Source organism: Stegostoma tigrinum, chromosome 2, assembly GCF_030684315.1.
Source record: "Stegostoma tigrinum isolate sSteTig4 chromosome 2, sSteTig4.hap1, whole genome shotgun sequence".
Taxonomy (NCBI): domain Eukaryota; kingdom Metazoa; phylum Chordata; class Chondrichthyes; order Orectolobiformes; family Stegostomatidae; genus Stegostoma; species Stegostoma tigrinum.
This window is the reverse complement of record NC_081355.1, coordinates 8,913,742-9,202,099: the sequence shown is the minus strand read 5'-3', so window position 1 is coordinate 9,202,099 and position 288,358 is coordinate 8,913,742. Positions and strand designations below refer to the sequence as shown.

General features: G+C 42.4%; 2 protein-coding genes across 6 annotated transcripts; one reads left to right on the top strand and one right to left on the bottom strand.

Annotated features, from left to right (window-relative positions):
* The first annotated feature begins 57,008 nt into the window (after positions 1-57,008).
* Positions 57,009-70,761, top strand: LOC125446787 (cholecystokinin-like). The gene is made up of 3 exons (XM_048520602.2): positions 57,009-57,123; positions 62,253-62,498; positions 70,365-70,761. Exons 2-3 carry the CDS (start codon positions 62,255-62,257, stop codon positions 70,499-70,501), a joined length of 381 nt encoding a protein of 126 aa, XP_048376559.2. The 5' UTR covers positions 57,009-57,123; positions 62,253-62,254; the 3' UTR covers positions 70,502-70,761.
* Positions 70,762-85,730: 14,969 nt separating this feature from the next.
* On the bottom strand, positions 85,731-287,669 carry trak1a (trafficking protein, kinesin binding 1a). 5 transcript variants are annotated; one of them, XM_048550826.2, is made up of 18 exons: positions 287,134-287,669; positions 210,329-210,421; positions 199,902-200,200; positions 184,488-184,682; positions 140,371-140,447; positions 134,351-134,467; positions 131,361-131,461; positions 129,434-129,542; positions 128,083-128,161; positions 122,695-122,825; positions 120,834-120,908; positions 117,674-117,811; positions 114,461-114,537; positions 108,043-108,282; positions 102,686-103,005; positions 99,564-99,890; positions 95,820-95,922; positions 85,732-89,182 (listed from the first exon to the last, which is right to left on the bottom strand). In XM_048550826.2, exons 2-18 carry the CDS (start codon positions 210,331-210,333, stop codon positions 88,375-88,377), a joined length of 3,201 nt encoding a protein of 1,066 aa, XP_048406783.2. In that variant the 5' UTR covers positions 210,334-210,421; positions 287,134-287,669; the 3' UTR covers positions 85,732-88,374. The 5 variants fall into 5 exon arrangements, with proteins under 5 accessions (XP_048406811.2, XP_048406822.2, XP_048406801.2 ...); XM_048550817.2 differs by lacking the exon at positions 287,134-287,669 and having other exon boundaries at positions 99,675-99,890; XM_048550854.2 differs by lacking the exons at positions 184,488-184,682; positions 199,902-200,200; positions 210,329-210,421; positions 287,134-287,669 and adding an exon at positions 166,364-166,695 and having other exon boundaries at positions 85,731-89,182.
* Positions 287,670-288,358: the final 689 nt, after the last annotated feature.

The following is a 288,358-nucleotide window of genomic DNA, read 5'->3' as shown; positions in this document are numbered from 1 at the left end:
CCACAGACTAAAAATGTGCAGGCTAGGTAGAATGGCTGTGGAAAATTGCCCATAGTGTTCAGGGATGTGTAGAATAGGTGGGTTATATGGGGATGGGCCTGGGTGGGATGCTGTGAGAGTTGGTGTGGATTTGTTGGGCCAAAGGGCCTGTTTCCACGCTGTAGGGATTCTATGATTTATGAAGACTTTTCAAATGGTTTGAAACATTCACCAATGAAACTTAATTTGCATTGCTGGGCCTAAGATTTGCAATGTGAAATAAATAATGCATAAATTATGCCCAGTGACCTGACTGGGGACCCCTGATCTGCCTTGACTACAGGGCACTGATAAATACAGCTGCGGAGTACAAAAGCAGGAAAGCTCAACTGAACAAGATAATAAAGTGTGAAGCTGGATGAACACAACAGGCCAAGCAGCATCTCCTGAGATGCTTCTTGGCCTGCTGTGTTCATCCAGCTTCACACTTTATTATCTTGGATTCTCCAGCATCTGCAGTTCCCATTACCCCTCTCCAAGTTCAACTGAACAGTCTATTAGACTGTAAGACATAGGGTCTATGGTCACCCATACAATCCATCGACAGCTGCTTGGCCATGCTTTGAAAATCCTCAGCTCCACTTCCCTGCCTTTTCCCCACAGCCCTCAATTCCCTTACCGATTCCATAACCAGCCAAAATCCTAGAAGTCCCTCCCTAACAGCATTATGGGGCGGCTTATACCACGTGGGCTGCAGCAATTCAAGAAAATAACTTACCAGCATCTTCTCAAGGGCAATGAATGTTGGCCCAGGCCAGCAATGCCCATACCCCCGAACAAATAAAGCAAAACAATGGAATCAGTTCTGGTCTCCATAGTTCATGAAGCATGTGAGGGTCCCAGATAGACTACCAAGGAGATTTATCAGATTGTTTCCAGGAACCTGGAATTTTAACAACAAGGTTGGGTTAGAAAAGCCGGTGTTGTTCTCCTTAGATCAAAGGAAATTGAGGGGAAATTTGATAGAGGTGCACAAGACATCTTTAAAACATGAAAACAAAGAAAAGCTGTTTCCATTAATTGCAATTCAGTGGCCTTAGAGGTTTTGTGGTGCAGTGATAATGTCCTTCCCTCTGTACCAGGAGGCCCAAGTTATCTGCTCCATAGGTATGTAATACCATCTCCAAACAGGTTAATTTCAAAGTATCTACAAAGACTAGAGCAGATCTATTAGGGTCAGATTAGGGTTAGAATGCAGGGGAATGTGAGGAAGACTTTAAGACAGCAAACAGTAAAGACCTGGAACTTGTTGCCTATGAGATGGAAATGAATTCAATGAATGATTTGAAAGGGAAATTGCGTGAGAGCTATAGGAAGATAAACTTGCAGGGTTGCAGGGATGGAATGGGAAAATGAGACTCCCTGGATCGTTTCAAGGAGAGCCAGCATAAACCCAACTGGCCAAATGGCCTTCCGTGTCATAGTGATTCTATAAGAGTGTCATTGAGAAACATTTGAGCGAAGGCTACATAATCAGCTTGCTTCCATTCACTTGCGACATGAGTATATGCAATACCTACTGGGAAGCACTTTCATCAATTAGGAAGCCTTGATTCTGTAAAAAAAATCAAATGTAAGTGTCGATTTTAACTCAGGGTAGATTTCAGTTGTGAGAGGACAGTTAATGAACTATATAAGATACTGACAGGGATAACATACAGTACACATAGAGAGGTTGTCTCCTCCTGCAGAACAATCTAGAGCAAGAGATCACTGCTTTAGGATAAAGGGTAGCAAATTTATCAGAGATGAGGAAGAATTACTTTTCTTAAATGCTCATTCAATCTGTGGAATTCATTACCCCTGAGTGCAGTAGATGTTAGGACCCTGAATAAATTTAACCAGGAAGTAGACTTATTTTTGATTAGTAATGGATTAAAGGATTATGGACAGCAGGCAGGAAAATGGAGTTGAGACCAAGATGAGATTAGTCACGATAATATTACTCCTGCTGATTCTTATGTTCTTATGTTTTAAAATTGTAATGTTCCAAAAGGCGGGAGGCTTTGCAGATTTTAATTGATGGATGCCAATTAAATGCTGCTGGCTCACTTCCAGTTCACTTTGGTTGACAGGTCCTCACAAAAAAAAAGATCAGGAAGCACTTAGTTGGCCATGAGGTCTGGGATGAGGAACCATGCTGAAGGAGAATCAATGCTCAATAATTAACAACATTGTTGCCTGCTATCAGCCTTGGTTCAGATGACAGCTCTCCTGCCTCCAATTCAAACGCCCATAGGATGAAGTCCCATTTTCTGAGACTTGATCCCATTTTGGGGAGGCAATTGTCTTGTGGCACTATCGCTGAAGTGTTAATCCAGAGACCCAGATAAAGTTCTGGGGACCCAGCTTTGCATCCCACCATGGTAGATGTTGGAATTTGAATTCAATAAAAACCTGGAGTTAAGAGTCTAATGGTGATAATAAAACTATTGCTGATTGTCAGGAAACACCCATTTGATTCACAAATGTCCTTTAGGGAAGGAAACTGCCATCCTAACCTAGTCTGGCCTAGATGCGTCTCCAGACCCATAGCAATGGGGTTGGCACTCTGGACAATTAGGGATGGACGATAAATGCTGGTGTAGCCATTCCACCCTCATCCCATGAATGAACAAATAAAAAAAAGAATTCTTGACTTAGACTCCAGCACAGTGCAGAGAGAGTGCAGCACTGTCAGAGGTGCCATCTTTCAGATGAGACCTCAAACTGAGGCCCCGTCTGACCTCTCAGGTAGCCATCAAAGATCACTGAGTGTCCATGTGATCTATTCTTGCATTTATTTCTTATGCTACGTGGCACTATTTTGTAGAAGAGCAGGCAAGTTCCTCTGGTCAATATTTATCTCTTGAACAACAGCACTGATCATCTTGTTATTATTGCATTGCTGTTTTGTGGAAGCTCGCCAAGCATTAGTTAGTTGCTGTGTTTCCTATATTACGACATAATAGTTGTGAAAGGCACCATATAAATGCAAATTCTCTTCTTTCTTCCTAAGGTTAGTGCTTCTATTGTGATGACTGGGATGTCAGGCAGCTCGGTTGCCTCGACGGATGGACACCCACAGCATGGGTTCAATTCCTATCTGTGCTGAAGCTACGACAAAGCTATGCCTTCTCAACCTTACCACTTACCTCAGGCATGGTCACCCTCAGTTTAAACTCACCACCAGTCATCTCTCTCCAATGAGAGACCAGGACTAGAGCAGCTTGTATTTGGATCTCTATCTTAGTCACCACCATTCCATTTATTCCCACGTTTGGATCCAGCCCAAAACTTTCAAAGCAAGTCTTGGAACTATATATTATGCCACATCTACCCATCCAGGCAAAAAGCATAAATTCCGAATGTGCGCCTTGAGTGACTGAGGAGAAAATGATACACCTAGGATGTGAAATTGATCTTTTCAGAGCCCATGGTTGGGACACCGTGGGTGCTCTTCAGGGACCAAGATGCCATGTCTTAGCCATATACACATTTCTGCTATGATTCATGCTGGCTGCCACTTACAAGAAGGTGTTACCTTACATCCACCAGGAGAATGCAGAGCAGGCAGCTCCTGATATCAGTCAGCAAGCAATGATGGTTTGCTGCCAGCAATGCAACTGGGAGCTGAAGGGTCCAGCTAATCTCTTCCTCTTAATGTCAGTTAGCAGAGCATGAGATCAGCAACTGCAGCAGTAGCACCTTTGCTCTTACACAACCCACCAACACCATTAATAGGGTAGGATTTCTACAGGAGGCCTATAAATTACTCACTTTCAGGCAGGTCATGCAGTCAGACAGACCCCCTCAACCATCAGGGTCAGCAGTCAAACATGGTCCTGGGCTGCATTTATAAACTGAGCCATCCTTAGACGTCACCATCCTTTGCAGTTCTGTGGGGAGTTTGCTCACAGGAACCAGTGACTCAGAGTTTGCTGCCCCAACATTGGTTAAACACAACAGAAACTAAGCAATGTTGATGTTCTTTCCCCGAGATGCTTCACAGTGACCCTTTAGCTCTGCTGAACACCTCTTTTGAGAAAGATATTTTGTACAGTCAAGGGGGTTAGTGCTGAATTAACAGTAAACCTTCATTATTGTAAAATGTCTTTACAAGACTATTATTACAAATTATTTCAATTCATGTCAGTATCATTAAAGCTTCAAATAGATGTTGTTAATTGCAATTTAAATAAAAAATTTCTGTTTTTAATGTTGAACTTCCTTCATCGCTTGAGGCACTCATACAGAATGATGGACACTTTTCCTTCACTTTCTTGACAGTAAAGCACATTGCCATGATAGCTCTTTCCACTAAATATTGCTTTTGATTTTGGAGGGTTGGTTAGTTCAGTCGGCTAAGTAGCTGATAAGTGATGCCAACAGCATGGGTTCAATTCCTGTAACCAGCTACGATTACCACAAAGGGATCAGACTCTCAATCCCTCCCTGCACTCGAGCCTCAGATTAAACCACCACCAGTCATCTTTCTCTCTCTCTCTCTCATGAAAGAATAGGTCTCATTTATGACTTTACCTTTGCTTTTGACAGATATACAGCGTGTTGCAGGCACTGAGACTCGTTTGACTCTGCAAAGTGATTGCCCAGTGGAACTATCCATAACAAATTCAAACAGAGCCCAAGATACAAGTTTGCTGGCGTAGAGAAGCTTCATTCGTATTTGCCGTCTATGTTCATTTGTCAAAACAGAACATGAGGCATCTGTTCAAAGATGTCAAGAATTGCTAGCGTCCAAGCAACAGTCAGAAAGTTGAGTTTGGAACGAGTGAGCACCAGAGACACCTATGAATTTTATAGTTAGTTATGTTAGAACCAGGATGAAAACAATCTTTTCAAAGCTCAGTGCTGCAGTTCGTTCTTAATTTCTTGTGTCTTTTCTGACATATTATAAATTATTAACAATCTAGCTTTGCTCATTTTCTCTTCATCTTACCAACAGGATTTGTATCATTAATGTAATGCTCAGCCTATTAAAACTGCTGGCTTCATTTTAAAATGACAAGAAAGTATTTGATCCACATAAGTAAGTCCTTCTTTGTTTATGGAATAATCAGCTTCTAAAAATGTGTGGCTCAGGACTGGATCATGGTCACCATCAATTGGCAGGTTATTCCTTTGCAAGTGCTGCTTGATAGGATGATTGATGATCCTTTCCATCATTTTGCTAATGATACAGAATAAACTAATATGGTTGTCACTGACCTGATTGGGTTTATCTTGCCTTTTCGCAACAGGACATACCTGGGCAATTTTCCACACTGTCAGGTAGATTCTAGTGTTGTAGTTGCACAGCAACAGATTGATGAGGGGTACAGCTGATTCAGGGGCATGAATCTTCAGTGCTACTGCCAGAATCTTGAGGGGGCCTATAGCATTTGCAGTATCCAACGCCTTTATCTATTTCTCGATGTCGCGTGGTTGAAGACTGACTTCTTTGATACCAAGGACATCAAAGGGCGGAATTGAGATAAATCATCAACTTGGCACTTCCAGCTGAAAGTTGATGCAAATGCTTCAGTTCTATCTTTTGCACTGAAGTGCTGTATCCCCCATCATTGAGAATGGGGCTATCTGGGGAGTCATCATCTTCTGTAAGCTGTTTATTTGTCCATCACTGTTCACAACTGACTGCGGCATGCCTACAGGCCCTGATCTGATCTGTTAGTTGTATGATTGCTTAGCCCTGCCTATTGCCCTTTGCTCCTGCTGTTTGCCGTACAAGCAGCCCTGTTTGGTAGCTTCAGCAGTTTGACACCTCATTTTGAGGTGTCCTCCTACACTCTCCAATGAACCCAGAGTTGGTCCTCCAGCTTGATGGTAATGGGTGAGGGATATGTGGGTCATGAGTTTATAGATTAGGGTTGAATACATTTCTGGGTATGATATTATGATAGTTCTCAGTGTCTCATGGATGGACAAGAATTGAGTTGTTAGTTCTATTTAAAGTCTATTCTATTTAGCACAGCATTAGTGCCACACAACACAATGTAAGGTGTTCTTAATGTAATGACAGGACTTTGTGTCTACAAGAATTGTGCACTGGTCACTTTTACCAATCTTATCATGGACGGATGTATGCGTTACAGGTAGATTAATGAGAATAAGGTCAAGGGAGTTTTTCCCACTTATCTGCCCTCTTACACCTACTTCAGACCCAATCTAACAGCCTTATCCTTTAGGTTTCAATCAACATTCCTTCTAAGCAGTGTGCACATGCAGCTGCTCCAGCGTTCTGCACATTGCGATTTGATTTGATTTGTCATTGTCACATGTACCTAGGTAAAGTGAACAGTTATCTGTTGCATACAGTACGGGGCAGATTGTACCATACAAATTGTTGAGGGTAACAGAACAGAGCTAGGAATGTTATGGCTGTAGAGAAGGTGCATAAAGTGTATAGTCAATGTTAAACTTGAACTTTGAGAGGTCCACTCTGAAATCCAATACCAGCAGGGAAGAATCTGTTCTTGAACCTGTTGTGTGTTTAAGCTTTTGTATCTTCTGCCCCACAGAAGAAGTTGGAAGAGATTATAATCAGGTGGAAGAAGTCTTTGATGATGTTAGCTGTCTTCACCAGGCAGCGAGTAGTATAGCTGGAGTCAATGGATGGAAAGTTGACTTGCGTGATGGACTGGGCTTGTTCACAACTCTCTGTAGTTTCTAATGGTCCTGGGCAGAGCAGTTGTCATACCAAGCTGTGATGCATCCAGACAGAATGGTTCATATGAAGCATCTGTAAAAATTGATGAGAGTCTTTATGGACATGCCAAATTTCCTTAATCTTCTGAAGAAGTGGAGGCTTTGTTTTGCTTTCTTGACCGTAGCTTCAATGAGGGTGGACCAGGACAGATTGTTGGTATTGTCACTCCTGGGAACTTGGCATTGGCATCAGCGCACCGCTTGCGGCATTGATTTCACAAGTGGCTGTCACACACATGCCTCGGAGACCTGATGAGCCAGAAGGACAGTTAGAGGGTGCACTGGTCTCAGTCTGCAGAGTTACTATTGAGTCAGTCTGGATGACAGGCAATGATGTCTCTCAATCATTGTATATTTTGTGCCATTATCACTCTCAGGGTGTTCAAAACAGAAGAGAACTGATTCATCAGCTAAGGGGATGCGGTAGGTAATAACCAGCAGGAGATTTCCTTGCCTATGTTTAATATGATGCCATGATACGTAGAACTTTTATTCATATGCTGTGATTCTAAATCAGAATTGAGTCTGAATCTGTTAAGAAGGCCACGACTTGCCTATTCATCTCTCTGCTCTTTGAACCTCCTTTATAATTAGATTGCTATCCCGGGAGATGTACCTGTCAGTTCTGAAGAATCCAATTGATGACTTCAGTCGAACTCTCTGTACCAAAACAGAAAAAAAGATTAACACAGAGGTGATTTTTTTGCATTAAATCTTAATACATTGGGCTCAGCTGAGTTTGTTTGAAGTAATGCAAGGCTCAGAATTCTAATGGGCATGCACCTTCAGCAGGAGTGTTACCAGGACTTAGCGCCAGGGAGCAGAGAGTGATGGTCAAAAGTTGTGTTTGTGACTGGAAGCCCATGCTCAGCAAAGAATCACAAGGTTGACTGCTGGGTCCCTTATCGCTTATTGTGTTAATTAATGATCTAGACATGAATGTCAGGGGTATGATCAGTAATTTCAAAATGAAAATTGATGGTGTGGTAAATTATTTTGCAAATCGACAACAGTGAGTACGGTGAGTTATTTTCGATTACGCATTTTTATTGAGATCTGTCTCTTGATTAAACTTTAAAAATATAAAAGACAGGTACTAAGTTAGCCTGGAGCAGTGTTTTTCAGCTGTAAGACTGTGCTATTTTCAGGGTCTGTAGATAGTTAAGGTGCAAAAATGGCCTTTTGTGCTCTTCCTGTCAGATGTGGGAGATTATGTCTGCAGGAAGTATGTTTGATTATGAATCCTATCGGATTACATGAATCAGTTGGAGCAGCAATTAAAGGCAGTGAGGAATTTATAGGAGCTGGGGGTGTGATGGATGGCAGTTGCAGGAAGGGGGATAAACTAAAGATAGTCAGGGAGATGGGTGGCCTCCAGGAAAGGTAGGCAGCACAGGAGTCTCCCGTGACTATCTCCGTTTCAAACAAGAATGTTGGTTTGGAAAATGCAGGGGATTTTGGGCTCTCAGGGGAAGGCCACAGTGACAGACAGGGTTCTGGTACCAAGGCAGGCTCTAATGTAATGAGGGATACACCAGGTTCCAAGTAGTCAACTGTGATTGGAACTCTCGAGCCAGACATTTCTGCAGCCAACAACAAGACAACAGAATGGTATGTTGCCTCCCAGGTGCCAGGATCAAGGATATCTCGGAGAAGGTGCAGAATATTCTCAAAGGTGAGAGGGGCCAACAGAAGGTTCTTGTACACATTAAAACTAATGACATAGGAAGGGATAAGGGCAAAATTCTGAAAGAACATAATAAGTTAGGTAGGAATTTAAAAAGGAGATCTTCGAAGGTAGTAATATCTGGATCACTCCCGGTGCCACAAGCTAGTGAGGGTAGGAATAGGAGGATAGTGCAGATGAATGTGTGGTTGAGGACCTGTTGCAGGGGAGAAGGATTCACATTCTTGGATTATTAGAATCTCTTCTGGGGTTGATGTGACCTTTATAAGAAGGACATGTTGCACCTGAATTGGAGCGGGACTGATATACTGGCGGGAGATTTGCTAGAACAGCTTGGGAGGATTTAAACTGGTAAAGGCTTTGATGAGGGGTGGGGAGTGGGAGAGAAGACATCAGTCTGAGACTGATACAGCTGGGAAAAGGAGTAAATCAAACAGTAAGGACAGGCAGGAACAAAGCAGAGCATGAGGCAGGGCTGATAAATTAAGCTGCATTTATTTCAATGCAAGAGGCCTAACAGGTGAGGCAAGTCAACTCAAGGCATGGTTGGGAACATGGGAATGGGATATCACAGCAGTTACACAGGTGTGGCTCAGGGATAGACAAGACTGGCAGATTAACGTTCCAAGGTATAGCTGCTATAGGAAGGATACCAAAGGGAGCAAGACAGGAAGGGGACTGGCATTTTTGATTAAGGATAACATTATTACTGTACTTCGGGAGGATATTCCTAAGAATAGGTCCAGGGACATTATTTGGGTAGAAATAAGAAATAAGAAAAGGATGATCACCTTATTGGAATTGTACTACAGAGTCCCCAGTTGTCAATGGGATGTTGAGAAACATTTGTAAGGTCATCTCAATTATCTGTGAGGATAATAGGGTGATGATGGTAGAGGATTTCAATTTTCCAAACATAGACTGGGACTGCCATAGTGTTATGGCCTTGGTTGGAGAGGAATTTGTTGAGTGTACACAAGAAAATTTTCTGATTCAGGATGTGGATGTACCTACCGCAGGAGCAAAATTTGATCTACTGTTGGGAAATAAGGCAGGGCTGGTGACTGAGGTGTCAGTAATGGAGCACTTTGGGGCCGGTGACCATAATTCTATTAGTTTTAACATAGTGACAGAACAGGATAGACAGGATCAAAAAGTTAAAGTTCTAAATTGCTGGAAGGCCAGTTTTGACAGTATAAAGCAAAAACTTTCAAAAGTTAATCGGGGGCAAATGTTCGCAGATAAAGGGATGGCTAGAAAATGGAAAGCCTTCAAAAATGAGATAACATGAGTCCAGAGACAGTATGTTCCTGTTAGGGTGATGGGCAAGGCTGGTAGGGGTAGGGTATACTGGATAACTAGAGAAATTGGTGTTTTGGTCAGGAAAAAGTAGGAAGTATATGTCAGGTATAGACAGCAGGGATCGAGTGAATCCCTCGAGGAGTACAAGGGCAGTATGAGTATACTTAAGAGGGAATTCAGGAGGGCAAAAAGGGGACATAAGATAGCTTTGGCAAATAGGGTTAAGGAGAATCCAAAGGGATTCTACAAATATATTAAAGACAAAAGGGTAACTAGGGAGACAACAGGATCCCTTAAAGATCAGCAAGGCCACCTATCTCTTGAGCCACAGGAGATAGGGGAGATATTAAATGAGTTTTTGCATCAGTATTTACTACGAAGAAGGATGTAGAAGACAGAGAATGTGGGGTAATAAATAGCGACATCTTGAAAAGTATCCATGTTACCGAGGAGAAGGTGCTGAACGTCTTAAAATGCATAAAGGTGGTTAAATCCCCAGGACCTGATCAGGTGTACCCTAGAATTCTGTGGAAAGTGAGGGAGGAGATTGCTGAGTCCTTCACTGAGATATTTGTATCATGGATAGCCACATGTGAAGTGGCAGAAGACTGGAAGGTGGCCAACGTTGGCCTACTATTTAAGAAAGGTGGTAAGGAAAAGCCAGGAAACTATAGACCAGTGACCCTGACATCGGAGGTGAGCACGTTGTCGATGGGAATCCTGAGGAACGGGATTTACATACATTTGAAAAGGTGAAGATTGATTACGGGATAGCCAACATGGGAAATTGTGTCATACTGACTTGGTTGAGTTTGTTTAAAGAAGTAACGAAGATAATTGATGAGGGCAGAGTGTTGGATGTGATCTATACAAAATTCAGTTAGGCATTCAACAATGTTCCTCACGTAGACTGGTTATCAAGCTTAGATCATATGGAATACAGGGAGAACTAGCTGGATAACAAACAGGAGTCACACATCTCTGCTGGAACAAGTCTTAATCTTGGACTGTTAAAACTCAAAGCACCAAAAGAGATTTGCAATGTGTCACAGTACACTGAACCACTGACAATGGAATAGATCATACAGCAGTACAACAATGGAGTTACGATGGCTTCCAGGAGACTATCATCTTGAGGTAAGTGAGAATGCAAGACTATTCTGGCAGATACCAAGCAAAGTTCCAGCTGCTCTCAAGACCAGCCCAAAAGACAAGATAGAACTAGAAAAGAAATAATAACCAAGAAAGCACTAAGACCTACAGAATGAATTAACAGCATGGCAGCAGTGAACCACCTGAAGAGCAAAGAGATGCATTAACCCATTCGCCTAAATAAATCCCAGAAAAGATCTCATCATCTCGTGCCAAACACTGAAGTAATTTTTCCAGAAACTGCGAAGGCAGAGACTTTTAATACGCTAGGTGTGAAGACTGGTTTCTGGCACATGAAACTGGATGAAAGCAGTAGCGTAGGTTCAAATCTCACCACAGCAATTGTTGCAATTTAAATTTACTTAATAAATCTAGAATATAAAGTTGATCTCGGTGATGTTGAGCATGGCAACCATCATGAATTGTCGTAAAACCCCCATTTTGTTCGCTAACATCATTTAGGGGAAAAAAATCTGCCATCGTCATCCAGTATAGCCTATCTTAGACTCCAAAATCCCCACAGCAATATGGTTAACTGCCCTCCAGATTGCTATTCCATTCAAGGTCAATTAGGGAGAAGCAATAAAATGTCAGTGAAACCCACATCCTATGAAGTACTGAACAAAAAATACCAAATGTGTTGCAAAACAGTAATATTAACGTCATCAAAGTAAAAGTACTCCACTGCAGAGAAAAGAAATATTCAACGGCTTTATAATCATGAGTGACAGTGTTTAAGTGCTCAGAAAATAGATACAAATCATTGCATGGAGAGTAAAGTTCTCTACGGTTTAGCAGGACAACATGCCTCAAAAACAAAACTTCATTTTGTCTCAGTATGTAATCAGCACTTTGCAAATTTTTGGAAAAATGCTTCTTCTCCCCCTTAATGTGCTAGCCCTTCCACATACAGTACTGTATACAGTTTTGGTCTCTTTATCAAAGGAAGGATGTAATTTTCATTGTCAGTGCCTGAGATAGCAGAATTGTTTATGAGGAGAGATTGAGGAGATTGGGGTGTAGTCTCCAGAGTTAGAAGAATGAGAGATAATCACAATGAAACATAAAAAGCTCTTACAGGCTTCAGCGAGGTGGATGCAGCATGAATTTCAGTTGAGTTTGGAGGGCAGGGATCTAGAAACAGGGATCACGGCCTCAGAATAAGGATAGATCGTTTAGGACCGAGATGAGGAGGAAGCTCTTCACTCAGAGGGAAGGCAGTCGTCGAAACTGTCTACTCCTGAAGACTGTGGTGGGTCTGGATGTTCAAGTCAGATTTCTATATATCAAGGATATGACAATAGTGCAAAAAAATTATATTGATGCTGTAGATCAGCAAGCATGATGGTTAGCTCTGCTACCTCACAGTTCCGGGGAACTAGATTCGATTCCACCCTTGGGTGACTGTGTTGAGTTTGCATGTTCTCCCCATGGGTTTCCTTCAGGTGCTCTGGTTTCCTGCCATATCCAAAGCAGGTTAGGTGGATTGGCTATGGTAATGTGGAGTTATGGGGATAGGGTGGAGGGTCTGGGTCTCGGTGGGATGCTCTTCAGAGGATCAGTGCAGACTTGATAGGCTGATTGTCCTCTTTCTGCACTGTGGAGGTTATATGCTTAGCCATAACTTAAATGCCTGCGGGACATCAGAAGGTATAAATTCCTCATTGTTTTAGGTAGAGTCTGTTGTTGCTAGAAGGCTCCCTTTTAAATATGGCCAACCATGTTCTTAAAAGCATATTAATTCATATTAGTTCCCTCTCTATTCAGATATACAACTCAAATCCTGTCCTAATGATATCTGAAATGTGAGAGGTTCCTGACTTTTACAGCTAAAATATCTGTGTAGAAACAAACCTTATATTTCTCCCTCTTCATCTCCTCACAGCGTAGAGTCAGAATTTAATGCATCACCCATCCACAAAGGCAAACTGGTGCTGGGGGTGTAGTTCATTTAATCAGGGCAGGGAGGGGGCCCCCTTTTCTCACACCATGATGGAAATGCCAGAAGCTTTCAAATTGCAGCTACAGCTCCAAAAGTGAAACTTCTTATTTTTAGGTACCTGTATATTTTTCTAAGGACTCTGCAATTATAATTCATTTTCTTTCCAAGTCTCTAATACATCTCTATCTTTAAGGCACTTGGTATCCTGGGCCTAATATGTAGAGCAAAGAGTACAAAAGAAATGGAAACATGATATACCCTTATTGTAGATAACAAAGTGTGAAGCTGGATGAACACAGCAGGCCAAGCAGCATCTCAGGAGCACAAAAGCTGACGTTTCGGGCCTAGACCCTTCATCAGAGAGGGGGATGGGGAGAGGGTTCTGAAATAAATAGGGAGGGGGGGAGGCGGACCGAAGATGGATAGAGGAGAAGATAGGTGGAGAGGAGAGTATAGGTGGGGAGGTGGGGAGGGGATAGGTCAGTCCAGGGAGGACAGACAGGTCAAGGAGGTGGGATGAGGTTGGTAGGTGGGAAATGGAGGTGCGGCTTGAGGTGGGAGGAGGGGCTAGGTGAGAGGAAGAACAGGTTAGGGAGGCGGGGATGAGCTGGGCTGGTTTTGGGATGCAGTGGGGGCGGGGGAGATTTTGAAGCTGGTGAAGTCCACATTGATACCATTGGGCTGCAGGGTTCCCAGGCGGAATATGAGTTGCTGTTCCTGCAACCTTCGGGTGGCATCGTTGTGGCACTGCAGGAGGCCCATGATGGACATGTCATCTGAGGAATGGGAGGGGGAGTTAAAATGGTTCGCGGCTGGGAGGTGCAGTTGTTTATTGCGAACCGAGCGGAGGTGTTCTTCAAAGCGGTCCCCAAGCCTCCACTTGGTTTCCCCAGTGTAGAGGAAGCCACACCTTATTGTACTCTGGTTCCACCTCAACTGGAGTGTTGTTTCCTGCAATGCACTTTCAGAACTGGCACGGTGGCTCAGCGGTTAGCACTGCTACCTCACAGCACAAGGGATCTGGATTAAATTCCACCCTCGGGTGACTGCCTGTGTGGAGTTTGCACATTCTCCCTGGGTTTCCTCCAACTGCTCCAGTTTCCTCCTGCAGTCCAAAGATGTGCAGGTTAGGGGGATTGATCATGCCCAGGGATGTGTGGGTTATAGGCGGATGGGTCTGGGTGGGATGCTCTGTGGGCTGGTGTGGACCGGTTGGGCCAAACGGCCTGTTTCCACACTGTAGGGATTCTATGAACAGAATGAAGTGAGCATTTTATAGATTGTGCAGAACAGATTCACAAGAATCGTTTCAGGGCTGAGCGATTTCAGTTACTGGGGTAAGAGGAGAAAGTTAGAGTCGCTTTTATGAGAGAAGAGAAAGTTGAGTAAATTTGATGGAAGTATTCAGAATCGTGATGAATCCAGATAGAGTAGATGGGGTGAAATTTCTTATTGGCAGCATAGAGAGGTTGGCAAAAATAATCAACAAAGACATTTTTTTTAATCAGTGAGGGGCTAGAGTCTGGACTATATTGACTGAGAGTGTGGGGGAAACACAGAATCACTGAATTATTACGGTAGAGAAGGCGGCCTTTTGGCCCATCATACCTGCACTGGTTCTATTGCTGCTTGTTAATTTCCAGTCTTTTTCCCACATCCCAACATGCCATTACTGCCCCCTTAAAACCATTAAATGCCCTCCTGAATACCTCCATTGAGCTGCCTCCGCCATATTTCCAGGCAGTGCAATTTGCTGTGTGATAAATGCATTTCCCACATCACCCTCACTTCATTTTCACATCACTTTTTAAATCTATATCCTCTCAAATACAATCACTGGCTTTCAAAATTGAGCTGGATAACCACCTGAACAGAACATTAGCAAGGCTATAACAAAGCAGCAAGGGAATGGAACTGACTGAATTGTTCTTGCAGCAAGATAGTATGAACATGATGGGCCAAATGGCCTCCTTCTGGTTGCAGCCATTCTGTGGTTCTGCGATAATCCAAAGGGATTTTATTTTGCAAGACAGCCAATAATTTTGTTTTGCTTTGTATGGTCACAGCTCTTTAAGTGTTTAGATTTATTAATGTGTGAAGGCACGGTGGCTCTGTGGTTAGCACTGCTGCCTCACAGTGCCAGGGACCTGGGTTTGATTCCACCTTCAGGTCTGTGTGGAGTTTGCACATTCTCCCCTGTGTCTGCATGGGTTTCCTCTGGGGGCTGTGGTTTCCTCCCACAGTCCACAGATGTGCAGCTTCGGTGGATTGACCATGCTATATTTCCCATAGTTTCCAGGCATGTGTAAGGTAGGTGGATTAGCCATGGGAAATATAGGGTTACAGGGATTGGGTGGGATGCTCTTTGGAGGGTCAGTTCACTCAATGGGCTGAATGGCCTACTTCCACACTTTAGGGATTCTATGACATATTGCCTGGATACTGGAATGACACTGTAGTTTACAACGTGAAACAGGGTCTCGATGTTTTGAGGCACGGTGGAGGAGTACGCTTTAAAGTAAATACCAGTGAGGCCCTTGGTACCCCAAGCTTATTGTTCGGGTTCCAATGTCATTGCTGGTGCTGTAAATGTGATAGAGAGCAAAGGCAGCTAGTGGTTAGAAGCACTTGTTTGAGTTGCTTGGGGGGAGGTTGTGATGGGTCTAAAATTAACTGTTTCTGTTAAGCCTGTGACAGAAATTGATTTGGAAAGCAAACTGGGACTGACAAGAGATGTCAGGTCTGACACCCTAAGGAAACAGTGCAAAGATAATGGCGTTCTTGTCAGTAAAACGACACCATTCAATCAAGTAGGAAAAGTGCAAGCCTAGCTCAACTGTAAAGCTTTCACAGACCCTTCATTTTGTGAAGCCTCTGTCTTCTTAGCTATTGACTGAGAAATACTGCACACAACTTAAATGCTTTGAAATCACTCTGTCCTATTAATTTCTTGACAAAAAATCAGTTTCCTCAGTCCCAAAGGAGATTTAACCTCATTTATATTCTTACTGATCAGGCAGGTTCTTCACAGTGTTTTAATGTTGTAGATTATAAAATAATCAAATGTAAAAGTGAGGAGTCAAAAGTTTTAGTTGATCCTCCATAAATCAGGAACAAATTTCATTCAATTTCTCCTGACTCTAGAATCCTATAGAAGTCTGGGTATTTACCAAGGATGGATAGCCATTCAGTGAGGGAGAGGAGTCACTGCAAGTGTCACAGGAGGAGTGCAAGGTGAATAATTTGCACCTACATTGAAACATTAGCTAAGCACAGAAACATAGGAAGATGGGAACATGGGAACAGGGGTAGGCCATTCACCTCTTTGAGCCTGTTCCACCAGTCAATGAGATCATGGCTGATCTGTGGCCTAACTCCACATTCCTGCCTTTCATCCATATCCCTTTGTATCTTTGCTTGGCGAAAACTTATTGCAAATTTACAATAAATGGCTGACCCCACATCCACTCCCATTTGTGGAAAAGACTTCCAAATCTTTCCCACCCTTTGTGTATGGAAGTGATTTTTAACATCTCTCCTGAACAGTCTGGTCCTAATTCTCAGATTATTCTCCTAGTGCTAGAATCCTCAATCTACTCTGTCTTTTCTTTTTAATATCTTGAAGACTTCAATCAGATGACCTCTTAACTTTCTGAATTCAAGAGAGAGCAGGCCTAATTTGTGTAATTTCTCTTCATAGCTTAACCCCTGAAGCCCAAGTATCATTCTTGTAATCCTGCATTGCACTCTCTCCAAGGCCAATCTATCTTTCCTCAGGTGTGGTGCCCAGATCTGCTCACAGTTCTCCAAGTAACGTCAAACCAGGGTTTTGTATAACTGTGGCATAACTTCTGCATCCTTATACACTAGTCGTGCAGATAGAAAGGACAGCATCCCATTAGCTTTCTTGATTATTTTCTGCATCTGTTTGTGACCTATGCACCAAAACCCTCAAGTTTCTTTGGACATCCACTGTATTTAAATTCATGACGTCTGGAAAGTGCCCTACTCTACTCTTTTTAGTCCAAAATGGATAGCCTCAAACTTGCTAATAGCCAGTTTTGCCCATTCATTTAGCATAAAAGTAGAAAGAGATATTGATGGACTATGGTCTACAATGCTGCCTAATTTTTTGTCATCAGCAAATTTGGATAGTGACTTTCTATGCCACTATCCAAGTTGTTAATAAATTATGTGAAGAATTGAGGCCCTAGCACTGTTCTTGTGGGACACCACTGCCCATTTGTGCACCTAGCCATTAACCCTATTTTCTGTCTCATCCAATTTCCCAGCCATGTCAGTAATTTCCCCTCAATTCCATGTATTTCTACGTTAGCTTACAGCACTCCCAGAGGGCTTAACTGAGCTGGGAGGAAAATGGACATCACCCCAATAAAGAGTGGAGATATGAAGACTGGTTAAAGAGCTAGGCCTTAAGGATGGTCCTTGGAGAGGAATGTTGAAGAGACAGATAGGCTTGTGGAGAAAAGTCTTGATAGCATGGTCTGGTAGCTGTAATCATTGCAACCAATTGAAGGTCAAAGGGAGAAGGGTATACGTAACAAACTATTTGCTTTTCAGATGAAGTATTATACTAAGATGCCTACTGAGCTAGATATTATAGATGCCATGGAAAAATTCAAAGAAAAGAAGGGGCCCTGGCATAGAAGAACAAATCATTTTTATGCTTTCAGGGGATGTGAGTATTGTCAGCAAGGTTAGCATTAATTTCCCATCCCTAATTGCCCTGCCCAAGCTATTGGTGGTCCACCATGTTGAACTGATGCTGTCCATTTGGTGTCTGGGGCAGTTGGATACAAATGAACAGTTTGCCTGTCCATTTCAGAGGGCATTAGGAATCAACCACAGGAGTCTGAGGCCACGTGTAGGTCAAATATGATAAGGATGGCAGATTTCCTTCTCAAAAGGGCATTTTGAATTTGGAGAGTTGGCCTGGAAGGAAGTGAAGAAGGAAGTCCTCAGAAGTTTGGAAAAGCAGAAGGGAGAAGGGGAAGAAGCAAGCCAAAAAGCAGAAACCAAAGAACGTGTCTCAGGCAAGAAGATATGATCATCAGGGAGAAAGCACATGAGCCATGAAATGCAGCACATGCAAGGCTGAATGTCCTGCTTTTGCTCCCTTATCTTATGATCTTATGGATTTGAAGGGAATTTCCTCCAGTGTCCTTTGTTACTCCAGTAGAACTTTGATCGAAGACCAAAGGATAATGGCAATAATAGAAACCTCACTAACCTTCCATTGGAGATAGACAATTCCTGCTAAATTTCAAGCCAGTTACAGACTCATCCAAAGTACAGCATTGGTATTGATGTGAATTCAAGTTGTGGGTGGTAAAAGCAATCTCCAACTTATTACATAAAACTGACCACTGCAGATTCATGTTTGATATCAGCTGAGAATGTTTCCAGCAAAGTAACTTCACTTATAGACTCAAACTCTTGTGTAAAACTCTAGATTTTGTAAGAGGATTTCTTATAATTATTTCTGATGTTAGGATCATGCGTGTTTTCATTTCCTCAATGATTTATCTCAGAACAGTTTGCCACCGTGATCCCATGCATTTTAAAATCAAAATTTGCTACAAATGAATGTAGTAAAGCAGAATGTAAATTCAGAAAATACAGGTGATTAGACAATTGTAAACAACTTATTGAATTGACTGAAATGGTCGATTCACATGGGATATTTTACATGGCTCATTTTTATTTGAGTCTCATGGCATCAGCTAATGGTCTACATTGTTTGACCAATATACATGGCTGTCTACGCTGAGCACCTGCAAGTGGTTTTGCCTATTCTAGTCAAATTTATTATTAGTATTTATTCTAATCTATATTCTTATGGAGGGGGCTCACACTTTTCTATCTCTTCTACCTTACTTGGCTGTTTCAGAACAGGAATTGGATCTCGACATTAGTGTGGCTTGTAGGGGCAGTTGTGCCATTAACTGGCTCATGTTGCTGCTAAACATGTATTTCAGAGCTCCATTCTATGCATTTGAGAGGTGGCTATTCTTTTCTCTGGTAGTAGTTTGGGGCCCATAAGGTTTCTCCTCACCTATAGGTGAGTTCTGTCTGGCTCTAGTATTTTCTGTATATTCATTTATTTATACGATATGCATAATGCTGTCATTTGTAAAAACATCTCTCACTAATACAGACAATTCCATTCTTTTTCACAGTCTCTTGCACATGACAACTGATATCAGTGTTTCACAATGCCATACCTTGCTATCATGTCTATTCTCAGTATGTGATACTATCCAGAGCCAGAGACGGGAAAAGCAACTTGCCAGAAAGAAAGGTGTGTAGCAAGACACACCGTTCAGCACCATGGAGAGTTGCAAGTGTCAATAGCCACGGTGACACCAGAGGCTCACAACAACTAGATGGTACATTATTACCATACATCATTTTCAATGAGCTCACCAAAGCTGGTTTGTTGTTCTGCAGACATTTCATTACCATGCTGGGTAACATCATCAATGCAGCCTCCAATGAGGCTCTGGTGTGTTTTCCCGCCTGGTTTTTAAACTCTGGGGTTCACTGACCTGGATTGCCTCACTTCCAGTTTTCCTTCATAGTAGAGTGTAAATGGGGTCGAGTTCTGTGTTTATTAATGGCTTTCTTTGTGGAGTACGAGGCTTCTAGGAATCCCATGCCTGTCTTAGCTAAACTTGTCCCAGGATTTTGGTGTTGGCCCAGCCGACTTGGTGGATGACACCTTTGTCATCATTAAACGGACCAAACTAGAGCAGACACACAAACTTATAAAACAACACCCTCAACGGAATAAGATTCACCAGTGAGGAGGAGAAGAACAAACAGCTCCCATTCCTGGATGTCATGGTAGAGCGTTACACAAAAGGGGAACTGCAAACAAAAGTACACCAAAAAGCCCCACACACTGACTAGGTACTGAGCTTCAACAGTAAACTTCCCAGCACACACAAACGAAGCTGCGTGTGAACAGTATTTAAAAGGGCAACAGCAAACTGCAGCAACATGGAACAACGCCAGGAGGAGGAGGAATACCTCTTCCAAGTGTTCAAGGGTAATGGATATCAAAAAACTGGGTCAGGAGATGACTACATAAACAACATCAGGAAGACACTATATGCCCCGACACACTCATCACACTACCCTACATCAGGAACACATCAGAACTAACCACAAGACTCCTACAACCGCTGGGCATCAGAGTGGCACACAAGTCCACATCAACCCTATGACAACTGCTCACCCGAACTAAAGACCCATTCTCCGCCATGGACAGGACCAATGTCATCTACAAGATCCCCTGCAGAGACTGTGAGAAACACTACATCAGAGAAACAGAAAGGAAACTAACAACAAGAGTACGCGAACACTAACTGGCTACAAAAAGACATGACCCTTACTCACTCATCTCAAACCACATGGATAAGAGGAACCACCAATTCGACAGGGACAACACCAAAATCCTGGGACAAGCTAAACAGAGGCAGGCGCAGGAATTCCTAGAAGCCTGGTCCTCCATGAAGAAAACCATTAATAAACACATAGAACTTGACCCCATATACACTCCACTATTAAAGAAGTGATGTAACCCAGCTCAACAGACCCTGGAGTTTAAAAACCAGGCAGGAAAACACACCAACACTTCATCAGAAGCTGCACTGAGGATGTTACCAAGAACGGTAATGAAACGTCTGCGAAACAACAAACCAGCTCGGCGAGGCAACCAACCTCAACACCCGCAACCCAAGCTACAAATCTACTCCAAAACCTTAGATAATTTTCTATATCAGTCAAAATTGTGAACTACCAATTTTCAACTTCTATCAGCTGATTTTAATATCCATAGCCATCAAGAACAAAAGGAGAAGTGGTGGTTTAGAAACATTGTCACTGGCCTAGTAATCCAGAACGCTGGATTTTGGTGCCTGGGAAAATACCCTGGAATTCCCTACTTACGTGCATTATGACTCTACCTACAGCTCACAGGCTGCAGTGGCTCAAGAAGGCAGCATACCTCCTCAAGGGCAACAAGGGATGGGAAATAAACATTGGCCAGCCAGTGATGCTGACACCCCCACAAATGAATTTTTTAAAAAACACCCGGGCTAACATTCTGGTGAACAAACAAAAACAGAGATTGCTGGAGAAACGCAGCAGGTCTGGCATCATCTGCGGAGAGAAGACAGAGATTATGCTTCAAGTTCAGTGACACTCTTCAAAACTGAGAGCATTTACATTGATGATGGGGAAAAAACAGTGTTAATGTTTTGAGCCTGATATGACTCTTCTTCGGAGCCCTAAATCCTGACTTCCAGAGAAGATTCATATAGGACTGCTGAGTTTCTCCAGCAAATTCTGGTTTTGTCTCCAATTTCCTGCATGGGCAGTTCATTGCTTCCTGTTATTGTTACCATCTAGTTTGTTTCCACCTCCTGAGAAAACAGCAAAGTACATTCAATTGAGGGAAAATTAAGTGATAATGGGATGTGTGAGACTAGGCCTCCTGCTGCTCACTAGAGAAATTGTTGCCTTGTCACTAAAGCCTTGCGTGGAAATTTGGTCTTTTCTTTCTCGCCACCAAGAATATAACTTTTCGAATCATGCCTATATTTTAAGAACCGACCCACCATTACCCATATTGTTCAGAGGCTGGGAAAATTCCACCCTCGGTCTTAATTGAAATGTGAAATAGCTGTTTGCTAAAACAAGTTAAAAATCTTCATTACAGTTAACCAAGGAGGGTAAAAAGTGGCAAGCTGATTTTCCCTGCCTTACCTGGTCACAATTAATTAGAGAAGATCAAAGAAAAGGAGCAAACAGTAAACATTTACAAACAACTTGTCTGTAAAAGCACCAAATGCACATTACCAGGGATAGCCATCTCCCAGTATACAGCTGAAATCTTTCAACAGTGACAGCTGAACTGCACATCAACGTGACAGAACTTAAATTAAGATCTCCCAATGAAAAACATTCGTTTCTGACTTCTTCTTCTGCCGAAAGCTAGAAAAGTTTCAGCTTTGGTCACTTCCAGTCTATTCTCTGGATTCTACTTTATGGAAGGTGGAAATGATTTGTTTTTCACCCATCTACTGAAATACCCAGTGCATCATCAAAACCGGTGCTACCTTTAATCATGCTCCTAATTTGCAAAGAGGCATTCAATAAGAAGTACAGGTTACATCCTGAAGCATCATAATTAACACACTTGCAGCACATTTATCAAAGTCAGGCTTTTAGCAGAACTACTGAATGGAAGCAAAGGAAGGAAAATAATAAACCCCAGTCTTATATGATTAGTAGAAATAACATTTATGGAAGGTTGTTTTCACTACCTATTTATCTGTACCATCCCATTAAGGGAAAACTCATCCAGCAATGATACACCTCCTGGTACGTTTTGCTTCATCAGGCCATTGAAATAGCTATCCAGGTTTAGAGAAAAATACTTAATTAGACACTCTGTAATCCAGATTTTGGGGTAGTAACGATGGCAGAACTGTTGAAGTTCAACATCATAACCGTGGTGAAAATGACATCAAATCCTAGAGTCCCCTCATGTCCCCTTCTGGGGTAAGATAATGATGTGTGGTGATGTTAAAACCCAAGTAGCTGGAGAACTTCAAATTCAATTAATTAGATCTGGAATTGAAAGCTAGTCTCAGCAACAGTGATCGTGACAACTCCTGTAGATTATTGGAAGAAAACATAGACAGACCCAAGTTGGAGTTGTCCCAGGTGAATCTCTTACCTTTGACATTGATGTGTCACATTGATGTATTGTAGCAGTAACCACTGTGTTTATCATAACTCGAGTCAAACCCCATTCACTCTGATGTTCATTGACCTGCTTTGGTTCCTGTTTCAGCAATGCTTTGATTCTAAAATTTTCATTCTCGATTTTAAATTCTTCCATGGCCTTCCCATTTCCAGAACCACTCCCAGTCCTGAACCCTCCAAGTCCTCTGTACTCTTCCCATTCTGGCCTATGCACTAATTCTCATTGCTTTATCATTGAAGGCTGTATCTGCATCTGCCGGGCTCTAAGTTGTGAAAATTTTTGCCCACTTAATTTCTCCATCTCTCGAACTTTCTGCCAACTATTAAACACTCCTGAAAACCTACTTGTACTACCAAGCTTCTGTCTTAATGGCTCCCCTTGTGTCTAAGTGTCAAATTTTGTTTGATAATGCTCTTGTGAAGCGTTTTAGAGCCGTTAACTGTACTAAAGAAAGCTACATAAATGCAAGATATCGTTGTAGTGATTGGATTCATTTGGCCTCAGCAAATGTTACAACTCACAACGGACATGACTCCCTTTCTAAATCATTTAATAGCTGGGATGAAATTTCCAATATTTTCAAAAGTAATTTAAAAATTATTTTGTATTCATATTTTCTCATATTAAGGGTTTCTCTCATCTTTCCAGCTCTATGCCTGTCTTAGTAAAAATGCATTTCGCTTGAAGATGTTTGTTTGACCGCCCTCATGGGGCAATTGTTACAATTGTGGATTTGTCAGTTTTTTTATCCTCTTCCGAAGAAGAATCACTAGTCTCGAAATGTTAACTCTGTTTCTCTCCCACAGTTGCTGCCAGACCTGCTGAGTTTCCCCAGCAATTTCTGTTTTTGTTTGTTTCAGATCTCTAGCACATACTGTTCTTTGTTTTATTTCATCCTCCTCTATACTTGAAGCATTCAGCAAATAAATGACTGATTCATTCATTCTCAGGCCTGCCTGCATGTCATGCAATCTGCAAATTGCCAAATTATCCATTTGCAGCATGGCACAGGTATGCAGAGGGAACTGAAGCATATCTGCTGGACGTATAAAATGAATAGAGATAACAAGGTGTAGAGCTGGATGAACACAGCAGACCAAGGAGCAGAAAGGCTCTGATGCTGCTTGGCCTGCTGTGTTCATCCAGCTCTATACCTTGTTATCTCAGATTCTCCAGCATCTGCAGTTCCTACTATCACTAAAATGAACAGACCTGCAATTAGCACAGGGAGACCATAAATGACAGTACATTTTCAGAATCAAGGCAAGTTATTACTGTAAGTAACATTAGCTTCGTAGAACACTAAGACATAAACATCCATGAGTGAGAAATAGCTTTCCAACAGATTGGGAAATAGCACACTAGAGAAAGCACAAAGAAGACTGTGTAGTGGCTCAGAGATAATGGGAACTGCAGATGCTAGAGAATCTAAGATAACAAGTGTGAAGCTGGATGAACACAGCAGGCCAAGCAGCATCTCAGGAGCACAAAAGCTGACGTTTCGGGCCTAGACCCTTCATCAGAGAGGGGGATGGGGAGAGGGAACTGGAATAAATAGGGAGAGAGGGGGAGGCGGACCGAAGATGGAGAGCGGTTCAGTGGCTAGCACTCATGCCTCACAGTGCCAGGAACCTGAGTTCAACTCCAGTCTTGCAATGCTATCTGTGTGAAGTATGTACATTCTCCTCGTGTCTGTATGGGTTTCCTTCCGGCTGCGCTGGTTTCCTCCCACAGTCCAAAGATGTGCAGGCTGGGTGGATTGACCATGCTAAATTACCCATAGTGTCCAGGGATGTGCAGGCTAGGTCAGTTAGCCATGACAAAAACAGGGTTACAAGGATTGTGTGGGTCTGGGTGGAATGCTTTTTAGAGGGTCGGTGTGGACTTGATGAGCCAAATGGCCTGCTTCCACACTGTAGGGATCATGTGAGTTACAAAGATATTGCTAAAAATGAAGAATTCTGGTGATGATGGAGGATTGTTTTCTTTGGAATAGAGAAGGTAGATGGGAGATTTACTTGAGGCACATAAAATTAGTAGAGGCTGGATAGACTGCATAAGAAGGATTTTATTTCCCTTAGCAGAAAGGTTAATAAACAGGGAGCATAAATCTAAAGTATTCAGTGAGAAAATGAGAGAGAGGAGTTGAGGAGGATTTTTTTTGCCTGGACCATGCTGCAGGACTATAATTCATCATCTTAAATGGTCTTAGAGGCACAAATCCTCATTTTAATAAAGAAATTAGTCATGTTTTAGCCTATACTGTTTTACTGGTGAAGAACATAGTATTAAAGTGGATAGATCTTTCTTAATCAGCAAAGACAGAGTAAGTCAAAGTAGAATCTTATTGTGCCAAATATTTTCTATTTTCCCACCTCTTTGCTCAAAAGGTGAAAATTGTTTGTAATGATCCACCAAAAAGGTTGTAACATTATAGATTATAAATTATAGAATTATAAGGTATTCAAACAGGACTTGGAACCTGAATTGGGTTAGCTGAAATAGTATACAGACATGCTGAATGAGTTAGTGGGCCTTGTAATGCCCTCCTATGTTTCCCTTTCTTATCTTGCTGCTGCACCATGCAAGAACTGTAATATTGGCAGCACCATGGTACACCCAGAAACCAATGCATGGTAAAGAAAATTCTTCAGATCATAAAATCACTAGAAACAGGAGTAGGAGTAATCCATACAGCGAACCCCCACTCTCCAATTCCTATTCGAGAAGATCATGACTGCACACTTTGTGACCTTAACTCTGCCTTCCCGGCCCACCCTATAACCCTGGACTCTCTCGTCAGTCAACAATCTGTCTATTTCAGATTTGCATATTCAACCACTCCACCGGGAAGAGAATTCCAGAGTCTAATGACTCTCTGAGAGATGAGATTCTCCTCATCTCCACTTAAAAGTGGGAGATTCTCTACTTTTAGTTCTAGACCATCCACGAGGAGAAAATAAATCCTCCCAGTCTCCATCCTATCAAGGCTCCTCAGAATTTTATGCCTCAGTATGCATGTAGACACAACTACTCAACCTTCCCATAAAGACAACCAAATTATCCGTGGAATCAGCCAAGTAAACCTTCCTTTAAAAAGTCTTCAATGCCAGCACATCATAATATTCCAGATTTGGTCTCATTTATTCACTAAACAGGTGGAATGCCATGTCTTGCATTTATTCTCCTGTCCCTTACCAGGAAGCCTAATATTGGGAAAGCAAATACACTCAGTTACCAAAGGTTAAATAATGAATTAGATTTTATTCATTTCAAACAGTAACAAGGATAAATCATGATTTGCAGCGATTATAAATTTCCAATTTGGTCAAACTCTGTCCAACAATTGTTTCAAGAGAATGTCATTGGATCTGGTGGGTGTAAACCTTTGGCAGTGTGCTAAGTCAACGATAATGATAACTGGTATTAATATCACCCAGGATAATTTGATGAGCAGACAGCCAATTTCTCCATGCAAGTTACTACCAGAGATCAACCTGATTGTGATGGCTGAATATATAAAGCTTCTTACGAAGCCTGCACTGGAAACTTGTAGCATACCAAAAGCAATAAAGCTAACTAGATTAGCAACTGGTGTGGGTTCACAATGCAAGAGATTTAGTCAAGTGAATATCCAGGAAGGTGTCATGTTGAATTCGAATTCAATAGTTCAATTCTCGCTGCCCCACCCCAGCAACTTCTCACCATGAATATCCCCCAACAGGAAATGTTTGCCTTTGAACAGAGGACAAGTGCAGAAATATGCCATGCTTTTCTGAAAAAGGGTCTAGGCCTAAAACGTCAGCCTTCCTGCTCCTCTGATGCTGCTTGGCCTGCCGTGTTCATCCAGCTCTACACCTTGTTATCTCATGCTGAATCATGTCAGATATAGCAAATGGATATCCAAGCTACTGCCTTCCACCCTTTGCATCAAGGCTTATATCTCACCATATTGTCAAGTCCCTCAAAATGAGGGTTGCACTAATCAGTCATTTTTAGCAGGTTCCCAGCCTGTACTGTGCAGTTTGTTCAGCGTAAGGGTGTCCATGGTGGTGGTGGTGGTGGGTTTGGGGAAGGGAGAGATGCATGATGGCTGGAACTCAGGATGACCGCCACAGCAGTGGGTCAGTAAGTAAACCACTGCAACACCGTGGTGTGTATAGCCTTTGAAACACTAAGAATATTGGCATCTTGGATGAAGTTCTCAAGACCTTTTAATGCTGACTTGTCAACATACCTTCCCACGGTGACTTCCTCTCTCAGATCCTAATGTAAAAGGCGAGCTGCACAATGCATCACTTGGAAAGTCTGGCCTTCTGGTGAACATCATTCTTGATGTTGTTACGGAAAATCTTCATGCCTGATGTCACCCAATTTCTGCTACTTTGCTTAAATCCTGAGCCATATTCTATCCAATTTCTGGTGGAAGTGGTGCAGAACATTTCAATGCATCGGAGAAATGGGTAGCATCCACTGTAATGGATCATCTGACTTGTTTCCAGCAACTCACACTCCAGTAGCAGCAGAAAATAGAACTTTAAGGTCGTATCAAATCTTGCCTTAATACAAACAAAGAACAGGAATAGGCCACTCTGCCCTTGGAGCCTGTTCAATCATTCAACAAGGTCATGGCAGACCTGATTTTTACCTCAACTCTACAATTCCACATATCCCCAACAATCCTCCACTCTCGTGGTAATTAAGAACCTACCTATCCCCGCCTTAAAAGTATTTAAAGATCCTGTATCCACTGCTCCCTAACGAAGAGAATCTCAAAGACACTTAAACCTCTGAGAGAAAGTCTTTCTTCCTCATCTTTGCCTTAAATAGGTGACCACTTGTTCTGCATTCTCCCACAACAGGAAACATCATTTCAACATCCACCCGGTCCAGTCCATTCAGGATCTTATAAGTTTCAACTAAGTCACTCACTTCTAAACCCCAGAAGATACTAGCCTGCCTAGCTTTTCCTCATAATGCAATTGGCTCATTCCAGGTATTAGCCTCGTAAACCTTCTTTAAACCACTTCCAACACATCAACATCCTTCTGTAAGTATGGTGATCAGTATGGTACACAATACACAAGATGTGATCTCACAAATGCCTGGTATAACTGAAGCATAACTTCCCATTCAATTCTCCTTGTAATAAAACATAACTGTTTATTAGTTTTCCAGGTTACTCACTGCACCTACATACTAACATTCATCAACTAAGCCACCCAGATCTCTCTGCACATCAGAGCTGCAACCGCTCCCTGCAACCCCTCATCATTTTTAAAAAATTATTTCTACCACAATGGATAATTTCACACTTTCCCACATTGTACTCCATTTGCCAGAACTTTGCCCACTCAGTTAACCTATCTACATCCCTTTGTAGGCTCTGCATGTTCTCTTCACAACTCACTTCCTACCTATCCTTGTGTCATCAGTAAAGTTATCAAACATACTTTTGGTCCCTTCATCCAAATCATTGTAAAAAGTTGAGATCCCAGCATTGGCCTCTATAGCACACCACTCATGACATTCTGCCAGCCTGAGAAAGGCCCACTTATTCCAATGGTGATGATGCTACAGCTTTAAGAGGTGAATTTTGTCGTGGTTTATCTTAAAAACGAAATTGAATGAGACGTGACAAGCAGTCTGTGGTAAAGTAAACAGCTTGCGAGGCCTTAGGTTTGTTTTAAAGTTGGAACAATAGAAGCAGCCTGAATGGGTGTTGGCCCCTCACACAGACTAGGATTTCTACATTTTTTAGCTTTGACATTCAGCAGCTTTTGCTGTTGGAGTCTCAACAGGGCTGAAAGTTGCAGTAAATGTTTCCTGGCTGCCACTCTCGCTGAGTTTTCTGTCTCTCTGCTGCTGGGTTCCATGTGAGAAAATATGATTTCTGAATTTGCCTTTTTTGCCAAGGGGTGTGTTAATGGGATGTTACCATTTTGGAATAATTAATTAGCAACAGTTCAGAGATAGTAGGAACTGCCAATTCTGGAGTCTGAGATAACAAGGTGTGGAGCTGGAGGAACACAGCAGGCCAGGCAGCATCAGAGGAGCAGGAAAGTCAATGGTTTGGTTCGGGACCCTTCTTCAGAAATGGGGGAGGGAGAAGGTGGCTCTGTAATAAATAGAGAAGAGGGGGTGTGATAAAAGGTGGATAGTGAAGGTGGGAGAGTAGATGGACAGGTCAGGGAGGCGAAGATGAAGCTAGTAAAGATGAGTGTGGGTAGGGAGTGGGGGTGGTGGTTAGTTGGTGAAGAGGGGCGGCAGATAGGTGGCAGAGAAGATAGACAGGTCAAGGAGACGGGGACGAGAGGGGGCGCTGGTCTTGAGATGAGGTCAGGGGTGGGGAGATTCTGAAGCTAGTAAAGTCCACATTGAGACCATTGGGTTGTAGGCTTCCAAGGTGGAATATGAGGTGCTGCTCTTTCAATTTCCAGGTGGCATTGTTGTGACACTGGAGGAGGCCCAGGATGGACATGTCATCCAGGGTGTGGGAGGGGAGTTGAAATGATTTGCACCTGGGAGGTGTCTGTCTCAGTTACTGTCTCTATGATTCTATCAAGTTGTTTAGTAGAGTTAAATTATTCTAAGTTCTTCTTTCTTTTGTTGCATTTCAGTAATAATGTTTGAAAAAATTGTGCTTTGCTTAACACCAAGTAGTTTAACCAGTCAAATTGCGTCTGGATCACAGCACCTTACATTTGCCTCTAAAATAAGAAAAAGTTAGGGTCTAGGCTAACTTTTAAAAATATTTTGAGGGAGGTCTGGTCTGGCCCATAACATTAGTCTCAGCTTCCCGTTATCCAACCAATCATCTATCCATACCGACCAGTTACCTCCAACACCATGAGCTTTTATTTTGTTGAATTAACCTTTAATATGGCACCTGAACAAATTCTGTCTATATTCTTGTGAATAACAATTCAAGCATGGTATGTAACTGTGTACCACATATATACAAGAACCAGGAACAGGAGGAAGCCATATCATTCCCTCAAGCCTACTCTGCCATTTAATAAGACCATGGTTGATCTATCTGATGTCTCCAAAGATCAGATAAATTGCACAGCGACATAAATGGAGAGAAGATTTGAAATAACTCATGCAAAACAAATCTACATGCAAACTATTTTCTGTATTGATTACAGCATGACTTTTGGAATAAGCACTTCTCTTTAGTGACCTGCTGAGGGCTGAACAGGCTACAAAATGTTCTGCTTATTCATCAGACTGTGAAGTACATTTATTCAAACAGATGTGCCAGTTGCATCTCTTTAACAAATCACTTGCAGCAATTTTAGCGTTGAACTTAAAGAGTTTAATCATGTTGTTTATCTATTAACATTTGTCGCATAAAGTTAGGTGAGCTAAGTGAAGCCACAGGGTAGAGGTTTGATTGAAAAAAGCGCAGGCTCAAAATTATCTTTTTTTTCAGTTATGAAAGACAGCTCAGTCACTGAATGAGGAATTCTGCACTATTAATCCCCAGGTTTTTGGCCAGTTGGCTCATTTCAACTGGTAAAATGAGAGTCAATGAATATCTACAATCTTGTAGGGCAGTGGTAGCGTTCCAATCTCAAGACTAAGAGGCACAGGTTCAAATCCCACCTGCTCCAGAGATGTGTAATAATATCACTGCATAGAGTGATTGCAATATATGTAAGAACAGAAGCTCTCCAACCACTTATTTTTACACAGGAAATTAGAGGACTAACATAATGGAGGAAGAAACCTCAGTGACAACATGGATCAATCAGTGTTCCTTGACTTTCTCCAACAGAACCAGAAGATAATAAAACACTAAGCTGATATTATGGTACATCAATGTTACACATCACCAGCAAGGAATACATACAGACTTGAAGGAGTAATTTCTCTATTTATAGGTGCATGGGCATCTGGGAACTATTAAGTCTTTTGGAGATGCCTTTGGATATAATTCATTAAAATTAATATCCTAATTAGCTTTGAGAGTGGTATTCCATTTAGTTTTCTGACACTTTTACAAGAAACAAAGTGACTACTTTCCCTGAGGAAACATTGAAGAATAGGCTTGACATAAATGGGGTCCCTTGTCCATCAAACTAAATTCAGGTTGACAATCAACATTTTGAAGAGGAAATGGCCATCCGCCTGTCCTTGCTGGTGATTGGTTGTTCTGAAGCTTGTTAAGCAAGGCATGAACTGAAGTCTGTAATACATTCCATGGGTAACCAACTGAATATTGTGTGTCTGATCTGAGCAAACCAGAACAAGTGAAGGAAATATTGTTAATTAAACAGAAGCGGCTTCAACATAAAAATTACTGCACATCAAGCACAGTCACTGTGGGGCAAACAGTTCAATGCATGACACCCCAATGTGATAAGATACTTGTACAATTCACAGAGTTAACCATTCAAGCCCTCAAATCAAGGGTAAGTTTATTCTAAGATGTAACAGAACAATCTTCACATTGCAATCGAACTTCATTGGATCCCAAAAGAGAGACTGGCTTCCTAAAAATCATTATTCATACACAGTCCCATTGTTAATCCCAAAGGCCCTAATTAAAAGATTAAAAATCTATTTGGGCTTAATCAGTAACTATAGTATTATACATTAATTAGAGGCATTTTTAAAAGAATGATAAAATAAAACCCCATTTAATTTTTTTGTGCACAACATGATTTTATCTCATTTCTGCAAAATGATTACATGCTAACAATCAAATTTCTGAGAACACATCTTACATCACAAATTTCAGTCATTCAAATTGGCATGACATTTTGGAAGAGAAAATGCTTAACAAGTCAAGCTGCATCTGTAAAACAGTGTTAACATTTCAAGGCATTGATTTTTCATCAGAAGGTGATCAATTAAAAATAAAATCCCTGTGCTCCTCCAATTCTGATCTTCTATGAACCACTCTTCTAATTGTTCCACCAATGATCTGGTTGTAGAAGCCTAAACCTTTGGAATTTCTACCCCTTTGACTAATCATCCTTAATATTTTCTTACTTAAAAGATTCAGTGTCAATGTTTAATTAGATTTAGACTACTCATTTTTCCACTGGATCTGAGATAGTTTGAACTGCAGATGCTGGAGAATCTGAGATAACAAAGTGTAGAGCTGGATGAACACAGCAGGCCAAGCAGCATCAAAGGAGTAGGAAAGCTGACATTTCGGGCCAAGCCCTTTCTTCAGAAAATAGGGTCTAGGCCCGAAACGTCAGCTTTCCTGCTCCTATGATGCTGCTTGGCCTGCTGTGTTCATCCTGCTCTACACCTTGTTATCTCTTTCCACTGGATCTGATAGGTGTGATTTTTATAAGATATCATCCTCATAGAGGGTGCTGGTTATCTTCCCCCGCTTCCTAGGCAACATGTCCATCCTGGGCCTCCTCTAGTGTTATAACAGTGCCACCCAAAATCTGGAGGAACAACACCTCATATTCTGCCTTGGAACCCTACAACCCAACGGTCTCAATGTGGGCTTTATGAGCTTCAAAATCTCCCCACTCCCAACCTCATCCCAAGACCAGCACTCCCCTCATCCCTACCTCCTTGACGTGTCCGTCTTCTCTCCCACCTATCTGCTCCTCCCACCTCACTGAACAACCCCCACTTACTGCCTACACTCACCTTTACTAGCTCCATCCCCGTCTCCTTGACCTGTCCGTCTTCTCTCCCACTATCTGCTCCACTATCCACCTCTATGACCGCCTGCCCCTCTCTCTATTTATTTCAGAGCCCACTTCCCCTCCCCCATTTCTGAAGAAGGATCCTGACCCAAAATGTCACTTTCCTGCTCCTCTGATGCTGCCTGGCCTGCTGTGTTCATCCAGCTCCACACCTTGTTATCTCAGACTCCAGCATCGGCAGTTCCTACTATCTCTGGTTATTTCTGTTGGTTTGCAAAGCAGTGTAATGCCAACGCGTCATTTCAACTCCCACACCAGCTGAGGTTTTCATGAAGGACTTTCCTTCTCAACTTCTCCCCCTCACCTGAGGTGTGGTGACCCTCAGGTCAACCCACCACAAGTTATCTCTCTCCAATAAGTGAGGAGGACTGTGACAACTTTGCCTTTTTAGATGTCATGGAGGGAGTGCAACAAGGGTTAACCAGACTAGTTCCTGAGATGGTGGGACAGTCGACTGAAGAGAGATTGGTCAATCTGGGTTTGTTTTCTCTTGAGCTTCAAAGCACATGAGATGGTCAAATCGAAACCCACAAGATGCTTAAATGAATAGTCAGGGCCAAAGGTTTCCCCTGGCTGGGGAGTCTCAAATCAGGGGCACAATTTAAAAATATTGGAATGCCACTTCGGTCTCGGACAAGAAGAAATTATTTTACTCAGATGGGTGTGAATGTTTGGAATTCTCTACCATAGAGAGCTGTGGAAGCTCAATCTTCTAGTATGTTTAGGAGAGATTGATATATTTCTGCTGACTAGCGGCATTCTTTGCTTTTGGGGATGGTGTGAGTAAAAGACATTGAAGTGTTTGAATTGCCATGATCATATTGAATAGTGAGATAGACTGAATAGACATTGTTCCCATGGTCCTCATGCTCCTGCGTTAATGGTCAAGTGGCTTTGGATAACTGGAAGGACAAAGCAGGGTTACAGGACCAGGATCGGGATGAGATATGGTGGGGCAGGTAGAACGTAGTTGCTTTTCCCCTCCCATTATTATCAGGTATGGAGATATAAAGGAACAAAATAAAAGACAAATGACAAAGCAGAAATAGGAAAGTGCTGAAAATCCAAAGTAAACCAGTCAGGATCTGTGGAGAGACAAAAGCAGTTTAATGATTGCTAGATAACAAAGTGTGAAACTGGATGAACACGGCAGGCCCAGCAGCATCTCAGGAGCACAAAAGCTGACATTTCGGGCCTGGACCCTTCATCAGAGAGGGGGATGGGGTGAGGGCTCTGGAATAAATAGGGAAAGAGGGGGAGGCAGACCGAAGATGGAGAGAAAAGAAGATAGGTGGAGAGGAGAGTATAGGTGGGGAGGTAGGGAGGGGATAGGTCAGTCCAGGGAAGACGGACAGGTCAAGGAGGTGGGATGAGGTTAGTAGGTAGGAAATGGAGGTGCGGCTTGGGGTGGGAGGAAGGGATGGGTGAGAGGAAGAACAGGTTAGGGAGGCAGAGACAGGCTGGGCTGGTTTTGGGATGCAGTGGGTGGAGGGGAAGAGCTGGGCTGGTTGTGTGGTGCAGTGGGGCTATATGTTTTGAATGTTTGAAGAGAGCTAAGAATTGCAATGGAATTGGAAACAAAGCAAAGGTGGAAGGTGAAAGACAACAGCAGCAGGTAGTCCAAACATCGAGAGCATGTTACTGAGTGAAATGAACTGAAGCGTGTTCACAAGGCAACAAAATATATAGGAAATTGTGAAATAGTAATGTAGAATGAATTACCCCTGTGAGGAACTGCAAGATATTTGAACAAACAAGTGAATGCGGAAATAGCCAGGATAGCAACAGATCAACCAAGGAAAGTGGCAATAGAATAGAGAAACATTAGTACAAAAGGGCTTATGTGGAATAACATTGGAGACCAATATTTTGGAGATCAAAGTGGGGAAGAAAATGGAATGCCATAGATTACATGGAGGAGTTTGGCATGATGATCACCCCACCTGCATTTGAACTCTTGATACAACAGAAGGTGTCCCATGCGTGATAAATGATTAAAAACGTAGACCTAAGTTATTCTTACACTGGATGTAAGATCTGGGGCTTTTGGGCAGTAGACATTTGAGTCAAGCTTTTAAGTTTTAAACCTGCAAATTATTGAGTTTTTTTGTGCTTTCAACAATGTTTTTCTTAATTACTCACCTGCTCCCTTAAGGCGAGAGAAACGGTCCCATGTCACTGTTTGGAAGAAGAGCAGGGGTGTTCTCACTAGTGTCCTCACCAATTGTTTAATTCTCAATCAGCTTCACTGGGAACAAATTATCCGCTTGTTCATACATTGGAAACCTGCTGTGCAGAAATTGGCTGCAGAATGTCCTCTAACGCAACAATCAATTTTCGAAAAGTATTTCATTAAGTGTAAAGTGCTTTGGTATGTCCTCCCGTAATAAATGACTCTGTATAAATGTAAGTCTTATTTTTATTGGGTTTTCATCATACTTTTCATGTAATTATTTGTAATTTAAATCTTGCAAAAGGGATAATAATCAAGAAGAATAATACGACCATTCGAGGCACCCTGTAATTTCAGTCTTTAATCTGTTGAATACACTTAAATAACTCAAATCATTTCAGATATCTATACATATCTATTAAGATCCATGCCATCACTGCAAAGCCATGCTCCACAAGTGAGGTGAAATGTGAAACCCATTAAAAGTGGCTTAAAAACCAATTACACTAAAGGAAGTATACAGCACCAGCACTGACAGAAATAATGGGTTTGGTACATTTAAACGCCACAAGTGGGAGTGTGTCTGTCTGAAAATGTCACAGTCAGAGGGACACAGTAGAGTTAATTGGAGTGATTCAGAGAAATACAGTTATCATATTCTCAACTCATCATTATATCGTTGGGGTTGTCATCTCCAACAGACCCCTGGGGACCTTAACACTCCCTGCAGGATAGGCTCCTGCATTTGAAAAATGCATTTGAAAATTTCTTGATCTTTCTGTAGTGAATTCCAGCCTCTCAAACTATATATTCACGTGAAAACATGTGCCTTACATTAGTTCAAGAACCTCTCAAAATCTCCAGGCATTGAATAGTAGAACATGAGCTGAAACAGGCCTTTTGCCCACATGACAAGTAAGTATTGATGCCTCATTCATTTCTCTTCCTGTCTTTCCTGATCCAATTACAAGTATAAAAACAAGGAACAAGACAATGCCACTCGGCCCTTGGAACTTTCTATGCTAATCAACAAGATTGTGGCTGATCTGATTTTAACTTCAATGCTATATTCCTGCATATCCCCCCGTAATCAAGAATCTATTTCCGCTTTACAAGTATTTAAATTCTAACTGCATAACCCATTGCTTGAGCAATGTGTACCATTGATCCCTTTTCACAGATCTGAGTTGGACCAGATAAAAGCATTGCTCAGAACAACTTACTATCACGTTCTTGCTACACATATCCCTCAACCCATTCATCCCATCTGATTGTAGTGTCATTCAATTTGCTCACTCATGCTTGTATCAAAAGTAGATGTAAATGGGGGAAATAGGCACATTGAATATTGTATCATGAGATGAGAGGATCTCCTATGAGGTGATATCAGATAGAATTCATCGATTTCGAAGATTGACAGGTGACCTCAGTAAGATATACAAGATTCTGAGAGGACTTGATAGACTAGATGCTGAGAGACTTCTATCTGACAGGAGAACCTCAGAAAGACCATTTCAGACTGAGGTATGAAAAATACCTTCGCTCTGAGAGGTGTGAATGCTCAGTCATTGAGCATTTTCAAGGGTGAAATTAGAGGAATTTAGAGGATAGGGCAGAAGAGAGAAGTTGAGGTTGAAGATCAAATTAATGAACATTGGAGCAGACTAGGATTTGCAGAGACGTAAAGTCAGACTGAGGGTTGGATTGAGTGGGCAGGGTGGGTTTGCTGTGGCAGGGGGCTATGGCCAGGAGGGTGTAAATCAGGCTTACACTGGAAGTGGAGGGGATAGGCGAGGCTGCTGCCACCTCACCATTCAGCCCTTTCCTGGGGCTACATTCCCCAATCAGAGCTGGGTAGCTGAGCCACATCCTTGGAGGCATCATCTGGGAATGTACCCCCAGAAAACAAGAAGCTGGGTGCAGCAGTGAATGTAGGAAAGGCACTGAAGTGACTGGAGAGGACCATGCAGAGATGTCTTGATGTGTAAATTTCTGGACCCACCCACCCTTCTGCTTCTTTGGTTTCCCTCAGCCTCCCTGAATCATCACTTCCTACTGGAAATTCCAGCATCACCACCTTGGAGACTCCCTCTGCTTCTTCCATCTCTCCAAAATTATGTGCAGGGCTTTGTCATGCACGTGCCGTTTTGATACTCACAGTATGATCTAAAATGCAATGCATACCCCTGATATCATCGTTTATGAAGACTCTGTGTCCATGGCCTTAATAATGCTCAAAATACCAGACTTCTAACAATATTTAAATTATTCTGTCTTCTTCCATTAGACTCTGTTTGAAATCTTTTAAATTGCACTTTAGTCACTTTAAATGTCCTTTCCTCTTTCTACGATAGCCCAGCCATTATACCAGCAAGTTTGTTTTGAAGGGTAAACATTCTCTAAACTTCCCAACTTGTTTTATCGTGTTGCTACTTTGAAAGTTCACCTTGTTGCCTAATTTTAACGGGATGCACAGAATTGTGAATTACACCCACTGATCCCTCTTCTCTTCTCTGTAACTTCCAAGACCGTCTAACTTTTACTGTCTTCCCAGTCCACATTTTGTATCCTGCACCTCTTGCTAGCTCTGAGGTGAATGTTTTCTCATGAAAGTGCTGTTGACTGCGTGGGTTTTTTTGTGCACTTGCAACAGCTGGCTGACTGTCTGCACCTTCTTAAAATGGCAATGTTGTTAAATTGGTCAACTCACTTTTGTTCTGATTTCTTTCCTTACAGTGGAATGGGCTTCTCCTGCGTGTTACCTTGAGGTATTTAAGCGACAACCCAAACACGGATCACCATGTTACATATGGTAGTACCAACCACTGGTGTCTTATGTGTGAGTGATAATGGGAACTGCAGATGCTGGCGAATCCAAGATAATAAAATGTGAAGCTGGATGAACACAGCAGGCCAAGCAGCATCTCAGGAGCACAAAAGCTGACGTTTCGGGCCTAGACCCTTCATTATGATTGGTGTAGGATTCTGCTACCAGTCTTCCATCTACGTTGAGCGTAAGGGTCTAACTACATAGCAATAGTAGAGGATAAGCCTCAAGAAGAAAAGCAATTGTCTTATACAGCAAGATGCACTTTATTGCATGATGGTGGTTTATACAAGTTCCATTAACTAGAGAGACATAATAAGAGACTATCAGGAGACCGAGATGGCAAATCTGTCTCCATCGAAACCTTAGGCTAAACTCCTCTTCTCCATCCAAAGGATATGTGGCATCATCAGTTTGGCAGGAGCTTAATGCAACTTCAACGTTAACTCTCTCAGAACCATTGCCTTGCATGACATACACCCTGCAGCATGTAGATGTTCTGCTCCGTTTCCCCAAAGAGGAAAGAAGGCCTCACATCCCGAAGTAATGATTTGCCTGATTAGGTGCAGACTTTATCAAGTTCGTGCATTAATCAACCGAAGGACCTGGACTTCATCTAAAATTGACCCTCAGGCCTAGTTAACATGTACTTAGAACCTGCCTGTGTCTGCAAGACCTTAGTTATAAGCACTATTGACATGATAAAATTTCCCAGGTGGCTTTACAGAAAAATTATAAAATAAAAATGACACCAAACGAGGTAAGCTGGTCAATAGCTTAGTTAATAAATACGTTTAATGCTTGCTTAGAGGGAGATAGGGGAATGGGACTTGGTGTATGTTAAGACATGGGAAGCAGACATTGGATGATCTCACTTTTATGGAGAGAAGAGCATGTGTTATGATCCCTAGCTGATGGTAATACTGGACACGTTAGATCCCATAGTGAAACCTGGAAAGACCTGGTGTTTCATTGCTGTGAATTTTGCTTCCTGTGAAGGGAGGATCTAGCAGCGGTTTATTGGGCGAGTCTGTTTGAAAGAAAAGAAAGAACTGGCAAATGGGGGGCTTTTAAAAGTGAGATATCAAGAGTCCAGGGACTGTACGTTCCTGTTAAGGTGAAGGGAAAAGCTGGCAGATCTAGGGATCCCTGGCTGACGGGAGATATTGAGGCTCTGGTCAGGAAAAAGAAGAAAGCATACATTGGGTTTAAGCTATTGGACTCAAGAGAATCTCTAGTTGACTATAAAAGTGAAGGAGTCCACTTTAGAGGGAAATCAGAAGAGCAGAAAGAGGGCATGAGATGGATCTGGCAGATAAGGTTAAAGATAATCCCAAGAGGTTCTACAGCTAAACTCAGGGTACAAGGGTGGCTAGGGAGACAATAAATCCACTTAAATATCAGCATGGCCATCTATGTATGGACCCACTGAAGATGGAGGAGATTTTTAATGAATATTTCTCCTTAATATTTACTGAAGACAGAATCATGGATGCTAAGGAAACAAGGGAAACAACTGGGGATGTTTTGGATCACTTACATATTACCAGAGAGGAGGTGTTTGTAACCTTAGATCGCATTAAGGTGGATAAATCCCCTGGGCCTGATCTAGTCCATCCTCGGACGTTGTGGGAGGTTAGAGAAGAAATTGCAGAGGCCCTTGCAGAGATTTTTGCTTCATGTTTAACCGTTGGTAAAGTTCCAGAAGACTGGACGGTGGCTAATGTTATTCCTTTGTTTACGAAAGTTTAGCAAAGACAAGCCAGGGAACTACAGGCCAGTGAGCCTGACATCAGTGGTAAGCAAATTATTGGAAAGGTATTGAGGGACAGGATCAACCAACACTTGGATAGTCAAGGTATGATTAGGTATAGTCAGCATGGATTTGTGCATGGGGTAAATCATGCCTGACAAATCTTCTAGAGTTTTTCAAAGAGGTAACCAAGAGAATAGGTGAGAGTAGGGCAGTGGATGTTACATATATGGGCTTTACTAAGGCCTTTGACCAGGACCTGTATGGCAGGCTAGCCATGAAGGTTAGGTTGCATGGGATCCAGGGAGAGCTAACTAATTGCATTCAAAATTGGCTGGATGGTAGGAAGCAGAGGGTGATGGTTGAAGGTTGTTTCTCAGACTGGAGGCTGGTGACTAGAGATATGGCACATGGGTCGGTGCTGGGACTTTTGTTATTTGTAATTTTCACAAATAATCTCGATGTAAATGTACAAGGTATGATTAGTAAGTTTGCAAACATACAAAATTAGGAGGTATTGTTGTTAGCAAGGAAGGTTATCAAAAATTACAGCGGGATCTTGAATTGATGGGGAAATGGGCTGAGGATTGGCAAATGGAATTCAATACAGATAAGTGTGAGATATTGCACTTTGGAAAGTCAAACCAAGGTAGTACTTATACAGTAAATGGTAAGGTCCTGAGGTGTTTGGTGCAACAGAGGGACCTAGGAGTACAAGTACACAGTTTGTTGAAAGCAGCGACACAGGTAGACAGGGTGGTGCATTTAGCATGCTGGCCTTCATCTGTCAAGGCATTGAATATAGGAGCTCGAACAGTTCATCCACTTCACGAACACCTTCCACCCCAACCTTCAGTTTACCTGGACCATCCCTGACACCTCTCTCCTTCCTGGACCTCTCTGTCTCCATCTCTGGCATCCACCTGGAAACTGATATCCATTTTAAGCCTACCGACTCCCACAACTACCTAGAATGTGCCTCCTCTCACCCACCTTCCTGTAAAAAGGCCATCCCTTATACCCAATTCATTTGCCTCCGCTGCATCTGCTCCCAAGATGAGGCATTCCACTCCCGGACATTCCAGATGTCCTCTTTTTTCAAAGACCGCAACTTCCCCTCCACAGTGATCGAAAGTGCCCTCGACCGTGTCTCCTGCATTTCCTGCAACTCATCCCTCATACCCTCTATCAGCAATAATAACCAAAACAGAATCCCCCTTATCCTCATGTACCACCCCACCAACCTCCAAATCCAACGCATCATCCTCCGACATTTCCGCCATCTGCAATCTGACCCCACCACCAAAGACATTTTTCCCTCCCCACCCTCATCTGCTTTCTGGAGGGACCACGCTCTCTGTGACTCCCTTGTCCGCTCCACACTCCCCTCCAGCCCCACCACACCCAGCACTTTTCCCTGCAACCGAGGCTAGTGCTATACCTGCTCCTATACCACCCCCCTCACCCCCATCCCTGGCTCTAAGAATACCTTCCACATCAAACAGATGTCCACCTGCACGTCTGTTAATGTGATATACTGTATCCGCTGTTCCCGTTGTGACCTCCTCTACAGTGGAGGCTTGGGGACTGCTTTGCGGAGCACCTACGCTCAGCTCGCAACAAAAAACTACACCTCCCAGTTGCAAACCATTTCAATTCCACCCCCCACCGACTCCTCGGACGACATGTCCATCCTGGACCTCCAACATTGCCACAATGACACCACCCAAAAGTTGCAGGAGCAGCATCTCATATTTCACTTGGGAACCCTGCAGCCCAATGGTATCAATGTGGACTTCACAATCTTCAAAATTTCCCCTCCCCCCACTGCATCCCAAACCAACTCAGCTCCTCCCTGCCTCCCTAACCTGTTCTTTCTCTCACCTATCCCCTCCTCCCACCTCAAGCCGCACCTCCATCTCCTACCTACTAACCTCATCCCACCTCCTTGATCTGTCCGTCCTCCCTGGACCGACCTATCCCCTCCATAACTCCCCACCGACATTCACCTTCACTGGTTCTCACCCCGCCTTTTAGACCTGTCTGTCTCCTCTCATCCTATCTTCTCCTTTATAAATCTTCTATCCACCTCCCCTGTCTCCCTATTTATTTCAGAACCCCCTTCCTCTCTCCCATTTCTGAAGAAGGGTCTCAATCTGAAACATCAGCTTTCCTGCTCCTCTGATGCTGCTTGGCCTGCTGTGTTCATCCAGCTTCACACCATGTTATCATTGAATATAGGAGTTGGGATGTTATGTTACAGTTGTATCAGTCATTGGTGAGGCCATGCTGGAGTATTGTGTACAGTTTTGGTCACTGTGTTATAGGAAAGACATGGATAAGCTGGAAAGTGTGCAAAGAAGATTGACAAGGATGTTGCTTGTAGGCCTGAGTTATAGGGAAACGTTGGCCAGGATAGGATCTTATTCCTTGGAATATAGGAGAATGAAGAGGTGAACTTATTGAGGTGTATAAAATCATGAGGGGCATAGATAAGATGAATGCATATAGTCTTTTTCCCAAGCATGGGGAATTGAAAACTACGGGGCATTGGTTTAAGGTGAGAGGGCAAAGTTTTAAGAAGGACCTGAGGGGCAATTTCTTCAGGCAGAGAGTGGTGCATATATGGAATGGGCTGCCAGAGAAAGTGGTTGAAACAGGTACAATAGCAGCATTTAAAAAACATTTGGATAGATACATGGATGAGAAGCGTTCAGAGCGATATGGACCAAATGTGGCTGATTGGAACTAGCTGAGTGGGCATCATGGTCAGCATGGATCAAAGGGCCTGTTTCCATTCTGTATTACTCAATGACTCTAAGTTCAGTAACTGAATATGTTCACAAGGGGCTGCCAAAGTACCTATAACAAAAGAACACATGACACATTGAAATGGTCTAATTACAAGTACCATAAAGAAAGATTCAACCTAATAACAATCTTACGTTCTCTCAAACCTCTTTGGAGGAACACCTTTGTCTCCACATTAAAGCTTTTTCCAGCTAGAATGGCTATAATCTTATAACTGCAAAATTTCTGCATTCACACAATACTAATGGCTCTTTCTCAGATCCTTAAACAAGCTGCTAACTCACTTCCCAGTTAATATGTGTTCTTTGAACTCATTCCTTCAATTTTTTTTAGGATAGCTTCCTCTTTAACACTTTAACAGTCTCTGTTTCTAGTTTTCCTCTAAGTGATTTGAGACTTCTTTCCTGATCCTGACTGCTTGAACTCCTAACAACAACACCTCTGATGTTAAGGGATAACAAAGTGTAGAGCTGGATGATCACAGCAGGCCAAGCACCATCAGACAAGCAGGAAAGCTGACGTTTTGGGCCTCGACCCTGGGTCTAGGCCTGAAACATCAGCCTTCCTACTCCTCTGATGCTGCTTGTCCAGCTGTGCTCAACCAGCTCTGCACCTTGTTATCGCTGACTCTCCAGCATCTGCAGTTCCTACTACCTCAAGGTCCTCTTCTCTCTGAATGGAACAGTTTCTATCTGAATGAATCTAGTGAGTCCTGGACAGAGACTGGTGTGAGGGCACAATCCTTACCTTAGAACACTATAATGTTAACCCCTTAATATACTCCTATTTTAGTTTATTATCAACTATGTAATACTTTAACCCTTTGCTATATCCAAGAACTGTACCTAAATACTTTTACCTAAGATGTCATTATAAGAAAGCAGACATTGTAAACATTTTTCACTGTACTCCTACGATGGGGCACACATGACAATAAAAGGATAGCGTATCATATTGTATTGCATTGTATTCTCTCTTTGTGTTGCAAAACTCATGTCAGCAAATACCCTAGCAAATACCTTACCTCCCTAGTTGGTTCACTCTTCACTTATTGAAATTCCCATGATTTACTAGTGATTTTGTTTTGGTTAAACTTACTGATCAAAAATGACTTGCCGAGCTCTTAAAAATGTCAGTTATTCACAGAACTGAACATTATTTTATTTTTCCACGTTAGAACAAAAGTGTAATAAGAAATTATGAACCTTCATCACACGTGGGAGACCAGCCAAGAGTGTGTTGGAGTGGTCAGATTTAGAGTTAATGATGAAAAAAGATAGACTTTCAGTCGCAGATGGGTTGACACAGGGTGAAGTCAGGCAATGTTACAGAAGTGGAAATAAGGTGGTATAATTAATGGTGAGAATGTGAGGTCAGAAGCTCATCTAAGGATCAAAGCGCCAAGGTACCAGACTGATTTAATCTATGACTGTGGCTTCGGTGAGGGATGAAGTCATTAGCTAGGGAAAAGAATTTGGAGTGTGGGAAAGAAAAACAAGAGCTTCAGTGTTCCCCAAATTTAATTTGTTGTACTTCCTGTTTATCTATGACTGGTAATTTGTCAAAAGTGATTGTAATGGGGGTAAAGTCAAAGGAATTCATTCAGTTCCAAAAGAGGATTTTTATTCAAAGGTAAAATTTGTTTAGTAAAATCTTATCTTTCTTTGATGACAAAAGAAATCACTAATGCCCTGGCAGCCCAGTCTTAGAAATCTGTTCCATACATTGCTGTCAAATCATCTGTTTTAGGTAAAAATCCAAAATCAATGCTATTGATTTATCTTCCTCCCCTTCTACACTGTGACATGAACTTTAAATCAAAGTCTCAATTCAGTCCATCTCCCTGACGGCATAGGCCTCCTTACTCATCAGTTTGACATCTCTTGTGTCCAACTCCCTCACCCACCAACCTCACAGTTATCACATCTACACTCCTTCCCCTCCATCGACACCTCACTCATTGACATTATCATGGTAATATGCACCTCACATCCTCATTTGATTCTCTTGGGGTGGCAAGAAGAAATAAACTAAGGGAAGGAAGGACAAAAGAAGGAAAGGACAAAAGAAGCAGAGAGAAAAAGGAAGACAGAGAGAAATGAAAAAGAAAAAAAGACATGGAGAGAATGAAAGGAAGATAAATAGATAAAAAAGAAGAGAAAAAGAAAATGGAAAAGGGAAAAAGGAGGCAGCAGAGAATGCACACAGAGAAAGAAAGACACAGGAGGAATGAAAGGTAGATGGAAAGAGAATGAGAATTAAGAATAAGGCTGATAGAAAGGGGAGGCGATGCCCTAGTGATATTATTGCTGGACTATTAATGCAGAGATCCAGTTAATGTTCTGGGGACCCGGGTTCAAAATCCTCCATGGCAGATGGTGGAATTTGATTTCAATAAATATCTGGAATTAAGAGTCTAATGACGACCATAAACCCGTTGCCGATTGTTGGAAAAACCTATCTGCATCACTAATGCCCTTTGGGAAAGGAAACTGCCATCCTAACCTGGATAGGTGGAGAGGAGAGTACAGGTGGGGAGGTAGGGAGGGGATAGGTCAGTCCAGGGAAGACGGGCAGGTCAAGGAGGTGGGATGAGGTTAGTAGGTAGGAGATGGAGGTGCAGCTTGGGGTGGGAGGAAGGGATGGGTGAGAGGAAGAACAGGTTAGGGAGGCAGAAACAGGTTGGACTGGTTTTGGGATGCAGTGGGTGGAGGGGAAGAGCTGGGCTGGTTGTGTGGTGCAGTGGGGGGAGGGGACGAACTGGGCTCCTCCCTCACCCCTATCCCAGGCCCCAAGATGACTTTCCACATTAAGCAGAGGTTCACCTGCACATCTGCCAATGTGGTATACTGCATCCACTGTACCTGGTGAGGCTTCCTCTACATTGGGGAAACCAAGCGGAGGCTTGGGGACCACTTTGCAGAACACCTCCGCTCGGTTCGCAATAAACAGCTGCACCTCCCAGTCGCAAACCATTTCCACTCCCCCTCCCATTCTTTAGATGACATGTCTATCATGGGCCTCCTGCAGTGCCACAATGATGCCACCCGAAGGTTGCAGGAACAGCAACTCATATTCCGCTTGGGAACCCTGCAGCCCAATGGTATCAATGTGGACTTCACCAGCTTCAAAATCTCCCCCTCCCCCACCGCATCCCAAAACCAGCCCAGTTCGTCCCCTCCGCCGACTGCACCACACAACCAGCTCAACCTGTCTCTGCCTCCCTAACCTGTTCTTCCTCTCACCCATCCCTTCCTCCCACCCCAAGCCGCACCTCCATCTCCTACCTACTAACCTCATCCCACCTCCTTGACCTGTCCGTCTTCCCTGGACTGATCTATCCCCTCCCCACCTATACTCTTCTCTCCACCTATCTTCTTTTCTCTCCATCTTCGGTCCGCCTCCCCCTCTCTCCCTATTTATTCCAGAACCCTCACCCCATCCCCCTCTCTGATGAAGGGTCTAGGCCTGAAATGTCAGCTTTTGTGCTCCTGAGATGCTGCTTGGCCTGCTGTGTTCATCCAGCTTCACACTTTATTATCTTGGATTCTCCAGCATCTGCAGTTCCCATTATCACTGCCATCCTTACCTGGTCTGGCCTATATGTGACTCCAGACCCACAGCAATGTAGTTGACTCTTAACTGCCCTCTGGGCAATTAGGGATGGGCAATAAATGCTGCCTGGCCAGTGACGCTCTCATTCTGTGAATGAATTTTAAAAAAGGCAAAGCGAGAAAAGAAGGAAAGACAAGCTTCTTTTCAGGGCTGCAACAGTTCACAAAAGTAGCTCACCACCTGCCATCCGCTCCCAGTGTTCCAAGGAATCTTTACAGCTACGCAGAACTACAAACAGCAATCATACCAGCTTCAATTTTCTTTTGTGGCCAATGTGGCTGACCCTCTGTGCGGCTCTAATTGCCTGCCTTTGGCAGTGTTGAAATTATTTGCAGGTTGATTTTAGAGTCAGATGGCCAGAGTTCAAGACCCACCTGCTCAAAAGGTGCATAATATATCTCTGAGTAGGATAATTAGAAAATAAAAAAAAGGAAAGACCTTGTCAGATGTCAGCCAGAAACCCTAACTAGAATCATGGAGTAGCTACTCTTTCTTCTTTTGGCTGTCACGGTGGCTCAGTGGTTAACACTGCTGCCTCACAGCACGAGGGCCCTACGTTCAAATCCAGCCTCAGTTGACTGTCTGTGTGGAGTTTTGCACATTCTCCCTGTATCTCCATGGGTTTCTGCCAGGCGCTCTGATTTCCTCCCACTGTCTGAATATGTGCAGGTTAGGTGGATTGGCCGTGCCAAACTGCTCATAGTGTCCAGAGGATTTGCAGCTAGGTACCTCAGCCATGGGGAATGCAGGATTACTGGGATGGGGTGGGCTGCTCTTCCAAAGGTCAGTGCACTCTTGATGGGCTGAATGGCCTCTCTCTGCACTGTAGGGATTCTATTCTATGATGTTTGGCCATGTTATGTACATAATTTCCTTGACTATCAAAACCTGATGTGGGATTTGAACCCCGAGACAGAGGAACTGCCCACTGCATCACAAGCCCTCTGTCATTAATCAGCACTGGTGTTGAAGGTGAAATCTGATGCACCAGCACATTTAGCTGACAAAGGAAATGAATGCTTAGAAATGCTTAGAAACCACTAAATTCCCTTCAAATTAAACATGATAGAAATACCTCCCAGACTTCTTTCTATTACTGTGGAGGTGCCAAAAAAAATCACAACAAGCCTTGATAGGAAGGGAAGAAAGCTAAATATGCAATCACTTACCTTGGTGAAAAGGTTTATAATGAAACACATGAAATTTCACAACAGAAGTGCAAAATTGTGACTGCTAATTTGTTCAGGTCTGTCAACATGTGCAATAATAAGCTATCTGGAAACGTTATGAGACTGACCTGAGGTGGGATTTAAACCCGGATCTTCTGGCCCAGAGTTAGGTCGTTATATTTATATTTATAAAATGCAATTTTGTTCATCTGGGTCTACCCAAACAGTAAAACATTTTAGATTGTTAATCAGACAAATACAGATTCTCCAGAGATAGATACCCCTCTGATACAACAACAAAGTTATCTGCGTGCCAGATCGTAGGCTGTCGAAAATTATGGAAAATGTCTCAGATATTCACTCGGTATGACCTCTGATCCAAAGAATTTTACTTTCTTTTCAACTCCAGCAGCAACAATGTGTGCCATTCACAAGATGCACTGCAGAAATTCACCACTGCTCCAGAGGCCGCACCCTCCAAACCTATAACTAATACTACCTAGAAGGACAAGGGCAGCAGATACATGGGAACACCACCACCTACAAATCCCCCTCCACGTCACTCACCATTCTCATTTGAAATGTATTGCTGTACTTTCAGTGTCATTGGGTCAAAATCTAGGAATTCCCTCCTCAAGGGCATTGTGGGCCTATCAGCACACAAACTATGGTGCTGCCTACAACTCACCATGGACAAGGAGGCACCTTCTCACCAGCCAGCAACATCATATTTCACAAATAAATGTGCTTTTAAAATAAAAATGATTTTGGTTTTAAGAAAACAAAGTGTGAAGCTGGATGAACAAGCAGGCCAAGCAGCATCTTAGGAGCACAAAAGCTGACGTTTCAGACCTAGACCCTCTGATGAACGGTCTGGGCCGGAAACGTCAGCTTTTGAGCTCCCGAGATGCTGCTTGGCCTGCTGTGTTCATCCAGCTTCACACTTTGTTATCTCAAATTCTCCAGCATCTGCAGTTCCCATTATTTTTGGTTTCAAGAAGCTTAGTTAACTTATCCAGTGATTAGTTGAGTCATAGAGATCAATAAAGCCCAAAATTTAATCCCTCCCCTATGGTAAGTGAGCTGACTACGATCAGGCAGCAGTTGGAATGGTATTTAATTGCACAGAAATGAAAGTTAGTTGGTTTTCAAATCCTGACTGCCAGTCAGGAAGAGGAAGTGCAAATGTGCTCTGCTGTTAGGGCTGGGCTGAGATTCCAAGCAACCTGGTCAAAGGTCACTAACAACCATCTGATGTTAGTAAACAAGGTGTAGAGCTGGATGAACACAGCAGGCCGAGCAGCATCAGAGGAGCAGAAAAGCTGACGTTTTGGGTCGAAACCCTTCTTCAGAAATTTCTGCTATGTTCATCCAGCTCTACACCTTGTTATCTCAGAATCTCCAGCACCAGCAGTTCCTACTACATCTGGTGTTAGCGTAAGGTTGGCTCTAAGAGTTACAAGTCCATGCAAGTTAAAAGAAAAGTGCTTTATTCAACATAAAACACTGGGTTTAATCAGCAAATTGATTGTGACAGGTACTGGGAAGACACATTATAGACAATAGAGTCAGAAATTGCTGGAGAAATTTCACAGGTCCGGCAGTATCTTTGGGAATAAAGCAGAGATAACATTTTCAATCCAGTGACTCTTCATCAGAACAATTTCTGTTTTTGTTTCATATCTCCAGCATCTGGAATTCTTTGTTTTATTTGAGAACAATAAGGTGATTCTCAAAGTAGATTGCTAACAAGAGTTAGTATGTGTCATCAGGGCATCATCTCCGTTGAATTTTGTTCAGCAATTGGTATTACAACTTACTGAACATGAACTCGACACAGATGTTGCCTTTCATTCAGGAAAGGCAAAACCTCATAAGGGGAAGGTGGCTGTGTGTATTGTGCAGTTTGCTGAGTATGACATTTCCAGATTTCAACATTTTTTTAAAATTTAAGAGTCTGGTTTTGGGTGTAATCTAATTCATCCTAAAACTAAAGCAGTCACCCACACATAATACCAAAGATTGAGAAAGGTGATTTATGTACCTCCTCAAGGAGATGATGGTTTCAAAAACAGGGAAGGAGAAAACATTGATGAGATCACAGTAGATTCTAATGATCTGAATGTGACACAGAATTTAGCCATGACTAACATTGTGACTTGTACAAAACAACTCCAGTTACTTAGAGCACCAGGAAATGCAACTCAATCAACAATGCAAGTGGAGTTGGAGGAGCAATAATCATGCAAGGTGAATATTAGTGAATAAGATCATTTTGTAGGCATGGTTTATGTCCCTTCAAATAGATCAATAAACCACTGTGGATCTGATGCATTAATTCAGATACAGGAATATCTTTGGCTGTTTGTTTCTTGTTTAATTCAACTTGCTACATTAATAGGTTACATCGATTTCATGGAAATTAAACAGGGCAATGAAATCAACTTTATTTTGACAGCCTTGAAATGGCTTTTAAAAAATTGTACATCATTGGTAATTAAAATTTACTTCATTCTATTCCATCTTTTACTTATTTAACTCAACTGACAATTGATTTATATTCTTTTTTATTAGCTCTTTAATGCTTCCTATCCACCACCTGATCTTTGTGTTCTAAAAGCTTTCTGAAATGTTTATATTCTTGCATCTAAATACAATGCACATCAAAGAAGTCATAATTGACAGCATGCTCTCTCCATGTACAATTATTAGCTAGTTGACAATCAGGATTATGTAGGAAACATCATCCCAAAGGCACTAAATCAACATAAATCTCCATTGAAATTTCAGAAAATAAAGTTGTTTTAAATAAAGGATGATTTCCTGATCTAAAAACCACAGCAGATCCAGGAACCACACTTTCAACACACTATATTATTATTGTCTCGTGACCATTTGTCTGATTTATCTGTCTTTCACAAGCCCAATACCAAAGTTAAACTTTCATTTTCTTCATAGTACGTATCAGAAAATTCATCTGTAACTTTTTCTGACTGAGTTTCACCAAATCCAAATGTAACAAGTCTCACATTCACACCCTAGACAATTTGGTCTACACCTGTTTCAGAGGGAAAAGGAATGCAAAGCCTTGTCAATGGCACTAAGTGGCAATAAATAATAAAAATCACTTAGAATAGGCATGGGAATAAGTCAGGGTGGAAAATTAAAAAGGCATGACTGACTATAAGAGCCACACTGATGGGGAGTAAGCTTTACTCTGATCCTGATACTTACTAGCCTAGTAATAGAAGGAGAGAACAGAAATATAGAACTTAGGGGCAGGGATAGGCCACTGAGCCCCTTCAAGCCTGCTGCACTATTCAATACGATCCGACTCAGTCCCCTATTCTTGGTCTCTCCCCATACCCTTTGATACCTTTCGCCCGAGGAAATATGTTTAACTCATTCTTGTAAGCATTCAATATTTTGGCCTCAACCACTTTCTGTGGCAGTTAAAATAGTTCACCTTGTTGCAAGTGGGTGTAGATTAATTTAGGATATCTGATTGGTATGGACCAAACGGTCCGTTTCGGTGTTGTACATCTCTATGGCTCTACACTGATACAACATACACCAAAGACAGATAATAAGAATTTTGAACCAACATTATTGATTGCACACAATTCCAGGTCTTAGAGATAATCATTTTCTTGTCCATTGAAATCATGACGTTATCCTTTCACCACCAATAATTTCCCAATTAGGAACTTAATACGTTACCTCTAATTTTCTTAACCCAATAGTCAACTTTGCTAAAGTTCTGTGCAATAATCTTTGACATATTACAATAGCATCCCCTCTATTAGTCCCAAAATATGCAAAACATGTAAAAATATGAAATATGTAGAAATTTTCAATGTGTGTATGAAATGAATTACCCGCAATGGAGAGGGAAATATAGATATCATTTTTCCCAACCAGTACATACTAAATGGAACATGGGCCTGTAAAATTGCATGAGATTCTTAAATGAAATACATTGTAACCATCCTGAGGATGGCCATTCATCAATTGAGCTGGGTGCTGAGAATGAAACACTCAAGCAAACTTAAGCAAAATTTATGCAATTAAATCATAAAGCCATCCCTAGCTATTATCGCTAGCTGACATTATCTAGTGAGTCATAAACAAGTTATAGCTCTTCACATTTGGGGAGATCTCTTTGATAATTTTGCTGTAACGGTGGTGGGGTTAATAAAAGTGGTATCAATCTGCTTGGAGAATATGGCTTTAGCACTCACTTATAAATGGCTCACCGATCACTGAGAAGCCAAGTTTTTATCTGTCTTTAATAGCAATGTCAATCTGTTTTAACCTTTCTGTGTTAATCAGAAGATCATTAATTCCTCTGTTTTTATTCTGCATGAATCTTTACCTAATAGCTGTAAGTGTTATGCATTCTAATACAGGGAAATTTTGAGGACAGTGTAAGAGTTTAGAAGCTAAGTAATGGCTAAAATAGTGATCAGAGATAATGGGAACTGCAGATGCTAGAGAATCCAAGTTAACAAAGTGTGGAGCTGGATGAACACAGCAGGCCAAGCAGCATCTTAGGAGCACAAAAGCTGACGTTTCGGGCCTAGACCCTTCATCAGAAAAGCTTTTCTGATGAAGGGTCTAGGCCCGAAACATCAGCTTTTGTGCTCCTGAGATGCTGCTTGGCCGGCTGTGTTCATCCAGCCCCACACTTTTTTATAATGGCTAAAATAGCTGTGTAGGCAAAGAATATCGCATATTTTTAAGTTGCCTAAGATCAAGAATGGTAAAAAGAAAGCAAGTTCAAATAATGCAAAGTGTATTGAAAACTCAGTGGATTCAGTCAAAATCAAAGATCCAAGTGAAAAACATAAATCTGTCCCAAAAGGGCTTGGTCATCTCAACATTTTAGAATTGAGTGGCTTCATCTAAAATTGGATAGCAAGGGAATTTTTCACTGGGGCCTTGGAGGTTGAAAGATAACCTTATAGATGTTTATAAAATCATGAGAGGCATAGATAAGGTGGCTGGCAGGTACCTTTTCCTTAAAGTGGGGGATGTCAAGACTGGGGGGATTTTTTTTAAGGTGAGAGGAGAAATATTTAAAAAGGGTATGAGGGGCATTTTTTTACACAAAGTGGTGTAAAGAACTTCCAAAGTAAGTGGTAGGTGAGGGTACAATTACAACTTTTAAAAGACATTTGGATAAGTCCTTGGATAAGAAATGTTTCAAGGGATTTAGGCCAAGTGCAAGCAGGTAGAACTAGTTTAGTTTGGGATTATGGTCAGCATGGACTGGTTGGACCAAAGGGTCTGTTTCCATGCTGTAATACATGTTAGCACTGAACATTGTTCTTCATATATGTAGACTTCATTTGCTTTCCAACGCTATTATCTTGTAAGGCTGTTAAAATAGTCTCACTAATTTATAACCGCAGACTCTGAACACTGTAATAACTGATACTCAGTATCCATTAGTCCTAATTTTGTGACATGTTTGATTGCCTGTATAACATTGCTACTCATTTTGTTAAGTAAATCTACTTATTATTGAGTTGATACTCAACAGCTAAGTAACTCAGATTACATTTTTGTTTGTCTATTAAGTATTTATTTACCCAACTGCAACTTTAGTGGTTAGAATTTGATGATGCTTTTAATTCCGCATAATTTGGCAAGGAAAAAAAAAGCACCCACTGCGCATTTTAAGGAAAACCTACTAAAGAGTTAGTAGTAGCTAAAATTAATTTTGATTTGAAAAATGTTGATGGAGACATAATTCATCTTCATATCTTCACTGAGGAGTTAAAAAAATCGATCCTTTGTAAAAAGTTAAATGAGGAAATTAAAGATGTAGCTGTTTTCCCAGTGTATAACATTACGTTACCAAGACTCACTTTATTTTTACAAGGATCACTTTAAATTACACCTTCAGGAACTATTTAGAAATTATTTTATTCATCGGTACCACTGAGGACTAAACATAAGGAGCAACTTCCAAAATATTATTATTTTATTCATCATTACCACTGAGGACTAAATATAAGAAGCAACTTCCAAAATATTATCACTGCATTATCACAAAGTCCTTTCAGGCTAATAGAAGTTAATTCGTTTGCAATTACTCCCGAATGGCAGCTTTTACTAGACTAGACAGATGTTATCTTTTACAGTGAATGATACTTTGGTCAGATATTTGTTTAATTGTGACAAAATCTACTAAGTTAAAGTGTTTTTTTCAAGTTTATACATAGGAATGAATAAGTAATATCATATTTCAGGAACTGGATAAGTTCTTCACCTTTGCATCATATTTGGCAATTCCATTAATAGATCTTCATCTTTTGTAACTTGTCAGAGTTGAGACGATAATATCATTCAATGTACATGTGAAGCAGAAGCATTTGTTTCACACTCTTGATAAAGCATTTAGATATAAATCCCTAGACTTTGTTCGTTTACATAATATGGTGGCAAAACTGGTTTAGGACTCAATTTTGTCCGACTTCAGGGATCTGTATTCTAACCGAACTACACTAATGGAATGAGAGAATGAGAAGAGGCCACAAAAGCTCCTCCAGCTATATCAAATCTTCCATCAAAACATAACTAGATTTTAAAATAACTTGAATATGCAAATATCTTTTCTCTTGCTTTCTAGATTATATCAAAAATTTATCAAAAAATATATTTTCCCTCATGTGTAGTCTTTTGATATCTCTTCTCAGGTTATGTTTTAATTTTTTTTTAATGCACAGGATGATGCACTGGCTAGAGACTTTGTTTCCATCTTATTCTACTGGCCAAAATGAACAACATTTTTATGTAAAGCCAAATTATGTCCAAGTGCACAGTACTACAAAGTGTCTTCCGATATTCCCCAGGTGTCTTGGAAATTTGAGGGTCATATTTCTGGGGGCAATATGAATCATAACTACAAATGTAATGGACTACATTTTTCTGTGGCAGCACGTATGCTGTTAGCTACCTCCCATGTTTATTATATCATTTTACATGGCACATGGTGAAAGAATTAACTGCCCAACAAGGAAAAGGAGATCTGGGATCCACGTAACCCAGGTAAATAATCCCCTTTAACAATCAGGTTGAAAGATTGTGAAATTGGCAGCACAAAAACTGGACCAGAAGTGAAAGTAGGGTTGATGAATTCACCGTCAAAGCTGAAATGAAGAGACGGATAGGTTGGAATAAGAGAGATGTAAAAACATATAAGAGCTCACAAATAATTACAATTTTTTTATTTAAAAGTCTATGACAAGTCGAACTTAACGGAATGGGGCTCTGTATTTGTAGCGTTTAATGTTCAGTACGAGAAAGTATACTTGAAGATTGTTAATAGTTATCACTTTGTTACAAGGTGTGCTTGCACTGAACTGAAATGTGCAATGATAATACTGCTTGGCCTGCTGTGTTCTTCCAGCTTCACACTTTGTTAGCTTGAAATGTGCAATGAGTTAGATTTGCATTGGTGCAAATTTATGGGTTTAGTTCCCCGTACTAACAGAGGTTACCATGAAGGACTTGCCTTTTCACCTTCTTCCCTCACCGAAGGCATGGTGACCCTCAGGTTAAACCACCATCAGTCACCTCTATCTAATGAGAGAGCAGCCCTACGATCCAGGTGGACAATGGTGGCTCTAATTCTGAAGAAGGGTCACTGGACCATTAAGTCTGCTTTGTCTCCACTGTTTTCCCAGCAATTTCTGTTTTAGTTAGGGTGTGGAAAAGATGGCTATTTATATAGAAATAAGGATGTGGAGAAAAAGCAGGAGGATGGTATTGGGCAATGATATTCATTTAAAGAGCTATAAGCGATTCGATGGGCGGAACTGACTTCTTCCACACCCTGACATTTCTGTGATACTTGTGAACCCCGTTTGAAATGTTTAAATTTAGTTTTTAATTGAATTTGAAAAGTAGGATTGTTGGTGTGTTTCTGTACAGCGTGACCGCACACAGCTTTTTCTTGTCTAATCCCAAATTAAAAATTCGCTTCAAAACCAACATGGAATTAAAACAGTGGGCCATTCTACTTAGTAACTCTGCAAGTTGCCCCTTTACCCCGCCATGGACATTTCCAAAGGCAAATGAATGAACTTTATTCACTCCGGCCAGGACCTCAGCTCCCGATTCTTGTGCTCCTGCCTCCTCTTAGCTCCTGCTCGACTCAGAATTCCCAAAATCTCAGCCGTGAAACTGAGCCCCGCCTGAGAGAGAGACACACAAAAATATCAGTGAAATGGAACGGCACATTTCAAAGGATTCGGTGCTTGCTCATGCATTTGGGTGCATGGGAATTAGCAGCGAACGGGAGAGGCTGTGCTTATTCGAATAAATATTAGCGAAGAAATGTAGAAATGCGGGTTTAATTAATATTTGAATACTGTAATTGTAAAAGCTGCTGAACAGCGAATACTGTAACTGTAAAAGCAGCGATTTTTAAAAACATTTTAATGGCTTTCATTCTATCTGCTACGTTCCCCAATTTGCCGGAGATCCTCTGCTCAGTGTTATAAAGTTAGGGTTACGGAGGTAAAGTAATAATCGAATTGAAATAGTATCCGAGAAGCGAGGGTTTACAAATCAATATTTAGAGTGTTAAAGGAGGGGGTTCATTTAACTGGCAACGGCACTTAAACTGAGGCCACTGTGATGAGTTAAATTTGTGATTTCTGGTTATCTCTGACCAAGAAGTGAACATTCCCCACGCCACAGACACACACATTTTCACCATAAACGCTGGCCATTTGCTGTCAGATATTCTCTGTGGCTAACGCTGGTAGAGATTCGGGTGATCCAGGGGAAGGGGTGATGCGGGACTATTTTAGAGAAGTTTTCTCTGAGTTTCCCCATGTTAAAGGCCCCCGCTTGACCCTGTGGTGTGGGAGCTGGGGAGTGTATCAAACCTGACAGCGTTCAGTTACACACTGTGTGAGCAGTGCCGGGGGAAAAGGTTCCCAATGATGGAAACAATGTCAGCCGAAGGGTCTGGAGGATAATCCAATGGACAAACTGGGGATAAGGTTTGGAAATTCACCCTCTCCACTCCCCAGCCCCGAACCCGGTTTAATCCGACGCTGGGGCTCCCGGGTGACTCCTCCCTCACTCCGAGTCTCACTCACTCAAATTCTCACACTCACTCCCCTCACTCGCTCTCATTCCGACAGCCTCACTCACACTTCCCCTCACTCCGAACATCTCACCATCTACCTCCACTTCACTCCGAGCCCCGACTCTTCTCCCTCCCCCTCTCTCCGAACTCCGCACCCTCTCCTTCCCCTTCACACCCTCACCCCCTCCCTCTCCCTCCAAGACCCTCACCCTCTCCTTCCCCCTCACTCCCTCACACACTCCAAGACCCTCCCCCTCTCCCTCCCTCCAAGCCCCTCACTCCCTCCCTCTCACTCCAAACCCCATACCCTCTCCCTCCCCCTCAATCCAAGCCCCTCGCTCCCCCTCACTCCGAACTCTTACCCCTCTCCCTCCCCTTCCCTCCCTCACCCTCATTCCCTCCCTCTCTCTCCAAGCCCCTCACTCCCTCCCTCTCACTCCTTCCCCCTCACTACAAGCCCCTCGCTCCCCCTCACTCCAAACTCCTAACCCTCTCCCTCCCCCTCACTCCCTCCCTCTCCCTCCAAGACCCTCACCCTCTCCTTCCCCCTCACTCCCTCACACTCACTCCAAACCCCTCACCCTCTCCGTCCCCCTCACTCCCTCACACTCACTCCAAACCCCTCACCCTCTCCTTCCCCCTCACTCCCTCACACTCACTCCAAACCCCTCACCCTCTCCGTCCCCCTCACTCCCTCACACTCACTCCAAACCCCTCACCCTCTCCGTCCCCCTCACTCCCTCACACTCACTCCAAACCCCTCACCCTCTCCTTCCCCCTCACTCCCTCACCCTCACTCCCTCCCTCTCTCTCCAAGCCCCTCACTCCCTCCCTCTCACTCCAAACCCCATACCCTCTCCCTCCCCCTCAATCCAAGCCCCTCGCTCCCCCTCACTCCGAACTCTTACCCCTCTCTCTCCCCCTCCCTCCGTCACCCTCATTCCCTCCCTCTCTCCAAGCCCCTCACTCCCTCCCTCTCACTCCTTCCCCCTCACTACAAGCCCCTCGCTCCCACTCACTCCGAACTCCTAACCCTCTCCCACTCCCTCACCCTCACTCACTCACTCACTCCCTCTCTCTCCAAGCCCCTCACTCCCAGCACCTCCCACCCTCTGAGCCCCTCACGCACCACTTTGACGGGTTTGGTTGACGTGGGCAGGAGTCATGCCTCACCAACTTTGGTCTGGGATTTTTTTTCTGCCCTAATTCCCTCACGTCAATCCTGGTACATCCGCCTCCTCCTCGTCCTCCTCCTGCTTGGCGTTATATAAATAGCGCAGCTGCGACCAGCCACGGGTCTCCGTCTCCCTGAAGCAGGAGAGTTCACCACCAGCCGGGAGCACTACACCAACAGGTAAGATACCCAGTTTAGGAGGGGAGGGGAGGGGAGGGGAGGGGGTTAGACTTTACTGATCAGCAACTAAAAACAAAAGCTGATCCGTTAGAAATATTGAGTGATGTGGGCATTAGCTGCGCTATAACGCTGACAACGATAATGCTAAGGAGTAACGCTGTCTTATTTTTAATTAATAAATATTCCTGAAATATCTAAGCTGCTGTGATAAAGTGGAGCTTTTTGCATGTGTGTGTCTTTGGTATGGCTCGCCTTGCTGCGTTTTGCAAACACTGGAGCGATTGGAGAGATTATGTAGAAAGTTGTGTTGTTTTTTTGAAGTTAGACATCTCCTCTCGGAATCTTGCAGGTGCTGCCCAGTCCAGACAGTTACGGATCAGCTCAGAGCAAAGTTAAATCTGGGTCCTGCTCAAACCTTCACCAATAACTTCCCTAGTCTTGTTACCCATCTGTGACACAGACACAGAAGATGCTTCATTGAAACAAGATCTAACAAAGTACGGTTCTCAGGGTAACGTGAACCGCGTCCCCCTCAGTATCCAATCCCTCCTCCCTCTGCCTATGTCTGTTCACCTTTTCCAATATTTCCTTTGCATTCACTTTGCTGTGCCTCACGTTGTCACCCACAACTTTGAGGAAGCAGGAAGAGGTGAAAGAAGCTGTGGAAAGGGCCGTTAGAAATGTCCCTGGCAAAACCAGGGAAAGCTGGAGAAACTCAGCCGGTCTGGCGGCATCTGTGGAGAGAGTGAAACAGAGTTAACATAGCGGGTCCAGTCTGACTTCTTCACAAATATCTGTCTCTCCCTCTCTCTCCACAATGTTGGCAGACCTGCTGAGCTCCTCCAGTTTTCCTTGGATTTCTTCCAAATTTCCAGCACCCCCAGTAGCCTGCCTTTATTGAAGAGATGCCCCTTGTGCTCCCCTTCCATGCCAGCATCAAAATTCACAGAAACAACCTCAGAGACTTCATACCAACCAATTAAGGCAAGCCATTCTCTGGCAGTATTTCAGAAGCAGTCAACTGAAACCACACTGTCTGCTTCTGGTGGGTAAGCCAGACTCAGATATTTGAATTTAGTTAGTTAATAAGACCATAAGAAACAGGACTGGGCCATTCATCCCTTCAAGCCTGCTCCACCATTCAATAGGATCGTGGCTGATCTAACATTCCTCACATTCACTTTCCTGCCTTTTCCCCATAATCATTGGTTTCCAAACTGATCAAGCACCTATCCATTTCTGCCTTAAATATATACAAGGACTCTGCCCCACAGCTCTCTGTAGCAATGAGTTCCAAAGACTCACGACTCTCTGAGAGAAGAAATTCTCCCTCATCTCATTCTTAAATTGGCATCCCTTTATTCTGAGACAATGTCCTCTGGTCCTAGACTCTCTCAGGATGGGAAACATGCTCTCAGCTTTAGTCCTGTCAAGTCCCCTAAGAATCTAATGTGATTCGATGAGATCACCTCTCATTCTTCTAAATTCTGACGAGTAGAGTCTCAACTTGTTTAGCCTTTCCTTATAAGACAATCGCTCCATATCAGGGGTCATTCTAGTGAACCTCCTCTGAAATGCCTGTGATAAAACAATTACGTTTCATTTGCATAGCGTTCGCAAGAGCTCCTCTCCACTTGCACAGTGTACCGTTTTTGGCTCTGCTTGAAGGGACAACACAGTCACTGGGTAACTTCTTCTAGCTTACTATTCAGCTCAACTACTCGGCCAAGCAATGTTTTATATAGTTATAAACATATTTCAGGAGGTGGGTTACTGAGCAGAGGTATTGTGCACTCAGTTATTAATGACATCTGCCAATTTAGAAGTGGAGATATATTGGTCCAGATTTACAATCTTAACTCATGTAATTTGCTGCTTGATGCTCACAGACAACAGCCCAGTCTGAGCAGCTCTCACCTTGTGTGATGAAATTGCCAATGAATTTTGAATGTAAATCCGCACAAAAAGATCAGAATCATTTGAGATTCTCTCTGCTCCTTCATATGATCCATGCCTTTTCATCAAATATGCAAGTGCTTTATGAATTTAAACAGTTTCCAATAAAACTAGTAAAACCCAAAACCACCCAACATCGGTTTGAACTCATTTGATTTTGTAGAATTGAAGTTAGTGTTCTCTGATCAGAGCAATTCTGAACAGGAGTCACTGGACCAGAAATATTAACTCTGTTTTCTCTCCATGGATGCTGCCAGACCTGATAAGTTTGTCCAGGAATTTCTGTTTTTGTTTGTTCTGTCATTTGACACAGAAAATTAAAATATGCTTATGTTTGATGGTGGGCTAATGTAACTACTGAGCATTTGATAGAAACTACATCAAATGCTATATTTCCAAATCAATCTTCCAAAGAAAATGTTAATACAGCAAGTCAGCAGCAACACAAACTAGATATGTCTCAACAGTGAAAACAGATTTAGTTGGTCACGCATCAAGGCATCCACAGGGCAGATCATTTCTACAATTTCTTTATTTTTAGTTAAATAGAACTTATAAACTCCTCAAGGCACATTATCATGCAAATATGAGGAATGCAACATTTGCACTTTCATCATTCCCCACTTCACACTTCCCAAGGCCGCAAATACTCCTCTACATGATACAGCTGTAGTTCCGTCTATTTGGGTGCAGTATTTGCTGCTCCAGATGTGTATCCTCTAATGAAGTACAGAAAATTCAGATCATCTTGTGGAGCGTCTCCATACAGTTTGTGTGACCCCAAGCTTCAGGTAATTTTAGCTTTCTGCCTCACTCCTGCTCTGATCTCCTACAATGTTCTAACGAAGCTAAGTGCAAGCTAGAGAAACATCAGCCCCTCACACAAACAGGCACTTTACAGTCTTCCAAACTCAGTACTAAATTCAACATTTTCAGGTGTTAACTACTGCTCCTTTTTTTTTAGACAGCAGGAATCTGCTGTTGATATTTGCACCTCCTCTTGACCTGTCTTTTGTTTCTTTACTTTATCCGTTTCCATTTCCTTTTACTTTGCACTAATATCCCATTTGTCATTTAAGTTCTTCTGCATGTGAAGTTTGTTGTTCCTTCCTGCTGTTTTTTCATACCTCTGGCCTTGCATAAAACCTCTTTTATGTGTTAATAGTTTTCCAGGTCTGGGATAAGGCTGTGGACCTGAAACGTTAACTCTGTTTCTCTCTCAACAGATGTTGCCTTAGAGGTTTCCAGCATTTTCTGGTTTTATTTCAGATTTCAAGCACCTGCAGCACCTCACTTTTGCACCAGAAATATCCACATCTGGTCACTTCGTAACAAAAATGTTTTGCTTGCGATACTGTCCTACGTTTTATATATTAGGCCAGGACTCATTGAAGATTTGTGCTATCTACACACTGCATCTGTTGGTGTAATATCTGTGCTTCTAGCTGTATGCTGTCCACACAGACATGAAGTTGCTTCATATCTGTGGACCCTCACTATATGTCCAGATCATTTCCCCATCGTCCCCTATCATGATTTACTTAATGACAAACTGCTGCAGTGTTATATAATTGAACATAAGCTCAATTTCATTCTGTTCTACTGAAAGCTCATTCTCCTTTCTCGGTGAATACTTACATAGCTATATAATAGCTGTAGCTATATATTTTCAACACTGAGCAAGCGACAGCATGTCCACAGCTAAATGGATATGGTATTGACATCATTCTGAGCAACATATATTTTCTATGTTCATTTGTGTTAGAATGGTGTGATTGCACAACACTAGATTTGGTATTTAGTATGTGAAAATCTGGTCATTTGAATGAACAGATCGATCACATTATATATTCTATTAACACAAGCTTTCTTTGTGGAATTTTGCTCACTGGGATGCATCGGAGTGATACCTGATACAATGGAGGATTCCCAATAAGTGGAAGAGTTTCCTCCCAATTCCCATTAACTATAGTTTTGCTAGGGCTCCTTGATAGTGCATTTGGTCAAATGCTGCCTTGATTTTGTGAGCACTCACTCCAAACTCACCTCTGGATTTCAGCTGTTCAGCCCATATTTGTACAAAGGCTGTAATGTGGCCGGGAGCTAAGTGACCCCGACAAAATCCAAAATCCAAACTGTGCAGATTTTTAGAGAGCAAGTGCAATTTGATAGTACTGTTGAGGGCACCTTCCATCACTTTGCTGATGATCAAGAGTAGATCGATGGAGCAGTGATGAATTTGCTTGGATGTTTCCTGCTTTAAAGGTCAATAAATTGCGTAAAACCCTCACATAATTTCCAAATAATCATAAGTGGCTATGAGATCTTAATCAGAGCAGCGTTGTTTATTCTGAATTTAACGGCTCTATTCCTGACACAGCTCAGTATTGATAAGCTTTCCTGAGGATTCTCCAATCCCTGGTGTTATTATTCCTCTCCTTGAAAAAAAACAAGGAGCTTAAATAAAAAGCAGAGAAAACCTAATAAACACTTCCAGTCCGAGAGTGAGAGCTGACCTACAAAGACTGAATCAAACTAATGCAGATCCTTGCACAACCCAGCTGAGGAATTTGAACAGCAAAATCTATTCTCAAACAACAATTCAAATTTTAAGCATAAATGGTTATTTGGTAGTACAGAAGCTTTTGATCTTGCATGCATCAGGACCATTCACATGAATATAAGTTCAAGGGATAACCAACATGAAGGAGAAGAGAATGATGAGTGCTTCGGAGAATACTAAGTGCTCATGTGGCATTCTCAACTCATGCAATACAATTGTTTGTTTTCTCCTTGTATTGATAATCTTATGCATTGTTCTGATGAGTGAAACAGGAAAAGTTTCAATAAAATGTCTTTATCCAGATGTGCATGCTTTACAAATTGCTCAGTATTACAGGTGTAATGTACTTAAGCAGCATATTCCCATTGGATTATCACTGATGAGAAAGATATGTGTGGTAAATAACGAGAAAGCTAAATCAATAATTCAGTAAATGTCAGCTGTTGGTGGTCATTATCTAGAAGTATATCCTCAGCCTTCTTCTTTCAATTGTTGTGAACCCGTTGCACTGGTGTAAAAGTTTGGAAACAAATACCTGCTCAAGATTGAAAAGCACCAATTTGAGGTGATGGGTTTCACTACACCTTGTTTGTACTTCCTTTCATTCCAGCTATGAACAGTGGGATCTGCGTATGTGTGTTCCTTGCTGTTCTCTACTCGGGCTGCATCGGGGGACTCATCAATGGGTCTGACGATGGGAATCCAATTGGCAGGGAGTTGAAGCAAAGCATTGCCATGCGCCAAAGGCAACTTCGGGAAGCCCAGTCCACTGACCAAGTGAAACCATTCCAGAGCAATGAGCAGACAGCTAACCTGGGAGCTCTGCTCACACAATACCTTCAACAAATCAGGAAAGGTGAGTTACACCTGCTGCAAATTAAACTTGCTATCTACAATGGCACTTGTAATTCAATAATATTTGCATTTGCTTACTGATTCATGTGGCTCAACTTATAAATGATTTTTCTCGGTGTATCTCAGTATGTAGATCACAAGATAGGATCAGGAAAGCAGTTGCATGTCTTAACCTCCATCAGAATTCTTCATTCTTGCTGTACCAATTAAAGCAGCCATAAACTATCATGTTGTATCTCTGCATAGACTTGGAGGAGGGGGAGGCGTTATCACTTTGTTGAAGTTTCAATGTCAGTAGATGACCTGAAGAACTTACGTGAAGGCTGTAACTGTGCATTGAAAAGACTGTGCTGAGCCCTGTCTGTTTAATTTTAGCTTTGACGGTTCGTGTATTGGCCCAAACACACCTTGTAAAGATAAAGAACACCCTACTCAATGGGTGCTGTCATCTACATGAGATTGGAAAGAAAGCTGAAGCTGACAATCTCTGGAACATTAAAACATTACATAGGTTCTGCATTTGCAACATTGGCCCAGCAACACATCCCTCCACAGCTCCCCAGCATTATCTTCCTCTTCCTCTGCCCAAACACTTGAAAATCAATACAGAAACTCAGAGCAACTGCATTGGTAATCGGGCATTTGTCTAGCAAATTATAACCCTTGTTAACTTGTTGCATGAACAACCCCTTAACTGGGGAGTCAGTGCTTCTTCTCTGCAGATGACTGATGTATTTTCCTTGTTCCCAGAATCTAAGCAGCCCCTTACACTGCCTTCCCTGCCCCCATCCTTGAAATCCAGGGGGAAACAGTGTACATTTCAGAAAGAGCAGCTTGCAGTGAAAGCGTTTTGAATTAGATCTATGTGCAAGTAATGGTACTCCCTTGGAATTTCAATCCAGCGTTATTTATGGATGCTTTGTTTGGTCAAGATTGGGGAGGTCCCTGAAGTTGTTTTCTTGGCACATGTCGAAAATTTGCTTTGACAATCTCAGGATGTAGGATGGATGTTCTATTTGTTGATGACATTCAACTAACAATACCCAACTTCAGGTGCTTGGATCTCTTGAGCTTGTTGCACTTGTTTAAAGTTTTGACATAGACATGGGACAGGCATTCTCATTTGCATTTAGTTTCTTAATCCAATGTCAAATTTAACTCATCATAACTCTCTAATTGAACAAACATTTTTATGCATAGTGAAAGCAGCAGAAGGGGGCCCACAACCTCAGGCAGCTAGATGATTGGTGTGTGGTTCAGAATAATGCCAACCATGTGAGTTTGATTTCTGTTGATTGGAGGTAGATTTGGTATTTGCCGCCTCACCCTACCCCTGAGAATGGAAGGCACTGACTATTTGCCACTGGCCAAAGCTACTGTGAAAACAACAAAGTATAAGCAGCCAAGAGTCTGCCTTCAGGCACAATACAGATGACAATGCAACATCAGCAGGGATCTGACAGAGGCATTCAAAACGACGAGGGGTCTTGGACAGAGTGGATAATGGAATACCTGGGCGGATTGAGAGCAAGAGGGCACGGATTTAAAACAACTGGGAAGAAAATGAGGCGAGAGAATTTTCTTTCATGTGGGGAATGCTGGAGTTTAGAATGCACTGCTTGAGAATGTGGCAGAGACAGTTTAAATTGAGACATTTGGAAATGGTATGGATGGGTATTTGTAAAGGAACGGTGTGCAGGGGTGCATTGAGAAGGGTGCAGTACAGTATTAAATGAAATACTCATTGGGAGAGCTTGGGTAGACGTGATGGGCTAAAAGTTCTCCTGCTGCACTGTAATAATTCTGTGAATTATCAGAATAGTACTGTAGCTGTAGAATTTTAGCCTTTGGTACAGACATATTGAACCACTTGCTTTGTGTCTTTGTACTGAATGAGCTTGCATTTAATTCAACAGTTCCCAAAAGGATCAATACATTTAACAAACTGTTTGATACATTGATTAATCTGATTCAATCCTGTCAAAAATTGGAGACTTGATTTAAATTTTTGGCAATGATAAAGTTGCTGTAATCCTACCAGACCGTATGGCTGCTCTCTTATTAGCGAGAGAGAGATGGCTGGTGATGATATTACCGTGAGAGTCACTATACCTCAGACAAAGGAAGAGATTGAGAAGCAGAGCCTTTCATGGCAATCTCTGCCAGTGCAGAACCCACACTGCTGGCATCACTCTGCATCATAAACCAGCTATCCGGTCAACTAAACTAACTAATTCCCCACCTAGACAAGGCACCAATAATGGCTAACGTGATGGGACAGGTCCTGTCAGAATAGAGGATAAGCATTTTGCTTATTTTCATCATCTTTGTGACACTTTGTTGATCCCCCTTGGAAATGCACTGAATAGCAAACTTGAAGTCATGTTACCATGCAGGGTGTCCACCTGAACCAGTCATAAAGTTTCTTGAATATTTTAAGATACTCTTCCAAATTTGCCGTGAACTACATAGACAATTGGCTGCCATTGTCTAGCTGAGGATGTACAGTGTTATCATTGATAGTCCTACAAGAGATCTTTAAAATCATCCTAAAGGAGTTGGATACCAGCAATGGAAGGGCAGTTTAACTTCTCTTATTATTATCTTAATTCATGTGAAGCCAGTTTAAGCAACTAAGGAGACGCCCTTGGCTTTAGAGCATTTCTAGAGGTTCAGATTTGTCACCTCCCCAACAACCACATCACTACCAAACACACCGCACCCCTCCCCTCGACCTAACCACACCACCCCACCCCCCCCAAAACCATAGTCATTGGATGATTATTACATTGGATCATCTTTACAAAAACATTCCTTCCCGTCTTTCATGTCTATGGGGGCTGAGAAATAGCTCTCCAACTCAATGCCACTTTCCAGCCTTTCGTCTCTAGCTCTGTAGACTACTACACTTAATTGCAACACCAGGTGCTTTTTTTACCCCCCCAAATGCAATGAGGGTTTTTGGTTCTATCCTTTCAGTGATCTTCAGACTCCTACACTCTATGGTATAATAATTTCTCCCCAGTCCCCATTAAATTCTTTCACCAATTACTTTAAACAGCTGAGCTTTGGAAATGTGCTGATATGTTTAATTGGCATCCATAGTTTGCAGGTTTTACATACATGTGAACACTTAATAAAATGGGGGCGTGTAGGCCATTCAGTCCTTTGAACCTGCTCTGCCATTTAATAACATCAGGGAGGCACGGATTGCAACCTCAACTTCACATTCCCACCTACTACGTGAAAATTTTACACTTTGTCTGCCTATCTCTCTCTTTCTATTTCAAAAATATAAAATAACTCTGCTTCAACTGCCTTTGAGGAAGAGATTTCCAAAAAGTCATGACTCTCCGTGAGGAGTAAAAGTTCTCCTAATCTTGGTCTTAAGCGGGCCTGCCTTATTTTTAAACAATGACCCCTTATTTTAGATTCTACCACCAGAAAAAATAACCTTTCCATATCCACCTTACCAAAGCCTTTTCGGAGCTTTGTATGTTACAATAAAGCCACCTTTACTATTCTAATCACTAGCAGATGCAAAATTATCCTGCCCAATCTCTCTTTATCAATTAATCTGCCCATTCCAGCTATTAGTATAATTAACCTTCTCCAAACTGCGTCTAACATGTTCACATCTTTCTTCAAAATGATGGGATCAGTATTGTGCACTATACTCCAGGAGCAATCAAGAATGAAGGAAGAGAGACTTGAATGCCCACCTGGCACTCTCTCACAGTGATGCAAGATGGGTTGAAATAAGAGGGATGCTCTAAGTCACACAAATGTATCTCCCAGTGCCAACATACAGAGGCATCTGCATGGAGAACAATTTTCCTGTTTTTCAATTCTTCCTGCTTCTTCTGCAGAATATACCTAACATTTTATTTCCATCTTTGAAACAAGATGTCCATGGAAACAGGCGCACTGTGAAGTCATTTTAGTTAATACATATAAACAACAATCATAGTTGATGTGAAATTCTGCAGTCAAAGTGTATTTGATTAGAAAAGTCTTTCATGTTTAAATGTTGAAAGAACCACCCGTTCTATACTAAATACATGATTAAATTAGAATTGCACCATCTGGTTAGAAATCAGTCAGTCATTTTGTTTTATATGTTAGCCCATTGCAAATGCAATTATCTGGAATGTAAATACAGGACTAATCTGTTTGAGATTTATGGTAGATAATTAGCCACAAAGTAATCAAATAATTGGATATTTTCTCCTCGGAAGTACTGAGAACATTTGCACCCATGTTTCTAGTTTACAGCAGCTGTCATCTAAATCAGCAAAAATCCAATTTGGAGAAGATGGGTGTTTTTTTCATGTTTTAACAAAAATGTTAATTTCTTTCAGAAATCACCTGACAGCCTAAATAGGAAAAGGCTGATTCTACATGAACCCGAAACACAAACAATTCAAATTAAATAATGCTATTTAAAAAATTGGATTCAAAATTACACCAGCAATAATCAAGAATATCTCATGTTTAAAATAAATAGTTAAATCTCAAAAATGAACTTCTGTTTCATAGATGTAGGACACATATTATGGAGTCATAGAGTTATATAGCACGGAAATAGGCACTTGTGTCCATATAACAATCAGGTATCCCAGTCCAACATAATCCATTTGCCAGCATTTGGCTCATATCACTCTAAACCCTTCATATTTATATACTCATCTAGACACTTTTTAAATATTGTAATTGTGCCAGCCTCCACCACTTCCTCTAGCAGCTGATTCCATGCACACACTACCCTCTGTGTGAAGAAGTTACCCCTCAGGTCCTTTTAAAATCTTTCCCCTCTCACTTTAAACTTATGCCCTCTAGCTTTGGACTCCCCCCCACTCTATGAAAAAGACCTTGGGCATGATTAAGGTGAATTGCCTTTATGGTTTTATAAGTTTCTAGGAGGTCACACCTCAGCCTCCAACGCTCGCGGTAAAATAGCCCCAGCCTACTCAGCCTCTCCCTATAGCTCAAACCCTCCAGTCTCGGCAACATCCTTGTAAATCTTTCTGCATCCTCTCAAGTTTACTGACATCCTTCCTATTGAAGGGTGACCAGAATTGTATGCCATCTTCCAAAAGTGGCCTCACTGATGTCCTGTACAACTGCAAACTGACCTCCCAAATCCGACACTCAATGATCTGACCAATGAAGGCAAGCAAACCAAATACTTTCTAACATCGGAGGTTGGCTAATATGATGCCATTACTTAAGAAAGGCTGTAAGGAAAAGCCAGAGAACTATAGACCCTTGAGTCTTAAATCAGTGGTGGATAAATTGTTGGAGAGATTCCGAGACACAGGATTTACATGCATTTAGCAAAACAAGAACTGATTACAATTCGTCAACATGGTTTTGTGCATGGGAAATAATGTCTCACTATCCTGAGTGAGGTTTTTGAAAAGGTGTCAAGAAAGATTGATGAAGACAGAGTGACAGACATTGGCTATATGGACTTCAGCAAAGCATTCAACAAGGTTCTGCTTGGTAGTCTAGGGAGAAAAGTTAGATCCCTAGGGGAGCCAGGGTAAGTGACTTGAAGGTAGGAGACAAAAGATGGTGGCGGGGTTTGCTTTCAGGCTGGAGGCCTGCGACTAGTAGTGTGCCACAATGATCACTGCTGTGTCCACTGCTTTTCATCATTTAAAGAAATGATTTGGATGTGATTATAAGAGACTTGGTTACGAAGTTTACAGATGACGCCAAAATAGGTGGTGTAGTGGACAGTGAAAAAGATTATCTAAGAGTACAACAGGATCTTGATCAGATGGGCCAATGGGCCAAGGAGTGGCAGGTGGAGTTTTAGTGAGCCAAATGTGAGGTCTTGCATTTTGGCAGTGCTTATACATTAATGGCAGGCCCTGGGGAGTGTGGCCAAACAGAGAAATAAGGATGCAGGTGCATAATTCCTCAAAACCAGAATCACAGATAGACACAGTGGTGCAGAAGGCATTTGGCACACTTGCCTTCTTTGGTCAGTACATTGAGTATATGGGTTGGGATGTCATATTGATTGCAAGAGTTAGAACAAATCTATGATGACAAGATACTGCGCAAAATATAAATTAATTATAGGTGCACCCAAGAACAGAATTAGTTCCAACTCATTTACGTGACAATAAATCCAAATCCAACCAGCCAAGAGAGAAGAAAAGCTTTTGCATATATTTCACTGCTCAACAAGGGACAACCCATGGGTTTTAGCTGTTTAATCTACATATTTCAATTTGAGATAACTGCTTCTGAGAAAAAAAGCATATTTTCCAACGAGTGTGTTCATTATCCACAAGGTTTACAAAGGGCCATTTTTACTGATGGCTATGTTTTACTATGTACATTGTAATATGTCCATTCCATCCACTGACATAAGCCTTTTGGAAACTTAACACCTCCCTCCCACACAAGCACTAGTCCAACATGTCTAAGGTTTTGGTTAAAATGTACGGTGAATTGAGATTACTTAGCAGAATCAATAGATAAAATCCATCATACATAAATCTCCAAATTGATCATTGTCTCAGATGTCTACCTGTCACTGCTGAAAATAATTTTCAGGTTAGTGGTACAGCATAAAATGTTATGATTTAGCACTTTGAGGGTTTCGAGAGATACAGGCCAAGCACAGGGAGATTTGACTAATTTAGTTTGGGAACATGCTCAGTGTGGACTGGCTGGACTGAAGGGACTGCTTCCATGCTGTATGACTCTCTCAAAATATAGCATGTGATGCAAAATATTTGACATGTCCTTCCAACATCGTGGTTCTCAACAAATGGCTAATAAGCGTTCTGTCAGTCTTCTGCTCCTCAAAGAACTAAAAACAGTCCAGCACAGGAACAGGCCCACCTTCAGCCCACCAAGACTGTGCTGGCACATGATGCCTTTCTAAACTAAAATCTATTGCCTCTATGCAGTCGGTATCCCTCTGTTCCCTACCTGTTCATGTATCTGTTCAGATCCTCTTCAACATTCCTATTGCGTCTGCCTCGACCACTTCCCCTGGCAGTACATTCCAGGCAAAACTAACTTGCCTCTCACATCTCCTCGTACTTGACATTTCTACCCCGGGGGAAAAAAGACTCCAACTATCTGTTTTATCCACGCCTCTCATAATTTTGTAAACTTCTATTAGGTTGCCCCTCATCCTTCAACGTTCAAGTGAAAACAAAAAATGTTTGTCCAATTTTTCCTCGTAGCTAATGCTCTCCAAACCAGGCAACATCCTGGTTAAACCATTTCTATACCCTCTCTAAAGCATCCTTCAGATAGTTTGATGACCAGAACTGTATGCAATATTCCAAATGCAGCCGATCTAAAGTTCTATACAGCTGCAACAGGACTTGCCAATTTTTAAACTGTGTGCCCTGAGTGATGAAGGCAAGCATGCCATGGGCCTTGTTGACTGCCTTATCTACTTGTGTTACCACCTTCGGGAGCTGTGGATTTGTATACCTAGAACCCTCAATGTTGATTCTACTAAAGGTTCTGCCATTTACTGTATACTTCCCTCCCACATTAGGCCTTCCAAAATGCATCACTTCGCATTTGTTCAGATTCAACTCCATCTACCATTTCTCTGCCCAAGTCTACTGGCTATTTATATCTTGCTGCATTTCCTGGTAATCTTCCTCACAATCCACATCTCTCCCAATCTTTGCATCATCCACAAATTTACTAATCAGGCCACCTACATCAGAGGATTGAGGATTGAGGATCAGCCAGTATCTTGTGGAATCGTGGAGTAGGCTAGAGGGCTGAATGATCTACTTCTGCACCTATTTCTTGTGCTCTTCTCCAAATTAAATGGTGATTAAATATTCAGCTCTAGCTTTGTGTTTTGTCTTCTCAGGTTCCTTGGATAGAGGCACTCTTGTGGGAAGCAAATTGCAGAACCTGGATCCCTCCCACAGGATAAGCGATCGGGATTATGTAGGATGGATGGATTTTGGTCGACGCAGTGCTGAAGAATATGAATACGCAGCGTAAAAAAATTATAACAAACACATTCCCAATTCTGTACAAAAGAAGAAAAAAAACTTGGATTTCAAGTCTTAAAAAAATGAGTGTTTCAAATTCTATTCACTATGATCCTTAATGTGAATTTGTTTGTATGACTGTATGATGCAATATACATATGCAGGATTCTGCAGAGTTGTCTGGCTCGGTCCAGTTTCTTATTAACATGAATGATACAAGATTGAAATAATTCCGTATCTCATCTGTCAATTTAGTACATCACAATAAAAAGAAGCAAAACAGAAACTTTGTTGAATGTTTTAACACGTCATAGAGAAAACAGACATAAGGGAAAGTAGTGCTTGCTCAATACTGAGATCTAGTAGTCATGGAGAATGGAAGATACTTCATTTCAGACATGCAATGATTCAGACTAAAGTCCTCTGTTCACCTCAGAATTCACCCAACAACATCGTAAAGATATCATGCAGTGTCAAACATTGCCACTTTAAGATCTGCTCAGAGGAAAGAGTCATGAATGAAACTGACCATTGTTAGACCATTTGTACATAGACTAACTCCATCCCTTCCAAAAAAGAGAGCATCTGAAGTGAGGATTACAAGACTGTGAAGAAAAGATATACAACAATGGTTCCATAGGTGAGAACCTCCATTACAGGCTAGGTTGAAGAATTTGGGGTTCTTCCTGTTTTAACCAGGGAGTTAGGAGTGCAATGTTCAGAACCACAAGGGAGCGATACAGACAGAGAGGGAAACATTAATGAACAATGTAAGGGTTGAAAACCAAGACACAGATGTCCAACTAATATAAAAATGTAAATTTTAAAACACAGACAGTGGCTGTGATGTTGAATGCACTTCAGTAGAGGCAGACTCAGTTGTGGTTTCCAAAAGAGGAGTGGATAATCATTTAAAGAGGAAAATAATTGTAGGGCTAAAGGGCAAGAAAATTGGCACAAGACAAATTGCTGACCAGTCTCAATGGACCAAATTGCTTCCTCCTTTGCTGTAACCATTGTATAATTCAAAGGTGGCTGGGTGAAGCATTCTAAGTTGACTAACAATTGCAAAGGCAGCATTAGGCTGCAATTATTACTGCTCTGAACCAACATTTCTGCTCTATTGACTTCTGCTCAGGCTACTCAGTGCTATTTGATTAAGTTCTGCTCTGATGTTAAAAGCAACCACTCTCACCTCTTGTCCAGAACACAGCGCATTTGATTGACATCAACATTGCAATCATGTAACTGTGATGACATTTGGAGCTAAATGGATTGAGGACAATCTAGTTTAAAAAAACGAAAAGAACTGCTCAGCACCCTGGCAGTATTTCTGAAGAAAAAAACAACAGAGTTTGCTAACGTTTCGGATCCAGTGACCCTTCCTCAGTTTGTTGTTGTTGTGGTAATCTATTTTATTGTGAGGGATGTAATTTAATGATATTATTGATAATATGCTGCATGACTTGGCTGATAGTCTAGAGGAGATGGATAAAAGTGTCTATTGCTTGTGTTAGATTTCGTCTGCTATTTTTCATGGAAATTTCATACTTGTCCCATGGCTACATGAAGGATGTTTGATTAGCAAGTTGGACAGCTTCTGGTGAATCTTCAGTGCTAGGGATGAGATGCTGTCATTTTTTTTTTGTGTTCAATGCATCTTGTTTACTTTCTACCATCATACAGAGTAAGCCAAATTGATTGAATCTTACCTTCCACTGCATTAGCAATTATAGTTTACAATTTTACAGAGGCAGCAAAATAGAGAGATCTGTTGGATCCACATTTGCAAACTGATTTTAAAAAAATTTCTTTTTAAAAAATGCATACCAGATTTTGACTATACAAGTAGAGGTATTCGGTACAAAAGCAAGGAAATCATATCAAACCTCTTAAAATCACTACTTATAGCTCAGCTGGAGTCCAATTCTTTTTTGCAATTTTCCATTTATCACACAGAAACCACGTTTGCAAAATTAACATTGCGGTACACATACTATATGTGACTATACATATAAACATACATATATATTCTATGCAACGGTAACCAAAAGGCTGTGTAGACACATCTCACCCTTAGTGAGGCTGCTCTCTAATTTCTATAGACTACGTTCAACTGTACATCACATACTGTCACATGGGTGGTGGAAAAACAGTTTAAGGTACAGCCATCACAAAGCACAAGGCACATCACAGCGCTTCTTAGCAGCGCTAGTTAGGAGGAATATCAATGACTTAGGAACGATGCAGAGGAAATTCAACAGACCGTTAGAAACACAGACAATGCAGGAGAAACCCAAGAAGTCTGGCAGCATCTGTGGAGAAAGATTTTTAAAAAAAGAGTTAACTCTATTTCCAGTCCAGGATGACTCCTCTTCTGTTTCTTTCTGGACAAATGCTGACAGACCTAGCATTCTCTGTTTTTTTTCCAGATTTCCAGCATCTGCAGTATTTTGCTTTTATTCACTAGGGTGATACCAGGGTTGAGGGACTTCAGGGAATGTGGACAAATACCAGGAGCTGGGATTGTTCTCGTTACAGTAGAGATGGTTAAGGGTAAATTTCAGAGGTTTTCAAAATTGTGATAAACTGCAAAGAAAATCTACTAGCTGGAAGGTCGGTAACAAAAGGATACAGATTTAAGAAAATCACCAAAAGATAGGGAAGGGAGTGAGTATTATATTATATTACGCGATGGAATGTTTTATCTGGAATACATTGCCTAAAAGTGTGACCAAAGCAGATTCAATAGTAACTTGCAAAGGAGAATTGATAAAGACTCTCTCAGGAAAAGTCTGCACAGTTTTCAGACCATTTTTTAAAAATTGGAAATGTCTTTATGTATTAAAAAAACTCACCACAAGTATGATGGTAGGAAACTGCATTACATATTGCTCTACATGTGTAGTACTTTTCAGAACTACAGGATATCTGAAGGTGCAGGACACGCAATAAAATGTTGTCACTGTGCCAATGTACAAAACAAGACACCTGACCTGTGCAATAGATTACACAGTGTGCAGCTGGAAGAACACAGCAGGCCAGGCAGCATCAGTGGTGCAGGAAAGTTGACATTTCGTGCCAGGACCCTTCTTCGGCACTGATGCTGCCTGGCCTGCTGTGTTCCTCCAGCTCCACACTGAGTTATCTCTGACTCCAGCATCTGCAGTTCTCACTATCTCTGACCCATGCAATAGCAATTTCCCACAAACGACATGAGGATGATTTGTTTTAGGCATAAACATTGGCCAAACACTGGTGAGATAAGCCAACTGCTCCTCACAATGGCAATACAGAACATTTTTACATCCTCCAGAAAGAGCAAACCTTGGTATCATGCCTCATCAAAAAGACTGAGCTCTCAAGCTCCCTGCACTCCCTTGGTACTCCTCCAAAGCATCAGCTGTGATCCTTGGACTCAAATCTTTTGGGATAAAACCAAAACTTGTGATTACTGGAAAGAAAAATTCTATCCATGCAGCCTTCAATTCTTTTGGTGAAACATAATTCAAAGTTGGCACCATTACTTCATCATTATGAACAAACAGAATTTGAAATCTATCTTTCTCCCCTATTCTTGTTACCTTCTATTTCTGGAAGCAATATCCATTTGCTGGATGAAAGTGGAAAGTCTGCTGCATCTCCTTGGGTTATAGGCTAATATTCTGTGGTTTCAAAGAAAGAGATTACAAATTCAGTGAGAGTACTGAATGAAGATCAGCTTTGTTGTATGGGACCATTGATTGATTGATTGCAGAGACTATCAAATCTCTTTTAGTTTGGATCAAAGATGCCACCAGAGAGGCGTATTTCTCCCCAGTAGATTGGACATTCAATACTATATTCAAGACCTGAAGGGCTTGGGAATAATTGGGAATAAGTTGAGCAGAAGTTGCAAACATGCCTTTTCTCTGAATCGGTGCCACCCTGTCCTTCCTAAATATGTTGCACCTTGTCAGTGCTGATGGCTGGTAGTTTAACAGTATGTTGAACCATGACTTTTGACTTCCTGCTGTTGATGGCTAAACTGAATTCTTTCCTGGCCTGAGAGTGTGTGTCCATTTGCTGCTGAAGTCTCCTTAGTACAGAATGCTTGCACATCATTGCCAGCTTGATGTGGACCCAACCTCCCCCTGTGTTGAGTTTAAGGGGAGCAAGACTGGGCTCCTCTCCATCAGGCCCAAAATGTAAGGAGAAAACACTGGAGATAAACTGAAGGCATACAATAGCAGCAAGAGAGAAGAATATTCCACATGATGTTGGTTCCACAACTCACTGCACCTTCTTTAAATTTTTTTTTATAAAAATTAAACACAGGGATATAACTAACAACTGACCTAGCATCAAGTGCTGCTCCTGGGTAATGGTAATCTCCCTGGACAAGTAACACAAAAGCCTAGGCTAATGTTCAAGGCAAATGCTTCAAACCCCACTACTGCAGCTGGTGGAATCTAAATTCAATTCATTAAGTGTTGACTCATTGTGAAGACTCATCAGGTTCATCAATCCCATCCTTACCACCAAATCTAGTCTACATGTGACTCCAGACCCACGGCAATGTGGTTGACTCTAAACTGTCTCTGGCTAATAAATGCTGGCCTGGCCTGAGGTATCCATATCCCAGGAATGAATATTATTAAGAAAGCATTGATTATTGGGACCATAGAAGCCTCCGTTGATGTGTGACCATTTGCCCTTTGGAAGGTAGGGGCTGACTCTGGAGACACGTCCAGTTTCCAAATGAAGGCTGTAAGTCACTCTTACTCTGGGAAAGTGGATCAGAAGAGCTGCTTCAGTGACATGGGGAGTCAATCCATTTACCAGGCGTACTTGCCTTTTGTTGACAGGTGGATCTAGTGATCCAGTTGGGATTGATGACTCAAGTGAAAGTAGTGAGGCAGTTTGTTAAAATGGCACTTATTTTAAGATCAATAACATGTATGTTAGTATTCATTAGTTTACAACGCAACTCCGAATACTTCATACTCACAAAGCACATTATGTTTCAAGTGAATGTTCAATTTTGTTCCAGAGGGAAAGCAGGATGTACAAATCAGACCCCAGTCACAGGTTGGGTTGGCTCAGCGGTTAGCACTGCTACCTCACAGAACCAGGTACTCAGGTTCAATTGCTACCTTGGGCAACAGTCTTTATGGAGTTTGCACATTCTCCCCATATCTGTGTGGGTTTCCATTAGGCAATCTGGTTTCCTCCCACAGTCCAAAGATGTACAGGTTAGGTGGATCAGCCATTTTAAATTGCTCATAAAGTCAAGGGATGTGCAGGCTAGATGAGTTAACCACAGGAAATGCAGGTGGGGTAGGGGATGAGTCTGGGTCAGATGCCCTTTGGAGGGTTGGTGTAGACTCAATGGGCCAAATGGCCTGCTTCCACTCTGTAGGGATTCTATGCAATGTGGAATGGACACATCTAACCCAAATTATAGGGACCATGATTTTAAACCATATGCTCACAAGATGTTTACAAAAGGATATCACTTTATGACCACTGACCATTGTCACATAATGTCCTATGAAGTTGAATACACTGCCTCAGGTTTGACTTCTGAGGAAGGGTCACTTGACTTGAAATATTAATTCTGCTTTCTCTCCACAGATAATTCCAGATCTGCAGAGTTTCTCCAGCAATTTCTGTTTTTGTTTCTGATACACAGCATCTGTAGTCCCTTTGGTTTTTAATCAGGTATGGCTTGAGTCATATCACACAACCAATTAACCATATAAAAACCTAACTTTTTTGCCTCGAAACTTCTCTTGGGCCGATTATTGCAACGGTTTGTTCTCAATTTAACGTGACAAGTTTTTTTCCAACTTTCTCATGTATCCACTCTTTCTCGCTCTAGATATGACGTGTCTGTAACAATCCCCTTTATGCTGTTCAGTCTCTGGCTAACAGCAAAACTGTAACCTTACTACATCACAGATATGTCTCTTTTGGAAAATTGTCTCTCATTTTTTGACTAATTTCGTACTGAAATAAAACTAAGTAATTTGATCAGGGATAAGAGATAATGGGAACTGCAGATCCTGGAGAATCCAAGATAACAAAGTGTGGAGCTGGATGAACACAGCAGGCCAAGCAGCATCTCAGATGATGAAGGGTCTAGGCGCGAAATGTCAGCTTTTGTGCTCCTGAGATGCTGCTTGGCCTGCTGTGTTCATCCAGCTCCACACTTTATTATCTTAATTTGATCACCCTCAGCTTCCCTCATACAGTGAACCTAAAAAACAGAGATAAGGCCAAGGAGTCAGTAGCTAGGGGATGTAAAAACTAAAGCGGGACTTTCAGTAGATTTAGGAAACACCTCTACTGTAAAGCTCACAGAAGCTTTGAGCTTACCTTTTTAAAAATATTTGGATGGGACGTGGATGTCATTGGTAAGGCCAGCATTTGCTGCCCGTCCATAGTTCCCCTTGAACCGAATAGCTTGCTGTGCTTTTTTCACAGGGTTTTTTAGTGCAACCACATTGCTGTGGGTCCGCAGTCACTTGTAGACTAGGTGAGGTAAAGATGCCATACTTCCTTCCCCAAAGGACATTCATTAACTAGATTTGTCTACGCAGCAACTCAACGGTTGGTACTTGGTGCAATTAGTCTGTCAAATTTGAACTCAAAGAAACAATCTGCCGTGGTGAGATTGGAACGCTTGCCCACAGGCCATCAGTCTGGAGTTCTAGACTGCTAGCCAAATGACTTCACCAGGGGATGGCTCAGTGGTTAGCACTGCTGCCTCACAATGCCAGGGACCTGGGTTCAATTCCACCCTCAGGTGGGTGCCTGTTTGCACATTCTCCCCATGTCAGCGAGGGTTTCCTCCGGGTGCTCCTGTTTCCTCCCACAGTCCAAAGATATTCAGGTTAGGTGATTTGGCCATGCTAAATTGCCCGTAGTGTTCAGGGATGTGTATATTAGGTGGGTTAAGAGGGATGGATCTGGGTGGGATGCTCTGAGGAATGGTGTGGACTTGTTGGGCTGAAGGGCCTGTTTCCACTCTGTAGGGATTCTATGATTCTGTCACTACCTCCCCTAACTATGCTATCCCCTGATTAAATTAACCACTCACCCAAACGATGAAGTGCCCATGTGGTCTCTAACCTGCCTCAGCAGCACCTACTTCTCCCATTCAGGCTGCTTAGCCTCTACAGGTGCCAGGAGGCTGTCTTGGGGGAAAATAGCTTCACTGGAAGGGCTACTGGTCACTAGGGGCTCAGGACACTCCATTTGGTCTCACAACATGGGAAAGTCATGTCCAATGATGTAGACCAAAATAAGGAAAATATTGTCAGGGCATCCACATTGGTTTGTCAGGCAATTATACCAAACCACTGAGCTCAAAACAGTAGTTAAAGGTTAATGTCTGTAACCATTAATAATTCCTCCCACCCAGGACTCCAGAACTCATGCCTGATGATCCAGGTTCGAACCTCAGCCCATGGTTTAATGATCTAGGAAAATGGATATGTTTACTGGCCATGTGACAAATGGAAATCTTTCCAAGGACAGGCTCTGACGAAAAGAAGAATATAATCTCTACCCTGGCTATCATCATTCTGGACTACAACAGTGTACCATCTTACAGAGCAAGAGCCTGAATGGTCTAATCCTGCTCCCCTTTTGAGCCATAGAAACACATTGGACAGAAACAGACCTTTTGGTCCATCTTGTCCATGCCGACCAGATACCTAAATAAATTTCTTCCCATTTGCCAGCATTTATCCCTTATCCCTCAAAACCTTCCTCTTCATATACGCATCTAGATTGACTTTTAATGCTGTAATTGTACCAGCCTCCACCACTTCCTCTAGCAGCTTGTTCTACACACACACCATCCTCTGCAGGGAAAAGGTTGCCCTTTAAATCCCTTTTAAATCTTTCCCCCCTCACCTTAAACTTATGTCTGCCAGTTTAGGATGCCCCACCATGGGAAAAACACTTCAGCTGTTCACCCTATCCATGCCCCTCATGATTTTATAAACTTTACAAAGGTCACCCCTCAACATCCAATGCTCCAGGGAAAATAGTCCTAACCTATTCAGCCTCTTCCCTCCAGCTCAAACTCTCCAGCCCTGGCAACATCCTTGTAAATCTTTTCTGAACCTTTTCAAGTTTCACAACATCCTTGCTAGAGCAGGAAGACCAGAACTGAACACAATATTCCAAAAGTGGCCTAACCAAATGTCCTGCACATCCACAACATGACCTCTCAACCCCTACACTCGATGCACTGACCAGTAAAGGCAAGCAAACCAAACACCCTCTTCACTGTCCTGTGTACGTGGAACTCCACTTTCAAGGAACTATGAAACTGCGCACCAAATCTCTTTGTTCAGAAACACTCCCCAGGGCCTTACCATTAAAAGGTGTATATATCCTGCTCTGCTTTGCCTTCCCAAAAATGCAGCACCTCACGTTTATGTAAATTAACCTCCATCTGCCACTCCTCCAAAGTTGCACTCTTGAAGTAACTTTCGCAGCTGTCCACTGCATCCATTTTGGTGTCATCTGCAAACTTACTAACCACACCAATGTCTGGCTTTGAATTTTGGTAAAACGTGTGATTGATTTTATTTAATAATACAGAAAAAGGTACAAATTATTAAAGGATCAGTCATATATCCAAACTGCATCCAATTACACAATCCAGCAGTATCGTCATCTTTGGAAGTTGCATGTCATTTGTCACTTGTGCAAGTTTTTGCACTGACTAAATATAAGGTGATAGAGTGCACTCTGCTGGCCTGTTGATGGGTACTGCATTTCAGTGAAATTGCACTTTTGTTGCTGAAGTTCATTGATACAGTGACACTTGAATGTTTAGGGAAATAAATGTGCAATTATACTTCTAGTTTTTTTTAAATGAGCATGATATATATTAAAGAATCGCAGTGGATATTTTAGGAGTCCGCATACATTTGCGATGTTCAGAAAAGAAGTCTCATTTTAAAAAGGTTTTAAATATTCTTTGAAATTGATCTGTCTATCGGCAATTACATGGTGCATTACGTTCTGATAGGATGGGGTCTATGGAGAGGGGCAGGGAAAGAGAGAGACAGAAAAAGGAAAAACATGAGAGAATGAGGAAGAACGAACTTGAGGCAGAAAGAGAACACAGACTGGAAGACGGGGAGGGAAAGGGGGGGGGGAAGAGAAAACACGTGTAAAAAGGAGATAAAGAAATAAAATGTGGGACAATTAGAGAGAAAGATCACGAGACGGAGAGTGAATGGAAGAGAGAGAATGGGAGAGAGAAATGAGAGGAACAGAAAGAGAAAACAAAACAAACAGAGAAGGAATGGAGTGTCAAAAGGGCAAGTGAATGAGAGAGAAAGCGAACAAGAGACCGAAAGACGGGGAGGGAGGGAGAAGAGGAGAGACTGAGGGAGAGAATGGGAAAGGGAGGGCGGGAGAGGGGAAGTGAGTGAGAGACAGATAAAGGTAAGGAACAAGAGGTAGATATATAAAAAAATCTAGAGTGGGAAGGACAGAAATTGACAGAACGACGAGAGAGAAGGGGAAAGAAAGAGGAGGAGAAATAGAAAGTGAAAGAACAAGGGAGAGGAAGAAGGCACGAAAGAGAATAGCGAGTGAGAAGGGAAAGGAAGAATGATCAAAAATTGAGTTAAAACTTTGAATTCCAAATTTAAATTAATTATACTTCTTATAATATCTGGAACGGGCAGGAAAGACTCAAATTAAGAAAAATACCAAAGTTTTGGAGCTAATTTTTTTTTAAAAAAAACGAAAACCCAGGGATTAAGAGAATAGTGGTTATGGCTGTTCTATTTCAGTGCTCCTGAGATGCTGCTTGGCCTGCTGTGTTCATCCAGCTCCACACTTTGTTATCTCGGATTCTCCAGCATCTGCAGTTCTCATTATCACTGACTGAGTGCCGGGCTGATATGAAACTCTGGTTTGAACGCAGAATTTTCAGGCTAATTACTGCAATTGAAACACACCGATGGGCGCCAGCACTGATTGAAGGTTCGGTAATGGAGCGGAGATGAAATGCAATTTCCTGGAAACTGTGTTCCCATCCACCCAGGATAGAGAATGGGACACAGCGCCAGCATTCAGAATGACTCAGACCCGAGGCAGGTCGCGCAGACCTGCGGAAGTGGTACTTGAGATGCTGGTGGAGGAGTTAGAAAGTCCTGTAGCTGTAGCGTTTAGGGGAATCTAGCCCTACTTCCAACTCTCATCCCTGAAACGTCCATTGTCTATTCCTTTCCTTGTAATGTTTACGCTACTTATTGAGCAATAATAACGTTTTGTACTGCCCAACAACAATTCATACACAACAAAAACAAAGTTGCCGGAAAAGCTCAGCAGGTCCAGCAACATCTGTCAGCGGATCCGAAACGTTAACCGCTTTTTCCTTCACTGATGCTGCCAGGCCTGCTGAGCTTTTCCAGCAACTTCTGTTTTTCTTCCTGATTTACGGCATCCGCAGTTCTTTCGGTTTTAACAATTCATAGTCTCTGTACATTGGAGATTTGGAGGATTTAATGGTGTTAACTGAATTACGGAGTAAACTCGAGGGGCCGAATGGCCTGCTCTCGAGATAACACGATATGAAGCTGGATGAACACACACACTGGGCCAAGCAGCATCAGAGGACTAGGAAAGCTTAACGTTTCGGGTCGGGACACTTCTTCAGAAAAACTCTTGATCCTTTTTTATTGTTTTGTGTGAATTGGGGAACGTGACTGATATTAAAAGGAACACTTAAAATCCTCCACAAGTGACCAGTTTGCTCTAAGTTGCACAGGGGTAACATTAGCTGAGGTGATAATAACCATCAACAAACTTGCGAGAAACATTCCGCGCTGAACGACCTCCCTGCTGCAGTAACGCGACTACGGAGCGCAGCCCCAGTTTAAAAAGACACATCGGGTAGAGCCTTACAGCAAAAATCTCTCAGATGCTGACCATTATCTCACTAATGTTAAAGTCAGGGGCCCTCTCCACATTCTAAGAACCCGGGATTAAACTGATGATCTTACTTTCCAATGCGTTCCCAGACTTAAAAGCCCGATATTGCAATAAATGCTTTCTGTATCATTCAACCCAAGTCACTCTGGTTTTAAAAACTGATGTGAACCGCTGCTAAAAGTGTATGTTTTACCACAATATGTTCAATGATTTGACGAAAATTGAACGCAGTCTAATTGCACAGTGGCTCTGTGAAGATGTGAATAACGCCTGTGGTATGATGGCTGCTGCAGTCTCAGATCACGGGTAGGAAGGTGAGATGAATTGATGGCAAGAATGTAGAGTAGCAGCAGGAAACACAGTGGCTCAGCAGCAGCGGGCCTTACTGTTTGGGCTGGTCATCAGGTCCTAAAGCAGATAGCGACAGAACCAATGCGAGAGAGAGAAAAATCTTATTTGACCTCATCCTTACTAATGTGCCAGCTGTAGATGCATCTGTCCATGACAGTATTGGCAAACATGACCACCACACAGTCCTTGCAGAGACAAAGTCCCATTTTCACATTGAGGATACACTCCAGCACATAGGGCAGACTTCAAATGGGCCTAGCAACTATAGACTGGGCATCCATGAGGCACAGTGGACCATCAACAGCTGCAGAATCATACTCCAACACAAATCTGTAACCTCATGACCCACGATATCCCTCATTCAACCATGACCAGCAAGCCAGGGGACCAACTCTGGCTCAATCCAGAGTGCAGGAGGGCATACCAGGAGTAGCACCAGGGGCTCAGTGGTTAGCACTGCAGCCTCACAGGGCCAGGGACCTGGGTTCAATTCCAGCCTCTGATGACTGCCTGGGGGGAGCTTGCACATTCTCCCCGTGTCTGCATGGGCTTCCTCGGGGTGCTCTGGTTTCCTCCCACAGTCCAAAGATGTGCAGGTTAGGTGGATTGGCCATGCTAAATTGCCCATAGTGTTCAGGATGGGTCTGGGTGGGATGCTTCAAGGGGCTGAAGGGCCCGTTTCCACACTGTAGGGAATCTAATCTAATCTGTTGATGCTAGCAAACATGACTACTTACTGCTTATGGCGTTTGGCATGCAAGTGGTAGACAGGAGTTAAGAGATCTCTCAATCAAGAGATCATACCTAAGCTCTGCAGTCCTGCCACATCACAAAGCGTGGAGGACAATGAAATAAATCAGAGGATATCCACAAATGTCCTGATCCTCAAAAGATGAGGTGATGGTATTGGAGTTAGGCAGACAGGGTCAGAAATCACACAACACCAGGTTATCATCCAACAGGCTTATGTGTAATCACAAACTTTCAGATTGCTGCTCCTTCATCAGGTGAAGTTTCATTATCTGAAGGGTAGCACTGAAATCTTGGAGATTTCAAATAAATGTGTTGGGCTATTTCCTAGTGTCATGTGACTTCCGATCTTGCCCATCCTCAATGATGCAAGAGTCCAACACATCAGTGCAAAAAAATTGTGAATTCTTCAGCCCTATCTTAAGCCTAAAGTGCCACGTGGATCACCCATCATGACATCCTCCAGTAGGCCCCAGCATTGCAGGTACCAACCTTCAGCTAATTCGATTCACTCCACGTGATATCAAAACATGACTGGAAGCACAAGGTTCTGCAAAGGCTATGGGCCTAGAAGACATTCTGACAATAGTACTGAACTCATGAGCTCCAGAATTTGCTGCTCCCCCTGCAAGCTGTTCCAGTACAGCTACAACATCTAACAAACAATGTGGAAAATTGCCCAAGTATGTCCTGTACAGCATAAGCAGGACAAATCCAAACCAGCCAAATACTGTCCCATCACTCTACTCTCAGTCATCAGTAAAGTGATGGAAGGTGTCAGTGTTATCACGCAGCACCCATTCAGCAATAACCTGCTCAGTGACACTTAGTGAGATCAGCAGTTGGAGTGTCCCTAGTGGAACCCAAACTAAGGCCTTGCTTCAAACATAGACAAAAAGACCTGATTTCCAGGAAAGTGGTGAGTGACTACCATTGACAACAAGTCTGCATTCAACCAAGTGTGGCATCAAGGAGCCCTACAAAACTGGAATCAGAGTATCCCTGGGCAAGCAGTTGGTTCGAGTCATATACACATAGGTAGATAGTCACGGTTGTTGGAAGTCCCTCATCTCAGCTTCAGGGCATCTCTGCAGGAGTTCCTCAGGATCATGTCCTAGCCCAATCATCTACACCTGCTTCATCATTGACCTTCCCTCCAAAAAGGTCAGAAGTGGGGACGTTTGCCAATGGTTGCACAATATTCAGCATCATTCGTGACTTCTCAGATAGTGAAGCAGTTCATGTTCAAATGCTACAAGTTCTAGACAATATCCAGGCTTGGGCTGACAAGCAGCAAGTAACATTTGTGCAACAGAAATGCGAGGTAAAGACCATCTCACCTCCATCCCTTGACATTCACTGTCAACATCCTGGGGATACTATTGACCACTAAACTGGACTTGCACATAAACACCATAGCTACAAGAACAGGTCTGAATTTAAAGGTATTGTGGCACTCACTCACCTCCTGATTCCTTAAAAGTCTGAGCACCATCAACAAGACACAAGTCAGGAGTGTGACAGAATACTTCCCACTTGCCCAAATAGGTGCAGCTCCAATAACACTCAAGAAGCTTAACACCATCCAGACAAACCAGTCACTTGTTTGGCACCATATCCACAAGCATCCACTCCCTTTACCACTGTAGACACTGCCACTGAGCATCTAAGATGCACTGCAGAAACTCAAACCTCCTAAACAACACCCACCAAACCCAGACCACTTCCATCTAGAAAGACAAGGGTAGCAGAGAAGTGGAAACACCACCATATGCAAGTTTCCCTCCAAGCCATTCATCATCCTGGCAATGTATCACTACCACCTTCAGTATCGTTGGGTAAAAGTCCTGCAATTCCCTCCATGACAGCACTGTGGGTCAATCTACAACACCTGTACCGCAGCAATTCAAGGCAGCAGCTCATTACCCACTTCTCAAGGGCAACCAGGGATGGGCAATAAACGCTGGTCCAAACAGCAACACCCACATCCCATGAGTGAATAAAAAGGTTGATGCAGATTTGAATTTGGAGAAGTTTAGTTGGGTTAAAAGGTTTAAATGGTTAATGTTCATCAAGTATTCAACCATTCAGATTCTTTTTGTCGTGGTTACTTGTTGTTCATTGGTTGCTTTTCAGTGAATTGACATTTATTTAATGAACAGGATTTAACTTTTCCCACAATGTAAGTCCCAAAGGCTTAGAATTCACAAAAGGAACAAGAGTTGAGCTTTTACCCCCATTCAATGAGATCATGACTGATCATTGACCTAAACCCATATACCTTCCTTTGGCCCCTATTCCTCGATAATTTTTTAAGCAAATGTATTAGTCTCAGGTTTAAAATTAATTGATCTAACATCAACTGCTGATGGTGGCAGAGTTCCAAACCTCTTCACCTTTTGTACGTAGAAGTGCTTCCTAACATCTCTCCTGCAAATCTGAGAATTAGGCCCAGACCATTGTCCCCTAATTCTAGGATTCCCAACCAGTGAAAGTAGTTTCTCTTTATTTAGCCTGTGATTTCCTGTTAATACAGCAAAGACTTCAGATAGGTCTTTAACCTTCCAAATTCGGAACAAAACGGGCCTAATTTGTGTAATCGGAATTTATAATTTAACCCTTGAAGTCCAGCTATCATTCTTGTAAACCTACACTGTACTCCCTCCAATCCAATATATCCTTCCTGAGGTGTAGTGTCCAGACGTGGGACAGTCACAGTATTCCAAGTGGGGTCTAACCAGGGTTTTGAATGACTGCGGCACTTCTGCGTCTGTGTGTTCCAGTCCTTTGGATACAAAGGCAAGTATTCCATTAGCTTTCTCAGTTATTTTCTGCACTTGTTCATAGCATTTTAAAGATCAACAGACTTGAATGCTCATCATCTAGAAAGTACTCTGATCTATCCTTTTCAGTCCAAAACCTCACACATGCTTACAAACATTAGATAAATATATGGCCTATGCAATTCAAAAGCTGTCCAAATATTTTAAGTAGTAAGTAGTTTAACAGATTACCGTGCAAGTATAAAGTATTCCCAGCATCTTCAAATGGCTTTGTAAACATTCTTTGTAAGTATACCTTATTTAACAGTTGAATAAGGAATGGATGCTAGAAAGTGGGCTGAGGCGTGTTAAATATCTTTATTGTTAGAGATTTTAAAAATGAAAAATTTCCAATACTGAACTGAAGTAAAAGCAGGAAGGCCAAAAGCCAGAACAGTCTGATAGCAACTGCATGAGGAAAAACTGGTTTAGAATCAGGGTAGAAATTTTCCAGAATACACAGATATCAGTGGCACTTCTAAAAATGAGAGATGTTAGTCATAACCTCCTCCTCCTGCCTTCTACAAAGATGCAAATTAGGAAAAGTAGGCCATTCAGCCCTTCAAGCCTGCTCCATTCAAGGTCAGGACTGATCTGATTTTGGTATCAATTCCACATTGCCACCAACCCTTGATAACTTTGAGCTTCCTCCTTGATCAAGGGTCTACCTATCTCTGCCTTCTGAGTATTCAATGACCCAGCCTCCATTGGTCTCCGGAGAAGAGAGTTCCACAAACTCCCAAGTCTCTCAAATAACTTGTCCTCTGCTCTGTCTGAACAGAGGAGATGACAGTGGCAAAGTGATAATGTCAACATTCCAGAATGCCAGTATAATGTTCTCGGCAATAGGACTCAAATCCCACCATAGCGGATGATGGGACTTGAACTCAAAGAAACGGAATAAAAAATTATGGGATCATTTGCAATTGTTGTAAACAACACCCTATCTCCTTCAATAATGCCCCTTAGAAGGTAGTCTGCCATCCTTACTTGGTCTAGCCCATATGTAACTCCAGCCTCTCAGTAATGTGACTGACAATCGGGAAGGGCGATAAATGCTGGCCAAGCCAATGATGTGAATGAATGAAAACAAATACTGGAAGATCCCTCATTTGTAAAAAGTGTCCCCTTGTTGTAGTCTCTACTATGAAAAACATACTTTCAACAACAACCCTGCCAAATCCCTTCAGGATTTTGGCTGTTTCAACAAGTTATTTGCAAGATATACCTTCAATTCAGGAACTGCATACCTTTCAGCTCATTTGGTGGAATCTGCTTACACCCTCTTCCTGTCCAGGATGCTGATATTTGGCAGGTTATGATCCATAAGCTGTCCCACCAATTCCAATTCACCCTCTTGAGTTTACCCTGTTTGTGATCCACTTTAATTTCTTCGAAGTTCAGGTAGCACGAAGCTGATTGATGAAGGGGGTGGACCAGGATAGCAGTGACTGATTCTGTCCTCACCTAACCACCACTCAAGCAGACTCTGATAGACTTCTGATACCAGTGTGTTCCTTATCAGATTTCAGATATTTCTAAATCAACCCAATCAGAGCTGGTATTACACACACTGGAGCAGGTGTGACATGAACCCAGGCCTCTTGGCTTAGAGGTAGGTTCACTATTGTGAACCTCAAGAGACTCCCGTTTTAGGTTTTATACATGATCCCCTGATAAGAGTGTGGAAACTAAATGAACGATCTTTCTTACATACATGACAAACAAGAACCATTTCTTTAAAATAAAAGACACAGTTTTTAAGTAGTTTACACTGATTTATTCCAACTCCTCTGAGGATGAATTGATACTGTTGAAACTGTCTCTTACATTAGATGCCATTCTTAAAGTGTTATTGTGTCCCTGTACATTCATGGCCTGATTTGTGGAGAAACTCCCCTTGATTGTATGTTTACAATTGGCATCTTCCTTTAACATAATGTCTAATGGACAAGTAGTGACCTACAATATGGGGAACCATATCAGGCTTGCTTTATCATCCAATACATTCAAACTCACTCCCCTCCCTGCTTCAAATTAAGAGAAATTAAATCACTGGGGACCAATATTCACATTGCGGTGTAAAACTGGAAACCGAATCTCAATATTCACTTTTAAAAAAACTTGCACAGTAAGAAATCATAAGGAGGCAGTTTAAACACATGCAGTAATAGTCTTATTTGTTTCGAAAATATATTGAATAAATGTTTGAGACCACAGCGAGTCACCTCAGTCAGAGAAACTAAACTCAAGATTCAACAGGGCCTGATGGCTGTTGGTTGTGAACAGTTTTGACACCAACATGTATTTACAACTAACAGTGCAAATGGGAATTTTGTATTTAAGTTCCCTTTCCCCTCATATCGTGCACCAATTTGAGTGAATACAAAAGTCACACAAACACTGGATTCTGTAATTACTATTAGAACTAATCTTACTCCATTGCACACACCTACAGACTATAGTTATCCTTCAACAAGGAGATCAGTACATGAATAAATGTGGCTGTCAAAACAACATTTCAAGTTAATAGCAAAAACACACACTTTAAAAATGATGTTTCATACAATGAAACAAGTTATTTTTCTTTAAAATACAGTGCATTAGTTAAAACAATGTCCTCTGCATGTCCATAACAGGTACAGTGATGACACTGAAACGGACTGCATAGTTAGTACAAGCAGCTCAAGGTGTCCGATTGTACTGTGTAGTCAAATCATTCTACAGTGCAAAATTCAATCTACCTGCCTTCATTAAAAAGTTAATGTTAGAACATCCACTTCAATGTGAGTGTATGTTTTAAATCACAGAAGACTACTTCCTTAATATATATACATATATGTATACGTAAGACCTTAAATTAAATTAGTTGCTTAAATGAATTTCAGACTGTAAATCTATGTACATAATTATACAAAGTTTGCTCTATTCCGATCAGGCACTAAGTCAATGTATCAAACACTGAAAGTCAGTTTTCTCGGTAGTCAACCAACACTGTGCTTAACCCTTATTGTAGGTTAGTCTGTTTGGGTATTTTGGCTCCCATAAGGATTCCTGAGCTCATGGGAGCAGGTCCCTTCATTTGCATGCTGGCACCCATCATAGTGGGGAAACTGCGATTCCGTCGAATGCCAGTGTTCAGCTGAATCCCTCCAATAGCACCAGTGACCACCTGGGTGCAGCCTAATGCGAGACTCTCACCCACCAGACTGCCCTGGGGAAAAGTATTCACTGACCCTGGGGGCCTGTTAAGAAGGGGTCCATTGTCATCCATCACTGAAGACTCCTGCACGGGCACAATGCCTGGCTGAACAACTTTGGCAATGCCGAGCCTCTTCACTTTGTCAACCAGGTTGATTTTGGAGATGCTCACATCTGTCTGGCTTTCACTGTGCCTCACTGCTTTGTCGCCTCTCATTTCCTTTAACATAGAACTGGCTGGCTTGGAGGCCAGGAAATTGTCATAGTGACTGCAAGTGCCCTTACATTCAAACAGAGGCGGAGATGGGCACAGGGAATACAATGGCGAGTTGGGCGGGGTGGATGGTACAAAGGTTGGTTTGGGAGTGCAGAAGTTTGAAGTGGTGCTAAGGCCCATCCTGTCCCAGCTGTAGGGATTGTACACAGCTGCTGAGATCCCTCGCTCCTTCAGTAACTTAACCAGGCCCAGAGAGATGCTCAGTGTGGTTGTACCTTCCCGGAGGTTAGTGAAGGATTCAGCCAAGCTCAAGCGTCGAGGTGTACACGGTGTACCAACTGGAGTTGACTTTATATTGTTCAAGATCCCACAGACTGGAGTAGGTGCAGAGTGAACACTAAAAATGGGGATAGAAAATAGGAAACAAAAGACTTAGCAATTCCACTGCAACCATTGTTTTACAAATATTAATCATGTTCTTTGAAAAAATGGCACTCTAAAGAACAAGTAACAACCAGCTGTTCTACAGATTTTTTTAAAAATTACACTAAGCAGAAAGAACACCACTGCTTGCAGGTTGTCCTCCAAGTCACACACTGTCTTGACTTGGAACTATGTTCCCATTCTTTCAACGTCACGGTCGAAACTCTAGATTGCCCTCCCTAGCAGCATTGAGCTTATCCACACAATAAGGACTCCAGTGATTTGAGAAAATAGGTCACCATCAACTTCTCAAGAGCATGTAGTTACAAGCAATAAACTGCTATCCCATACAGCAAAGCCCATCACCTCAATTAAACTTCAAAAAAAAGTTTAAAAAGCTCACTGACTTGAATATTGAAATTACCCCAAAGAAACAGATATGTTCTACCAGAGAATATACTGAAATCACAGAAACATTTTGTCTGAACAGTGCAAAATATTCATGCATCAATTAAAGCTGCAAAACCCAAAGCATCTACATTTATTGTTATATTTAACATAGCACAGAAAAACATGACACTGATTCGCATACAAAAATAGCTGACATGAAGGAAAATTTCAAGCAGAGGCAAGCCCAGTTACACAGAAAAGAAAACATAGAACATAACAGCACAGTACAAGCCCTTCGGCCCTCAATGTTGTGCCGACCTGTCATACCGATCTGAAGCCCATCTAACCTACACTATTCCATGTACGTCCATATGCTCATTCAATGACGACTTCAATGTACCTAAAGTTGGCAAATCTACTACCGTTGCAGGCAAAGCGTTCCATTCCCTTACTACTCTGAGTAAAGAAATCACCTCTGACATCTGTCCTATATCTTTCACCCCTCAACTTAAAGCTATGCCCCCTCGTGCTCGCCATCACCATCCTAGGAAAAAGGCTCTCCCTATCCACCCTATCTAACCCTCTGATTATTTTATATGTCTCAATTAAGTTAACTCTCAACCTCCTTCTCTCTAACGAAAGCAGCCTCAAGTCTCTCAGCCTTTCCTCGTAAGACCTTCCCTCCATACCAGGCAACATCCTAGTAAATCTCCTCTGCACCCTTTCCAAAGCTTCCACATCATTCTTATAATGCGGTGACCAGAACTGTATGCAATACTCCAAGTGCAGCCGCACCAGAGTTTTGTACAGCTTCACCATAACCTCTTGGTTCCGGAACTCGATCCCTCTATTAATAAAAGCTAAAACACTGTATGCCTTCTTAACAGCCCTGTCAACCTGGGTGGCAACTTTCAAGGATCTGTGTACATGGACACAGAGATCTCTCTGCTCATCTACACTGCTAAGAATCTTACCATTAGCCCTGTACTTTGCCTTCCGGTTACTCCTACCAAAGTGCACCACCTCACACTTGTAAAAAAGGGGGAAACAAAAAGGAGGACAATCGAGTGTCCCTCATGCTGATGATCAATGATTTATTGTAGTTAAGGATTCTCAATTTCTTAACTTGTTAGTGAAGTGGTAATGGAAGAGCCTTCATGAGAGGAGTCTGCAAAGAGGTCAAAGCAACAGTGGCTCCTTGCGACACAACAGAGAACTCATTTCCCTCATTAAGTTCTGACGATGAATCGTTAGTTCAGTCAGAGTGGCAACCACCTGAAAAAAAAATCAGGTGCCCTCCCACCACAAGCAGTTTGTTAAAAAAAAGACAAGGATTTTCCACACTCAACGGACTTTCTCACACACAATATGGGGAGTGAACAGGAAAGTGGGGTTGCAGCTAGAAATTCACCATTACCAAACTGAACAAGGAGTGGGCTAGATGGGTCAATTGGAAAGATCTACCCCGCTCCTAATTTTGGCATTCTTGTATTTCTGGGTTTTGGATGGTGACATAGGGCTGTCTCCCCTCTCAAACAGTGTGCCCACATTTCCTAAATCAATAGTTTTCCCTATGGCACATGATCTCACACAAACGCAGTCAAAAAAATTGGCAAGATCACCAAGGTAATGTTAAAGTGAGTAGGAGATTTGATCTGGGAGCTCTTGCCTATTCAACATTGAACTGGGATTTTCCAAAATCCTTGCACTTCCAAAAGAAGTCACCGCATGGGAATAGGCAGCATTCGCTCCATTCCCTTCAACGTGTTCTACCATTCAGAGATTATAGGTGATATCTGACATAACTATTATAACTCCATGTCTTTAACACATTTGCCTAACAAAGGTCTATTGATTATAAACATAACTTTATTAATTGAGGTAAGAACTACTGCTATTTTTGGCACAAGTTCTAAGTGTTTCTTCATGCAGGGGTGATTAAAAATTCTCACTTCTGCTGTAGATAGCCTGAATCACATTTTAAGGTTGTGTTGCTTCATCTTGGACTTATCCACCAACAGAAAATGCTTCCTTCTATTCTTCGCCGCAATTATCCTTTTCAAAATTCTAAAAACTCCCATCAACCGTTAAATTTTCCAAATCACAAGAAATTAAATGACTGATTAATGCAATTTTGCCTCACCACAACTTCAGTAACAACCTGGAATATCTGCACTGCCCTTCTATAGCCATCTGGATCCTACACAAAATCAACTTTCTAAAAGTTCAGTGACGAGCTCATCCCTAAAAGCATGCTCCTGATCAAAACAAAAACACTGCATTTTCTGGCGAGGGGTCTCCAGTCTGAACTCTAGGAAACTGCCTGATTGCCATATGGCACATTCCTCTTCTTTCCTCGCTACATACCATCTGATGTATTATTGAATGATCTTAGAACAGGAATCTGCCATTTGCCCATCATATCCACGCTGACTGAACACAAGAGAAACTCTTGGCACCTTTTCCCCTATAGTTCTGCAAATTCTCTCCAAATTATCACCGAACTTCCCTTGTTAAAGCAAACACTAAACCTGTTTCCACCACATTCTCAAGCACTGCATTCTAACCTGCATATGGGAATGGTATGTGCTTGGGGTAAGGGGAATATTGTACTTTAGTTAATTATGCATTTTGCTGGTTGTTTAATTAAGAATAAACTTATTCTTTCATCAAATTTATTTTGAATTTACTGAAGAAACCTGGTCAAAGTCTCTCTTGCTCTAGATAACAGTGATAAGAAGCAAGTTGACAAATGTTTGCTGTTAGTGCAAGACATTTATGCTTGTGGCTCATAGGGTAGTGGGAGTCAATTTCCAATGTACTTTCCCTCCATCAGGATCATTGTAATCACAACCACAACAGACTTAGCCGCACTGCCTTTAAGTATGTGATTATTTTGATACGTGTAATATTTGACACAACACGTGGACCTGGTTTAACCAAATCGAGATAAGGAACATTTGTGCAAATTAAACATACTGACAGAAATGTGTACACACAAAGATTTCTGTAGATGCAAATGCTGCCACATCCTACATAACATGGCCTGTCTACAAACTTATCTGCCTAGTTTTCCCCCTGTTAAAATGTGCAACTTCTAGCTGTTAAAGCATTCCTACAGTCACTACTTCCAAAAGCAGATAAGTCAATGCTGTATAACTTAACAAATCAAAAGGAGCTAAACAGACATATGTTTACAAGTGAGATTAAGATCGGCGCAATTTGAGATGATCAAGTATGCCATGTAGCAATGGTGCTGTTTGCATGACTTCAGAGCAGGCTATTCTCTGAAGTACAAAGGATGAGTGAAATTTGAACAGGATGAGGCTGTGACAAGCAAATATTCTGGGATTCTGCAACATCATCCTGCCATTGTAGAAATAAGGAATATTTACACAGAGTTTTGTCTCAACAGATTAAACAGTTGAGGCAGAATCTACAAAAATCAAGACTTCAATTCTCGTGTCATGTTTTCTTACATTTCACCTTAATTAATGGGAAGCAGTAAAACAATATATTGCTGCCAGTAATTGGAAATTATCAAAAAAGGCAACAATCATCAACAGGGGAACACTCCTTGATAACCAGGCATTTGAGAATGCTAAAACAGGTCACTTTGAACATCGGCTCACTTGTCACCAAGTTTTTCCCCTGTGTGTGGCACTTTTCAAATATCACCTCCATGCACCAACTACATAACTGAACAATGTTGAATGGTGAGAAACGGTTAGCTTGATATACTAGTGCTAGGCAAAACAACGTTAGGGATTGTGCAGCAATCAACTCCTTGGTTAGGTTTATTAAGTTTTCCACATGCCTCACTTCCATTTCTATTGGGCCAGCTTGGATATCACTGGCAGTGTATCTCACCCTCTTGGGTCAACCTTTGCCCTATTTTTCCCCTTCAAATGCGATGATATACTGTAATTTGATCATCCTCATCAGACCTGTGGAAGATCGTTTGTTGTTAGAGTTGTTCATTGCATTTTTATGCCAATACTGTTAGTATTTGCATTGTCGTGCATTTAGAGCTTTCTAACTCATTCTGTCGGCAGTTGCACATAACAGCGGAAGGTCTGATCTCTTTCAGATACTTGACTGCACAATTTTGGTACCTGAAATTAAATTGGTCCATATCTTCAAAGTCGCAAATCATCACACAAATTAGGTTTATAAATGCCATTTCTGTTCAACTCTAGGGCATGCCTCCAGGGGTTTGCTAGTGTTAAAACTCATATGCATAAATAGATAAACACCACTGAAAATTTGGAGGAATCGAACAGGGTCATTTCTAGGAAGAGTACAGCTTGAGATGAAATATTGGTCTCCTAAATTAATGTTGTCAAAAATGTGGTGGGTTTTAATTAGTTTGTGCCTGGTTTAAATAGTACAGACTGTACCAATTTATTCCAGTAATTTTATCTATAAGTCCCTTAAAGTTAGACTTTGCTCTGTAACAGAGATCGTGTACATAAATGCACAATAAATTAGTTTGTAAGCATGACACATGGGAAAGTTTGTTGCGAACATGACCTAACAAGGATGCAAAGTGACATAACTCAGCAGATCTGGCAGCATTGGTGGTGAGAAAACAAGAGGAAGTGTTAATTCTATTTTCTCTCCCAACAAATGCTGGCAAACCTGAGTTTCTCCAGCAATTTCTGTTTTTGTGTTTGAGATTTTTAGCATTCACGATTCTTCGTTTTACTTTGTTGCAGACTGGGTCATGTGTCATCAGAAATCAAGAAGATAGGATTATAATGGGAGCTGTTCACTTTGCAGGAAAATAATAAAATGCTGTTTTAACATTTAAACACTTGTGGAATTCTGAAGTGCAGATAGGTCTAGGTGTTAAGAGATAACAAGGTGTGGAGCTGGATGAACACAGGACAAGCAACATCATAGGAGCAGGAAAGTTGACGTTTTGGGTCTGACAAAGGGTCTAGACCGGAAACATTAGCTTTCCCGTTCTTAAGATGCTGCTTGGCCTGCTGCGTTCATGCAGCTCCACACCTTGTTATCTCGGATTCTCCAGCATCTGCAGTTCCTATTATCTCAGATCTAGGTGATCACGTGCATGAGTCACAAAACATTATGCCTCAAGAGATCAAGGTGGCTAATGGAGTGCTTTCCTTTATTACAAGAGAAATGTAATATTAAAAAGTCAGGATGTTGTGAGTCAGTTATTTCGGGAAGGATGTAAATGCTAGGTCAGAGGTGGTTGATTGGACTGATGCCTGGAATGAATGAGTTGTCTTATGAGGAAAAAGTTTGGAGAGGCTGGGCTTTTTTTAAAACTTTTAATGAAAACGAGTCTTAACTGGTCTTGATAAGATGGACACAGAAAGGATGTTTCCTCTTGTGGACAAGTTCAGAACTAGGAGGCATTGTTTTAAAATCAGGAGTCCCCCTTTTAGGGAAGAGATAGGGAGTTTCTTTTTCTCTCAGGAGGGTTGTACAACTTTGGAACTCTAACTCAAAAAGCAATCAAACCAATGGTGTCGAATATTTTTAAGGCAGAGTTGCATGGATACTTGTTAGGCAAGGGGATCAAAGGGTTTCGGGGATAGAGGGAGAGAGAAATTTGGAACGCAAACAGAGAAGACATGAACTTGTTGAATGTCAAAGCAGGCTTGAAGGGCCTACTTTCCTCAGAATTTGTATGTACGTTCACATGAATAGACTTTACATTTTAGAAATAACTGATGGATACAGCCAATAACAAACTTGCTTAGGATGGCGACCAGTCTATATGAATAGTAAAACCAATTTATTTTAACAAGGAAGATTGCTGTCAATGATTTCAAAGTCGCCTGTAATGAAGGTAATTTAAAGAGAAGCATCTGTAGCAAATTAATCACAATTCAAGGGATCTCTCCCATCTCCAGTCCACCCTATTGGGGTCAGTTTTATGTCCAGTTTTAAACTTAAATCTGCAAAGGAGGCGAGATTTTACAATTTAGACACATCCCTCTGATTGTAGTTAAACAACAGTCACGGAACAAAATTGTTTAACTCCTCATGCAAAAAGAAAAGGAATGCTGGAGAAACTCATCAGGTCTGGCAGCATCTGTGGACAGCACAACAGAGTTAACATTCTAAATCCAGTACGACAACTTCTTCAGAACAGTAACTCCTCCTGCATGTAAGTTTTTCAATAAAAAGAGAAAAGTTAAAATTAGTTTGTCAGCACACGAACATGTAAAAGGCCCTGCTCTTACCTTGAAGTGACTTGTGCAAGCTCATCAGAGGGGTGAAGAATGCGGCAGGTTGTGAAGGTAAAGGTGGAGCTGGTGTGTGACATACATTTACCAGGATAGTGGACTGAAGTAAGAGATCGAGAGGTTGTGGTGGAGAGGGAAGGAAAACAGCAGAAAACACAGGCATCAGCAGCTATTGCAGCAATTATAAAAGCAAAAAAAAGTCAATTTTTGACAAAGTCAACCCCAGATTACATAACCCTTTCCAGACCAGCCATCCATCTTTCTCCAAAATCAGGTACAATAATTCTGAGATTTTGTATTGTTTCATTCTTAAATGTACTTTTAAAATTTATGTTTTCGCCTGCAGGAGTTTGGGTGTGTCTGGATTGGGAAGGGTAGAAGGCATTAATTTTTAAATCTCATTATGCCATTATTTCAACATCCCAAATCAACACATCGATAATGCTATGTAAGATCAATGACTCTGCTTGGAACAGCTGAAGCTGAAAGAATCACACTTACAATCACGGCTGAGTGTTTATCAATTCACTTGGGAACAGATGAAGAGAAACCTCAATTCCATTGATTCTCGAACAACATTGAGGAAGTGGCACATAACAAGAGCTGGCAGATCATGAAGAACGTAAGCCCTCCTCTACAATGTTAACACAGCAAGTATTTCGACAAGCGATTGGGGTTAGTAAACTCACTAATTGACTTAGCTCATATAAGTGGGTGGTGGAGGGGTGGGGGGAAGAGAAGAGACAGGGATCCTCTTGCAGCAATTGGCAGTGCCTCCACCCCTGAGCCAGGAGGCCCAGGTTTAAGCCCCACCTGCCCCAGAGGGGTACAATAACATTTCTGAACAGGGTGATTAGAAAAATGGGTTGGCAGGAGAAACAAGGGCTCTTCTGGCACAGGGGTAGTGTCCATATCTTTCAACCAGGATGTCTGGATTCAAGCCCCACCTTAAGTGTTTAATAACATCTGAGACAGGTTAATTAGGAAAAATAGGTTAAATAAAACAAAAAAAATTATAAAACAGATTGAAGGCTCTCTTGTGGCACAGTGGTGATATCTCTAACTCTGGACAAAGAAATTTAAGTCCCGCCTGCTCTCGTGGTTTGTCATATTTTCTAATTGTTCTGTTCAGAGATATTATCATTGACTGGGTGGTGATAAAGGGGGGAACAAATGTGACTGGGTGCAGAGTGAACTGCTAGACTGAGTAGTTAAACTCACACAAAGAAAAGAATTTTGGTTTCTGTCTCACAAACTGGCTTGGACCCATTTAGATACAGAGTAAGGGCTGTGTTGTGCCATAAAAACATGAAATAATGAGAGATCAAAACTATTTTTCCCCTGTTTAAATAATACTTGAATGTTACGGCATTAGTTTTCGTTTTCTGCAAATCTACATTATCTAATCTATCTGCATCTTCAATCGCAAAAATAAGTTCACTTTCTTAAAAGACTTCATAAACTTTGAAGCAGGGAGAACAAGGACTGGCATAACTGAGAAAATCCAATGGAAATTACTTTTTAAAAAAATACTGCTATTTAGCTTTCTAGCACACATACAGATGCAGCAGATCTGCTATAATGATGTATCTAAACGTGTAAGCCCCTTTCTCCATGACTGCAATCTTGGCTCCGAGAGTTTTTAAGTAGTACACTTTACAGAGAATATCCTAATCATTGCACTCATCAGCCTCAGTTGTGGGGCTTTAGAAAAATCTTCAAAACGTCACAGGAAATAGTTAAATAAAAATACATTAAATAATATTCTAGGCGGGTAATGGATTTAAATAATAAAGAATCTTAATTTAAGAAATTATCTTTTCAGTCAATCCATGCAAATCAGTCAGAAATCACAACACCAGGTTACAGTCCAACAGGTTTATCTGAAATCACAAACTATCAAAGCACTGTTCCTTTGTCACGTTGAGTGATGAAGGGGTAGCATTCTGAAAGCTCATGATGTTGAATAAAGCCGTTGGACTATAACCTGATGTTGAGAGATTTCTGACTTTGTCCAACCCAGTCCAACATTGGCACCTCCACATCATGCAAAACAAAGTCCTCAAGTAATCTTGTTTTAAAACTCCGGAGAAACTGGAGGAAGTTAGTTGCAGAGCGAAACTCCATTCTTTAACTAGCAAAGTTAGGTTGGTTTTAAGTACCTTATTCACCAGAAGGGTAGAATCACAACAGTTTCTAGATCACAAGCCAGTTAACTTGTTGCATTTGTACTATACATCAGTTACAAGAGATTTCTTTGAATCACCTCCCCCTCCATGAAACTGCTTTTCTGAAAATAATTAGCAATGCAAGTGAAACAAATGGAAGACAAAGTCAAGACATCAATTCTCCTTCCTGGAAGCAATATCTAATGTTGGGACATAATTACACAGCTGCTGGCCGATATCCAGTGGCATATTCTTATTGAGAACAGCATAACAATTCTCTCCAGTGTATGGCTCAGCCACTCAGACCATCTATCCTGAAGTAGGAGATCTCAGTCATACTGGTGGTGAGTTAAAATACCACCTTTAGCTTTTGTGGGCCCATGCAAAGCAGGGGGAAGTTTAAAACTCAGTGATTGCGGTCTTAATCCCCACTGGGAGACAGCTGGCAGCAACATCAACCAAAAGGCATGACTAACTGTAAATACTATGCAGAAATTATTTGCCAATTTTGGCCAGTTCATTCACAAATAATTGGCTATTGATTTAGTCAGAACTAGAGGGTGACTAATATTTTTGATCCAAGCAGCAGGCAAGGCTTTAAAAGGAAGAAAGGACAGAAGAAACAAAAGGCCATTGGGAAACCCCATTGAAATCAGGACTCTCGTTATCATGGCCCACTTCCTCCCAATCCCAGAGATGATGATCTTGAGGCACCACATTAAAAATGCACAACTGATGATCATGATTGGTCACTGGTTCAATGAAGTCACTGAGTTAGTGGAAATTTTTACTTTTGTCACAAACTCACCAATTAAATTATAAATGTTTTAAAATAAGTTGTATGCAACTTAAAAGGACATACTGGTGAATTTGTATTGTTTGAGTTGGTTGCAAAGTTGGCGCGAGGCTCTCAGAAACAAGAAACCAGTTTGTTTTTGGCACTTCAGTGTCTGACAATAGCTTAACCTAATTACATACACACCTTAGCCAACATACTGACAACGTTCAAATGGAAGTATTAAATAAGGGATCTGCCATGTGCATTATAGAAGACAGAATATAGATTCTGCTGAATTTAAATGAGCTGAAAACATGGCAGCACAGTTTCCAACTGTTTATAGATATTCATCTGATCCCTAAGTGGAATTTATATAACCTCCAAAATGCAGATTAACATAATTAGGGTCCATAATTCCTACTTTGCAAATAACTATTCCCTGCCGGGCTAACATACAAACAGCGAGATTCACAAATACATTATCCCGCCACATCATAGAGTGAAGACCTAACAAAGCAAGAGAAACAAAGTAATAGGTGAAAACTAACACATGCTTCAAAAAGAAGAGTGATATACTGAATCGCAAATAAGATCTTTTAACGGAATGGCAGCCGAATTTCTATGCCAGTTTCTATGCTATATTAAGTTTTAAATTTGAAACTGATCAAAGAATACAAGTGCACCACTTAAGTCATAACAATTGAGGCGCAGAATTTTGACCTGAACCAAATGCTCTAACATTGAGTTAACATCCTGTCGAATGGTAATTCTACGTGACAGGAGATGCTCCCTCACCAGAAGCCTCATCACCGTCCGCTGTCTCCTGTGTCTCCACTCTGTTTGGCTGATACTGCATCACTAACGTCTTGCTGCGTGATACAGGCACTTGCTCATTCGACCTCTCACCTGAGGTCTCCCTGTGCTGCACCGGGGTTGAGGTAGCTAGGCCCCGGAAAGCAGGGTCACCGGGTTCATCTTCTTCGTAATCTGTTAAATGGTACACCTGCTCAGTGTCCAGCTCCAGAGGCCTGAAGCCCTTGGTGACAACACCAGGCCGTGGGTCAAGGATTCCTCCCAGGTTTGGCTGGGCCAGTTGTTGCCAGTGGTGCAAAGTTGCTGAACCTGTTAAGACAAACACATATGTATCTATAATCAAGTACAGGTGGCTACTAAAATAAAAACAGTTAATAGCAGTGATTTAAGCAGTGGGCCGAAGTGTTGCACTGCCAAGTCATGCATGCGCTTTTAATGCATTTACGAGTTATTTTAAGCACCTAAATTTAAAAATACTTTCCCTAATATTACATGCTGCATGCACCACATCAACTCATGTGGTGACGTGTTAAACAGTGCTTTTTCTTAAAAAAAAATCAACTTAACAGAAAACTGTGAAATACTGGAAGCCTGCCCTCCCAACTGATGTTTTGTCACCCCATGAGATGTTTTAACCTTTTAAGAGGCAAGCATGCTATTACTGCAATCCATCGGAGATTGCAAGGTACAATTTCAGTTTAGTCATTATAATTAGTGCAGTTAATTTCCCTCCTTTAGGATACTTCTGGCAAACCTCCACTGTTAGATGACATATTAGCGTTAGTCACTTTTGGAGCAAAATTAGTACAAAGCTGGGTTAGTGGCAAATAAATTGGAGAATATACACTTCAAGACAAGTAATGCCCGAGGCAAATTAAATAAGCATTTTCCAATTGTTAACACCTGTTTTTGTTAACAAATGCTTCCACAGTAAGTCAAAATTCTGATAACATTACCGGTATGGATCACTGCAAATACATACGTCCACTTCCAGTTGTAGGTATCAGCATTGCATTGAAGTTCACACTTACAGGTGAAGAGGAAATTAATCTGTTTCCACATGCATACGCTAGCCTCTTAAAAAGAAACTTGCTAGTTTCACTATCATCCTTACAATTGGTTGCTCAGATGAAGGTGAAATTCAGGAAATAGAAAGCACTTATTTTTACCTTTCCTTACGGTATTGATTTGCACTGGGATATTCTCTCTCATGGGCACTGACAAACTTCCAGTAGCTCACTAGAGGACACACTTAACACTCCAGCCTAAGATACTGAACAGCAATTATGAGCAGGAGTCCACAGAAGCCAATTACAGGACTCCACAGGGCTGAGATGAGCTAAGTCAGCACAAAACAGTGGCAGAAACTGCAGGTGTCTTGGCTGATACATTCTGGTATACTATCAAGCAGTGGATCTAGCTTAAAGTTAATTGAGAGCTTGTCAAAAGACTGCGTCACAAGCTAATACTTTTGACGATGCAAATATTTTTATGTATTGTCAATAAATCCATTCTTAAACATGGGGAATAATACTGTACTTGTGTTTCAAGATATATAATCATTTTAAACAAATTTTATGAACACAGCAATGTAATAGTTTCAAATGTCTGTATATGCAAGCAACCAATTTTACGCAATGGTTGCCTATTTACAAATTAGCTCCAAGCAGAGTCACCAAAAATCATGTTCATATAGTGCTTGCAAAGGAAATTCAGTCTACAAAAGATTGACTAGGACGTGCCTTCTAACAAACACCCAGTTGTTTTTCATTCAAATGTTTATGCTAGTAAAATGGCTAGTAGTTTATAAGCTGCACCTGTTTTTCTCTTTGCACAAAGGCCATAATCAAAGTAGATGTCAAGATTACCACTCAAATATAGTAACATAATTTTAATCAAAATATTTCACAATCACACTTCTAATGATTTGACAGAATAAATGCCTTTTGCTATGCACTAAGTACCAAATATAGGCCTCTGGCATACAAGCAGTTTCCTCGCCACTTCCCAACGAATAAACTTTACCATGAGCCCGTTACTGTTGCTGGTGTTAATCAGTTCAAAAAAACAAGTCCTGCCCTCTGCAAGTCAGATTTTAAATGAGGTTTCATCCATTTTTACATGGTCAGTACAATAAGATTCCTTGTTAATGTGACTCAAAGGCAATTCCATAAGTAAGTATTTGGAACATGAGCTAAATTTGTTGGAAAATACAGCACCTTTCCAAACAAAGTCTTAATTATATTTAATAAAAAAGGGTACTATCTATCCACATGTAATTCAATGTCTGACTCTCTTGATAGCCTGAGTCTACCATCACTAAAACTTGCACTTTCGCTCTCTTTTGTCACAGTACCTTATGTCATAAACTGAAAGAGTGCAAACAAACCTAACACGGTTTTGGGGGGGGGGGGGGGAGAGAAATTCAAATTGAACTGATTTTCAACACACACAAGATGGAAAGGAAGAAAGAATAGAAATGAGAGAGACAGAAACCAAAAGTGAAAGACAGAAATCCAATGAACATTTTATTTGTAATAAGAATGAATGAATTAGTAATGCTCTACCTCAACAGCATTAACTGAGAAATGAGTGAACAGGATGAAACAAATTAAACAAACTTGTTTGTCTCTCAAATAATAATAAAAGTATCTTTTTTAATTAAATACATAACTGAATTTAGCTTTAAAGAAATTAATGTTTTTTTTAAATTACAGGAAGACTGAGAAATATTCCTTTATACTTAACCCAATGAATACCAAATTTCCTTTGCAGTTAATGAACATGATGCTCTTAGTTTGTTAATCAAGAGTAGTAAAAGATCCAAAACAGACACAAATGGATACTTTAAACCAAGGCGGCTGATGGTGATTTCTTTAATATTAAAAATTTGGTTGGTTTTCCAACAATAGCGAGCATTGTAACAATTCTCAGAAGGGTCAAAAGACAGGATTATTTCAGAGGAACCTCAAACCAACACCGTGGCTGGCTATCTCTGAAATAGAAAGAATACTTGGTACAAAGCGCTCCTGATGGTTTATGGTGCATTAGAGACCAAAGAGTATCGAAGACCAGGACAAAGAGAGAGCGTTGCCTCGTATCACCTTCCAAGGGCTTTACAATCTGCAATTTCTCTGGCAGGTATGAACGGCTGCTGAAAGACATTCCTGAGAACCTCGTGAAATCAGATATCCCAGACAGGTTGGTTCCCAGAGACATGATGCTTTCGGTTGGCGTCGCAGAGCCACTCGAGATTTCTCCTTTTTCTGCAAGCTCTTGCAACTTCCTCTCCCGTTCGTCTTCGAAAAATCTCCTCTCACAGAGATAATTCTCTCGCCTCAAAGAAAGGCGCCGGAGAGCTGCCTGTAAGTCTTTGGATCCGGGGGTCCCTGGCTGCCCTAGCTTCTTATCACTGTCCTCAGTTCTGAAACGGAAAGGTAAAAATATAGCGACTTATAGTCCGTATTTCAACACTAAGCCAAATAAAAACAACCCTAGTCCAATGTTAGCCAAATAATTAACAGAACAAAGGCTGGTACAATGTCAATTCAATACCTCAAGGACCTGAGGCTGCATATCTAGGACAAAAGGGATTACTTGGAAGAATGTAGCCTAGACTCAGCATGGTCTAGGCTGAAACGTCAGCTTTGGTGCTCCCGAGACGCTGCTTGGCCTGCTGTGTTCATCCAGCCCCACACTTTGTTATCTCAGTATGCCTATACCCCAGCAAGTGATACTCTCCCTCAGGTATGATACAAGCTATCTCAGTGAGACATTTTGGTCAAAGTCCACATGCGAGCAACTGGTTCAAACTTTTCATTTCGTGGAGTCACACAACACGGAAAGAGACCATTCCGTCCAACTCGTCCACGCTGATCAAGCTTCCCAAACTAAACTAGTCCCACTTGCCTGTATTCGAACCAGTTCCCTCAAAAACCTTTCTATTGATGTACCTATTCAAATATTTTTCAAATGTTATAACTGTATCTGCACCCACCACTTAACTGTGCAGCTCTATCCACATATGAACCACACATGTGAAAAACTTGTCCCCCAGGTCTCTCATAAATCTTTCACCCAAGTACTGGTCTCTGTAGCTGGCGGTGGTGTCTCCTCTGAACAGTTTACTGGTGAGAGTCAGAATTCAAATAGAGTTAAAGCCAGCGTGGATCACTTTTGAACCATTTTCCTTGAGTTAACCTGTCAACGCTGGCTAACATCAAATTTAGCAAGGCTCGCGAAAAAGTCACATCAGGGGAACACTGAGCCAGCTTACAATAAGATAACAAGGTGTGGAGCTGGATGAACACAGCAGGCCGGGCAGCATCAGAGGCACAGTAAAGCTGATGATTTGGGCTGGACCCAGAACGTCAGCTTTCCTGCTCCTCTGATCCTGCCTGGCCTTCTGTGTTGCTCTAGCTCCACATCTTGTTGTCTCAGACTCCAGCATCAGCAGTTCCTACTATCACTGATGCTCCTAAGATACTGCTTGGCCTGCTGTGTTCATCCAGAGATAATGGGAACTGCAGATGCTGGAGAATTCCAAGATAATAAAATGTGAGGCTGGATGAACTTCCTACAGACTAAGGGGGTGGCCACGGGCACCCGCATGGGCCCCAGCTATGCCTGCCTCTTTGTAGGTTACGTGGAACAGTCCCTCTTCCGCACCTACACAGGCCCCAAACCCCACCTTTTCCTCCGGTACATTGATGACTGTATCGGCGCCGCCTCTTGCTCCCCAGAGGAGCTCAAACAGTTCATCCACTTCACCAACACCTTCCACCCCAACCTTCAGTTCACCTGGGCCATCTCCAGCACACCCCTCACCTTCCTGGACCTCTCAGTCTCCATCTCAGGCAACCAGCTTGTAACTGATGTCCATTTCAAGCCCACCGACTCCCACAGCTACCTAGAATACACCTCCTCCCACCCACCCTCCTGCAAAAATTCCATCCCCTATTCCCAATTCCTCCGCCTCCACCGCATCTGCTCCCACGATAAGACATTCCACTCCCGCACATCCCAGATGTCCAAGTTCTTCAAGGACCGCAACTTTTCCCCCACAGTGATCGAGAACGCCCTTGACCGCGTCTCCCGTATTTCCCGCAACACATCCCTCACACCCCGCCCCCGCCACAACCGCCCTAAGAGGATCCCCCTCGTTCTCACACACCACCCTACCAACCTCCGGATACAACGCATCATCCTCCGACACTTCCGCCATTTACAATCCGACCCCACCACCCAAGACATTTTTCCATCCCCACCCCTGTCTGCTTTCCGGAGAGACCACTCTCTCCGTGACTCCCTTGCTCGCTCCACACTGCCCTCCAACCCCACCACACCCGGCACCTTCCCCTGCAACCGCAGGAAATGCTACACTTGCCCCCACACCTCCTCCCTCACCCCTATCCCAGGCCCCAAGATGACATTCCACATTAAGCAGAGGTTCACCTGCACATCTGCCAATGTGGTATACTGCATCCACTGTACCCGGTGCAGCTTCCTCTACATTGGGGAAACCAAGCGGAGGCTTGGAGACCGCTTTGCAGAACACCTCCGCTCAGTTCGCAACAAACAACTGCACCTCCCAGTCGCAAACCATTTCCACTCCCCCTCCCATTCTCTAGATGACATGTCCATCATGGGCCTCCTGCACTGCCACAATGATGCCACCCGAAGGTTGCAGGAACAGCAACTCATATTCCGCCTGGGAACCCTGCAGCCTAATGATATCAATGTGGACTTCACCAGTTTCAAAATCTTCCCTTCCCCTACTGCATCCCTAAACCAGCCCAGTTCGTCCCCTCCCCCCACTGCACCACACAACCAGCCCAGCTCTTCCCCCCCCACCCACTGCATCCCAAAACCAGTCCAACCTGTCTCTGCCTCCCTAACTGGTTCTTCCTCTCACTCATCCCTTCCTCCACCCCAAGCCGCACCCCCATCTACCTACTAACCTCATCCCACCTCCTTGACCTGTCCATCTTCCCTGGACTGACCTATCCCCTCCCTATCTCCCCACCTATCTTCTTTACCCTCCATCTTCGGTCCGCCTCCCCCTCTCTCCCTATTTATTCCAGTTCCCTCTCCCCTTCCCCCTCTCTGATGAAGGGTCTAGGCCCGAAACGTCAGCTTTTGTGCTCCTGAGATGCTGCTTGGCCTGCTGTGTTCATCCAGCCTCACATTTTATTATCTTGTGTTCATCCAGCTCCTTACTGTGTTATCTCGGACTCTTCAGCAGTTCCCATTATCTCTGCTACAATTTTAACCTCACTGTGAACCCACTTCCAGGCTTGCCTAATCAGAAGAAGTTACCCTCCTCCCTCCAGGCCAACCTCAGAGGATCTCTCTCCTATCACTGAACCAGTTTAGCTGCCTTCTCTCTCATCGCCTGGGGCGCCCATTCTTTTAGACAAAGAATGTTCAGAAATCAGCACTCTGTCAGCCACACGGGCTGTTTTCAAAAAACGTTGAGCCCAAAATTTCACAGGAATGGGACACTGAATCATTTAAATATTGATTAAGGGAGGTAAAGTAAGTTTTACCAACCAGGGAAAGGGGAGGGTGAAAATACATTTACTTCACAATTTAATTCATGCAAATTCATCGAACAGTTCACTAATTTTTTTGAATAATCCTGCAGGAGTTTTATACATCTCTGACCAGCAAAAGCATGTCAAAATGTAAGAGCTGCTCACAATTGTAAACCAGCAGCCCATGGACTTTCACCATTTGGTCCAACAAGAACATACCTACTATTCCAAAGTGTATGCCACTTATTCCAACTCCCCATCTCTTTCTGCAATCCCTGGTGTATTCTTCTCCTTCAACTATTCATCCCATTCCCACATGAAAATTAATACCAGATCCAAATTTACCACCCTCTCAGGGCAGTGCACTCCAAATCCTAAACACTCGTTGCATTTAAAAATAAGTACTTCCTTATGTCACAAATGCAAACTTACTACAGATGCTGGAGAGCTGAAATAGAAGCAGGAAATATTACATAGTCAGCAGGTCATCAACCCGAAACATTAACAGTTTCTCTCTCTGCAGATTCTACCTGTCGTGTATTTCAAGAAATTTTTGCTTTTATTTCCCCTCATCTCTGGGTCCCCTCATCATTGAGCCCTTCATCCACTAACAATAACTTTACTTTAGTGAATCTCTACTGTGTGGAAGGAGGTCATTTGGCCCTTCAAATCCCACCAACCCTCCGAACAGCATCCCACAAAGACCCTTGCCCAATCTCCCTACATTCCCAATGGCTGATCCACCTGGCTCGCACATCTTTGGACTGCGGGAGGGAGACAGACACAGGGAGAACATCCAAAATCCATATGGAACGTCACTCAAGGCTGGAATCGAATCCAGGCTCCTGGTACTGTGAGGCCGTAGTGCTAACCACTGTGCCATTCCAAACTTGCCTATCCCACAGACCCCTGCCAGAATACAGCAACAATTATTGGGACACAGTGCTGGAGATGGGATAAAATGCATCTTGCATTACTTCAGGATAACTTGAGATGGAAGGTAGCAGATTCAGAATTTAGAAGCCGAATTGGATTTGGAAAAGAACACGAGGTTGTCAGGAGTGCGATGGGACAAGGTCTGGTGCGAGATTGAGGGGTATTGCCGAAAAACCACAACAGCAGGCAAGGTCAATTATTATCATGAACAGGTGAGCTCAGTTAAATGGCATTTGACTTTCTTTCCTAGGTACAGCAAGCTCATGGAAATCACAGAAGGTTTAGAGCACAGTACGAGGCCAGTCTGCCCACCATTCCTGCACTGCCCAAAGATTAAGCCATCCAACTTTCCAGCCTTTTGACCATATCCCTAGAAGTTACTCGGGCTTATCCTGACATCTTTGAAAAAAAAGAGTTGAGGGTTACTGCCTTGATTGCCTTTTCAGACAGCGAGTTCAAGACCCTGAACATTTACCCCCCACCCCTCATCTCTTCTCTAATTGCTCTACCAATCACTTGAAACCTATGCCACTAGTCACTGACTGCTCCACTAAAGTAATCAGGCTCCTCTCATCCCATCTATCCTCTCAAATTTGTATATCTCAAACAAATCTCCTCTCAGCCTCCTCTGTTCCAAGGAAAATGACCTGCAGCCTAACCAATCTTTCCTCATAGCTACCTTTTTCCAGTCCTGGCAACACCTTGGAGTATCAATTTTGTGCCCACTCTACTGCAACAGTTCTTTTCCAAATCGGCTCCCATCCACACACTAATGCAGTGAAGTACTCGCGACATAACCTAGTGTACCCTTCTGGAAGGCTCCTGCTTAACTGAACATTAAACATGTTGATCAAACGACAGAGACACCTCACTCACGCATCTCGACCACATCTCTGACACAAAGAAGAGGTGACCTCCATTCCTTTGTTTTTGAAGTGATCTAAACAAAAACAAGAGAAAAACTCCAGTTCACAGTCAGATTCTCTTACCCTATTTCATTTGATTCGGTTTCTAAAATGATGCTGTTCGTCCTGTTGTCTATGACTATGTTGGTGATGTCGCCACCGTAGAAGCTAGACCTGGGAGTGCTGACACAGCTTGAGAAGCCAGAGTTCATTGCAGAGGACTGGTTAGACCCTGGGATGTTCATTGGTGACGGTGCCTGCGATCTTTGTCTCACAGCTTGATTCACTGTGCGCACAGTTTCAAACACCCGTTTCTGCTGATGTCTGCAGGAACAACAAAGCTATTAACAGGCTGATCACTGCTGTACTTAGTGCGCACACACACAAAGTGCCGAGGCTGCAACACGGTGCACATTTACTACACAACTCCTCATAGCAGACAATTAACCTGCAAATAAATTTGGAATTAAACAGGACTGTACAGTTCCACATTTCGGCAGCTTCTGGACAGGAAGGCAAGATTTGCGTCAAGGTAAATGTAGCCAACCAAATATTCACCAATTTTTCTTGTTCCATGGCAATGAAACGTACCGCACCATGACTCAAATGCACGTCTATTGCAGATTATGTTTTTGCTGAATGAGTTGATTTGTGGATGTCACTTTACGGGGGAGGCGATGGCGTAGTGGTATTATTGCTGGACTGATCATCTAGAGACCCGAGTAATGTTCTGGGGATGTGGGTTCAAATCCTGCCATGATAGATAGTGGAATTTGAACTCAAAAATCTGGAATTAAGAAACCTAATGATGATCATGAATCCATTGTTGATTAACAGAAAAACCCATGTGGTTCACCAATGTCCTTCATGGAAGGAAACTGCCATCCTTACCTGGTCTGGCCTATATGTGACTCCAGACCCACAGCACTGCAATGCAGTTTACTCTTAACTGCCCTCTGGGCAACTAGGAATTAGGAATAAATACTGGCCTGACCCACGTACCATGAATGAATAATAAGAAAAGGTTTCAATATTTATATAATTTCATCACTCGAAGCTTGTTTTGAGGGTAATTGTGGGCAATGTTAAAGAAGTCACCAATATCATAAGGGTCAAGGGTCAAGGGTCAGCAAGGAAAATCTTGCACTTCCAATGAAGTAGTTTGTGAAGTGGAATTACTGCTGTAATGTTGGAACTGCAGCTTTGCACATAAAAGCTCCTATAAACAGCAATGCATTAATGACCAGATCATAACACTTCCTTTCAAAACAAAACCTGCTGAACGAAGGATGAATATTGGTCGGGACACTGGGAAAGCTCCTCGGTCCTCTTTTGAAATAGTGCCGTGAGATAATTTAAATCCACTTGAGGGGTCAGGTGAGGCCTGGGTTTAACACCTCGCCGAAAGATCTGCAAGATTTATTTTTTAAAAAGAAATGAACATTTTCAAATTAAATTGTGGTGTGTTAGAATCTAATTCTGTTAATACAACCGTCTCAGAGTTAAAGTTAACAAGGAAAATAGATCTGGGGATTGAGTTAATTATATTAACATGTGGAGTACAGAGGTTTGTCTTCCTTTTACTTTAGTTCAATTTGTATGGTGTTTATGCCAAAACAGTAAGAAAATATGGGAGGGTTCTTGTGTCTCAATGTCAGATTCAAGATCCAGCTGCCTCATGTGTTTCATAATGCATCTGAATATTAGTGAATCACATGGATGTCTGAAAAAATTAACAGTGATTACTTGGTCACCGTTACGTCAAGTTTTAATTCCAGATTTTGTATTTTTAAGTACAAATGATGCAATAATGGAATTTGAACTCATGTCCCCACATCATCAGCTTGGGGCTCTGAGTTGTTCTAATGTCCAGAGTCATTACCACTAGACCATTGCCACTGCTGATTAAGACTTGCAAGATCCTGAAGGGACTTTTGATAGGGTGGGCTCTAAGATAATGCCTCCTCTTTTAGTAGAATGAAGGGGCACAATTGAAGAATAAGTGGTCTCCCTTTTACAATAGAAATGGAAAGCACTGTTTTCTCTGAGAGGGTCATGCATGTTTAGAAGTCAGCGGTGAACCGACTACTTTTAGGGTACATGGGTTCTTATCCAACAAAGGAATCAAAGGTTGATCAGGTTAGGCGAGGATGTAGAGTTGAAGTCACAATCAGATCAGGCATGATTTTCTTGAATGACAAAGCAGACTCAAGGGGCTGAATGGCCTCCTCCTGATTTATACACTTAATGACACAGGCGGGGGCCACATTCATTAAACACATCCCTTGGTAGGAACTGCAATAAGGAGCAGCAACAAATAGCTGGAACATAGGTACAGGAGTAGGCCACTCAGCCCCTCAAACCTATTTCATCATTCAACGAGATCCTGGTTGATCTGCAGCCTAACTCTGTACGTCTGTCTTGGGCCCGTGTCTCTTAATATTTTTGCTTCATTAAAAAATCCTCTCAGATGTAAAATTAACAACTGATCCTGAATCCACTGCCATTTGTGGAAGAATTCCTAACATCTAAATTTTTGTGCGTATAAGTGCTTCCTAACCTCTCTCCCGAAAGATCTGGCCCTAATTTTAGACAACGGCCCCTAGTTTTAGAATCCCTAACCAGTGGAAATAGGTTATCTACCCTGTCTTTTCCTACTAGTGTCATTAAGACTTTATTCAGTTGAGACATAACATGAGATTCAAAACGCCAGACTGGAAATTTTTTAAGATGTATATTCACACATTGTTAGTAGAAAAGTTCACAGCAAAACAGTTGACTTCTGCACCACAAACGTTTTTGCATATATTGAAATGTGACTTCACGGCCCACGAAGAGAAATACAGCTAAACTAAACACTAAGAACATGGCTGGGCTTCAGCTGTATTCAAAGCTAAACAAATTTTAATTACTTATTTGTTTACACACAAGAGTTGTGTTAAGAAAAACACAATGGAATGTGGAAACTATGAGTCATATTCATATCAGGCCAGGCTAGATATGAAAACACCGACTTAACTGGGGCAACAAATGCAATCTCACCGAAATGTCAGCTAACAATGCCTTTCCCAAATAAAGTCCTTTGCTTTCCCTTTGTATTGCATAATGTACACAATCATTAGTAATCAAATTTAGTAACCTGGTCAGTAAACTCATGTACACTCCATTATGCTTGCACTTGTAAATGAAATTACATATCCTCCCAGACACAGCAATCAACATATTTCTTTCTTTTGCAGAAAACAGAAGGATTTTGGCTTACTGCCAGGCAAACATGGACCAGTCTTTCACCTATAAGGGGCTTCACATTTAAGTAACATGAATATAAAAAGTGTGCGCACAAGAGCAAATCACAGAACTCTGCAGTGAGTAACTCAGATTTCCTAAAGCCTTTTCACCAGCTATAAAGCACAAGTGTGATGGAATAGCCTCTCGGGGCCGAGATGAGGGTAAGTCCAACCACAGTCAATGAGCTCAACACTATTGGATTTGCACAACATCCACAAATGTTTATTCCCTCCGATACTGATGCAAAGTGGCAAAGGTACATATCATCGACATGATGCACTGCAGCAACAGCAGCTTCAATGACTTCCCGACCAGTCACCTTGACCAGCTAGGTCCAAAAATCGAAAGTTCCTTTCTATCAGCTTACTTGCTATGAATCGCCGAGGTTTGAGATATCAGCTCACTACTACCTTCTCAAAGGCGATAATGAATGGGCAATAAGGACAGAGCTAGGCAATGCAAGTGGCAACTTTTCATGGGAAGCTTTATACAAAATTTGTCATCTGGTTAGAAGACAGCAGAGGGAGGTTTCTTCGTTAAGGAAGGTAATAGCAGCAGACAAACAATGGCAGCCCAAGCTGCCTGGGCTTCATGGGATGTGCATACCTATGAACATGTCAGTGGAGGACTCTGCTCGCCCATTCCTGAGTGATGCATACTATGCATGTTCATTTTATTTTAAATAAGACAACAAAACCACAATATTGAGTCAAAGAACAGAAAAGTACCTGGGTTAACACAGATAACAGAAAGGTTGTTGAAAACAGGTTTAGCTCTAACATTTTAATGGCAGTGGGTCCTGCATTAGCTCCAATAAATTGAGGATGATTTTGCAAAAAATATGTTCAAATTAAATAATTACAAACTGGTTAAGCTCACAACATTTAAGTATATTCTATCCACATCCATTAACAATACTGAAGCTGATTATCAATTTCCCGCTTCTGCATAATTGTAAATAATGTGAAAAGGCAACAGTTACAAAGTGATAATGGGAACTGCAGATGCTGGAGAATCCAAGATAATAAAATGTGAGGCTGGATGAACACAGCAGGCCCAGCAGCATCTCAGGAGCACAAAAGCTGACGTTTCGGGCCTAGACCCTTCAGAGAGGGGGATGGGGTGAGGGTTCTGGAATAAATAGGGAGGTGGACCGAAGAGGAGAGAAAAGATGATAGGTGGAGAGGGTATAGGTGGGGAGGTAGGGAGGGGATAGGTCAGTCCAGGGAAGACAGACAGGTCAAGGAGGTGGGATGAGGTTAGTAGGTAGGAGATGGAGGTGCGGCTTGGGGCGGGAGGAAGGGATGGGTGAGAGGAAGAACAGGTTAGGGAGGCAGAGACAGGTTGGACTGGTTTTGGGATGCAGTGGGTGGAGGGGAGAGCTGGGCCGGTTGTGTGGTGCAGTGGGGGGAGGGGACGAACTGGGCTGGTTTTGGGATGCGGTGGGGGAAGGGGAGAATTTGAAACTGGTGAAGTCCACATTGATACCATTCGGCTGCAGGGTTCCCAAGCGGAATATGAGTTGCTGTTCCTACAACCTTCGGGTGGCATCATTGTGGCACTGCAGGAGGCCCATGATGGACATGTCATCTAAAGAATGGGAGGGGGAGTGGAAATGGGTCGCGACTGGGAGGTGCAGTTATTTATTGCGAACCGAGCGGAGGTGTTCTTCAAAGCGGTCCCCAAGCCTCCACTTGGTTTCCCCAATGTAGAGGAAGCCACGCCGGGTACAATGGATACAGTATACCACATTGGCAGATGTGCAGGTGAACCTCTGCTTAATGTGGAAAGTCATCTTGGGGCCTGGGATAGGGGTGAGGGAGGTGGTGTGGGGGCAAGTGTAGCATTTCCTGTGGTTGCAGGGGAAGGTGCCGGGTGTGGTGGGGTTGGAGGGCAGTGTGGAGCGAACAAGGGAGTCACGGAGAGAGTGGTCACTCCGGAAAGCAGACAGGGGTGGGGATGGAAAAATGCCTTGGGTGATGGGGTCGGATTGTAGATGGCGCAAGTGTCGGAGGATGATGCGTTATATCCGGAGGTTGGTGGGGTGGTGTGTGAGAGAACGAGGGGGATCCTCTTTGGGCGGTTGTGGCGGGGGCGGGGTGTGAGCGATGTGTTGCGGGAAACGCGGTCAAGGGCGTTCTCGACCACTGTGGTGGGAAAGTTGCGGTCCTTGAAGAACTTGGACATCTGGGATGTGCGGGAGTGGAATGCCTCATCGTAGGAGCAGATGTGGCGGAGGCAGAGGAATTGGGAATAGGGGATGGAATTTTTGCAGGAGGGTGGGTGGGAGGTGGTGTATTCTAGGTAGCTGTGGGAGTCAGTGGGCTTGAAATGGACATCAGTTACAAGCTGGTTGCCTGAGAAGGAGACTGAGAGATCCAGGAAGGTGAGGGATGTGCTGGACATGGCCCAGGTGAACTGAAGGTTGGGGTGGAAGGTGTTGGTGAAGTGGATGAGCTGTTCGAGCTCCTCTGGGGAGCAAGAGGCGGCGCTGATACAGTCATCAATGTAACGGAGGAAGAGGTGGGGTTTGGGGCCTGTGTAGGTGCGGAAGAGGGACTGTTCCACGTAACCTACAAAGAGGCAGGCATAGCTGGGGCCCATGCGGGTGCCCATGGCCACCCCCTTAGTCTGTAGGAAGTGGGCGGAATCAAAAGTTGTTGAGGGTGAGGACGAGTTCGGCTAGGCGGATGAGGGTGTCGGTGGAGGGGGACTGGTCGGGCCTGTGGGACAGGAAGAAGCGGAGGGCCTTGAGGCCATCTGCATGCGGAATGCAGGTGTACAGGGACTGGACGTCCATGGTGAAAATGAGGTGTTGGGGGCCAGGGAATTGGAAGTCCTGGAGGAGGTGGAGGGCGTGGGTGGTGTCATGGACGTAGGTAGGGAGTTCCTGGACCAAAGGGGAGAAAATGGAGTCCAGATAGGTGGAGATGAGTTCGGTGGGGCAGGAGCACGCTGAGACGATGGGTCTACCAGGGCAGGCAGGTTTGTGGATTTTGGGAAGGAGATAGAAACGGGCCGTGCGGGGTTGGGGAGAACAATGAGGTTGGAGGCTGTGGGTGGGAGGTCCCCTGAGGTGATGAGGTCATGAATGGTGTTGGAGATGATGGTTTGGTGCTTGGGTGTGGAGTCATGAAGTGAAGTGACTTATGGTAAGGGCTGACCTGGTAGAGCTTGACAAACAAAAGTTAAAGATTCCTTTTTCAGGAAGTACCTTTGTTCTAGTGCAGGTGAGGTGTCCATCTGCAGTTCTTTGCGCATCGACCCTTCAATTTCAGCAGCTAAAGAATCCTGTGAAATAAAATGAAACGTGAATCATGTAGAAATGAGCACTGGATTAAGTTACAGGGCATCTAGTAGTCTGTTCTTCCAGATCTCCCAAGTTCAGGTGGGACAAACAATAAATGCTTTAAAAAACCTTCATACTCCAGTGCAAAAACTGATATATTGCACAACTTATGCTCAGGGAACAACATCTCCTTCGCTGCTTGGGCACTTTACTTCCTCCAGGTCTGAATATCGAGTTCCATAACTTGAGAAACCGATAGTGGTGTCAGCTCTTCCACCCCACACCACCCTAGGTTAGATTGTATCTTATTTAAAAAAAAGAAAGAAACACAGATGCTAGATAATCAGAAATTGCCAGAAAAACTACAACTAGTTTGTATCGTGTTTACTTGCTCTTGGTAGGGGACCAATTCTCTCCCTTTCACCCTAAATCACACTTTCCTCTTCCTTCCCCACTAACATCTTTAGTCTTTTGCACTGAGTCTCTGCATCTTCTAGAAATACCTTATAAAAAAAAGTTTCCAACACTTTTTAAATCTTGCAGAGACACACTGGACTCAAACTGTAAACTCATTTGATGTTTCATACCTTGGGCATGTTAAAGATTGGCACTAGCCCAAGAAATCTTAAATACTGATGACAGGAAATCTCTGATCACTTAAGGGACTCAAGGTTGAGGCTCTGAACAAAGCTTCAATAGCTCTGCCAGAAGCCATTATTCAAGCTACAGCCAAATCCAATCATGTAGACGTGGGTGCCTGCAATCGGGGTCTGGGAATGCTTAGAGCTCCTCAAGGACTCATGAGAAAGTCAATGCTGAGAGAGAAAATTCTTCAATAGTGTCATCAGAAGTTCCTTCCTTGCAGCTTGGGAATTTGTGTTGTATTCCTTCTAATGCTCTAGCTGTAGCTCAAGTTCCGTTCTCAAACATAACAGCAGAAGTTGCTTTGATACATAGTGGACAATGTCTCTGTCTCTGAGCCACAAGGCTTTGTTAATGTCCCACTCCATGATCACTCAGACCATTAATAACAAAGATATTGTTACATCCATCAGGGCTTCAATGGCTTCAGACATCATCTTATTGGCTACAGCAGCAGGCTTTGTGCGCAAAATGCTCCTTGATGTTACTGTATTTGAATGTTTTTATTAATTAATAACGAACACAGGATATCAGACTTGCAACAGTAACCTGTAATAAAGAGGAATTATGTTGTAGTGGTAAAGTCCAATTAAAGAACAAAGCACAGTACAGCACAGGAACAGGCCCTTCAGCCCACCAAGCCTATGCCCACACATGATACCTTTCAAAACTAAAAACCTTTTGCCTTTTTATGCTGTCTGTATCCCTCTATTTCCTACCTATTCATGTGTCTGTTAAGATGCTTCAATACTGCTACTGTATCTGCATCTACCACCTCCACTAGCAGTGCATTCCAGGCAGTTACCACCCTCTGTTTAAACAAAAACCTGCCTCTCATCTCCTTTAAATTTATCCTAAGCCCACATCCCCTAGTATCTGAAATTTGTACCCTGGGAGAAAGGGCTCTGACTATCCATTCTATCTACACCTCTCATTTTGTACAACTTGATCAGGCCATCCCTCATACTTCGACATTCAAGTGAAAACACAGTTTATTCAATATCTCCCTCATAGCTAATATTCTCCAAGCCAGGCAACATCCTGGTAAATTTTTGCTGTACCGTCTCCAAAGCCTCTATGTACATCCTCTGATAGTATGGCAACTAGAATTGTATGCAATAATACAAATGAGTCCTTTTGTGTCCTATATACTGCAACATGACTCCCCAATTTTTATACTCAATGCCCCGAATGATGAAGGCAAGCATTCCATGTGCGTTTTTGGCCACCTCTTCCACTAGCATTACCACTTCCAGGGAACTGTGGACCTATACGCCTCTCTATATCAATGTCTCTAAGGGTTCTGCCATTTACTGTAGACTAGTCTAAATAAAACTCCATTTACCCTTGCTCCACTTAAGTATCCAGCCAATCCATCTGCTGCTGTATCCTCTAACAATCCTCCAAAAATCCTCCTTACTATATGCAGCTGCCCCAATCTGTTACAAACCTCGCTAAAGTGCACGTACACAAAATCCACTGCCCTGCTGTCAATCTTCATGGTCACTTATTCAAAAACTCAGAGATAATGGGAACTGCAGATGCTGGAGAATTCCAAGATAACAAAGTGTGAAGCTGGATGAACACAGCAGGCCAAGCAGCATCTCAGGAGCACAAAAGCTGACGTTTCGGCATCTCTGATGAAGGGCCTAGACCCGAAACGTCAGCTTTTGTGCTCCTGAGATGCTGCTTGGCCTGCTGTGTTCATCCAGCCTCACATTTTATTATCATATATTCAAAAACTCAATTGAGTTTGAGACACAAAACTTCCCCTGCACAAAGCTATGCTGCCTATCTAATACCGAGGCCAATTTAAAACCTGAAGTTCACATTGGTAGACCTATTAGTCATCAACAAAGACATGGCTAAAATTATCCAAATGCAACTGATCAAATCATAAGAGAAGCTGTTGATACAGACAGACATCGAGTGGTTTAATCTCAGGATGTCTTTTGCATAATCTAGAAGCATCTTTATCCATTTCCAAATAAATATATTAACAATGTCTGATTGCACAGTTTTGATTATTATTTAGGAGTAGGATTACAACCAGTCAGCACTTTAGGCCCATCAATAAGAACTTGGTTGATCTGATTGCAGTTTCAACACCACTCTCCAGTCCACTCCCTCAGGGTGTGTCAAATGAATGACCAGATTTTGACTGGGCATTGTCAGACCAGTACCTATGGGGGATTTGTTAGCTCAGTTGGCTGAGCTCACAATGTAGATTGAAGTCAACAGCATGAGTTAAATTCCTGCACTGCCTGAAGCACTCTCCTTCTCAACCTCTCTCCTCGCCTGAGGTGTGGTGACCTTCAGGTTAAGTCACCAGTCATTGCACTCATTAGAGAGAAGCCCTATGGTCTGGTATTTTTAATTGTTATCGATGCATCAGACAAACATAACGCAGAATAAAACCACCTCTCCAGACAAGCCCAAACTGAACAGATCCAATGGCAAGTGGACAATTACAATATGTTCCTTCCACATATTTACCAAAGGGAACAGGCCCAGTGAATGATAGCGTCGTGGTGCACTGTTTGGCATGGTTTTGTTACGCAGGTTCTTGATTTCCTCCTGTGCTTCGTGCAGCATCTCCATACACTCCGCATATTTGTCCTCCAGCTCTCGCAACTGTGGACAGAAATACACACATGCTAAAATTACACCACTATCATTAAACCTCGACGTGCACAATGACACAGCATCAGTAATTAAAAAGCCATTCGCCAAACATTTATTTTGAGTAAATTTCACTTTCCCTTGTACATATGGATCTCCAGCCTACAAGGTTACAATAGCAAGGAAATGTCAATTTTGCAGCACAGAACTAAAAATATTTGCAGCCTATCATTTTGAATAAATGTCCTTCCCCTCCAAATAATTATTTTACTTTATCACAATATGTACCAATAGCAGTTGAGAGGGGAGGCTATCTGCATGCTGGCTGCTAGCAATATACATTTTTTTAAAAAAAACTGTTGGTTGGGAGTTGCATTTGCACAGAAGCCCTTTTGAGAAAGTGCCTGGTCTGAGTTATGACAGTGAATACAGAAGCACAGCTGAACTCAGAAACGCTGGAGACAATCCACAGCCCATGACTCAAACGATACATTACGGATGTGTAAATGTGGAATAAACAGGAAAAGTCCTGGCAATAGTCAACCTATGGTCAGAGAAGCAAATAAAATATTTCAGGTCAATGACCTTTTGTCAGAATGAAAGATCATGGACTGAAACATTTTTTGTTCAACTATGCTGCTTGAATTGTTTTTCCATTTTTGTTCTCATTAGAGAATTGATACAGCACAGGAGGCCATTCAACCCCATCGTGTCTGTTCTGACCTTTTTTTAGTTCACATTGTGCCACTCTCCTGGTTTCTCCCTCTTCACAATACCCTGGTGAGTCAATTGAGTCTAATTCCACCACACACACACAGTTTCTCAAACCTTGACCACTCGCTGTGTGAAAAATTATTTTCTGGTTTTGGTTTTCAATTTATGCTGTCATTCTTGATCGTTTCACAGGTGGGAACAGTTTCTCCTTGAAGGAACAAATTACTGCAGATGGTGGAGTCTGAACTGCAAACAACAATGCTAGAGATCACTATCGGTCCAACAGCATCCATGGAGAGCGAGGGGGGGCTTGTGTGTCAAGTCTAGGTGACTCTTCATCAGAGCTGAAGTGAAAAGAAGTGTGGAAAGGGCAGCATTTATGCTACAGCATGGTGAGGTGGGGGTGGTGTTGTGGGGGTAGTGGGTGTAGGGTGCTGTTGGAGAAAAGACGTTGATAGTTCAGATAAAGTAATCTGAACGTGAGAATGGAAGAGCAACCATGTGTGGCTCCTGCCAGACTGGGATAGAGGGAGGGGTGAGAGGACAAGATAACATGTAAAGCTTCACAATTCGAAAGTGTTGAGCTCGATTTTAAGTCCAGAAGCCTGTAAAAAGTGTCTTGTCTGAAGTTGAGAGGTTGTTCCTCCAGTTTGCACTGTGATTCAATGAAATACTGCAGCATGCAGAGGACAGACAAGTGGGCGTATGAGCCGGACATGGTTAAAATGACCAGCTACAGGAAAATTGGGGTCATGCTTTTGCACTGACGGAGGTATTCCAAAAAGCGGTCATCCAGTCTGCGTCTAGTTTCTCTAATGTAGAGTAGACCACATTGGGTGCAGCAAATACAATGCACAAGATTGGAGGAGGTACAGGTGAAATGCTGCTTCACCTGGATAGACCGTTCAGGCCCTTGGGTGGCGAGCAGGGACGAGAAGGGGGCAGGTATTGCACCTTCTGCAGTTACATGCCAACTTGCTGCAGGGAAGTTGGGTGGTATTGGTGGTTGTAGAATGAAGTAGGGTGCCCCAGAGGAAATGATCCCTGCAAAATGCACACGAGGAAGTGATGGAAAGATGAGCTTGGTGGTGGTGTTCTGCTGGAAGTTATCTGTAATGGCAGAGAATGATCCTTTGAATGCAGAAGCTAGTGGAATGAAAAGAGAGGACAAGGGAGTCCCGATCAGGCAGCTGAGTGTGATGGGAAGGGGCAAGGGCGGAAACACAGGTGATAGGTCAGCTGCAGTTGACGGCCCTATTAACCACAGTGCTTGGGAAACCACGGTCAAAGCAGTAAGCCATACTAGCAACATGGTTTTGGAAGGTGGCATCATCCGAACAGATGCAACATAGACTAAGAAACTGGGAGAATGGGATGGAGTCCTTGCAGGACGTGGGGTGTAATGAGCTGTGGTGAAAGGAGTTATGGGAGTCAGTGACTTTGTAGTGGATGGCAGTGGACATTATTTCCCAAAATGGAGACAGAGGGGTCAAGGAAAGGAAAGTAAGTGTCGAAAATTGATGTGAAAGCATGTGGATACACACCATTGTTCTTCCATTCCCATATTCCAAACACTTTATCAGAACTATTACCATCTTTTCTCCACCAGTACCCTACACCCACCACCCCACAATACCCCCTCCCAAACTGTAGCATAAATGCTAACCCCCCACACACTTCACTTCAGCTCTGAAGAGTCATCTAGCCTCAAAACATTAGCTTGCTCATTCTTCGTGGATGCTGTCTGACCCACTGTGCTCTCTAGCATTTGTGGTTAACAGTTTCTCCCTGTCTGCTCTCAGAATCCCTACTTTGTCCAGACCCTTTCATTCTGAATATCTCTATCAGAGGTCCTCCCAGCCTGCTTTCACTCATGTAAGCCTTCTCTAACCTATCTTCATAACAAGTTCCTCCTCCCAGCATGAAACAAACATTCTCATGCATCTTTTTATGCATTCTCTCCAATGTTTTCACAGCCATCCTAAAGTGTTCAAAAGCACTTGTAACACAACAGGCAAGGCTGGACTAGTGTCTTGTCCAAATTCAACAGCTCTCCGCACTCTACAGTCCTATTAATAAAACCTAGGACACCCCATGTTCTATTAATTCACTTTCTCAACACATCCTGCTATCTTCAATAGCCTCTGGGCATATTCTGTAGCATTCTTCAAGTTAAAAGACATCCAATGAGGACACTGGATGATTATCTGGATTAAAAAAAAAAGTTATTGTTCCAAGGGTATGGGTAGAAAGCAGGACATTAGCATGAGATAAAGACTAAATTGACATCGTTCATTGACATCCTTAAAAAAAAACTTACCTCAGCTGTGAGCTGCCGTTGGGCATCTTTAGCTGCACCCAGATGTTGAGTAAGTTCCTCATTCTCTACCGCATACTGCAAAGACAAACCATTCACTAATAATCACTGATCATAGATACAGCTTATGGTAGATTATTACACAGCCCATTTCAGAGCACAAGTGCTTAAATCTGAAATTCTATACATTATTCATTGAGTTTTTAAGGCAAGCAGGCTCAAAATCTATGGAAAATAGTTAGAGATGGGCCTGCTGCAGGTCTATCCTGACTGGGTCACAAGAAAGCTTAGTTTCTCATACAAAGTGAACATCTTGTAAGGATTCATTTCCTTTCCCGTTCTCATCTCTGAGCAGGAACACATCTTCCTAATTTTGGCCCTACAACAAAGATTCAAAAACTCCAGTTATAGCTGACATTTCCCAGTGGCTCACATTTCTCATACTATTCCACCCGCCCCACCTTCAGTCCTGTTCAAAGTCAGAATTGATGGTTCTGGACAAGGGTGGATTGCTTTCTTGGAGGGAGTGGTGGGGGGGGGGGGGGGGGGGGGGGAAGAGAGAGAGAGAGAAAGAGGTAGAGACACAGGAATACTGCAAAGATTGCTCTAGATGTTTAGAATATGAAGTATAGTCTGATTAACTCATTCAAACATTATTTCCCACTTCCATCACCCTGTGAAGTAGTAAAATTATAGTTACAGGTTACGATTTTACTTCGAACTGGAAACTTGGTCAGAACTCAAAAGTTGTTTCTAAGTACCAGAAGACAACTTGGTTTCCTTAATTTTGGGCTGAATTCAAGTCTGATGTTACACATAGTAGATTGCAACACTGTCTTTTATCTCAAGTTTCGTCATAATAGGACTACCTAATGCCATGCGTGTTCATGGCTATCCCAATAGAAGGTTTAAAAACATTTATCTATTTGCCCCCCTTCCTTTGAACAACATGAATTATGAGATCACTGCTTAAACAGGTTACGATGAGCCATTAGTTGAATTTGCAAGATAGTAAGAAATAGAAGCAGGATGAGGCTATTTGGCCCCTCGAGCCTACTTTGCTATTCAATAAAATCTTGGCTGATATGATTGTGACTTTAATTCCAATCTCCTGCCAACCCCACATAACCCACGACTCTTTTGTCAAACTTCTCAAAAGCAAGCTTGAAAATTGTGCATGTTTAAAATTTTAAAAACAATAAACAAAAATGATATTCAGTAATATGTTCACAGCATGTGACCAAATGCCTTTGGTCTGTGTCTTCCTGAGCAGGGAGTACAATTATCCCAATAAGGACGTAGACCTCACGTAATTTTTTCGATCAATAAAATTACTAAAACCAAGTCTATTATCTCCATGATCTTTAGACATGTTGCAGGAAAGATCTTAAAAGCAATTACTGTATTTTGACTACACACACTCCTTCCTTTTAAAGATAGCATCAGTTCTTTGGGGCAAGGAAATATTGCTATCAATACTCTGAACAGGCAAGCAATCAGAATTATTTTTGTATATTCAGTTGTGGGATTAGAGCATACTGGTTAAGCCAATATTTATTGCCTATCCCAATTGCAATTAAGAGTCAAGCACATTGCTGTGGGTGTGGGGCCATTAATCAGCACCGTGTTAAGGGTCAAATGACTGGCAAAAACCTAGAGTTAAAAATTCCTTCATTTTCTCCTCAAGCATCGGGACTATAGACCGTCTCTGCTCTGGGATGATTGTTCACAACTCTTAAAAGACGACCCTTGGAGCAATATTACAGTAGTTTGACATGGAGAAGTTCCACATCATAAATCAAGTCTCAACTCATTAACAAAAAAGTGTCAGGGTGGGGACAGGGAAACAAATGTATCTGCTTACAGCTTTAGACTTTTTCTGCAAGTCGACTATTTGTGACAGCAGATGAGTAATTTCCTCTTGCTGTCGTGCTGAGTCTTCAGTCTTCTTTGCCAGTTCCTCTGCTAGATTGACAAGTTGGAGATTTGTGTCCCCTGGACGGTTAGGTTAAAAAAGCAAAGTCAACCTTACACAAAGAACATCAAACATCATTCAGTCAGTCAAAGAGTAACACAAATTCAGACTATTCTACTAAGTATGCCAGCCTGCTCTCTTCAGCTGTTGGCCCTTAGAGGCAGTAGCCTCAACAGTGAGCAGTAACATGGGGAAAAACCTCTCCAGGGGAACTGCTGGGACACGGGAGCTTGTCCTCCTTGCCAGTGACCATCTTTCTGTTGCAGAACACACTCTTCCCCCATTGCTTCAATATTGCCATTGGAAGGCATCTCCATTTAGCTGACAGTCTGTTCAGGAGAGATGTTAGAAAGCACTTCGACACAAGAAGTGTGAGAGAAGTTTGGAACTCTCCTCCACAAACGGCAATCGATGCAGGATCAATTGTTAATTTCAAATCTGAAATAGATAAATTTTGTTAAGCAGAGGTATTGAGGAATATGGGCCAAAGGCAGGAATATGGAGTTAGGCCACAAATCAGTCATGACCTCATTAATGGTGCAGCAGGCTCAAGGGCTGAATGGCCAACTCTTTTCCTATACAAATTGCAAGGGTCAGTGAGAGGTTAGCAGGTTCATCCAGTATCAGTTAAGGTGCTCACAGAATTATTAAATGACCTCTAATTATGCCTTTGGTTGCCCACCATCATCCTAATAATGATGATCTAATAGCCAATCGCTCATTAGGAATTGATTAATTCAATGGTTTATTTAATTTAAATACAGTAAAACAAGAGATGAACAGTTCATCCACTTCAACACCTTCCACCCCAACCTCAAGTTCACCTGGGCCATCTCCAACACATCCCTCATCTTCCTGGACACCTCAGTCTCCATCTCAGGTAACCAGCTAGAAACTGATGTCCATTTCAAGCCCACCGACTCCCACATCTACCTAGAATACACCTCCTCCCACACACCCTCCTGCAAAAATTCCATCCCCTATTCCCAATTCCACCACCTCTGCCGCATCTGCTCCAACGATGAGGCATTCCACTCCCGCACATCCCAGATGTCCACGTTCTTCAAGGACTGCAACTTTCCTCCCCCGCAGTGGTCGAGAATGCCCTTGACTGCATCTCCCACATTCCCGCAACACATCCCTCATACCCCCCCAACCACAGCCACCCTAAGAGGATCCCCCTCGTTCTCACACACCACCCCACCAACCTCTGGATACAACTCATCATCCTCCGACACTTCCGCCATCTACAATCCGACCCCACCAAAGACATTTTTCCATCCCCACCCTTGTCTGCCTTCCGGAGAGACCACTCTCTAGGGGACTCCCTTGTCCGCTCCACACTCCCCTCCAACCCCATCACACCCAGCACCTTCCCCTGCAACTGCAGGAAGTGCTACACCTGCCCCCACACCTCCTCCCTCACCCCTATCCCAGGCCCCAAGATGACTTTCCATATTAAGCAGATGTTCACCTGCACATCTGCCAATGTGGTATACTGTATCCATTGTACCCAGTGTGTGGCTTCCTCTACATTGGGGAAACCAAGCGGAGGCTTGGGGACCGCTTTGCAGAACACCTCCGCTCGGTTCGCAATAAACAACTGCACCTCCCAGTCGCGAACCATTTTAACTCCCCCTCCCATTCCTTAGACGACATGTCCATCATGGGCCTCCTGCAGTGCCACAATGATGCCACCCGAAGGTTGCAGGAACAGCAACTCATTCCGCTTGGGAACTCTGCAGCCCAATGGTATCAATGTGGATTTCACAAGCTTCAAAATCTCCCCTTCCCCCACTGCATCCCAAAACCAGCCTAGTTCGTACCCTCCCCCCATTGCATCCCAAAACCAGCCCAGCTTGTCCCTGCCTCCCTAACCTGTTCTTCCTCTCACCTATCCCTTCCTCCCACCTCAAGCCGCACCTCCATTTCCTACCTACTGAGCTCATCCCGCCCCCTTCAGCTGTCCTCCCTGGACTGACCTATCCCCTCCCTACCTCTCCACCTTCGGTCCGCCGCCCCTTCTCTCCCTATTTATTCCAGAACCCTCTCCCCATCCCCTTCTCTGAAGAAGGGTCTAGGTCCGAAACGTCAGCTTTTGTGCTCCTGAGATGTTGCTGGGCCTGCTGTGTTCATCCAGCTTCATACTTTGTTACAGCAATCAACTGATTTGCATGTGTGCAGCTTGCAGACCCACACAGCAGACTAACTGGTAGAGTCAGAACCAGAAAGGAATAAATACTTTCTCTTTTCTGGACTGCATACTGAAATGAAAGCAAGGCTGCTGTTTTGCTGAAATACTAGGAAAGATTTTCAGCTGTGCAAAACAAGGCTACTTTTCGCAACATTCCCTTGACAGAACAGCAACAAGAGTCTTTGAGTTAAAGAATAACTACCTGACAACAGCCCTCTGATGGGATGAGCCACAGTTTGTTACAAAGCTCTAAGTGCAGGACAGCCAGAGACACTGATAAAGGTGTGTGATCTGCTACATTTAACATAATTTACATTGGATTTGTGAATTTTGAACTAGTGACACATGGATTGTGTGTATCTATCAAGGTTGCAATGATTAATTTGAAAGTATTCCTATGGACAAGGTGATTTATTTTAAAAAAAAGTATAAGAGAGACTTTCTGGATGCTGGTGAGCTTTGTTTAGATTGAAAGAATATACAATTGAACAAAAGAAACAGTTAAGTCCATTAAGCTTTCAGCTAGAATAATCTGTAAATGTACTTCTGGGCCAAAGCGAAACCTCCATAGCTTGGGTTAGAAAATACATGTGAATTTCAGTTTGGGTAGCTTTGCACAAATAATGGGCGAAGCTGAATAAGTAAACCAGTTGCAGCTGAGAACCAGTTTAGGAACGTTAAGCAATAGGTCACCTCACTGTAACTTTAGTTTATAAATCCAAAACACAAAGCATTTGGTTTTAAACCTAAGGGGGTTATTTGAAGCCGAGAAAGGCTAATCTCAGTTGGAAGAAATTTCCATCTCACAATGGGTAAGTGAAAGCACTGGTAAATTAAGCCATACAGATGTGGGAAGGAAGTGAATTCTCTCTGGTGGAAGTACTGCAAAGGAGCGCTTTTGAGCTTAGTAGGATTATAGTTTACCACGCGTTTCAAAATCTAATGGATGTGAGTTTGCTCGCTGAGCTGGAAGGTTCGTTTTCAGACATTGTCACCATTCTAGGTAACATCATCAGTGAGCCTCCGGTGAAGTGCTGGTGTTATGTCCCGCTTTCTATTTATCTGGTTCTATAATTCTTTACATTTAAATGTTATATGTAAATAGTTTGCTTTGTTGTTTTATCTTCATTTCCACTGCATAATAAACTTCTCTTTTATTGTTAAATCCAAATCTGCAAACGTGCACGTTTGCATTTCAGTGAAAGACTATCTCCTTAAATCAAAAAATATGATCTAAACCAGATTTCAGTATGGGATCAGACTTATCCAATAATGACATCAGCTGGGATCATAATGTCCAGAGCCTCTGCATTGAACACCTCCCTCTTCTACCCTCTCTCCATATTGGGGAAGAAGACAGTGAAGAACAATCACTTTACAGACAACAGCATGTCATTAGTTCCAAAAATAAACAAAAAGACAGAGACAAATTAACACATGACTAAAATTTGTCTTGTGGTCTTCAGAATTTTGTTCACAGTGCCTGTTTTCTTTCTCCGTCCATACAACATATTGAACTGTTTGTCTTTGTCTATCTTATTTGGGAGAGAAAGTGGGTGTGTGGGGTGGTGGTGGGGATATTTTTGGTTTCTTTTTAAATGGATATAGTTTAAGTTGCATAGGAAATAAATTAGGAATCTATTCTTTTCTCTGCCATTTGTTAAAGTCAAATGTGTTACAATAAAGAGTTATTTTTTGTTAATGACTAAACTTGGTGTGAATTACTTTTGCACCTGAAGAACAATCAAGCAAACTGGTCATCTTGATGAACTCATCGAGGTCTTACATATTTAGCAACAGTTTGTGGATCAGAGCAGCAAGATTACCAGTGCATTTTCTCAGTTATGGCTCATTATTGTACAGAGCACAGGGTTCCAAAAGGTGAGCTCTCTTCAAGACAGATACAGCATATACAGCATCCATCTGTTTCAGTCAAGTACTTCATCAGCTTCCAATATTGCCATCTGTAAAATGCCCAAAAGGGGAAAGACCACATGAGGAAGCCAATCAGGATTGGCTCCCCACAATTTTTGCCAGGCCCCCCTTCCACCTTCTTTCCTACCCTCCGAGGGCCAGTAAATGTCAGCTCCATATTTCAGTATAAGACATTCATTTGGCGAGAGAAAGGGTGGCTGGTGAAGAAGGGAATTACTATGTTTAGTAAACCATTGAGTTAACTTTAAAACTGGTACATGATAAAGGCAAACTACAGGCTAGTTTGGAAAGTTTTAGATCTTGACGTTAATTTTTTTTCCCCTATTTTATTTCAAACTTCAAAGATGATTGTAAATTGCAACAGTGGAAGACAAAAAGTGAACTGTGTATTATGGTTCGTAGAACTGAAAGATGCATGACATTAACTATTCAAACAAAACCAAATTTTGTTTAATTATTTCACTTACAGCTTGCTTCTATTACCAGGGAAAACTTTGCAACAAATGAACCAAAATCCAAATTGTTCTAAGCTCAATGACCTACAACCAGTCTAGGCACAGCATGGCTTTAATTTTAGAAACCATTGCATTTTTAAATCCCATTGTGACTTTGCCTTTCCTTTTCACCATAGCTTCCTCCAACACAAACCTTCTGAAATCTTGGCACACCCCCATTCTCCTTACTCCACAGTTGGCAGCTCTACCATCAGATGTCATGATCCTATGCCTCCCGAAACCTGTCAGGGCATACTTTAAGCCTCCCAATGAAACCTATCTGTTTATCCTGTATTTTGGAAACCATCTAGTATCTCCCACGTAAAGTGGAATCATTCTTCGCCCGATGATTAATGACTTCAGTAACCACGGTGGAATGTTTTATGACTTTACAGGTGCACAAAAAACACAAGCAGTTGTTGAAAAGCTTGCATTCTTCATATATTGCAGTACCTCCACAGCGACTAACTCAACAAAAGATTTGAAGTTGAATAATACATTGCTTTTGATTTTAACCTTGACCGTTTGATTTCAAAATCATCTGGGTGCAAGTAACCATAAAAATCTGCTGCATTTAGAAGTATTGTAGTTGAGTAATGCATAGTGCAGAGGAATGACTAATTTTGCAGGACTCTCCTAGTACTTGAAACATACTTAGCTCCTTCACACAGTCATTGACAAGCTGCTGCTCCTTCTCTTCGTAGGAAATGGTCTCCGTCTGCAGATGACAAGTCTGAAAGTCAAAATAAATGTATTGCATTACAATACAGGTAACAGTCCCACAAAAAAGTTACAACTACTAATAATTAATATTTAAAAATTAATGTGTTTTGGGATGCATCATAGAAGATTAATTATCCAACCTTGACTCTGCATTATTCTGTGACAGATGAGAAATACTACAAATAAAATTAGCAATACATCTCTACTGACCAATAGAAGGTTACTAAATAGATTAATGCACAGGTTCCTAAACATTAACCTGCGTATGTCCACACCTAGCAACAGAAGTCCCTTTTAGACTGTGGAGTAAAGTGCTAACTATCATTTTTATTCTATTAATAATTTCTTACACATGTGCTTAGCAGTCTGTCATGATAAAACCAATTCATATAGAATGGTACCAGAAAGCATAGTGTTCCAGAGATGTTGCCTCTCACTCTCTCCCTTATATAGTCTATGCACTCAATACAAGATATTGAAGTTCACAGAGAAGGGTATGGAATACGGCCTATCAACAAGCCAGTCGTGATCTTATTGAATTGAACACCATAGATGCATGGTATTACCTACTGCTATGGCTTCTGTGGCCAAGATAAAGTGTGGATTCTACAAATACAAGTTCCCTCAGATGACAGAAAACTGATTCTATTTACACGTACAGGTATTGATACTTCAGCAGGGATGGATCAGTTTTTATTGTAGATATTCTAGCATTGGTTCCACTTTGATGTACTATAGGAACTTGGCATCAAAACTGTGGAAACGTTACGTATCAATTTATGAACACTTCACACGCCAAACTACTGTTCTGCAATTCAATGTACCTAGACCGATGCAGAAAGCACCCAATTCTCACTGGCCAAGCAGAAGGATAGATTGATTCAGTGTGGGAGCTAATAATTAATCTCTCCACGGGGGATTGGAATCATTAGGTGGTTGTAATTGATTTGCAAAGGCATGATGGGCTGAAGGGCCTTTTGCTGTGCTCTGATGATTCTACAATTCTAAGCTAGGGAGAACAAGTGGAATTAGACTTAACCACAAGGAACTTTTGTTGACTAGCAAAATAAAGCTATTTTGGAATTCTCATGATTCCAAACAGGTGCAAATAGAGGCACACTAGAGAATTAAGCATGGTCACTGCCATTCTGACTAACTATCAACTATAATCCCAGCAGCATGAGAGATTAATACGAAAGAAAAATACAAATGGAGACAGTCAGTAATATTTTCATTTGGCTTTGATTTGAATAGGACTGGCAAACTGATTTTTTGTTCTTACCTCAGTTCTTAAAACAACATTTTCTTCCTCTAGATCCTTCAGCTTCCTTTGAAGAGAATCCAAATGAAAATAATTCTGTACAGATGAGGTAGACTCAATCCGTCTCAGCCTGAGGCAAATCAAACCAAAATCCTCAAATCATTTTGTGTTCATTTGTTCATAACAAAGGTTTTAGTCAGTTACAAAACCAGCCCCAGAAGGAATAAACCACAATTATGCATTTGCTGTGAATACTTAGAAAAATGCAACTTGTGACAATTTAGAATTAAGGAAATATCTCTACAAAATACCATTCTATCATATGGAATTTGAGGACTGCTCGAAAAGAAAGCTTGTTTTTTTTTCAAACCTTCCAATAGTCGTGCAAGTGGTCCTGAGTGCAAGCCAAAGAGCTTCAACAAATTGTGCATTTTCTCCCACCCCCACCCCCCCAAATAATGCTAAGTCCCATAATTTCCCATTAAACTGGAACCACATGTAATGAGTTTTAATGACATCCAACTACTTTTTTTTTCCAAAATATATTTCACACGATGTGGCTACAAGGCAGTAAGATATAGGAGCTGACTTATGTCATTTGGCCAATCTTTCAACCACCCAATGAGATTATGTTGATCTGTTAATCTTCAAATCCACTTTCCTGCCTTTCCCTTTAATCCTTAACCTAGTGAAAATCTGCGTAGTTCAGCCTTGAATAAACATAACGACACAGCCTTGACAGTCCTCTTGCAGCAAAGATTTTATATCCTTTGACGGAAGAAATTCCTTATCACTGTCTTAAACGGACAACCTCTTATCCTGAGATTATGCCCTCCAGCTTTTGACTGTTCCAGAATTACTTTTCCACACACACCTTGTCAAACCACCACAGAATCTCTCATTCTTCTAAATTCTAATGAGTACAGGCCCAACCTACTCAATGTTGCATCATAGTTATTGCCTGCCTAGTGAACCTTCTTTGCCTATCTCCAATGCTGGTACACATTTTCATAGAGAAGTAGACCATAACGGTTCACAGTATTCCAACTGTGGGTTGGCTAGCACAATGTGTAGCAAAACCTCTCTACTTTCATACTCCATCCTTTTGGAAATGAAAGCCATCACTCCATTTACTATCCCTAACAGCTGTGCAGAAGGCAGTGGTAAACCGCCTTCATATGCATTGTTGTACAATGGGGCAAAATATCTTAGTGAAAATAATCTGTGTGTCAGTTTGGCACCACAGGAATGGCAGAATTTTATTGGGGAATTTCCCACACACTTAACAAATTGAGGCCAGTGTCACGAAACCACATATCTCGGACCAACAATTCCACACCACTACCCTACAGGCAACCTCTGAAGAGAACAAAAGAATTCACATTTCAAGTCCAGTCTAATTCTTCTGAGAAACTGGAAGGAAAAACAATACAACAGCCATCAGTGCAGCTCAAAAATGCCTTCACTTGCTATTCTTCTCATGAGCAGCTTGGCATTTCCAGCATCTGGCGTATTTATCATTTGGAATAGTTGGAGTGTCACTGTCAGTACTATCAGAGTTATAACTTTAATTGCTTGGTTGCTCTTGTTTAATCCATTCATGAGATGAATATGTCACTGGCTGCGTCAACATTTATCTCCCATCTTTAATTACCCTCAAGTGGTGGTGAGCTGTCTTCTTGATCCACCGCAGTCCATTTTATATTAATGTTAAAGTGACTATTACCTGGCATCAGAAGAAAAATGTCTAATGTCTGAATTAAATATTTTTTTAAAAAATTTCGGACGCAAAAGTACCCATGTTATTAAAACAAAATTCACCAGTGCTCCTTGCAGATATTTATTGATAACTTTTGTTGTTCAGGCATGCTCCCATTTTTAACTTTCTACACTGGTTCAGGGACACTTCTGAATGGCATTATTTGACACGACTGAGTAGAACACTTACGGTGTGGAGGAAGTGGAGTCACTCTCACTTTCTTCTGCCGCATTAGTGTAGAACTGTAGTAACTCATCTTTCATAGACAGCTCATGACGGAGTTGAGACACCTGGTCAGTAGCAGAGATAGAAGCGGGGGGGGAATGGGGTTATGAGGGGAGGGGGAAAAGAAAGTGAAATGTTGAGAACAGAGAGAACACAGAGCAAAGAGAAAAAAGATACCACAACCAGCGCACCACAAAAACAAAATGCTGCAAATTTTGGAAATGTGAACTAAAACGAAAAACATTGGAAGAACTCAGCAGAGCTGGCAAACTCTATGAAGAGATAGAAATTATTTTGCTCTCAGGTCCAGTCTAATTCTTCTGAGAAACTGGAAGGAAAACTAATGCAACACCCATCAGTGCAGCTCTAAACTGCCTTTATTTGCTATTCTTCTCACCAGCAGCTTGGCATCTCCAACATTTTTGCCATTTATAATTTGGAATAGTCGGGATAATCACTTGGAATGTCAAATGGCAGCTGCTACACGTACAGCTGGAGGGTGGAGACATGAGCAGGCCTTCAGGAATTTTCTACACATGTATTGCTTACATCACGTGTCCTGTTTACGGTGTCACCACAGCACATAGGCAGAATGCTCCACCTTATCTCAGATTCCAGTTTTATTATAAATAGCACTACTTTTCTATTTCTTCAGCTTCTACAAGAACGAATTTTACATATTGCATCATCTCAGGTGCACGTTATATAGAGAATGCAATGATGCTGCAGCTTGTACAATAAATATCATGACTTAGCCGATGTCCTATTTTGTCATTGCTACCCAAGATGCTGTCCCAGTTAATGAGCCATGAATTGCTGCTCCATCCTTTGATCTAGGCATTGCGCTGCAAAGCTGTGCTCCTGTTTGATCGCACTTGTTGCTCCTCCTGATTATGGTGTATATGAGAAATGCAGCTAGTAAGCAAGAGGGTTGATCAGGAGCAAGTGGGAAATGCGGTTGAGGTAATCATCAGGTCAGCCATGATCTTATTAGACAGTGAAGCTGGTCTAAGGGGGCAAAAGGCCCACTCTTACTTCTAACTCATACAAAACCAACTCCGAGATCACTAACTTTGGACAGCACCTCTAATCAAGGATTATGAAGTGTGCTAACTAAAAAGAAAGGAAAGCCTTTACTTTGTGCTGTTGGTGGTCTCAGGATGGACCATGGAGGAAGCAGCTTTATTCCACTTGAACTCAAGAAAGCTTAGTGTGAAACCAACTCTGAATGCTCTTCAACCTCTGCCCCAGCTTGATATAAAATGCGGTTGTGTGCGCGCGCATTTGTTTGTATACACAGCCCTGGAGATCATAAAAAAAGGTGGACAGCCCAACTTAATATCTAAACTTAAAATTCTTCCTAAAGATGTGGGGGGTGGGGGGGGGGGGGGGGGGGAGAGAGTTGGGGGGGGGGGGGAACGGGGGGAGTGGGGGGTGGGGGAAACGGGGGGAAGAGGATGATTTTACAGTCTTACAGGAAACATATCACCATTATTAACACTGATATAATAACTGTGGTAACTATACAATAAAACTAAAATTAAATTGCATTAAGATCTGGCACCTGCCATCTTAGATTCCAACACAGCTCGTTATCATCAACACTTATGAGAGATCAAACGAAGGGGGACATTAGTAAAAGCCGCTAATACAATTAATAGAAAGGTCTAACACCAAACGCCATACACTCCTTGGAAACTATGTGGAATATCATCATAAACGCACTTTTCAGGTTTCACGCAAATACAAGATTGTAGGAATTCACCCTTATTCCAAACATTGGAATCTGTTTGCCTAAATAATAATAGCACAGAAGAAAAACTTGTTTTTCACAGTCTTAAGATGCTTTGTATCCAATATACTACTTTTGGAAGTGTGGCACTGTTGTGTTGTAGGACAAAGCAAGTTCCTGCAAACAGCAATGTGATAATGACCAGATAATGTTATTTTTACTTTCTTTTAAAATCACTTGTGGGACATAGGCATCACTGGCGGGCCAACATTTATTGCACATCCCGAGCTGAACGGCTCACTAAGCCATTTCAGAAGGTAGTTGAGAGTCAACCACATTGCTGTGGATCTGGAGTCACATGTAGGCCAGACCAGGTGAGGGTCACTAAAGGAAGTTAATGAGCCAGATGGGCTTTTCTACCAATCAGCAATGGTTTTCATGATTCTTAATTCCGGATGTGTTTTTTTTTCCCCAGTTGAATTCAAATTTCCACAAATCAGACAAGGCAGGATTCAAACCAAGGTGTCCACAACATTAGCTGAGTTTCTGGATTTATAGGTTAATGGTACCACCAACTAGGCCATCACCTCTACTAAACATGGTCATGCTGAATGTAAGATTAGTGATAGTCCATTTATGTCAATGCTCTTTTCTAAAGAGTGCCCATGGGATTTTCTATGTCCAGTTGAGGGGGTAGACTGGACTTCAGGTTAATATCACATTCAAGAGATGGCACTGTCAAAAAGTACAGTATTCTCTCAGTACTACACTGGAAGATCAACTGCAACTGAAGATTTAAGGTAAGGGGCAGAAGGTTGAGAGGAGAGGAGAGGAAAGGAGAAACCTTTTCACCCGGGGGTTGGTGGGAATCTGAAACTCACTGCCTGCAGGGGTGGTGGAAGCATAAATCCTCAAACATTTAATTAGTAGTTAGATGTACAATTGCAATACCAAGGCATACAAGGCAATGAACCAAGTGCTGGGAAGTGGGTATAGCATAGTTAGGTGATTGTTTTAGACAGGCACAGGCATGGTGAGCCGAATAGGCTTTAAATCGGAGCTGTAAATGTCTATGACTATGACATTGAAGGTTTCCAATGCTACAATACCACACGCTATGAAGAGAACTGAAAGCACAACAGATACAACTAAATCTACTAGATAGCAATAACTTTTTTCCCTAAAAAGCCATGTGACCATAATGCCCAATATATGCACTCACCTCTTCCCTGGCATGTTCCACTTGCTCCTCAAGGTGTCCATTCCTTTCCGTTAGCGTCCTGTTCTTCTTTAGCAGAGACTGACCAATCCTTGCAGCTAACTCTAAATCACGCTCTTTCTGTACGCGGCAACACAAAATTTAAAGATTATCCAAATCAGTGTAAGATGAAAAATATTGACAAAATGTGCGTTTTTTTTTCCCAGCAAACCAAGTTCCGGGCCATCAATTGCCTAATGACAAGTATTTGACACTGGTTCATTAATCTCCAAACTCAATCACTCACATCAATGTGTATATAGGCTCAAGTTACCACTGAACGAACACCACATTCCAACGCCAATGACAGAATTAGCACCTTTCTGATTAGCATACTTTTCAAAGCTTGAAAAGAAATTCAAGAACTCCATGGGTCTGAGCTTCCCCCTCACAAAGCAATGCTGTGTCAAAAATACTGAGCAACAGACATCTATTGCATATCTGGAGTAACGGTGGCTTAGTGGTTAGCACTGCTGCCTCACAGCGCCAGGAACCTGGGTTCAATCTCACCCTCAGGTGACTGCGGAGTTTGCACATTCTCCCAATGTCTACATGGGTTTCGTTCAGGTGCTCTGGTTCTCTCCCACAGACCAAAGATTTGCAGGTTAGGTGGATTGACCGTGCTAAATTGCCCGTCCTGTCCGGATTAGACACGGGAAATGCAGGGTTATGGGGTAAGAGGGTAGGGGGATGGGTCTGGGTGGGATGCTTTTTGGAGGGCTGGTGTAGACTTGTTGGGCTGAATGGCCTGTTTCCACACTGTGGGGATTCTATGAATAAGTTCCCACTCCCACTCCTGCTGTATCTACAGATCTCCCCTTGTTTCCTTATGATATGTGATCACCTGTCCAATTGTTTTCTGGTATTAATTTACACACAGAACTAAAGGCATAGATTCATGGCCCCTGTGTGTCTCAAATGAATTGGGCAAGTCAAAGACAATAATACATCTCTGAAAATTAGTATACATGAGAGCAAAGGATGTCACCCTCGCTTCAGGCAACTCAACTATTATGTATGATTAGCTAAGGAATCAGGTTACAATCTATCCGGTTTATCCGTCAATATTAATCACACAATTGATTGTAATAGGTTTCTAATTCTAAGTGGATAATGATACATGATGCACATTGTCCTATTAGGAAGTAATTTGTTTTTATTAAAGTTACTTTCATTATTGCCAATGTCATCGATTTCAATTCTGGAGATGTCAAATCCACTGCTGAGTATGGTCCATTCTTTGATCTCCCATTCCTTGCCCCATGTGATCATTTTCCATTTTGCTCATTCTATCCCACGAGCTCTGACAGCAAAATCAGGTTTCTTGCGCACGACAGACAGATGCAATCCTGTCATTCCCTGTGGCACTCATAAGCTAACCCTGAAAATACAATGGGGGCTTGGCAGGAAGCAAGAAAGCAAATCTTCTACATTCGCTCAGGCCTACACATGCTCAACTAATCAAGAAGGGAGCACCGTCACCCTGAACTGGATAAGTCAGGGAATCGAGGAACATTAGGAGATGCTGCAAGGTCAAGACAAGACAGAGATTAGCCAGGATCTTACTGAATAGTGGAGCAGGTTAGAATGGGCTATTCTGCCCTTCAAAAGGGGGTCAGTTAGCTGGATGGTTGATTTGTGATGTAGTTTAATACCAACAGCGCAAGTTCAATTCCCACACTGGCTGAGATAACCATAAAGTACTCTCCTTCTCGGCCTCGTTCCCTCCCCCGAGGTGTGGTGACCCTTGGGTTAAACCACCTGTCATCTCTTTCCAAACAAGAGGGCAGCACTATGGTCTGGCAAGGCTATGGCAAATTTATTCCCATTTGATATAATCAATTGTGACAGACCTAAAAAAATGCAACAGGCAAGCAGGTCCAGCCAGAAATACCAAGAGGATGATCTATTTGGACTGTTCCCAAGGCTCCCATCATTGTGGATACCAGGAGTGAGCCAATTCAGCTCGTGCCACATAACAGTAAGCTGTTCAATAAACTGGGCAGAGCAGAAGTACTCAATCCCGTGCACCAGAACTAACCACCGTTGAGGCAAATGGATCCAGTGCAGCTATATATTGTCATGATGAGGAAATGTCCCCAGTTACATCTTATTATAACAAAGGACAAACCTTCCCTGGTCAATGCACACTCTTTCCACCTCCTCTGAACTACCTGAAGTGGTATTAGGTGTCATTATAAGACTAATAATGCCAGCAGAGTCCACCAGATTTACTAAACTGGAACTTGATAGAACCTTGGCTACAGTTAGATACTGGAAAGGCTGAAGCAGTTGCTTCCATCTCTGCTTCAAACTCTATCCTTCTCCGTGGCAACAACCTGAGATGAAGTCAGGCTGTTTGCAACTTTGGTACCACACGTGATCCTGAGGTGAGCTTTTCATCTTTCGTCCACGTCAGCAAAACCACACATTCCAACTTTCAAAAGACCATGCTGGCTACTCAAACCCACATTCCCTAAACTTGAAGCCAGTCAAATCTCAGTTGACCACATCTTAGCCAGTCTTATTCCGGATCACCTGAAATATGAGGGGGCATAGCTTTAAGGTGAGAGGGAAGAAGTTTAAAAGGAGACGACTAAAAGGAGGTGTGCAAGAAAAGTTTATTTTAAAAAAGACACAGGGGTGTCTGGAACGTACTGTGGGGAAGTGGTAGAAGCAGACACATTAGCAAAGATTAAGAGGCATTTAGACAGCTACATGAACAGGCAGGGAGTAGAGTGATACGGGCCACATGCAGGCAGATGGGATTACTTTAGAATGTCGTAATGGTCAGCACAGATATGGCAGACAGAACTGAGCTGTACTGTTCCACACTCTTAAGTTCTATGCTCCTGTGCCCACTATGCTAAGTTGACTCCCGGTCATATAACATCTTTAATTTTAAACTCATCTTTGTTTACAATTTTCATCCCCCATCGGCTCCCCCCATCCCTATTTCCATAACTTCCTTCACACCTCTGAAATCTCCACATTTTCATTCTAGCTTCTCACAAATTCAGTTCTAATTTCTCCACCACCACAGGCAGCGAGCAGCAAGTTCTGGAATTCCCTCCTTCTACCTCTCCACCTCACTTACCTCCTTTAATGGCAGAATTGCTATGGTGCTGGAGGAAGCCATTTGGTCCATTGAGCCTGGCTCCAGGTCAAGGAACCAGTGCAATCTCCTGCCTTTTTCCCTTATCTCGGCACACGATTTCTAATCAAAATCATCCAATGCGTCTCTCAAATGTCTCAATAAGACCTGCCTCTAACACGTTTCCAGGCAATGCATTCCATACCCAAGACACTTTTTAAAAAATTTTGTTGACTAAGTGTTTAGTCTCTGACGTAATACCTCCTTTACATGATTCAGTGGTGTACTTTGCTTTACAACTCTCCTGGGAAACACCTTGGGAGGTTTCGTTACTTTACAGGTGCGTTATAACTCTAAGTTGTCATTGGTGAAAAGATGGTCGAAGCTTTGAGAGGCCAAATATGCAGCCTCAGGTCATTGAAGTTCTTTATAGCAGGATTCCCATAATCAAACTCTGAAGGCTTGTAGGGAAAAGAGTCTAATTGAGATTTTCAAACACAAGTGCTTTAATGATAAAATGAAAGTGAAATATCAAGAATCTTACAGTAAGAAGTCACATTTGGCAGTTTCCTAATTCAATGCTGCAATAATGAATGACAAAAATATATTTTCAAAGGAGGATAAATGAGCACAGCATATTAACCGGGGGGGGGGGGGGGGGGGGGGCGGACGGAAAGCAAGTAAATGGTACAATTTACTGAATCACTTTCTCTGAAGTCAAAGGCATCAGATGAATAAGATCCCCAAACACTGATACTCTTGAATGTGTTTGCTGGGCACATTCCAGATCCTTGGCACAATAAAAAGGGAAACTCCATTTCATTAGTTTGCTTTGCCTTTAATTGCCCCACAATTCCCTGTCATCTGTTGTCATTTGGCACATGATTTTGAAAACAACATTGTTTAAGCTACAGGGCAGAATGACTAGCTTGAGCAGTGTTTGTAGCAAATGTACCCTTGACGTATCTCCCCACCCCAAAGACAAAAGTCCATTTGGATTTCTGACTTCAACCATTTTTCTGGCACGTTATTGTTTGAGCACTTTCTTTTCAGAACAGCGAGCTCATACAATAACAGAAGTCTAAAAACCTACTTCACTTAACCAAAATAAGGAAGCTTGTTTTCCTACACAACATATAAACATATCTATTTATAGTCGTGTTGGTGTTGTGTGATTGTCAAATTGCAATGCACTTCACTATTTACATACCAGCCAAATTCCAACATTGGGGCTTGCAAACCACAATATGAAAAGACCTTTTTTAACCACAATATAAGTTAACCAATCCTTTGCACAAGCATGCCTACACTTTCCTGCCTTCTTCATCCTCTCTTCTTCTATCTCTCACCCTGCAGCTCCCGCTGCAATTCCAACACAAGAATATCTTGTTGAGCTTGTACTGTACACTGTCCAGTCAGCACAAACCTCTCCCCTGACTATCCTTCCACCTGAATCTCTAACCAGATTCCAAGCATATGGACGTACATGGAATAGTGTAGGTTAGATGGGCTTCAGATTGGTATGACAGGTCGGCACAACATCGAGGACCGAAGGGCCTATACAGTGCTGTAATGTTCTACGTTCTATGTTCCATAAACGCACAAAATCCAGCCACTCCCTCCCATGAGCAACGCACCAGAAAACACTCATATACGGCGTGTCGCAGTTCAGCTGCAGTTTCAACTGCTATGTCAACGTTGTAGTCCAGAGTTAAAGATAATGCTTGGAAGCGGCTCCAATGTTCTTCACATCACATGGTGCACGTGTTGGTAGAGTTTGCAGGTTGACACACAAACTGTTTGGCCATGTCCTAAAACCACATACCTCGGCCATCAGATCCTGGAGGGGGACTTTAACCCGGTTCTTCTGGCTCAGAGGCATAGACAGTACCCACTGTAATCAGGAGACTCTGATTTGATTTATTATTGTCATGCGTGCCAAGGTACAGTAAAAGTGTTGTCTTATGTGCTTTACAGGCAGATTGTACGAGACATGTACATCACGGTAACAGAAGAGAATGCAGGATACTGTGCTACAGCTGCTGAAAAGGTGCAGAGAGAGATCAACATTAATGTTAAAAGAGGTCCATCCGAACATCCGATAACAGTTGGGAAAAAGCTGCTCTTGAAACTGTTCATAAGTGCAAACTAACTAATATCTTCTGCCAGAGTGGAAATTAATGTAACTGTGGAAGGGGTCTTTGGTTTCCTGGTGCAGCAGGAAATATAGATTGAGTCACGGATGGGCGGCTGGTTACCACGCTAAAATCACTGCTGTGAACTCGACTAAGTCATTACTACTGAATCTCAGTTTCTACTTTGACATTAAGACACTAATTACCCTCTGTACTGCATACTTGCTTTTTATGCAACTCAGGATTACAGCTTCCCTTTTCATTTCACTGTGAATGGTCAAATTTTGAAATTGAATCCTTAAGTTTTTGTGACATTTTTGTTGACGAGGCAGCACTGCAGCTCAGCAGTGGGCACTGCTGCCTCACAGCGCCAGGGACCCAGGTTCAATTCCAGCCTGGGAAGGCTGTCTATGTGGAGTTTGCACACAATCCCCGCGTTTGCGTGGGTTTCCTCTGGGTGCTCCGGTTTCCTCCCACATTCCAAAGACGTGCAGGTTAGGTGGATTGGCCATGATAAATTACCCATTGAGTCCAGGGCATGTGCAGGCTAGGTGTTACAGGGGTAGGAAAAGCAGGTGGGATGCTCATTGGTGGGTCATTGTGAACCTGAAGGACTGAACAGCCTGCTTCCATGCTGTAGGGCTTTAGGAGGCATAGCAGTAATTAACTTTCAGCTTTGAAGCTGCACACATTAAAAATGAATGAATCTTAGCGTTTTTGCTTTGACTGAATTTTTTTAAAAAGAAAGCACTTACCTCTTCTAGCAGACGGGTTACAGCATCTATATCATTGTATGTTTTAGTCATCTGGCCCACTCTTTCAGCACATAGAACTGCAAAAGGACAGGGATTCACAACTTTAACCACTGGCACAGAACCATAAAACATGACCAGCATGCAAATATAACACGTTTAACAGAGAATTAATTGTTTCTATTTATTGAATTGCAGTTTAAAAACACAAATTACAGTCTGATGAAACAAGAAAATTAAAACGTTTGCTTGGTTATTTCAAAACAGGAATTCATTTTTTGTTGATTCAAAAACAAAGTGAACCATTGGCTCAAATAAATAAAAAAGTGAACCACATACTACAGTCATGGCACATCTTCAGGGAGTGATTCTTTGAATCAGGCATTTAACATGGTATTTAAAGCAGTTATTGTAAGAAAAAGGAGGAAACAAATCCGGGAAAAAAATAGGTTCCAGCCCATTAATCAGTTTATTTAGGTTCACAAATGATGCAGAATTACAGACTCTCTCAACTCAAAAATCATGAATCCATTTGACTGAAGCTTGGAAATGTGATAGTCTGACTGGTCAAAGTTGGTGGTGCTCATCGAGTATACAATTGCGACAGTTGCCCAGAAAAAGGACACCAATTTAGAACTCCATTTCAATAATACCACATTGCTTCCAAGAGCTGGATATTTCAGAATTCAAGAGAGAAAGGGAAGATGGATGCTGCCAGAAACCTCTTATAAAAAGGTAACATAGGATATCAGATGAAATATGAATGTAGGCAAGGCCGTTCTTCTGAAATTGTCACAGCGTACACAAATGTGAAAGAAAATACTGACAGCAAATAAACTGACAGTGAAATGCTATTGTTTGTGAAAGTCTGATAGAAAGGATAGCCTGTTATCAGGCTCTTGAAAAAAAGCAAAAAAAATTGTAGATCAAAAATAAGACAGCATGAAAAATGATTCAAAATATTCAGTTATCCAACAGTGGCTGCTATTATAAACAAACAAACTGTTTGGCATGATTATTATGGAAAACAAAATGACTATTAACTTGTCTGTATTAAATAAAGCTCTGATTCCACATTAAAAAGCATGCTGTAGGTCATTGTGAAAAATTTGATAATTTAGAAACCATTATATCATAAACCTGACAAGTTATTTGCAGTGACCTATATACAATCAGGTTTCCAACATGTTAAATTAGGTCACTAAATATCTATACTAGAAATCTCTTTATCCACATCCAAGGAAGCACACTGCACATGAGCTGGAGAACACAAAACCCTTTGGCTAAAACATCTCCATTCATAAAGTACCTCCAGTGATCAAACAAGCCTCCCGTCAACTCTCACTCCTCACTTCCCTTCCTCAACATCTGTTTTTAGTTCTGGGGATAGGCTGGCCACCAACTCCCAGTTACCTGGACTGAGCATTCTCAACCCCCTCCTTTCAGAAAGGACTCTATTCCATTCTCTCAGTTTCTGTCTCCATTTGGTCCAATGACGTTACCTTCCACAGGAAGGCCTCAGAAATATCCACCTTTCTTCTCAACCAGATGAAGCAGTGATTTACTTGTACTTCACTCAGTCTAGCCGACTGTATTCGATGCTCACAATGTGGTCTCTTCTACACTGAAGTGACGAAACACAGATTGGGTGACCCCCGAGCTTCTGGTAACCTACCATTTCAACACACCAGTATTCCCTAGCCAAAGTCTGGTGTCTCAGGCTTGTTGCCGTGCTCCAGCACAAACTGGAAGAACAGCATTTCATTTTCCACTTGAGACCCTCCAGCCTCTAGGACTCAATGTTGAGTTCAATAATTTTAGAGACTGAACAGCTGATTCCACGTCCTTTACTGGGCTCATACCCCAGGCCCAGTCATGGCATGGGTTGCTTTCAGCATAGCCAACCCATTTTCACCTACTCATTGTCCCCATATCAGCTTTTCTTCATCCCTAGCTTACTACCAATCATTCTCTTGTTTGCAGAACTTACTTTCTCTGCCGCTCTGTCCGTCGCTGTCTGGGCTCCATCTCCACCTGTCTGCTCTCATCACCACTGCCAACCCACCAGCCCGTCAATTCTGAAGAAGGGTCACTGGACGAGAAACATTAACCCTGCTTTCTCTCCACAGATGTTACCAGAACTGCTGAGTTTTTTTCCGGTCTTTGTAATTGAGAAACACCTTTGCACTTGGTCTGACATATAGCAAACAAATAGGTGCATCTCCCTTTTAAAGTAATTATTGGATTTTTTTTTGGTAAGTTGAATTGTATGAAAAAGTCACCTTCATGACAATTCAAGCAGCTCTTGAGGAATCAAAAAGATCATGGCCCATTATAAAAGGTGCAGTTTAAGTGTTACAATAAAATATGTTGAAAATAACGCTTAAAATTTATGCAATATAGCTGTAAATTTAACTGGTTGCACTGCTGCAAATCAGACAATGAATGAACAGCATAAAAATTTTAAAAAGCACTTGAGTTGAAATCCATGTGCGATGAGTCCTTAAAAAGCACTCAGTTGCTTAATGCATGTTGTGTGCTAAAAACCTTTAATGCACCGAAAATCTCAACAAACGTGCACTAAGATTAATTCTCTATGCGATTTTTATTAGAAATTGGAAAGAAAACCACCACCACTTCCCAACTATTGACCTGCCAGAATGTTAAACATGTGCAAAATGGGCTTTAAAATCATAGAAAATTCATAGTGAAGTACAATAGCTGATCAAGTGATCCAGACTGGAATGCTAGCAAATAAATGTTGCATTGGTACCACTTGAATCACCAGTGAATGGATTCTTGGCACCGTCAGAGAGACAGACAGTGTGTTTCTGTGTATAATGTTCAGAATCAGGCGCAGCTCAAGAGAGAGAAAGGAAGAGATGTTTAAAGAAAAAAAATCAGGACAAATCACTGCTTTTGATCTTCAGACAAGCATCGAGGACTTGACATCGGATAAGCACTCCTCTTTCAGATTCAAAGGCTTGAGGCTTGAATAACAGAATTACAGGGAAACCCAATCCTCCAGTGTTGCGGGTGATTATATACGAGGGAAAGGTGACACTTTTTTCAGGAGGATGAACAATTCCTAAATTACACAATGAACAATTGTTTTACTTCAACGAATTAATTAAAATGCCCTTACACTGATTTGAGTGCAAGTTGCAAGTGGAAAATGGTTAAGATTTCAAAGTCGCAAACCATTTCAACTCCCCCTCCCATTCCTTAGACGACATGTCCACACTGGGCCTCCTGCAGTGCCATAATGATGCCACCCGTAGGTTGCAGGAACAGCGACTCATATTCCGCTTGGGAACCCTGCAGCCCAATGGTATCAATGTGGACTTCACCAGCTTCAAAATCTCCTCTCCCCTCACTGCATCCCAAAACCAGCCCAGCTCATCCCTGCCTCCCTAACCTGTTCTTCCTCTCACCTACCCCTCCTCCCACCTCAAGCCGCATCCCCATTTCCTACCTACTAACCTCATCCCGCCCCCTTGACCCGTCCGTCCTCTGGGACTGACCTATCCCCTCCCCACCCATACTCTCCTCTCCACCTATCTTCTCTTCTATCCATTTTTGGTCCGCCTCCCCCTCTCTCCCCATCCCCCTTTTCTGATGAATGGTCTAGGCCCGAAACGTCAGCTTTTGTGCTCCTGAGATGCTGCTTGGCCTGCTGTGTTCGTCCAGCCCCACACTTTGTTATCTAAGATTTCAAATTTAACAAGATTTAAATTAGTTGGGAAAGTATTTACAATTTCGAACCGAGTGGTAAGGGCGTGGAACGCCCTGCCAGCCAATGTAGTTAACTCAGCCACATTAGGGGCATTTAAACAGTCCTTGGATAAGCATATGGATGATGATGGGATAGTGTAGGGGGAGGGGCTTAGATTAGTTCACAGGTCGGTGTAACATCGAGGGCCGAAGGGCCTGTTCTGCGCTGTATTGTTCTATGTTCTATAAAATTTTATTTCTTATGCACTAAAAAGCTGCTATTATATGTGAAACTCACAAAGAGTCAACATCAAATCTAAATCTGCTCAATTTTGGCCAGCAGTGTTTTCACTTTCCTGAAGAGCAAGAGTTAACAACACTTGCTTAACCCATATAAAGCAGAAGTAGTTTTTGCAAATACATTCATAGAACAGTGGCAGCACATTATTCAGCCTGTCTGACCTGTACTGGCTCTCTGCAAGAGCAATTTAGCGCAGCTTCATGTCCGTGATTCTTTTACCATACTATTTTCCATGAATTTTTTCTCCTTTGCCGACTTATCCTTCCAAAAGCCATATCCAAATTTGCTAAATTTTCAGATGCCAACACGCTATAGGTTGTTGTCATGTCCACTACAGTGATCCGAGATCCATACGTTCATTGCCACCAATCCTTATTGGTACTGGCTTAAGTTATGATACCAAGTGGGGTAATGATGTCAACAAGAGGCTCAGTATTTGTGACTAGAAGTAGATTTGTTATAATGTGACGCTGTGTTACGTTTGATTGACATGAAAGGGATGCAAAAGAGTAATATGTTAGGCCTCAGACTATACTGGAGTGTACTCATTACTATGACTAAAACATTCTGGTACTGAACTTTGAGATAATTGAACAGCTCAAACCCAGCAGTTGGTTGGCAGCTGACAGAAACAGCTCTTTATATCCTTTTGGGTGGATCTAATTTTGTGATGTCTCCTGTAGAATAACCCTTCCATTCACTGCCAATAAGTGCAATATACAAGTCAGCTTGTATCTATCGCCCCTCTTGGCAGTGCATTCCATATCAGAGCAAAACACAAATGTGACCTCAGATGGAGGAATGTTCAGTCAACTGGTGCAAATGGAAGCCTAGTGCTTCAAAAAGAAAGTTCACAAGGAATGGTGAAGTGTGTGCTGTCAGTAAAGGTGTTTTGAGAGTATTCACATATGTAGAACTATAGAATAATTACCGCACAGAAATAGACCATTCAGGCCATTGTGTCTGTGACTGCTTAGTAAACCAGCCACCCATTCTAGTCCCACTTTCCAGCAGGAGCATGGGATTCTCATGTACCCCCCAAACCTTCTACCAATCATCTGAAATATGTGCCCCCAGTACTTGACCTCTCCACTAGGGGATAAAACAGGTCTTTCCTGTCACTCTATCCAAGCCCTTAGTTATTGTTTACACCTGAATTAAGTCATTCGTCAGCCGTCTCTAAAGGATAACAACCCAGGCTTATCCAATTTTGCCTCCACGCTGCAATTTTCAAATCCTGGCAGTGTTGTGATCATTTTCTCTACACGCTCTCGAACAAGTACGTCCTTCCTGTAAATGTGGTACCAGCAATCTCCAGCTACGGCCTAAGCAGCGTCTTATATAACATAGCGTGGAGATGGAGGAACACAGCAGACCAGGCAGCATCAGAGCAGCAGGAAAGCTGACGTTTCGGGTCGGGACCCTTCTTCAGAAAGAAATGTTAGCATTCCTGCTCCTCTGATGCTGCCTGGCCTGTTGCATTCCTCCAGCTCGACACTTACCTCAGACTCCAGCATCGGCAGTTTGTACTATCTCTCTGCATCTTATTTGGGTCCTGCATTAGATTCCTGCTTTTGTATTCAACACCTCACCCAATAATGGAAAGCATTCCACGTGCCTTTCTTACCACCTTATCATGGACATTTCCTACAAGGTCTCTCGCTTCCTCTATTCATCCTGTTTATTGTTTATTCCTTTGCTTTGATTGCCCTCCAGAAATACCTAATCCCACACTTCTGTAGAGAAGATATGCAGTTCATTGGTAATTCCCCCAGCACCTATTCTACAGCATTAGTTTTATTGGGGGTAAGAAATTGGCTTTAACTAGGAGTCTTCCTAGGTAAAGATAACTGAGATCAGATTAACATTCCACAACACAACACAATGAAATGGCCAATGAACTGCACCTCTTTCTGACAGGAATCTACATTTTTTCCAATCCTACCCTAGCAGTAGCTGCCTGTTGTATATGACTAATCAAACTGATTCGGTAGCAAGAGGGGATTACTTGTCACTTTGGAGTTAGTTCTGATTCAGTGGTAAATGATTGATTAGAATTCAGAACTGGAAAGGCCTTATTTTGTCCACAAGGATGAAAATTTGAATGTGGTTCAAGACATGACTAATGTTTTGTCATTATCAACATTATAGCTTCCAAACTTATAACTCACCAGCATTACCATCAAAATATCTGTTGCAGCAAAGGATCTCAAACAGACTTTGCCTACATGACAAACTACGCCACGGTACACTAACTTATAAATGTTTGTAACTATTGATTTTCCATCATCTACAACAGAAATCCAAGAAACCCAGATTACACCCTTGCATAGCAAGTCTAAAACTGCAAGCTGAAAACAAAAAGCATAATGGATAAAGCCCACATGCACATCAATGGGAAACAAAGCGGTTGGTATTAATTATATTGATCACAAATGCCTTTTTATGAGTATGTTAACACACTTCAAAGTCACTTGTGTAACCGTGGAATTGTCCTTTCCACTGAGCCAGGAAGCTTGAGTTCAGGGCCCACATGCTCCAGAGGTAAGTAATTACAACTCTGTACATGTTGAAAATAAAAATACATATTTCTATTAACACAAGCAGAAAGTCTTCTGAAACGGAAAATGCATAAACCAAAGTGCATGCAGATGCACTCACAGGATGGATCCACCAGTCACGAACAAATTATCTCCAGCATTGACTCTGGACTTTGTACAAACTGAAATGTTTTGGGTGTGCCAGAAAACACGTTCACCACTCCACAATAAAAATAAAATAATACATGACAAACAAGCCACCATGTGTGTCTATAATTAAATGGCAGGACCACCGAATTGACAATCTCTAGACTTGAGCAAACTAAAATGAATGCTTTCTGAAATTACACAATTCTCTACTCCAGATTCATGCAGTTCCATCACATCCACCAGTCATGTCAGATCATGAAAACTAACAACACTTCAAATCTGCATACGAATTGACCAGTTGCGGCAGCCTTGAAACCAAATCCATAAAATCACTGTTACGGGACCCGACAGTGCAAGGCACACAGCCTTACAAATACTTGAAATGGAAACAGATAGCCAATTCGTTTTTTAAAATTTACTCAACTTGGCTATTGAACACTCCTACCATTTGCGGAGTCAGTATAATGCAAGGAGTTTAAGGGACTAGCAGTAAAAAAGAAACATCTTAACTCCTACACTTCATTCCCAAATAAGTCATTAGTAATACTGTCACTGTAGCAACCTGTCACATTTCACATTAATTGCATTATTGGACGTAGATGCACCTAATGAGGCCGACTCCACTCCCCTCTCCGGCAACACATTCCACGCTCCTACCACTCTCTGAGTAAAGGACCTATCTCTGACATCTCCCCTTTCTCTACCTCCACTCACTTCAAAACTATGCTCCCTCATAATAGCTACCTCCACCCGTGGAAAAAGTCTCTGGCTGTCCACTATCTACACCTCTGATCATTTTGTACACCTCTATCAATTCACCTCTCATCCTTCGTTGTTCTAAAGAGAAAAGCCCTAGCGCTCTCAACCTTTCCTTGTACGACCTTCTCCCCATTCCAGGCAACATCCTGGTAAATCTCCTCTGAAGCTTTTCCAACGCTTCCATTTCTTTCCTGTAATGAGGCGACCAGAACTAGACACAATACTCCAGATGTGGCCAAACCAGGCTTTTGTATAACATCACGGCTCTTGAACGCGGTCCCCCTATGAATGAAAGCTAAATTACCAAATGCTTTCTTAAAAACTCTATCCACCTGGGTGGCAGCTTTCAGGGAACTCTGGACATGAACATGAGCTGACGTGTCTGGTGTGTGGGTGTAGAGAGTGAGCATGCTTTTCCCATGTATGCGTCCCTTTTACAGCCCACAATGCCAACTGGTAACAAAACATAAGAAAGTGAGTCTCTCTCCATCAGTGCACAGCCACTCCTTCGACAAGTCTTCAGCAACACCTCCACATAGGGACATGGAATTGGAGTGCATTTGGGCACAGACTAAAGCTTCAGAAATAGTCAGCGGAGGTTTGGACTTCACAATATGCAGTTTGTGGGCCCATTGGGACATCAATACACTCCAGCACTCATGAACCTAGTTCCCAGCAAAAGGCAGGTAGTTCTTCTGACTTGTGGGCACCTCAGGAGTTAAGAGGGACATTAAAAACCTTTAACGAGAAGCAGTACACATTCATCCTGCAGGGGTAGAAATCAAAGATGATGCATGGACAAATATAGGCTTTCAGATTTCTGGCATCTAACATTCTTTACTTTTCCTTTCATTCACTGCAGTAGATTAGAATAGATTCCCTGCAGTGTGGAAACAGGCCCTTCAGCCCAACATGTCCACACCGCCCCTTGAAGCATCCCCTCAGACCCATCCCCCCCCCCATAATCCACACACCCCTGGACACTACGGGCAATTTAGCACGGCCAATCCACCTAACCTGCACATCTTTGGACTGCGGGAAGAAACCGGAGCACGCGGAGGAAACCCACGCAGACATGGGGAGAATGTGCAAACTCCACACAGACAGTCGCCTAAGGTGGGAATTGAACCCGAGTCCCTGGTGCTGTGAGGCTGCAGTGCTAACTGCTGAGCCACCGTGCCGCCCTTTACCAGCTGCTAGGCCATGTGGCAATAACTACTGGTTGCAATTCCAAACGATTATCCAGATACATTTGATACAGTAAGTGTAAGGGACATAAGGAGGGGCATTTAGGACATAAAACAAAAGAATCAAAAAGGGAGAAGGTCCATCAGCAAAGTAAATGGAAAAAATAAGTAAGGACTAAGCTAGAGAACTGGATGGTTAACTAACTCGAGTTGCATCCTAGAAACAATAGTCTTCAAGGAAGCTCCAGACAGAATAGAAAGTCAGCCAGTAATGGTCACACCCACACAGAAGGAGATTACCAGAGAAAGTGTCTCACCTGCCATGAGCAAAGTTCCAGGTGCTGATATTATACTGTTTGAACTCAAAGCATAGGAAGGCTGTGTTCCTGCTGACTCTGTACAAACCTTTTTGTCTGTTGGATGGAGTGGGGGTGCTGCAGGATGTGTGGTTTGTGATGCAGAGTGGGGCCAACAGTGTAGGTTCAATTCCTGCACTGACCAAAGTTATCATGAAGCACTCTCCTTCTCAACCTCTCCCTTCGCCTGTTGTGTGGTGCCCCTCAGGTTAAAGCACTACCAGTGATTTCTCTGTAAATGAGAGCAGAGTCCTGTAGTCCAAGCAAACAATGACAATCCTTTTACTTGCAAATCAACAACGATGAAAGCAGTTCATCCTTTCTCACCTGAAATCCAAGACACAGCTCGCCATACTCTTGTCAGTGGGTGGCTCTAAGCCGAAAATGCTGCACTGATATCCCATACAGAGGAACATCTTCAGGAGCAAATGGGCAGATCTCACCTATCTATAAGAAGAGTTTGTCTGGCTATCAGAATCAGAAGATAAATGTCATTATCCAAAATGGTGCCTTACCACCATCAGTACCAAGAATGTGATGCTGGGGTTTTTGATAGTCTTACATGTCTCAGTTCCACATTCGATGACATTACATCACTGAATACCCCACTGACAACAAGCGGTGGCAGGGGGCTGGTGGTGGTGGTTATCATTGACCAGGAATTGAACTGAACCAGGCCAGCCAAATAAATACCGTGACTACAAGTGCGATTCTGAGGGTAGGAACCCTGTGCTGAGTAATCCACATTCTGGCTCACCAAAGCTTGTCCACAATCCACGAGGGCACAAAACCTCAAGTGTCTGAAGTACAATGGAATAGTCCGAACTTGTCTGGATGGGTGCAGCTCAAACAGCATCGAGGACAAAAGTAACCCACTTAATTAGCGCCCCGTCCACCACCTTCAACATTCACTCACTCCACCAGCAACATTCAGTAGTAGCAGTGTGTACCATATACAAGATGCACTGCAGTAGCTTAAAGGCTCTTTTGACTGCACCTTCCAAACGAATGCATTCTACCACCTAGATAGAAAACGGCAGCAAATACATGGAAATACTGCCCCCCCAAGCCAAAACTCCATTTGTTTTGGAAATATACAGTCGTTCCTTCAGCATCGCTGAGTCGAGATCCCCGAATTCCATTCCTAACAGCACTGTGGGTGCCCCTACGGCCCTACAAACTACAGCAGTTCAAGGTGGCATCTCACCACCACCTTCTCAAAGGCAATTAGCAATGTGCATAAACATTGACCCAGCCAGCAACAGCCAAATCCCATGACTGACAGGGAAAGAAATCACCAATCTGTCATTTGAGGCTGAAGTCAACTTACGCACTGTAGAGACTGCAGTTGTTTAGTACCAGCTGAATAAAGGAACAGCTGCAACCTGACTAAGTGCCCCAAACTGCAAACCTACCAAGCTGGTGTCCTCAATACACTCCTCCGCAGTCGTGTGCCTAGTGTCAGGCAGAAGGAAAGGATGAACAGTTTCTGCCTTCACTGTTTGAGGCATATCTGTGAAATTTTGGCAGGACAGCACCACCAACTGAGGGTCCTTGAGCATGCTAATACCCAGTGATATTCAGAGTGTTACTGCGTATACCAGAGATCTCCTGTACAGCGAGCTGAGCATCAGGTTGTGACTTACAACGGGCCCATACCACTGCCACAATGACTCTGATCGCCAAGATGTGAGGAAGACAGACACTGACAAGTGGATGCGCTGACAGCTGTGACCTCTGGAGGTTGACTGTTTGGAGAGGGACAAGCAGAAACGAAAAACTCACTGGAGAATCCTGCACCATCTCAGCTCACTGACTTCCTCGCAATAAATGCAGAGACTCCCATCTCTGAATGGGTACCTGAGCCACAGAGTTGATGCTCAACAGTGGACTACCACAGCACAAACCAACATTTTGAGACACAAGGCTGTTATTCCCATTATTCAAATAAATATTAGCCAGTTAATATAAAAACATCTGCAGTGTTCTAATATGTTGTGAACTCACTTGATACCCACACATGTACATTTAATGCAATTAACTTGGATTTCATATCAGAAGAGTCTAGGATTGAGCAATTTTTTTCACAAAAAATTGAAAGAAGAATGTTTAGGACAGAAGATTTGTGAAAAGATCACGTCAGCAGATTTGGAAAGGACTCAAAGTTGTGTCCGCAATCCCCAATAAAAGAAATTTTAAGTTGACAGTTAAGTAGAACAAAAAGAGTTGAGACAAGTGTATAATTTCTCTAGACTGGAGTCTCTTGTATCAGATAGCATTGGGAAACAGGTTGTAATTTTGTTTTGCTGTGAGATCATTCTATCTTCTATATTTAGATTACTTGCTTGTTTTTTCCCTTGTATTGAAGAAAAGTGTAAGCTTTAGGTCAATGTTTCTCAGCGACAAACCACCCTGTTAACTCACTAAAAAAAAAATCTACCAAGCCAGGCTTCATTCTGGGATGACTAGTTCAGTTATCTTCAGCTATGATCATAATATGCTAAAGGATTTTACAAACATTTAATCACAATAGTATGAAATACAAATATATTTAATTAGAATAAAAGTATAAGACTGAGCACATTAAATTCCTCATTTATTTACATACAAACAAAAGGATAGGGATTGTTACTGAAACATATTACCATAGAAACATAGAAGATAGGAGCACGAGTAGGGTATTCCACTCCTCAAGCCTGTTCCACTATTCAACACGATCATTGAGCTTCCACCCTCCCCAAAATCCCTTTATCCCTTTGGCCACAAGAGCTAGCTCTACCTCCATCTTCAAAAAACAATGTTTCAGCCTTAACCACTTTGTGGTAGTGAATCCCATAGGCTCACCACTCTCTGGCTGAAGGAATTTCTCACCTCAGTCCTAGAAGTTCACCCTTATGCCTAAACAATGACCCACATCCTTCCTGCAACTAACCTATCTAGTCCCATTAGAATCTGGTAAGATACCAAACCCCTCCAATTCTTCTAAACTCCCGTGGATACAATCCTAACTGACTCAAGCTCTCCTCATAGGCTGATCCTGTCATCCCAGGAATCAGTCTGGTAAACTTTTGCTGCACTCCACTAGCAACAGCTCTTCCTTAGATAAGGAGACCAAAACTACACACGATATTCCAGTGTGGCCTCAACAACACCCTGTTTAAATGCAGCAAGACATCCTTGTTCTTGTACTTGAATCCTCTTTATAAAAAGGCCCATACACAGTTTACCTTCTTTACTGCATGCTGCATCTGTGTGCTTATTTTCAGCAATGGGTGCACAAGAATACCAAGGTCTCTTTGAACATACCCTTCTCTCAACTCTCAGCCTTTCAAATAATAATCCACCTTTTTATCTTTGCTACCAAAGTGGAGAACCACACATTTATCCACATCACACTGCATTACAACTCAGCTTGTCCAAATCACACTGAAGCATCTCTGGATCCTGCTCATAGGTGCACCCTTGCACTCAGCTTTGTGCTATCTGCAAATTTAGAAATATTACATTTCCTCATCTAAATTATTAACATGCATATAAAACATTAACATATAATCATTAAAATATATAACTGGGGTCCCATTACCAATCCTTGCAGAACTCCATTAGTCACTGCCTGCCATTCAGAAAAATGGCCATTTATTCCTACTCTTAGTTTCCTGTCTGCTAGCCAATTTTCTATCCATCTCAATATGCTACCTGCAATCCCATGCACTTTAATGTTACACATTAATCTAAACGGGACCTCAAAAGCCTTCCAAAATTTCAAATAAACCACATCTCCTGGCTCCCCCAATCAACTCCAGTTACATTCTCAAAGAATGCCAGTTGATCTGTCAGGCAGGATTGTCCTTTTGTAAATCCGTGCTGACTGTATCTCATTCGACTGTTTTAAGTGCTCAGCTATAAAATTCTTGATAATGGACTCCAGCATATTCTCCTTTACCGTAGTCATACTCACTGGCGTATATTTCTGTTTTCTCTCTACCTCCGTTGTTAAATTAGTAGGATTACATTAGCTACCCTACTATCTGTAGGATAGAGTTAACAGAATCTTGGAAGATGACCAATGTATCCAATATTTCTAAGGCCACTTAAGTACTCTAGGGTGTAGATTACCAGGCTCTGTGGATTTGTCAGCCTTTAATTCCACCAATTTCTTGACTAGTACACATTTGGTTCAGTTCCTCCATCTCAATAAACCCAGTTCCCCTATCATTTCTGGTATGTTATCCATGTCCTCCTTTGTGAAGTCAGCAGTACGAATTTAGTTTGTTGGTCATTTCTTTGTTTCCCATTACAATCTATTCTTTATAAATGAGAAATAGGAAGTAACATTCTGCAAATAAAGTCCAACAATTGTATGGCATGATTACATTTAAGTCAAAGCACATTACCTTCCTAAGGTAATCAATTGTGGGCTGAAATTCTTCTCTCAAATTCTAATGCCCTCCCCCATTTCCAACAGAAATTTCAACCTGCAAATTCTTGGAATACAATGAAAAACATACAAACCTCCTCAGTACCTGAAAACAGACTAATTCAGTAACAACTTTGATAGAAATCAAACATACTCTTAAAAAAATAGTTCATCCTCACACATTCATTTCAATGATACAGTTTCTCATCCTGCAATGCTGAAATTCTTAGCTCCATGCAAATGCTAAATGAATAAATATTCATTTGAATGAATTATAAATTACTGGGAGTGTACAACAGATATGCTCCTGTTTCTGAAACATTATTTACATCAGGGGATTTAGAAAGGCTTAATATAAGCAAACAGAAACAACATTGTTTCGTATAAGGGAAATCACATTTGACAATCTGCTACAGTTCTGAGGACATCACAGAACTGATAAAGGGGAGAATGAATTTGGATTTTTTTCAGGCTTCAAAGAACTGACTAGAGGAATGGTGCAAGGATCAATCCTAGGGCCTTGATTTACTATTTATATTATATTACTGACTTAAACGAAGGGATGGAGCACAATGCATTTAAATTTGCTGATGATACAAAAGATAGATGGGAGAGTATGTTACGATGGAGGACATAAGTAATCTGCAAGGGGATACATACAAGTTGAATGAGTGGGCAAAAACTTGGCAGATGGAATTTAATGTAGGAAAGTGAGAGGTCATGTACTTTGGCATGAAGAATCAAAAAGGCAGATTAAGCAGAGAGAACCTCCAAATTAAAAAAAGGGACAACGTAAAAGAATCTCCATGTTTTTATGCATGAAACAAAATGTTAGCATGCAGGTGCAGCAAGTAATTAAGATGACAAATAGAATGGTAATAGAACAAAGGACATAGAACATTCCACACAGTTCAGGCCCTTCAGCCCACAATGTTGTGCCAAACTTTGACCTAAACCCAAGGTCTATCTAATATTCACCCCTACCTTATACTATCATCCATGCGCCTATCTAATAGCTGCTTAAATGCCCCTAATGAGGCTGACTCCACTACCCTCTCCGGCAATGCATTTCACGCCCCTACCACTCTCTGAGTAAAGAACCTAACTCTGACATCTCCCCTATATCTACCTCCACACACTTTAGAACTATGCTCCCTCATAATAGCTACCTCCACCCTAGGAAAGAGTCTCTGACTGTCCACTATCTATACCTCTGATCACTTTATACACCTCTATCAAGTCACCCTTCCTCCTTTGTCGTTCTAAAGAGAAAAGCTCTCGCGTTGTCAAGTTTTCCTCGTAAGACCTTCCCTCCATTTCAGGCAACATCCTGGTAAATCTCCTCTGAAACTTTTCCAACATCTTCCACATCTTTTCTGTAATGAGGCGACCAGAACTGGACACAGTACTCCAGTTGTGGCTGAGTCAGGCTTTTGCATAGCTGGAGTGGAGCGTCACAGCTCTGGAACTCAACCCCTCTATTAATGAAAGCTAACACACCGTGTTTTTGTCCCTTATTATTGGGGAGTTGAAGTTTGAAAACAGAGAAGGCTTGTCACAACTGTACAGGGTGTTAGTGAGCTTGCACCTGGAATGCTGTGTACAATTTTGGCCCCTGCATTTAAAGAAAGATACATATTGGTGTTGGCAGCAATTCAAGGAGAGATTCACCAGCCAATTCCTGGAATGAAGTAGTCAACTTATCAAAAACGACTAACAGCTTAAGTCTTTATTCATTAGAGTTTAGAAGACTGAGGGGTGATCTTATTCAAAGATAAAATATTCTGATGGAGTCTCACAGGGTAGGTGTTAAGACAACGTTTCCTCCAGTGGGAGAATGTCAAATTAGGGGCATAATTACAGAATAAAGGGATATTCATTTAAAACTGAGATGCGAAGGAATTTCTTCCAGAGGGTCACAAAAATCTGGAATTCTCTACCCGGATACTAGTAGATGCTAGATCACGAAGTATTTAAGAGATCGGCTGATTGATGAAATGTCAGGGAGTTGATACCTTGTGTTGAGCAAACACAGAACAGGACAGGAGATCTGCAACAGATCAGCAATAACATTATTAAATGGCAGGACAAGGGTGAAGAACTGAATGGCTTACTGCTACTCCTATTTTTTGCATTCCTACGAAACAGAAAGCATAATCATTTAGCTTTATCTTTTCAAAAAAAGCAGCTCAAGACAGGCTCTGACAGCAGTGAAATTGCTCAACATCTAAGACAAAGAATCCTAACTACTTTTTTTTGAAAATCTCACCTTCTGAACCACTGCTGCAATATATTTAGTTCCGTGTGCTATCTGGGAAACAGCTGCCAAGTTTTCTGCTGGGCGTAAATATGCTTGAATGGGAGGAGGAGGCCATTCAGCCCCTTGGGCCTGTGCCCAATTCAATAAGATAATTGAATGGACTTCCTAATTCCAAAACTTCAAATAGAAGGACCGGGTAAGCAGGCACACAGGAAGGCCAGCTGCAAAGAGCTCTGCACTAAGTCACGCTTCCAATTCAGGACAAGGATGCCCTCATTGTCACTGGGATAAAATGCTCGGAGTCTTGTCCCTCCTCCACCAGAAACCCCCACTAAAACATCTTGGAGGGAAAAATCTATGCCATACAGAGTGAACAGCTTAAGACAGTGGCTCACTGCCCCCTCCACTGTGGTAATCTGGGACAGGCAACAAATACCAGCTTTACCATTTAACAAACATACTCCACTAACACACACGCCTTTATTTCTTTATATCAGAATTGCCAATTTCGCATTGGCACGTCTCAAAAAAAAAGTGAGCGAATACAAGATAGTCTGATTAAAAACATCAATATCATATGTTCTCTTTTATGTAATGTTAAAAGAAAGAATAAGGCAGGGTAAGCCATTCAGCCCCCTCGAGCCTGTTCCACCATGAAACACAGTCGTGGCTAATCTAATCTCAGCTCCATTCCACTCCACTTTCCAGCCCATTCTCCACCATCCTTCAAGCCAATCTACTCGGATCACGTTGATATTTTAGCTTTAATCAGGAAACGATAACCCCTTATCTGTTCCCTGGATGAAAGCTGCAACCTTGAAATTTTTCATAACCTTCTCTGAATGTTACTGGCGAAGGTTCACAGCCCAAAGCAGATACTGGCACCCACTGTAACAAACATATCTCAAACTGTTGGGCAGCTCAACAACATGTCATTTATTAGTATTCCCTTATTAATGGGCCAAAAACCCACCACTTCAATATCCTTGATCTGCAAACACTTACAGCACTAAAAGTACTCAGAACATCACTCGTTAAGCACTGCAGCTTTGTAGACATGTATCCTACATGCTTCAAATGGTTACAAAAAAGCAGTGCTGAATATGAAGATAGCAATATTTGACAAAAGACACCCTAAAAATAGAGAGAAGCATCAAGAAACTATGCAGCACCATTGCAATCCCTTTGGATAAATCATTTTATTGATGCCAGACCTTAATCAAAGCTTGTGATTTTTTTGTGTGGGAGGGGAGAGAAGTGAGAAGAGGAGAAGGGGGTGTGGGGAAAGGTACGGAGTATGCAAAAGGAAAACATTAAAAAATTTCAACTAACTGCCAAAACCTGGTGCAGAAAAATGTAATCTCATCTTTTATCAGATAAAATTTGAGTCAACAAAAACCTACACCGAGTGATCTTACTGAAATAAGAAAGTGAATAAAAACGTGGTACCTTCTTCCATTAGGATCCATTGTTCGTTCTCAAAACTAAAGAGATCGCTGCTGCCATTCAGTTCACTTGCCGGACAGCTGTCACTCTCCAAGCATTTCTCAGGAGAGATTGGCAGTGCTTCAGACATGATCAGAATCGAAGGTCAGCTAAAAGGGCTAATGTCATTGCCCAGAAACTGGTGCTATCCCTTTGCACTCGAGAAAGGAGTGCCCAGTTTAATGTTACATTTTCCTGACTTAACACAAAGACCATCTTCAAGACAGAATCCTCTAAAACTGTTGGGTGACCTGTTTGGCTACAGGACAGGTACAGTTAATCCATTGTTTCAAAACGAATTGAGGGACAGCTAGGAACCTGACATTACAATAAATGTTTTCTGTAGCACTGTTTCAGAACCTAACTTAAAAGGAACACCATCTTGAACTGAAATAATTTTGCAGGGTGACAAACCACACTTTCCTACGTGTCATTTGACCTTGCAAAACACATTCTGGAATCCAAAACTCAAAAGGATCACCCCTACAATCAAAGGTAAAATGGCACTATCCACATGCCATAGCAACCTCATAAGGAAGCATGTAAAAAGGTGCTGTAAACAAGACCCACCCTACATAAACACTCGTGGTAATTTTTATTTTCAATCATCTTTCTGCATTGGTGGCATGCGGAGTTTTGGTTTGAAAAGACTTTTCAGAATAAATTCCTTAAATTGTCCCAGCAGGTGACTTAATGTCAGTGAAATCAATTTAGCGCATGAAGGTATTTGCCTCTAAATGTATTGAGTCTATCACCAGCAGCACTTGCATGCAACTGTGTAATCAGAAATTACTGCTGTCAGATAGAACCACTCCAGCTAGCTGGCTGAGCACGTACAAGCACAGCCTTGGGTTTATTGTTCTATCAATTTTTCAGCCACTCTACAAGAAAGCATTTGCACAATGAGAAAAGCCAGACAATGTCTCACTCTACAGCCATTTATTTTGATCAAAGGGAGAAAAATGCTAATACACCGTTCAGTAGGAAGTCGAGCTGAAGTGTATGTAGATTCATAGTCTGGTCATGTCCATTTGGGGCCAAAGTGTTGCCTGTAGAATTACCAGGTATTATGGACCACAGTTTGGAAGGACCGACAGCCTAGGGGTCAAATCCTGCAAGATCCCAACTGGGATTAGAGTCATGGAAGGAGTGAGTCACAACCGAGGACTGAGAGGAAGCATGGGTTGGGCAGATAGACAATACTGCCTAAAGCTGCAATGGGTTCACAGATGTTGGAAGCAAGTTACAATTTAGAATGGCAAGTTCAGAGGCCAATTACATGACATGAGCTAATTATAGAAGGTACATTTAACATTGACACTATCTCAGTGGAAACTGATGCAGTTTGTTCTTTTCTACACATTAGCCCATGCAACATACACTACAAGGATGGGGCTCTTGTTGAGACAAAAGTCTCAGTTTATGACGACACTAGCTGTTTACACAGCTACAACACCACAGAATATGACCAGGACTACATTCAATGAATTTAGAAGAATGAAGGGGTCTCTCAGAAATCTCTATAATCCTCACAGGACTCGAAAGGGCAAACACTGAAAGGATTTTCCCAAATGACCGGGGAGTTCAGAACAAGGCACTCTAAAAGGACACTGCGGGGGCCATTTAGGACCCAGTTGAGAAGAAATGTCTTTACCCAGAGAATGGTGGACCAATGGAATTCTCTACCACAGAAAGTAATTGAGATCAAAGCATTAGAGATAATGGGGACTGCAGATGCTGGAGAATCCGAGATAACAAGGTGTGGAGCTGGATGAACACAGCAGGCCAAGCAGCATCTCAGGAGCACAAAAGCTGACATTTCTGATGAATAGTCTAGGCCTGAAATGTCAGCTTTTGCGCTCCTAAGATGCTGCTTGGCCTGCTGTGTTCATCCAGCTCCGCACCTTGTTTTCAAGAAAAATGTATTAAATAGAGTTCTTAGAATTATAGGAACCAAAGCGTATGGGGCAGAAGTGGGGACAGGGGACTGAGTGGGATGATCAGCCAAAGGTGCTCATTTTGAATGGGGGAGCAGGCTTGATGGGCCGAACGCAAACTGAACACATCACACTGACTCCATTACACTGAGTACGAAAGCAGGTAATCTTTATTCTAAAACAACTAGAAGATCTGATAGAGGTCTGCAAACTCAATGGTGAATACAGCAGACAGGGAGAACCTGTTCCTGCTCTAAAAATAACAGTGAAAGGGTTTAACGGGATGCACAAAAGCAGCAAGATTGAAGCAAGGAAAATCTTGCTCGCCTAGCAAATGGTTAGGGTCCAGAATTCACTGTCAACAAGTATGATGGAGGGAGGTTCAATTGAGGCATTCAAGACGGAGATTAAGATTATTTGGATAAAAATAATGTGTAAGGGTCTGGGGAAGGAGGAGATTGGCATTAGGCAATGGTGCAGATTTAGCGAGCCAGTACAGGTACAACGGGCTAAAAGGCCTTTCTGTGCCACAACATGAGATTGTGATCACACCATGTCCTTTAAAAAAATAAAAGCCTGGTTTGTCTAGAATCTGTCTCGTAGCATAACAGAATAAAAAAGCCTATTGCTTCATACTACTGGAGTGAAAAACAACTAAAATCTGTAAATGTGGACACAGACCTGCATTGGGACAGCCTGTACACTGAACCAGAAGGACATAAACTGCTATTTGTTAGATAATGGCAAGAGAAAACATTGAACTTGCAGCACTGAAACCACACAACTGTTTAAGAAGTTCTGATAAATACCAGAACAGAAAGAAACAAGATTCAGCCCCATTTTTGAAATCATTCTATTCTAGTCAATACGCAGAATTGATGCACAGCAGGAAAGTAGCCAAAAGGGCTAGTTTACTGAGGCAATGTACCTTTATTCCACCAAATCATCAGGAATTCATGTTACTTTCATCTAATATCTGCCAAAACGAACCTCAGAATTCCTGTTCAAGCTAGAATTCTCAATTGCAAAACAAATTCAAAATATTTAAACCCGCAACAAACGTCAGAACAGACATGTGGTCTCAATCCACACAGTACAGTGCACAAAATGTTTTACCACAATTTGAAGGACAGAAAAACAGTGGCATTTTGAATCAAGCACTAGCATGACTCAGTGACTAAAACACAAAGTTTGGTCACAATGGTCCCACCCAAGGATACATCTGAAAGTAATGTCCATTAAATTTGAGCCATAAAGACATGTCTAAATTACAGTTTTGTGACTCATCTGCTTTGGGATAGAAATGGCTTTGTTTAAATAAATCAGAACAAGGTTCATTCCTTTGTTCCTCACCATGGCCAACATCGTAAGTATCCAATACAAAAAAGAAATTGCTGCAGGTGTTGGAAATCTAAAATGAAAAAGAAAATAATTTGCTAAGAATAGTCAGGAGTTCTGGTGGATGTGTGAAACATAATAAGGAACAAGAGTAGGCTACTAAGCCCTTCTCCACCATTCAATAAGATTGTGGCTGATCTGATTTTCACCTTAACTCCACATGCCTACATAACCCAGATAATCTTTTAGGCTCTTGTAAGAAAGAATCCATCAACCTCTGCCTTAAAAATATTGAAAGATTCTGCATCTAAGATTTTGAAATAGAGAGAAAGTGTGTTCAGAGGTCAGTGATCTTTCCTCGGAACAGGAAATGGGATGGATCTGAAGTACAGAGGTGACAGAGATACAAAGGATTGTATTTACAATTAGAGAGAGAGTGAAAAAATGTGGTTTTGTTTTTAAGAGCAGGGGAGTGAGACCACCAACATTGTTCTTGCAGAGTCAACATAGCCTCAACGAAGTGAAAACTTCCTCTGTATTGTGGCCATTTAGTGATTCCAGACTGTGAAGTGCAGAGAAGGCCCCCCACTGTCAGCCATCTCTTTCTGCACATTGACATGAACCACTAAACCCTGGATTCTTTACCCCAGATTATGTTGCAATTGGGGAGGCTAGTGACAACATTAATCTGTATATATCCAACCCTCTCAACAGATTGCACCACAGAGAGAGTCCAAATTACTCCTCTGTGACATCCTTTTGATCACAATACATATTTGACGGAGAGCCAACTTATGGCTGCAAACCACCATGCTTGGAGATCACAGCCAAACCCATAAGTAAACAAATGATTCAGAGTTAGATGTGCCTTAGATTAACTTTGGCTGGAACAACTCACTGCTCAATGAGAAATAATCCTGTTAACGGCAGGCTCCCTGGCAACCCGAGAGATAATCATAAACAATACAAAGCCAGGCTTCGAATTCACAGGCTAATAACTACTTCTCAATTTATCCAAGTAACATTCACATCACACAAGTTCCAGGCAATGGCCATCTCCAATAAACAGACAACCTAACCACTGCCCCTTGACATTCAATAGTGTCACCATCACTGAATTCTCCACTATCAGCATCCCACAGGTTACATCGACCAGGATTCACCATATAAATACAGTGATTACAAGAGCAGGTCAGAGGTTAGAAGTACTGCAAACTTGCATAATGACTCTCTAAAGCCTGTCTAACAACTACAAAGGCACAAGTCAGTAGTGTAATGAATACTCTCACTTGCCTGGATGGGTGCATCTCCAACAACACGCAAGCAGCTTGATGCCAACCAGGACAAAACAGACTGCTTGCTTGCTGCCACATTCACTCCCTCCACTACTGGCCCTCAGTAGCAGCAGTTTGCACGATCTGCAAGATGTGCTACAGAAATTCACCAAAGATCCTTCAACTGCACCTTCTAACTTCATGATTGCTTCTGTCTAGTAGGACAAGGGCAGTAGATATTTGCAAATACCACCACCTTAGAGCTCTCCTCCAAGCCACTCACTATCCTGACTTGGAAATATTAGCATTGCTTCATGGGTGCTGGGTCAAAAGCCTGGAAATACCTCCCTAATTGCATTGTGGAACCATAAACAGCACATGGATGGCAACAGCTCACCACCACCCTCCACAGCAACTGGCAATGGGCTATAAATGCTGGCCAGCAAGCGACGCCCATCTTCCACAAGTGACTAAAAAAACTACTAGCACCAAACACTTATTTGTTCTGAAATCTGGTTCAACTAACAAGGCCACCACCTCAAATGCTTTTTTACATGTTTTATTTCAGGAGACACCTAAACATCTTGTAGCAATTTCCTTCAAAACAAATTCACATTCACAAGTCAACTAGTCATTGGAATGCAGCCTGAAGAGATATCACCAGATATCAGGAGCAATTGTTTAAACACTTTTGTTAGGAGACTGGAACCATCTCAGTGAGCATAATTGACACAAGCGAAGGTGCTCAGCACAAGTTCAGAACTTGTAATCCATAAGTGGTAACACTTATGGAGCCCGTCAAATCCTGCAAGGCTAGTCTGAGTCACTAACCAAAACTGTTCACTAGATTAGTAGATTAACTTGTCGAAAAGGTACACTGCTACACCTCACTGGGGTAATACATTGGGAGTCAAGACCAAGCTATTTCGTAAATCATCCATCACAAAAGTCAAAGATTTTATAAAAAGTCCATAAACTACCCCATTTTATGCATCTCTTTAGATCTTGGTTAACAGAAAGCATGGACCAGTTTTCCATTGTTAACAAGAGAATTACTAATTATTTCTAAAAAGTACATTTATAGCTGCAGGCAAACAATAATGAACTGTTGCAAAACTCTAATAGTTCAAACTCTAAACACCTTATAAAGGTCTCCCAAAACAGAAAGAAAAAAAATCCATGTCATAGATAGGAGGATGGACTGTGAAAGCATTTCAATGGCCCCTGTCCACAAGATTTGCTGAGAAAATCCTTTTGGCTTGAAGATCTGTTGTTCCTTGGTCTTCCCATTTCAGGTTCTTTCACTTGTTTGTAGGAAACACAGGGCAACTGGTTTGCAATATCCTTGACTTTGTCAGAGGCACAGCTTACAACCACTGCTGAAAGGGGTAAACTGACTTTCAGGCTTGAATAGTACAGTGATTACTATTGCTGTCTCAGTGCCAGGGACCCATGTTTGATTCCAGCCTTGGGCGACTGTGCAAACTCCACACAAACAGACATTCTCCCCTGTGTCTGTGTGGGTTTCCTCTAGATGCCCTGGTTTCCTCCCACAGTCCAAAGAAGTGCAGGTTAGGTGGGTTGGCCATGGTAAACATGGGGTAAGAGGAATAAGGTGATATGCTCTTTGAAGGTGCAGTGCAGACTTGATGAGCCAAACGGCCTTTTTCCACATTGCAGGGATTCTACAATTCTGAGAAAACAGTTACTTGATTTCTGGAGGTCCAACAGCTTCCGGCCAAACAAAGATTCACACCAACAAGCTGTTCAGCTCACTGGGATCCAATTACAGTCACATAGAAGGCCTTTCTAATTGGACAAATGGTTGCCATTCCATAGACCATTCAGCTACTCATTCTTATGTACAGAGAGATTTGGCTGACAATGAGAATCAACTGTTAACCAAAAGGGTGGTGGTTTGGCCCACCCAGGGACGGCTTGTTCTTGGGGCGGCACGGTGGCTCAGTGGTTAGCACTGCTGCCTCTCAGCGCCAGGGACCTGGGTTCGATTCCACCCTCTGGCGACTGCGTGTGGAGTTTGCATGTTCTCCGTGTCTGCGTGGGTTTCCTTCAGGTGCTCTGGTTTCCTACCCCAGTCCAAAGATGTGCAGACCAGGTGGATTGGCCATTCTAAATTGCCTACATTGTCCAGGGATGTGTAGATCAAGGGGGATGCATCTGGGTGGGGTGCTCTGTGGGGCGGTGTGGACTTGTTGGGCCGAAGGGCCTGTTTCCACACTGTAGGGATTCAATGATTCTAAATAGGAATAGGCCATCTAGCCCCTCAGTACATAACCCATATCTCTAGCTTATCTGGTCAAGCAGTGGGGGATGTTACCACAGACAAACTGTGTAAACATTACTTACAATGAGCATCAGATGACTTGCCTTTAAGAAGTGTAGTAATCCTTTTCACAATCTTTGGTTTTTAAAAAAGAAGCCCACTTCCCATTTCAATCCACAGTCAAAAATATAAGCAATAAAGAAGGCTTGCTCATTATAATATGTACGAGGTAACGTTCACATCTTCCCAGCTCTAACAATTGCATTGGACATTCACAACTGAAGGCGTGATCGGATACATTAACCACCAATTTATCAGTTGATGGAGTCAACACGGGGAAATAATACAACCTCTACTGTAGATGCGGCAAAAACAGCTTTCATGGAAGCAATCCCTACATAGACACATTTGAACTTCTTTACAATAAAAATATATTGGAGTGGAATAGTTAGGAATATCTGTATATTTGAATGTAACTAAATTAAAGCCAGAACAGACCATGTCAGAATGTACATTTTGAGGAGTTCAACTTATTCATTGATTAAAGTGCTATATTGTAAGAACTCAGGTAAGCTCAAACAGACTTCCAAATCATGTTTTAAATGATAAAGACATCATAGATGCATAGAAATTTACAGAACAGGACAAAGTCAGTCAACCCTTTCTGTCTGTTCCAGCTGAGAAAACAGCCATCCACTTTATCCCATTTCCTAGCCTGGGAGGTTGCAACAGGGTTAGTGCTTGTCCAAGCACTTGTTAAAAATATACAAGTGCTGAGTTTCAGCTTCAACAACCTTTTCTGGTGGAGACTTCCAGATCTTTCTTCCCTTCCCAGTCCAAAAATCAGTCAGCCAATGGCTGTTGATCTATTTCCCACATTTATTAACCGCTATACAAAGGAGAGTAGGCTCATCTGACACACTATCTCGGGCCTTTCTAATTTGGTAGACCTTGACTCAATCTCTCCTCATCCTCCTCAAAAGAAACCAACAGCAGCTATCCAACCTACACCCACCTCACTACTAAATGACTCAGCAACAATCCTTTAATCGTACCATTTACTGAAATATGACATTTGCTGCCTTACTACCCTTGGATAATGACCGATGAGGAAACATTGCATCAGAACCAGCGAAGAATGACAGGAGGCATATCCATGACAATTATAGCAATGTTCTGTAATTATACAACATATGCAGCAGCTGCTGAATATATTGCAAGAATAAAGCAATGAACAGAAATTACCAGATTCAATTACTCCGTTTTGTAGCAATGGTCAATCATTTCTCTCTTGCTTGGATTACATATTTAATTCTGTGAGATCTTTCAATCACAGTAAAAAAAAATTGCAACACTTGATATCTTATACCCCCAGCTATATGTCCTAACTCAAAATATTTGCTTAAGGCAAGACATTTGTACTGAATTATATGGACATCATAGGCTGGAGCAAAAATAGCCATCTCAAGTTCTGAAATGATTGATCTTAACACTTTGTGGGTGTTTTACATGAAAATCAAGACAGATGAAAATAATTATTTTTCATGGAGAGTATGGAAGAACAGCACCTATTTTAACTCATGTGCCTCCAATGTCAAATATTATTAATCATTTTTTGAATATATTTCCAACTGTTCTCCACGACTGCAATTTCTCTCACAGGATACTTCCCATATGCTAATTTTTGGTCAGTGTTTGACATGATGCTGAGAATGCGAGATGTCACTGTACTTCACACACAATGCAGATAAACACATTATTAGGCTTGGCACAAACACCAAAGATTCTTTCCATCCCATCCAAGCTGCTGATAATGAAGCATCTGTTACTGCCTGACACTCTGCAAGGGGAGAAATGCTTTTTCCCCTTGCTTCTGGCGATGGCCTGACAGTGCTGACTCAGTTGCACAAAATACTAGCTGCCGTTTGTACAAAGCTATGTGGGCTTAAATGCCTGACCAAACCAGCAATCAAACAAACCAGAGAAAACATTACCATCAGCACACTCTTCATAGTACCAGTCAAGCTCGTAGTAGTCCTCCTTCACAAATCTCTGCATGCTCAATGCCCTTCAAAAGATGATCCAGCTACTTCACATGCCGAGGTCATGAAAAACGCAGCCAGGACAGTCTTCCAGCCCCACACGGAAAGAGATTCAGGTGGTGATACAAGATGCAAAGTGAAAGACACATAGTCAAAAGATACACTAATGCAAGGAGAATAAAAAGGGAGAGATGCTCATACAGAATCTGAGGGAGGGAGGGGTGTGCGGGGAAAAAAAATTGCATCCGTCTGCCAGAAACTCAAATCACATGCTGTGCAGCAAATGGTTTTAATTGAGGAGCCTGGGTAGGCGTCTGAAAGACATCCTATCATATCACCTCAGTCTGCTGCATCCAGCCTACGTCAGAGACACACACCACTGCTAGGCAGTAACTGGAGAACAATCCATCTCATTTGTAGCTGGTTGCCAGGGTGACATGCTCAGAGATGATGCAGGCCAATTCCCTACATCTTCCCAAGTCCTTTTTTTTGCACATCTAGGGGCGAGTCAAGTACTAGAAAATTCGCTAGACATGTTAAAAAGATAGATTTGCGAACCCTGAACCTTGCTGTTTAAGTAAGGCATCAACATTGTGGATGGCTATAGAAAGAGTGTGCAAGACAGATAGGTAATTCTCTCTATCGTCTAAATAAAAAAATGAAAAGAACTCCAGATGCTGTAAATCAGAAACAAAAACAGAAGTTGCTGGAAAAGCTCATCTGGGGACAGAGATTAGTGTTAATGTTTTGGGTCAAGTGACCCTTCCTCACAACTGAGTTCTGAGTTTTCCAGCAATTTATGTTTTTGTTTCTCTTTTTCTGTCTGACATGCAGATTGCAAGTTCTCATTGCTGACATCTATTGATGAAAGTATTTTAAAGGTTTCTTTTGCATTGCAGTTCAGTGCCAGACTCCTACCTGCAGGTTGGCATTCCAGCCAGTTAGCCAGAACCACATCTCCAGTGTCTCAAAATTGTCATGTACTCAAGGATAGGTGCCCTCAGAGTATTCTTCCAAGGGAAGAAAGGGAATTGCATTCCTATTGTACTTCTCATGGCCATGGGATGTAAAGCATTTTGAAGCGTACTATGAACATGTGAAGTGTGGTCACTGTTGTGATGTTGAAAATGCAGCAACTAAATAGTGCTTAGCAAACTTGCACAAACAGAAATGTGGTGATGATCTGGTTTTATGGCATTGATTGTGGGGAAAATATTGAGCAAAAGGCAGAGGATAAACCCTCTGCTCTCCTCCAAATTGGTGCCATGGGTTAAGATCCACCCAAGATGGCATTCAGGGCCTTGGTTTGACATCTCATCCAAAAGATAGCAGCTCTGCTGGTATATCGCTACACTGGAGGGGTCAGCAAGGATTTTTGAGCTGAGCCCTGGACTGGGAAATGAATATTTAACTGAATTCAAAGCCAGAAGGAAGAACCCAAATCTTTCAAATGTCATACTGAATTTAAGATAACAAAGTGTGGAGCTGGATGAACACAGCACTCATACTGAATTTAGGTGGGTTCAAGCACACATATTTGGTACCATGTGTAAATCCGAGTGATAGACAGCTACTCCTTCGAGGGAGCCTACCGAAAGTTGGTCTGCACAAACATTCAAAACTTAGGCTATTAAAAAAAATCCATTCACAGGATATGGGCATCAGTGGCTTGGCCCTTCCCTAACTGCCCCAGAAGGCTGTTCAGAGCAAACCACATGGCTGTGGATTTGGAATCACGTATAGGCCGGAACAGGTAAGGATTTCAAATTTCTTTCCCTTAGAAGGACATTAGCTAACCAGATAGACATTTATGAGAATCAACAATGATTATGTTGTCATTATGCGAACTTTTCATTCTAGAGAGTAACGAATTCAAATTTTACTATCTGCCATGGTGGGATTTGAACGCAGAACATTAGCCTGCTGGTTAGTCCAATAACATTACCATCACATCCCAACCTCCACACAATAAGTGTTTATACTGCAACCCAGTCCATGACATTAATATTTCTGATCGCATGTGACAGAAGGAAAATGTTGGAGAAAAGTAGACAAACAAACAAACCAGTATTTAAGAAAGAACTAGTTAACTAATAGAGAAGGTGCATCATCTCTTCTTTTCCAATCAAAGATGTTAGTGTTATGTTTATTGTATTGTTAAGGTTAAAAATAAAAGGGTGGAAAATATTAAGTATCTAGCTCATGCTTCGAAGATCTCTTCAGGGGCATGACCAATATGGGGATTAAAAGGTCCAGGCAACAGGACATGGAGGGGATCATGTAACTGATTTTGCCAAAATGTGGCATCAGGCAGCCTATTTGCATTCATTAATGTCCATTAGGGAAGTAAACTGCATGGTCTGACTGACAGCAAACTGATGGATTCTGGCCCAGCAAGTGATACCCACATCATGTGATACAATAAAAAGATCCAAGTAAGTTAGTGGAACTTCAATCTAGAAGGTGGTAGGATATGAGACACATCTGTTGCAGTACCTCTACACTTTGCAAAGTTAGAGCTCAATCACTTGTCTAGGATCTCACATAGAAGCCCCAAAATTCACTGTGGAAGGGCATCAACATAACACTGCAGGAGGCCTCATGGTAGGAACAGGTATAAGTAGGTTGGGGCCGGAGGAGCACTAAAAACTTTGACCCTAAGCAACAGCCAGTTTCCTCGATTCAAAAACCAAAGTTAGAGGGCATTCCAGAGCAAAGCAATGCATATAAATTCACAGTTAACAAATTCTGTAGAAAGAAACATCAATCAACATAGTGCCATTTTTTAAGAAGCTGGATATTGGATTCAAACAGTCCATACTTCCAACTAGCAGTTCTACTTGATAGAGCAATTCGGGAGCACAATTCAAAGCTTTAAGACGCAAATCAAGAAATCGTGACTAACCCAGACTATTATGGAACCATAGCAATGCAAACTTTATAATTTAAGATACAAGTATCCACATTATTCAAGGTTTTTTTTTGAAAAACCTACTTTACCTAACGATTGCTCACAGAGACAATGATGACCCTTGATATTTTGAGCTACAAGAAGCAATGTTGAGGCCAAAAGCAAATCAGCTTATGATTCCTATCATCAATTGCATCAATCATCCCTGAATAGTCACTTTCCAAAATTCAAACCTAGGACAATTCAGAGGAATTCAACATCCTCTAAGCCTAATTCATAATAGCCCTGTGAAATGCATCACTATTATGGAACTACTTCCTTGTTCTTCACAAGTTCTCCACTTACTCTCACACTTATCCAACTTTCCTTCCTTCAATCCAAGCCACAATGTCTGACCTCAGTTCGAGTTATTGGTAGTCTTACACTTCTTCAATCATTCGTTCTTCCTCTCTTCACTTTTACTTCAAGCTGGTTACATATCCTACTGTTCCAAAGGATACTCCTATCCCAGTTGATGTAGCAGGGAAGAGGGCGAAAGCAGACATCTCATCCACCCCGCATCTCAGGAGCACAAAAGCTGATGTTTCAGGCCTGGACCCTTCATCAGAGCCTCAGCACAACATCAGCTTTTGTGCTCCTGAGATGCTGCTTGGCCTGCTGTGTTCATCCAGCTTCACACTTTGTTATCTTGGATTCTCCAGCATCTGCAGTTCCCATTATCTCTGATCTCATCCACCCAGATGCCTGGGCCAATACGTTTTGATACATTCTCCACAATCCAGTTTGTGCTGGTCCTGAGCACAACGGAAAGTAAAAACCTTGGTCTAGTCCACCTATGACCAGAATGGATATTGTTATCCAATGACATCCACACTTAGAGTGAACTTTAACAAATTTTGCCACAGTGGTACGAGGGGACATCTATCTGGAATGTTACAGACCTAAGTTCCAGTCATGTTCGACTTGATGTTACTATAACCTAACAAACTACAATATGTTCAGTAGATATTCATACACCATGTATAATTCCCTTAACTTCAGGACAATCAGCAATCTGGGATAGGTATAGAGCAAGAAAGAGAAGCAATTACAAGGACAAGAGGAATCGGCTGGGCATAGACTTTTTTTTGACTTGCCCTCACCTGTAAAAACCATGTGGTACAAACAATTGCTAAGGTCCAAAGAACATACAAGAATAACCTCAGGTGCCAAAGCTGGGTTTGGCTCAATGTAGCAGGGCAATGATGCACATGTCCAACTCCAAGGGCAATGCATACTGCTTCAGCTGGGACCTGCTTTGTTGTTAAACCACAATGCTACAGATCCCAGTGGAAACACAGTCTTGATTCCTCCTGGGAGTAGATGCTGCGGGGCCAATCTAAACGTGCTCCAACAACTTTTCTTTTAAAATTCTTAATTTGGTTATTGCTGCCTATGGGAAGGACTGAAGAAAGTTGCAGCACTACAGACAGATAAATCTGAGTGGGTCAGATTTCCCCAAAGACTGTACAGCGCTGACCCACAGATTATGTACTTAACCCTAAAATGGAACTCAAGAGCTCAAATACTTGATTCAAGTGCATTATCAGCAAAGTCAACCTGATCCAAAACACTTGCCAAAAAAAACCCATCACTACTTCAGTATTTGCCTATGCATTATCAGTACCTATAAGTTAATTGCTAGAGCTGTTCCGGTTTATTGCTGTGTGTTGTGGTCTGCTCTTTTTGTTACTTATTAACTACAAAATAAATCTTCCGTTCAATCTAAGGCAATAATATAAGTGGTGCCTAATTGGGGGTCATAATAGTGAGCATCAACTTAATTTCCTCCTGTTGCTGTAATATTTAGGTGATAAAGTTTATTACATAAACCGGAGATGCATGGATGGGAGGGTTTTGGCATCATTTCTCTGACTGAGTTTTAAGAGCCTATGTGGTTTCCAGTGGCACAATATCACCCATTGAGTTTAAACAAATAGATGCTCATGTCTTAACAAGATGTAGGTTACTGCATCGATAGCAATTAAAGACAAATTACATTAGCTGGCTTGACATTGTCACGAAGAAAATTGGGAGACAAAAGACACATCTGTCTCTTTGAAATCTAGAGCTATTAATTCCTCACCTAAGCTTGTATTAAGTTCCACCTGGTCTCAAACTTTAACCCTTGAAGAATCACTACCTCATAATAGGATCTACTGAAATTCAAACAGTAGGGTAAAATTTCATCAGAAGTTTTCAAAATCTTAAAAAGGCAGTTTCGTCCCGTATACTCGCTGGTGGTTGGTGAATCTGGGACTAAAGGAACACAATCTAAAAATCAGAGTCAGGTTTTTCAGACACAAAGAAATTAGATTCAATCCCACCCTCAGGTGACTGTCTGTGTGCAGTCTGCATATTCTCCTGATGTCTGTGTGGGTTTGAGCCCTCTTCCCAAATGGCAATGGATACTAGATTACTTATTAATTTTAAAACAGGGTGATGGATTTTTGCTGAAGGTATTAAAAGTAGTAAATGAGGGAAAGACAAGTACATGGAGTTAGGTAATAGATCAACCATTATCTCATTGAATGGCAAAACACGCAATTGGCTAAATTAGCTCTCTCTTCTATCTACTTTAGTAGAACACCCAATTGGATTCCCCCATTCTCTATGTGGGTGTCTAGCTAAGTTGGCATGTAGAAGAGGTGTACTGTGTTCTTGTGGCATGAAGATCGCATCCAACAAGCCTAAGCATCATGTGCTAACTGTTCTAGACATCTCAGCATTTATTGAAGATTGAACATTATAACTCCACAATGAAATTTTGTACTTGTTCCATTTTATAGAAATAAATGTTTAACAACAGGCAGGTACCAATCTTAATGTTTCACTGGTATTTACAAAAAGATTATTGACTACAACTACTTATTTCTAACAGACTTTTTATGACTAAGGTGTGGCCATAAAAGAAGTGCAGGGAGGCATGCATTGTGAAGGAGAAAACCACTCCTAGCACTGCCTTGCTTCACAAGTGTCTTTATCTTCACATTCCTTTCTGGCAAGGCAGCCAAGCATTAGATCAATGACATTTATTCAATAACTTGAGGTGTGGTAATTTCTAAGGAAACAGAGGTCATGCTTAATTTATTTCATTTCATGTCATGAGTTAATTTCAGTATGTTCAAGATCTACTAGGAATTTAGAGTAGGGGGGGGGGAGAAAATCACCAATGTAGGCTCTTATGATACCAAATGATGATAACGCTGGTCAAGTTGCATTCCCGAATGACTTCTGGGTTGAGAGATAATGGGAACTGCAGATGCTGGAGGATCCAAGATAACAAAGTGTGGAGCTGGATGAACATAGCAGGCCCAGCAGCATCTCAGGAGCACAAAAGCTGACGTTTCGGGCCTAGATCCTTCATCAGAAAAGGGGAATGGGGAGACGATTCTGAAATAAATAGGGAGAGGGGGGGAGGCCGACTGAAGATGGATAGAGGAGAAGATAGGCGGAGAGGAGAGTATAGGTGGGGAGGTAGGGAGGGGATAGGTCAGTCCGGGGAGGATGGACAGGTCAAGGGGGAGGGATGAGGTTAGTAGGTAGGAAATGGGGGTGCAGCTTGAGGTGGGAGGAAGGGATGGGTGAGAGGAAGAACAGGGTAGGGAGGCGGGGACAAGCGGGGCTGGTTTTGGGATGCAGTAGGGGGGAGGGCAGAGTTTGAATTCAAAGGGGCGGGAGCCTAATGGTATCAATGTTGATTTCACCAGCTTCAAAATCTCCCCTCCCGCCCGCATCCCAAAACCAACCCACTCATCCCCGCCTGCCTAATCTGTTCTTCCTCTCACCCATCCCTTCCTCCCACCTCAAGCCGCACCTCCATTTCCTACCTACTAACCTCATCCTGCTCCCTTGACTTGTTCATCCTCCCCAGACTGACCTATTCCCTCCCTACCTTCCCACCCATACTTTCCTCTCCACCTATCTTCTCCTCTATCCATCTTCAGTCTGCCTCCCCCTCTCTCCCCATTTATTTCAGAATCCTCTCCCCATCCCCCTTTTCTGATGAAGGGTCTAGGCCCGAAGCATCAGCTTTTGAGCTTCTGAGATGCTGCTTGGCCTGCTGTGTTCATCCAGCTTCACACTTTGTTATCTTGACCTCTGGGTTGATTGATTTTACGGGTTTACTTTTGCAGTTGGTTATTGGCTGGATAGTCACTGAACGTATTCTGGTGAGGCCACTGTGGTTCTTTTAAACACAAGAACACTTCTTTATTACAATAGTTTTGTGGGGTTTATTGTGCATGACAATTTGAAAGATTAGTAAAGTCTCAATGGTCCTACCTGACCATAGGGCTATTCTCTCAGTAGAGTGTTGACTGATGGTAATTTAACCCATGGGTCACCATGCCTCAAGTGAGGGGACAGCTTGGGAAAGTGGGACTTTCATGGTAACCTGAGCCAGCATGGGAGTCAAATCTACACTGTTGGTGTCACTCTTCATTGCAAATCAGTTATCTAGCCAAGTGAGCTAACCGATGATAGAAGCCTGGAACAGTAGACTGGCAAGAACTACATAATTTGCCCTTATGTACTATCAGAATCCACACTTCGTCAGGGTTGATTGTTTGTGCAATCATTTGAGAAATGCACCAAAAACTTTGAAATATTTAGAGCAGCATGAGCAGGAACTTCAGCTTTTCAAAAGGATAATTATATATATTTAACAGCAAAATATACGGTAATATGATACAGAACACAAAACTCTGGACCTTGCTATATTCCATTATGTATTTGTACCTCATGCTACTTAAACTAATTAGAAATTGCTGACAAAACTGTTAAGGCTGCAAGAATGCATATCTTGTGTGTGGAGCCTGATATCTCGTGCAAAATTGATTTAACTTCTCCGGAGTTCAGAAGATGAGAGGTAATCTTGATGAAACATAAGCATTTTAGAAGGTGACTGGCTGTATAGTGAGTCGCTTGTTCCCTGGTTGGACAGCCTAAAAGTCTGGGTCACTGGTTAAAATAATGGGATTGACCATTTAGGAGCGTGACAAGTTTAGAGCCACTGAAATTTTCTGGCAGTTGAATGAGGCAAGTCCAAAGGATGTAGAGGAACAGAAGTAGGCTATTCAGCCCATAGAGTCTGCACCACCATTCAGATCATGGCTGATTCGAGAAACTTCAGTTCCACTTGCCTACCCTTTACCCCATAACCCTCGATTCTCTTACTGATTAGAGATCAATTTCAGCCTTGAATATACACAAATGATCTAGCCTTGACAAAAAGTAAAAAATTTTGTAGATTCACTATCCTCTGAAATAAGAAATTTCTCCTCATTTCTGTTTTAAACGTGCAACCCCTTATTCTGAGATTATGCCTTCTGGTTCTAGACTCTCCCGCAAGGGGAACAATCCTTTCTGACCTGTTAATCCTTCAAGAATCGTCACCTCTCCTTCTATTCCAAAAAGTATTTTCCAACCTACTCATCCTCAGCCCATAAGATAGCCCCTCCATGCCAGGTGTCTGCCTAATGCACCCTCCTTTGGATTGCCTCCAACCTCAGTTTTCCTTCGATAGAAAGGCCCAAAACTACTCATGGCATTTGTGGTCTGACCAGTGCCTTGAATATTTTTAGCAAAACCTCCCTACTTTTACACTCCCTTCCCTTTGAAATAAAAGGCTAACATTCCATTTGCCTCTCCATTAGCTGCTGAAACTTGGGCGCTACCTTTGTAATTTATGGACAAGGATCCCAAAATCCTTCCGTTCTGCAGCTTTCTGCAGTCTTTCTCTGTTTAAATAATATCCAGCTCCTCTATTCACCCTGCCAAAGTGCATATTTGCATGTTTCCTCAGGTTAAAATATTCAAGACTGAGATTGATAGATTTTTGAACATCTAAAGCATTAAGATGGGAAAGTAAAGTATAGGTGGATCAGCTATCAATTTATTGAAATGGAGATGATGTGGTCTACTCCTCCTACTTTGTGTTCATTTTCATAAATGAATTTGCAAGTGAGAGAATGAGACCGCAAGGCACTGTACAATATCTTGGGCAGGAGTAGAAATATTGACCCTAATTAACAGATGTGTGTCTTGGGAGCATACAGCCCGAGGATCCAATTTAATGTGCTTTATACGGTTGATAATTTGGATATATCTTCAACTGTAGCTTCAGTAGGTGCAATTTTCTAGTGAAAACTGATTTCTGCCCCTTGACAGTCATACAATAACTAGGGCACCTACCTCATAAATATCACTTAAACATTATGGTGCACATTGCAAATTGATGGAAAAACCCATTTAACCCACAAAAGGCTTAAAAAAACAAAGCTTTCAGGTGAGCTACAATCCACCGAAAGTTTAAACGATTGAGAGATACAACCATTGAATTAAATACAACTAGGACACACTTCAACTATTCCTCCTGTTTTACTACACCCATCCTAAACTTGGCTTTGTGTTGTTCATTTTAAGCTCGTGAGAAACATGGCCTCAGCTGCTGAGTAGCCATACAAAGTTCAGCAAAGGATAAGTGCCCAGTTTAAAAGGCTTTTTCTGAGGAAGGGTCTAGGCCCGAAATGTCAGCTTTTGTGCTCCTAAGATGCTGCAACATGTGCAAACAGTTTGATTAAAATAACTAAACATGGATATTTGAGTCAACATTACAGAGGTAACATTAAACAAATTTTCAAGACACGTTTTTCGGTAGGTAATGTCTTCATGGTGGAGACATTTATAACCTTAAACACGCATTCTCAAACTTCCGGCACACAGTAAAATACGCAGTTTAAGTTAAAATCATCTGATACTTGCAAAAGTTATTTGGTGTAATATGATCTTAGTTTTCCAATTTATCTGGAATAAACTGGGAACTTGACAACTGGATTACTGTAAAATATTTTTGAATAGGTCTTGGTAACCCATTAAGTGGTAAGGATTATTTTCCTCCAATAAGTTACAAATGAAATTCTTGAAAAGACTCCCACGTACTACCAGCGGACAAACAAAACACACCCATTCCCAATTGCAATAATTTGCTTTTAACTAAACAAGCAAAGTAATCATTCACCTTCATTAAAATTAATGATTAAAATCAGCAAGCACACTTGTGAGAATTTAAAAAGTTGAAGGCAGTGTTTCCAGGGTACAACACTTCTAAAGACTTACCAAAATAATTATCTATAAAAGTGTAGAAAAATCACCTGGGGGTACAATTGCAATGAACAATATACCGGTACATTGTCTTATAGCACACCTCCAGATCCATTCACACTGAAATTTTATATAGGTTTGTGACAAATTCCTCATAATCCCTCAGGGCCATGCAGCCAGTAAAACTTTAACAGCTCCATCGGGGAATCCCTTTCAAAAAAAAAAATGGGTACAAAGCTTTGCACGTAAAATTTTTAAATTGTTTAATGTTCCCAACCCATTCAAGGAAATAAAAACGCTGGAATGTTCAATAAACAAAGTGGTCACACCATAAATGAACCATATATAACTCTAAACAAACATTGGGCAAACTGGTTTGTATTTTCAGGTACTTTTTCAGCATTAAGCCTTCTGCTTGAAAACAATTAACATTTGATTACCTGATAAAGTGATCCTACTGGACCATATGGTACGTTTCTGGCTTCCAACATTTTATGATTTTCTGACATTTACTATTGTAACTTGTTTATGCAAAATATTTGACATGAGGTAACTGGCAAATAAAAATATCTCAGAGCTAAATGAAGTCCCTTAAAGGTTCATAAGGGGTAGAGTCACCACATTCCTCCCGGACCATAGGGCTAACCCTCTCAGAGATGATGTGGAGGTGCTGGTGTTGGACTGGCGTGGACAAAGTCAGAAGTTACATGACACCAGGTTATAGTCTCAGGTTTATTTGAAATCACAAGATTTGAGAGTGCTGCGCCTTCGTCAGCTGAAGTGAAACATTCAAAAGCTTGTGATTTCAAATAAACCTGTTGGGCTATAACCTGGTGTCATGTGACTTCTGACTCATTAGAAAAAGACAGCTAGTGGTGGTTTAACCTCAAGATCATATTGAGGGGGACAGTCCTTTATGGTAAACTCAGCTGGTGCAGAAATTGAACCCACAACATTGACATCGCTCTACATCACAACTCAGCCATCTAGCAAACTGAGCTAACTGATACCTCCTTAAAAGGGTACATAGCATGTCATTAAAAAAAAATCTGTTCGTAAAGTGTGAGCAGAGATAATGGGAACTGCAGATGCCGGAGAATCCGAGATAACAAAGTGTGAAGCTGAATGAACACAGCAGGCCAAGCAGCATCTCAGGAGCACAAAAGGTGAAGTTTCGGGCCTAGGCCCTTCATCAGAGAGGGGGACGGGGAGAGGATTCTGAAATAAATAGGGAGGGGGGGGGGGAGGCAGACCGAAGATGGATAGAAGTTGCAGGATGACTAACCTGAAGAAGTTACCCTCCTCCCTCTGGACCAACCTTGGGGGATCTCTCTCCCATTGCAACTTCTCCTCTATCCATCTTCAGTCCGCATTCTCCCCTCTCCCTATTTATTTCAGAACCCTCTCCCCATCCCCCTCTCTGAAGGAGGGTCTCGGCCCAAAACTGCACCTTTTGTGCTTCTAAGATGCTGCTTGGCCTGCTGTGTTCATCCAGCTTCACACTTGGTTATCTTTGTTGGTAAAGTGTCCTTGCTCAGGAACATGAAGTAGTTCTACATTCTAGGACAAGAAGGCATGGTCTCAAAATAGAGGGGATGCCAATTTAATGAGTGAAGACTCTTTGGAACTGCTTGCCACAGAGAGCTGTGGGGGAACAGTCCTTGTGTATATTTAAAGCTGAGATAGATAGATTCTGGATCAGTAGGAGAATCAAAAGTTATAGGGAAACGACAGGAAAGTGGATGTAAGGAATGTCAGATCAGCCATGATCTGTTGAATGGAGTAGCTGGTTTGAGCTGCATAATGATGTACTCCTGTGCCTATTTATTGTGGTCTTAACATAAAGACTATTAAAATTCAGGCTTTCAGTAATGTTCTTTTCTCCCAGGTGAAAAAGTTGGAAAGAGCTTCCACCTACACTCTCACTTTCCCACAATCCAAAGATACACGTTAAGTAGATTAGTAGTGGTAAATATGAGGTTTTGGGAATGAGATCAGGGCTAGGTCTGGGCGGGATGATCTTCAGAGGGTCAGCGTGGACTTGATAGGCCAAATTGCCACTTTCACCACTGTAGGGATTCTATGACTACAAAAACCAAATGGAAGCCTATGGTTGCCAACACCCTTTTATAGTGCAGTACCTCCAGAGAGTGTGTGTACAGCACAGCAATTGTTACTGAAATATTAATTCAGAGACTTACGCTAATGGATCAGAAACAGAAGTGTCAATCTTAGCGGGGCAACTAGGGATTTTAAAAATAAGTAATTAAACAAAATGTAAAATAAAAAGCTGTAATCGATAATAGTACCCATAAAACCACTGGACTTTTGTCAAACCCATCATGGTTAATTTACCACCTTTTGGCTGGAAATCTGCCATCTTACTTGGTCGGGTCTATAATTATTATAGCACTGTGGTTGACTTTTAAATGGCCCCTAAAGTGGCCTGGCAAGCCGTTTAGTTGTATTCAAGGAACTTCATCACCTTTTCCAAAGGTAACTAGCAATGAATAATAAAGGCCTGCCTTGTCAAATTCCACATCCTGTCAATAATTAGAGCAAAAACCAAACTTGCAATGAGCTTATCTACAGTGACCCCCCATTATGTCACTGTTTTGTTTAAGAGAAAAAAAGTTTAAAGTCAATGGACAACGAATTGTAAATTTTAATTAATTATTAAACTCATGTCATTTGCAGAAATACACAAACATGAGTGCACATTTAATTTTGAATTAAATATCAACTGGCTGGTGCGTGCATATGAGAATTGCATGTTTAGTACATTACAAGTCCTTTGCCAGGAAAAGTTTATTCAAATGCATGCAGTAAAATGCTGAATTTGGTTGATTTTCACAAATTTACACATCACAAGTTTGCATCTTAATAACTGGAGAGGTACATCGCACACATGCATTCACAAATCTTCTGACAGAAAACTTCCATCATTCTTGCTACATGCTGCTTCCTCCAAGCAAGAAGATAATTCACCACTATGATCTCAAACTCCCATCTTATCCTCTTCAATCCCTTCCTTGAATCCATGACTATCTGAGTGCCAAACTGCGTCAGACACCAAGTTATGTAATGGGCAACGAATGCCAGCCTAGCCAGCAATGCTCTTGTAGTGACTGGAATGTAGGCCAGGTGGATCCCTGGCAATAGATTCCTTGACTGGGGCTGTTAGCCTGGGCCAATCAGGGAGCCCTGGCTGACAGATATAAACAGAAGATTCAGAGACTCTCTTTGTTCCAGGGATGGGCTTTGAGCTGGCTGGTCAGAATCCACGTGCTGTGCACATGTAAATAAAAGGATGGCTAGGTGACAGGAAAGCGGCCTCTGCGCAGTTATTTCAGCCCTCACCCTGTAAAATGAATAAAAAACAAAGTGCTGAAGAAGTCACCATTAACTTGGCTCACAATGGCAACACGGTGGCTCAGTGGTCAGCACTGCTGCCTCTCAGCACCAGGGACCCAGGTTCAATTCCACCCTCGGGCAACTGTCAGTGTGGAGTTTGCACACTCTCCCAGTGTCTGCCATGTCCTCCGGTTTCCTCCCACAGTCCAAAGATGAGCAGGGTAGGCGGATTAGCCATGCTAAATTGCCTGTGGTGTCCATGGATGTTTAGGTTAGGTGGGTTGGACTTCGGAAATGAATCAGGGTGGAACGCTCTTCAGAAGGGTGGTGTGGACTTGTTGAGCCGAATGGCCTGTTTCCACATTGCATGGATTCTATGAACTTGCTTTCACCCCAGTACAGGCAGCCAATCCTGCTGAGTATTTTCCTTAGAAAAAAGGGGATGAGTAGGAGTTGGCCATTCAAACCTGCTCCACCATTCAGTATGATCATAACTGGTCATCCTACCGAGTACCCGGTTCCCACTTTCATCCCATTCCCTTTGCTCCCTTTTCGATCCCTAACAATCTCTAATTCCTTCTTGAAAACAATGTGTTTGCCTCAACTACTTTCTGTGATAGAGAATTTCACAGGGTCCCCACTCTCTAGGTGAAGGTATTTCTCCACCTCCTCATTTTCTCTTTTTATTTCAAGTTTCCAGCACCTGCAATATTTTTAAATTTGTAGATCAGCAATATTTTGATCCAGTTGAACATACAGATTCCATCCTGCCAAAAGCTGATATTTGTGCTTCCAATTCAGTTTCCTTCACACACTGATTGGAATCATGGAAAAATAAAATTGAAAAGGCATAGAAAGGAGCCAATTGACCATTTATGCACACAGTCTCTTCACAAAATATCCAGTTAGTCCCAATCCTCTGTCCTTACTGCACAGCCAGATAATGCTTTATGCAAAGATCTGTAAGTTATTACACTTATCAGTCTGCTTCCATCTTTTCAGATAATGTATTTCACATCGTAAATTCGTAAAATAGTTCTCATCTCCAATCTGGTCCTTTGGCATGTGGACAGTTCACAGACAATGCATTGGAGTAATCAGCTATCTCAAAACCCATTAAACTGGAGCAAAAGTCATCTCCAATCCTGATGGACTCTCAGAGGAGGAGCATCTACCTTGTGGAAAAGAAAAACAACCATCCAATGATATCTGCCAATTCCATACTCTCACTGACTGTCTCTTTAATCCCAAGAGCATCAAATTTTACAACAAACCTATTTTACTATGCACTTTGCAGATCCACCGACACATCAATCTCACGGCCAACACCCTTTTCCATTACCAGAACTCAACCAAATTGTTCAAACACATTCTAACTTCAATTGGTCTTTTAACCCATAGATTTCAAAGACACATCAGATTTTCCTTTGAATTACTGTCTCAGTTTCCTTATCCTCAGCGTTAAGCTTACTGGCTCATGGTGGTCAGGATTCTGTCTCTCCTTCTTAAAGGAATGTTAGAGCTTTATTCCATATCCATGGAGGATTCAAAGATGGAGTTGGCATTTTTTAATCTTGCAGTTTGTCTTTCAAATAAATGTGTCCACATTCAGTGTTCTTCAACATCGCAGATCTTCAGGCAATTCTATTCACTCCACGTTATCAAGAAACCGCTAAATACTGCAAAGGCCAGGGGCCCTGACAACATTCCGGCAGTAGGACTGAAGATTTGTGCTCCAAGACTAGCTGCGCCTCTAGTCAAGCTCTTACAGTACAGTCACAACATTAGCATTATCAGACAACATAAAAATTGCCTTGGCATGTCCTGTACACAAAAAGCAGGACAAATACAGACCAGCCAATCACCACACCAGTCTACTCTCGATCAGTAAACTGACAGAAGGTGGTGTCAATGGTGCTATTAAGCAGCACCTACTCAGCAATAGCCTGCTCACTGATGCCAAGTTTGGGTTTCACCAGGTTTCAAAATCAGCTTCTGACCTCACATTAGTCTTGGTTAAAACATGGACAGAATGGCTGAATTCCAGGATGTCAAAGGCAGTAACTCTCAAGTCCATGTAGCATCAAGGAGCTCTAGCAAAACTGGAACAAGTGGGAATGAAGGGAAATTTTGTTTTTATTCACTTGCAGGGTGTGGGCATCACTGGCTGGGTCAGCACTTGTAGCTCATCGCTCAGTCCTAGTTGCCCTTGAGAAGGTGGTGACATGTTGCCACCTTGAACCACTGCTGTTATATGCAATAGAGTGACCCACAAAAGGTCTCTGGGGGTGAATTCCATGACCAGAGAATAATGGCAATATATTTCCAAGTCAGGATGGTCAGTGACTTGGAGGGGAAATTGCAGTTGGCCGTGTTCCCACCTATCTGCTGCCACTATCCTTCTAGATAGAAGTGGGCATGGGTTTGCAAGGTGCTGTCAAAGGATCTTTGGTGAATTTCTGCAGTGCATCTTGTAGATAGTACACACTGCTGCTACTAAGTGTCAGTGGTGGAGGAAGTTAATATGTGTGGATGTGGGGCTAATCAAGCGGGCTGCTTTGTCCTGGATGGTGTCAAGCTTCTTGAGTGCTTTGGACTCCAATCAGCCAGGCAAGTGGGGAGTATTCCATCACACTCCTGACTTGTGCCTTGTAGACGGTGGGTACACTGAGGATTCAGGAGGTGAGTTAATTGCCACAGTATTTCCAGCCTCTGACCTGCTCACATAGCCCCAGTGTATTATGTAATGAGTCTGGCTGAGTTTCTGGTCAATGGTAACTCCCAGAATGTGAATACTAAGTGATTCAGTGATGACATTGAATGTCAGGCGACAGTGATTAGATTGTCTCTCATTGGAGATGGTCCTTGCCTGATGCGAACGCTACTCACCACTTGTCAGCCCAAGCCTGGATATTGTTCCTCGAGTCATACAGCATGGAAACAGACCCTTTGGTCCAACTAGTCCCCACCATCCATGTTCCCAAACTAAACATGTGCGCGCATTTGGCCCGTACGTCTCCAAAGCGTGTCTGTTAATGTACTTAACCAAATGTCTTTTTAAAATGTTGTAACTGTACCTCCATCACCATTTCCTCTGGCAGTTCATCCCATACATGAACCACCGTGTTAAAAACAAAGTTGTCCGAGAACTTTTTAAAAACTCTCCTCCCACTTGGTAAGTATGCCCCCTACTTTTGAACTCCTCCACCCTAGGGAATAGACTATGGCTATTTACCTTATCTAAACCCTATGTGCTTTTTTACAAAAGCTCTATAAAATGACACCGCTCAACCTCCTACACTCCAGCGAAAAAGTCCCAGCCTATTTTTATAGCTCAAACCCTCAGTTCTCAGCAACATCCTGGTAAATTTCTTAACCCTCTCCAATTTAATAACATCCTTCCTATAGAAGGGTGACCAGAACTGCACACAGCATTCCAGAAGAGGTTTCACCAACATCTTGTACAGTCTGGGCAAATGACGGCGAGCATGCTAAATGTCTTCTTAACTAGCCTGTCTACATGTGACACAAATTTCAAAAGAATTACACATCTAAACCCCACTGTCTCTGTTCTACAACACTACTCAAGGGCCTACCATGAATTATATAAATCCTGACCTTGTTCGTTTTACCAAAATGCAATACCTCATTTATCCAAATTAAACTGCATCTGTCCTCCTCAGCTCAATTGATCAAGATTTCATGGTAAAATTAGATGACCTTCTTCATTGTCCACTGTACCACCAATTTTGGTGACATCTACAAACTTACTAATTGTGGAACACCACTGGTCCAGGCCTCCAGTCCAAAAATCAACTCTCCACCACCACCCTGTCTCCTAATACAAAGCCAATTTTGCATTCACTTGGCAAGCTCTCCCTGAATTCCATGTGCACATCCTGCTGCATTTGAACATAGACTGCTTCAGTATCTGAGGACTCAAGAATGGTGCTGAACATTGTGCAATCATCAGTAAACGTCCCAACTTCTGTCCTTATTGTGGAGGGGAGGCAAAGCAACTGAAGATGGTCGAGCCTAGGACACTACCCTGAGGAACTCCTCCAGAGATGTTATGGATTTGAGATGACTGACCTCTAACAACAATCATTTTCCTATGTACTAGGTTTGACTTCAACCAGCAGAGAATTTGGTCCCCGATACGCCTTGATTCCAGTTTAGCTAGCACTCCTTGATACCACACTTGGTCAAATGCTATCTTTTTGTAGAGGGCTGTCCCTCTCACCTCACCTCTGGAATTCAGCTGTTTTTCCCTTGTTCAAACCAAGGCTATAAATGAAGTCAGGAGCTGATTAGCCCTGGTGGAACCCCAACTGGTTGCAGTTACATCTGGCACATAGGGAGATGGTTGAAGTTGTTGGAGGTCAGTCATCTCAGTTCCAGGGCTTCTCTGCAGGAAAGTGAATACTTAAGCAGTTTATTTTACCTCCATTGATGTCAAGTATTGATGAACATGCAGCTTAATAACATTCTTCATAATTCCTACTAATTCATAGCTATGGTATCCAATGACAAATAAATGGTCGACTGCCTACTCAGCTTGTAAATGCACGTTCAGCTATCATAGTTATTGCCAGGTCACCTTTTTTTGAAATTGCTTACTCACCTCTAACCACACAAATTTAACAATGTTATTGAGATTGTACTTACGCATGTATTTCAGTGTCTCTTCTATTTGTTCATGGGTGAGATCGAGATTAACATCTGGTGAAATGAGGGGGGTGTGAAGCCAGTCGTCGTGGTCATAACCATAAATTGTATCAGCTCTTAGCTTGTAATGAGGCAGTTGCTCTTCCAGTAGACTGATGATTTCAACTTCTGGAAGGTCAGTACTGTTGCACACATCTGGCAGGGAACAAATCAAGGCAATTGCATTAGAACCACAGATCAATTCTTCGCTACGCTGTTGCATTTATTTCATTGTAAATTCTGTGAAATGTCCCAAGGCAGTTCAAAGGAGTGTTGCCATGTCAGAGAGGGAGGGGGAGGAAAACAGACAGAGCACGCAAGGGTGAGGAAGGGAAGGCAGGAAAGCAAGGGACAGAGGAAGACAGTGCGAAGAGGGGGGAGAGGGGGGGAGAGGGGGGGAGAGGGGGGGAGAGGGGGGGAGAGGGGGGGAGAGGGGGGGAGAGGGGGGGAGAGGGGGGGAGAGGGGGGGGGAGAGAGGGGGGAGAGAGGGGGGAGAGAGGGGGGAGAGAGGGGGGAGAGAGGGGGGAGAGAGGGGGGGAGAGAGGGGGGGAGAGAGGGGGGGAGAGAGGGGGGGAGAGAGGGGGGGAGAGAGGGGGGGAGAGAGGGGGGGAGAGAGGGGGGGAGAGAGGGGGGGAGAGGGGGGGGGAGAGGGGGGGGGAGAGGGGGGGGGAGAGGGGGGGAGAGGGGGGGAGAGGGGGGGAGAGGGGGGGAGAGGGGGGGAGAGGGGGGGAGGGGGGGGAGAGGGGGGGAGGGGGGGGAGGGGGGGGGAGGGGGGGGAGGGGGGGGAGGGAGGGGGGGGAGGGGGGGGAGAGACAGAGGGAGAGACAGAGGGAGAGACGAGGAGTAAGAGCATGTGAACACACATTCACATGCTAAGGGGAGAAAGGCAGCCAGATTGAAAAAAAAGAGAAAACGAGAAAGAGGCACTTAGGGAGACTATTTCAAAAATTCAGGCCCAGGCAGCTCACGGTTGGTCCTCCTAAAGTGGAACAATTTAAAATGGTGGATATGCAAAAGGCCAGAGATTGGAGGAGTACAAAGATCTAAGGGTTATAGTACAGGAGGACGCTACAGTCAGAAAATTGCAAGTGGGTGCAGTTTACCTCTGTCTTTCAGTTAGCAATGATACATACTAAGCGCGGCAGCTAATTCCACAGAGGCAGTCGTGGACCAAATTACCAGAATGATCCAAACAACAGACCAAATAGTGAAGGTGTCATCCAAGCACCAGAGCACTCTCTTCTGGTCTTCGTCTTAGTTAGAAAAGCAGAAATGCCTTTAATTCAGAACATTTAAGTTCAAACAAATTCCAAAAGGGTAAATTTTCTGATTCAAATTCAAAAATTGATTTGTTTTGCATGGTCAAATTCAGTCAGATCAGATGCAAGACAAAGAAGAGAGGTCAAAGATGATCACTGAAGTGGTGAATGTGTTTAAAAACCTATTATGCAAAAGCTCAGTGTCAGGCACCCAGTTCTACTTTGATTTGGAAACATAGCAATGGGAAGAGGCCATTTAGCCCACCAAACATGGCCCATCATTCCATTTGACTGTGTCTTCAGTATTAACGTAGCAAAAGATATCTTGTGTAAGATTTTTGTCCTGCTCTCAACAGGACAATTAGCAAGAATTACCCGCTCTTTGCACATAGAAAGAACAAATCCAAGCACTGTACACACAGTGACCAGAGTCAGCTAGTCTGATTTAAATCAAGATGAAAAGCTTCGACAAAACACATCTTTCCTCCATAAACATTCAAGCTCTACCAAACAGCTCACAGATCATATCAGGTCTGTGAACATACTGTCTTGCTCTGTGTCCATTCAGCTTTCAATAGAAACAATCTACTGATCATGGATTTAAAATTAACAATTCAGCATCAACACCCATTTTGAGAGTTACAAACCTGTACTATTCTTTCCAAATTAAAAGTGTAGCTAATTTCATGACCAATGGTTGTGTTTCAGATCTGTCAACTATATCCTTAAATCTTCAATTCCTGAACCAATGGAAGATCATCTGCCTTATGCTTTCTTCAACCTTTTAGTCTTCCAGATTCCAGGAAATACAGCCGATTTGTGAAATCTTATCCAGAGTCTGGGTTGAGACATGAAAGGTTCAGCAATATTTAATTGCTGAGCCAGCCAACACGATCTCTTTCAGCAATTCAGTTGGGTTTCTAGACAGACAGACAGGTTTGCTCATCAGACCCAACACACTGACTTTGAGAGACTTGAGGGCAAGCTGGAGCTGCTACCAAGCACCTGGCAAAACCTTCCAGAGTCAGGTATAAACTACATTCGCTTATTTTAAAACAGTGCTGAACCATTGCACATTTTTTGTGACACGATTTAAAAAGATTCCAAACATGGGACACAATTTATATTTAAAAGCAAAATTATATTTCTTTGCCTTTTAATTGCAGCGATTGTGGTGTAGCTTTTCTTCTGCTAGTCACCATGCCAGCTTTGGCACAACCCCACCTTGTGGCCAGACATAAAACTGCAGACCTGACAGGGGAGGGGTTTTGCTGGTGAACTAGCACTTAAAAATCTCAATCTCTGCAGTGTGGAAGCAGGCCATTTGGCCCATTGAGTCCACAACACCCCATCTGAAGAGCATCCCACCCAGACTCACTAACCCCTCCTACTATATCCTCATAACCCTATATTTCCCGTGTCTAATCCCCCTAGCCTGCACATCCCTGGACACTACGAACAATTTAGCATGACCAGTCCACATTACCTGCACATCTTTGGGCTATGGGAGGAAACCATACAGACACAGGGAGAACATGCAAACTCCAAACACACAGTCGCCGGAGGGTGGAATCAAATCTGGGTCCCTGGCGCTGTGAGGCAGCACTACTGACCATTAAGCCTACGTGCCACCCGTTTATTGCTATTTCTAATTGCCCAGAGGCAGCTAGGAGTCAACCAGATTACTGTAGGTCTGGAGTCACATGTTGGCCAGATGAGGGAAGGACAGCATTTTCCTTCCCTGAAAGGATATTAGGTCACAGTGGTGCGTGCACTTTGTAGAAGACAGGTCATCAGCTCACTGCTGAAGCATCACTGAGCCATTCTTTGACAGTAACTCACCTTTGCATCTTTCAATTGGGAGCAGAGCAGAAGAGACAAGTCTCCCAAGTTTCTACCTCAGCCAGAATAGGAGTCCCACCATTGTTATTATTCCGAACCACATGCCAATTTAGCCAACTAAGATAACTAGCACAAAAAAAAGAACTGCAGGTACTATAAATCAGGAACAAAAAAACCAAAAAAGCATCTGTGAAAGAAAAACAGTTAACGTTTCGGGTCTAGTGATCCTTCCTCAGATCTAGAAGGGTCGCCAGACCCAAAACATGAACTTTCTTTCCTTCGCAGATCCTGCCAGACCTGCCGAGATAACTAGCGCCCCTGATCTCCTCCAAAAGTTGCACCAGGCATCCAAAACAAATTGGTTGAGAATTTCTTTCCCATCGTCATTCCCTGGCTGCAGATGGTGAGCAATTCTTTTGAGATCGTCAAGTCTCACTGTTCAAATGACCACCGCAGTCATTTGTAAGAAATACCACAAAACCCTCTTAATATTTCATTCTGGCTCTGTCTCCCTCCTTCCTGACCAAGTTGCTTGGAATCATAGATTTGTTACAGTACAGGAGGCTACGGTTTGGCCTATTCTACTAACCAGTGCCAATTTCTTGCCTTTTCCCCCCATATCCCTGCATACTATTTCTGTCCAAATAATTAGCCAATGCCCTTGAATGTCTTTACTGAACCTTTTTCCACCACACTTCCAGAACATTCCAGTTCCTGACTAGGCACTGTGTGAAAAGGTTTTTGCTCACATCACCCTTGCTTTGTTGGCTCAGCACTTTCTATGTCCTCTCATTCTTGTTTCTTTACATTTTCTTTAACATTCAAAACATAGAAGCACAAGTAGGCCATTCAGCCCATTGATACTGTTCTGCTCTTCAATTAGATCATCTGCATCCAAATCACTTTCCTGCACTCTATACCCATATTCCTAGGCATTATTACATTGGAGGATAGAAAAATCCATTGGGCACTATGCATATTTGGACCAAATGTGTTATAAAAATTACTGACACACCAATATTGATTGAATATCTAGAGCAACAACTGCTACAAAAATCATAAAAGCATAACATAGGAGCAGAATGAGGCCATTTTGGTCCAGTTCTGCTCCATGATTTGATCACAGCTGATGTGTTTCTCAACCCCCATTTTCCTGCATTCGCTCCATAACCCTTAACCCCCTGACCAATCAAGAACTTATCTATCTTCTGCTTTAAATACACTCAACAACTTGGCCTCCACAGCCCTACGTGGCAATAAGTTCCACAGATTCACCACCTTTTGGCTGAAGAATTTCCTCCTCAGCCCAGTTCTAAAGGGGTATGCCTTCACTCTGAGGCTGCACCCTCAGGTCCTAGCCCCTCCAACTCATGGAAACATCTTCTCCATGTCCACTTTACCCAGGCCTCAGTACTCTCTAAGTTTCAATGAGATACACCCTCATCCTTCTAAACTTCACTGAGTCCTCAACTGCTCCTCACATGACATGCCCTTCATCCCAAGGATCATTCTTGTGATGATCAAAGCAATAAACATGCAGCGAGACATCTCACACCAATTCCAAATCCACTCAAATTGGTTTCTCCTTGATAACAGGATGTCATCCACTTAGGGTCACAGGTTTCTGCGATTGATCTTCAGATGACTTCACAGCTTTATTCCCAACCTGAAGATCTTTTGGTGTGTGGGGCTGGATATCCCATGAGTTGGCAGGATCCAGAAAACAGGAATGGCTTCCTTTAACTTTCCCTGCCACATCTTTGTATGATGCAAATTGATGGACATACTATCACCATTTTGAATAATCCATAGCAAGCCCCTCCCAGCAATTAACATTAATGAGGCTACGCTTCAAGGACAGTTTCAGTGCATCTTTGTAGAGCTGTCCTGGTCGTCCCTGGAACAAGGCCACTTGAGAATTCAGCAACCAGAGACTGGTGGGGCAGATGTTTTCTTTCCCCTCCCTCAAATATCCGTTAGAAAAGATGCCCAACTGTTTTGCCTTTGTGCAAAAAAAAAATGCATTTGCATCTGCCTTTTTGTTAACTCACTAGGAAAATGTTGAATCTTGGCTGTGAGAGCCCACACAGAACGAGAGTTATCAAGGCACCGAAGCGGAATTATTTATTCAGGACTTCTACTGCAGACAACACAACAATGGATTCCACAGCACCATTGGTTGAACCTCAACAATGACCAACAATGATTAAAATGGGAAAACGCATGGTCAATTTCCTAAAATTAAGAAAAAAAAAGAGTGAATAAACTTTGGGGTATAATTCTGATTGCAAGCCACACAATCAAGGCTGATGCTGTTCACAAATAAGTGCACCGAAACAAAGGATTAAAAAGCGAGAGAAAATTAAACAAAGAACATGGAACAAAATCAGTCCTTTCTGTGACCAAACATGCTTAAAGTGCAGATTTTTCCACCAGAATTTATCAAACGCAATATCCCTGCTGCGGAGGACTCTCACAACCAAACACATGTATTGAGTTCAAACTAACAGAGTCTCAAATAGCGGAACACAGAGGTCTCCCCAATGATTTTACTGCAGAAAATGGGTTACTCACTCATGACTTTCCTTCCAAGTTTGGTCTCAACAATCCAGCAATTACATTTTAAAAGACATTGCTTCCAAATATCCTAATGAGAGATGGAATAGATGACACACTAAGACAGAGCATCTAACAGAGACTAACCAGTGTTCAGGATGCCCACAGTGGTTATCATGTGAGATGTTAATTCCCTGACAAAGCCTGGATTAAGTCATGACAATGACCAGGCAAACTGCTGATGTTTATTTTTTTAAACCCTGCACTTTTCAAATTGTACGCAGCAACCTTAATCCAGGATTCCTTCGAACAAATGATTCATTACTGATAATGGAAAGGTCCATAGATAAATGGCACTCATTCGTGATAAATAAAATGTAGGGCACTCACACATGTTTTACCCCCTCCCATACAGTGTGCAGCTCTTAGGGCCTGAAATTATCTCTGTATTGGGAAAACTGAAGCAATCCAGCTTAAAATGGAGCTCTGTAACACGCAGGTTTTCGGAGCTGCGAGTCCCTCTTGATATCCAATTCTGCTGCCACATCGCACGGACAGAGAGCTCGTGATGGCCACACGGCCAACAAGAGCCATTCCTTTTCCCCAAGTCAAAAGCGTTAGGCCACCAACACGTGCAGGGAAATACCCGATACTTGCTTCAGCTTTCTCTTGTGACATGGGCCGGTGCAGAGATAGTCAGCTAACATGCTGGCTGCCTGCAGTAAAACCAATGGTGAATCATAGAATCCCCACAGTGTGGAAACAGGCCCCTCGGCCCAACAAGTCCACACCGACCCCCAGAGCACCCAGTTCCCCCTATAACTTACCTACTCTAGGCCTCTCTGAACACTACGGGCATTTAGCATGGCCAATCCACCTCGTCTGCACATCTTTGGACTGTGGGAGGAAACTGGTGTACCCAGGTGGGAAACCCATGCAGACACGGAGAATGTGAAACACACCACAAACAGTTGCTCAAGGGTAGAATCAAACCCAGGTCCCTGGCGCTGAAGTGGCGTGGAACAGTTGAAAGGAGTGTACTCATCTCAGATCATTGCCAGTCTTGGTCTGGAAACCTCTGGCTCCACTCTGGACTCCGGGCCCAGAGGTGTGTCTCTGGCTAGACTCAGGAACGTCCCTCCCACCATTTCAGAACCCCATCCCAAACAATACTGCAGAGACTTCAATATTCTTTTCAAACCCCCGATTGCAGAGGTGAATCTAGTCTTTTTTCTAATATTTGCCAAGTTAACTAAACAATGGTGCACAAGTCTGTGCTGAGCACGAGGGACCTTTCAACGACATGAGGTCATCGAAGGAATCCAGCTGGATCCTCTGGAGAACTATGAAGGGATGCGTTTTGGTGAGAAGAACGACAGAAAAATGAAATAAGTGGGGTGCAGGAACAAAGAGAACTGAGCGTTTATGTTCAGAGATCGCAGGTGTTAGGACAGCGGGGAGAATAGATAATAAAGCAGACAGACTCCTGGGCTTCATTAATCAGGAAGAAAATACATCAACAAAAACCTTTACAAGGTGCTTGTAGGATCTCAGCCTGAATACATACTGCAGTTCTGGATTCCATATTAAAAAGGAAAAACATTAACATCAGAGAGTGCTGAAAAGATTACAACAATTATTTTAGGGATGAGAAGCTTCACTTGAGGGTAGATTGAAGAACATGGGTCTGTTCTCCATGGAGAAAAGCTGGCTAAGGTGAGATCTGATAGACATTTTCAAATTCATGGAGGTCTGGATTAGTAGGAAGGAAGAAACTGCTCCCGCCCAATAAAAAAGACCAAAAACATTTAGCCAACTGAAATTGAGGTTATTAGCTCTGCTGCCTGTATATTAAACTTGCTGCAAATCCTGTGCCCATCATTCTGCCTTTGCTGACAATGGTTCCCAGGCAAACAATATTTCATTTTGAATGTTTGCACAAAGGATTTAGATTAGATTCCCTGCAGTGTGGAAGCAGGCCCTTCGGCCCAACAAGTCCACACTGCCCCTTGGAGCATCCCACCCAGACCCATCCCCCATAACCCACACACCCCTGAACACTGTGGGTAATTTAGCACGGCCAATCCAGCCACCCTGCACACCTTTGGACTGTGGGAGGAAACTGGAGCACCTGGAGGAAACCCACGCAGACACGGGGAGAATGTGCAAACTCCACACAGACAGTCACCAGAGGTTGGAATCGAACCCAGTTCCCTGGCGCTGTGAGGCTGCAGTGCTAACCACTGAGCCACCGTGCTATTGTTCTGAGGGCTAAAGTGTCCAAAGGGTATGGAGAGAAAGCGAAAACAGGGAATGGATTTGGATGATCAGATTATTGAACAGTTCTGCACTCAAAAGAGCTGAATGGCCAACACTTGCCCTTATTTTCTATGCTGCTAGGCCTGTGTTAAAACATTAACATGAAACATCCTGTATAACCAGTGCAAACTCAAAAATGAATCAAAAGATGATAACAAAGTAGTCAGTGTTGTACTCAAATCAACATCCAATGACAGCCCAGTCTAGTGTGAATGCCAAACGAGGACACATTAAACTCAGCTGCACGATGATCCAATTACCTGTGGACTCTCAATAAGCACAAAGAATAGATGTCCAGACAAGGTACTGTTCAAATGCTCAATGGGCATGACCTGTGTTACAGCACACTAACTCTCTGCCTGGCAGCAGAAGCCGGGAGCTGGTGCAAATAGGTAAGATTTCAGTTGAGGTGCAGGAGAGTTGATTATGGGAGATGAAGCATGTCAGGAGAATGTGGGGCTGAACAGGCTTTTCACTGCATTCAAACGAATGCATAGTCAAGATGCCACTGAGTGATGCATGATCTGATGTGGTGTACAGCAAGGGGAACCTGAAGATGAAGAATGGGTTGAATCGCCTTAAAATGATCTCTGGGTCAAGACAGGTGGCACCAAATCGTGGGAGAGGTTTTGAAACATTCATAAACCTGCTGGGATTGGACAGGCTCCAGCAAAATGTCCTACTTCTCCCAAGGAAGAACAAATGTAGAGGATAAAGATAATGGTCAACATTTGCAAGGCAGCTTAGAGGCACGTCTGGGGAGATGCCTCTAAAAGGTTCATTTGTAGACAAGGAGGAGAGTTCATAACAAACATGCAATCAAAGCCAGCGAGGAATATTTGAAATTTGAACTACTCACACTTGCACATGGATCAGAAAAATTATGACAACTTTGCATTCAAAAGGTGGGAGAAACAGGACCAGCAAAAAAAAAAGTTGCCGTTCTAAAATTGAACATGTACAGATATAATTTAATCACACACCCTTGCAGCAAGGAATGACTATTCATATTTGAAGATTGGCCAAACTCAACGCATTTAAAGAAGTCATCCAAAATATTTACCTGCCAGCACAGGAGGGTTGACTGACATAAGTGCAAGGAAGGCAGCAAACGCAAGACTTGGCAAAACTAAGAGTGAGCAATAAAGTAAAATGGTCCTGACTTTTCTCAGACTGCAGCAAACACCCTATTTCAAGCTGACATTCCTTCAGCTTCTTTTTGTAAACATGCAGTATTGCCCAACATTATTAACCGAAATACCTAACTAGCTGGTGTGCAGCTCACCAGCAACACACAGTGAAAGCCTTTACATTGCTCAACTGGACAACGTGTGCTTTTTTTAAAAAAGGAAAGAAAAATATAGATGTGTAACAATGTACTTCAGATGTTTTCATTAGAAGCACGCAGGTTTCATAAGGTTATATAAAACATAACTGTATTCATGTGGTGAGGGGTAGTTTGGGCTCTTGAGTTGTTGCGGGGGAGGGGGGGTGGTGAGGTGGCAGCAAGGGAGGAGATGGAAAGAGTAGGAAATGACAAAGTTCATAAGGCCAGTCAGGAGACCACACTGTTTCATGATAGCATGAATGAATTCGCTAACCAGGAGGAGTAAACACAGAGTCGAAAGATTCAGTTGTCAAAATGGTATTTCCTATTTATAAACCCACAATTATGGACCTGAATTGATCAATTTTCAATTATTCAGCTGGTCTGCACTTTTTAATCAATAAAAAGTATTATTGATACATTGTGTCAGTGATAATGGGAACTGCAGATGCTGGAGAATCCAAGATAATAAAGTGTGAAGGTGGATGAACACAGCGGGCCCAGCAGCATCTTATCTAAAGAATGGGAGGGGGAGTGGAAATGGTTCGCGACTGGGAGGTGCAGTTGTTTATTGCGAACCAAGCAGAGGTGTTCTGCACAGCGGTCCCCAAACCTCTGCTTGGTTTCCCCAATGTAGAGGATGCCACACCGAGTACAATGGATGCAGTATACCAAATTGGCAGATGTGCAAGTGAACCTCTGCTTAATATGGAATGTCATCTTGGGGCCTGGGATAGGGGTGAGGGGGGGGAGGTGTGGGGGCAAGTGTAGCATTTCCTATGGTTGCAGGGGAAGGTGCCGGGTGTGGTGGGGTTGGAGGGCAGTGTGGAGCGAACAAGGGAGTCACGGAGAGTGGTCTCTCCAGAAAGCAGACAAGGGTGGGGATGGAAAAATGTCTTGGGTGGTGAGGTCGGATTGTAGATGGCGGAAGTGTCGGAGGATGATGCGTTGTATCCGGAGGTTGGTAGGGTGGTGTGTGAGAACGAGGGGGATCCTCTTTTGGGCGGTTGTGGCGGGGACGGGGTGTGAGTTATGTGTTGCAGGAAATGCGGGAGATGCGGTCAAGGGCGTTCTCAACCACTGTGGGGGGGGGGGGGGGGGGGATGTTGCGGCCCTTGAAGAACTTGGACATCTGGGATGTGCGGGAGTGGAATGCCTCATCGTGGGAGCAGATGCGGCGGAGGCGGAGGAATTGGGAATAGGGGATGGAATTTTTGCAGGAGGGTGGGTGGGAGGAAGTGTATTCCAGGTAGCTGTGGGAGTCGGTGGGCTTGAAATGGACATCACTTACAAGCTGGTTGCCTGAGATGGAGACTGAGGGGTCCAGGAAGGTGAGGGATGTGCTGGAGATGGCCCAGGTCAACTGAAGGTTGGGGGGTGGAAGATGTTGGTGAAGTGGATGAACTGTTTGAGCTCCTCTGAGGAACAAGAGGCGGCGCCGATACAGTCATCAATGTACCGGAGGAAGAGGTGGGGTTTGGGGCCTGTGTAGGTGCGGAAGAGGGACTTCCTACAGACTAAGGGGGTGGCCATGGGCACCCCCATGGGCCCCAGCTATGCCTGCCTCTTTGTAGGTTACGTGGAACAATCCCTCTTCCGCACCTACACAGGCCCCAAACCCCACCTTTTCCTCCAGTACATTAATGACTGTATCGGCGCCGCCTCTTGCTCCCCAGAGGAGCTCGAACAGTTCATCCACTTCACCAACACCTTCCACCCCCAACCTTCAGTTGACCTGGGCCATCTCCAGCACATCCCTCACCTTCCTGGACCCCTCAGTCTCCATCTCAGGCAACCAGCTTGTAAGTGATGTCCATTTCAAGCCCACCGACTCCCACAGCTACCTGGAATACACCTCCTCCCACCCACCCTCCTGCAAAAATTCCATCCCCTATTCCCAATTCCTCCGCCTCCGCTCCACGATGAGGCATTCCACTCCCGCACATCCCAGACGTCCAAGTTCTTCAAGGACCGCAACTTTCCCCCCCAACAGTGATCGAGAACGCCCTTGACCGAGTCTCCTGTATTTCCCGCAACACATCCCTCACACCCCGCCCCCGCCACAACCGCCCAAAGAGGATCCCCTTGTTCTCACACACCACCCTACCAACCTCTGGATACAACGCATCATCCGACACTTCCGCCATCTACAATCCGACCCCACCACCCAAGACATTTTTCCATCGTCGCCCCTGTCTGCTTTCCGGAGAGTCCACTCTCTCCGTGACTCCCTTGTTCGTTCCACACTGCCCTCCAACCCCACCACACCCGGCACCTTCCCCTGCAACCGCAGGAAATGCTACACTTGCCCCCACACCTCCTCCCTCACCCCTATCCCAGGCCCCAAGATGACATTCCATATTAAGCAGAGGTTCACCTGCACATCTGCCAATGTGGTATACTGCATCCACTGTACCCGGTGTGGCTTCCTCTACATTGGGGAAACCAAGCGGAAGCTTGGGGACCGCTTTGCAGAACACCTCCGCTCAGTTCGCAACAAACAACTGCACCTCCCAGTCGCAAACCATTTCCACTCCCCCTCCCATTCTTTAGATGGCATGTCCATCGTGGGCCTCCTGCAGTGCCACAATGATGCCACCCAAAGGTTGCAGGAACAGCAAGTCATATTCCGCCTGGGAACCCTGCAGCCCAATGGTATCAATGTGGACTTCACCAGTTTCAAAATCTCCCCTTCCCCCACTGCATCCCTAAACCAGCCCAGTTCGTCCCCTCCCCCCCACTGCACCACACAACCAGCCCAGCTCTTCCCACCCACCCACTGCATCCCAAAACCAGTCCAACCTGTCTCTGCCTCCCTAACCGGTTCTTCCTCTCACCCATCCCTTCCTCCCACCCCAAGCCGCACCCCCAGCTACCTACTAACCTCATCCCACCTCCTTGACCTGTCCGTCTTCCCTGGACTGACCTATCCCCTCCCTACCTCCCCACCTACACCCTCTCCACCTATCTTCTTTACTCTCCATCTTCGGTCCGCCTCCCCCTCTCTCCCTATTTATTCCAGTTCCCTCCCCCCATCCCCCTCTCTGATGAAGGGTCTAGGCCCGAAACGTCAGCTTTTGTGCTCCTGAGATGCTGCTTGGCCTGCTGTGTTCATCCAGCCTCACATTTTATTATCTTGGAATCTCCAGCATCTGCAGTTCCCATTATCCCCAAGAATTAATGTTTCAGGTCTGGTCACCCTTTCTCAGAAAAATGGAATTGAGGCCAAGATGATATAAACTATGGAGTTTTGACAATGAGTTCTGCCTCTCCATAACCCTTCAACCTATCACTTACTAAAAATCTGTCTACCTCCTATTTAAATTTACTCAATGCCCACCCACTCTGGACAGTGAATTCCACTGACTCATGACCCTTTGAGAGAAATAAATCCTCAATCCTTGAAATCTGCTTCTCCATGTCAAACTCAGATCATAGAATCCCTACAGTGTGGAAACAGGCCATTCAGCCCAACAAATCCATACCACCTGTCCGAAGATCATCCCACCCAGACCCGTTCCCCTACTCCTGTATTTCCCATGTTTCACCCACCTAACCTGAAGTGTGACATTTTGTTCTAGATTGCTCCAACAGAAAACATCTGCTCTACATCTACATTTTTAATCCGCTTCAGCATCTTTTATACCTCAGTTAGCTCTCCTTGATGTCTTCTAAACACCAGAGTTTAGGCACAAACTGCTCAATTTTTTCTTACAAGACTAATCCCTCATCCCTGAAAACAATCTAGCGAGCCTCCTAACTTCCTCAAACACAACTACATCCTGTGCACACAGAAAAAATTCTAAATATATTTACCCCTAGAAATGTTTCTACTGGTGCATAATATTTCCAATGTATCCCAGGATGCTGTGGAAAGTAAGGGAGGAAATTACGAGGTCCCTTGTAGAAACATTTCCATCATCTATAACTACACGTGAGGTGTCTGATGACTGGAGTGTGGCAAATGTTGTATCTTTGTTTAAGAAAAGTTGGAAGGAGAAATCAGAACTATAGAGTTGTGAGTCTGACTTTGGTTGTGGGTAAATTGGAGGTAATTATAGAATTGAAAGACTTTACAGAGGCAGAAATTAACTAGGGATATGGGGCTAGTTTAATTTGAAATTATGCCTGTCATGCACTGGTTGGACCGAAGGGTTGGTTTTCGTGCTGTATGAATCTCAGACTTCACTTTGGACATAACGTATTTGGAGATTTGAAAAGAAATGAAGGTACATTCACAGGTTTTCACCACTGGATGGTGCTCTAAGCTGACAATATTGAACCAACACTGGACAATGATGTTGTGCAGTGTAGTAACACCTGCTTTACTTTAGATGGTGCTCACTCAATGCTGTATGATTACTAACAACACTGGGTGTGGTAGTAGAAGTTCTCGCACTGTTACCAAAAGGTACAGCAAGCCAGGCACTCCCAAACTCTTCCTCCAAACTTAAAAGCATTCTCCTGTAAATTAATGAGAGCTGTGGGGACAAATTTCTTATCTCTATTTAAGACGGATAAATATATTCTTGATCAGCCAGAGAAATCAAGGCTTACGGGGAAAAAGGGCAGGAAAGTGGACATGAGGAATGTCAGATCCACCATGACCCTGTTGAATGCTGGAGCAGGCTCAAGGAGCCAAACGGCCCAGTTCTGTTCCTGTTTCTCATTGTCTCATTTTGAATGCAAGAATTGTATAACAATGAACTGAAACAAAAACGGTGCTACCTGCAAGTGCCAAATTGTAAACTGCTTGCTCTGCTGATCTCAACAGCTTAAGTTTTTGACGCATTTCTCTGCACGGCACTTTACTTCTCTTCTAATTCTTGCCCATTATCTCTCGACTCCACTACTTCAATGCACTTGTGGCTGGCCCACATGTTGCTCTAACCTTGGGGTCATTCAAAACCCTGTTGCCTTGTTACAGGTTTAGACACAAAGTTCTTTGTACACATCATCATTGTCTGTGCTGCTCAACAATGGGCCCCCTGCCACCCCCAGTCAACATTAATCTTGCTATATTTCTCCTCCCTCCAGCCCCGCAATCCTCAGATCTGTGCTCCTCCAATCATGCTCTTCTGATTATCGCCAATTTTAACTGCAGCACAATTGGTGTTTGTGCCTTCAGCTGCCAAGATCTGAAGCTCTGGAACCCCCTTAAGTTTCCATCCTGGCTTTCAGTTGTGTTGCATCTCGAAGTCAGTTTGTCTTCAAGCAACATTCTTGTGACATCTTCATTATTTTCTGGTCACATGCGATATAACAAAGATCTCATATTCCATCTTACCTCATCTTCTACAGCATGACAACTGGGAGCATGCTCTTCTGAAATATGTAATAGCTTATTATTATACCAGGTACTTTACATTCCTCAGGTACAATGTGCATACGTAATAGTTATTTGTAATAAACGCCTGTTGGATCCTTCAACCACACTATGCCTAGAATGTTACGGAAGATAATGAACATTGCCACATCAGGTAAACACCTCAGAGACAACTTTACACAATTTCCTCCCTTGAGGTGTTCCCTACAACTTTGTCCAAGTTTTTGTCACTTGCCCCAGTGTTTCCTTGTGTGACTCAAATGTCAAGCTTTGTTTCAGAATATTCCTGTGAGGCACATTATTCCATTAAAACAGCTCGATACATACAAGCTGTTCTTGTGGGTGTTCTCTCTCTCTCTCTCTCTCTCTCTCTCTCTCTCTTAGGGCCGACAGGTCAACAGGTCTTAGAGCGTGAGTCAAGACAAGGGTCATAAAACTTTCGGTGACCGCAGGTTTACCAAATGAGACGGAATGTGAGAGAGCATCCAGAATAAATTGGAATGATTAGACCTCAAGATAACAAAGGCACAAAAGAGTTTCCATCACTGGAACTGAGGCGGGGTGAAGGTACACCAGGTGCAAAAAGGCTGTCTTAAAAATTGGCATAATTGTGTGATAAGAAGTTCAGCGAAGGGGTTAAATATGACACACAGGATTGCAAATTGCTTTTGTCTCTGACGGTTGCAGCAGAAACAGAAGCTTCACATTACTTAATTGGTCACTTATTCGCAATGTACGCTACTTACCAGTAATGGTGCAGGCATCTCTACGTGCATCACTGGTGGAAGCATCTTCTGGGCAAACTGCCTCACTCACATAGTGCACCTCATTGGAGCCTGTGCTGCAGGCTAGAAATGGGCAATCAAGTGTCTCTGAGGCAGACCGAGCGTCAGCCGAGGTCGTTTCACTGATAGCTGTGGCGTCCAGCTTGACAGGTTTCACAGGATCAAGGAAATTGCCATTGATAGGACATGTGCTGGCACCTTGATCAGACAGACTGAAAACCAGTCCTGGTTCTGCGACCCTCCTAGTACCCTCAACGCACCTAAAAAACAAATAGTGCACAACAGTTATGCTCTGAATTCTCACCTTCAGAACTAAACAATGAATTCACACAAACCAGAATTTCTTTTAATACCTAAACATGAATCAAGAACTAGATAACCATGGTCATGCAGCAATTTGGTACTTCAATATTGTCCTAAAAACTTAAATCAGGAGTGAGAAACTTAGTATTTACGGAAACTGGTCAAAACACTCAAGATCTTTACAGTAAAGCATTAGATTTCCTGCTTTAATTATCTAAAACAAAAGCAGAAAATGCTGGAAACACTCAACAGCTGGCTCAGTGGTTAGCACTACTGCCTGACAGTGCCAGGGACCCCGATTCAATTCCGGCCTCGGGTGACTGTCTGTGTGGAGTTTCACGTTCTCCCCGTGTCTGTGTGGGTTTCCTCCGGGCGCTCCGGTTTCCTCCTGCAGTCCAAAGATGTGCAAGCTAGGTGGATTGACCATCCTAAAGTGCCCATGGTGTTCAGGGATGCGTAGTTTGGGGGATGGGTCTGGGTGGGATACTTTGGAGGGTCAGTGTGGACTTGCTGGGCCAAAGGGCCCGTTTCCACACTCTAGGGATTCTATAGTTCTATAGGACAGATATATGAGTGACAAGAGAGCAAACATGTGAGGCAGATTTAACATTTCCAGTCAATGGCCTTTCATCAGAACCAAAAGAACTAGAAGGGTAGAGTTTCTGCTTTTGGAACAAAAATCGGTGACTTTGGTGTGAATCATACCCATTTTTTTTTCAAAAAAAGATCAAGTGAAGTGAGAAGTGTTTAGCCCCAGTTTTCCATGTAAACTTATTTGTGCATTGCAGACTGAGCTCTCCCATAAAACTTGGCAATTGTCCATTTTTTAAAAAAAACTTTTAGAAAATATTTCTCAATGTATTTAATAATACCACCTTAGGAGAGTTTGACTCATGCAACTGAAAATCATTTTAAATCATGAAAGAAAACTTGAAAATCAGCACCAACCGCAATCTGCAACTATCATCACTGAAATGACTTAACAATACAACAAACTATTTTCCAGCTTTTTTGGGATACAATTGGTGGATTCATTACTGACATTTAAGAGGAATCAATCAAATCCTTAAAAATTCAGGAGAAGGGGGATGGTTACAAATGGCAACTGAGAATAACACCATCCGTGTGGGTTCAATTCCACTTTCACTTAAGGATGACTTTGATACATACTGTAAAATTCACCCCGTCAACAGGGTATAATATCGCGGCCATGTTTATCCTATCCACATGACATGCCCTTTGTAGATTCACTGCTGCCAATTCTTCAGTTGTAATCCTCCTTGGGATAGCACAGTGGTTAGCAATGCTGCCTCACAGCACCTGGGACCTGGGTTTGACTCCACCTTGGGACAACCGCCTGTATAAAGCACACATTCTCTCCGTGCCTGTGTCGTTTTCCTCTGGGTGCTCCCGTTTCCTCCCACAGTTCAAAGATGTGCAAGTTAGGTGGATTGGCTATGCTAAATTGCCCCATAAAGTCCCAGGGATGTGTAGGCTAGGTGGACCAGACATGTAATCCTGCATTTCACAGAGATGGGGGAGGGGATGGGATGCTCTTTAGAGGATTGGTGTGGACTTGATAAGCCAAATGGCCTGCTTCCATGCTGTAGGGATTCTATGATTCTCACAATTAGTCTAATTATAGAGAAAACGCTATATATTATTCAGCAGAAATAAGGCTGAATCTTGGTAAACAGAAAAGGATTATTATACATCACGTAAACATAGTTATCAAGTGTTATCTGAGATGCATGATAATCTCAATCAGGTTCAACTTAAGGGCAAGTATAGAGTGGTGATAGTTACATTGATCTTAATATTTGAAACTGGTACTGCAGCACAAACACAGCATTTAAATAACACTGGTTAGTTCCTTCCAGAAGCAATCCTTTACATAGTGATAGACAGAGCTTATCTTGTCATGTTGGTTCACCATTTCAGGTGTTAAATGCCTAAAAAGCACAGCTGACGTGGGGCCTCTTTCTCTCCCAGGGCAAAAGGAAGGAAAGGCAGATCTGCAATGACAAAATCTACCCAGAGAAATGGGACAGAATGAAACATCAGCAGACACTGGATTGAGACCTTGCCTTCTGGTTAATGAAGGAAGGAATTAGTGTCTGTGTGTCAGGCTGATCCAGCCTAATTTTGGGAACAACCTTCCATGTGTTGCAAATAAGTGTAAACTAGCAACGGTGATTCATTCATTCCAGGGTCATGGCTGGCTCTAGTGCAAAAAATTTTAAAAGAACTAGCTTAAATAGATTACAGATAGTGGAGTCAACACCAAATGCAATGAGTATTTAAATTTCCACAGTCTGTGGCACCAATTACATTGATTTCAGGGGAATTCTGCTGAAGAACCAGAGCAGCCCGGTGGCACCTCTAGACTGATGCCTGTTGTACATCAGGCAAACACAAGTCATTTTGCACAGCAACCTCCCACAGTGAATTAAATGGGAATAATCCATTTTTACCGACACTGTTAAAGAAGAAATACTAGTCAGAACAAAAATATTGCATTTATATAACAACTTTAACCTAGTAAAACATCCCAAGGCTTTGCACAGAAATGTCACAAAAGAAAACCAATGCTCAGCCCATATGAAGGCTATAGCCAAAATATTTTGATCTGAGACATAGGGCCAGCATTTGTTATTCACCTTGCATACAACTCCCTATGAACTTGGCACATGGTCATTAACAATGGATTTCCTCTTATGTGTCATCAATTCCAGAGCGGCATCCTCTATAGCATATTGCTATTTCATTGAGAACAGGGAAAATTAATTGGTAAGTGTTGTCCAAGTATCTTCACCAAGACACAGTTCAAACCAACATATGAAGCAGGACACGAATAATTTTTCAATTACAAACATAAAACAAAGCAAAGATCATCAACTCCAAGTGCTATTGACTGCTAGTTTGTGCATACACAGAGTTAACAAAAGAAAGCAAACTTGAAGGACTGTGTCTTTACACTTGGACGGTCACTTACTCCTAAATGCATCAAACTTAACTCTTCCAGTTGGCATAAAATTGCAAATATACTGGGAAGGTAAAGCTAGATCAGCCATTACAATACTTTCAACTCCATTCCTATGAGTAGGGGCTGCAGTAGAACAAACTGCAGAGAAAGAGTCTGGTTCTTACACCAGTTTCTGAATTTCCATGTTTAGTTGCATCTGCACGTCAGGTTGCTTTGACGTTTACCCAGCATTCATATCATCATCAACATCATGGTAGGAGACTGGAACGTGCTGCCGGAGGTGGTGTTAGAGACAGATCCAATAGCAACATTTAAGGGACTATTCGATAAGCACATTCCTGTGCTGTAGGGTTCTATGTTCTATTATTATTAAAGCAAATGTAGGTCAAAAGAGCAGGATCACCAATAAGCCATTGAAGGTAGCAGGACAGGTTGCAAGAGGGATTATTAAAGCATACGGTACCCTTTATCGATAATCTCCCTACTCTTGTACTCTTATTGTGTTGATACAGCTTGAACTGTGCTACAGTATTATGCACAATCTAAATGCCACAATTTAGAAATAAGCGAAGGCAAGGGAGAGGGCACAGATGAGACTCAGGTTGATACATCGAAGAAACTCGGACAGTTTTTCTTTGAGAAAAGGCAGCTGAGTGAAAATTCGACATGGACATTCAAAATCACAAAGGGTCTGGACAGAGTGGGGAGGGATAAACAAAGGGGCACAGCATTAAAGTGATTAGTAAAAGCAGTAAAAGAAATGACAAAGAAAATCTTTTTCAAAGTTAAGTGGTTAGGGTCGAGAATAAACTGCCTGAGCACGTAGAAGAGACATTCATACACATTGTTCTATGAACAAGGAAGAACGAGCAGAGTTACAGGGCAGAGGAACGGTACAAAAAGTGAACTGCTCATTTGGAGACCATGCGTAGACCTTCTTCTGTGCTGTGACAATTCTGTGACACCGAGTGAAGGCTTGAGGAACCAAGATAAAAATGAGGGGGAAAAAAAAAGGGAGCAAAGAACTAAATGTGTTTACATTCAGGGAGGGGCAGGGAGTGCCAGAAGTTAGGGCTTTAGCAAATAAAAGGCACAGCTGCCAACAGTGGAACAAACAAAAAGCACAGAATACACAGCAAGTCAAAAGTTGCTGGAGGTTCATAAGTTTTTTTAAAAAAAAACCCACAAGTTCCTAGGATAGTGACAGCGAGCACGAGGGGGCATAGCTTTAAATTGAGGGGGGAAAGATGTAGGACAGATGTCAGAGGTAGTTTCTTTACTCAGAGTAGTAAGGGAATGGAACGGTAGTAGATTCGCCAACTTTAGGTACATTTAAGTCGTCATTGGACAAGCATATGGACGTACATCGAATAATGTAGATTAGATGGGCTTGAGATCGGCATGACAGGTCGGCACAACATCGAGGGCCGAAGGGCCTGTACTGTGCTGTAATGTTCTATGCTCTAAGTTAGAGATTAGGAGGGGCAAGGCTATGGAGCGACTTGAGGAGAATGGGAATTTGAAAATCAAACTTCCAGTTGTGCAAGGTTACAAAGTAGGTCAGAGTTGGTGGAACTCCAGATGTTATCGCATGTCCTTAATGGAGCTCAGGTAACACTTTTGTCCATCATCAAATCCAAGTCACAGTATCCCAAATAACATAGCACTTTCTCGGCAATGACCTCTGTTGTGAAAACCTTTTAAAAAAGGTTGCTACTGGAGTTTGTTTCAATCTAACTTTATCCTTTACAGTATCAGCTATGAGAATTATTACAGAATCATTTATGGCTATGTAGTAATTACTTCCCAGATGATTGTTCAGTTTTGATCAAAGATTCCACATAATTATAGAGGAAGGTGTCATTAGACAGAAATGTTGCTTTAAAAAAAGTCAAGAAATGATATTCTCAGGTGTTGTATCTGGTGTGTCTGTCAAGTATATGAACAGCCAGAAACAGAAATAAATTATGTCGCCATGCCAAAATCTCAGTTACATGAAAGAAAGTTTAATAGCAAACATTTTCTGTATGAAAGGAAGCTCCCTGTGGCTGCTGGAAGTCAATTATCTAGGACATTACCCTAGGACGTCAGTGTCCTAGGCCCTACCGTCTTCAGCTTGCTTCATTTGAACCTTCTTAAAGGCAAGGTCAAAAGTGAGGATGGGCCATGATTTCTCAGATTCTGAAGCAATCCATGCCTGTAGACATTCAGGCCCGGACTAACCAGTGCTGAGCAATGACCACCTCCAAAAAGGGGAGCAGAACATCTCAACTTGACATTCAACAGAATTACCACCAAGGCCCGCCCCCACTATCAACATCCCAGAGATTACCATCAACTAGAAACTGAACTGGAGGGGCCATCAGAATTTTGTTGCCTTTAAGAACAGGTCAGAGGCTAATGCAATAAGTAACTCACCTCCTGGCTCCCCAGAGCTGATTCACTGACTATGAGACATAAAAGTCAGATGTATGATAGAATCCTCTCCACTTGCCTGGTTTGGTGCAGCCTCAACAGCACTCAAGAAACTCGACACCACACAGGACAAAGCAACCTGCTCGATTGGCACCACATCTACCAATCACTCTCCCAATCAATATTAAATCACAGAAGGACATGTTCGTTTCTACCTCTTGAATATCAAGATTCTTTGATGATTGTTACCAAGCTCCCTCGTCATGGGATATAGCATGATCAACCTTCTGACCATAAGCAGCAATCCCCAAAAAGACTAGGTCTTCTTGAAACCACTAAGTATCTACTTGAAGTGTTTCAAGGACCTTCTAAGTGAAGATCATCCACGCAGTAAATGAAAGCACCAGGCAGCTTTGCAAGTGAAGTCACAATCTGCATTTGACTAACATCGTCCTGGCCAAATAGGATAAACCACAGTGTGGTGGGCATTTTGTCAGCACCACATTCCAAAGCTAACACGCCAAATCATGAGAAAATACTCATCTCTCAAATGATATCCAAACATTTGATCGGCCACAAATGATGGACAAATTCTTCAACAGATGTGGATATTTTAGGGAACTTCATTCGAACAAAACTCATCTATTTTGCTTCAACATGACAATCATTTTGGCCCAGTCTTCAAATGAATCATCTAGCAGCTCCATTACATTCAGCAGCACAATGATCTCAGTCCAGGAATGTTGGCTTCGGCCCCTTATGGAGGTGTGCCGTGTTCCACCATCTACAATCCTTAAAATGGTTCCAAAAGCTTGCTTACCTTGGGCATTAAACTGAGGACTTCAGTTGCTGATTACGTCTCCAGCTAGCCCAAGGCACAATGTCTGAGCATGAGCTTTTTATTTCCCCTGTTATAGATGAAGAAAAACTGAGACAGCAGTCACACTAACAGGAGCACCAATGTTAACTAAATCCTGTCGGTGTTAATAAGCAATTACCCATAGGTTCGCTGACCAGTTTATCTTTGCCAAGTATTTACAATCTATTGGGGAAGGTTCATATCCCCACATATTTCTCACAACCTAGATCTTGTAGAAAACATTTGCAACAAAGCCTTCCAATTAATATTTACAACTTACCGCATCTCGAAACAAGACATTTTTATTATGAATGCCCAAGTGACTGGCTAAACGACATAACATGTCTTTGAAGCACTTTGGTTAAGATCTCGTGCCTTTCTTTACTCAATCATGGATGTGACAGTCACTGGCTGGGCCAGCATTTACTGCCCATCCTCAATTGCTCAGAAAGCAGTTAGGAATCAACCACATTGTAACAGGTCTGGAGTCACATGTAGGGGAGACCACACAAGGATGGCAGATTTCCTTTCCGAAAGCGCACTAGTTAATGACACGGAATTTTACTAAAAATCAACATTGTTGCCTTTGGCCCAGCTTTATTTTCTATATTGCACATGTTTGTCGAATTTAAAATCTCAACATCTACCACAATGGGACAAACCCATACCCTCAGAACATTAGTCTGGGTTTCTGAATTATTACTCAGTAAATTGCCACTATCTCACTAATTAAGTGACTAATTAATGTCAGTAATTCAAGTATGCTTTGGATTCTTTTGGTTCAAGTGGTCAGGAGAAAAAAAAACTTCACTGTCCACTGTATGATGTATTTGACTCTGGTTCCCTTCAAATATTTAAATCCTTCAAAGTTTATTTTAATCACTGTGCCATTTGCTTGCACACACAAGCATGTCTGGTCAATCAGTAACTGGGTAATATTATCAATAAATAATATAGATCCTAAAAGTGCTGGTGTCCTATCTAACACGATAATAACAATGTCAGTCCATACTCCCTCCTCCTTCATCACAACCCTTACAATTTTCTGTAATGTGTTCAGTCATCTACCTTGGTTGAGTTTTCTTCAGAATTTATTACATGCACAGGCAATCTTGTGAATGTAGTTTTCTACACAGATTTCACTATTGGCATCATATCTAAACAAAACAGAGTGGTTGATGTGTTAAGAGCCCCAGTGCTGGCTTCCAGGATGCACAAACGATTCTTCTTCCAGAATAAGAAGCGAAGACCGGGGAAGCAATTTAATGCATACTAAAACAACTGAGTTCTGAGGAACTGACACTGGACCCGAAATATTAACTGGGTTTTTGCTCCACACAGGCAGCCAGACCTGCTGAGCTTTTTCCAGCAATTTCTGTTGTTTTGTTGAAGAAATTTAATGCCCTTGCCCATTTGGTGGGAAAGTGAAGGCAGTCATTTGGATCAGGTAAGACAAGATGTGCCACCTTCCCACCTACACTCAGAATAAATCCATGCCAGGATAACCAGTGGACGGCCAGCCCAACATGCTGAAAAATGGAGGGCATAAAGTGAGCAAAAAAATGCCCACTTCAGAAGTCTCATCCCACCATCACTGGTATTAATCCAGTCACCGATGGGGAAACTCCTCATCAAAAAGGCACTCAGGATGTGGTCTGGGGAGCAAGCAGCGTGGACACACCATCAGCAACCACTACCTCAGTGGTGCTGTCTTACAACAGAAATGTCTGCTTCAGATTGCCTGGCAGCTCTTGGCTTCTGGGGCTTCCACCTCCAAGGTCCTTAATCCTTAAGGAAGGTCTGCCAGTGTCTATTTAATGTGGCAGGGTTTCTCCAAAAGAGCTGACATGAGCTCTCACTAGTTGGTCACCCAAAAGGACAAGATCCTGCCACTTCTATTAAATCCAGCCTATGAACATTTTAGACATTCCTACCAATGAGAGAAGAGACAATAAGTGACACAGGAGTATGATGTGGGGAGTAGAACATTTCAGTAATACAATAAGTCAAACTTCCTCAGGCAGTCTAACTGGAGCTATGTTAATCTTACACCTAGATTTGCTGCCAATCCCATTAGCATCAAACACAGAATTCACTGTGAATAATTAGGAACCTGTTTTAGGGAATAAACTGAAATCATGTAATTTATTCAATATACTCCATCTTTAATTGTGAAAACGAAAGTGACTCAAGCCATCAAGCACAGTGTGTTAAATCTACAGCTCATGCTAAAACCCTCAAAACTTATTCAAAGAAATGGAAAAGAAAGTTCATGCTCAGCAAGGATCATTTTAATTTTAGGCTTAATTTTACAGTCATTTTGAAACTGCGCAATGTGAGAAGTTATGTGAATTGAGCAGGGCAGTGAAAGCTGTTACAGTGAGCAAAGACTTAATCAGGCAAGACCCCTGACATGAAGTGTGAAAGGATTTAGAAAATCCAATTATAATCCTTTGCATGATAGACCTGCAACCAGGTTTGCTTAGTATCAAGGTGCTCAGATTGAGATAAGAAGGAATTTAGGTAAAACGGATGAAAATTTGAACCCAGGCATTTCAGAAGCCAAGTCGGACAACAATTCTACATGGTAAAGCTTGGAGTTCTCTTGTATAAATGACAATTTATGGAACTAAATTGGAGATCAACAGGTTGTTGTAAATGAACAATATTGAGTGGTATGAGGCAAAGGAGAATATAGGGATTTGGATCAGGGCCCTTGTGGTATGGTGGTATTGTGCTCTCCTCTATGCCAGGAGATCTGGGCTCGAGTCCCACCTGCTCCAGAGATGCATCGTAACATCTGAGCATGCTGATTAGGAGAGTATATGTAGGAACATAGAATCATAGGATCCCTACAGCGTGGAAGTAGGCAGTTCAGCTCATCAAGGCCATACCAACTCTCCGAACAGGAACCCACCCAGACCCAGACCCTTCGCTAACCCTGTAACCCTGCATTTCCCATGTCCAATCCAGCTAACCTGCATGTTTTGGGACTGCGGCAGGAAACTGGAGCATCCGGAGGAAACCCATGGGGAAAATGTGCAGACTCCACACAGACAGATAGTCACTTGAGGGCAGAATCAAGCCCAGGTTCCTGGTACTGTGAGGCAGCGGTGCTAACCACTGAGCCACCGTGCTGCTCCATGGTGGTTTACAGGTCAGTCATGACTTCATTTAATTGGGGAGGGACAGCAAGAATGACCACAGTCTTGAGGGGCTAAATGGCCTGCTTTATTTCCTCAGTTATCTTTGCCAGGACGTGATGTTTTCCAAGATACCAACTAGTCAATGTATCTTGAACAGTTTTGTCATAAACTCCTTCCAGATATTGGCATTGATAAACTACCCAGTTTATGCCCTTGAACATGTATGGCTGTGTCCGTGTATGGTCGGAGGGGTTAGAACATTTTAACTGAGTAAATTCCTATGACAATCTTCAGTCACCTAGCATTCCCACCACCAGTAACAGACCTGTACACTTGTGTACTCACCACTATTCTCAAATGTCATCAAGTTAAACATCCAAGCACGAGCATGTTAGTGAAGTTAAAAATGAAACCACAGAATGATGTTATAGTCAAGACGTGCATAATTACCATCTTACTACTTATTTAAATATCACAGGACAGTTGCACAGAAGTGTCATACGTTTGTGGTTAGTATATTCAATCAAATCTGAGAAACAGCATTCTTCAAACGAGCAAAGCGTAAAACTGCATCCTCACCAAAAAGAATAGCAACTCGCTGGTTTAATCAGCTGTCTGCTTCCTGTTTCATAACCCATGCAGGACAACAATGTGCATGCCAAGTAAGAAATCAACTCACAGCATTAGGTGTAAAACCTTGTATCCTGCATGGGTCAAAAAGTCACCAGATGAGCTACATGACCTTGTGCCACTTGTTGCCTGCGTATTGCCCCTGTTAAGAGAAATAGGGTTTTGAGTTTGCATGTGGTTCATAATCAATGAAGCAGCAGGTAAGGCTCCATTCATTACTGTAAAGAAACAAAATACAACCGACACAGACAGACATTCTTAAATTGCTTCCTGACCAATGATTAACATTTCAGATTTTTGTGCATATCGTATTTATAATGGTCAAGCTTTGCAATGTCTTACCAGGGAGGATAGAAGGGGAAATCTGAGCAACCATTCTTGATGAGTGTACTGTAAATTGTCACCATATACAGCATTGCAATACATTTTACACTCATCACATGATAGGGGGTGCTGCAAGTTTGCTATTTTGAACCACAAGACACTATATACAAATGCATCTGGCTGTACACCAGTGCCCTAACGGCAAACGGGCCGTCAAAACAAACAAGATGTCCCAAAAGTGCATTCCAGCCTGTGAAATATTTTATGACGTTTGTCACTGTCACGTGGAATATACTTCACAGAAAGACGTCATTCAACCCACCCTATCAAGGGCAGTGTTTGTGATCCGCTTCAGCCTTCTCACAACTGTTTCTCATTCAAGCATAACCTTCTATTCTTTTCTCCACCATATCTAGCTTCCCCTTAAATGCAACTAGACTTTTCACAAATCTTGTTCACCAACAGGATGTGGCCATCACTGGTTAGGCCAACATGAATTGCCTGTTTCTAACTGCCCAGAGGGTAACCTGTGTGGATCTGGAACCACATGTCGGCCAGACCAGGTAAAGACATCAAACTTCCTTCTAAAAGCACAAGTTTACTAGATGGGTTTTTACATCAGTTGACAACGGTTACACGGGCATTACTGGGCTAGCTTTTCATTTCTGATTTGCCAAGAGTTCAAAATTCACCATCTGCCTTGGTGGGTTTCAGACCTATATCCCAAGCACATTAACCTGGAGCTGTGGATTACCAATCCCTGGTGACATTACCATCCCTGCAGAAGCAAGATCCACATTTTCACTACTATTTGGGTGAAGAGATTTCTTCTGAATTTTCATCTGGATTTCTTCAGGATGATCTTCCACGAGTGACCCCAGTCGTAATGCAAACAAACTACAATTGTCCACAGTGGTTTCTCGCTAACTGCAATGCGATAGTGGTCAAAGTCCCCAGGATACTGGAAGAATAAAATCGGTGCCCACACCATGGATTTTTTTTTCCCCTTTGTCCAAAAAGGTCGAACAACAGGTCCACTTCACAACTCAGATGAGGATTTGGCATCTCTCAAGACCACACTGAGCTGCCAACCTGGATGACGTGCTCAAGTCACATTAATGTATCTTAGATCCAAAACTTTCTAATTCAGGGTGTTACTGTGCCAAGGTGAAAAAAATATTCGTTGCCCTTCAAGCAAATAGAAGATTCTGCTCCTGTAAATTCCACAGCAGCTTAGAATCATGGAGTCATACAGCACAGAAACAGACCCTCTTTGGTTCAACCTCATCCATACATACCTGGTATCCTAAACTGAATAGTCCCATTTAGAGATATATCCCTCTAAACCCTTCCTATTCATGTAATTGTAACCACCTCCACCAGCTCATTTCATACATGCACCACCCTCCATGTGAAACAGTTGCTGTCAGGCTCCTTTTAAGTCTTTCCCCTCTCACCTCAAACCTGTGCCCTCTAGTTTGGACTCCTCTTCCTGGGGCAAAAAGATCTTGGCTATTCAGGAGGCTGCATTTGCTGACACTGAGAAGCACATATAGTATGCTCAAGGGAGAGAGAGACAGAAAAAGCCTCTGATTCTCCCAGCCACCTCTGACCCACACCTGATCCTGCTGGAGTACTGTTTCAGGTGTCTCACCTATTCTGTGCCTACGTGCAATGCAATGACAGAGGATCTGGGGTTAGCCATTGAGGGTATGTTTGCACATTGCCAAATGAGATTAGAGGCACAGTTACCCTGATGTTCCAGTGTCAGCAAACACAGATTAATGAAGTTCATGATAACAGCATGGGACTGATAAAAGGTCACTAGACCTGAAACATCAACTCTGCTTTCTCCTCAGATGCTGCCAGACCTGCTGAGTTTCACCTGGAATTTCAGTTTTTGTACCAGAATGGGACTGTTGGCCCAATGGTCTTTGGGTTGTAAGAACAAAAGTAACATTCCAGAGAGGAATTACAAATCAGCCATAGAACCAAAAAGTGCAGCCTTAAGTACCACCATAAATTCTGCCTGCAAAACTGATGCAAGCAAATAAAGATATAGCCACTGTCTAAACCAATATGAATGGATCCCCTGTGTCCTGCCTCTTGCAAGTTTTCAGAGATACAGGAAAGTACTGACCCTTGGAAAATACTCAACATGTGGAATTTCAAAACAAATGCACCTACTTAAGTTTACGTAAGCAGTGGTTTCCATGTGGACTGCTCTGGAAAACAGCTCTATAAATAAGAATAAAGATCTCCAGTCCCTACAGTTGTAGCCAGCAATCTATACCCCATTCCCCAACATACACAGAATGGCACATCACAGCTAGACATTTTTTTCATTTATATCCACTCCCCTACTTTTTCTCCACACTCCTGCACTTCTTTTTGAAAAGGTAAATATCCATTTCCAGTTTGCCTAGAAAGGGAACATAGTGTTCAACGTACTCAAGATCACAGCTCACCTAAAAAAAATAATCAGTTCTCCCATGGCTATTTGCCATTTAACTTGCATTCACTGATTATTAATGCTTCAGTCACCAAAAGGAACTTCTCCACATCTACTGTAACAAGGGTATTCACAATTTTGAACATCTCAATAAGTCTCCTTTCAACTTTCCTTACCATAAAGAGAACAATCCCAGCTTCCTAAATAAAAACAGAAAGAACAGCAGATGCTGTATATCAGAAACAGAAATTGGTGGTAAAGCTCAGCAGGTCTGGTAACACCTGCAAAGCGAAATCAGAGTTAACAGCTCAAGTCCAGTGCCCCTTCCTCAGAATGGAGTTTTTCCATCAGTTTGTTTTTATCTCAGCTAATAGGTGAACTCTGCTCACCTTTGATGCCATATTGGTACCTCTTCTCGACAAGATGGTGACATCCTCTCCCCAGGTGAATGCCAAGAATTGAAAAATCACATACATTAAGGACAAGGATCTTTTGAGGGAATGGTGGGTGTACTCATATTGTTGTATGCTTCATGTAAGTTGAACAGTTTCATCTAATATGGGTCTTGCATTGGCACATTAATGTAGAAACATTGGAGTCAGTGTAGGCCACTCAGGCCCTCAAATCTGTACCTACTTCTAAATCACAGCTGAACATCCATCTGAATGCCAGCTTTCCCACACTGACCCCACATCCCTCGATGTCATTCAGTCGAAAAATCTGAGTGTGTTGAAGACAGAGGTCCGTGACTGAGCTTCCACAGCTCTCTGGCAAAGATTTCCTTTTCATGTCAATCCCAAATGGCTTGCCCCTTGCCTTGCTACAGTGGCCCGTAGTTCTTGTCACTGTCCTCTGTCCCAGTAAGGAGAAATAAAACAAATGTTGTTTATGCTGGAAATCAGAAACAAAAAACAGTGAACACAGCCCAGTCCATCACAAAATACAGCCTTCCTTCTACTGACTCCACCTATACTTTCCACTGTCTCAGGAAAGCAGCCAACATAAGAGAACTCTCCCTCACCAGGCAGAAGATACAAAAGTCTGAAAACTGGTACCAGATTCAAGAACAGCTTCTTCCCTACTGTTCTCAGACTTAGGGATGGACCGCTCAAGTTGTGTTGCTCTTTCTCTACACCTTCTCACCAGCTGAAACATTAAATCCGCATTCTGTCTTATCACCCTGATCCAATTATATAAAGGTGTAATTTTCCTGACTTGCATGCGAAACAATACTTTTGGGCATCTCAGTACATGTGACAATAATAAATCAAATCAAATTGCGGGTAAAACTCAGCAGGTCTGGCAGCATCTATGGAGAGAAAGCAGAGCTAACGTTTTAAGTCCATTGTTCCTTCTACAGGAAGGGGAAAATGTCCTTTCTTCACCTAACCCATTTAACCCATTAAGAGCTTTCTAACCTTCTTGAAGATCTCCCCTCGTACTTCTAAACTCTAGATAAACCCAGTGTCCTCAATTTCTCCTGACAGGTCAGTATCACCATCTGAACTTAGTCCGGTGAATCTCTACTACACACACTTTCCTTGGGAAGGATACCTTTATTTAGGTTAGGGAACAAAACCAGCACACAATACACCAAGTATGTAGTCTCATCAAGATTCTATACAACTGAAGAAAGCCACCTTTTCTCCTACACTACATTAGAAGGCCACCATCCCATTTGTGGTCCTAATTGCTTGTTGCAACTGCTCGTTAGCTTTCAGTGACATATGGACAAGGACAGCCTAGCACCTTTGAACATCAACACTTTCCAATCACGCACAATTTATGAAATACTGAACACCTCATATCATCTTCCTGTGCTGAAGTTACTAAATTTTGTGATCTCCTGCTGGAATATTTCTAGCAATATCTGTTTTCAATCACTCTTACAGGAGGATTGAAGTACAATTCACCAGTATACTCTTTCTCCATACCAAACAGCATTGCATTGTCTAAACATTTTGCACGGGGAGGGGGTGTCCGCTGCATCTATTTTCATATTATACAAAAAAACACCACAATTCCTAATTTTCCAAAAAAAAAGTGTATGAGCCAGTTGTGACCTATTAACAAGAGCACCAATAACAGTCAACAACAGAAAGAAAACTATTAAAGATGTACTTGGCAAAACAAACCTTCACGTCCTTCAAAAGGGCATGGCATACAGCCATGCAACTAGCAATCATATGGCAGTTCAGAATAAAAGTCACAAGCATTCTTCGACTTCCTACACACTCGACATTAGCTCCAAAAAAAAGGGGGAAAACACACGCGTCTACTCGAGGGGAAAAAAAGCACAATTTCAGAAAGTAGAGCAATTGAAAAAAACAAAACATTGAAGCGAGAAAAAAAGGAAATTAGACAGAATATTCTATTAAAACGTTATGACCACAAGTCATAGGAATTTGCTTCGTCATTCAATGAGATCATGGCTGATCTGATAACCCTCAATTCCACTTTCAAAGGCACTAGGCTGTCGTTGCCCATGTGTCACTGAAAGCTAATGAGCAGTTGCAGCAAGCAATTGGGATCACACATCGGATGGCAGCCTTCTATTTCCTGCCTTTTTCAAATCAGTAAGGGAAGTCAGGTTTGAGGAAATCTGTCTTCCTTGAATATGCTTAACATAGCCTCGACAGCCCTCTGCAATAAAATGTCCACCTCCCACTTCTCGATATTAAGCGGGCCATCCCTTGGGTTGGTCCCTTTTTAGTCACAATAAAATGGCCACTATGCTTTGGTGATAATCTTATAAAGCATCTTTTGGTGAAGAAATTCCTCATCTCAGTCCTAAAAGGTTGGCCTTTTATCAAGGGATTGTGGCCACAGTACTGCAATAAGCACTAGAGGAGTCATTTGTAGATATGCTATGACACCTCTAGAGCAGGTAGGACCGGAACCACGGCCTTCTGGCTCAGAGTTGGGGAAAATACCATCATTACTGCCATCTCCCAGTTGAGGTGATGAGGTATCATTCCACCATATTAATCCCACTGCATTCAAAGGTGCATTCCTGCTAGGAAATAAAGCTTTCCTTAATAGGTTGTTTAACTTGGTTAGATCTCTCGAGGACTATACAAATTTCACCACACCACTTTGAGGGGTGGAAAAGTGCATTATGTAATAACTGGAAGCCTAAAGTGAAGTTTAGTGAAATGTCGGAGATGTTTCCCTCAACTCATGACGCTGTCTATCAACTTTGCTCATCCAGTGTTAAATGACATGAAAGATTACGACTTTGAGTTCCACAGTTTGATGAGAAGCTACTTTGTGACAGCCTTGATGTCGCAGAGTAAGGAGCTGCACTTTATAACTAAAGACATAATTGCTTCACACCTGCTACTGTAATGACCCAGATTTACCAATAAACTTGGGGTCAGTAAGCAGTCAATTAAAACATAAAACTCCAACTTTATTGTCTTGGCCTTCAAAACAAAATCTGCTCATCTTTTTGTTTTGAAAGTTATCTTCACAATAACTCTTGTCCTTATCCAAACATAGCCACTGTAAAAAACCAGAAACACAACAAGACAAGTACATTACTCTCAGGAACAAAAACAAAGTTGCTGGGAAAGCTCAGCAGGTCTGACACCAGTCAAGAAAAATCAGTTAACGTTTCGTATCCTTCCTCAGGACTGATGGCAGCTAGGAAAATGCCAGTTTCTGTGCAGAAAATGAGATGGGGAGGGGGTAAGTAGTAAACGATTGGTGGGGATAGAGCCCCGAGGGAGCGAGAGAACAATAGTAACAATCTAGCTAGGAGGGTAAATAGATGTTAACGGAGATTGTTTGTGACCAACAATAGGTAGCATGTAACGGCAGGCTGAGAGATATCAAGGGTGTCGACTGGCTAGGGCATGGGAAGAGCTCAGGCCTAGGAGTTTTCCAGCATATAATGAGGCTGGAGGCCTGCAGGATTCCCAAGTGGACAATGCGGTTATTCGTCCGGCTTGCACTGAGCCTTGCTGCGGGAGGGGGAGGAGAGAGAGTGAGAGAGCGAGAGAGCGTGAGAGAGAGAGGAGAGACTTCCTTTCGCAGGTAACAAGCTACCTTACCTAGAGGGTATGTTTGGGCCGAATAGTTGGGGGGGGGGGGGTAAATAAGGTGTTTTACCTTCAGCGGTTCCAGAGAAGGCATGGTTGGGGGGGGGGGGGGGTTGGTGGAGAGAATGTTGGGAGTGATGGGAAGTCCTGGTCCATCCTTCCAGAGGGAACACAGTCCCTGTGGAAGGCAGACAAGGGAGGGGAGGGGAGGGGTGGGGAATGTGTATCTGGTGGTGGCAGCATCTCGCAGAAATGGCAGCTGATGATCTTCTGGATGTGGATTCTGGTAGGACATTGCCCTCCCACTGTGTAACCAGGTTTATGCTGCAGTATAGCAATGCATCTTGCATTCAGGTCATATCTCATCCACTCAAGCAAAATGTGGAGAATTTAATGGACAGGTAGAAATTTGGTTTCCAGTTCCCATGAACTCCTTTCACTGTTGAGACACACCAGACAACACATTTTTCATTCTATTCATCAGACCATCCCATTACGTTGGCAGCCTATGGCTTTGATAAATGCCTCCAAAATTGATTCTAAAATAAACTGCTAAAACATGTGATTACAATGAAATTTCAAGGATACCAACATTTGGGACATAGTTACAAGATGTGTTAGATTACTTCAGAAAAGAAAAAGGCTCGTATTTATTCGGCACTTTCCATGACCTCAAAGCATTTCACAGCCATTTTGAAGCAGGTTCACAGTTTATAATTTAGGAAATGTGGCAAATAATTTTCTTTGTGATTTTGACTGAGTGGTAAATACTGGTCAGGACACTGGGTGGGGGCGGTGAAATTCTCATGTTTTTCTTCAGGGCAGTTTTTACATTTGCTCAAACAGTGGGGTAGGATCTTAGTTTAATGCCTCCCTCAGGGTGTAGCACTGGAGGGACTGCTTGACTTTTCTGTTCAAATCCTGGAGTGGAATGTATGCCCACTTCCAAAATGAAAACAAAAAGATACGAGGTATTCGAAGTCAAGTTCAACATCTGGCCGTGTAATCGTTCCCCACACCCCTACCACATGTGGTCTGCAAACCGCATGGCATACTGATGCATTTGCTTCTGGTTTCTCCAGTTGCTGCCACGCATGGACCAGGGTAGTTGGAGATAGAGGGAATACAGTTTGTGTTATGATCAGCTTGAACGGTTGCAGTATGAATGCTGATATTCCAGAGAAAGGTGTGTATATGCGTAAGAAGTGCCAACACACAGTTGAAAGCAATAAGCATCACCTGCTACAACAATGAACGAAAAACTTGGGCAGAGTAAAGCAGCAGCTTGTAGGAGACAGACTAGAGGCTGGTATACTCCAGTCTCTGCAAAAAGATAGATCGCATTCGTGTAATCTGTAAATTGTTACAGCAATGCAATAACTTTCAAATTGTTTACTCAACAATGCTCTTCGAGATGGATCAGAAAGGTGGGTAACTTCATCCACACTGGATCACTTCAGGGACGAATGGACAGATATATACACACAAGATTACACACTTCCTTTAAATCAACTCAAGTGTTAACGTTTTTGGGGAGAAATTTCATGTTAATCCTTCAGCTATTCCTCTGACCAATCATTGACTACTAAACAGCGTTCTTGTAGATTTTAAGGTCTCTTTTGACATTTTCTTACAGTTCATAGTTTGAGGGTCCAGTTAAACTGCGTGCCAGGTGACCACTAGACACCATTTGAACAATGCAGTAATCAGAGGTCACGCCCATAGATCTAAAACTCAAAAGGAAATGTGTAAGCTGTCAGGTACGCAAGGGGAAAGCAACACAATTCGTCAGGGTACAGACCAGTCACAAAAAGGGTACAACTGGCAAAAGTTTAAATGCCCACCTAAGTACAGGAGATGTGCTAACATGGCACTTCCTCAGAGTACCAAAGGCCACACACCAATGCAAACTGAGCCAAATCAGCATCTCTCCACACGTTGAAAAATTTTGGGACACTGGTGTTATATCTATTTCACACACAGCAAGAACTGCAATGAGATCCCATGCCAATTTTCAAATTTATACCATATTGGAACTAAGCCATAAGCAGACAAAGGAACTGCATGTTGGTGGCGAAGGCTATTGTAATTGCAGGAAAGTCAATACGCAGACAGCCATCACTGTCTTATTACATTGAAACCGTAGCTGTAATGTCAGTCAAAAGGCCCTGTCAGCTTTGCAAACAAATTTGATGCAAGTGAAAGCGCAGCTCAGCCTAATCAAGTCAACAAAAGATTCACGCCCCAATCAGGGTACCAATTTACATTTGAGATAATGGGAACTGCAGACGCTGGAGAATTCCAAGATAATAAAATGTGAGGCTGGATGAACACAGCAGGCCAAGCAGCATCTCAGGAGCACAAAAGCTGACGTTCCGGGCCTAGACCCTTCATCAGAGAGGGGGATGGGGAAAGGGAACTGGAATAAATAGGGAGAGAGGGGGAGGCGGACCGAAAATGGAGAGAACAGAAGATAGATGGAGAGAGTATAGGTGGGGAGGTAGGGAGGGGATAGGTCAGTCCAGGGAAGACGGACAGGTCAAGGAGGTGGGATGAGGTTAGTAGGTAGATGGGGGTGCGGCTTGGGGTGGGAGGAAGGGATGGGTGAGAGGAAGAACCGGTTAGGGAGGCAGAGACAGGTTGGACTGGTTTTGGGATGCAGTGGGTGGGTGGGAAGAGCTGGGCTGGTTGTGTGGTGCAGTGGGGGGGGAGGGGACGAACTGGGCTGGTTTAGGGATGCAGTGGGGCAAGGGGAGATTTTGAAACTGGTGAAGTCCACATTGATACCATATGGCTGCAGGGTTCCCAGGCGGAATATGAGTTGCTGTTCCTGCAACCTTCGGGTGGCATCATTGTGGCACTGCAGGAGGCCCATGACAGACATGTCATCTAGAGAATGGGAGGGGGAGTGGAAATGGTTTGCGACTGGGAGGTGCAGTTGTTTGTTGCGAACTGAGCGGAGGTGTTCTGCAAAGCGGTCTCCAAGCCTCCGCTTGGTTTCTCCAATGTAGAGGAAGCCACACCAGGTACAGTGAATGCAGTATACCACATTGGCAGATGTGCAGGTGAACCTCTGCTTAATGTGGAATGTCACCTTGGGGCCTGGGATAGGGGTGAGGGAGGTGGTGTGGGGGCAAGTGTAGCACTTCCTGGGGTTGCAGGGGAAGGTGCCGGGTTTGGTGGGGTTGGAGGGCAGTGTGGAGCGAACAAGGGAGTCACGGAGAGAGTGGTCTCTCCGGAAAGCACCAACACATCCCTCACCTTCCTGGACCTCTGTCTCCATCTCAGGCAACCAGCTTGTAACTGATGTCCATTTCAAGCCCACCGACTCCCACAGCTACCTAGAATACACCTCCTCCCACCCGCCCACCTGCAAAAATTCCATCCCCTATTCCCAATTACTCCGCCTCCGCCACATCTGCTCCCACGATAAGACATTCCAATCCCGCACATCCCAGATGTCCAAGTTCTTCAAGGACCGCAACTTTCCCCCCACAGTGATCGAGAGCGCCCTTGACCGCGTCTCCCGTATTTCCCGCAACACATCCCTCACACCCCGCACCCCCCCCTCCACAACCGCCCAAAGAGGATCCCCCTCGTTCTCACACACCACCCCACCAACCTCCGGATACAACGCATCATCCTCCGACACTTCCGCCATTTACAATCCGAACCCACCACACAAGACATTTTTCCATCCCCACCCCTGTCTGCTTTCCAGAGAGACTACTCTCTCCGTGACTCCCTTGTTCGCTCCACACTGCCCTCCAACCCCACCACATCCGGCACCTTCCCCTGCAACCGCAGGAAATGCTACACTTGTCCCCACACCTCCTCCCTCATCCCTATCCCAGGCCCCAAGATGACATTCCACATTAAGCAGAGGTTCACCTGCACATCTGCCAATGTGGTATACTGCATCCACTGTACCCGGTGTGGCTTCCTCTACATTGGGGAAACCAAGCGGAGGCTTGGAGACCGCTTTGCGGAACACCTCCGCTCAGTTCGCAACAAACAACTGCACCTCTCAGTCGCAAACCATTTCCACTCCCCCTCCCATTCTCTAGATGACATGTCTGTCATGGGCCTCCTGCAGTGCCACAATGATGCCACCCGAAGGTTGCAGGAACAGCAACTCATATTCCGCCTGGGAACCCTGCAGCCTAATGGTATCAATGTGGATTTCACCAGTTTCAAAATCTCCCCTTCCCCCACTGCATCCCTAAACCAGCCCAGTTCGTCCCCTCCCCCCACTGCACCACACTATCAGCCCAGCTCTTCCCACCCACCCACTGCATCCCAAAACCAGTCCAACCTGTCTCTGCCTCCCTAACCAGTTCTTCCTCTCACCCATCCCTTCCTCCCACCCCCAGCCGCACCCCCATCTACCTACTAACCTCATCCCACCTCCTTGACCTGTCCGTCTTCCCTGGACTGACCTATCCCATCCCTAACTCCCCACCCATACTCTCTCCACCTATCTTCTTTTCTCTCCATCTTCGGTCCGCCTCCCCCTCTCTCCCTATTTATTCCAGTTCCCTCACCCCATCCCCCTCTCTGATGAAGGGTCTAGGCCCGAAACGTCAGCTTTTGTGCTCCTGAGATGCTGCTTGGCCTGCTGTGTTCATCCAGCCTCACATTTTATTATCTACCAATTTACATTTTGCTGGTTTCGATCAAGACACTAATCACTACAAATGTCACTTTACACAAAGGAAAGAACAATTCCCAATGGGCTTTTTGGAGCAGGGCGAAACAAACAATAGCAAAGGCAGGTTTAAAATGATTGGCATCGTCAAACACAAAAGCACAGAACTTCCATTTGGGACAGATCATGACTTTTAAAACTTCATTTTCCAGGGCAGCAATTTCACTTCACTATTCGAACACACTAGTGCCAACACCATGGCTCCGATTAGAGGCAGGAACAGGAAACACGCTTCAAATGAGTCACGTCTGAGCAACTTTAAACATTCTTCCTGTATTCTGGACCTAGTAGTGGCAAAAAATGAATCAAAATGATGTTGCTAATTATTAAAGTCAGGATAACAGCACAAGTCTCTCTTCAGTTCTTACAGACTGGTGAAGCGATGGAAATGTGTATGGGTTCAAGGTTTACAATTTATTTTAGTCGAGTAAATGCTGCAACATCAGGAAGAAATTTAACCTCAGCCTGTGCACTGGATTCCTGAAGACTCTAGTGGCGCGATGGTGGTAACCTTACATCTGAATCAGATGGCCTGTGTTCAAACCCCACTTGCCTAGATCCTTTAGGCCCGAAACGTCAGCTTTTGTGCTCCTGAGATGCTGCTTGGCCTGCTGTGTTCATCCAGCCTCACATTTTATTATCTTGGATTCTCCAGCATCTGCAGTTCCCATTATCTCGGCTCACATTAATTTGTTGCTTTACAGCTGCATGCCACATAATCTGCTTATCTCAACTACCCACATTACATTTGGCTCCAGTAAAAATGGAATTCTGTGGACATTTGTTTTCCTTCCAGGTTATGTCAGCTTCAGCATTCACTCATGATGGCATTTGCGTTGTCAGGTTACATCGGGTGGCTCGTGGTTTGCCTCCCAATTTGTCACACACGTCAGACCAGTTACAGAAACCGAGGCCACTCACTTCTTAATTTATGTCTGAATGGCTAGAAATGGCAAGAGTTCTAACTGCAGAGGAGTTAGCAAATTCAAACCATTAAGTGATCCGAGTTAGAAGAAGCTCACTGCCCCCACCCCATAAAAGGGGATTAAGGAACATAAAAATATATATTTCATAATAGGAAGATCTCTCAACCCTCAAGGCTAAGGCCACACACTTTTGCCCAACTTTGCTGCTCGACAACAGGGCAAAAGGATTTCCATCCGTGCAGGTAAACAGGAAAGTTAGGAAGAGCTAACAGGTGGGTTCTATTTAAAAGGTATGTTTAATGCCCAAAAACGTTCCCAATTTTGGATTTCTATCCCCTAAACAACATCTCTGGGGTGTTCTATCAGGGGGGAGAGGCCGAGGGGGGGAAAGAGGCCGAGGCCAGATTGGTATCTACAATAGGTGGGAGGAAAACTGACCAAAAAAGGATATTGGTATTTCTTACACTGTGCACATACTACAGAAAATAAATGGTCAACTTCGATTTATGTTGCATTATCAATATAATGGAACATCCCAAAAGAACTTCACAACATTACTGTAGAACCAAAAGGTATGACGCTGGGCTGCATGGTAGGTAACCAACAGCTCAAAAGAGGAACATATTTTAGATTGCCATAAAAAGGAGGAAAGTGAAGAGTAAGAGGTTTATAGAGAAGGAAATTCCAGAGCTTGGGGCCCAGGCAGTAACCAAAATCTGGACTGCACAAGAGACAAGATTAGAGGAGCACAGATACTTACGAGGTCTGTGAGATATTACAGAGAAAGGGAAGGATGTTGGGAACTTCAAAATCAACACATTTCTTGACCAGCAGCCAGTGCAGGTCAGTGAGCACAGAAATGAGCATGGGATGAGACTTGGAGCAAGTTAAAGACACAAGCAGAACTTTGATGGCCTCAGGTTGGTAAGGGTAGGGTGTGGGAAATAAAGAGTACACTGAAATAGTCAATCCTGGCAGTAGCCAAGCACATCTAAGGGCTTCAGCAGGATATGAACGCAGGATGCTAGCTGTGGAAATAGATAATTTTACAAACATGGACCCCAGTCTGAAATCTTACCTTTGGCTCAAACGTGAGCTAAAAAAAAGGTGGTGACAGGCTCCCCTTGAGATGCGAAGGAAAATTTTGTCAAACTCAAGCAAGAATTTGTTAGCATTGATTCACAAAAAAATGCTAGGAATTCATTACTGGAAATCCATTAAAAGTTTTGTTTTAAATTATCCTAGAGATGATCTAAAATCGCTATAAACATCAAGGATGGTGTCTCACGATCTTTCTTATTTCTTCATGCAAATTAAGTCAAATTAAATTTTCAGTGCGTCCTTCAGAACCCCTCTCCTTTTTCTTGACTGGGACAGCAGCAGAGCTGCCAAACAGAATAACCAGCACAAACACAAACCAACACGACATCCAGTGCTGCACAGAAATTATGCTCCATATCAAACTGCAGGTGTGCTTTTGTGTCTCAACACTCAAAATAGCCATGCCCCTGGCTCAACAAATGTGCTATTCTAATTTTCGCCGGTCTGGACAAGGCAACATTTCCATGACCTTCACAGTCATGTGTGAAGAACAGCAAAGTGTTACACAGTGCCCCCTTTGGTGTTTTTCCTTTGCAGCATTTTTATAGGAGTCTATTAATAAACCATTTTGCATTCTAAATGTCATGAGACCGCAAGCCACAGCACAGCATCCCAAATATATCATACACTGGTGTTGATGGGCTCCTATCGTTCAGAACTGCAGTATGTCCTGCTCCTCAGATCATCGGTTAGACAGCCCATACTCTTTTCAATTGAATCATTGAATGATCTTTTAAAACATAGTGGCTGCTATTTGAATATGTTTTAGACAGAGGAAAATTAATGATTGACACTGCTGCTTCTAATTGCAAAGCTTTAATTACTGCTTTTCAATGATCCTGCCAAGGGCTATAAAATTTCAAATTACCGACTTACCCTCCAAAATTCTACTACTGCAAGCGCATAAGAATAATTCGGGTCAACAATCTGATATCAAAATACTTGCAGCTTGGTCTACTTTATTTAGAAAAAGCTCCATTCTAAAGCAAAGGTAACTTCAAGAAGTCAGAATCAGGGTTTCTGTTGTTATGTAGATAACAGCATTTACAGTACTTCCAGGTTCAGTGGTTTTATTCACTGGAAACCACTCAAAACAAAACCTGAACAACAAACAAGCACAAATGTTAAATCCAGAGTAACGCACACATTCCAAAAAATTTTCCTCCATCCCCCACTCAGCTGCAATGACCGCATGGGTATTGACAGTTAACTACAGCACAGATTCATCTGTAAATGATAACATCTCATTCCACATAGTTTACATTTGAACTCAGGCATTTGATTACTTGGCAATTTGCAGGATTTCAAAACACACAAAACACCAATTTCCTCAACTTTCCACAGACAATTAAGAGCATGTCTTCATCACAATGCAATAAAACTAGCCACAAAAATACAGCTGCAAGATTTAGTTAAGCTGCTGCTTGGCAACCAGTATTCAATTATCATGGTGGCAACATATATGACCAGCCACAGATTTAACAGGAGACAAACACAAGTCTCCAATATTGATCTTCTGGGTCAGGACGAAATCAAGAAACACAAGCTCTCATCCAATTACACAGTTTGTCCTTCAAATGGTATCATGCACCTCCAGGTCATTTACAAAAATAGTTTTAAATCACCCATTATTCAATGCCATTAAATGCAGGACTTGGCCAATTCATCACTAAGCTGTTTCAACTGGTCCTGAGTATAAAAACAAAAATGCAATTCCATATAAAAAAACTGCAACCAACACACCTAACCTTCAATCATTGAAAACGATAATTGAACGTTCATAGGTCTTTTGAATCAAGATTTTCTGCATGTGGCCAGTAATCTGTTTCATTTTAGTATTCATGGCTGCCCCATGCTAGAAAATCAAACTTCCATTTCTGTAGTATCAGAGATAATGGGAACTGCAGATGCTGGAGAATTCCAAGATAATAAAATGTGAGGCTGGATGAACACAGCAGGCCAAGCAGCATCTCAGGAGCACATCCTCTCTGATGAAGGGTCTAGGCCCGAAACGTCAGCTTTTGTGCTCCTGAGATGCTGCTTGGCCTGCTGTGTTCATCCAGCCTCACATTTTATTATCTTCCATTTCTGTAGTGCCTTTTACATCCTTACATTCCATTTCATTGCTACAAAGAAGGGAAATCAAGCAGCTAATTCTTTTGTTAAAAGCAGCAACACAAAAGGAAGAGAGAGTGACAGCAGAATCAACACTGTGCAATCACTAAAATAAAGAACAGCGCAGATTCAAAGCAGAAATTCCTCAGTATCTCAGCAGGTTTGACGACACCTGTGAAGATGAAGCAGAGTTAACGTTTCAGATCTAACGACCTTTCTGCATAACTGTGTGATCACTGTTAGCCAAGAAGCTCAGAAGACAGCTCTACAACACCCCAAACAAGTAGATATGATGACGTCAAAATACTAAATGCAGGAATGTTACTGCTTGAAAAATAAAATCAAACATACACAATCGCCAAGAGAAACTGAACACAAAAAGAGATGACTGCTACAGTGTTACAGGTGTTGGCTTCCAGCAACAATATCAAAGCAAAATCCCATCAGCCTTCTCAGGTAGGCAGAAGGTTCTTTGCAATTCTTTGAAGAGGAGCAGGAGAGCTTCCCATGAAGTTCAGGCCACTATGTACCTCTCAAGCAACAGTGGAAAACAGTACCTGATGTTAACACATTCCTCTCTGTGGAAGCTTATGTAAATTGGCTGCCATGCTTCCTACCCTACCAGCAGCTCAAGGGTTTTAAAAGGAATTCCATTAGCAGTCAAAGCACTATCTGGCCTCCCAAGGTCATTAAAGGCATGACAGAAATGCAAGATTTTATTTATACAGCTCCATGGTGATCTGGTGAGTTTACAGAGCAGCTGAGCTTAGGAAAGCAGAAAGAACTAATGCCAATCCATATCATTACACAGTGGGTGTTCACAATGGAAGAAGCTCGAACTAAGCTCTACTGTCTACATCATGCTGACTCTCAACACCCACCATCAAACCTTATACATAGATTAACCAGCTAACTGTAATTTAGTGTACTGATGCTTGACACCAATGGAATCATGAGTCACATCCACACAGGGAAACAACTAATAGTGAGGAAACAGACTAGCAATAAAAAGTTTGCCCATAGTTACCAACATGCCTGCCCGTCCACTCATAAATAGCATCATCTGAACCAGAGTCCCCTCAGTCAAGGGAGTGAAGAAACTTGCAAGTCACCAGGGAAGTGGATCTGAGCAAATAGTTAGAATTATAGACAAGTCCCTGGGTACTGATGGACTTCATCCTCAGGTCTTGAAAGAAATGGTTAGTTGATGTGTTAGCCTTAGTTTTCCAAAATCCCCAAATTCTAGGAAAGTTGGAAAACAACTGCAGGATTAGACAGAGTCAGCATGGATTTGTTAAAGGGAAATCATGCTGGACAAATCTTCTGCACTTCAAGAATGTAACAAGTAGAGTTGATGAGGGGTTGGATGTAGTTTATTTGTCAATGGCTTTTTGAAAGCCCAAAGTCCCACATGAGAGGTTAGTGTGTAATATTAATGCGCACAGGTTGGGGACAGTGTATTGAGCTGAATAAAAAAACTAGATGAGAAACAGGAAATAGTAGGATTAAATGGATGTTTTACTGAATGATCAGCAGTGACTAGTTGGGTACAGTGGGGATCAGTGTTGGTGTTATTCAGCTGTTCACAAAATGCACTACTTGTAATACTTCCAAATTCGCATATGGCACAAAGCTGGTTGGGACTTTTAACTGATGAGGCTACAGAGGTACTTCACTACAATTTTGGACAAGCCCAGTGTGTGGGCAAATACATGGCAGATACTATATTTGTGGATAAACGAGAGGCTATCTATTTTGGTAGTGCAAACAGAAAAGCTAGATTTTTATCTGAAAAGTTATATATTAAGAAAGAAGAAGAATGTGAAATGAGACCAAAGTGACCTTGTACACTAGTCACTGAAGGCAAGTATACAGACATAGCAGGTGGTAAAGGCAGATATGTGGACTTCATAGCGAAAGGGTTCAAATACAGAGATATCTTGCTGCAATTATACAGGGCCTGGTAAGACTGGACTAGGGAATTGTGTGCAATTTTGTTCTCCTTATCTAAGAAGGATGTTCATGCACTTGCAGGATCAAAGGACATGAGGGGGAAGAAGTGAAAACAAGCTAATGAGTTGAATGATTAGCTATGACTGTAATAACAGGTACAGCAGACTCCAAAGGGCCAAATATCATACGCCTTTTTTATAGGTTATGTAGATTGGAAAAATAGCAGAATTTAACTTGCTTATTCAAAGAGAGGGAAACAGGAAGGAGGAAACTACAGGTTAACATCTGTCATGAAAAAAGGTCGCAAAGTCTCATTAAAATCGTAATGGCATGAGGTTTACAAATATTTATGGTAATCAGGTGAAGTCAACATAGGTCAACCACGTTTAATCAATTCATTATGGAGTTACAAGGAAATAACTTATGGTAGATAAAGGGTAACGAAGAAGGTCTTTGTGAATAATGAAAGCTCTCATGGTGTGAAAGCATCAATTATTAGATTTGCTAGCTAACTGGAAGCAGAAAGCAAGCATACATGAGTCTTTCCTGGTTGGAGAGTGGTATGCCACGATGATCAGTGTTGAGGCTTTGGCTGTTTATAATTTATTCAAATTACCATGAAGACGCAAAAATTATGATTACAAAATGTGCTGACAACACAAAGATAGGCAAGAAAGTACATTGAAGACTACTTAGGAACCTACAACAGGAGAGATAGAGATAATTTGAGTATGCCAAGATTGCATCATGCACTGTATGTGTCACCCTAAGGATGGATGTGAATGCACGGTATGAAATTCAGAGAAGGTTTAATCAGACTAATACTTTGAATGGGTATGTCATCCCGAGGAAAGGTTGCACAGGCTAGGCTTGCATCTGCTGGAGTTTAGAAGAGCAAGAAGTGACTTGATTTAAACAGAGTCCTGTGGGGTCTGGACAGGGCAGATGGGGAGTGGGTTATTCTTCTTCTTAGGATAGAATCCAGAATTAAGAGTCACGGTTTGAAAATGAGGGCTTGTCTGAGACAGAGAAAATGGGAAATTTGAGTGTTTTGAACTCTTTTTCCACCATATTTTGAAGAGAATATTTTTGAAGGCAGAAGTAGATAGGTTCTTGATGAGGACAGGGAGGTGGGTGGTGAGAGATCATCAGGAGTAGGTGGGAATGTGGAATAAATCAGATTGGTCATGATCTTATTGATTTGTGGAGAAAGCCTAAAAAGCACCAAAATGGCCTATTCCTTATCTGTACATTTGAATGCACACTAGACACACACTGAACATTTAAAACTACAGCTCAGCCTCACCTTCTCAAGGGCAATTAATTATGGCAATAAAATATTAGTCTCATTGCAACATCAAAAATAAAAACTGCATTATAGAAGTAGACATTGTTGGATTTCTGACCCAAGCTGTTGAAGTACTGATAGGTGGGATGAAGGACAGGTTAGGGAGGTGGGGATGAGCTGGATGTGGTAGGGGGAAGAGGAGATTTTGAAGCTTGTGAAGTCCACATTGATACCATTGGGCTGTAGGGTTCCCAAGTGGAATATGAGTTGCTGTTCCTGCAACCTTCGGGTGGCATCGTTTTGGCACTGCAGGAGGCCCAAGGTGGACATGTCATCTAAGGAATGGAGGGTGAGTTGAAATGGTTTGCGACTGGGAGGTGCAGGTCTTTATTGCGAACCAAGCGTAGGCGTCCTGCAAAGCCGTCCCCAAGCCTCCGCTTGGTGTCCCCGATGTAGAGGGAGCCACAACAGGTACAGTGGATGCAGTACACCACATTGGCAGAAGTGCACTGCTTGATGTGGAAAGTCTTCTTGGGGCCTGTGTTGGGGGTGAGGGAGGTGGTGTGGGGGCAAGTGTAGCACTTCCTGCGGTTGCAGGGAGAAGTGGTCTGAATTCCAGACTGCCCATTGTAATGGGTGTAAACAGCACAATCTTTATCAAAGTAGTTTCCTTCCTTCAGAATCATACAGTCATACAGCACGGAAGCAGACCCTTCTAGCCCATCTTGAACATACTCGCAAACTAGACCAGTTCTACCTGCCTGCTCCTGGCCCATATCCCTCCAAACCTTTCCTATTCATGTATCTAATGAAATGTCTTTTAAAAACTTTATTCAAAATGTTAAAAATACCCTCAATCTGAGCAAGAAAGGCACTTCACTGTGGTGACACAAGCACTGTTGGAATGTCAGTTCAATGTGAATTTCGGGGAGTTTTGGCAGCAGCATTTTAATCCATGTCATATGTTGACACTGGCAAGATAATTTCCTAGCTATCTTGAATACTTAGAGCCTGTAAACATGAGGTCCCATTTTACTGTCCGTGTCTTAAATCAGAGCAAGTCCTGAGAGCACGGACTTGCATTGGCCTCTGTTCAAGCATGGTCTTGATGTTAAAATGCTTATCCTCTCAACTCCTTACATAGGTTGATCACTGCCTGACTCAGAAATCTCTTTTCCAATATTTCAATCCTCCAACATAACCTGACTCCACAAATTCTGGCCTCCTCAGCATCCTTGCTGCTGACTGATTGATGATTAACGGCTGTGTTTTCAATTACCTCAACTCCAACCTCTCACTCTCCCTTTAAGATACTCCTTAAAAAGAAAATCTAGCTCTTAAACCAAGCCTTCAACCATGAGACCTAATATCTCTTCCATTCGTGGGTCGGTATCACACTTATTTATAACATTTCTGCTCAGAAGTTAAATCTAGTAAAACTTGTGAATGATGCATACTGGTCCCATCTGGTCATGGGATACCTCAAAATGTCCCTCCAATATGACATTCATTCCCTGGTATTACTGGATTTTCCCCTGGGAAGTACCTTGGAAGATTTTATTAGTCAAAAGGTTCTATCCAATATAAACCGCTGTTGTGGTTGAGACAAACTGGTTAAATGGCATGTCAATGGGTGAGTTTCAGAAGTCAAACCAAAGTTTTCAGAGACAGAAGTTATTGAAATCTTCCAATTAGATATTACAGAGCACACTTCTGCTGGGGTTGAAAACCCTTCAGTGAACATTTAAAACACAGCTGCTTTTAAAAGCCAGCTATATAGTTAACACTTACTGATCAAACTTCACTCTTATCTACTGTTTTGGTGAAGGATGAACTTAGTCTGGAGATAAAGGCTCAAAATCCTCAGGAAACCCATCATTCACATTTCATGCAGTCTCTGTTTGAACTGATTTTGGCTAGGTATTTCACACTGGGTTCAAAAGAGACAACATCATTGACCTAGGAGGTCCCTGAAGTAAAGCCATTTTCCAACACGTTTCATGCATTCAGCTCAGTTATAATACCCTTTCATTCAATCTTCTCATTTACATTAGTAACTTTCACACTGCAATCTGTTAAAGGCCTAGCTGACAAAATTCCTTCATGCACTTTAGTGATACTTGACAAATCTTTCCTCCAAGATGGGGTTAAGATGTACAACTTCAAAGTATTGGAAAAAACTTGCTTTTCCATGCAAAGAACCTGACTAATTTTCAGCTATTTTTAAAAGCCAACATTTACTACCTAGACTTAGCAACACCTGAAAACAGTACATCCTGGTAGGAACCTAATTTTGTCATTTACTGCAAGCATTCACAACTGCACACTTCTCAAAAGTGCCAAATTACAATTCATTTTAAACTCCACACACAATCCAAATTTAAACCACTTCAGAATGACCTTAAATTAGTACAAATTGGAAATAACACACACAGTAATGTAGACATTAAGCTAGAATATTCTCGGTTCCTCAAAAACATGGGGGGTGGTGGTGGTTGAGGAGTATAGTTAATCCTTTGCATCAGAGGATTACACAGAATACGGTGTCAAAGCTTCTCACATTTTACTTAGTACGATACCTCTCTCTCAGACAATCTACTCACTTACAGTCTTTACTTCAGATAGTTCATTTTAATATCACTTACAGATCACTTTGTGGACAACAGCTATTCAGTATGTAGCAACCTCCAAGAAATCACTTACACACCCCATTGCAATTTCTCAGACTGCATTCCAGGATGAAGACTGAGTTGCTAATCATAAATACATGGTTACTGGCTTCACCCTACTTACACCTGTATAGAAGCACAAACTCCTGTAGAGAAGAACTCATTTCCTAATGCAATCGTATTAAATGGAAAACTTGACACAGGCTGTAAGCTGATCAGCTCCTTTAGCACACATTCCATGTTCCAACTGCAGGGCACAAGTTAAAACTTAAACCCATCAGTTAAACCAGACTATATTGTACAAAAAAAAAGCAAAAATCTTGATACCAGTCTGAAGTTGACTCAATCTACCAAATGTTTTTTGGGTGAATCTGTTAAGAATGCACATATTGATTTGACTCAAACTTCACAACATGGGGTGGAAGTAAAATAAAAGCATGCATAACCCAACTCTGAAAATGCTTGGAAATCAAGGATCAGGATAGCTCTTTCACTTTAGAAAATAAAAGTGAATTCGTAGAAACCAGTTACATTAACAATGGGAAAAAGCAGTGAAATACTCTAGTTTGCCGAAACAAGCCACAACGGGCAGACATATTTCACGAGTAGTAAACATGGGGTTATTACATTTCATATAGTTGACGACATCTAGCTAGCAACATCTGGATTATAAACATGCACAGTTAAATGCAGAAATGCAAAAGGTTGCTGTTAAGACAAACCTGTTCTTCCACAGGTGCACTTCTGCCATCCTTACTGAAACCCAGCGCTGAAATAATAAAAATGTAATCCTGCTGTATTTCACCTCCAGTTCTGCAGCAAAAGCAGTCAAAAAGTTAGGCTGGTTCTTCAGGGGTGCCTTCTTTTAAAAAGGCTTGATAAGTAATAATTCCTTACCAACAACTTTGTGCAACCTGAAAATATACTTCTACAAGTATGGAGTGCCATGCTGCTCCCACCCAGTTCAGTTCTTATTAAAGTGTTTAAACTTACTCCTTCTATCAGTCCATCATTCCTCTCCCCTAACCACTTCTGTGTACCTCAAATTCTGCTTCCTGTTCATTTAAATCCAATTTATATTTCTAGCTCTATACTCCTCGGTTTGGACCGAAGAATCTTTTCTAAGACTCAGTCAGATAGATTAAAAAGAGGCTTGCTGTTGCTAAGCCTGATTTTACATGCCACAGGAATCCTGTAATATAATCATTCTGGAAAAACACATGTTTAGATGAAGTCTTGGCTGACCATCTCACACAACATAGGTGGTAGATGATTACAGGGTGAACGAAAAGCACTGCTCTTTCACCATGATGAGAAATGTATGGGTCATTATCCCTTTTTGGGATTATTTTTAAATGCACAACAATGGAGAGCACTTTCTCCCATTTGCCTTTACTGTGGGCAATCTTGCATACTCTACCACATCCACTGAAAATGTATCTGCATGAACTTCTAATTTCTACTTTATTCATAGCCAGGCAATAGATGATTGACAATCAGCTTAGTTCAGATCACAAATACCAGGTGCAAAGTGAAGAAAAACTAGATATGCTGTTTAAATTTAATTCATTATTTGGCAAAAAAGGTTAAAATTACTTTGGAAACATTCATTGTTATATTTGGAACAGCTTCATAAATTGCCACACAAAGAGAGGAAAACTATTAATGCTGAGATGACAACACCCACATCCCTGCAGCTATTTACTGTTGTGTGCTTATGGTTACTGACAGCCCACGAGTGAAAGATACACTCTCAAAGTCTTGGGCAGCACTAATTGCCCTTGACCAGAGGCACTTGCTGAGATATTCAAGAGGGTAGTTAAGAGTTAACCACTTTGCTGTGGGTCGGAGTCACGTGTAGGTCAGATCAAAACAGCAGATTTTCTTTCCCAAAAAGACATTAGTGAACTAAATAGGGTTTTAGGCCAGTACTTACACAGATGCCATTAGACTAGCTTTTAATCCCAGATTTTTAGTGACTTTTTTTAAAACAGCCATGTTGGGACTCAATTTATGTTCACAGATAAAGTGTGGAGCTGCATGAACACAGCAGGCCAAGCAGCATCTTAGCAGCACTATGCTCCTAAGATGCTGCTTGGCCTGCTGTGTTCATCCAGCTCCACACTTTGTTATCTCGGATTCTCCAGCATCTGCAGTTCCCATTATCTCATGTTCACAGATGATTAGCCTGTGGCTCTGGATTACTAGTCCAGTGACATTACCACTATGACACTGTATCCATCTTCGCTGTTGCCATTTCTGTTTGCCATACAAATGGGAAGGAACAATAGACAATAGGTGCTGGAGTAGGCCATTCAGCCCTTCGAGCCAGCACCACCATTCATTAGGATCATGGCTGATCATCCACAATCAGTACCCTGTTCCTGCCTCATCCCCATAACCCTTGATTCCACTCTAAGAGCTCTGTCTATCGCTTTCTTGAAATATCCAGAGAGTTGGCAAAATGCATATATACATCATGTGAAGAATATAGTCATTACTGAAAAAATGAAATACACCCTTGAATTTTTTTTACTTGCACTCATCAGGACAGATGCAAGAATGCCAAATTTCAAAAGAGTCTGACAATTTGGTATTCTTGCACTTGTCTTGAGGAGTGCAAGAGGAACAGTTTTGAGTGCCTCTTCTGTAAGCCAATACTAAAAAGGTAATATGTTGGTATCACTTGATGTTATCTTTGAGAAGGGGTTGGGGGAGGGGGGGGGTGGAAAAGGAAGGGAAGGAGAGTAGGGGGAGGGGATGCAGCAAAGGACAGTGGGTGAGAGACTGGAGGGGATATTAATCCTTTAATTTATTTTGGAAACAGAAACATTACTTCTAAATAAAAGGGAAATTCAAATTTGTTGGCAAGGAACATGTTTTTTTTACACAATCTCAATGTCAGTGTTATGAACGACTGCAAGCAGCCATACTGTCTAAAAATAGGATATGTTCATGAAAATTGCACAGTACATCCCAAAAAGAGCATTAGAACAAGATTATGCACATTTGTGAGTCCCATTTGTGACATTGATCATCAACACGTGCTAAGCATTCCAGCATCATATACTCGATAAGTAGCAATACAAAAGACACAAAGAATATCACAAAATGTTCTATTATGTACATGTACAGGACCTTCCCGGTTGAACATTATGTCCAATTCCTCTGCTCCGACTCCTACTTTCCACAATTTTACACTGAAATCTGCAACACAGCAGTTTCAATTTCTGGTGTACAGAACCTCCCAAAATACAAACACAAGAACATTAAAGTTATAATGCATTGAACTGACGAACCTGAATCTGTTACAGTAATTAAGATACAAAGATATACACATTTAAGCGACAAAAAAAACACATCCACCCACCCACAAAAGGTATCTCTTCATCGGTAACCTGCAATGGTAGATGCAGGCCAGGGTCGTTTGGACAGCCCTGAGAATTATCCTCCCTCTAATTTCAGCATTTCAAAACAGCAGCCACGAATTAGTTTATTTCTGTTATTGTAACCATGACAATGCCTATCCATTTCAGGCTATAGTTAGCGTCTAAAGGGAAGGATATGCTGTTATTCCTTGTTACTCATAATCCAGATGATTCAACCTTAACTGCTCGGTATACACTTCGTCTTTAGGATAATACTGATGAGAGTGAACTGATGTGCTAAAATCAGGCTTGGCACAAAATAAAAATGGTTCAAATGGATTCATTTTTACATAATGAAAACTACATTGCGGACATGACAATTTAAGTTAGAGACAAAAATAGGTTCAAAATCAAAGGAAGAACTGTTTGTGAGTTTGTTTTGCAACAGCACTGTAAGTGCTCCTGCTCAACTGGACTGTAACAGTTCAAAGAAGGCAGCTCACCACCTCCTTCTCCAGGGCAATTAGGGATGGGCAATAATTGCTGGCCCAGCCAACACCACCCACGCTCAATTCAAACCTAGAATTTGGGGTGAGGTTATGTGGGAAGGTTGGACAGACAAGCCCAGAATCCATTTCAATTTAAAGAATGAAAGATGACCTTATTGAGACAAACAAGTTCCTGAGCTGAACTGGCAGAATGGGTACTGAAAGAACTGAGGATGCTGTAAATCAGGAACACAAACAAAGCTTGCTGGAAAAGCTCAGCAGGTCGGACAGCATCTATGGACGAAACAGCAAGAGTTAACATTTCAGGTCTGGTGACCCTTCCTCAGAACCGAGGAATCTTCCTATTTTGACTGTATTTCAACAGTCACCAAATCACCCATGTTATGACTTAAGCACTACGCACCAGGAGCAGCACAGTAAAACAGTGAAGGAGAGGATTAGATGACAAAAGAAATTGGAAGGGAAAATAAAGCACTCCAACCCCTCTGGCACCATCTCTCCAATTGTAAAGCCCCACTCTTTTTTAAAAAGGAAAAACAACCTCTTTCGTCATTACTACATACCTCTGGAGCGGATGGGATTTGAACGTGCATCTTCCAGCCCAGAAGTAGGAGCACTGCCCGCGCTCATCAACTCAGGAGCTGTTCTGGTTGAGGCTTAAAGGGACTCCCATTTCAAGCAGTGATACTCGGCTCCAACTTCCTCCTGTCATTACACTCTCTTTAGAGCTCCTTAACAGGCTCACGTTCAATTTTCCAAAGTCTATGGACATGCCCTTAACTGGACAATTTAGATTTTGTTTTCACAGGTACTCATGTACAGAAGTACAGTGAAAAGTATATAATTTCACCACACATGGTGCCATCTTATGCAAAGTTCCTGGGTATAAAAATGCTTAGGTACAAAGTAGTAAGAGACATGAGAGTTAAAACATTTACCATTGTTTCATAGAATAGTGGAACAATAAAAAAAAAATAGGTAATTGCTTCTCCTTGCTGCTCTCATAACTCTTACAAGATCTGCTACGGTGTGGAACCCCTCACCCATTCTGCGCAACTCCTCTGCAAATGTTCTGTCATCTCCATTCTGCAAACCCCTCTTTCTGCTGCCCTCCACACGAGAGATTTCTGTCGCTTCTCAGAGCTGAAAAAGTGGCCAAACCACTGACCGATTTTTTGAACAGCATGAAAGAAAAATCCTCAACTCTTCCCATAGTCAATTTCCAACTGAACTCATTTTGCACCTTTTGTTTTGGTCTTTCAGTGGTGATCAGTGTGAGGAAGGAGAAAAAGAGAAGACGCCAGACAATGCAAGTTGTTAGGTGAATTTTCATACTATTTGTTTAAAGTTAATTTGTTTAAAATTTTACAGCAAGGATAAAATTACATTGAGTCTTTCAGGACTAAAATTACAAAATGACTTGCATTATAGAATTAAATTTTAAATGCCATTTATTGTTGTTCCTGAATTTGCTGACGATGCATGCCAATTCCACCTTGTTTTACACCTGAAACAGTAATACTAATACTGTCAGGATTTGAAGGATGTAATGGGATAATCAGGATTCCAAGCCATGTATGATAATGTGGTGAGTGGCAGAATGAAGTTAAAAAGCAATGTAATTATCACAATCAGAAAACTTTGAAAGTTGCACTTGTATAGCATTTTGTGACCACCAGATGCCTCAAAAGTATTTTGTAGCCAATTATACGCATTATTAGAATGCAGGAAGTGCAGTAGCTAATTTGCACACTCCAAGCTCCCACAAATAGCATTGACTAGATAATATGCTGATGTGATGTCCTTTCAGGGATTAACTTTGGTCAGTGCACCAGACCAATTCTTGTGCTCTTCTTTGAAAGTCCACCTTGAGATCTTTCACATTCAAGAGGACAAACAAGACCTCAAAATTATTTGCTTAACCTTGAAGACATCTGCATGGACAGAATAGCACACCCTCAGTTCTGCACTGGAGTGAGTGTCAGCTTTGAATTTTGTACTTAAGCCCAGGAGTGATATTGACCGAGCAGCAAAAGAGAAACCACTGAACAATATTTAGACTGAGCAGCACATCTTCAGAAAGAACTAAACTGTAAAATGTTTTTAAAGCAATGACAGATTACAATAATCTGCGAAGTCAGAGCTCATAATCATCCATAACCCGCCTACCTTCAGAAAGTCCGAGATTCATACAGTACAGAAACAACCCTGCGGTTCAACCAGTCCATGACAAACATAATCCCAAATTAAACTAACACCACTATCCCTAATCAATTTCTGCCTCTCAATGTCTTTCAATTCTATAATTACCTCCAACAATTTACCCACAACCAAAGTCAGATTCCCAACTCTATAGCTCCGACTTCTCCTTCCAACCATTCTTAAACAAAGACACAACATTTGCCACCATCCAGTCATCAGACACCTCATGTGTAGTTAGACAATGGAAATGTTTCTACAAGGGGTCTCGTAATTTCCTCCCTTACTTTCCACAGCATCCTGAGATACATTAGATCAGGTACAAGTGATTTATCCACCTTTATATTCTAAGATTTCCCAAACTTCCTCTTCTGTAATGCGAACTGTTTTTGAAACAGTTTATTTATCTGCATTCTCTAGACTCCACTTTTTTCTAGACAGTGAAATCTGATGCTAAGTATCTTCAATCTCCTAGGGTTCAACACAAACATGACCTCCTTGTTCTTCAAGGAGGCCCAATCCTCTCTCTAGTTACCATCTTGTTCTAAATGAATTTGTAGAAATCTCTTTGGATTATCCTTAGCATTGGTAGGGAAGGTTCTCTCATATGCCCTCTTTGCCTCCCTGATTTCTCTCAAGAATGCCCCTATGTTCTAATATGTTCATTAAGAGATTCAATTGAACCAAGTTGTCTGTATCCTAAAAAACATTCCCCTTTATTCTTGGATAGAACCTCCATGACTTTATTCATCCAATGTTCCTTAATCTTACCAGACTTACCCTCAAGTCTGACAGCAACAAAATACCTCTCAATTCTCGTCACACTCTTGAACACCTCCCACTTGTCAGACATCCTTTTACCTGTGAACAGTCCACTCCAATCAACTTTTCAAAGTTCTAGTCTCATACTGTTAAGATTCGTCTTACTCAAATTTAAAAACTAACTTTTATGGAAAGCTTATCTTTTTCCACAACCATTTTGGAACTAATAGAATTATGACCCCTCGACCTAAAAAAAGTGTTCCTCCACTTTTACTTCAGTCACCTGCCCTGCCTTATTGCCTAAAGTATCTAGTTTTGCTCCTTTTTCAGCAGCAGCATCTACATATTGATAAAGAAAATTTTCTTCAGCACATTGACAAATTCTTCCCCACCCAAATTGTTTAACACTATGGTAATCCCAGGCAAAATTTGGAAATTAAAACCCCCCACCATTACAAAATTATAATGCTTACATGAGAGATCTCCCTATACATCTGTTTCTCAATTTCTCTCTTACTGTTCGGGTGACTATGGTACAATCCCATCAAAGTGATCTTTTCTTTCTTCTTTGTAATTTCTACCCATTTTTCATTGGACGATTTTTCAGAAATAGAGAGTTACAGTAGTGATGCTATCCTTAATCAAAAACGCTACCCCCTACTTTTCTATCATTCCTATTGCATCTAAAACACCCGTAACATTGAGCTGCCGGTCTTGTCTGCCTCTCAGCCAAGTTTCTGTAGTACCTATAAACATCCCAACCGTATGTTCTTAAACATGCTGAGTTTAATCAGCCTTACCTGTAAAGTCCTTTGCATTAAAATAAATGCAATTTAGTTCTTCAGAGTTACTACATAGTCATTCTGTGTCTTCTCTTTAATTGACATGGTCTCCTCACATTCAGAGCCTACCCCCTCAAATCCTTCCATTTACACTGCTCCTTAGAGAAGGCAAGTGGAGGAACTTTCAGTATAAAGTCTCCTTTAATAGCATGAGCAAGTCTTCCTGCTATGATATTGGTCCCTTTCATCTCCATGGAGTTTAATCCACTCATTTGCATGTGACTCAGGCTATAAACTACATTAGTGCTTTTGATCAATAGACAGAGAAGGTAAAGTATTCCTTGCAAGAAAAAAAAAGGGGAAATGCTTGAATGCATCAGCACAGAAGCACATTGTGTCAGGTTGACTTTAACTTGCAAGTTTAGCTCTTACTTTGCATTTCATCTTTCAGAAGTATCAAGGTTCACAAGTTTAGACCTAAATTTAAGAACTGCACACATATCAAGGCTGGCAAAAAAGTTAGAGAATTAACTATGCCAATGTTAGATAACACTTTGGACCTGGAGGAGCACAGCAGGCCAGGCAGCATCAGTGGAGCAAAAATGCTGACGTTTCAGGTCAGGACCCTTCTTCAGAAAAGTTATAGTAACAGAGATTTCTGAAGAAGGGTCCCGACCAGAATCAGCAGCTTTCTGGCACCTCTGATGCTGCCTGGCCTACTGTGTTCCTCCAGGTCCACACCATGTAATCTCTGACTCCAGCAATCGGCAGCTCTGGCTATCTCTGTGCAAATATTAGGCTGTGAATCACAAGATAACAAAATTAGCCTAGTGGTCATTCCCTTCTATTAAACCCTCCTGCCAAGTTAAATAGGCAAGGATACTGGAAATCTGAAAGAGCAGGAAATGTACAGGAAGTTACCTTAAAAAGGAGATTGCCATCCTCCTCAATAACCAGCTGCCTGTGTCTGACAGTGTTATGTTGTAATCTACTGAATTACTAAACATCAGCCATAGCCCAACAGAAATTCCCACATCTATCCTCCATGGTTAATACCATTGGGAAAATATCAGCATGCAAGCTAAGTCCACAAGCTCTTTGAAGTATTAGTAGTAACTTAAGACTGTGCTCTCTCGGACAAAACCTTGCACATTTAACCCAAACATTTGCTCGTGAAGCTACTTGACCTCATACTAATCACAGCCATGTGTTGACCATGTAACAAAAAAGTAACTTCATTTGCACTCCCAGTGTTGAGTTGGAGGAACACATCAGGCCAGGCAGAGGAGTAGGGAGGTTGGTGTTTTGGGTCAGGACCCTTCTTCAGAAGTGGGGGAGGGGGAAAAGAGCTCCAAAATAAATAGAGTGGAGGGGTGGGGCTGGGGAAGGTAGGCAGGATGGTGATAGCTGAGTGCACCCAGGGAGCGATGGGGATTGGTCAGTGAGGTGGGAGGAGCAGATAGGTGGGAGAGAAGATGGACAGGTTGTGTCAGGTCAACTGGGGGGTGGGGTGCACAATAAGAGGAAGGGCTGGTCATGGGATGAAGCCGGGGTGGGGAGATATTTAAAACGGATAAAAATCTGCATCTAGACCATTGAGCTGTAGGCTCCCAAAGCAGAATATGACGTGCTGCTCCTCCAGTTTCCAGGTGGCGACATTGAGACACCAGAGGTCACTCAGGATGGACATCAGGAAGTGGGGAGTTGAAACAAAACAAACTCCACAAATGCAATTCAAGTCAACCAGAGAGTGGGAGGGGAAGATGTCCATCCTGGGTCTTCACCCCCTCCTAGTTATTACCACTTAAGTATGCACAAATGTAAACTTGTTTTATTGCTTTGCAAATCCCACCTCTTTTGGACTTACTTTTTTTGTTATATGATGAGAACAATGATAGCTGATCTGTTAACAATCACCACAATGACGCCACCCAGAAACTGGAGCAGCAACACCTCATTCTGCCTTGGGAGCCTACAGCCCAGTGGCCTAAATGCAGATTTTACCAGTTTCAAAATCTCCCCAAACATGGCCTCATCCCATGATCAACCCTCCCTCTTGTCTCCACCTCCTTGAACTGACACAACTTATCCATCTTCTCTCCCACCTATCCACTCCCTACCTGCACTCACCTATCACCATGCCACCGACCATCCCCAGCCCTACCCCTCCTCTCTTTATTTCAGAGTTCCCTTCCCCCCTCCCCAATTTCTGAACCAGAGTCCCATAAGACATTAGGAGTGGAAGTAAGACCATTCAGCCCATCAAGTCCACTCCGCCATTTAAATCATGGCTGATGGGCATTTCAACTCCACTTCCCTGCACTCCCCCCATAGCTCTTGATTCCTTTTGAGATCAAGAATTTGTCAATCTCTGCCTTGAAGGCATCCAACGTCCCGGCCTCCACTGCACTCTGCGGCAATGAATTCCACAAGCCCCCCACTCTCTGGCTGAAGAAATGTCGTCTCATTTCAGTTTTAAATTTACCCCCTCTAATTTTAAGGCAGTCCCAACCCGTAATGTCAACTTTCCTGCTCCTTTGATGCTGCCTTGAAAATGTACAGCAGCCTTTTGCATTGACCCTTGTGTGACCATTATCCACTGTAACAAAAACAGAAATTGGTGGGAAAGCTCAGCTGGTCCGGCGGCACCTGTGGAGAAAAATCACCGTGTGTTGGGTGACTCTTCCTCGAAACCAGTTCTGAGAAATGGTCACTGGGCCAGAAATGTTAACTCCGATTTCTCTCCACAGATGCTGCCAGACCTGCTGTCTTTTCTTTTGACTGTGATCAGAGTTAACAGCAACTGTAGATGCTGGAGAATCCAAGATAACAAAGTGTGAAGCTGGATGAACACAGCAGGCCAAGCAGCATCTCAGGAGCACAAAAGCTGACTTTTCAGGTATGGACCCTTCATCAGAGAGGGGGATGAGGAGAGGGAACTGAAATAAATATGGAGAGAAGGGGAGGCAGACCGAAGATGGATAGAAGAGAAGATAGGTGGACAGGAGAGTATAGGTGGGGAGGCGGGGAGGGGATAGGTCAGTCCAGGGAGGATGGACAGGTCAAGAGGGCGTGATGAGGTTAGTTGGTGGGAAATGGAGGTGCGGCTTGAGGTGGGAGGAGGAGATAGGCGAGATGAAAAACAGGTTAGGGAGGCGGGGACGAGCTGGTCTCGTTTTGGGATTCAGTGGGGGGAGGGGTTGAGCTGGGCTACAATCCAACCCCACCGTCCAAGACATTTTTCCATCCCCACCCTTGTCTGCCTTCCAGAGAGACCACTCTTTCCGGGATTCCCTTGTCCGCTCCACAGTCCCCTCCAACCCCACCACACCTGGCACCTTCCCCTGCAACCGCAGGAAATGCTACATTTGCCCCCACACCCCCATCCCAGGCCCCAAGCTGACTTTCCACATCAAGCAGATGTTCACCTGCACATCTGCCAGTGTGGTATACTGTATCCACTGTACCCGGCGTGGCTTCCTCTACATTGAGGAAACCAAGCGGAGGCTTGGGGACCACTTTGTAGAATACCTCCGCTCGGTTCGCAATAAGCAACTGCACCTCCCAATCACGAACCATTTTAACTCCCCCTCCCATTCCTCAGACATGTCCATCATGGGCATCTTGCAGTGCCACAAGGATGCCACCCGAAGGTTGCAAGAATAGCAACTCATATTCTGCTTGGGAACCCTGCAGCCCAATGGTATCAATGTGGACTTCACCAGTTTCAAACTCTCCCCTTCCCCCACCGCATCCCAAAACCAGCCCAGCTCGTCCCTGCCTCCCTAACCTGTTCTTCCTCTCATCTATCCCCTCCTCCCATCTCAAGCCGCACCTCCATTTCCCACCTACTAACCTCATCCCACTTCCTTGACCTGTCCGTCCTCCCTGGACTGACCTATCCCCTCCCATACTCTCCTCTCCACCTATCTTTTCTCTCCATCTTCGGTCCGCCTCCTCCTCTCTCCCTATTTGTTCCACAACCCGCACCCCATCCCCCTCTCTGATGAAGGGTCCAGGCCCGAAACGTCAGCTTTTGTGCTCCTGAGATGCTGCTGGGCCTGCTGTGTTCATCCAGCTCCACACTTTGTCTTTGTTTCTGATTTACAGCATCTACAGTTCTTTTGATTTTTAATTATCCACTGTAATATTGGACCCAAATCATTGGAATTGGTGATTTGTGATTATTACAAAGCACTTCTCCTACAAACCTGAAGCAAAAATGTAACAAAAATTGTCTAGCGTGCACAGTTAAAAAAGAACTCCATGCTTTATAAAGTAGAATTAGATATCTAGGCCATTGAAGTCACCACAATCATCTTGATGACACCACCCTGAAGTGACATTGGAGAGGGTGCTCATCCCTCAAGTCATCCATGAACATTAATAGATGAAGGAATTACTATGTAACCATGGTATACGAGAGGAGCTGCACTCAGGAGTCTTGTTCTATTAACAGCTCTAAACACCTAAACAGCACGATCAGTGAAGTTTGCCAAGATTCCCCTTCTAGGCTCTCTATCTTAATAACTCAGAGTCACTGTTTTAATCAGAAGAATCACCACGGTCTTGAAAATTATACAATTCTAGAAACACAGTACACTTTGGTTGAATCCCTCAAAACCCAATAGCAAATGGTTTCCAGGTACAAGCATGGCATAGAATATAGTAATATACAATTTGAACAATTTGCAGCTTGCTTTCAAGGCTTCCTTACAACCTAGAGTTTAATTTTCTTTCTGAACTTCTCCCTTATTGAGTTTAAGATGTATTTTCCCCTTACGTCACACTGAATCATTCACTGCTGTTGCCGGACTGCTGTCACAGCATTTTCCAAAATCTCTGCCAGGGCTGCATATAGCAGCTTACCAACAAGGAGCTGCAACTCTTTTCAGTGCAAAGTTTAAGTAACCCTCTGATTTATTTTCACAAAATGTACGAGTTTTGAAAACTCCAAAAAAGGAAAGAAAAGTGGCAGTGAAATAGTGAGAAGTCAAACTGGATGACAAAAATTTGGCTTACATCGGAGCTGTCACAAGCAGATTAGCATAGAGCAGGAGTGACAGAAAATGGGACATGCACCACTCAAGGTTACATTAGGACAAGTGATCTACAGTTTGGTCCATGAAGTTTTAACATTCATTTTGAAGGAGCAGAGAGGGGTAGATTTTGATTCTTTCATGGGACCTGGACATTGTTGGCAGTAAGTTTGTGCTGCTTATCGCTGTTGATGAGAATAGCTTGCCAAGCCATTTCGGCTAGCAGGTAAGTGTCAACATGTTACTGTGGAACTGATGTCATATCTAAATCTGTTGTCCTTATCCAGTCTGAACAACGATATCTAAAAACGACAGTGAACCAGATGGGCTTTTCGATAGTGATTATGAAACCACCACAGAGACCAGCCTTTGTACCAACTAAGCTACCCACCGAGGCTCCCTTTCAATATCAAGTTTATGAAATTTAACGAAAATTCCACCATCTGCCACAGAGGCATTTGAACTCATGTTTCCAAAGCACTAGCTGGGCTTTTAAATTACCAGTCCAATGACATTCACTATCTCCCCAAATTCCAGAGCTCAGGGTCAAGCTAAAGGCACAACAGCCAATGGTGAAGCAATTTGGAAAGTCAGGCTTGTTCCAGAGGCCAGAATTGGAGCAGCACAAGTGACCTGGGGTGTTTTAGAGATGCAGAAGGTCATAGAGATAGACACTGAAGAGTATTAATACATTACGTATCTTTTTAAAAACTTGTTTGTGTTCAAATCTGAAATTCTTTTAGTTCTAAGAGATCATAGAAGTATCAAATAAATTCCCAACTGCCTACAGTTGCCTAACTTGATTTCACATTTTGATTTGATTTATTATTGTCAAATGTACCTCGATACAGTGAGAAGTTGTGTTTGATGTGCAATACAGGCAGATCATACCATACAAAGTGCATGTCAGTAATAGAACACAACAGAGAATACAATGTTATGGCTGCAGTGAAGGTGTATAAAGAACAAGATCAACATTCAAATTTTAAATTTGAGAGATCCATTCAGAAGTCGAAGGACAGCATGGAAGAAACTGTTCTTGAATCTGTGATTTCATGAATTACTTCCATTACAATGGATGGGCAACATGAACTGCTGGTAAAAGGACTTGACAATTTTGCATATTGCACACGTGTCAAGAAACAGGTCATTCATCATTGGCCAAGGCATTGTGGGATAGGATGGTTAACTGGGAGTTGATGTAGAAGTTCAGACAATGGTGCAGTAAGCTCAGGAGGGTGAATGGTCAATACATGTTCCTGTTACTTGCATGTTCCCATTCTTCTCTTTTGGGATATCACTGGCTTTGTAAGTTTTGATAATGTTAACACATTTGGGAATTTGGCAAGCAGCCAATGATAAGTAAACACCAAGAATGCATGATAGGATGTGCCACCGCAATATCCTGCTTTCAATACACATGCAGGTCAGTATCCAAATCATATTTATCAGGCACTGGGGAAGCCAACTGACCCTGATTAGTAGCAAAATTCTACGTTTTGACATCTCAGCTTTTACAAAGATTTGCCCAACAAGCAGGTTTACTGTTTGTATACAATATATGCACTATATTAAGACCGTAAGAGAATAGGGTGATCTGGTACATCACTCCCCTCTACTAATCAAAAAATTCAAGGCCTTTATTCCATTTTCCTGCCTGTCCCCGCTCACCACTTGACCCTCTCCTAGATCAACACTCCACTTAACTTGGTCTCAGTTTTTTTAAAGTTCATTTATGGAATGAGAGAGTCACTGGCAAGGCTAGCATTTATTGCTCAGCCCCAAATGCCCTGGAGATGGTGATGGCAAGTTGTCTTCTTGAGCCACTGCAGTCCTTGGAATGTAGGGATACCCACAGGGCTGTTAGGAAAAGAATTCCAGGATTTTAATAGGCCAGTGAAGGAACAATAATGTAGTTCCAAGGCAAGGTGGCTTGTAGGGGGCTTGCATGTAGTAGCTTGTGTATTTGCTGCCCTATTCTTGGTGGCAGAGGTCATGGATTTGGGAGATGCAGTCAGTCAAAGGAAACCCTGAGTGCTGCTGCAGTGCATCTTGCAGATGGTACACACTGCTGCCATTGTGCATGAGTGATGAACAGAATAAATACTGAGATAATGGGGACTGCAGATGCTGGAGATTCCAAGATAATAAAATGTGAGGCTGGATGAACACAGCAGGCCAAGCAGCATCTCAGGAGCACAAAAGCTGACGTTTCGGGCCTAGACCCTTCATCAGAGAGGGGGATGGGGGGAGGGAACTGGAATAAATAGGGAGAGAGGGGGAGGCGGACCGAAGATGGAGAGTAAAGAAGATAGGTGGAGAGAGTGTAGGTGGGGAGGTAGGGAGGGGATAGGTCAGTCCAGGGAAGACGGACAGGTCAAGGAGGTGGGATGAGGTTAGTAGGTAGCGGGGGGGTGCGGCTTGGGGTGGGAGGAAGGGATGGGTGAGAGGAAGAACCGGTTAGGGAGGCAGAGACAGGTTGGACTGGTTTTGGGATGCAGTGGGTGGGGGGGGAAGAGCTGGGCTGGTTGTGTGGTGCAGTGGGGGGGAGGGGACGAACTGGGCTGGTGGAGGGATGCAGTAGGGGAAGGGGAGATTTTGAAACTGGTGAAGTCCACATTGATACCATTAGGCTGCAGGGTTCCCAGGCGGAATATGAGTTGCTGTTCCTGCAACCTTCGGGTGGCATCATTGTGGCAGTGCAGGAGGCCCATGATGGACATGTCATCAAGAGAATGGGAGGGGGAGTGGAAATGGTTTGCGACTGGGAGCTGCAGTTGTTTTTTGCGAACTGAGTGGAGGTGTTCTGCAAAGCGGTCCCCAAGCCTCCGCTTGGTTTCCCCAAGAATAATAATTTCCCCCAGAATAAATACTGAAAATGGTAGATGAGGTGCAAACACCCAGGGTGCTTCATTTGTTCTCTAGTGAACAAAATTCCACCGATTAACAACCCTTAAAAAGGAAGACAAATTCCGCTTCTTCACTCTCTCAAATGCACAACCACTTCATTTTACTTCCAACTGCCAAATCAAAAGAAAATTTCTAGACTGACAACTATTTTGGTCCAGATGGCTTGACAGACAACAGCCCTTCAATCAAAGATCAAATTCAGATCAGATCTAGATCAGACTTGCTAATCAAATGCATGTTCTAGCTCGTTTACCTATTGCAAAAGGTTCTGTGAATTACTTTTGCTAATCTCTCAAAAATCTAGTTCTTAAGTGAGAATTGGCCTACAAAAGGTGCAACTGTCTGAACATTCAGCACTAGCTGGCAACCTCACTCTCAGGAAACCACAGGATGGTTGATGTGGGGGAAAACAGGTAAGAAACAAAACTCTGCTGTAGTTCAATTCCTCTGCCAAATCCTAAACTAAGGCAAGCTGGAGAGACATTTAATCACCCAAAAAGCTCCGTCATACATAATACCAAGGGAGCATTCACTGACACTGGGCCCTGAAATACTAAGGACTCCATTTTCTATTGCTAATAGCCCTTATTTTGACCATAGGACGCATTCAGTTTTTTTGAAACATCAGTACTGGCCAAATAGCATAAAGCGGAATCATTTTAAAAACAGGAGTTTCTGGCTGGCAAGCAGCCCAACTTATGTTTTGATCAAGATGAACTGGGAGACACAGCAGCACTGTTCAAGCGTCTATACATACTGCATTACCAAAGAGAGCCTTATGACCGAATCAAGTTGTATACTCCCAGTTGCTAGTTACACAAAAATTATTTTATTCTCAACTACTGCCTTCGTCATTTTTATATGAACTGGGACAATTCATACAGTTGATCTCAAAAAGCATATTCTCGATGCAGATCCCATTAGCAAAAGAGGCAATCAGTCCTCTCTGTCATAATGCATGCTGTAACATATGCATGTTGTCAGCTTACTCATTTTGCTTTCAGCCTTGTATTAATGGAGTGCTTTGTTTTCAGTGTAGCTCAGCCGTATGAAAAGTGATAAAGGATCAAATAGAAGAGGAATGAAATAATTTAAGAAACTAAGTTAACCGTTTGAAGCCATTTTCCAACAACGTTTCTCAACTTCCCATCCACTTTTTCCCTCTTAAAATGAATGACATCAGTTAGCCATTTCCACATTGTTAGATGCTCATCATAAACTTGCAACTGATGTTTGTGCTTCTCATTCTGGAAGACACCTCAAAAAGCTGCGAAGACACGTTGAGAAAAGGGAAGGGAGGGAAAGTGAACAGTATGAGGACTAAGAAAAAGCAAGATATTTAGAAAGAGTGAAATTCAACACCAACTCTTCAGCTGAAGCTTAAGAAAGTTTCAGATGCAGAAAGGGCTGGTAAGCGTGTCATATGCATTCTTCACCACTCTATCTACTGGTGTGGTCACTTTCAGGAAGCTATGGACTTGACCCCAAGATCCCCCTCTGCATTTAATTTCTCCTGGAGTCTGTCTGTACCAAATGATGGCTTTTCATTCCATCACTTGAATCATTCTCTCCAGGGTTGTTTTTCTAGTTTGGCCAGCGCCTTCTGCATCAATGCTGTTCAGGGGCCTGCCATTAACTGTATACTTTTCCTTAACATTGGATCTACCAAAGTGCAGCACCTCACACATACCCAAATTAAACTCCATCTGCCATTTCTCCACCCATATCTGCAACTGATCTATATCCTGCAATATCCCTTGACAACTTTGTACACTGCCCACAACTCCACCAATCTTTGTGTCACCTGCAAACTTACCAGCCCACCCATCTATGTAATATGTAAAAATGATGTGGGTGAAAACAGCAGAGGTCCCAGTATGGATCCCTGCAGAACACAGTTTATCACAGACCTCCAGCCAGAAAACACCCTTCCACTGTTACCCTCTGTCTCCTATGGGCAAACCAATTCTGAATTCAAGTGGCCAAGTCACTGTGGATCCCATGAATCTTAATCTTCTGGACAAGCCTACCATGACAGACTCTATCAAAAGCCTTGCTAAAATCCATGTAGACAGCATTCATTGCATTACTCTCATTGATCACCTTCGTCACCTCACAAAATTATTTCATCTCAAAATGCCCTAGCGTATTATCATACTCTAATCTCGATATCCTCCAAGTCCTTCTCCTGGGTGAAGACCGACACAAAGTACTCATTTGTGATCTTGCCCACGTCCATTCCTCCAAGCAGAAGTTCCCTCCTTTACCCTGGAGTGATCCTATCTTCTCCCTAGTCATGATCGTGTTTTTAATCTACGTAGAGAGTCACACAATTTGCCATTTGATGCAATATAGAACTCAGGCATCTCAATCCTTTCAAAAGTTTGACAGCTTGAGAACAGGAACTGGTCATATATGGTTCAAGGGGCATTGACCTACAAACATGAGGCAAGGTGAGGAGACAGACTGCCCTGAATGACCACAGCTAGCACAACGACGCAACACACACATTTGGTATCCTTCTGCATCATACTTAAGCCATCTAGTCATCTCAACTAGCAGACCTCCACACTTAAAGAGGTAGGTTTTAAGTAGCATCTTGAAGGAAAAGATGGGTTGAGGGGGTTAGGAAGGAAGCTGAAGAGCTGAGAAGCATGAGTTGGAATACGGGTTAAGTCGTTATTACAGCAAATGAGCTTAGTCAAGGGCAGAGCAGAGACAGCCAATATGCCAAACAGTGTCTAAGAGAGAATACTACACAGTTGTAGAAGTAGGCAGTGAGGTCGTGAGTATGCCACCTGATACAGCAAAGTTGCCAACAGGCTGGTTCAGCCAACCAAGCGGAGGCTTGGGGACCGCTTTGCAGAACACTCCTGCTCAGTTTGCAACAAACAACTGCACCTCCCAGTCGCAAACCATTTCCACTCCCCCTCCCATTCTTTAGATGACATGTCCATCATGGGCCTCCTGCAGTGCCACAATGATGCCACCCGAAAGGTTGCAGGAACAGCAACTCATATTCCGCCTGGGAACTCTGTAGCCTAATGGTATCAATGTGGACTTCACCAGTTTCAAAATCTCCCCTTCCCCCATCGCATCCCTAAACCAGCCCAGTTAGTCCCCTCCCCCCACTACACCACACAACCGGCCCAGCTCTTCCCCTCCACCCACTGCATCCCAAAACCAGTCCAACCTGTCTCTGCCTCCCTAACCTGTTCTTCTTCTCACCCATCCCTTCCTCCCACCCCAAGCCAAACCCCCATCTACCTACTAACCTCATCCCACCTCCTTGACCTGTCCGTCTTCCCTGGACTGACCTATCCCCTCCCTACCTCCCCACCTATACTCTCTCCACCTTCGGTCCGCCTCCCCCTCTCTCCCTATTTATTCCAGAACCCTCTCCCCATCCCCCTCTCTGAAGGGTCTAGGCCCAAAACGTCAGCTTTTGCGCTCCTGAGATGCTGCTTGGCCTGCTGTGTTCATCCAGCTCCACACTTTATTATCTAGGCTGGTTCAGCCTAACCTGATGAAGGAGGAAGAGGATGTCGTCAGAGGGGTGTGCAGGGTGCAAGGTTGCAGAGATCATTAACAATTGCCAATGTAGGTAGAGCAGGTGACATCAACACTTGTTGCAAATTGCAGAAAGTTGTACAATTTCTAATTGTTACATATTGAGTTGAGTTTTAACAAGCAAAAGCATGGTTGCATGTATTTGCACCCATTTTAGTTGTTTCAAAAGCCTTTTGTTGTATTTTTGATTGCACTTCAGCCCCACATTCCTAATCTTTAGGTATCTGCTGTGAAGGGGTGTGGGTAGATTGGAGGATCTCCTCACAGGTCTACTCCTGGGCTTGGTCAGGCTGGCTGTAAACAGATCCAGGTAGCAGGCTGTGGAGGGGGTCATCTTTGCCAACTGCCTGCTCTTCTTCCACAGTTACGTTCTTGAAGGTGTCCTTGGAGGAGTGCACACAGCATTCATCAGCACTTTCGATGCCTTTAGAGACAGGTGGGCACCACATGGGATACAGTGCTTTATTTCCCCCTCCAACTCTATTTTGATTTAGTCCCTGACTGCTTTCCCTACCCTCCCTCTCCTTCGACGGTTTGCATTGCCCACAATAGGCTTTGCTTGTAAATACTCAATTAGCTACACAGGTGTTTTGAGTGGGGGCTGGTCATTAGCTTAAAATAAAAGCAAGCAAAAAGGTCAGTGACTTGGGAGGAGTTTGCTCAGTTGCGTGATGATACTTCTGGGTCGAAGAAAAGCAAGAAAAAACAAACCAAGAATGATAAGTTGTATATCATTGTTAAACCTAATTGAAGTTAAATGCATTGGAGTGATAAATTATGATAGTATTCAACAATGCAACTGACAAACAGTTGATAAAATCCTGGAAAGAGTTGGAAACGAATTGGCAACATTTATGGGAAGTAAAATAATGAACTCAGGCAGTCCAAAAAAAATCAGAAGAGAAGAAAGGCAACATGTGTTATATCAAACCTCTTGTGGCTACTGAGTAAAATTTAAGGTCATGGGATTGGGTCCCACCTGCTGTTTGGAAAATTGGTGGGAAACTGGAGTTGTAGCCACAGGCCAGGCCTGACTGAATCAAGTGCCTCTCAGTCACTTAACTGAGTGTCAGGCCTTCACTAGGGATTTAGGGCCCATCAAAAATCCCACCCAATCAGAACAACCACTGTTCTCTTTTGGTAGCAGTGTCAATGGGAATTTTGGCGACTGTTGCTTGTGTTGCAGAGGTGCCACCAGGGACAGAATATATTTGTAATACTGTGCTGATAACAGAACAAAGGATAATCAAGAAAGTATTCAAATAGGTTCGGATCCAAAATTTAAAAGGCTGAAATAAAAGTGTAATAACAACAGTGTAGCAGATCTCAAAATGTTGACTTCTAAGCAAGATGGAAACTTAATAACCAGCAGAGCAACAAACTTAAATAGACACTAACAATGGCAATAGGAGCAGTAACCAACATTGTAAAATTCTTGTGACCATAAATTTAGTAGAAAGCTTGAAAGTGTTCTTAAAACAAAACGTAACCAAACACAGATGATGGGAACTGCAGAGGAGATATAGCAGAGGTTCAGCAAAGTGATTCCTGGGGTGGGAGGACGGTCTTATGGAGGACAGATTAAAAAGGTTGGGCTTGTATTCTCTAAAGTTTAGAAGACAGATGATCTCATTGATACATACAAGGTTCTTAAAAGGGATGGGCATGTAGATACGGAGAGAATATTTCCTGTAATTGGGTACAGGGAGGAAAAGAGGACTAGAACCAGGGGGTGGCCAGTCAAGTCTGAAACGAGAAAGAAAATTTTCTTCGCTCAGATCGATTAATGTTCGAAATTCTCTGCCCATAGGGCTGTAGAAGTTTAGTCATTAAGTTAAAGTCACCACAGTCGAGAGAGAGCACGTGAGACAGACAGACAGACACACACACACACACACAGTGGTGGTTTAACCTGAAGGTACCCACACCTCAGAAAAAGATTAAGAGCAACAAACCTCATGGCAACCTCAGCTAGTGCAGGAAGTGAATCCTCGCAGCTGGCATCACTCTACATCGCAAACCAGCCATCCAGCCAACAGAGCAAAAAAACCTGGATAACCAGATGTTTCACTGCAATGACAGTGACCCAAACAGCTGAAACAGTTTCACTGTTATAAAATATGTCCCTGTTTCCGTTCAACATTTTATATACACCACAATTCACACGAGAGAAACCTGTCTGTCAGTGGTCTCAGGGCTGAAGATTTTTGGCATTCAATCCTTTCAGCTCTGCCAATGAACCTCTCCGAAACAATATCATCTGCAGGATTTGCTGCAGCTTTGGGGTCACAAACAGCAACTGAGCATTAGTTGATTGGGTTACAATATTTCAACAATACGATTTGGCTTTTAAAAAAAATTGCATTACCTGAGGAAACAAAATCAGAAGCAGTAACAGTGTGGAAATCCCATGACCTGCGTTAGTAATTTTGTACTTTCAAATACCAAATGATGACCGTATAAAAGGTCATCTGACATTTAACCTCCCATCTTCTGACAGTTTGCTTTGCCATTCTACAAAATAAATGGGAACATAAATGAAAACTATTTTGGCTTCATGACAACTTTGCAGTCTGGAAAACATTTTGAAAACCTCTCTATGACGATAACCATTGAAAGGCTTGGCTCAGAAGACTCGGTCCTTCTCTTCCTACTCCACCCTCCCTCCATGAATCGTGTGCTCACACTTTTTGTTTGACACAACTATTAAAGGCCACCACATTAGAAGTTATAGAAAACAGCAATTTGAGGTGACCGTGCACATAGTTTGAAAGAAATGTATCTGAGTGTTTGTAAATTAAATAGGGATCAATCATGTTGGAACTGTCCATCTCAGTGCACTCCATTAGTTAGGAGTTCCAAGAGAACACCTCCAGCTCTAAAATACACACCAACAGCTCAAGATTGCTTGTCTGCCAAACCTTCAATTTGCTTACAGTAGGCAAGACATGAATATTTTCTTTTGAAACTTTAAATGGTTTTCCATAACAAAGCTCTTTCCAAATCTCTTCTGCAGAATAATGGCTGAAAAAAAATCTCCGATGAACATTCCTTCCAAAGGTTTTGTATCAGGGGAATCTTTATTCAACTTTATATGTAGATACATACCTCCCAAAAAAAATTTAGAGTGTGTTCTTTTTGTAAAATATCATTGTTCCAGTTAAGGTTTGATATATTCTGAGAAATACATGGCTTTTAAATACTGAATTGATTACAGATGCACCAAAACGAGCCACACATTGGAATGCTCAAATTAAAACATGACACCTTCTGGAAATACTCAGCTGAAAGACAAGAAAACTGTAGAAGCATCACTTTTTGTTCAGGGTGCGGCATGTTTCCAGCTTCAAGACAGTGTCTGACTCATCACAGTACACAGCAGACACCAAGCTATACAATGAGGTAAAGTCAACATTAAGTGTCGCAATAGTTTGCTCTTACCGTAAAATTGGATACAGTTTCCCAAATTTATTTTATAATTTGTTTCTAGGTTGTGGGCATCACTGGCTGGGTCAGTATTAATTGCTTTCTTGTTAGGATCACTTCAGAGGGCGGCTAAGAGTAAATCACGTTGTGACTCCAGACCCACTGCAATTAGACAAAGCAAGGATGCACCCGCATGGGCCCCAGCTATGCCTGCCTCTTTGTAGGTTACGTGGAACAGTCCCCCTTCCGCACCTACACAGGCCCCAAACCCCACCTCTTCCTCCGGTACATTGATGACTGTATCGGCGCCGCCTCTTGCTCCCCAGAGGAGCTCGAACAGTTCATCCATTTCACCAACACCTTCCACCCCAACCTTCAGTTCACCTGGGCCATCTCCAGCACATCCCTCACCTTCCTGGACCTCTCAGTCTCCATCTCAGGCAACCAGCTTGTAACTGATGTCCATTTCAAGCCCACCGACTCCCACAGCTACCTGGAATACACCTCCTCCCACCCACCCTCCTGCAAAAATTCCATCCCCTATTCCCAATTCCTCCACCTCCGCCGCATCTGCTCCCACGATAAAGACATTCCACTCCCGCACATCCCAGATGTCCAAGTTCTTCAAGGACCGCAACTTTCCCCCCACAGTGATCGAGAACGCCCTTGACCGCATCTCCCGTATTTCCCGCAACACATCCCTCACACCCCGCCCCCGCCACAACCGCCCCAAGAGGATCCCCCTCGTTCTCACACACCACCCTACCAACCTCCGGATACAACGCATTATCCTCCGACACTTCCGCCATTTACAATCCGACCCCACCACCCAAGACATTTTTCCATCCCCTCCCCTGTCAGCTTTCCGGAGAGACCACTCTCTCCGTGACTCCCTTGTTCGCTCCACACTGCCCTCCAACCCCACCACACCCGGCACCTTCCCCTGCAACCGCAGGAAATGCTACACTTGTCCCCACACCTCCTCCCTCACCCCCATCCCAGGCCCCAAGATGGCATTCCACATTAAGCAGAGGTTCACCTGCACATCTGCCAATGTGGTATACTGCATCCACTGTACCCGGTGTGGCTTCCTCTACATTGGGGAAACCAAGCGGAGGCTTGGGGACCGCTTTGCAGAACACCTCCGCTCAGTCTGCAACAAACAACTGCACCTCCCAGTCGCAAACCATTTCCACTCCCCCTCCCATTCTCTGGATGACATGTCCATCATGGGCCTCCTGCAGTGCCACAATGATGCCACCCGAAGGTTGCAGGAACAGCAACTCATATTCCGCCTGGGAACCCTGCAGCCATATGGTATCAATGTGGACTTCACCAGTTTCAAAATCTCCCCTTCTCCTACTGCATCCCTAAACCAGCCCAGTTCGTCCCCTCCCCCCACTGCACCACACAACCAGCCCAGCTCTTCCCACCCACCCACTGCATCCCAAAACCAGTCCAACCTGTCTCTGCCTCCCTAACCGGTTCTTCCTCTCACCCATCCCTCCCTCCCACCCCAAGCCACACCCCCAGCTACCTACTAACCTCATCCCACCTCCTTGACCTGTCCGTCTTCCCTGGACTGACCTATCCCCTCCCTACCTCCCCACCTACACTCTCTCCCCCTATCTTCTTTACTCTCCATCTTCGGTCCGCCTCCCCCTCTCTCCCTATTTATTCCACTTCCCTCTCCCCATCCCCCTCTCTGATGAAGGGTCTAGGCCCGAAACGTCAGCTTTTGTGCTCCTGAGATGCTGCTTGGCCTGCTGTGTTCATCCAGCCTCACATTTTATTATCAAGGATGATAGTTTTCCTTCTTTACATAGAACATGACTGAACCAGATGGCTTTTACGCTGCCATCAACAATGGTTACCAAATTGCCATTGGACCAATTAGCTTACCAATAATTCAACAAATTTGGAAGGAGCTTCAAAGGAATTAAAGGAAAATTTGTTGCGTAATTTTCTGACCATTATTCTACTGAAAAGGAACGGTGGCGGGGGCGGGGGGAGAAAGAGGGGAGAGGAGTGAGTGAGTGAGTGACGTAACTTTGAAACGTTGGTTTAAAAACAAAAACCAATTGTCACGGCATTTGGTCAGAGCCACAAGTACTGCGGACATTGGAGTTTGAAGTTAAAAAATGCCAAAAAATATGACTGTAGATGTACGTCTGGTACAGAGCGGTGTGTGAGATCATTGAATGTCGTACCTGTTAGTGTCAGGAAGATTTCTGAGAGAGCGTCATAACAACTAGTGGGCTGATTATCTCACACAGGACAGGAGGGTTTTGGAACATGCAAAGAAAATGGTTAAAGTCCGTAGCAACACCAGTCTGCATGTGCTAGTGACCTGATATCCTGACTTGTGGCCAATTGTAACAAGCGTCAGAGCTCTGAGAACAGCTATCAAAACGTCCCTGCACTGTAGGTAAGACAGCAAAAACACTCAGCCAATGTTAAAAGGAATCAGAACAAAAAGAGTTTCAATCAACCTACAGAGCTAAGAATTTTGAAACACTGTTCATCACCGACATCAATGCTGCCAGCAACATTCACAGCATTCTACTATTTGTGCTCTACAAATAATGCAGACTTTTTTTTAAATCCTCTACTTTTGGGCTTGCTCACATTAGCAGTACATACACAGTGTATATACACTGTTTTTATTTCTTCTAAAGTTTGGTAATAACTGCACTCATTTTGTTAATTTAGGAAAACCTGTTTAAATTGTCCACTTTTAAAAGGATTAGTTTATCCAGATTGGAGAGAAAAATATCCACAAGGGAAAGGATTCTTGTTAAAAATTAATCTAGTCATGACCAACCAGGAGAGGTGGGGCGGAGGGGATTGGGGGGAGAATTAACAACCAAAGGGGTGCCAGTTCACCCCTCCTCCATTAGCAGCTTGAACATTTGAGGTATCCCATCTCGAACTATAAACAAATTGAAGAATCTCACCCAAAAGGACTGGTAAGTGTTTACTTAGGTTTAAAGTATGAAAACTATGAACACGTTAAGTTTGAATGTAGTTTCTCCAGAACTGTAAACTAAAAAAAAATTAGTCAGCCTTGCATCAATAATAAATAAAACCCATAGCTTTGGAAGGTTTTTGGCTCCCTTAGGCTATGGATAAAGTGAGGCAAAAAAAAACAAACAAACAGACAGGTAGAGGTTTTAAAACAAAACACAAGGACAGACACACCCAAAGTTTTCAGAACTTTAAAAGACAAGTTGTGCATTTATGGGTTAAAGTCGGGTGAGGCACAAGAACACAACATGTTTGTTCTTATCCAAAGACAAGTCGTACTGGCAAAATTAAACAAAATTAATCAGACCTTGCCAGAATGTTGATGGAGAACGGTTCCTACCAGCAGGGAGTGTCAGTAACCGAAGGGCCTGGATTTAAGTTAATTGGCAAGAGGACCAAAAACGAGGGATAAAAATAATGAACTGTACACTGAGTTACGAATATCTAGACTGCAGTGCTTGAATGACAACAGATTCAACAAGAACGTCAAAAAGGAATTGGATAAATATTTAAAGAAGGAACATATTGCAGGGCTCCGGGGGAACACATGATTAACTGAATAGCTCTTTCTAAAAGCCAGTGCTACATCATGAGAATAAGTGAACAGCAAAGTAAGTGGTTATGGTCCCTCGAGCTCTTCATCTCCAACTGCCGTCGAGACATCAACCGCCTCAACCTCTCCACCCCTCTCACCCACTCCAACCTCTCCCCCGCAGAACGGGCAGCCCTCCGCTCCAACCCCAACCTCACCATCAAACCCGCAGACAAGGGTGGCACAGTGGTAGTATGGCGCACTGACCTCTACATCGCCGAGGCCAGACGCCAACTCTCCAACACCTCCTCCTACCGCCCCCTCGACCATGACCCCACACCCGAGCACCAAACCATCATCTCCAACACCATTCACGACCTCATCACCTCAGGGGACCTCCCACCCACAGCCTCCAACCTCATTGTTCCCCAACCCCGCACGGCCCGTTTCTATCTCCTTCCCAAAATCCACAAACCTGCCTGCCCTGGTCGACCCATCGTCTCAGCCTGCTCCTGCCCCACCAAACTCATCTCCACTTTCTCCCCTTTGGTCCAAGAACTCCCCACCTATGTCTGTGACACCAGACATGCCCTCCACCTCCTCCAGGACTTCCAATTCCCTGGCCCCCAACACCTCATTTTCACCATGGACGTCCAGTCCCTATACACCTGCATTCCGCATGCAGATGGCCTCAAGGCCCTCCGCTTCTTCCTGTCCCACAGGCCCGACCAGTCCCCCTCCACCGACACCCTCATCCGCCTAGCCGAACTCGTCCTCACCCTCAACAACTTCTCTTTTGACTCCTCCCACTTCCTACAGACTAAGGGGGTGGCCATGGGCACCCGCATGGGCCCCAGCTATGCCTGCCTCTTTGTAGGTTACGTGGAACAGTCACTCTTCCGCACCTACACAGGCCCCAAACCCCACCTCTTCCTCCGTTACATTGATGGCTGTATCGGCGCCACCTCTTGCTCCCCAGAGGAGCTCGAACAGTTCATCCACTTCAACACCTTCCACCCCAACCTTCAGTTCACCTGGGCCATCTCCAGCACATCCCTCACCTTCCTGGATCTCTCAGTCTCCATCTCAGGCAACCAGCTTGTAACTGATGTCCATTTCAAGCCCACCGACTCCCACAGCTACCTAGAATACACCTCCTCCCACCGACCCTCCTGCAAAAATTCCATCCCCATTCCCAATTCCTCCGCCTCCGCCGCATCTGCTCCACGATGAGGCATTCCACTCCCGCACATCCCAGATGTCCAAGTTCTTCAAGGACCGCAACTTTCCCCCCCACAGTGGTCGAGAACACCCTTGACCGTGTCTCCCGCATTTCCCGCAACACATCCCTCACACCCCGCACCCCCCCACAACCGCCCAAAGAGGATCCCCCTCGTTCTCACACACCACCCCACCAACCTCCGGATACAACGCATCATCCTCCGACACTTCCGCCAATCTACAAGCCAACCCCACCACCCAAGACATTTTTCCATCCCCACCCATCTGCTTTCCGGAGAGACCACTCTCTCCGTGACTCCCTTGTTCGCTCCACACTGCCCTCCAACCCCACCACACCCGGCACCTTCCCCTGCAACCGCAGGAAATGCTACGCTCGCCCCCAACACCTCCTCCCTTACCCCTATCCCAGGCCCCAAGATGACTTTCCACATTAAGCAGAGGTTCACCTGCACATCTGCCAATGTGGTATACTGCATCCACTGTACCCGGTGTGGCTTCCTCTACATTGGGGAAACCACGCGGAGGCTTGGGGACCGCTTTGAAGAACACCTCCACTCAGTTCGCAATAAACAACTGCACCTCCCAGTCGCAAACCATTTCCACTCCTCCTCCCATTCTTTAGATGACATGTCCATCATGGGCCTCCTGCAGTGCCACAATGATGCCACCCGAAAGGTTGCAGGAACAGCAACTCATATTCCGCCTGTGAACCCTGCAGCCCAATGGTATCAATGTGGACTTTACCAGCTTCAAAATCTCCCCTTCCCCCACCGCATCCCTAAACCAGCCCAGTTCGTCCCCTCCCCCACTGCACCACACAACCAACCCAGCTCTTCCCCTCCACCCACTGCATCCCATAACCAGTCCAACCTGTCTCTGCCTCCCTAACCTGTTCTTCCTCACCCATCCATTCCTCCCACCCCAAGCCGCACCTCCATCTCCTATCTACTACCTCATCCCACCTCCTTGACCTGTCCGTCTTCCCTGGACTGACCTATCCCCTCCCTACCTATACTCTCCTCCCCACCTATCTTCTTTTCTCTCCATCTTCTGTCCGCCTCCCCCTCTCTCCCTATTTATTCCAGAACCCTCACCCCATCCCCCTCTCTGATGAAGGGTCTAGGCCCGAAACATCAGCTTTTGTGCTCCCGAGATGCTGCTGGGCCTGCTGTGTTCATCCAGCCTCACATTTTATTATCTTGGATTCTCCAGCATCTGCAGTTCCCATTATCACTGGTTATGATTTATTGCAACTTGTTTTATATCTGCCTGAGTTTTACTCTGTTTTCTCAGTCCATCTTTCAGAAAAGATTGAAATGCATAAACATAAGCTATGAATAATCAATTCAAATCAGCTTGTGCCCTTAAGATACACTATTATGCATAATGGTGAAACCTTGGGTATTGTAGGCACACTCCCAAATGCATGACAATTAAAGTTGCTTAAAGATGAACAAACACGTAACACGAAAGAATCACAGAAAATAACTGGGTGGTTACAAGGAAATTAAAGATGCAAAAAAAAAGTTTACTCGTCAAATGGAAACCATTCCAACAGTTCCACGTGTACAATGTCCATGCAATAATCTTAAAGACTGGGCTGGTGAATAAAACAGCAAGGAAAAAGTAGATTTTAAAATTATATTGAGAAAAGGGGGAGGCAAGGCATCACAACTCAATGGCTCATGCATTTGACCACTACCTTAACAACTGTTCGAGGATTTTCAACAAGTTGTTCTGATTAAACTATCATTGCTGCCATTACATGAATAACATCATTTAAAATGTTATCCTGAAGGTAAGTATTACTACAAGTAAATACAATTCTCTTAATAAACTTAGCAATAAACTAAGACAAAGCACATGGAATCAAAAATAAAATACATGTACTCATTGCATCTCCTGTACCTAGTTCTGAAAAATATATACTAATTTAAACAGTAAACATTTCATCGAAGGATAAGAAAGTGAGAGAGGGCAAGAGGAAAAGGGATGCACGTTAGAACACAGGTGTGACAGAACATAGTGCTTTAGGAGGATTCTTTTTTAATTGTGGATTAGTGTTAATGACATTATAAAGGACACTTATGTATTATAGAGATGAACATGTTCAATAGTAGGCAGCAGTATTGAACAAACTGCATTTACACCCCACCCCCCAGACACAAGATAATGAGAGTGTCAGCTATTACATGATATAGTTCACACGTAATTTAATTGTTATAACGGCCAACACTACTGCAGTCAAACTAGCATGTTCTAGAAACGAGAACGCTGCAAGAAATAGGATCACAGATGAGCTTTGCAACCTTCCTTTAGAAACCAGATAAACTTAAACTGGAGGAACCCATTGCACTGATCCTATTTTTCAATAATCAACCAGGCTTAGCAAGTTCACAAACCCTTTGACCTACCTTTTAGTCAACTATCCCAGTATCTCCTCATGGATGTAGGTATCAAACTTTGTTAAAACTCAACTGAGGAATCTTCAAACATTCTACTAAATTACAAGATGCTACGTAAATACCAGATTTGTTGACTAGTTTGCCGACACTCAGTCTAGAAATACACATGACGGTTGGCCATTTTGCAAAAGGATCTAAATTGTTAAGTTACCACAGGAGCATATGCTAATCCAAAAGTTGCCATGCTCAACGAAAGAAAACAACAACTGCTGGACAAAACACTAATTGATTACCACTAATCCAACATTGGTCTGGAATCCCCTGTCCAAGAGTAACCTCTGCGCGAGTAGTATTAGAGGCTAGAATGGTGTAATTAAACCAGGCAAAGGGGGAGGTGGGAAAAAAAAATGCCAATTTTATGATTACACACTTTGCCCTCGTATTTTCAATATATATTCCTGTATTCATAATAGTAATAGCAACTGCAAACAAACCTATATCACATTTATGTATTTCCAAAATTTTCCCCACTACTGCCAAGGCAGAAGGATTACAATTCAAATATCTCTGTAATAAACACAGGCATGAGAATTTCTAATGGGGGAAAAAAAAGGGACGAGATTAATTCGTTTCAACTCATGAACAGAGGCATGGAAGTGCAGACGGTCAATCATACATGACATGCCCTTACATTGCTTCCAATAATTTCTAAAGGCAACTCTGCTAATTTTGCAAGCTAAATTTAACATCAATTATTGAAGCTTGAAAGAGAATCACCATCCCAATCATTCCCAGTTTTGTAGCCTAAAACACAAATCTAAAACACTTCCACTTTGGGCAAAAAAAAGAGAAGCATCTTTCAGATGCTCCAAAGATCCTAGTGTCAGACAGCATCACTGTAGGGCTTTATTCCAAAAGTATTTAAATAAAGCAGGAACCCATCTTATTTTAATTAGCACTGAGTAGTCTGGTCAATTAAAAAGTGGCATTTCTTTAGCTCGCAAGGCTCAAAAGAATTAGACCACACAAAGTGTAATTAACGCAAAACAAAATCTGTTGAATAGATATAATTTATGAACCAAGAATCAAAATGAGGAAAGTGTTTCTGATTAAAAGAGCAAAAAAAAATCTTGTTCTTAAACAAAATGCAAACTGGTAAAAATGTAATTAATATTCATCTTGCTAAGGCATCATTTGGAGAGTCAAGGATTGCCTCTGAATCCATTGAGGAGTCTCAGACAGATGAACTTCATTAAAGACAAGGAGGATAAGATTTAATCACAGGGATTATAGAAGATTTTAGCTACAAAGTCATCACCAAAAAGCATAAAGTCTCATTACCTTTGTAAGGTCTGGCATAAAAGAAACTGAAATAACTGATAATAAACTCATGGCAATGTATAAAATAAATCAATTTTTTTTCTAAAAAGGTCTGTTCCCACCAAAATGAAGATTGACTGCAATAACACAGGACTTGATGAATTTTTGACACCTTACCACCACCACACACTTATACGTTAGTTGTAATCGTTTTTTCTCCTTTTGACTGCTTGCTCAGACTGAGCCATGGGCAACTTTGACATCACACATGATCTTAGTGTGCAGCTCGTTATCAGAGAGTCCACCTCAAATATTGCCAATGTCCATCCTGCCTTGACCCATTGCCTGAAGCATTTATCTAGACATTACCTTCCTGACCCTCCCCATGCTTGGCTTCTTCCACACTATACCCGCTGGCCTTCCCAACTCCACCATATAAAGATCACATTTACAGAGCTCTCCCTCATCCAGAGCATAAATCTGTCTTGCCATTCAATAAGATCATGGCTGATCAAGCACTTAATTACTTTTTAAAAACACACAATCCCCTTAACCCTGTACAACACTGGTAATCAGAAATTCAATCTATACCTTAAACATACTCGAAAACTGAGCCTCTACAGGCTGAGAGAGAATTCCAGAAGTTTCACAATCTTCCAATTAAAAAAACCACACAGATGTAAAAGTGGCATTGCCGTTATTTTTTAAATTATGTCCCCAGGTTCTACAATCTCCAACCAAGAAGAATATCTTTCCTGCATCTACCTTGTCTATCCCTTTAAAAATTTTCTAAGTTAGAACGATATCACCTCCCATTCTTCATAACTCTAGAGTACTGAAATCCAGTTTGCCCAATCTCTCTTCAAGGGCTGTCTTACCATCCAGGGAACAAAGTTTGATGAATTGATGTTGCAATCCACCTGCAGCTCTACTGATCAGAGATGAGAACAGCACACAATATTCCAGGTGCTGAATAACCAAGCTCCTATGCCACTGTAGCAAGATTTCACTACTCCTGTACTCAAATCTTCATCCAGAGGCTAACATTTCATTAATCGTCCTAAAAGTTTTCGGTACTTGTATGTGACTTATCAACAAGAACAGACTAAGTCTCTTCGTACATCTACGCTTTCCAAACTCTTACCATACAAGAAATATTCTAAATATCTGTTCTCCTACCAAGCAGATAACAAGATTGGTCGATGGAATTACATCTATAGACTTTTGTAATGACTGGAAAAGATTTGAGTGGTTGAATTTCCTGTTCCTATTGGGATAGTGATTTAGGTTGATATGGTTCGTTTCCTTTAGAAAAAGCAAGATGGAAGTCTAGGTTTTCTCCCAGGTGGTGGAAGATGAGAAAAAAAGCAATGATAACTTTAAATAAACCTTGTTTAGAGGTTATGTGCACACCAATGGATTTCCCGTCAGAATAATAATATTACTCCAGCACAATAGGATGTCATTTAGATTATTGTGGCTACTGTGGGTTTTTTTTCTAAAAAAAAGGAGCAATTCACTTCTTTGCCATCTTCCTGTAGCCCTGCACACTCCTTTTCAAGGATACTAAATCCCTCTTGAAAGTCTTGTTTAAGCCAGACACACAGAGCACGCACCATACACTCACCAGTGACCCTTCCTCAGAGCAAAGTTCGGAGTTCTAAAGAAGGATCACCTATTTTCAATGTTTCTATAACTCTATCACTTGTGCCTTTTCCCTGAAATCTGTTTTCAATCCTTCCATGCAAAGGCAACATTACAAGGTTTGTGAAAATAAAAGGCATGGATTCACTATTTGGGCTCACAGTCGGCAACTTCCAAACCCATGACAACTATTTTGAAAAAACAAACAAACAATATAAGGCATGTTGTAACAATGACTTGCAAGCTCCTCTCCAAACTGTTCAGTATCTTTACTTGGAAGCAGATTGCCATTCCTTCATGGTCATAGAGTTAAAAATTATAGAACTCACTTCCTACCTGTCCTGACACCAAAATCAACCATTGTGGTTCAAGATGGCAGCTCAACGCCATCTTGTCAAGGGCATCAATAAATGCTGGCCCAGTCAATGATGCCAAAATCGCATGAATGATTAAAAAAAACTTGGACACTTCTCTATGTAAGGAGGTAGAAATGGAAGACACACAAATGTTGGGACTTTTCTCCCCCGTTTTAAAAAAGATAACAGATCAGATAAGCGCTAAACAAGCTAAACGTTATTTTAAAGACTGGATAGATAAAGACATAAATGAAAACAAGATTGCCAGAAATACTCATGTCTGGCAGCAAATACAGAGAGAAAACAAACAAAAAGTCATCAGAAGGATCATCATTAATGTGAAAAAGTCTGATCCTCTCACCACAGATGCTGCCTGACATGGGTTATTTCCAGCAATTTCTGCTTTTATTTCAGATTTTCAGCATCTTTAGTATTTTACTTTGTATGGGCAGAAGCCTACTCTTTCTTGTGGTTGATTTCTGGCCCTAGCCAAGCTGTACCAGGACAAATGCAACACTGGCATCTTCCTAGAAATGTGGGAAATTACTATATACTGCACGCTAACAGCCGGACAAATCTAACTCTGCTAATTACCACTCCATCAGTAACCACTTGATCGGCAATAAAGTGATGGAAGGGAGTCACTACATTGCTATTAAGTAGCACTTATTCAGCGACACCCAGTTTCAGCTCTGCTTAGGCCACTCAGCTCCTGACTTCATGACAGCCTTGGTTCAAACATGGCCAAAACAAAATGTGTGAACTCTGAGGGGAGAGGACGGTCGCTGTCCTTAACATCAATGCTGCCTTTGACAGAGCGTGGTGTCAAGAAGCACTACACCAAAAAAAAGCCTGGAATCATGGGAATCCAGGGAAAGCTTTCCGCTGGTTGGAGTCATACTGGCACACAAGATGGTTGTGGTTGTTGAGATCAGTCATCTCTGCAGGAATTCCTTAGAGTAGTATCCTAGGTCCAACCATCTTTAGCTGCTTCATCAATAACCTTCCCTATCAGAAGTGGGGATGACTGCATTTTGTTCAGCACCATTAATGGCTTCTCAGGTGCTGAAGCAGTCCATGTTTAAAAGCAATGAGTTCTGGACAATATTCAGGCTTGGACTAACAAGTGGCAAGTAATATCCACGTCACACAAATGGCAGGCAACGACCATCTCCAAGACAGAATTTACCTGTTGCTTAACATTCAGTGGCATTACCAAAAAGGAAATCTCCCAGTATCAACATCCTGGGGGTTACTATTCACCAGGAGCTAGCCATACAAAAACATTGACCTGCTGTTGTAGCCAGAGGCTATAAATCCTGCAATGTTCAACTCACTTCTGAACTTCTGAAACCAGCTACAAGGCAGAAGTCAGGAATGTGATGGAATACTCCCCCACTTGTCTGGATATGTGCATCTCCAACAACACAAGAAACTTGATACCATTCAGGACAAAGCAGCCTACATGACTCACATCACGCCCACGTTCCCTTATTCCCATTCCCACACCCATCATCATCTACAAGATGCACTGTCGATATTCACCAAACTCCTTAGACAACACCTTCCAAACTCACAACCACCATCTAGCAGTACAAGACCAACAGACATGGGAGAACCACCACCTGCAAGTTCCCCTCCAAACTACTCACCATCCAGACTTAGAAATATATGGCATTCCTTCAATGTCATTGGGTTAACTTCCTGAAACTCCCTCGCCAACAGCATCATCAAATCCAAGTACACCACAAGAACAGCAGTAACTCATGAAAGCAGCTCTACACCATCTTCTCAAGCCAATGACACCCACGTCACATGGCTGAACAAAAAAAAGAGACAGAAATTGCAAGGATTTTGATTTAAATTCCTCAGTAAGCACTTCATACCAGTCAGTCAATTCTCATAATTTGTTTGTCTGTGCTGGTCCTACATAGCAACTTCTTTTTTTTAATATAGCCACTGTTAAGCATATTATATTCACATTAAGAGTTTACTGCCTTCAATTTGAACTAACCTTCAGCACGACGTCAATAAAAAAATGTTTATGCTTCATTTGAACACTATCCCTTGCACTAAAAGCATTCTCTGTACATTCCTTCCAACAACTCCATTATGCAAGCTGAAAGTAGTAATAATCATTCCAGTTCATTATTCACAATCTGACAAAACTAAAAGCTATTACAGAGATAACAAAGTGTGGTGCTGGATGAACACAGCGGGCAAAACAGCATCTCAGGAGCACAAAAGCTAACATTTTGGGCCTAGACCCTTCATCAGAAAAGCTATTAGTTGTTCACCTAGACATACAAACGCACTTGTTCAAACTAAAGCAAGGCTACCGGCCAATTCAAAAACCAGGGTACTGAGGAAACAAACCAAAACACACTACATTATCATCCCATCCCATCGCAAATTCAATGTGTTCTAGTTCAAAAATGAACAGAAACGAGGCCTGTGATCCGAACAATCTCAAAGGATGGTTAGAAAGAAATTACATTAAAAGTAGAGCCAGTCAAGGCTCGATAACCAATCTGTCATGATTTGGCTGAATACTATTGGCAAATGCCTCAGGGAGGGGGCAGGATCTTTGTCTGTTACGAAAAGCTTGAAAGTTAGGGAGAGAATGAACAGAAGTGAAAACATCCAATACATAAAATGTTAAAATACATGAGCTACAGGAGATTTGCTGAATCTACTATTAAATATTTTTCTCCCCATCTCACTTCAATATTGTTACCATGAAGGCGAGACAGGAATCAAAATCTCAAAAAAAAGAAGTCAAGCCCTCACTCAACTTATGTAATTTTTAAATATTTAAAGAAAAGGTAAAATTTACTGCAACTGAGCAAACTTGAAGCACTCAAAATTTAACACATCATAATGATTTCAGGTTTCTGATCCCCATAGATTAAAATATTCACCAAGAACAACAGATTGAAGACAAGAAAAAAGTGTACTGTTAATATTTAATTTTAATATTTCATTCTAAATTATGTCACGTGTTTTTTTTAAAAAATGGCAAGAACAAAAGTATGCACAAGGTCAAGAGAGCCAAAATGTCCTAGTCTCTGCTTTCCATGCTTACAAACACTAACTCATACCGTGTACTGTTCTACAGGCACTCACACTCTAGTGATCATTCCTTTACACATAACTTGAACAGTTGCTGGCCACTAATCAGGGCTGGAACAGTTTTCCTGGATTTGTTTTGACCAGAGGGACTCAGAGGAATCTGCTATAATTTCATCATCTTCCACCCCCACTCAAAGATGTCCCAAGTTTTTGATGGTTTTTGGTCACATTGGAGCAGATTAAAAGATAACTTAAGGGTGGGGTTGTGAGTACATGAATTGTGGTGTGGAAGAAGCTGGGAGGACTTCTCCTGTCCGTCAGTCATTTATTCCATGTTCATTTGACTAATAGAGGTATTATATCCAAGTCATAAGGTCATGACCAATCATCAACAACTTGCATTTTATGGTGCCCTTAAATATTCCAAACCACAAACTGAGGCACTCTCAGCAGCATCATCCAGTGAAACAAAGAAACAAAGAAACCTACAGCCCAGGAACAGGCCCTTCGGCCCTCCAAGCCTGCGCCGATCAAGATCCTCTGTCTAACCTGTCATCTATTTTCTAACGATCTGTGTCCATTTGCTCCCTGCCCATCCATGTACCTGTCCAGATATATCTTAAAAGACACTAACATGTCTGCGTCTACCACCTCTGCTGGCAACGCGTTCCAGGCACCCACTACCCTCTGCGTAAAGAACTTTCCACGCCTATCTCCCTTAAACTTTCCTCCTCTCACTTTGAACTCATGACCCCTAGTAATTGAGTCCCCCACGCTGGGAAAAAGCTTTTTGCTATCCACCCTGTCTACACATCAAGTCAAAAGAAGGCAATATTTAAAAATAAGACATCTTTAAAACCGTTAAAAAAATTCAAAATGTTTAATGTTAAAATTTTAATTAGAATTTTGTTAAATAACTCATTTTACCTCATTGGATTCCACGTGACAAATACTGTAGATGATCTAATGGATTTATCAGAATAGGAAAAGAAAGTAAGGTAAAATAATGCCAAGCTTTGAATGACAGAGGAAATATCAACCCTTGTGTGTTATAAATGAGCCACGTGTTGGTTTCAATCATCAGAGCCAAAACTGTAATGGAATAGGTGCACAATCACACAAAGTCAATGGAGTGACAGCAATCCACCCATTAAAAGGTTCCCACCAGCACAAGTGGGGTCTTGTGGCTCAGAGGGAATGTCGCTACTAGTGTCAGGCTTCAGGTTACCTCAGGGAGGTGATCACAGAGCTATCGCATAACATGTCTAAACAGGCTGATATTGCAAAAGTGATAACGGGAACCGCAGATGCTGGAGAATCCAAGATAACAAAGTGTGGAGCTGGATGAACACAGCAGGCCAAGCAGCATCTCAGGAGCACAAAAGCTGACGTTTCGGGCCGAGACCCTTCATCAGAGAGGGGGATGGGGTGAGGGTTCTGGAATAAATGGGGAGGGGTGGGGGGGGGGGGGGTGGGGAAAGAGGCGGACCGAGCTTTTGTGAATGCTTGCACAGTTTGTCATATAAACTACACACTGCTGGTAAGGATTGAGTGCAATATGGCCACCACTGCTTAGCTGTTCATTAACCTGAAGGTACCAGAAATGGCAAGGTACTGAGGTGGTTTCAGGGAATCGAGCCCCCCAGAGCAAGCAGAAAGAGCAAAAGATGTGGCAAGGCCAACTGCCTGACATTATAATGAATTTCAAATATACTACAAATAAAATACAATATTTTGTTTAATGACTCTAAATGTACAGAGGAATTATTCTGTGTTACTGCACAGATTCCAGACCCCACAGACATTGTACTCTTGAGACATTTACATGGCATGAGCCATGCGAGGTCCCAATATCATGGTGCCTGTCTCACCTTCAGTCAGTGTAGTCTGTTCGGTCATTATGGAATGAACACTAACAGTAAGCACAGAACCGAGATTATGGAAAGGATATTAAAGCTACAAAGAAAGAGTGTTGTTAGTAATCTCCAAGTTATCTGTCTCAAAGAATTCAGCCCTTGTGGTAACATTCAGAGCAGTGCTCTCACTATATCAGACTGGTGGTGGCCTCAACGCTACTTTCCAGTTTCTCTCAATATCCTCCGAATCCCTTGTAAATCAAGGAACTGCAATTCGGCATTTAAAACATTCTACGTACTTGTCTCCACCACTCCCTGGAGCAGTGTTGCACAGACCAGGGACTAGCTAAGGGGAAAAAATATTCTCCCCATTAGTGCCTTTAATGGGCGACCTTATCCTTCCCCTTGCCAATTCTAGACTCTCCCAAAATGGGGGAAAAAAACTCTCTCTCAACATCCACTGAGAATTCTATATTCAAAAAGATCACCTTGCAGGGTAACCCCTTCATTGAAACATGCAGCAAGATGACCAATGTCACTCTGGGCATCTATTGCGCAAACAAGAAACAAAAACAGGAGTGGAGTTTAGGCCAAAGATCAGCTATGATCAAATTGAACAGCTGGACGGGTCACATTCTGCTCCTTTTTGTTATATTTTTTAAAAACACTGGTAAGATTGTCTTCAGGGTGGGATAGGAGAACTTAGAGACAATTCCCTGAAGCAAAACTAATTTTAAAATTAATACTAGTAACTTTACAATCTATTCTGAATCACATGTTGATACTCGTTAGTCAAACTACTAAGAAGCATCTCATTGACTTTCAAGCTTAGTTGATCTGAGTTGATGCTCCAACAGCGAATATAATAGTATGACTTCCTTCATATTGGACAATGAAAGTCTTTTTCTTCCATCTGCTATCACTTACCTAAATACAGACAAGAGCAGATTTTAGGTGCAAAGCCATCCATGATTATTTTCAAACTTTATTCCTAATTCAAAAATTATGCACCATTTTGTCCAGAAGAGGTTTTTCTCCCAAATGTCCAAAGATGTGCAGGTTAGGTGGATCGGCCATGCTAAATTGCCCGTAGTGTTCAGGGGTAAAATGGGCTATGGAGGAGATGCTTCAAGGGGAGGTGTGGACTTGCTGGGCCGAAGGGCCTGTTTCCACACCGTAAGTAATCTAATCTTTTTAATTCTGCAGCAATAGCGAGCCATGCTGTTGCTAATATATAAAATTGGATTTGTTCTCAGTTGTCTCCATACAAAACATGAATGTGAAACTAAGTGGACAAGATGGAATTCTGACCTTCAGAGATAAAGGTATTGGACACAATACAATCAGAAGTCTCCAAAGACAGTACAAGTTGAGGAATGAGAAAATACATGTGTACTAGTAAAATCCAGATGGAAAATCATCAGGCCACAGCACCCACCCACCAATTGTGCTACCTCCATTGCCTTCAGCAAAGTTTCACTGTCATTTCACAAAGTCAAAGTCAACATTCAATTATTCAGTGCTAAGTTCATCATATCCACTAAGTCTATGGTTATTTTGTGTTTCAATGTGCTGTATTATCGAAACCCTGGACAGAATCCCAAGGACAATTCGGTATACTCTATTGCCACTTTCCCCTTCCTCTCATTGGCACAGCTGCTTTGGGATACACAGAGTGACCTCAGCACATTAACAAGTGCCCGTTCTGCTCAACATGCAGAGCAGACATCTGTCCATCCGAAACATCGATACCCACAAATTTTCTCTCAAGGGATGGTCATTTTACTTCCATGACAACAGTAATATTTCTTCATCTCAGCTGCTTCAGGGCTGTTTTGCCCAGATGTATAATGGCAGTGTGATTTCTACTTTGACATGCGAATGCACAACAAACTAGCTTAACCTAATAAAAGAAATTCTCTGCCTGCCCCTCCTAATTGTGAAAGGTGTCAATTAAAATTCTATTTGGCCTAATGCAAATTCTGTTCCTAACAAATTGGTTTACAAGGACCAGATATTTTCACACAACTTTGTTTAAAGCCAAACCTAAAACATATGCTAAACATTTTAGGGAAAAAAAGGTTTGAAATTAACAAAACTGGGGAGGCATTAAAAAAATTGTCCCTTGCTACTGTGTCGAGAGAAGTTGCGCCATTGGAGTTGAAAATAAGCATTTCACAAATTTAGCGCAGACTGCGTGTTAACAAAACTTATGATCAAAAGCACCTGTGTTGCACAAGGATAAGTTAGGTATTAATCTAATAGCGAAGAGTCAAAACGCTTTAACACAGGTTTTGCAGCTCCCATGCAGATACACGTGTTTAAAACAAATAAATAATTTGAAAAAAGTTTAAGCTGTTGAACATATTATTCACCACTGATTAGACCAATGCTCCCACACCCAATTCACATCCCCCTGACTTGAGGTCATGATGTTTTACCCCTCTATGGTATGACTCAAGCTTTTGACACTAATGATACCACCATCCAACATGTCTCATCCTCCACTCTCCAGCTGAATGGGCCTCTTTGCCTAATTCCACTCCTTGCCATCCGACTATATTGCTCATTCCAGTTTCGATAATTTCCTCCAGTTCTACATTCTTCCAAACTTCAAAGTCTGGCCTCTTACTCTTCCTCAAAATTTCATCAATCCAATATTGGTAATTGAGAGTTCAGTTGCCAAGACTTTAAGTTCCAAATTTCCTTTCTTAAACCTCTTTACCTTGTTTTCCTCCTTTCAGGTCACATCTTTGTTGCGTATTGTCACACAGGTGGTATGGAACACGCATTTAAAAGACACGTTTACAATATCATCGCTATATCAAGGCACATGACTTCCTGGTATAAATTTCTCACAGTCTCAATCTTACTGAGGACTCTTACAGCATGATGCTGAGGGAATTGTGCTACAGGTTGTAACCAATTTACTCAGTACCAAACCAAAAATAGGCAATGCCTCTGATTGGAATATATGTAGATACCAGAAGGTGTAACATTTATTGTATCTTTCAGTACAATTTTATTCACATCTAGGTCTTAAAGTTACGGGTGTTAGCATAAATATTGCATCAGGTACAAATATGCTGAAGGTAAAAAGACCAAAAATGTATTTACAAAAAGGATGAGGGCAGAGCAGATCAACCTTAAAAATCAACAAAGCTTTTGATCATCTACCTTAAGTGTTGTTTCTTTTTTATTCATTTACGGGATAAGAGCATGTGCTGGCCAGGCAGCATTTATTGCCTATCCCTAGTTGCCCAGAGGGCAGATAAGAGTCAACCATGTTGCTGTGGGTCTGGAGTCACATGTAGACCAGAGCAGGCAAGGATGGCAATTTCCTTCCTTGAAAAGGACATTCGTGAACCAAATGGGTTCTTCCTGACAATCAGCAGTGCATTCAAGGTCAATTAGATTGAATTCAAGAAAAATCTGGAATTAGCAATTTCCACCAACTGCCGTGACAGGATTCGAACCCAGGTCCCAGAACATTATTTGGGTCTCTGGATTACAGTCCAGTGATAACAAGGGGAGGCGATGGCCTAGTAGTGTTATGTGATTTAATGTCAAATTTGTGTAATTGATGATCTGCGCTTTGGGAGACATTTTTACTTCAACGTAATTGTAAAAATGCAAGCAGAGATAATGGATTCTCCAGCATCTGCAGTTCCCAAGAGAACGAAGTGTGAAGCTGGATGAACACAGCAGGCCAAGCAGCATCTCAGGAGCACAAAAGCTGACGTTTCGGGCCTAGACCCTTCATCAGAGAGGGGGATGGGGTGAGGGTTCTGGAATAAATGGGGAGAGAGGGGGAGGCAGACCGAAGATGGAGAGAAAAGAAGATAGGTGGGGAGGTAGGGAGGGGGATAGGTCAGTCCAGGGAAGACGGACAGGTCAAGGAAGTGGGATGAGGTTAGTAGGTAGGAAATGGAGGTGCGGCTTGGGGCGGGAGGAAGGGATGGGTGAGAGGAAGAACAGGTTAGGGAGGCAGAGACAGGATGGGCTGGTTTTGGGATGCAGTGGGGGAAAGGGGAGATTTTGAAGCTGGTGAAGTCGACATTGATACCATTGGGCTGCAGGGTTCCCAAGCGGAATATGAGTTGCTGTTCCTGCAACCTTCGGGTGACGTCATTGTGGCACTGCAGGAGGCCCATGATGGACATGTCATCTAAAGAATGGGAGGGGGGGGGGGGGGGGGGAGTTGAAATGGGTCGCGACTGGGAGGTGCAGTTGTTTATTGCGAACCGAGCGGAGGTGTTCTGCAGAGCGGTCCCCAAGCCTCTGCTTGGTTTCCCCAATGTAGAGGGAGCCACACCGGGTACACAATGGATACAGTATACCACATTGGCAGATGTGCAGGTGAACCTCTGCTTAATATGGAAAGTCATCTTGGGGCCTGGGTTGGGGGTGAGGGAGGTGGTGTGGGGGCAAGTGTAGCACCTCCTGCGGTTGCAGGGGAAGGTGCCGGGTGTGTGGGGTTGGAGGGCAGTGTGGAGCGAACAAGGGAGTCACGGAGAGAGCGGTCTCTCCGGAAAGCAGTCAAGGGTGGGGATGGAAAAATGTCTTGGGTGGTGGGGTCGGATTGTAGATGGCGCAAGTGTCGGAGGATGATGCGTTGTATCCGGAGGTTGGTGGGGTGGTGTGCGAGAACGAGGGGGATCCTCTTTGGGCAGTTGTGGCAGGGGCGGGGTGTGAGGGACCTGTTGCGGGAAATGCAAGCAGTTGGAATTGTAGGCAAAGAATTTCTAGCAATGGCTATGTTCTATTGTCATACCTTTTCTTCAGAATCCATCCTTCCTATGCTCCGGTGTTTCAGCCACATGCTGTCCTTTGGCTAAATCAGCCAACGAAATGATGAAAGGTTCATCTTGTATTCTGATGACACTCAGTTCCACCTTACCACCACGTCCCGTGACCCTTGCTGTAATGCTGTCATGCTGCTTGTCCAAAACTGTTCTGGGTCAGCCAGAAATCTTCTGCAGTTGAACACTTGAAGTCTGAAGCCATTCTTGACACCTCTCAAAACTCAGCTCTAACCACTCATGTTACATCTTTCCATGCTAATGTCTCAGCATCAGACTTGACCATTACCATCCCATATCCTTTCCAACATAGAAAGCCCATTACCATAACAATATTGTTTAATAACATCCTTGCTGCAGTCCCTGACTGGTGAAAATATCATCTGTGCGTTTATCACCTCCAGACTCATTATTCCAATGCTTTCTTAAATAGTTTCCCATCTTTCACCCTGCATATATTTGAGCCCATTCAAAATTATGCTGCCCATATCTTAATTTATTGACTCATATCAAGTGCTGGGCCAGCATTAAGCTCAAAATTTCAACATTTGTGAATCAATTCTTCCACGGTCTTGTCCATTCACTATCTCTGGAGCCTCTCCAGAACTCTCAATGCTTAAGGCTCGGTATGCATTCTATTCTGGCATCAATACATCCACTGCACCTTCTACCCCTTAGTGACAGAAATCACAACCATGGCCATAAACTCAAAATCCTTCAAAACTGTTTCCACCCTTCTCTCCTACAAACTTGCCATCTTGACCGAAAATCTCCTTCTTTGGCCTGGCAAGGTTCATCTTATTACATTTCTGAAATGCTGAGGATGCCAAACTACATTTAAAGAGGTCATTATGTTTATGTAGATTGTTGATGTTAGTGCCTTTTTTTTTTGAAAAAGATTCAGCATTTGGTGTTCTGACTGGCATGTCCATGATTTTAATCCTGCAAAACTACAGTCAATCACTAAATATCTAAAATAACATCCCAAACAAGTGCACATTAAAAAAAAAACAAAAAGGATTTTGTAAGTAATAACATGCCTCTTAACATCTTACATGCTGGTGAAAGTTTACAAAAAAAATTTTTTTTAAAAATCACTCTCAAGTTGCTACCTTAGGAAGACGTGCTAAAGGAATTTATATCTTTCATTGGCAACCAAAGAAAGAAGTGCCACATTTGTGGTATTTAGGTATGCTCAACTGCAGAAGATTTTGGCTGAGCCAGGACTGAATTTCAGACAAAACGGTGTGGCAGCATTACAACGGAAGGGTAGGGGAGGTAGTAGTGAGATGGAACTGAGTGCCACCAATGCACAATTTTTGCCCATCCCTAATTGCCCAAAAAGGGAATTTCTCTGGGTGTCAAGTCACAAGGAGGTCAATATGCTATATTTATTTAGCCTATTATCTTTCCTAAAATAAGGCATTAATAAACCAGACAGGTTTTTACAACAATTGACAGTAGTTACATGGTCACCCTTAGCTTAGCATTTTATTCCAGCTTTTTAAGAGTTAGAGTTAAAGTTTCACCACCTGCCACGGTGGGATATGAAACCATTTCCCGAGAACATCAACTTGTGGTTTTGGATTACCTGTCCAGTGACATTACCACAATGCCACCACATTCCCTATCACAGCCAGAATATGGAAATCTATCCAATCAAGCATGTAGCATTTTTAAAATCAAAAATAAAATCAGAGATGCAAACAGAATGATAAACACACCATCTTCTCCTCGTTTCCACATATGCTGGCAATCCATATTAAATGCACTCTCCTGTTTCAAATGGAAATCACTTTGTTCTGTTCACATTATCCAAAACACAATCCAGGGCTTGCCATTGCACAAAGGCATTACTCTACCATTACTCTGGAATAGGGACAGCTCAAGTGGGAATGAAGTGAAGTATGAAAGTTTAACAGAGCCTCTCAATAGGCATGCACAGTTACAAGTAGGTCATCAAAATAAATACCTAACATAACATCCCAAACAAGTGCACAATCATGAGAAAACTAAATTGTATGGATATAATTGAATAAACTACCTATAAACTAAAACCAGACTGCAACTGGACTTCAGAATGCCAGGTGAGGGGGGGGGGGGGCACTCCTGGAATTGGTGTCACACATGATTGTTTATATGTGAAGCAGGTATCAGTTCACAGCCAGAGACCGAGCAATGCAACAGTACTAATCTAATTCTCCTTTTAGCAGCTACGTTTGTTTACCAGAACCTTTTGGGGAACTGTGGTAATTTATTAAAAGTAATACATTTTCAGTCGAGTTTTGAAAATCTGGCTTGAAGAAGTCTTCTACCAGGTACCACCAGCTAGTCATTATAAACACTAAGTTAAAAACTTAAAATTTAAAATCTAAATTGACAAAAACCTTGAGATTTACAGTATTATTTCCATTCTGCATTTAAAAAGAAGACCAAAAGAAAGCATTAGGAGACTCATGGAGGAATGCACTAACTTTATGGTATTACAGCAGTCATCACTGGCATTGAACAAAATGAATTCATTCTAAAACCATAAAAGAAAATGTGAAGGACAACTTTTTTTTAAATTATCTCAAACCAAGAGGAGGAGATTTTAATGTTGCAGAGAAAGGGCCATCAATATGCAAATCTTTCTACCAAGTTTAGATCAAAAACACTTTAAAAACCAACAAAAAATGTATTTTCCAACTACTCTTGAAACTTCTTCTTGACTGCATATTTAACTATTGTGTTTGCTTCCCTGCTGCAATCAAACTGCTAGTCAGCGAACAAGCTGCTGGGCTAAATAAGCTTTCCTAAAAATAGATCTTCGTAAAAAGTTATTACTCAATTCAATTTCAAGACGGTTGGGTCGATGACAACACACCGATGCATCTGATGTGGCTCAATTTCACTTTTGAGAAGCTAAAATCATTCTCATCCAAATTGGATCCAGTTCCCCCTTCCATTATATTAAAAACAGCAGTGCAGTTGATCATCCATTATTATAAACTACTAATTCTGTGCATTTCCTCCCCCCACCTCCCAGGCAAACTATAAGAAAGTGTAGTAGGAAGTCACAACTGGAAACCAGGAACCTATTTGATTGTTCCATTCGATTTCACTAACACTAGGTTTTCAAGCGCAGAACCCCAGGGAATGCAATAAGTTATTCTGGTAACATGGTGAATCTTGGGTGAGCAGACAAGGGTCTTAAAAAGTTAGAGCCCAAATTAAGGAGTGAAATTAGGGGACACTATTACACACAGCATGAGAAGCTTGGAACTTTCTTAAATAAGTAGCAATTGATCAAGAAGGATGGCTGGTTCTAAAATTGGATTAATTCATTTCCTTTTTCTGTATCTCAACAACTTTGGTTAACAGTTAAATGACAGATAAATCACAATGTCACTAAATATGAAACATGCTCAAAGGACTAACTTCTTGTATTGCTAGGGGAGGGAGTTGGTGTGAGAATGTGCTCACATTATGGCACATCAAGCTGTCAAGCACAAAATGCCTATATTTTCTGTACTTGTTTATCTAAGACTTTAGAAATTATACAAGTACTTTTTCATATTAAAAAATGGTAGCAAGAGATAGTAGAAACTGCCGATGCTGGAGTCTGAGATAACAAGGTGAGGAAGTGTCCAGGCCCAAAATGTCAGCTCTCCAGCTCCTCTGATGCTGTCTGGCCTGCTGTGTTCATCCCTTTACACCTTGTTATGATAGCAAAACAGTTTTCATCTGCCAAGACCACACAACATACCTGCAATAAGAGGTTTGTCTTATAAAGGTTGTACAGATGGCGTTATGAAAATACAAACAAGGAACACGAGTCAGGTACTTGGCCACTCAAACCTGCCCTACCATTCCTTAAAATTATGACTGATCTGATTTAATCTTAACACTACATTTCTGCATACCTCAGGAGTATCTTTTATCCCTAAAGGTAATCAAGATCTAAACCTACCTTTATCTCAAATCTTCCTCTGGAAATATTTCAAGATTCCGCATTTGCTGTTTTTTTTTTGAGGAAGGGAATTCAAAACACTCATTCCTCGGGGGAGAGGGGGGGGGGGGTGGGGGGAATCAAAAAGTTTCCTCATCTATTTTAAATGTGTGCATCCTTATTTTTAAATTATGACCCCCAGTTTCCATTTCTTCCACAAGAAACATCCTTTCAATATCCTCCTGGTCAATTACCATCAGAGACTTTTATATATTTACGGTATGCTTGCCTTTAATGGCCAGTGCATTGTAGTATCAGAGTTGGGAGGTCAAGTTGCGGATGTACAGGACATCGATTAGGCCACTTTTGGAATACTGCAGGCAATTCTGGTCTCCTAGCTATATGAAGGATGTTGTGAAACATGAAAGGGTTCAGAAAAGATTTACATGGATGTTGCCAGGGCTGGAGGATTTGAGCTACATATAGGGAGAGGCTGAATAGACTGGGGCTATTTTCCCTGGAGCACATGAGTCTGAGGGGTGACCTTTCTCGAGGTTTATAAAATCATGAGGGGAACGGTTAGGGTAAGTAGACATGGTCTTTTCCCTGGGTGGGAGAGTACAAAGCTAGACGGCGTAGGTTTAAGGCTACAGGGGAATGATTTAAAAAGGGACTTAAGGGATAACTTTTTCCACGCAAAGGGTGCATGCATGTCATGAGCTGCCAGAGGAAGTGATGGAAGCTGGTACAACCACAACATTTAAAATCTGGATGGGCATATTAATAGGATGGTTTAAGAGGGAAAAGGGGTAAATGCTGGTAAATAAGACTAGACTTTTTTAGGATATTTGAAGGCATGGATGATTTGGGCTGAAGGGTGTGTTTCTGTGCTGTATGAGTCTATGACTCTAATTAAGGCACCACTGACCCCTCTAAACTCTACAGGATACATGCCTACCTTGTCTGGCCTTTCCTCATCAAGGCAATCCACTCATTTCAAATATTAATGTAGTAAGCCTTCTCAGCACTTCTCAACATCACTCCCCACCCAAACCAAGTTCCTATACAAAACATTTATTCCACCAGAATGATAAACTGTAAATAAGTGAACTGCTGCAGTTGACAGAAGGATAGTGTTATGTTATTTAAATAAAACGGCAGAAGCAAAGGATTATGTAACATAAGCCACAAGATGATTCAGTAGTCAGTTAATCGAAAACCAAAACAGGGTTAAAAGTTGTAAAACATGTGTTTTGGACTATTTTAAGCTTTAAACACAAGTAAAACCCCAGTAGTCCCGATGTAAAGCATGACACCCTAAACAGACAATGTAATCATTTTAAGCAATTAGTAGTTTTGAAAATTAGTGCAAGTGTGAGAAGAATTTCTCAGCAGCTGTTTAAAACCTACAAATTTGTTCTAAAATGAAATCTTGCAACAGCTAAAGTGACCAAACCACTTGTACAGCACAACAAGAATCTGCCCTTTTCTCATCTTACATCAGGCTTCAGGCCAACAGTAGCAATGCAAGAACTAAATGCACATACACAATTGTTCAAAAGTCTAATGTTCTGGCTGCAGATATCATTGCCCATAAAGGGAATGTTTCATACAGGCCAATGTCAATACAACATTTTTGATTTATTTTGGCCGTCTGAACTCTTCAAGGAATCCACCCAGGAAAGATGGTTATCCAAATGTAGTCACCTACATTTACTGCTCTTCACATGTGGCTCACATCAGCACAGCTTTGAGAGGTCGCAGTCTGCTATTTAAAAAAGCCAGATACAAACAATTCAAGTCATTTCACTGGGCAACTTACAAAGTTGGAAGCGCTGTCAAGTGTTATGGCAAAAATGTCATTTTTCAGAATGATCAGAAAATTTGGTTTATTTATTTAATATTCTGATTTTAAAGCATGAAATATGAAATGACTTTTCAATTTACAAAGCTCAGCTGTTGAATGTTACTGTATTATATACAGTTGGATGGAATTGCAAGATTTTTCCAGCATCCAGTGGGATTCCAAATTCAGAACTCTTCACATGGGATTATAAATTTCCCTCCCTCCTCCCCCCCGCCCCACCCAAGTATTTTACTGAAGAAGCATTAAGTATGCTCCTCAGCAGGAGGCTCTGGATTTGTTTATGCTTAACTCTCAAAAAAAAAGTATAAAAGCACACATGAGAAAGCCGCACAGCGGCTCAGTGGCCAGTACTACTGCCGCACAGAGCCAGGGACCTGGGTTTGATTCCAGCCTCAGGTGACTGTGTGGAGTTTGCACGTCTTCCCCGTGATTGCATCGATTTCCTCAGGATTACTTGAAGAGATGTGCAGGTAAGGTAGATTAACCATGGGAAATTGCCCATAGTATCCAGGGATGTTCAGGTTGGGTGGATTAGCCATTGGAAATGCAGAGTTACAGGGATAGGATGGGGGGGGGGGGGGGGGGGCAGTGTTAGTGTGGACTCAAATAGGCCACATGGCCTGCTTCCACACTGCAAATATTCTGTGATTCTCAGAGAGAAACCATTAAGAAGGTTAATAGCAATGAACGTTTTTGCATTTAATTTCAGACAAACAACTGTTTGTTCTATCTTAACTCTGATGATCAGTCACTAGTATATTCAGAAACCAACACTAATGCACACTATGACCACATTATTCCATAGTACTGTGCCTTACAACCCAACAAACACAAAGCAAAACCAAATTACTATGGGCTTTGCTCTCAGTACATTCTTGCCTCCAAACAAACCACCTATTTGTGGCTTTGTCAGAGAAGCTGCATTATATACACACACACACACACACGTTTTAAAAAACACAACACCGTTCAAAAATAAATTTCTCCCCCCCACAAACTACAAAACCTTTCACTAACGGATCATTCAGATTTAAAAACATCGGCACTGGACTGGTGGTTAATGCTGAAAACAACAGTTCACTTCAATCAAAAAGCTTTAATTTTGTTCAACTATTTGGAAGCTAAATGCTTCAAGTCAGGAATGCAAGTGCTGTCATGGATACTGTCAAGGAAACATGGGGAAAGGGGGTGGGTTGGACAAATATGCACAAGGACAATTTTGCACTCAGCATTTCAACAGTGTGTGCAGGATATACTTCCATCTCATTTTGGTTTGGGAATGGCGTCAGTGTAACTTCAGAACATAAATTAAGAGACAACTTATTCCAGAAACACAAATGACGCTCTCAAGATACTTTGCTCTCTGCCTCTCATGATGCTGTAGATAACTACAGTCACCTACACTGGATACTGGGGTTGACAATTCTTCTAGCTATGGACAAGGTCAGCCTTCAAAAGCACTTGAAGGCCACTGAGAGTTATACACTGATGATCCTATTGATCTTGTGCCACAAATATCAGCTGGTATTTATAAAAGCACCTCAAACACAGCAAAGCAATCCAACCCAATTCACTGGATCCAACAAATTTTGATGCAAAGAATCAAGATAATTTTCAGACAGGTGATGAGGTTTAAAAACAGCATTGAGAAAGAAACAGGTTGGCAAAGACATGAGGAAAGTTCACGGACAGCATTTCAAAGCTTAGGATTGAGTTGGCTAGGGGATGGGAGAGACCAAAATCAGTGGCGTGCGCACAAGTGGTAAAATTGGAGGTGTGCCAATACCTCAAAACAAGAAGAGCTGCAGGAGATTCTAGAGATAGGTGGCTCAAGCATGCTGAGGGACTCAGCAACAAGGAGGCAACTTTTAAAAACGGAGGCATTGCCAGACCAGAAGCCTATATAGGTCACAAAGCACAGGGGTGACGGGTGAACAATTTATTGCTAGGTTGATTAAGGGGAAGCAGATATAGCAGATCTCAAGGGAGGCCAGATGGGACAGCATTGGCATAATCAAATCCAAGAGGGAATAAAAAAGGCATGGATTATAACTGGAACACCTGAGGCAAAGCAGGGTCAGAGATAGGCAATGATAGAGGGGTGAAAATAAACACACACAGTCTTAGTTATACAATATACCAGGAGAAAAAAAGGTGCCCTCTCATTCAAGGCCAAAGACTGACATTTACAATCCACAATAAAATTGAACAAATGAAGGTTAAAAAAAACCGAAGAACAATGCAATTCCTGGGTTCATTCACATAATCAATGAAACGCGAGCGATTAAGGAGCATATCCTTTTGGGTCAGACAAACAGCTGACAGTTTCTCTTACACAAAGTATAGAACACAAAAACTAGGAGCAGGAGTAGGTAATTCAACCCCTCAAGCCTGCTCCACCATTTAATACAATCATGGCTGCTCTAATCACGACCTCAACTCCACTTTCCTGCTTGTTCCCTAAAACTGTTTAAACCATTATTGATTAAGAATCAGTCTTTCCTCAAACTTATGCAGTGTCCCAACATTCACCATACTTTGGGGTAGCAAGCCCCACAGATTCATGACCCTTTGGGAGGCCAGTGGACGTTGGATGCCTTCAAGGCAGAGATCAACAAATTCTTGATCTCAGAAGGAATCAAGGGCTATGGGGAGAGTGCAGGGAAGTGGAGTTGAAATGCCCATCAGCCATGATTTAAATGGGGGAGTGGACTTGATGGGCCGAATGGCATTACTTCCACTCCTCTGTCTTATGGTCTCTGAAATAAGTAAGTCCTCATCTGATCTAAAGCTGTCACCCTTTAGCCTAAAACTATGACCTCCCTTTCTAGATTACTTACAAGGGGAGACATCCACTCTACACAGACTTTATCAACCCCCTTTAAACATCTTATATACCTTAAACAGATTTTGTCTCATTAAGCCTATTCTCATTAGAATGAGTAGTTTAAGCCTGTGTTCTAATCTCTCCTCATAAACCAAGCCTTTCATCTCTGGAATTTATCTAGTGGACCTTCTCTGAATTGCCTCTTTTTACTACATTCATTTTCAGTCCACCTTTTATCAAATTCCATTTTTGACCACCACAGTGTACACAGGAATGCCTATTTCAAGGACTCCTCCACAATCAAAATCAATAAGCAGTACTTGACAACAGCATCACATACACTCCCCTTTTCACCAGCCTCAGCTCCCATCTTTTGATGTAAAACAATCCAAAATATTTACACATCCATCTGCAGAATGTATTTTCTGGCACATTATCTAGTCGGCATTGGATTTGACAAAAGAATTAGAATGGGTCATTTGTAAAGATGTTGCTTGGTGAGGGACTATGGCATGCAGCTGACTAAATGGTACAGTTAGCCAATTCCTGTTCCCTTTCTTCAAACCAGAAACCTCTTCTGCAAAGTAAATGGATCGGTTTGCCAGGTATATACAACATACTGGGGGTCCTGCAGCAAACAGGTCTGCTGATTCTCAGCACTTCAGCTCATAGTTATTGCCTGTCAACCCTGAACCTGCTTCATTCATTTTCAGAAGGAAAGGACAGGTCAAAAAACATAACAGCCTTCTGTTGCAGGCTTTTAAAGCAAATTGGTGGATTTTCTTCCAACCCCCTGCGTTTGAGTTCTGGTCTCCACGTTTAGTAAACATCTGCTTCCATAATCGATGTCATTAGAATAAAAGTATGGTACATGCATGCTGATGAGAACAATCTATATATGAACAGAGAAAAGATATTATTAAACATGTTATGCCTTTAGATTTTTTAACTTGCTTCATTTTATGCACAGCTCGATGATTTTCTTTATAGGTGTAACTTTAAAAATATAAAGATACTGCATTCTATAAACAAAGTGATTTCAGTGAGAGTCAGAATCTCCTCTGGGGAGCAAGCAGCCATTAACAGACTACCAGCAGCTACTTTACTAACAGAGGACTACAGCTGATCCTTCTGTAACCCAACATCCATTTGGGTATGTATTCAGCAAAGGATTCCGGTGTGATTTCCTTTCTTCCACTCCCCAACCTGCTCACGACAACTCTAATCACCCCTGTAAGTGCAAGTTTGCTGGCCTGGTTTAGCTGATGCTACCCACTTAAATGTTGGTGGAATATAAACATTAGTCTGTGATGCCAAAACAAGCAAAAGCAGTTTTCTTTCTTCGCACCATCAGAGCTGAAAGCAGTCACGACTAGACACTAGGGCAGAACACTCTATACCTGAACAGCTCAGCCGTTTACCAGTCAGTCAAAACTAGCTGGGCAACCTGAGATGGGTGCAGATTAATCTGCACCCCCATCAAATTGTGAAGTATGGTACAGGACAAGAAAGACAGTTCCTGCTTTGTGGTGTCATTGTAATGTGTGAAACAAACATCACAAGGCAAAACAACCAAAAAAAGGGATTGAATTGAAGTATCAGCTCAAATTTCATACTGACAACTGCTCATGGTCAAAGTGATTTAAAAACAGCTGAGCCAGTTTCCATTAGGATTAGCCAGGACTCACTAAAGCAGGCATTTAATTTGTTTTTAAATCAGCCTGCTTTTTTCTCTCTATACCCCTTTCACACTCATTAAAAATACATGGGAATGGCTCCAGCATTCATGACGCCATTTGGCCCTTCGTATCCCCACACTAGCTCTCTGCAAGAGCACTCAGCCTGTTTTACAGCCCTGTTCCAACAATTTAACCCTGAAATTTGTCTATTTTCAGATAGTGGCCCACTTCTTTTGGAAGCCACAACTGAAATCTGCCTCCACCATACTCTCAAGTTGTGTATCCCAATCTCTTAATGAGCAATTTAAAAAAAAGTTTCTCCTGTCACCAATAGTCAGTCACCTAAAACTTAATGTCCTCTGCCAGTGGAAAAGAGGTTCTTTTCTCTACTATGCTCAGACTCCTCTCAATTTTGAGCACCAAACTTCCTCTCCATGGAAGCTGGTGTCATTTCCTAATCTATCCAATGTAACCAAAATCCCTCATCTTTGGCATCATTCTCAATACTTTTCTGCCCCCTCAAAATGCCTGGGAGCATTTCCCAAAGGGCAGGAGACAGAATAGGGCAATATCCCCAGCTGAAGCTAAACTAATTTTTTTTCAAATCATAACATCCTTGCTTTCAATCTCTATTTATAAAACTCAGGTATTGGTGTTTCTATTTGTACATGGGAGATGGGCTTTTCTGGCTGAACCAGTATTATTGTTGTGGGTGACTAGTTGCCCTTGAAAAAGGCAGTAAGTAGCAAGCTACCTTCTTGAATAACTGTGGTCCACATGCTGTGGGTTGACTCAGAATGCCCTTAGGGAGGAATTTACAGTGATATATTTTCAAGTCAGGATGATGAGTAGCTTCGAGAGGAACTTGCAGATGGTGGTGTTTCCATCTATCTGTTGCCCTTGTAAACTTGGGTTTGGAAGGTATCATCTCAGGATCTTTGAATTTCTGTCATGCATCTTCTAGATCGTACGCACAGCTGAGTGTCGATGGTGGAGAGTGGATGTCATGGGGTGATAATTGGATTGTCTCTTATTGGAAAGGGTCATTATGTGGTATTTATAACACTAGTGCAACACTTGCCACTTGTCAGTCCAAGCCTGGATATCGTCCAGATCTTATTGCATCTGGCTATGGACTGTGTCAATATCCGAGTTGCAAATGCCAAATGTTCAGGAATCATCAGCAAAATATCCCCACTTCCGATCTTATGATGGACAGGTGGTCACTGAAGCTGAAGATAATTGGGGCAAGGGCACTGCTCTGAGGAACTCCTGCAGACATGTCCTGGAACCAAGATAACTGGCCAACAACCACAAGAATCTTCCTACATGCCAAGCATGACTCGAGAGAGATTGGCCCCAATACCCATGAATTCAAGTTTTCCTATGGCTCCTGGATGCCATATTCAGTCTAATGCAGCTTCAAAAGATAGATCAAGTCTGTCAGTCTCAACTCATCTCTGGAATTCACCTCTCTTGTTCCATGTTTGAATGAAGGCTGTAATGAGGTCAGGTGCTGAGTGGCCCTGGCAGAACCTAAATTGGGCATCAGTGAACAGGTTATTGCTGAACAGATACTGCTTGATAGCGCTGTTGATGACACTTCAACCAAGGTATACCTTGTTACTTGAGCCACCACGTATAGCAAAATACTGGAGACACGTCTGTGCATCCAAATGCCATACATATTATATAAATAAATAAAAACACGCACACACAACCTCATTACACCACAATCAATCGTTCAGCTCTCCTGTCGTCACCGCACTGCAAACAGCAGAGGAGGACTAGAAACCCGTTCACTTTCCATTGTGCTGGAACTGCAATTTCTCAAAAATAACACCCCTCGTCGACAGAAGAAGTGGGCAGGCTAGCCGCATTAAAGAAATACACAAAACGCACACAGAAAAACAAAAGCGCTCTCATTTCACCAAGACGCTGTTACTGACAGTCAGCCTCCAATTCTGATGATAATCGAGCTCAGCTCATTTTAATGACATTGTTCACTCTCTGGCATTCATACTCAAGGGGAGGGGAGAGGGAGATGAAAGCCCTCCCGCCTCCATATGGCTTCCTCTGCAATGGACAGCATATCAAGTAATACTGAAGGTCAGAATTCACACGACACTAGCTTATGTGTTCGTACTTACTGAGTGTTCTCGGGGTATAGACTTTTTCAACAAAAATCGAGTCGGTTTTCCCAGTTGCCAGTTAGCTGTCCAGTCCTTGCTGTGTCCTCTTCGACCTCTGTGTTTGTCTCCTTTGAGTCTCCGGGTTCTCAGAGAGAAGCGCTATTTAAATAATTTCCCCACTACCACCAGTACCTTTGTGACCTCTGTGCGACTCGCCCGTCCTTCTACAGCGCTGCTATAGTCTTTTGTCCACTTTCCATGTCCCAGTCTTCATTAATGCGCCCAGCCTTCAGTTTCCTCCTCTTTCGCACTGTGTCACAACATCGGTCTACACTGGGGCGTGTGGATCCAGTGAGGAACAAGCATTCACTCCACTTGCCGTCTGTTTCGCTGGCCAAGCCGGCTCAACACCAGCCCTAGCGGGATTTAAAAACTCACGCTATCCGGCAGCCGCCAACTCTTTATTCCACCAATGCAAACAGAGCCAAGCCCCGGCTTCCCTTCCCCATGCTGCTCGCTTCAACAGGATCTCTTTGCTTGTCAGGGGCGGAGACTTAACACTCAACGTTACGTCAGCCAATACCGCTCACCATGGGGGAAGTGAAACTTGTCTCTCACATCCACTCAAGGTCCAACCCATTGGAAACCGCTGCCTTTTTCGCCCGCCCCCTTGTATTTTTTTCTCTCTCTCCCTCTTTTGATTTCCCGACCTGTCCCACAGAGTGCAGTGCAAAAATCCACATGTGGAATCAGAACAATATGGTCAGGTCTGAAATTAACAATGGATGCTGGCAATTGGAAACAAAAAAAACATTCCGGTAGCATTAGTGGAAAGAGAAAAACAGACTTAACATTTCGATTCAAAGTCGTACAGTATAGAACCAGACCCTCGGGCCCACCATGTCTATGCTGACCAGCCAATACTAAACTACATTAGTCTGATTTACCCACATTTGGTTCATATGCCCTTGCATTTTAAGTGCTCATGCAGATGCTTCTTCAATGTTGCGACAGAATCTCCTTCACCATCTCGGGTAGCACGTTTCATATTTCTACCGCAGTCTGGGTGAAAAAGATCTCTCATATCTCCTCTAAACCATTTGCTCCTCACTTTAAACTTATGTCCTCTGTCGGGTCTTACAGCATAGCTGCCTGAGGGTGATCTTTTAGAGTTTTATAAAATCACTAGAGGCATAGACATGGTAAAAGCCAAGGTCTTTTCCCTGGGATAGAGGAGTTCAAA

Excerpts from the sequence above, each read along its gene's own strand:
- LOC125446787 (XM_048520602.2), top strand. The coding sequence starts at position 62,255 with ATGAACAGTGGGATCTGCGTATGTGTGTTCCTTGCTGTTCTCTACTCG. Across the intron at positions 62,499-70,364 it reads CCTTCAACAAATCAGGAAAG|GTTCCTTGGATAGAGGCACT; the intron begins GTGAGTTACACC and ends TTGTCTTCTCAG.
- trak1a (XM_048550826.2), bottom strand. Across the intron at positions 134,468-140,370 it reads TAACCCGTCTGCTAGAAGAG|AAAGAGCGTGATTTAGAGTT; the intron begins GTAAGTGCTTTC and ends TGCCGCGTACAG. Across the intron at positions 120,909-122,694 it reads TGCAGAAAAAGTCTAAAGCT|TATGCGGTAGAGAATGAGGA; the intron begins GTAAGCAGATAC and ends TTGTCTTTGCAG.